We start from the raw sequence: 288358 nt of genomic DNA, 5'->3' as shown, positions 1-288358 counted from the left end.
AAATTGATTAAATTGATATTTTTTCCTCATCAATGTACACACAATACCCCATAATGACAAAGAAAAAACTGGCTTTTAGAAATTTTTGCAAATGTATTAAAAATAAAAAACTGAAATATCACATTTACATAAGTTTTCAGACCCTTTATTCAGTACATTGTTGAAGTACCTTTGGCAGTGATTACAACCTTGAGTATTCTTCGGTATGACGCTACAATCGAAGAAAGACTAAATGAAGACAATAATCATGTACAATGCCTTCAGAAAGTGTTCCCACTCCTTGACTTTTCCCACATTTGGTTTTGTTACAGCATGAATTTAAAATGGATTACATTTAGATGTTGTGTCACTGGCCTACACAATACCCCATAATGTCAGTGATTTTTTTTTATTGTTTAGAAATTAATTAAAAATGAAAAGCTGAAATGTGAAGAGTCATTAAGTTTTCAACTTCTTAGTTATGTCAAGCCTAAATAAGTTCAGAAGTAAACATTTGCTTAACAAGTTGCTGAACTCACTCTGTGTGCAATAACAGTATTTAACATGATTTTTAAATGACTACCTCATCTCTGTACCCCACACATACAATTATATGTAAGGTCCCTCAGTTGAGGAGTGAATTTCGTACATAGATTCAACCACAAAGGCCATGGAGGTTTTCCAATGCCTCGCAAAGATGGGCACCTAACGGTAGATGGGTAACAAATGAAAAGTTATTAATTATACTTTGGATGGTGTATCAATACACCCGGTCACTACAAATATACAGGCGTCCTAACTTACTTGCTGGAGAGGAAGGAAACCACTCAGGGATTTTGCCATAAGGACAATGTTGCCTTTAATGAGTCTGACGCGAAAGATATACTGCTTTCTCAAGACAAGGCACAAATTCACGTCATCAGTGTGTATTATTTGTCAACGTGCAATCATTGGAAAATAAACCGGACGATCTATGATCAAGACTATCCTACCAACGGGACAATACAAACTGTAATATCTTATGTTTCACCGAGACTTGGCTGAACGACAGCATGGATAATATGGAGCTGGCTGGCTTCTCCATGTTTCAGCAGGACAGAGTAGTTATGTCTAGTAAGATGAGGGGCAGGGGTGTGTGTCTATTTGTCAATAACTGCTGGTGCGCAATGTCCAGTCGCAACCCATCATTCATGGTAGGTGGGGCAGAACCAGGGCAGGTAGGGCAGAATCTGTTTTCAGCCTCAAATGTTTGGCATGTTATTTTGGCATTAATACATGTCACATATCAGCAACTGCTCGGCATCTGACCGTAAGGCACTACAGAGGGTAGTGCGTACGGCCCAGTACATCACTGGGACCAAGCTTCCTGACATCCAGGACATATATACTAGGCGTGTCAGAGGAAGGCCCAAAACATTATAAAAGAATTGTGTGCCAATGTTGTACAATCCAGTTGTGCAAAGCTCTTAGAGACTTACCCAGAAAGACTCACAGCTGTAATAGCTACCAAAGGTGATTCTAACATGTATTTACCCAGAGGTGTAAGTACATTTCTTAAAACATGTTTTCACTTTGTGATTACGGGGTATTGTGTGTAGATGGGTGATCATTTTATTTTATTGATTTAGAATTTAGGATGTGATACATCAAAATGTGGAATAGGTCAAGGGTAATGAATACTGTAAGTCTACAGTATCTCTGAGTGCACCCAAAAACCCAATGGTGTCACCCTGATCTGTTTCACCTGCTTTGTACTTGTCTCCACCACCCACCAGGTGTCTCCCATTTGTCCCCATTATATCCTGTGTATTTATATTTGTGTTTTCTGTTTGTCTGTTGCATGTTTGTCTTGTCCCGTCAAGTCTGACCTGCGTGTTTTCCCAGTTTTGAGTTTCTAGAGTTGCTGTTTTCTATTTCTTCCAGTTTTGACCATTCTGCCTGCCTGCCATCCTGTACCTTTCTGACACTGCCCTGGATTACTGACCTCTGCCTGCCCTGACCCTGAGCCTGCCTACCACTCTGTACCTTTCTGACTCTGCCCTGGTTTACTGACCTCTGCCTGCCCTTGACCTGTCGTTTGCCTGCCCCTGTTTTGTAAATAAACATCTGTGATTCGAACTGTCTGGATCTGAGTCTTATCCTGAGTCCTGAAAAATGGCAATTGTTCCACTTTTACATTTCTTCTGTAGGCCTACATACGACATTGACCAGTGGTACCCATGTTGTACAGTGTTGTTGTTATGCAGAGTGTTATGTTGGAACATACAGTATTGGAGAGTCATGATGGAACAGAACATATTGACAGCAGAAACACCAGTCCTTCCTGCTCTACTTCGATCCTCAAAAAGTATGAGTACAGAAAATGTAAACCTTAACTTATTAAAAAAGAATACTCAATTCTTTGATTCCAGCTTTTCAAGTAGTTATCCCAATTATGTTGAATAATTCTGGGACCTATATGCAATTAGTTCAACTGACCTAGATAACTGTAGCTGGAATTCAGTTTTTTCTTCAACAAATTGCTTTCTTTCATTTTCATTATTGATTTTCCACTTCTTCAGAAAATTTAAACAACCCCTATTTCCAAATTGTTTTACCTGGCTTCAGTATAAGCCACAGTTGTTTGCTCTTCTGTAACGTGGAATTCCGTTATACCATTAATGCTTTTTTGTAGGGGATCATTTCAGAAGAAAAATCATACAAAAAAGTTTAACATAATGTCTCCATCTGTGTCCATTTCTCTGATCATAATAATAACCATCACTGACATGCGGTGGAGTTACATTGAGGGTAAAACGACAGGATGTTTACATCCAGCAAGATCATGACTGGACTTTGATTTCACCTCCACCCAACTTTGCCTACATCCCAAATGGCACGCTATTCCCTATATAGTACACTACTTATCACCAGGGCCCATAGTGATCTGATCAAAGAATTGCACAATAGGGACTAGGGTGCTATTTGGGATACACATTGGAGTATAGCCTATGTGACTTGGAATAGCCTCAGTAAATGACAGCCATGGCTCTATCTACATCAAGATCTTTCAAGGTATCACTGCGTTCCCTTTAAACCAGAGTGAAACATGTCGTTTACCAAGCCCTCCTTGTGGAGCTTGTCTGTAGCTGTTGCTGTGAGCTCCCCTGAAGCAGATACACAGATCCTTAGCGGAGACACTCTGACACTGTGATTAATGGTACACCCATACCAGTTTCACTATCCTGCCCGCACTTCCTGTGTACGGGTACAGCTATTGAGTAGTGTTACAGGACCATCTGTGTGCCTAAGTGCTCTGACTGCAGTTACCCCCAGCTTTGGTGTGTTACCCTCAGACATAACAATGATTTTAATGATGTCACCTGTGTCTTACTGACAATTAATAATTAACCATGATCTAGCCGCTGATGTAGCTTTTATACTGAGCTATCTGAATGGTTACAGAGGGCTGCAGTGTTTACCATAAAGCATGTTGGAATCTACTGTATCACAATTCTACTATATATTCAGAACTCCCAGTAATATTCCGATGTACCTAATCTACACACACACACACACACACACTTTGTATGCATTGTATGGATGGTCTCAGATGTTTCTTGGTTTGCTCATTTTCACCTCATTCACACCTAGTGATGTATCTGCCTGCGATTAACACTCGGTCATAACCTTGCTCCGTGGTTAATACCCGTGAGTGACAAGCTACCCAGTACTGTATATTCAGCTGACAAAGCAATAGAACTGTCCATGCGTGCTTACAGAATAATCATTTTTAAATCACTGTCCTTGGAACATACAGTATTTATGTAACTAATGACTTCAAAGATAGACATACAATGCATTCGGAAAGTATTCAGACCCCTTGACTTTTTCCACATTTTGTTACGTTACTGCCTCATTCCATAACAGATTAAATTGCTTTTTTCCCTCATCAATCTACACACAGTACCTCACAATGATAAAGCAAAAACAGGCATTTAGATTTTTTAAAAATATATACAGTGGGGCAAAAAAGTATTTAGTCAGCCATCAATTGTGCAAGTTCTCCCACTTAAAAAGATGAGAGAGGCCTGTAATTTTCATCATAGGTACACTTCAACTATGACAGACAAAATGGGGGGGGGGGATCCTGAAAATCACATTGTAGGATTTTTTATGAATTTATTTGCAAATTATGGCGGAAAATAAGTATTTGGTCACCTACAAACAAGCAAGATTTATGGCTCTCACAGACCTGACCATCAGGACAACTGAGCTTTGAAGGAATACGCAGATTTAAAGAGGAGTCCGTAATTTGCTTTCTAATAATCATGATCTTTTCCTCAAAGAAGTTCATGAATTTATTACTGCTGAAGCGAAAGCCATCCTCACTTGGGGAATGTTGCTTTTTAGTTAGCTTTGCGACAGTATCAAAAATACATTTCTGATTGTTCTTATTTTCCTCAATTAAGTTGGAAAAATAGGATGATCGAGCAGCAGTAAGGGCTCTTCGATACTGCACGGTACTGTCTTTCTAAGCTAGTCGGAAGACTTCCAGTTTGGTGTGGCGCTCTTTCCGTTCCAATTTTCTGGAAGCTTGCTTCAGAGCTCGAGTATTTTCTGTATAACAGGGAGCTAGTTTCTTATGAGAAATGTTTTTAGTTTTTAGGGGTGCAACTGCATCTAGGGTATAGCGCAAGGTTAAATTGAGTTCCTCAGTTAGGCGGTTAACTGATTTTTGTCCTCTGACGTCCTTGGGAAGGCAGAGGGAGTCTGGAAAGGCATCAAGGAATCTTTGTGTTGTCTGTGAATTTATAGCACGACTTTTGATGCTCTTTGGTTGGGGTCTGAGCAGATTATTTGTTGTAATCTCAAACGTAATAAAATGGTGGTCCGATAGTCCAGGATTATAAGGAAAAACATTAAGATCCACAACATTTATTCCATGGGACAAAACTAGGTCCGGAGTATGACTGTGACAGTGAGTAGGTCCAGAGACATGTTGGACAAAACCCACTAAGTCGATGATGGCTCCGAAAGCCTTTTGGAGTGGGTCTGTGGACTTTTCCATGTGTATATTAAAGTCACCATATTATCTGCTATGACTACAAGGTCCGATAGGAATTCAGGGAACTCAATGAGGAACGCTGTATATGGCCCAGGAGGCCTGTTAACAGTAGCTATAAAAAGTGATTGAGTAGGCTGCATAGATTTCATGACTAGAAGCTCAAAAGACGAAAACGACATTTTGTTTTTGTAAATTGAAATTTGCTATCGTAAATGTTAGCAACACCTCCGCCTTTGCGGGATGCACGGGGGATATGGTCACTAGTGTAACCACGAGGTGAGGCCTCATTTAACACAGTAAATTCATCAGGCTTAAGCCATGTTTCAGTCAGGCCTATCACATCAAGATTATGAACAGTGATTAGTTCATTGATTATAAATGCCTTTGAAGTAAGGGATCTAACATTAAGTAGCCCTATTTTGAAATGTGAGGTATCACGATCTCTTTCAATAATGACAGGAATGGAGGAGGTCTTTATCCTAGTGAGATTGCTAAGGCGAACACCGCCATGTTTAGTTTTGCCCAACCCAGGTCGAGGCACAGACACGGTCTCAATGGGGGATAGCTGAGCTGACTACACTGACTGTGCTAGTGGCAGACTCCACTAAGCTGGCAGGCTGGCTGGCTAACAGCCTGCTGCCTGGCCTGCACCCTATTTCATTGTGGAGCTAGAGGAGTTACAGCCCTGTCTATGTTGGTAGATAAGATCAGAGCACCCCTCCAGCTAGGATGGAGTCCGTCACTCCAGCATTGTCTTGGCTGTGTGCTTAGGATCGTTGTCCTGTTGGAAGGTGAATCTTTGCAGCAGTCTGAGGTCCAGAGCGCTCTGGAGTTGGTTTTCATCATGGATCTCTCTGTACTTGTTCTGTTCGTCTTTCCCTCAATCGAGACTAGTCCCTGTTCCTGAAAAACATTCCCACAGTTTGATTCTGCCACCACCATGTTTCACCGTATGGGTGGTGCCAGCTTTCCTTCAGACGTGACGCTTGGCATTCATGCCAAAGTGTTCAATCTTGGTGTCATCAGACCAGAGAATTTTGTTTCTCATGGTCTGAGATTCCTTTAGGTGCATTTTGGCAAACTCCAAGCCTTTTCCTGAGGAAAAGGCCTGATTGGAGGAATGCTGCAGAGATGGTTTTCCTTTTGGATGTTTCTCCCAACGCCACAGAGGAATGCTGGAGCTCTGTCAGAGTGTCCATCAGGTTCATAATCACCTCCCTGACCAGGGGCCTTCTCCCCCAATTGCTTAGTTTGGCCAGCTCTAGGAAGAGTCTTGGTGCTTCCAAACTTCTTCCATTTAATAATAATTCGAGGCCACTGTGTTATTGAGGACCTTCAATGCTGCAGATATTTTTTAGTACCCTTCCCAGATCTGTGCCTCTACAGAATCCTGTCTCGGAGCTCTACGGGCAATTCTTTCAACCTCATGGCTTCATTTTTGCTCTGACCTGCATTGTCAACTGCCTTTCCAAATAATGTCCAGACAATTTAATTTACCACAGGTGGAGTCAAATCAAGTTGTCAAAACATCTCAAGGACGATCAATGAAAACAGGATGCACCTGAGCTCAATTTTGAGTCTCATAGCAAAGGGTCTGAATACTTATGTAAATAAGTTATTTCTGTTTTTATATTGAAAATACATTTGCAAAAATGTAATAAAACATTTTTAAAAAACTGTTTTTGCTTCGTCATTATGGGGTGTTGTGTGTAGATTGATGAGGAAACATTTTTATTTAATCAATTGCAGAATAAGGCTGTAACTAACAAAATGTGGAAAGGGGGAAGGGGTCTGAATACTTTGCACTGTATACTGTTTGGTCAGGAATAATGATCAGGAATCATTTGTGTACCACATGATACTGTACACTGGCGTAGTCAGTTGATCATTGAGTAGTCCCCCACATTACTCATTGATCAGTGTTTTTAGTGGCCCTAATCTGTGACTTTAACATATTAGCTTTATCATGTGCATCTCACCCTATTTTGCCTGTCAAATCTAGCAAGACTGGCCTGCTTCAAAATTCCTGTGTTTACAATGACACTCCTAAAAATGGGGCATGAATTTAAGTGGGCTTAGCTCAGTGCTTGTAATACTCACAACATCAGTTTGACAGCAGCAACTACCTGAATTCTTAGAATGCTTTTAGTTGACTGGGTTAAGCAGCTGAGAGCAGCTCTTTTTGTTCCACCAGTATTCTAAAGTATTCCCCACAGACCATACTAATGTCTCCTGGTACTGTTAGCCCTCTTTATCCTGAGACTCTGACAGAAAAGGCCTCAGCTTACTCAGCTACAGCACTACTTCGCCATGGTCTGCATACCAAATTGGATTCTGATCAAAAGTGTAGGGAATAGGTTGCCATTTTGGAAACACCATATGGCATCATCATTGAGTCGGTGGTGACATGTGAATACACAGTAACGATGGGAGAGAGCTGCACCTTCATCCATTGTTTATGAATGTATTCAGCTGCTAGGATATACATGTTTATTCCTTCATTGTGGGGTACTTGGCCTTTTGTACCCCATCCTCAGACGGGAATCTGTTCAGTGATGTAGAGATGATTCTGGGTCTTTCTACGCATAGTTATTCTTCGTGTATCCAGTATGACATGGCGTTTGTCTGGGCTTGGGGGAACTGGCCCAATACAATGTCAACTATTGCAGTTATTCAAACTGTTATTTTTATATACTTATGGCTATGATTGTTTTCCTGCCATGAGTAAACAAAACACATACAGCACCACAACTGACTTTAAAAGAGATCCTAATAAACAACCACAGCTGCTTACAGATCTGGTCCAACAGGGGTCAAGCTGTACAGTGCCTTCATAAAGTATTCATACAAATTGACATAATCAACATTTGTTTGTGTCACAGCCTGAATTCAAAATATATGAAATAAAACATTTTTCTCACCCTTCTACACGCAATTCCTCATAATGACAAGGTATGCTTTTAGAAATGTTAGCTAACTTATTGAAAAGGAAATACCTTTGGCAGTGATTACAGACGTGAGTCTTTCTGGGTACGTCTCTAAGAGCTTTCCACACAGGATTGTGCAACATTTGTCCTTTATTATTTTCAAATTGGTTGTTGACATTTTCAGGTCTTGCCATAGATTTTCAATTAGATTTAAATCAAAACTGCAACTCGGTCACACGGGAACATTCACTGTCTTCTTGGTAAGCAACTCCGTTGTAGATTTGGCCTCGTGTTTAAGGTTATTGTCCTGCTGAAAGGTGAATTCATCTTCCAGTGTCCGGTTGGAAAAAACGATTTAATCCATTTTAGAATAAGGCTGTAACGTAACAAAATGTGGATAAAGTCAAGAGGTCTGAGTACTTTCCGAATGCACTGCAGGTGTATAGCAAACCACCAATGGAATACACACACATCTTAATTGCTGCTACCAGACTCTTATTTACAAATGTTAATACTGCACAATTTAACACTTGGCCCCGAATTCCCCCTTTCTCTGGTACATTTGTAAATATTGTGCTATAAATTGTACCTTCCTGTACTATACTTATGCTGAAATGTTTATTCTATTCTATTGAGCCATTTACTTTATAGTCACATTTTCTTATTTCTTACTGTTGTGTATTGTCGAGAAGGAAACTGCAAGTAAGTATTTTGTTGGATGGTGTATACCATTTGTATCCCGTACATACGACTAATAAAACCCGAAACTAATGTATACATGCTATGTGTGTGTACATAACAGAAACAACAACAACAAATGACTTTGCTCAACATGTGGCCAATGACCATCATAGAGCCACGTGTATCCAGTGACCATGGAGCAGAACAAACTCAAGAAGAAGAAGCTTAGTCCTCGAGCATCTTAAGAAGCAGTAAATCCATGTCCACACAAAGTCCCCCTTAGTTAGTTGTCCTGGGTTGCAGGGTTGGGTTTGAGGGGTGTATATTTGCCAGCTTTATTAAAGGGATCAGTTTTAGCCATGCGAGCCACAACAAACAGAGATAGGAGGACAGAGGAGTAGCATGGTTTAATATAACAGATGACACCCAGGGAACCATCTCACCCCCCCCCCCCCAACCCCCCAGTTCAGAGCCTGATTAGAAGCTACTTAATGAGATAGCGCTTACCAACTCTCACACATCCCTCCCTCCATCCCTCTCTCTCTCTGTGTCTCTCTCAATATTTACCCAGTGCTCCTCCTTTACTTGTTCCTTGAGTTTCTACACAGAGGACGTTGGTGTGTGTGCATTCGTGCATGTTTGTATATCGGGAGGGGGGAGATTAATGATAAAATCTGCTTGTGGCTTGAATGCAGGTGCAAACCAATTAACAAGCTGGCATTTAGAGGGCTTTAATTAATATTTGTCACTGATGAAATTGAATGTCTGATAGGCAGTGGGATGGGTGGGGAGGTGGCGGTTGGGGTATGTGGTGGGTAGGAAGATATGGGTTGCGATGAGGGTTTTTAGCCTCTCTCTGTTGACAGCTCATCATCTTTGTATTCAGTGAAACAGGGAGTTACTCTCATGTACCAAAAATAAACTCTTGTTTTCGTTTTCCGTTGCAAAACATTTGTAATAGTTTCACTACTAAAGTATGTGCCGTAATGCACCTGACCTGCCAGGGTAAGACTTGACTTGAGTGCCCTTTTGCACCTGCTGTTAGTTTGAAGTCAGGGGTCAACTCTTAGGGCATATCCTATAGGGTGATCATCTCAGAGACCTCTCTCCTCAGACACCAAGGCAAGGGTCTAGCAGGGTTCTACAGGGTTTCACAGGCCAGACCCCCGAGCTGCCTCAGGGCTAGAATGCGTTTACCTGTTTATGGGACACTGTGGTACCTACTATAGCCACATATCCTAATGCTTTCCCCTAAAGACCCCTTGCGGTCCTCTCAGTGTAGATGTTTATAAGGAAGCGGGATAATCTTAAAAGATATATTTCACCTCTAAGACCTTAATACCTTGTATTACCTTCCATCCATGCTTAGGCCTAGATTCAATCAGATCAAGCTTCAACTGGCGATAGCACAGCGGATGTTATAGCAGTGAGGAGGTGGAACTGTGTTGGAGCCATCAAATCGGTAAGCAGCATCAGTGAGCAGCTGCTCTTGCAATCATTGTCCTGAAACCACACCCCACTCCCGTTTGAAGTTCAAAACGAGAAAGTGTGGGCTATATAGAAATAATTGCGCTCACATTGAAAAATCAGTTAACAAAATAGTGAGGATTTATATCATTCTAATTGAGGTGTAAATTACATCTCAAATTCCAGTGTTCGAACTTGTAAACAAAGCTGCATGGGAATTTCTCCTAATGCGACTGCGTGCAGCCAATGGCAATGTCTGCTTTAGGTATAATGCCAGGAGGCGTTTTTGGATTTGACAGTTCTAACGCAGTTCCACCTCCGACACCTCCAAACCACAATGCGGATGTTGGGTAAAGTGGATCTGATTGAATAGAGCCCTTAACCTCAAAAATATCCTTGAGGTGTAGAGAAGACCCGGGTTCGATACCCTGTTGGTCACATGTGCATGGGCTTTGAACACTATGGCTAAATGACTGACAACAACCTATACAGGCTCTGCCTTTCTTGTCTTTTAAGCAAATATTTCACCATATTTTAATCGCCCATAGATAATGTAATATTCTGTCGACATAAGCAACTATACATCCAGCGACATATTAATTTAGTTGCATTTAGAGTAGACTGCTCTCATCTGCATGCTGATCAGCCTGCATTTGTAAAGCATACATTAAGGACTGATTGGGAAGGCACTCAGACAGAACTAAACTGTTTGCTCACACCACACAATAAAATAAAAACTACTAGCAAAAATAAATGTGAGGGGGATGTAAGAGAGCCTGATTATGTGTGTCTCAGACAAATTGTCGGTAATGAGTCAAGAGACCGTGCTTGATCACATACATTAAATCAGCTATCATTACATACATTAAAAACCATCATTACCAAATTAGGGCCTAGATTAATCCCGTTAATGACACAGTGGAGCTTGTGGGAAAAGACACGGCCCCAGATGTCTGCCCCTCTTGCTGTGATGAACAATCGCCTGCATAAGTTACGCACGTAGACTCTTCCTGTTTCTCTCTCCCCCTCTCCTTTTCTATTTCTCTCTACCTATTTTTATCTTACTCTCTACCTCTTTTGCCTCTGTCTGTCTTTTGCCCTCTTTTGCTCTCTCCCCTTTTCCCTCCCTTTTTCCCATGATGGTAATACAGGGCTGCTCCTGCACAGCGCCGCCACTTGAAATGCAAACGAGGGGAATGCATGCAGCCGACTGCTAATGAGAACAAATGATAAGGAGAGAGAGAGAGAGAGAGACAGACAGAGAGAGAGAGAAAAGAGGGAGAATGAGAGAGGGGGAGAATGAGAGAGGGGGAGAGAGAGAGAGAGAGAGAGACGGGAAAGTGAGGGCTCAAGCGAGAAAGGGACAGCGAAAGCGAGAGAGGGGGAATTAATGAGTGAATACATGTTTTAAAAGAGGGAGAGAGAGAAGATCTGAATGGAGGATAAGAAGTGGCAGTAGGAACTGTGATGTCCCCAATTAAGAGTGATGTCACCCCCTGTCTAGGCCTCAGTAATAAAGCCCTCACTCTGTATGCCCTCTCACATGGATCCCTCCCTCACACACTGTTAACATTCTAATGCCCCAACCTGGACTCAGGGGTAGACGTAACATAGTACATGTAAATCCGGGACACTCCAATTAGTATGATATGTTATATTTAGTATTAATTTGTGGATGTCAATCATCCATTTTCTATGATACCCTATATATACAAAGTTTGCAGACAGCTCTTCAAATTTGTGAATTTGGTTATTTCAGCCACACTCGTTGCTGACAGGTGTATAAAATCGAGCACACAGTCATGCAATCTCCTTAGACAAACATTGGCAGTATGAAGAGCTCAGTGACTTTCAATGTGGCACCACTATATGATGCCACCTTGCCACCTTTCAAATTGCTGCCTTGCAAGAGCTGGCCCGGTCAACTGTAAGTGCTGGCATTGGGAAGTGAAACGTCTAGGAGCATCAACGGCTCAGCCTCGAAGCGGTAGGCCACACAAGCCTCACAGAACGGGATCGCCGAGGGCCGAAGTGCGTTGAAATTGCTTGTCCTCGGTTGCTACACTCACTACCGAGTTCCAAACTGCCTCTGGAAGCAACATCAGCACAATAACTGTTCGTCACAAGCTTCATGAAATGGGTTTCCACGGCCAAGCAGCGGAACACATGCCTAAGATCCCCATGTGCAATGCCAATCATCGGCTAGAGTAATGTAAAGCTCACCGTCATTGGACTCTGGAGCAGTGGAAACACGTTCTCTGGAGTTATGAATCACACTTCACCATCTGGCAGTCCAATGGATGAATCTGGGCAGACACCAAACCAGGATTTATACCTGCCTGAATACATAGTGCCAACTTTATTTTTTTTAAATTTACTTAACCTTTAATTTAACTATGCAAGTCAGTTAAGAACAAATTATTATTTACAATGACGGCCTACCCCGGCCAAACCCGGACGACTCTGGGCCAAGTGTGCGTCTGTCATGCCCTGACCGTAGAGAGCATTTTATGTCTCTATTTTTGATTTGGTCAGGGTGTGATTTGGGTGGGCATTCTATGTTCATGTTTCTATGTTTTCTATTTCTTTGTGTTTGGCCAGGTACGGTTCTCAGTCAGGGACAGCTGTCTATTGTTGTCTCTGATTGGGAATCATACTTAGGTAGCTTTTTCCCCTCCTTCTGTGTGGGATCTTGTTCTTTGTTTGTGACCAGGTAGTTTGTACTACGAAGCTGTTCCATCCTTCCATCCTTCCATCCTTCCATCCATCCTTCCTTCCTTCCTTCCTTACTTCCTTACTTCCTTCCTTCCTTCCTTCCTTCCTTCCTTCCTTCCTTTGTCTGAAAGTTTAACTTCAACAATAAATATTATGTGGAACTCAAGGAACGCTGCTCCTTGGTCTCATCCTTCCGACCACAGCCGTTACAGCGTCACCCTATGGGACTACCGATCACGGCCGGTTATGATTCAGCCTGGAATTGAACCAGGGTCTGTAGTGATGCCTCTAGTACTGAGAAGCAGTCCCTTAGATTGCTGCACCACTCAGGACTTGTAAAGTTTGGTGGAGAAGGAATAATGGTCTGGGGCTTTTTTTAATGGTTTGGGCTAGGCCCCTTAGTTCCAGGGAAGGGAAAGTACCTACGTAAATACTAAATACTTTAAAGTAGTACTTAAGTAGTTTTTTGGGCTATCAGTACTTTACTATACTATTTTTATTTTTGACAACTTTTACTTTTACTTCAATACATTCCTAAAGAAAATAATGTTATTTTTACTGCATTCCTTGAAACACAAAAGGACTCTTTAAATTTTGAATGCTTAGTAGGCCATGAAAATAGTCAAATTCATACACTTATCTCGAGAATATCCCTGGTCATCCCAAATGCCTCTGATCTGGCAGACTCACTAAACACGGATGCTTCGTTTGTAAATTATATCTCAGTTTTGGAGAGTGCAACTGTCTATCCATACATTTTAAAAACAAGAAAATTGTGCTGTCTAGTTTGCTTAATGTAAGGAATTTGAAATGACTTATACTTATACTTTTACTTTGATACTTCAGTATATTTTAGCAATTATATTTACTTTTGATACTTTTAGACTTTTACTCAAGTAGTATTTTACTGGGTGACTTTCACTTTACTTGAGCCATTTTCTATTAAGTTATCTTTACTTTTAATCAAGTATGACAATTGGGTACTATTTTCACCACTGGCTACAGCATACAGTGAAAATCTAGGTAATTCTGTGCTTCCAACTTTGTGACAAGGGTTTGGGGAAGCCCCTTTCCTGTTTCAGCATGACAATGCCTCCATGCACAAAGTGAGGTCCATACAGAAATGGTTTGTTGAGATCGATTACCTGGCCTGCACAGAGCCCTGACTTCAACCGCATCGAACACCTTTGGGATGAATTGGAACGACGACTGTGAGCCAGGCCTAATCGCCCAACATCAGTGCCCGACCTCAGCTCTTGTGGCTGAATGGAAGCAAGTCTGGCAGCAATGTTCCAACATCTAGTGGAAAGCCTTCCCAGAAGAGTGGAGGCTGTTATAGCAGCAAAGCGGGGACTCTAAAGTAATGCCCATGATTTTGATAATTAGATGTTCGACAAGCAGGTGTCCACATACTTCTGGTCATGTAGGGTATGTTACGAATTACAATGTGTATGATATGTTACACAACTTGCAATTTGTACAGTATGTATTGACTTTGCAAAACGCATGACATGTTACTCGTTCCAATTTGTTGTGGCTAATATTAACTAGGTGACTAACGCTAATGTTAGTTAGGTGGCTAACGTTATCTAGGCTAGGGGTTAAGGTTAGGGTTAGGAATTTGTTTAAATAGTTAAGGTTGGGGCAGGGTTAGCTAACATGCTAAATAGTTGCAAAGTAGCTAAAAAGTAGTAAGTAGTTGCTGATTAGTTAAGAGTTGTCCGTGATGAGATTCAAACACACAACCTTTGGGTTGCTAGATGTTCACGTTTTGCCTTTAGTAACCTTCTGTCTTATGTAACCCGACCAAACTTAACATATCATACTAATTTGAGTGTCACGGATTTACGTTTACTATGTTACATCTAGCCTATGAGACCCGGCTGAATGTCCTGGCCAGGTGGCCATGGGGCCTCACATTAATTACTTGGCCGTTCCTATGAACCCCTCAATCTCATTCATGTTTGCCTCCAAATGTAAATCTGAGCTCCGGCTTAGGACCGTTACATTAAAATATAATAAGTATTATTTACCCAATTGAAAAGCATCTGCAGCCTATTAATACTATGCGATGCAACTGGTTTGGTCTCCTTTTCTTATTGACTGTTTGGATATAGCCTGATAAAAAGGAACGTACGATGTCGATTTTGAAAAGGATTTCATCCTTGTGCTTTTCTGCATTTTCTGTCTCTTTCTGGCCCTCTCTTGTTTGAGAGAGGCCATGCTACGTTTCGGTTTAATTACAGGTGTATAAAATATATGTAAATCCCCTCCAATCTATTCTTAAGAGGCAGATCCAGTGTTTTAAGGCAATATCCTAAAACAATTTCTGCTAACATAAAAATGTATAGTGGTCACTTTGAGATTGAATTAACCGTAACCGTATTGAAAGGCATGTCTGTGTATGATAAGTCTATATTGTGCTTGGCTTTTATTTTACAGTCTACCTCTGTCGCTCTATCTCTCTCTATCTCTCTCTTTATCTCCTTCTTGGCATTTCTCTGTGGAGAACAATCCTCTTGTTCTGTGTTCTCTTCTGTACCGTAGTAGATAGGAAATTGCAGCGGAATGGACATTCTTCAGATTCACTGACTCCAAATTGACAACTTTCATCTGGTGGAAACCACGGATGCTGTATTGTTTTCAGAGTGTAGTGAACCTAAAAAGAAAGGGTAAACCCATTTCTGTGTGTGTGTGTGTGTGTGTGTGTGTGTGTCTGTATCTTTGTGTGTGTTCATTTGTTTGTTCGTGTGTCACCAGAGACGTGTTCTTTGGGTGGTAATATACAACAGAAGACACTAGATAAAGGGGAAAGATGACATTTGTCCCCCGTGTAGCGGTGTGAGAGGAGGCTGAGAGAGGAAAGAGTCAGAGCGAACGTAATGGTTGTATTACTGCACCCCACCATGCATTATTAATGTTAACGTGATCAAGACAGGTGGACAAACCCAGGAGAGATATCACTGCTTAATGAACAGACCTCACTCTCTCTTTTTTTCTCCCTCGCTCTCTTTCTACACCCCCCCCCCCCCCCCCCCCTCCGGAACAGGACCTAGCATCTTTTATTGTTGCATTGAAAGGTATTAGTGGGTAAGGTAGCCCCCCTATTTAATTTACAAAGAACTACAGCCTCTCCTAATTGACTGTTCATAGACCAGCCGTGTGTCAGAACCGTGGTCACACCCATCTGCATTTCAAATTAGGTAAATAGGTTTTAGCGCTACATGGATACATATCAGTCGATAAATTACCCAGATAAAAGTTTGGAATGTTTTACATTTGTTTTTGTACATATATTTTCCAGGAATTGACATTATGAAATGAACATGATTGGCCTCATGGAGAGTCTTCGATGCCGACATCTTTCGGTGCAGAAACATGAACACCCATCATTTAATAGACGTCAAATAAAACATCATGTTGACACACTCAAAATTGAATGATTTGGTTAAATGCCAAGAAACTGCTTTCCAAATATATCTTCCACAGGGGGGATTTTGTGGCGGTTATTGCTTGTCTCTTTGGGAAAGCGTGGGTTCTACTAAAACAGTGCTAAACAAGCGGCTGGCTGAGCGCTCTCAGATTATTAGAGCTGCATTTAATAGTCCTGTATAAAGTTATATATTTTGTATGGAGTGTTCACTAAGAGGTTACCCGCTGCTCACATTCCGTTAGACCGGTAAACATGAGACCTGCGTTTTCTTCCGTCCTGGCAAGAACCAACTGGATGAGGAAACTTTGAGCTTCTCTATTATAAATACACTGTGGACTGTTGTTGCCAATTAAGGTATATTATTCAGAACGTACACTATTCACAAGCATCAAACTAAGTACAAATGTACACTACTCATATGCATCAAACTAAGTCAAAGCATACAGTGTTCATAAGCATTAAACAAAGAAGTTGAAAATTAGGAAACGTCCTTTTGAGCCACGAAAAGGCTTTATGCTCTTTGCGTAATGATGCTGTGTTAAATCGATGTTGTCAGTCCAACACATACAGTGCATCTGTTATATTTTCAGGTGTTTTAGAGGAGATCCAAACATGCAAGGTAACACACTAAAAACCTACTTGACTTCTATAGGAATCAGTGTAAGCAATGCTTTTACTGAGGAGAACATTGAGTCAGTCTGGTTTCTTGTCTACGTGTCTTGAATAGTGCTGAGGCCTTCCATGTCTACCACGATCCAATATGATATGTTTTAAGTCCTTTACTGCCCCCTGCCGCATTGTGGTGGTATGACTGACTTAGCGGCTGTATGGCAGGCAGATGGCTCCTGTGGGAAATACTGCAGTGAATACCGAACCATTGTAGCTCTAGGAATACATTGATCTAAGGAAGGAATGACATATATGCTTGTTGGTAACCAAACACAATTTTACAGGCTTAGAGATGGACAGAGATGGGGTATGTCAGTTTCCAACATTTCCAGGGTTGGGGAGTAATGGATTCCATGTAATTCATTACATGTAAGGGATTACAAAAAATGGTAACTGTAATCCGTTACGTTACCAGCAAAAATATTGTAGTCAGATTACAGGTACTTTTGAAAAACTAGATGATTACTTTGAGGATTACTTTTATATACAGAAAAAATATTTGACACCTCTTTGTTTTCTCAATGACATTCAAATCAGCATTGAAAAAAGGTGCAAGTTTAAATTTGTTCCACCTGAGTGAGTCTGACCACAAATCAGAGACCACTATGATGACACAGCAAATGTGTTTGATGGATCGTGGGAAAAGACCAGGGATAGGCTTTTGAAGGCTACAGTCCAAGCTATGTCTTCCAATGGAAAGACTGCTGTCGTCATCCAACTATTATCCAATTTGAATACAAGTTTGGAGGTAAGGATGATACGGACATCACTTACTATTGTTATCTGCATAGCGCATTGATGTGAATCACACTGTTGCTTTCTCATTTAGCTATTACGCATTGTGGTTGTTGTGGATGGCTGTTCACAAATCTAAATGTATTTTTGAACCCAATAATGATTGAATTCAAGAAGTTTAAGCTGCATATCAATCATTGTTTTTGAAACCAGTGGAAAGCCAGTGAAAAATGCGCTCTTACAACAGCTGCATAGTGCGGATCCCAGCCTATGGAATAAAAGTGGGGCTTTTATCACTCAGTCTAATTCATGCTGATATTTTTTTTATCCATAGGCCTGATGGACACATGGTCAAACTAGCAAACTTTTGATTGACTTAGAGGGGCAATCTGTAGTTGCTACATCCATTTTTGGACATGCATTATATATATATATATATAACTGTCACACTCCATGAGAACCCAAAATATAAGCTTTTTTCACTCTAACATTTGTAAACATTGTAAATGTAAACAACACTGTATAGCCTCATAACATGGTTAAAACAATCATTTTGATATCATGGATGGTCAGTCCATGCATCCACAGCTGTCTATTAATCATCTGAGAGCGGTTACATTTCTCCAGGCTCATCGCTCAGCTTTTTACCAAAACAGAGGCAGGCGTCCGTTTTGTTATTGTTTCATCTGTGGATTATGAAGATATCTAAGTGTCACCAACAAAAAATGTAACAATAGGCCTATATACGGAGTTCATTTTCACATGTACAGTACATCACTGGTTTCAATACATCACTGGGGCTACGCTGCCTGCCATCAGGGACCTCTACACCAGGCGGTGTCAGAGGAAGGTCCTAAAAATTGTCAAAGACCCCAGCCACCCCAGTCATAGACTGTTCTCTCTACTACCGCATGGCAAGCGGTACCGGAGTGCCAAGTCTAGGACAAAAAGTCTTCTCAACAGTTTTTACCCCCAAGCCACAAGAATCCTGAACAGGTAATCAAATGGCTACCCGGGCTATCTGCATTGTGTCCCGCCACCCACCACCCACCAACCCCTCTTTACGCTACTGCTACTCTCTGTTTATCATATATGCATCGTCACTTTAACCATATCTACATGTACATACTACCTCAATCAGCCCGACTAACCGGTGTCTGTATGTAGCCTCGCTACTGTATATAGCCTCGCTACTGTTATTCACTGTCTTTTTACTGTTGTTTTTATTTCTTTACTTACCTATTGTTCACCTAATACCTTTTTTTGCACTATTGGTTAGAGCCTGTAAGTAAGCATTTCACTATAAGGTTTACACCTGTTGTATTCGGCGCACATAACAAATACATTTTGATTTGATATGTAAATATAACTTTTCAGTAGTGCTCAAAGCATGGCATTCCATGAGCGCAGCATTTATTTTTCAACTCGAAGCAATGAGCCCAGTCAGTCTTCCATGACCACAAAATCATAAACAAAAGAGTAGGGCTGGCTAATAAGTCCTTAGTTTTGGGGTTATACCCAAGTAAAACAATTTGGCTAATCTATACTTCCATATTTCCAAGTCCTATTCTTGAAGATTAAGGGGTATAACATTTATTGGAATGACTGGAATTCTGATAGACTTTGTTTTTTAATGTAAAGATATAATTTAATCGTATTATTGTATGTTGGTGAAAGCGATGGGTTAGTAGAAGCCTACATTACCAACCCATGAGTAAAATGTAACATCCATTGATGTATACCCACTATGTAAACTTTAACATTGATTTATCCTGCATTAGATGTGGTTCAATTGGTAACATGCTTTTCTGTCTTTTTCTAATGCCTCTTAAGGGGAAAGTAATCTGAAAGTATCGGAATGTAATCAAATTACGTTACTGAGTTTGGATAATCCAAAAGTTACGTTACTGATTACAATTTTGGACTTGTAACTAGTAGCTGTAACGGATTAAATTTAGAAAGTAACCTACCCAACCCTGATTATTTCATTGAAAGCATAAAGCGTAGGTATTATTGTGCTACACAACAGTGCTTCTGTCCATGCATGTGTGCATGTGTGTATTATTTTAAGAATGCGTTGTTAGTTTAGCTACTAGCTAATTGACCACCATAACTAATACATTGAATGAATTGTTATGTTGTGTTCTCTGTCAGTATTTGTCAGGTAGATAGCACATATATAACGACTAAGATAGATAAAACAGATGTACCTGTAATTAGCATAATCAATTATTATTCAGTTAGATTGCTATATAATTGGGAATACATGAGGAATATAATGTGAGCACCACAATAGTAATACTTTCTCCGAATAGGCGAGTCCCTTGCAAGTCCTGTTTGTTTGGGGAGGAGGTCAAGTTTGCCGGTGTAGAAGGGTACAGTGTAGAGTGGGACAGGGGGGCAGAAGGGGTGCAGTGCAGAAACCCAGCCACCCATCAGTTGACCGGCAGCTCAGGCCTTGTTTACAACCTGAATCCCCATCCATGCTGATGAGGAGGGAAGACTGCAGAAATAATGCGTAAGGAGGGCTAAACACACACACACTCAAATATATACAGTATATACACACACACACACACACAAATATATACAGTATATACACACGCACACACACACACACACACACACACACACACACACACACACACACACACACGCACACACACACACACACACACAGAGAGAGAGAGAGACAGACACACTTTGCTTTACGCCCTGCAGCTCTTCAGACAGGTATGACTGGGGTTAATGTTATACTTATGGAGGTGGTATGGTGGAGGGTGAGGGAGGGATGGGAGATAGGGTTTGATGGGGAAGGATTTGGGTCTGTGCTACCACCGGCTTCTCGTCCTCTCCCTGTTACAGACTTTAGTCATGGGACTGCGTTTGATGATTCCAGGAACGAGGAGATGCTCGGAAAATAATGCTGGGATTAGATATCCTGGATGATATTTTGGAAGTCATCTGTATGTTATGAATGTAAAAGATATGAGGTTATTTTTCTGCGTCCCAAAAAGCCCCGTATTCCCTATACAGTGTATTACTTTTGACCAGAGCCCTGTTGTCCCTGGTCAAAAGTAGTCTACTAAATAGGGAATAGGGTATAATTTAGGACAAAGCCTATGTGTGTGTTATTGTCATGTCACCTGATTTGAAGAGTGGGTCCCACTTCTCCATTGTCCATTATGTACAAATCCCTATCTTTGATATCAAAGGGCAATTGTATTTCCAGATTTTAACAAGCCAGGTATGTTTTCCCGGGTAGGTTGTTAGTGACATGTACCAGACAGGGGTCTACAGTATTACCACTGAGAGTTAGGCCAGTATAATCTCTCTGAACAAGCTGTCCAGTGTAAGCTGTCATTATCTTTCAATAGAGCAAAAAACAACAACCGTACAAAACAGTAAAACCTAGAATTGATTGTGGCTTTTGGGAGGGTATAACATTGTAGCTTCACCCGAGGCTGAAGATTACCTGTGCTTTTGTACATACTTTATTCTTGCCTGTTCTCTTGCTATGTCTTGGACCCTGTATGATAGCTTCCTGCTTCAATTCCTCAGCCACAACAATCTTTTTGAATTCACAAGGTTTGTGAACCAGGCCTGTTTCTCCTGCTCGACTAGCTTAGTGTATAATTCACGACCTCGCCATTGGTTATGAATTGACAAAGTCCACAGAGAGGGCAACAATATCCAACAATATCAGATGGACAGAACAACACAAAAACCAGACAGCCAGACCATCACACAAACAGAAGACAGACAATATCTCAAAGGAAATAATGGATTGAGAAGAAAGAGGGAGTGACCCAATAAACATTTGGTGATAACCAGAGAATGAAGGAAGGTGTGTTTTGGTGGTGTAGGTGTGTTGGGAGTGGACTAACCACAACACATCTTGTTACTAATCAGTGGTTTGTGATGGTAAGGAGCACTGACGACACCTAGAATGGACAGCAGTATGCATCAAGACTAGCTAAGTCTCACTACAGGGAGCTAGCTAGTTGCATACTGCAGTCCACGCCACACATCGTCTCTACCAATACCACCACAAACCACGGATTATTGACAGGCTGTGTTGTTATGGAGTATTCAGCATAGACAGAGGCAAGCAGCTAGCTAGCCTCCCGGTTGTGGAACACAACATAGAGCTGAGAGAGCAGCCTGGCAAACAAAGCCACCGCCACCAGTCTGGTCTGAGGGAAACATGGAGTCTGAATATTTTATGACTCCTCCGAGCACAGAGAGACTACAGAGCTAGCCTGGCTATGACTGGAGAGGTGTTGCTCAGTACTCACTGAAGGTCAAGACAAAAACCAATGTACAGAAACAGAAGTAAAAGGCTTGTCTGAGGAGCATAAGTACTGTAAGTACAGTATAAAACACTGTAAAGTACCACAGACATCGTTTTTTTGTTTAGCTCTATCTCTGTTACAATGCACAGAACACCGTTTTGAGTTTATAAGTGCATGTGATGTAAGTGCAGTGTTTGTAGTACATTAAAAACAGCCAAAAAGGATAGACACACAATACAACATCATATTCTTATCAATGTCAGAGCCACAGGGTGACCAGAGAATGATTTTAAAACATAAGCATCTGGAGGGAGAATATCTTGAATTTGCTAGGAAGAAGATGCATAATCATTGCCACACTTCCATGGTTTCATTATTTGAGATGTAATGCTATCCTCTGACTAGGAGTACATGCTTTTGATGTACTATGAGATTGTGTCCCAAAATACCATTGTAAATGCAATGGCAGTCCTCACTGAGACCTCTTGCACTGCGAGCAGAAACAGACTGAATCATTTTTCAAATCAGTTCTCGAAAAAAGTTATCTAAATGTGAAACCACCCATCTATTGCTGTCTGTCTCAAACTTACAAGGTGCAGCAATTTTTTTTGCTCTGAATAGTGTAGAATAGATAGAAAAGCTATGATTGTTTTAGTGAGATTCTGCTTAAACTAGATTTATATACTGAGTGTACAAAACATTAGGAACACCTTCCTAAGTTTGAGTTACACCCCCTTTTCCCCTCAGAACAGCCTCAATTGATCAGGGCATGGACTCCACAAGGTGTCGAAGCGTTCCACAGGGATGAGGGCCCATGTTGACTCCAATGCTTCTCACAGCTGCTGGATGTCTTTTGGGTGTTGACCATCGTTAATACACACAAGAAACTATTGAGCGTAAAAAATCCAGCAGCGGCCTCCCGGGTGGCGCAGTGGTTAAGGGCGCTGTACTGCAGCGCTAGCTGTGCCATCAGAGTCCCTGGGTTCGCGCCCAGGCTCTGTCGTAACCGGCCGCGACCGGGAGGTCCGTGGGGTGACGCACAATTGGCCTAGCGTCGCCCGTTTGGGAGGGATTGGTCGGTAGGGGTGTCCTTGTCTCATCGCGCACCAGCGACTCCTGTGGCGGGCTGGGCGCAGTGTGCGCTAACCAAGGTGGCCAGGTGCACGGTGTTTCCTCCGGCGCATTGGTGCAGCTGGCTTCCGGGTTGGATGCGTGCTGTGTTAAGAAGCAGTGTGGCTTGGTTGGGTTGTGTATCGGAGGACGCATGACTTTCAACAGTTGTCTCTCCCGAGCCCGTACGGGAGTTGTAGTGATGAGACAAGATAGTAGCTACTACAACAATTGAATACCACGAAATTGGGGAGAAAAAGGGGTAAAAATTAAAAAATAAAATAAAAATCCAGCAGCATTGCAGTCTTGACACAATCATACTGGTGTGCCTGGCACGTACTGCAATACCCCATTCAAAGGCACTTCAATCTTTTGTCTTGCCCATTCACCATCTGAATGGCACACATACACAATCCGTGTTTCAATTGTTTCAAAGGCTTAAATGTTTCAAAGGCTTAAAAATCCTTCTTTAACCTGTCTCCTCCCCTTCATCTACACTGATTGAAGTGGATTTAACAGGTGACATCAATAAAGAATCATAGCTTTACCCTGGATGTCAATGAAAGAGCAGGTGTTCCTAATGTTTTGTCCACTCAGTGTATATTTTATTGTAGTAATACCACTCAGTAAAGCCACAACATTTATGGAGAATTGGTCGGTTTTGCAAACTCAAACAATCCACTAGCCTACTCTTCTCAGACAGACCCATGCCAGACAATTAGCTAGCCTACTCCTCTCAGACCCATGCCCGGCTACCAGTCTGCACATAGGCGATGCAGCAGTGTTCCAGTGCAGCCTGCTGCCCACTGCCTGACTGCCCACTGAGACTTGGTACTGGTCCAGTCCTGACCAGATGTAAGCCTGAGGGGAGATCTGTCCATGGCCAGGCCGTGCAGAGGTCAGGGTTAATGGCTGTTCAGAGGATCCATGTTCAGCGCTGTTGAAGTCTAGCCTCTACAGTATGTCACCCTGCCTGAGCCCTGCCAAGTCCTAGTTCCCATCCCTGGGAGAGGGAAGAGGGGACATTAGTCTCAGTCCTGCATTTAATTAGCCCTTGTTAATGAATGGTTTGCCCTTAAGGGATGGCAGCAGCATAATGTCTGGAACCTGAATGGGCTAGTGCCTGATCTGTCTCTGAGCTGGTCTGTCTCTGTGCTGGTCTGTCTCTGTGCCTGGTCTGTCTCTGTGCCTGGTCTGTCTCTGTGCCTGGTCTGTCTCTGAGCTGGTCTGTCTCTGTGCTGGTCTGTCTCTGTGCCTGGTCTGTCTCTGTGCCTGGTCTGTCTCTGAGCTGGTCTGTCTCTGTGCCTGGTCTGTCTCTGTGCCTGGTCTGTCTCTGTGCCTGGTCTGTCTCTGTGCCTGGTCTGTCTCTGTGCCTGATCTGTCTCTGAGCTGGTCTGTCTCTGTGCCTGATCTGTTTCTGAGCTGGTCTGTCTCTGTGCCTGGTCTGTCTCTGTGCCTGGTCTATCTCTGAGCTGGTCTGTCTCTGAGCTGGTCTGTCTCTGTGCTGGTCTGTCTCTGTGCCTGGTCTGTCTCTGTGCCTGGTCTGTCTCTGTGCCTGGTCTGTCTCTGAGCTGGTCTCTCTCTGAGCTGGTCTGTCTCTGAGCTGGTTTGTCTCTGTGCTGGTCTGTCTCTGTGCCTGGTCTGTCTCTGTTCCTGGTCTGTCTCTGTGCCTGGTCTGTCTCTGTGCCTGGTCTGTCTCTGTGTCTGGTCTGTCTCTGTTCCTGGTCTGTCTCTGTGCCTGGTCTGTCTCTGTTCCTGGTCTGTCTCTGTGCCTGGTCTGTCTCTGTGCCTGGTCTGTCTCTGTGCCTGGTCTGTCTCTGTGCCTGGTCTGTCTCTGTTCCTGGTCTGTCTCTGTTCCTGGTCTGTCTCTGTGCCTGGTCTGTCTCTGTGCCTGGTCTGTCTCTGTTCCTGGTCTGTCTCTGTTCCTGGTCTGTCTCTGTGCCTGGTCTGTCTCTGTGCCTGGTCTGTCTCTGTGCCTGGTCTGTCTCTGTTCCTGGTCTGTCTCTGTGCATGGTCTGTCTCAGCATACTGCCATATGCTGCATGGGGTTTGATTGTCTCTTCTGTGAGAGAAGGCTATATCAGGTCATTTTTTGACATACATAACGGTAGCTTTGAAGGTGGAGTTTTATCAAGTCAACATAACCACGCTTACTTATAGATCCAGTGACGTACAATATGTATTCAGCTTTCCTATCAAACCCTGGATGCACGTCCGTGTATGAACTTTCCCCTCCGATATGTTTGTCAGTTATAGACTAACATGGAAACCCATTTACAGGCCCTATTTTTCTGCTTTTAGAAAAGACTCTTATGGGTCTTTTCCACTGTCAGCATTGGAACGGTGGCCTTCCACTATCCCTTTGGCCCCTTGTCTCCACTGGTGGTCCAGAGAGAAGGACATCTCTTATGGCTGACGCTGGCCTCTACCTGCTGGGCTAGGTGTCTGCTAGTTGTCAGAGCTGTGATTGCTTCCTGACCTGGGCTGCCTCTCTAGTACGTCCATAATAAAACCCTCTCTTCCTCTGCAGCTGAACTCTAAGTGGGAGAAGCCGCTTGCCTCGCCGTACGCCTTTCCCTTTGATTTCACAGGGCCGCTGGCATTTGATCCATAAAGTGTCTCTTCTTCTGTAACCACGAGTTGTGATACTTCCCTGGACCCCCAGGACCTGCCATCATGCTACAGTAGCATCTCTGGGAGGCGTTGGTCTCACCATTACTCATCCCCGGCCTTTACCACAACGCTTTGATGAAGGGCCTTTTGACCAGTTACAGGAGATCATTTTAAGGATATTTAAGAAGAATCTCATCTCTCTTGACAAAGGAACATGATCTTGATGATGGAAAACGAACGTAACTACCCTTCAAAGTCTGACGAGGTATTTGATGTCAAAAATGTCAGATGGCGAAAATGTCAGTTTATCAAGGTACAGTAATAACCTGAAGTTAGAGAGAAACAAACCACTGTCTTCAAAATGGACATAATGTCCCCTGGTGGAGGAATATTATTGTGGATGGACGGTCTTCCATACCACCGTTATCTCCTTATTGTTTTGATGGTCTTTGGTCCTGATGTTAGCTCAGCAGCACGTCTATCAGAAAATGCAGCTGACTCGTGCAATGCCGTAGGAGACGAACTAGACAGCGGGCCAACATCTTTCTGTACTGGGGGCATGGATTTGTCATTTAATGCTTTTGGAGGTGGAAGAAAGAGAGAAAGAGAAAGGGATGGTTACAGTGAGAAATGGGGTAGGAGAAGGGGAGAGAGGGCGAGAAAGGAGAGGAAGGGGGGTCTTTTTGAACAGCATGGAGGAATCATTCTATAACCCGTGAGTCGGCTGCACACAGGCCTGTCTGTCTGAGAGGTCCCATTGATCAGCCCTGAGTCTCGTGTTCAACACTAACCACCATCCTTCATCCTAACTGTCACTAAGCCATCAACATCAAATCCCGCCGATGCCACGTTCGTTTGGCAGGCTTGAGAGCAGAGCAGAGCACTGCTAGCTTTCCCTCTGATTCCCCTACAACCCCAATAGGCAAGGGAGCGATAGAACAGAGCCCACTAGACTGAAAACACCCTGAACTACTGCCTGCTGCCATGTCTCTGGCAGCCATTACAGCCTTTCTTGTGATTTTGTGACACAGTTTTTGATATGTCACCTTCTGATGTGATGTGGTTTGTGCTGGTCTCGCCCCGAGGGCTCGGGGGTGTGGGCTGCATTAGAAAGAGAAGACGTAGGAGAAAATAAGCACTTTGAATTCAATTACTCCCTATTTGGTCGTTGTTCCTCTGCCATGTGAAGAACAAAGAAACACAAACTGATATCCAGAGGAGCTTTCTCCTGTTTTTCATCCCTGTTGTCAAATTCATTTAGGTCTGTACAGTGTTTTCATGGATGCTGGACGGATGGCATGTGATTCATTGATTATTTTCTCCTCTCCTCCATCTCTCCCTCCCTCCGTTTGGAGGCTTGATGGAAAAACAGGGAAGGGTTTGTGTCCCAGAGGAGTGCTGTGTAGTGTACAACTCTGTACACACCACTTTACACCAACAGTCACCGTCGGGAACATACAGGATAATTCAATTTTACACTGCTTTTAGACGAATGTAAACATACCGCACGCAGCTGCAAATCTCCAGAGCACAAGGTCGTCAACCCCAAGCATGCTGGAATGTGATTTTGTGAATGTGATTTCACAAAGGAAGTGTAAATTAGACCAGGTATATGTTATATTAAAAACAATGCATAATCTCTCCAAAGCCCCTTTGCAGTGAAAACACTTTTTCTAATTATGCAGCAGAAAGTACTGTCAAACTCCTTTTGAATCCCAATATACAGATATAACTAAATAGAACAAATCTGTCCCACACTCGGAGTGTCACGTTCTGACCTCTATTTCCTTTGTTTTTGTATTTATTTAGTATGGTCAGGGCGTGAGTTGGGTGGGCAGTCTATGTTTGTTTTTCTATGTTTTGGGGCAGTTCTATGTTTTCGGCCTAGTATGGTTCTCAATCAGAGGCAGGTGTCATTAGTTGTCTCTGATTGAGAATCATACTTAGGTAGCCTGGGTTTCACTGTTTGTTGGTGGGTGATTGTTCCTGTTTTTGTGTTTTGCACCAGACAGGGCTGTTTTGAGTTCTCACGTTTCTTGTTTTGTTTTCGTTAGTTTGTTCATGTATAGTTTCGTCAATAAATACAATGAACAACCACCACGCTGCGCTTTGGTCCGCCTTTACTTCACAAGAGGAGAACCGTTACAGAATCACCCACCACAACAGGACCAAGCGGTGTGGTAATGGGCAAAGGAGAAAGCAGCAGCAGGAGCAGCGCGAGGAGGATTGGACATGGGAGGACGAATTAGACGGTAAGGGACCTTGGGCTCAGCCAGGAGAATATCGCCGCCCCAAGGAAGAACGGGAGGCGGCGAAAGCGGAGAGGCGCTGGTATGAGGAGGCAGCGCGGCGTCGTGGATGGAAGCCCGGGAGTCAGCCCCAAAAATTTATTGGGGGGGGGCTAACAGGGAGTATGGCTACGCCAGGTAGGAGACCTGAGCCAACTTCCTGTGGTTACCGGGGGGCTAGAGAGACCGGGCAGGCACCGTGTTATGCTGTGGAGCGCACGGTGTCCCCAGTGCGGGTGCACAGCCCGGTGCGGTACATTCCAGCTCCGCGTATCGGCCGGGCTAGAGTGGGCATCGAGCCAAGTGCCATGAAGCCGGCTCTACGCATCTGGTCTCCAGTGCGTCTCCTTGGGCCGGCTTACATGGCACCAGCCTTGCGCACGGTGTCCCCGGTTCGCCTGCATAGCCCAGTGCGGGCTATTCCACCTCGCCGCACTGGCAGGGCGACCGGGACCATTCAACCGGGTAAGGTTGGGCAGGCTCGGTGCTCAAGAGCTCCAGTGCGCCTGCACGGCCCGGTCTATCCGTCACCACCTCCACACCCCAGCCCTCCGGTGGCAGCTCCCCGTACCAGGCTGTCTCTCCGGCCCATCCGTCCAGAGCCTTCCTCTTCTCCAGCGCTGCCGGAGTCTCCCGCCTCTCCGGCGCTACCAGAGCCTTCCTCTCCAGCGCTGCCGGAGTCTCCCGTCTGTCCGGCGCCTCTGCCGGAGTCTCCCGCCTGTCCGGCGCCGCTGCCGGAGCCTCCCGCCTGTCCGGCGCCGCTGCCGGAGCCTCCCGCCTGTCCGGCGCCGCTGCCGGAGCCTCCCGCCTGTCCGGCGCCGCTGCCGGAGCCTCCCGCCTGTCCGGCGCCGCTGCCGGAGCCTCCCGCCTGTCCGGCGCCTCTGCCGGAGCCTCCCGCCTGTCCGGCGCCTCTGCCGGAGCCTCCCGCCTGTCCGGCGCCTCTGCCGGAGCCTCCCGCCTGTCCGGCGCCGCTGCCGGAGCCTCCCGCCTGTCCGGCGCCTCTGCCGGAGCCTCCCGCCTGTCCGGCGCCTCTGCCGGAGCCTCCCGCCTGTCCGGCGCCTCTGCCGGAGCCTCCCGCCTGTCCGGCGCCTCTGCCGGAGCCTCCCGCCTGTCCGGCGCCTCTGCCGGAGCCTCCCGCCTGTCCGGCGCCTCTGCCGGAGCCTCCCGTCTGCCCGGCGCCTCTGCCGGAGCCTCCCGTCTGCCCAGCGCCAGCGCCGCCCGTCTGCCCAACGCCGCCAGCGCCGCCCGTCTGCCCAACGCCGCCAGTGCCGCCAGTCAGCCAGGGGCCGCCAGTGCCGCCAGTCAGCCAGGGGCCGCCAGTGCCGCCAGTCAGCCAGGGGCCGCCAGTGCCGCCAGTCAGCCAGGGGCCGCTAGAGCCCCTCCGCCCGGAGCAGCTGCCCCTCTGTCCCGAGCAGCTGTCCCTCTGTCCCGAGCAGCTGTCCCTCTGTCCCGAGCAGCTGTCCCTCTGTCCCGAGCAGCTGTCCCTCTGTCCCGAGCAGCTGCTTCACCTCTGTCCCGAGCTGCCCCTCTGTCCAAAGCAGCCCCTCTGTCCAGTGGGGTCATTGAGAGAGGTGGGCATGTTGAATAAGCCACGGAGGCGGACAATAAGGCGGACTGAGACAATGGCGAAGTGGGGTCCGCGTCCCGCGCCAGAGCCGCCACCGCGGACAGACGCCCACCCAGACCCTCCCCTATAGGTCAAGGTTTTGCGGCCGGAGTCCGCACCTTTGGGGGGGGGGTACTGTCACGTTCTGACCTCTATTTCCTTTGTTTTTGTATTTATTTAGTATGGTCAGGGCGTGAGTTGGGTGGGCAGTCTATGTTTGTTTTTCTATGTTTTGGGGCAGTTCTATGTTTTCGGCCTAGTATGGTTCTCAATCAGAGGCAGGTGTCATTAGTTGTCTCTGATTGAGAATCATACTTAGGTAGCCTGGGTTTCACTGTTTGTTGGTGGGTGATTGTTCCTGTTTTTGTGTTTTGCACCAGACAGGGCTGTTTTGAGTTCTCACGTTTCTTGTTTTGTTTTCGTTAGTTTGTTCATGTATAGTTTCGTCAATAAATACAATGAACAACCACCACGCTGCGCTTTGGTCCGCCTTTACTTCACAAGAGGAGAACCGTTACACGGAGTTTGAAAATGCTGGATATGAGGTTGTTTGGGGGCTCTACTGCTGTTACTGATGTTTCTGTGGTTGATGCTCTCTTCAAATAAAAAGGCAGTTGTGTAAATGAATGTGTTTCCATGTGGGCAGAGAGAGAGAGACTTTTTAGAGGAAAGTAATGTCTTGAAAATGAGTGATACCCCAGCCCAGAGAAAAGCCCTATCAGAGTTTTAGAAAGCTTCCCTGACTCCACTAATCCTGCGCACGAACAGGGAAAGAGAGGAGAAGCCTCTCCTGTGATTAACTTCCTAATGAACATGCACAAAGACGGAGGGAGAACAGGAAAATAGGTTAGAGGAACCGTCGTTAGCCAGTCTGAAGGACTGTCCCAAATGGCACCCTATTCCTTAAATGGTGCACTACTTTAGACCAGGGCCCACAGGGCTCTTGTCAAAAGTATTGAATAATATAGCAAATATGGTGCCATTTGGGATGCACACTGATAGACTTTTGTCCTTTAATGTTATCTGGATAATAAATTCTTCTTTGGCAAGAAACTCCCAGAAGAAGACAAATATTTGACTAGAGTATTAGCCCCAATAAAACAACATGGCAGCCCAGCCCTAACTGGTGTAATAATCACTCCAGTGTGTATCTCTGCCTCTTTCTTACAAGCTTCACAACACTCCATTATGCTTTTGAATGTGTAATTAATAGATTAATACATCTCAACAGGACATCGGAAGAGAGATGGAAAATCAAGCTTTACCACATCAGCACAGGCATAGACAACAATATAATAACTTAATAAGAATTTGCAGAACCCACAGATAACTGACTTTGTTATTCTTAATGTCTTTATAATTTAATTGAAACTTTGGATTCCATACAAATATATATTTCTTGGCTTATATTGCTTTTTGGTGATTTTTGTTAGCACATTTTTGTGTTGCTAAAGTAGTTTGCATCAACAGGCTTTCCATTCAAACTCAATTGGAGTTATGCCCTTTTCTTCTGGTTGCTTGCTCAAAGGCCCAATGCAGATGTTTGAATCTCAATATCAAATCATTTCTGGGTAACAATTAAGTACCTTAGTGTGATTGTTTTCAATCAAAATGGTCAAAAATAAACAAAAATGGCTTCTTAGCAAGGGCGATTTATCAAGCAAGAATATTGCTCGGTCTGAGTAGGGAGGGCAAAATTGAAAACTAGCTGTTATTGGCAAAGATATTTGGAACTCTTTCTTATTGGTCTATTAACAGGCAGATATTTCAGGCGGTCTTTTCAAACAGCTCTTACACTAAAAGCCCACTGGGCACAGACGTCAATTCAACATCTATTTCACATTGGTTCAACGTCATTTCATTGCATTTACATGGAAACAATGTGATTCAACCAGTGTGTGCCCAGGGGGAGGGCATTATCATCAATTGCACAATTTCACAGTATTATTCCAACCTCATAGTGTGGACTGCACTGGGCCTTTAATCCTTTTCCACAGTGCTTCACCCACAGTCTTCTGCCTTCTGCCTTCTGCCTTCTGCCTCTACTCTACAAAGCTCTGTGTTTGCTGACAATTGGCAGATCAGTTTTTATACTCTGTGTCATCAAAAGAAAATCAAACAGTAGGGTTGTTGCTTTTGATGTGAACAGATTAAACCATCAAAGATTTTAATTGTTGCTTAAACACTTTCAGATCTTTACTATTCCCTTTTCTGAGACTGGCTTCCATCTGTCTCCCAAACACTGCACGAGTAAGGGATACGGTACACACACGTCCGTGCACACGCACACACTCAAACACACACATACACACAACAGGTTAGGGGGTTTGAACATACTCTTGAATACTGACAAGCAGTATTCAGTTGTGAGTTGTAGAAAATGAGGAAGGAGAGGACTTGTGTGTATCTGTGAGGGTCAGGCTATTACAGACTGGCTAATTGCGGACGTGACTACCTTGTGCCTAGAGCCTGTCTAGGTGAATAGTTTACCTTGTAAAGCTAATGAGCCTGTGTCAGCAAAGAGAGGCGAGAGGTGAGTTTCCCATAAGGTTTCAGGCTCCTCTCTCTCTCCCTGTATATTAGCAGACCAAAATACCATTGATACTGATGAAGACTACAGCCGTATCCACCACCCCCTCTTCTACCTCCTTCTAAAATGAAAGTCAAAGTTAGATTTAAAAAGGCAAAAGTTGCAGGAGTGGTTAGAAGCATCAGTTCTCTTCTCCTCTCCTCTGTGCCAGTAATCTCTCTCTCTCTCTCTCCCTCTCTTTGCTTCACAGTCAGCCTTGGCCCTGGCCTCAACCTCATCACTTTTATCTTTCCTTTGTTGGAGCGGCTGCACTGAGACAGGGGTTCTCTCACCCTCTTCCACCATCCTCACCCCTTCCTCACCCCTCTTCCTCCTGCTTATGGCTCCTATAAAGATGATTGCCTCCTGGTAACATCCCCCTGCCTCACCCCTTCACCACCTCACCACTCTTTCCCTCCCTCCCTCTCTTTCTCCCTCTCTTTCTATCAGTCTCTCTCTTGTACCCTGGCTCTATGCTTAGCAAACATCAAAGGGACCTATCATACCCGATGGTTTAAATCTTTTAACAGGGAATAACAGCCAGAGAACATCCAGGCCCCTGGTGTCCCACAGCCATGTCACTGTGCCGTCTTCCCCCTGCTCCCTCCACCGCAACGCCACCCTCTCCAGGGGAGAGCCTTCTGCTCCCTCCAACCGGGTGGAGAACTCTCTGGTTGATGCGTGTCTCTCTACTCCAGTTCTGCAGGACCATGAGGGGCCCAGGGTCCAGGCTATCTATGTGTTTCACTGTGATCAGGGCCCGGGCCAAATTCTGTTTGAAATGAGAATGAGCTAATTTTGATCAGCCTCCATCATCCTCGGTGGATGCTGGGGGAAGTCCCAGGTGTCACAGCATGCCAACGGTCATCATTAGAAAACGCACGCCGCCTTCAAAAAAAAGAGAATGAGAGAAAAGCAAAGTAGGCAGGCGCGCCGCCACTGCGTCTGGTGGCAAAGTTTCTCTTTAATTTTTTCCTTTCAACTCCCTTTCCTCTCTCTTTGTTAAATTTATAAACATAAATGAAGAAAATTTACACAACCCACGTGGGCTCTCTCCTTTCTCCCAGGCTCTCCCATGGCTCTCATGTTCTCTTTATCTAATGTTTTTCATTCTTTCTCTTCTTTCTGTTTCATTTTACCCCCTTCTTTCTGGCATCGTTTGGTTTGTATATAGTAAACAAACAAAATAGTCGCAGAAAATGAGGAGACGACCTAGCAAGAGATATTTCGAGGGGAGGGGAGGCTCATTTCTGATTTAGAATTCAGAAGGATTCCATGATCAAAGGGGGCTCAATATATCTCAGCTGTTCAAAGGGACTGGTATAAAACAAATGTGATGTGACCGAGAATAGAGGAGCTCTCATTAAGAGAGCTAAAACAGATAACGACAGGTAAGGAGAGGAAGACGAAACCAAGCTCTAATTCTCTCCCCCCACTAAACAGACACGCATTTGTTTGCTTTCGCCTTGTTGTCTTGTGCATCTTCCCCTCACCCGCATTTTTGTTGCTTTTGATATTGATTAGGTAGGGAATAGAAAAGAAGGTACTGTATTTGGGAATTTCAGACAGAGACACAGCTAGGCTATAACCTGCTCTCTTTAGTCAGAGCCAAGACTTGAGTTTACTGTTATTCTGTGCGGTGTGGTGCGTGAGTAGCATGGGGAGATAAGGAAGGAAGGTTGCTTCTGCACACAGGAGTCACTAGGAGCTAAACGTCTCTTATGGGCCTGTAGAGCAGTATGTCATCTCTGTTTTGTTCTACTATGAGGATTACTGTATCCATGAGAATTTAACACTGTCTAATCAAGAAGCGTGCGTGTGTGTGTTTGTGTTTGCCAATGTGTGTAGTCTAGGATATCACAATCCCGTTGCAGAAGAATGCTATATCAACACTGTGATAAACCTCCACCCGGCCTAAGCCATGTAATCCTTTATACTGTACATAATAACAAAATACATAATACACTGTGTGTATGGTCACACTCTGATGATAATCCAATCCCATAATCCCAGGTAAAGTATAATGAAAAGTCTGACAATAGGATTATGTATCAAATGCACGCCGCTAGTCTGAGTATGGTCACACTCACACATGTAAAGCATGAAAATGCACGACTATTGTATAAGAATCCATCCTAGTCATTCATTGTATGATAAAGGACACCTCTGGACCAACAGCAATTGTCCCATAGGAGAGGGATGTATCTGCTTATTTATGAAATAATCAGACAGAGAACGAAAGAGGACTAGGAAAAGAATAACACTACTATTCATAGACAAGGCTTGAAGGCTAGCCTCTTGTCGTGTGTGTCTATCTGATCAGTCCAGGTAGAGCTGGGAAGAGAAAAGACTTGAAGGCTAGCCTCTTGTCGTGTGTGTCTATCTGATCAGTCCAGGTAGAGCTGGGAAGAGAAAAGACTTGAAGGCTAGCCTCTTGTCGTGTGTGTCTATCTGATCAGTCCTGGTAGAGCTGGGAAGAGACAAGGCTTGGAGGATAATATCTTCTCATCTTTGACTATCTGATCAGTCCTGGTAGAGCTGGGAACAGGGAAAGAGAAAAAGGCCAGGTAAATATTGTATCAATGAATTTATTGTATAGTGTGAGCAATCAAATTAATGAAGGGGTCCACAGCTCTTGGAGGCCAAATGAGGACATACATTTTTCAGTGCTACCACTTCTCCATACTTAGATTTCACAATAAATATTTCTGCAGGTCTTGGATTAATTGAATCCTACAGACGAAGAACCATATATGTGACATTTACAAAAAAAATGAGATATACATGAACAATCATTATTGGACACCCTTTTTCTATAGTGAACCGGTTTCACAAGCTTTCCACGCGCTAATTAACAATAATTTTAAATTTAAAGATAGGCTCTCGTGGAATAACCGTTTATGTGCACCACTCAGAATGGACGGACAAGCGCACAACCTTTCTGTTGCTGATGAAAATCGCAGAAATGTGGGAAAGAAACGTAAAACAAAACTAAAAGAATGGAAAGACAGGCAAAGGAAGATCTTACGGGATGCGGGAAAACCCTATACAAATCGTAAGGGTCAAGAAAAAAACTGGGAAAAGCTGTCCAAAAAAGGTATGTGGAAGAACCGTATATCAAACAATCAAGCTAGCTAGCTATAGAGTACAGTAACTAACATGTATGTTGTGGGTTGTCTAATTTGTAACTATAGAGAAAACATATTAGCTAAAGTTCGTTGGCTACTAACTCATTCATTATCGTTACAAATGTTATTGCTAGATTATAGAAGAAACATAGCTAGCTACTTTTTCTCCGTCCACCGGATGATTCGACATGGCTACAGTAGCTAGTTACACTGTATCCTGCAGGGAAGAGCGTGTTCCACGACGTGCAGAAAGGAGTGTGGAAAGTGACTGATGAGCGCAAGCGGCATCTGTTCAACAGTTTCTACACTGCCCCATACGAGAAACAACAAGCGTTGATTCTCTCCGGCTTAGAACAGGTTAGAAATAAGACAAAACGCCTATTATTACAATAGCTATATTGAACACTTGCATAGTTTAACTTTGACAGTAATGATACGTACATTAACGTTAACTCTAAAAGTGCTGTGTTACACAATGGTGCAATACAAACTCATTCTCTGTATAGATTGGGAGTGTTTTGTAGTTCTATGGTATGTTCACATTGAGGGCTTCATTTTAAATGAGACTAAGATTTCATGACTCAACTTTTAAGAAAAGTCATCATTGCTAAAGTTGATAGACCACCTTTAAATGAACCTCCATACAAATGAATGAACTGCATATTGCATTTAAGTTATTTACATGAAGGGCGTCTGTACTTGAAAGTACTTAAAACATCATATCAGGTGTTAAAACAGGACATCTTACAAGAGTCATGCAAAATGTCACACTGTTCTTCCACAAACTGAAATCATCACTGGAGATATACTGTTCTTCCACATTCTAAAAATTAAAACGGCAATAAAAAAAATATTTTTTGAAATAACAAATAAATATAAATTGTTGTTGGAAGATATGGGTATGGTGAATTATTTGTCAACCATAAAACACCTAATGTGGTACACACAATTAATAATATAAAAATAACTGATTATCTTAAAATGGAAAAATTGTCACATATATGGTTCTTCGTCTGTAGGATTCAATTTTTCATGTCTGAGTAGAGAAGATGAAAGGAGAGTGTCGGGTGGATGGTTGCAGGGGAAGGGTAGAGCCTGACGCTCCTCTCCTCCGCTGCTCTGCTCGGCTGATGAGCCTGACACACCACAGAGTGGTGCCTTGCTACCAATCTTTATCGATGACATCAACGACATCCTCTCTGTGTTATTGCTTTAATTACCCAACGCTTTGTCTACATCCCAAATGGCACCCTATTCCCAAAATAGTGCACTCATTTTGAACAGAGCCCTATGCGAAAAGCAGCACACTTATAGAGAATAGGGTGCCATACGGGACGCACTCTTTGTCAAGGGCCTCCACAGCGTCATTAGAGGTGGGGGAAATGGAGAGGAAAGGAGGAAAGAAGGAATCGGGTTGGTTCATAGGTGATTAAGGTGCTTAATTAAGGTGGTTCTTGTAAGTTAGAAGCATTCACCTCCATTGTGAGTTCCTGTAGCCTAATAGTGAACAAATAGCAGTCATCTATGATACTGCTACTAGGCCCCTCCTACCTAATTCCACTGCGGCAAACAATACTGGAAGCTCATGAGATGATGATGTCTCTCAGGTTGGAAAACACTATACTATACATTCAGACTTTTCCAGACAGTCTTTCAAATATTGGTGATGCACACATAACTTACAGTTTAACAGCACCAAACAAATATTTCTCAAACTGTGATCCATGAACGTGATAGATGTTCAAAACTGATCTACCAATATTATTATATCGTCATATTTTATCTGCTCACAGACTGCGCTCCAGTTCTGTATCAGGAAGTACCGTTCCCTCCCCCATCCCATTCAGGGAATAAGCAAAGCAAGCTAATTCAGGAGTAAACATCTGCCACAAGGGCAAGACAACAACAAATATATCCCAACTGGGACACATTCATCCACCATACAATCTTTCAGGAGCTCTAACCATCTCAAACAGCTATCCACATGTCAAGGCTTGAAAACAACAACAACTAGCTCCACATTGAATCATTTTTCTCTATTCCCTGTTCTATTCAGTGGTATAACTTGTATGTGCTGCTTATTAATTCACTCCACAAGGCCACGCCAGACCCTTTTGCTAATGGAGATCAATCTGTCTGTAAATCGCAGCGTGTCCCAGTGTCCCAATCCCAGCACCTTCACACAGAGACTCCCTGGAGAAGCAACATATCAATTAACACTTACTCTAGTTCATATTTATTAAATCCTCCTAAATAATAAGTAGAATATTATTCAACCTGCTTAAATGGTAGTCTGTCCCGAGAGAAAGAGGGAGAGAATGAGAAAGAGAGAAAAAGAAAGAGAGAGCAAGAGAGAGAGAGAGAGAAAGAGAGAGAGAGAGAGAGAGAGAGAGAGAGAGAGAGAGAGTCACATGTAGTCCTTTCCTGTCACCTCAAGAAGAACTAGACCGAAACCATACCTGTTTAATAATTTGTTTATTCTCAATGGTGCACTTTGCAAAGTTATTCTTCACGGGTGTACTGCCCTAATTTGGGTAAACATTTTGTAGGTTTACTTGTTTGTTTGTTTGTTGATTTTTTTTCTTCCTCAATCACATGGAAAAGCAGCTTAAATGAATTATTAGTTCCAGACACTCAACTCTTTGGTGAACCAATTGGTTAATTCCTTTATATTCTGGACGATCAATGCGTTCACTTCAAAGAGATTGGAAGCGCCTGCGTCCACAGTGGATTGATCAGTTCTAATACAAGTCATTAACATACAACTTGTTTAACAAGTGTGGCCTCTGTACTGTATCTGTGAATCAAGTGATGCATCGATGAAGCCGGTACAGGATTGTCAATGTTCTTAAACGTTGAACTAAAGCTCCTCTCTACTGCAGAATGGATGGGATCAACCATCATCCACCATATAAACGCTCTGTTGCTTTCTCTCTTCTCCCTTTATATTCTATTCACTTCTCTCACTCTGACTCCCTCTCTCGCTTTCTCTCTCCATCTCTCTCCCTTCTCTCTCTCTCTTTCTTTCTCTCTCTCTCCCTCCCCCTCTTTCTCTTTATTCAACATTACCACTTAGCTTTAAGCCTGCACTAAGGCATGAGACCACTAGTATACTTTACTGATGATAAATTTATAAGGCAAACTGAGGGAAAAGTATTAAACAACCTTGTGAATAGCCGGGGTTCACTTTACCAAGGCATATCTTTTTCATCAACAAAAAGAACTATTCGGAGGCAGTAAAAGCATGCTTAGAAAGTAAAAGGCCATTTTAGCCAACCAGGCGAGTGGGTGGGGTGGAAACATAAAACAATCCAGGACTACGATAGCCTAGAACCCCCCCTACGCGCACGCAGACACAAACACACACGCACAAACACACACACACACAGCTAAATCAAGCCTTTGAAAAACAGTGTCTTAAATAATTCAAGCTTTGGTGGGTTTGAATAGCTTTAGCGTAGAAATATGCAATCTCCTGATACAGGATCAGTCCCCAAGGGGTCTCCTCTCCTCTCCTCTCCTCTCCTCTCCTCTCCTCTCCTCTCCTCTCCTCCATATGAACTGGAGTGTACCGTTCCCTTGTATCAATAACCTAAGATGTTCTTTGAGATGCACACACCTGCTGTATTATTAACTCACACAGACCTTGGCATTGTGAATTAGCATAATTGAGTACATTGACAAATATCAATATTTTTCTGCATATCGAGAGAGAATTTTTTTTTTTGCCTAAACTTCTGTGTACACTGCAAACCAATAAATGAAGTACAAAGTTTTGCAGCAAAGCAATTATTGCCATTGACTAGCATCTTTACTGGGGTTGTAGACAAACACTGAGTGGTTAATATTTAAATATCTTTGCACCCTACAAACATTCCTATTTCATCGGGTGTCTCATGCAGTTTATACTCAAAGCAAAGTGTTGGACTGCATAATTATTTCAGTTTAGCATTTTTTCCAACCTATTACTTCCTTAAATACAAGAATTTGAGTTATAGCTCCTTAGAGGGCTAATTTAAGAAAGGCATGCATTCATTAAAACAACCTTAGATTGAAAGAGGAGAAATCCCTAAATAAGCTGTTGGTTGAATATCAAGGATAATTTATTTACTTCAAAGGAAACAGGGACAATTATTGGAGGAAGCAATGGTTATTTTTCTCCCGGCTGGCTGTCTTGTAACTCTCTGAAGACAAGCAGGTATCTCTCTCTCTTTTCCTCTCTATTTCTTTTCCGGACGCCTCAAGAAAATAAAGCTTCCATCAATCAGAGTGTGAACCCAGGCTGCCCATGCCCCGAGCTCAGAGCAGAGGGAGAGTAAGGAGACTCTCACACACACACACACACACACACACACACACACACACATTGTAAGACTACACAAATGAGACAGTTTTATCCCCAAGGTCATCTATGGGAATTGGGTGTGATTAATAATAGTACTTACTAGTAGTCTAATAGTGTTCTATCAGATTAGATTATATTAGCTAAATAGTATGATGTATGTACATTTTATACGAGTTAGGCATATGTGAATATGAATGTGTCCCTCTGTGTTATTAAACAATATGGTTCATTTTCAGTCAGTTGTGTCTGCTGTGTTGTGTCCATTATTTTGTTGTGTTGTGTCTATTCTTTTGTTGTGTTGTGTGTACCTATTCTTGATCTCTAAATCCAGCCTCTCGAATAGTGAAATAAACATCTAACTGTTTAATATTTCAGAGCCAACTAGTAGTTAAGTGGAAGTGTTTTTCTGACAGACCTTGTTTTTTGCCCCCCCCCCCCCTCCTCTCTTCACAAATGCATTGTGTGCTGCGGCCAGGCTGATCCATCACTCTGTGTCTGACGGAGAAAAAGCACTTTCCCAGGGTGTTTTTTTATTTGTGCCAGCGCTGCTGTTTCCGTGGCACCCGTGAGACCTCGTTGATGGACACTCTGGTCATCACAGGAGGAGAGCTGGGGGACTCCTCACAACCTTCTATACACCCCTCTACCTCAGCCCTATACACACACAGACATACACGGAAACATGCACATGTAAGCAGACACACACACACACACACCACACCTCTCCACCCAAGCCTCCAAAATTGCCTCTCTCTATCTCACCACCCACCTCATGTGTTCTACCATCACCTCCCATGTCCCAGCAGTGTTGTGGACTCCCTGGTGACAACACTACCCTAGTCCTCTCCAGTCCTCTCTTGTAGCTAACGTGACGAGGTCATGAGAGACATTGCACGTGTCATTACAGAGCTCCAGTGAGTGTCATGATTAGCGCGTCATAAAAGCATGACAGTAAGGAGCATAATTAATAGTCATCAGAGTGCGATGACAGATCTAACAAGAACTAGGTCATTAAGGCTGGAAGGTCACTGCAATTCCAGGTAAGAGCAAGGTTGGTAGTAGCTTGTCTCATAAAAGACAAGCTACTAACCTATTTGTTTTCCCCACAGACATGTACTTTATTGGAACTGATTAAATAATATTTCCATACTGCAGTTATTCACATATTGGGAGGTGCATTGCTATAGACATTACATTTAATTTGTAGTCTTTCCTTTAATGACTGGGATGCCTGGTTTGCACCAAAGTTGGAAAGAGGTAGCTAGGGGAGGATGGGGGTTGTGTGTGTGTGTATATGTGCTCAGAACAATTATGTTGCAGTAAATCTATTCAAATTGAAGTCTGCTCCAGTTTTACTCCGACAAACTGAGATTTGATTTCCAAAATGCTCGCTCGTCTCTTTCTACACAAAGAAGCCAGTGGGGAGGGAGAGAGAGGTGGGGGGAAATAGAATGGGAGAGAGAGAGAGAGAGGTGGGGGGAGAGAAAGAGAGAAAAGAGAATGGGAGAGCGAGAGCGAGAGAGAGAGAGAGAGAGAGAGAAAGAGAGAAAGAGAGAGAGAGAGAGAGAGAGAAAGAGAGAGAGAGAAAGAGAGAGCAATCACTGGAGAGAAGTGAAGAGAGCTGGAAGGCAAATCTAGGTGATGCGTATGTTCTCTAAGCACCCCTGGGTCTATTCTGGGTACGTAGGATCTGACAAAGAGATCTGTACTGGGGGAGATATCCTCCACTCTGCTAGAGCATGGAACATTAAGCTCAGATAAAGATTCTCTCTTAAACATCCTCCCTTCTCTCTTTTTTCTTCCCTTTTTCTGTCCTCCGCAGTGGCAGGAGAAATTACCCACTGTACTGTTTGATAAACCCAAACAGGCCTGGTTGTGCATCCCAAATAGCACCCTATTCCTTTTATAGTGCAGTACTTTTGACCAGGGCCCAGAGGGCTCTGGTCAAAAGTAGTGCACAATATAGGGAATAGGGTGCCATTTGGGTTAATCTGTCTAGTTGGTGTAGCGGTCCCAGTGCTGGTTGGTAAGACCTCTAGGTGCTGGTTCAGTCCCAGTTTAGTCTCCCTCAGGTGTTTGTTCAAAGGGAACCTCTACTGAGCCTCCTGGGGGTGTTTAAGTCATCGCTATGAGAAGTATTTAGAGAGAAACTCAGAGCCTCAATTCAACTGTCACATCACATTAGGTCCCAAAAAACTCTGATTGAAAGGAATTACATTCTGACCAATCATGTAATTTTGACAAGCCCAAACCACCACCAATGACAAGTGGGACAAAAGGGGAAATTATTTTTTGAGCACATTTATTAAGATATGAAAAAACGCAACACTAAATGCATTAAATGAGATGATAAACTACGATTATAGCTGTGATGGCTCTGTGAATTCCTGTGTTGATACCAAACAGATTGAGGCAGAGCAAACAGTGTTTTCTTGAGGGGTAGATTCATGAATAATTTAACAAAGTCAGCGGAGGATACATCAATAAAGTGGTAATAAACCATTTGTGTGGAATTTCAAATTCAGAAATTGACATTGAGCAAACATCTTAGCAAGTCTTGTGCAAAATAAGGCTCCTTGGTTCAAAATGCGTATGATTATTATCTCAGGACAATATCACCCTACTGACTAGTTGTAATATATTTCTTTTTTTATAACTCAATACATATATTGCAGGTATAGCAATGAGTGTTTGGAGTGATAAAATGTGAAAATAATGACTTTGAATTGTTGTAATCAAATGAAATGTCAAAATAAAAATGTTAAACCACATTATCTACTCACCACAAGCAATTTAAAATATATAACCTGTTGAATCTCAAGTAGTAAGCAGTATGTTGATTGTTCAGTCACTTTAAATAATGTATATATTATTAATAATGTGATTTTTATTGTTACATTTACACCTGCACTGTTGGAGCTTGAGTTTAATTTCACTGTACTGCAACCTTTGCATGTGGCTAAATAAAATAAAAATCTGTCAGGAGTCAATCTAATGTTATGGTTTGAGCGCCCTCTAGCGGTAGATGTAGAACATAACACAAATGAACTGTTAACTAGTACTGTGAAATGTTTAGGTCCACTATCCACAACAGAGAGCTCCAGGTTATTGTGATTATCTCAAATAGCAAATTATTTAATGGTATGTACAATTTCCCTAATTGATTTTACTACCAAATATTTAACTCTGATTTACCACAGAAACCAGACAGTTCGGACAACGGTTAGGTGTTTGAGCATGCAACAAAAGAACTGGGGGTGCAGATCATATAGCCTACTAGATTTCCAGCCTGATGTCATAGACTAGAAGAAACATAGAAACATTAAAATACCGGACACTGAAATTAGAATGATATGTTACGTTTGGTATGGGTACACCATAGTACCCTCCAAGCTCGTCATCAAGCTCGAGACCCTGGGTCTCGACCCCGCCCTGTGCAACTGGGTACTGGACTTCCTGACGGGCCGCCCCCAGGTGGTGAGGGTAGGCAACAACATCTCCTCCCCGCTGATCCTCAACACTGGGGCCCCACAAGGTTGCGTTCTGAGCCCTCTCCTGTACTCCCTGTTCACCCACGACTGCGTGGCCACGCACGCCTCCAACTCAATCATCAAGTTTGCGGACGACACAACAGTGGTAGGCTTGATTACCAACAACGATGAGACGGCCTACAGGGAGGAGGTGAGGGCCCTCGGAGTGTGGTGTCAGGAAAACAACCTCACACTCAACGTCAACAAAACTAAGGAGATGATTGTGGACTTCAGGAAACAGCAGAGGGAACACCCCCCTATCCACATCGATGGAACAGTAGTGGAGAGGGTAGCAAGTTTTAAGTTCCTCGGCATACACATCACAGACAAACTGAATTGGTCCACTCACACAGACAGCATCGTGAAGAAGGCGCAGCAGCGCCTCTTCAACCTCAGGAGGCTGAAGAAATTCGGCTTGTCACCAAAAGCACTCACAAACTTCTACAGATGCACAATCGAGAGCATCCTGGCGGGCTGTATCACCGCCTGGTATGGCAACTGCACCGCCCTCAACCGTAAGGCTCTCCAGAGGGTAGTGAGGTCTGCACAACGCATCACCGGGGGCAAACTACCTGCCCTCCAGGACACCTACACCACCCGATGTCACAGGAAGGCCATAAAGATCATCAAGGACATCAACCACCCGAGCCACTGCCTGTTCACCCCGCTATCATCCAGAAGGCGAGGTCAGTACAGGTGCATCAAAGCTGGGACCGAGAGACTGAAAAACAGCTTCTATCTCAAGGCCATCAGACTGTTAAACAGCCACCACTAACACTGAGTGGCTGCTGCCAACACACTGACACTGACTCAACTCCAGCCACTTTAATAATGGGAATTGATGGGAAATGATGTAAATATATCACTAGCCACTTTAAACAATGCTACCTTATATAAATGTTACTTACCCTACATTATTCATCTCATACGCATACGTATATGCTGTACTCTATATCATCGACGGTATCCTTATGTAATACATGTATCACTAGCCACTTTATACTATACTATGCCACTTTGTTTACATACTCATCTCATTTGTACATACTGTACCCGATACCATCTACTGTATCTTGCCTATGCTGCTCTGTACCATCACTCATTCATATATCCTTATGTACATATTCTTTATCCCCTTACACTGTGTACAAGACAGTAGTTTTGGAATTGTTAGTTAGATTACTTGTTATTACTGCATTGTCGGAACTAGAAGCACAAGCATTTCGCTACACTCGCATTAACATCTGCTAACCATGTGTATGTGACAAATAAAATTTGATTTGATTTGATTTGATTTGATAAGACAAATTATTACTTAAGGCAAAAATGAAAGTTGGGTGGTTTGTCTGTGTGGGGCGCATAATGTGAACTTCTAGTAACCCAAAGTTTGAGAGTTTGAAACTCATCATGTATACATTTAGCATTTTAGCAACTTTTCAACTACTTACTACTTTTTAGCTACTTTGCAACTATGTAGCATGTTAGTTAACCCTTCCCCTAACCCTAATTACAACCTTTTAACCTAACTCCTTAACTCAATCCTAACCTTAACCATAACCCCTAACCAAGCGAAAGTATGCCAGCTAGCTAAAGTTAGCTAGAATTCATAACATATCATACAGTTTCCAAATTGGTAACCTTTTGCAACATATAAATGGATAGTCTCAGATGTAATATTCAGAATAATATGAAATGCTCTGAGACCAGGTTGAAACTTCAGATCCAGGCCTAATCAGGCCTCTGTTAAACCAGGAAATAAAATCTTACGTAATTTGATAAGCTATATGCAGAATCTGCCCACCGGAGATTATATCAAGCCCTACGACTAATAACGCTGGGTGTTTTATGGTGTGCATAAATCATTTTGAGGGTGTTCAAATTTAAGAAACAGCAGAACACGTTTGATTTTTTTATTATTATTATTTTTTTACATCTACAGCTCACCCTTTATGAACTAAAACCGTTTCTTATTGTTCTCTCTGTTTCCCTCATTGTTGCAGTTGATGTCTTGTTCTAACCTTCTGTGAGGCAGCAGGCATGTGGATAAATTAAAGAAGTCCATTGTCAAGGCCTGTGTAGCTCAAATCAAAACTCCATTATTGATTTTACCTCCAGGAGAACCCAGGGCTCCAACCTGGACTCAGGGGTAGACGTAACATAGTAAATGTACATATTGAAATCCAATTAGTATGATATGTTATGTAGTATGATATGTATGGTATGTATTCATTTGTGGATTTCCATATCCTTTTTATATGATATGTTACAAAATACACTTTGTATGATATGTTACGAATTGCAATTCATACAATATGTTACAAATGGTAATTCTCATAATATGTTACAAATTTGCAAAAATATGATATGTTACGAATTCCAATTGTTGTGGCCAATGTTAGCTAGGTGGCTAGGTTAGGGGTCAAGTTAGGATGAAGCTTAGGGTTAGGAGTTAGGTTAAAGGGTTAAGGTTAGGGTTAGGTACTGCAGCGCCAGCTGTGCCATCAGAGTCCCTGGGTTCGTGCCCAGGCTCTGTCGTAACCGGCCGCAACCGGGAGGTCCGTGGGGCGACGCACAATTGGCCTAGCGTCGTCCGGGTTAGGGAGGGCTTGGTCGGTAGGGATGTCCTTGTCTCATCGCGCACCAGCGACTCCTGTGGCGGGCCGGGCGCAGTGCGCGCTAACCAAGGTTGCCAGGTGCACGGTGTAGCCTCCGACACATTGGTGCGGCTGGCTTCCGGGTTGGATGCGCGCTGTGTTAAGAAGCAGTGCGGCTGGTTGGGTTGTGTATCGGAGGACGCATGACATTCAACCTTCGTCTCTCCCGAGCCGGTACGGGAGTTGTAGCGATGAGACAAGATAGTAGCTACTACAACAATTGGATACCACGAAATTGGGGAGAAAAAGGGGTAAAAATTCAACAACAAAAAAAAGGTTAGGGTTAGGGGAAGGGTTAACATACCATACTAATTTAGGGGAAGGGTTATCATACTAACATATCAGATTTGTTGGCCTTCTAGGCAGAGTTGCAAAGAAAAAGCCATATCTCAGACTGGCCAATAAAAATAAGGTTAAGATGGGCAAAACAACACAGACACTGGACAGAGGAACTCTGCCTAGAAGGCCAGCATCCCAGAGTCACCTCTTCAATGTTGACGTTGAGACGTGTTTTGCGGGTACAATTTAATTAAGCTGCCAGTTGAGGATTTGTGAGGCGTCTGTTTCTCAAAGTAGACACTCTAATGTACTTATCCAGTACTTGCTCAGTTGTGCACCGGGGCCTCCCACTCCTCTTTCTATTCTGGTTACTAGTGTGCGCTGTTCTGTGAAGGGAGTAATACACAGCGTTGTACGAGATCTTCTAAGGAAATTTCTCGATGGAACAGCTTTCATTTCTCAGAACAAGAATCGACTGATGAGTTTCAGAAGAAAGCTCTTTGTTTCTGGCCATTTGAGCCTGTAATCGAACCCACAAATGCTGATGCTCCAGATACATCTGCTAAATTGTAATTATTCACTCCTATGGCCTATTTATTGCCTACCTCTTTATGCCTTTTGCACACAATGTTATTAGATTCTTTTTTTTTCTTCTACTATGTTATTGACTTGAATATTGTTTATTGTTTACGCCATGTGTATCTCTGTGATGTTGTCTGTTCACACTGCTATGCTTTATCTTGGCCAGGTCGCGGTTGCAAATGAGAACTTGTTCTCAACTGGCCTACCTGCTTAAATAAAGGTGAAATAAAAAATTAAATAAATACTCAACTAGTCTTAAGAAGGCCAGTTGTATTGCTTCTTTAATCAGAACAACAGTTTTCAGCTGTGCTAACATCATTTCAAAAGGGTTTTCTAATGATCAATTAACCTTTTAAAATGATAAACTTGGATTAGATAACACAACATTGGAACACAGGAGTGATGGTTGCTGATAATGGGCCTCTGTACGCCTATGTAGATATTCCATTAAAATCAGCCGTTTCCATCTACAATAGTCATTAACAACATTAACAATGTCTACACTGTATTTCTGATCAATTTGATGTTATTTTAATGGGCAATTTTTTTTATTTTCTTTCAAAACAAGGAAATGTCTAAGTGACCCCAAACTTTTGAACGGTAGTGTACATTTAAGACTAGTCCATGAGACCAGGCTGGGGGCTCGCAAGGTCCTTGATAATTTTACTTGTGGAAGAAGCTAAAAAGGTCAGATTCTCCTAGGCTGGTTGAAGGGGGAGGGTGTGAGGAGAGTGAGGACGGGGATGGGACCCAATCCCTAATTTATCCCGTGTCATGCAGGGGGCAACACACAGCCCAAATTTAGATTGATAAATACACTACATGACCAAAAGTATGTGGACACCCCTTCAAATTAGTGTATTTGGCTGTTTCAGCCAAACCCAACACGTACAGGTGTATCAAATCGAGTACACAGCCATGCAATCTCCATAGACAAACATTGGCAGTAGAATGGCCCGTACTGAAAAACTCAACAACTTTTAATGTGGCATAGAATGGAACCTTTTCAACAAGTCAGTTCGTCAAATTTCTACCCTGCTAAAACTGGCCCAGTCAAGTGTAAGTTCAGTTGCCTCTGGAAGTAACATCAGCACAAGGATTGTTCGTCGGGAGCTTCTTGAAATGGGTTTCCATGGCCGAGCAGCTGCACACAAGCCTAACATCACCATGCACAATACCAAGCGTCAGCTGGAGTGTTGTAAAGGTCACCACCATTGGACTCTGGAGCAGTGGAAACGCATTCTCTGGAGTTTTGAATCACACTTCACCATCTGGCAGTCCGACGGACTAATCTGAGTTTGGTGTATGCCAGAAGAACGCTACCTGCCCGAATGCATAGTGCCAAGTTTTGTGGAGGAGGAATAATGGTCTTGGGCTGTTTTTCATGGTTCGTGCAAGGCCCCTTAGCTCCAGTGAAGGGAAATCTTAACACTACAGAATTCAATGACATTCTAGACGACTCTATGATTCTAACTTTGTGGCAACAGTTTGGGGAAGGCCCTTTCCTGTTTCAGCATGACAATGGGCCCATACACAAAGCAAGGTCCATGCAGAAATGGTTTGTCGAGATTGATGTAGTAGAATTTGACTGGCCTGCACAGCCTGACCACAAGCCCATCAAACACCTTTGGGATGAATTGAAATGCTGACTGCGAGCCAGGCCTAATTGCCCAATATCCATGCCATACCTTACTAGTGCTCTTGTGGCTGAATGGAAGCAAGTCCCGCCAGCAATGTTCCAACATCTAGTGGAAAGCCTTCCCAGAAGAGTGGAGGCTGTTATAGCAGCAAAGGGGGGACCGACTCCATATTAATGCCCATGGTTTTGGAAAGAGATGTTTGACGAGCAGGTGTCCACATACTTTTGGTCATGTAGTGTACTTCAATGGCAGTGAACCCCTGAAAGTCAAGGTCTGCACCACAGGGGTGAGAAGAGAAGAGAGAGGGGATACATCTCCCAATCTGGGGGCAATGGCTACATCTCACATGGCACCCTATTCTCTACATAGTGCACTATCTATGGACTCTGGTCAAAAGTAGTGTACAATATATAGGGGATAGGGTGCCATTTGGGAGAAACAGTGTCTCTTACTTCACACTCAAAGAAGTTAAGATATGCTAAAGCTACGCCTACGAAAAGTATAGTTTATTTAACTAAAGTTAACTAAAGTTGCTTTTACATCCAAACTACCTTATGAAATATTATCATACAGTTAAGTCAGAAGTTTACATACACTTAGGTTGGAGTCATTAAAACTCGTCTTTCAACAACTCCACACATTTTTTGTTAACAAACTATAGTTTTGGCAAGTCGGTTAGGATATATACTTTTTGCATGACACAAGTAATACTTCCAACAATTGTTTAGAGACAGATTATTTCACTTATAATTCACTGTATCACAATTCCACTGGGTCAGAAGATTACATACACTAAATTAAATGTGCCTTAAAACATCTGGGAAGATTCCAGAAAATTATGTCATGGCTTTAGAAGCTTCTGATAGGCTAATTGACATAATTTGAGTCATAGGAAAATCAAAATAAATCAGCCAAGACCTCAGAAAAAAATTGTAGACCTCCACAAGTTTGGTTCATCCTTGGGAGCAATTTCCAAATGCCTGATAGTACCACGTTCATCTGTACAAACAATAGTACGCAAGTATTAACACCATGGGACCACGCAGCCGTCATACAGCTCAGGAAGGAGACGCGTTCTGTCTCCTAGAGATGAATGTACTCTGGTGCGAAAAGTGCAAATCAATCCCAGAACAACAGCAAAGGACCTTGTGAAGATGCTGGGGGAAACAGGTACAAAAGTATCTATATCCACAGTAAATTGTATTGGTCACAAACACATGGTTAGCAGATGTCATTGCGAGTGTAACGAAATGCTTCTGCTTCTCGATCTGACAGTGCAGCAGTATCTAACAGGTAATATCTAACAATTCCACAACAAAACCTAATATCTAACAAATTCCACAACAAACCTAATACACACAAGCTAGTAAAGGAATGGGATGAGAATATATAAGTATAAAATATATGGATGAGCAGTGACAGAGCGGCTAACACGCAATAGATAGTGAAGAATAGACAGTGAAGGATACAGTATACAGCATATACATATCAGATGAGTCATGTGAGATATGTAAACATTTGAAGTGGTATTGTTAAAGTGACTAGTGTTCCATTCATTAAAGTGGCCAATGATATCGAGTCTGTAGGTAGGCAGCCACATCTCTGTACTAGTGGTGGCTGTTTAACAATCTGATGGCCTTGAGATAAAAGCTGTTTTTCAATCTCTCTGTCCCAGCTTTGATGCACCTGTACTAACCTCGCCTTCTGGATGGAAGCAGCGTGAACAGATAGTGGCTAGGGTGGTTATTGTCCTTGATGATCTTTTTTGCCTTCCTGTGACATCAGGTGTTCTTAGTGTCCTGGAGGGCAGGTAGTTTGCCCCTGGTGATGAGTTGTGCAGACCTCACCACCCTCTGGTGAGCCCTGCGGTTGTGGGTGGTGCAGTTACCGTACCAGGCAGTGATACAGCCCGACAGGATGCTCTCAATTGTGCACCTGTAAAAGTTAGTGAGGGTTTTTGGTGACAAGCCACATTTTTTCAGCCTCTTGAGGTTGAAGAGGCACTGTTGTGCCTTCTTCACCACACTGTTTGTGTGCGTGGACTGTTTCAGTTCGTCAGTGATATGTACACAAGGAACTTAAAATGTTCCACCTTCTCCACTGCTGTCCCATCGATGTGGACAGGGGGATGCTCCCTTTGCTGTGTCCACAATCTCTTTTGTTTTGCTGACATTGAGTGAGAGGTTATTTTCCTAACACAACACTCCGAGGGATCGTCGTTGTTGGTGATCAAACCTACCACTGTAGTGTCGTCTGCAATCTTGATGATTGAGTTGGAGGCGTGCAAGACCACACAGTCGTGGGTGAACAGGTAGTACAGGAGGGCTGAGAATGCACCCTTGTGGGGCCCTAGTGTTGAGGATCAGTGGAGTGAAGATGTTGTTTTCTCCCTTCACCACCTGGGAGTGGCCCATCAGGAAGTCCAGGACCCAGTTGCACAGGGTGGGTCGAGACCCAGGGCCTCAAGCTTAATGATGAGTTTGGAGGGTACTATGGTGATGAATGCTGAGCTGTAGTCAATGAACAACATTCTTACATAGGTATTCCTCTTGTCCAGATGGGTTAGGGCAGTGTGCAGTGTGATGGCGATTGCGTTGTCTGTGGACCAGTAAGCAAATTGGGGCGGTAAGTTTGGGGCGGTAAGCAAATTGGAGTGGGTCTAGAGTGTCAGGTAGGGTGGAGGTGATATGATCCTTGACTAGTCTCTCAAAGCACTTCATGATGACAGTGATTGTTATGGGGAAAAAGTCATTTACTTCAGTTACCTTAGCTTTCTTGGGAACAGGAACAATAGTGGCCATCTTGAAGTATGTGGGGACAGCAGACTGGGATAGGGATTGATTGAATATGTCTGTAAACACACCAGCCAGCTGGTCTGTGCATGCTCTGAGGACACAGCTAGGGGTGCCGTCACGTTTAAATGTTTTATTCACGTCGGCCACGGAGAAGGAGAGACCACAATCTTTGGTAGCGGGCCGTGTCGGTGGCACTGTGTTGTCCTCAAAGCACGCAAGACGCTGTTTAATATGTCTGGGAGCAAGGTTTTCTTTTTGTAATCTGTGATTGTCTGTGGACCCTGCCACATACATCTTGTGTTTCAGCCATTGAATTGCAACTCCACTTTGTCTCTATACTGACGCTTTGCTTGTTTGATTGCTTTACCGAGGGAATAACTACACTGTTTGTATAAGTTCATGTTTCCATTAAATGTGATGGTATGTGCTTTCAGTTTTGCGTGAATGCTGCCATCAATCCACGGTTTCTGGTTAGTGAAAGTTTTAATATTCACCGTGGTTACAACATCTCCTATACACTTCCTTATAAACTCAGCGTATAAGTCAATATTATTGTTTGAGGCTACCAGGATCATATCCCAGTCCACGTGATATAAGCAATCTTGAAGTGTGGAATCCGATTGGTCAGACCAGTGTTGGATAGACCTAAGTACGGGCGCTTCCTGTTTAAGTTTCTGCCTATAGGAGGTGAGCAACAAGATGTCACGGTCAGATTTGCCAAAAGGAGGGTGAGGGATGGCCTTGTATGACTCGTGGAAGTTAGAGTAGCCGTGGTAAAGTGTGTTACTCACTCACGTAAAGAAATCAATATGCTGATAGAATTTAGGTAGCCTTGAATTTAGGTAGCCTCAGATTAGCTTTGTTAAAATCCCCAGCTACAATAAATTCAGCCTCAGGATATATGGTTTCCAGTTTGCATAAAGTCCAGCGAAGTTCCTTGATGGCCGTCTTGGTATCCGCTTGCGGGGCGATATACACGGCTTTGACGATAACCGAGGAGAGTTCTCTTGGGAGATAATACGGTCGGCATTTGATTGTGAGGAATTATAGGTCAGGTGAACAAAAGCACTTGAGTTTGTGTATGTTGTTCCAATTACACCATGAGATGTTAATCATGGAACATTCACCCCTGCCCTTCTTCTTACCAGAGAGATGCTTGTTCCTGTCGGCGCAATGGCTGTAAGGACTCCGACAGCATGTCCACAGCTAGCCATGTCTCCGTGAAACAGAGTATGTTACAATCCCGTGATATCTCTTGGGAAAACAACAGTTGCCCTAATTTTGTCGACTTTGTTAACTAGGGATTGGACATTAGCGAGTAATATACTCGGAAGCGGTGGGTGGTGTGCGCACATCCGATGCCTCACTAGAAGACCGCTCCAGCACCCTCTACTCCGACGGCGTTGCTTTGGATCGGCCTCTGGAAACAGTTCAAATGCCCTGGGAGGTGCAGACAAAGGATCCGCTTTGGGAAAGTCATATTCCTGGTCATAGTGCTGGTTGTGCTGGTAAGTTGACGTCTCTCTGATATCCAATAGTTCTTCCCGGCTGTATGTAAAGTTTTTCTGGGCTAACAATGTAAGAAATAATACATTAAAAAAACAAAATACTGCACAGTTTCCTAAGGACTTGAAGCGAAGCTGCCATCTCTATCGGCGCCATCTTGTCATGTGTAAATATGCCTATAATACAAAAATCACGTTTAAATGAGAATTAGGCCGTTCTGATCAAAAAGAGAAAAAAAGGAAATTGTTGCCTCCTTCACCCATATTTTCACAAAGAAAGTAGTTTCAGTAGTTACCTACACCACTACATGCTAAAGAAATTATTAACTAATGATTACAATTGAGTTGAGCTACCTCCAAGCTACTACAAAATGTAGATCATATACTAGTTGAGCTACATGTAGTTCACTACTCCCCAACAAAGAGATGAAGTGCTCTGAGTCTGTCACTGAACCCACCTCGCAAAAGGAATGGCTGGCTCTCCCCAAAAATTTACAGTTATTAGACAACAGCACCCTGGTCTGTCTGCTAGTCCCCACACACTCCTAAACCATGTGTACTAACTAGACAGACAGAGGCCAAAGAGGCAGCCAGATTGCATCAGGACATCTGTCACTTTACAGCCACAGTCTCCTTAATAAGTGACACAGCTACCCATGATGCCCCTGGGCACGCAATCGGAAGACGAGGAATGAGGGAGTGGGTGGTTAGCAGTGACTAGGGGCATTGACGGGGCGACACAGCTGTCAAAGTCATCCGATGCCCTTTTTCTAAAACAAGTTGTCCCAATTATAGCCAATCAGGGCGATCTTTGGCCCTAAACTATCAGGCGCTTTGGCCAGGAAGGCAGCAGACTGGAGACATCAAAGCTGCCAACCAACATACCGCGGGTGCCCATTGTGCCCATGCGAGGTTCACACTGTGGTAATTAGTAGACTTCATAGAGAGTAGAGGTTGTGTTCCAAATGGCACCCTATTCCTTTTTTAGTGCATGACTTTTGGCCATGGCTCATAGGGTTCTGGTCAAAAGTAGTGCACTATAAAGGGAATAGGATGCCATTTAGGAAGCTGCTAGAGAGTTTCATCACTAAATGTTTTCAAATTACTCTACGTCTTAATTTGTAGGGGGAAAGAGGGAAGGTGGAGGGGATAGGGATTCGCACAGAGGGGGGGAGAAAGATGCCCTACAGAAATCATTAAAACATAATTTTAATCAAAGTGATATCGCTGGAGATCTACTCCCTGTACCTCCGGGCAGAGATGGTGTAACAGGCCATACACTCATCCAAATTCCCCTTCACAACCCAGCCATCACTCTAGCTTCTCCCTTTATAGTGCACTACTTTGACCAGGGTCCATAGTACAATAAAGGGAATAGTGTGCTATAGTATTTGGGACTCAAACAAAATACATATTATCACACTTCCTGTTAACAGCCTAGTCCTAGACTAAAAACACCTGCTTAATGGAGAATCTGCATAGAAATTGTTTTTAGTCCAGAACTAATATTAACCTGTGCCCCGGAAACTCCACATGTAAAAGCCCCAAGACATAAAACCACTACATTCTCGTATTCCTCACTGTTCAGGTCAAATAGGTGTGCAACCACAGACCCTGTCCAATCACATTCCACACTGAGCAGTCAGTGATTCCTCCATGCATACCATGTCATTAAAACAATAACATTGTTTCCTTGTTGGACATGTCAACCTCTGTAGACCTATTAGACTGCCGAGCCACAGTTTGGGCTGCCAGTAAACCTTAAAGTACCCTTTAACACTGGACATGCTGTCTCTGTCCCCAGGCCACACAGGATGAGTTGAAGGCCATCGGTATGGTCAATGACCACCTCACAAATGGACAACATGGCAGGAGTCTTCCATGATGGAAGAGTACATTGAATGTTTGTGACCAAGGACAAGGTTATTCCTATTCTTTGATTTCAAGGAAATAATGGGCTGGACTCTAGGCAGTGTTTTTCCCTGGTCAACCTGATAGGAGAGGAGTCATAACAAACACACTGTCATTCTAGGTCAGAATCATCTGCCCACCAGAGGAGGCTGGTAGGAGGAGCTATAGGAGGAATGGAATAAATGGAATGGTATCAAACACAAACATATGAAAACCATGTTTGACTCCATCACATTTATTCCATTCCAGCCATCCTATAGCTCCTCCCACCCATATTTAACACTTCACCATGACCTGTATCAAGTTGTATAGTATATTTGTGACAGATTTTCATGTAAATATTCTACATTCTGCATAAAACAATATGTGCATATGCATTTCCCCCCGGAGATGTTTTCCATCAAACTGACTTTATGCAGATAAAAGTCTGTGCATGCTGACGTAGAGCACCTAAAAATAACTCTTGCCATTAAATTCCCATGTACCGAATGAAAAATACAAGTTAAATGGCATCACATTTTCAACTCAACTGGTGGTTTTGTCACAAAATCTGTTGCGTTGCGTTATATAGAAAATGGGCCCACTCTGACCTTGGCACATGCGCTCTAGCCAACATCTCGCAGACACAATGCGGGTTGGCAACCTACATTATGAGATTATTATGAATATTATTTGTCATTTTCAAAACGGCAGGCAAGCAACAATCATCATGTCACCAGAATAAGACCCTCAATATTTATTGGAAAGAACATCAAGCTTATCACCGTGCACATTCACCACCCTGTGACATTCATCATAACATACATTATTTCATCTGTAGCTAAACCAAGATAGAACACAGCCTGCACTTCCAATGCGAACAAATGAGTCACTGTGGGCAGAACAAGCAAGGAGGTGGGCAGAGCCAAGCACGAGCTAGCGAGATCCTACTAGCCCGGTCTAGCATTCATCTGCATATTTCCATTAGGGAAAACCTACTCTGTGAAGTGCGCTTGTGCAATATCTCAATTCGCATTTGCACTCATTTTAAACAATGCAAAAAAACAAACATTTTTAACAAAGGTTAAAGTCTACAAAACGTAGTCCACTCTGTTCATAACAGATTCTAGTTTTGGGAACAGAAAACTGTATTGAGATGAAATGTTTCATTGATGACAAAATTTGCAGAATGTCGGCGAAAATCCATCTCCTTCCACCATCTCCCACTGCCGGCCACTGGGCTTTCACTACAATGAGACAAATATTCCACCGGATTTATAAATGTGAAGCCTCCGCTTGGCGTTTCCACTCACTACCAAAACAAATATTTCACCGGAAAACTATTATTTGGTAGTGAGTGGAATCGCCAAGCGGAGGCTTCACATTTATAAATCCGGTGGAATATCTGTCTCATTGTTCTAGCTGTGCCGGCACAGTGGACGAGTCATAATACCCATAAAACCTAGCGGTAAAACCCGGGTAATGGTTCCAATCATTTTTTTCCACGTTCATTTTTGCATCTCGAATTTTAGAAGTACTTCATATAAAGTCTGTTTCATGTAGGCTTAACCGGGCGTGGTGTTTTGATAGCCAGGTAATTCTCTCAGACAAGGTGAGTTCTCAATATATTCACCTCAATTTACGCAAACAAATGTGAAATGCTCATTAGAAACAGAGAAGACTAGCAAGAACACAAATTCCTGCAGGAAGCTCCTGCACATCATCTATCGCCGACACTGTCAGCTACAGTTCACCAGCGTGATCAGAGAAACCTTTGTGCCCTATCGATGAATTTGCGTCCCCATTCTTGATCTTTGCCTGCCACTGACTACAATTTAGCAGAGCAATAGATCAAAAAAAGCATTTTGCTTTACATAGACTAGATACTTTTTGTACAGTATGTAGACTTGTGTCTATTTCAGACCTTATGGCATTTTTCAAGGATGAGCATAAGAACATTAAAGGGGAGAACACCACTATAAGTCTGGCCATGTGGAAAAGTGCAGCTATTGCGAGGGGCAATTTACCAGTTTGGTCAGGGCCAGAAGAGGGATAAAGTTTTTCCTGTGTCAGAGAGTGTAGCTATTAAGTTAAGTTTTAGCATTTTAGCAATACAATGCTTTCTAATCAGCTGTCAACATTCTACAAGGAAAGAGCCACTTAATAAATTATACTGTATATTCATTAATCAGATTACCCCAAATACCAGACTTCAGTTCTAGAATGTTGTCATTGATAAGAATTAATCTAAAAATCTATTGACATTCAAAATTGACTTTGTTTAGACATCCAGCCTGTATTGTAGTTTCATGACCAGAGACAAATCTTCAAAGGCACAGTACTCATTTGATGTGCTACATGCATTCCCAAGTTATCAATTCCAAGTTTATGGAAAAACTGCACTTGTCCTCATGTGAAAATGACAGTTTATTAAATATTCTATAGCTGTAATGTCAATCAAATCAAACTTTATTTATATAGCACATTTCTTAGAACGAATGCATTTCAAGGCGTTTACAGTCGTTGGATGGAGTGTTGTCAGTAAAGTGTGGCACAGATAACAAAAGGACATCAAGGCATTAAAAATGGCTACAGTGAAGGATGTGCAGTGGTCAGGGCTTTAAGTCACAGGGTCTGGGATCCTGAGTGCACTGGATCAGCGTTCTCGTCTTGCCTCCTGTCAGTATCTGTTTTCAGGGAAGCCAATGGTCAAAAAATATCATACAAACACATTAGCCTCTCAGAAAAGGTTGTTAGATTGCTCAAAGCAGCCAACTAAAGTCATGTAGTTAACATTATCATGGGCACATTGGGAATTTATATCTGTGATGTTCAGATCATTTGTTACACCATGTGTCTTACCTCCTGAAGGCCCCAGTCATCCCTGCCTGTACCTAAGTTCAATCACAAAGGCTGGTCTGAGTGCATCTCCTCACAATTTCATTCAGTAGTACAACACAATTCACATTTTATTTTATCATGGGCATACTATGAATTTTTATATGTGATGTTTAAATTATTTCTTTGTTGTGTGGAGATTCCTTTTATAGTAAATGCAGGGACAGTTTTCTTTTGCAATGGAAAATGGAAGCTGCCTGAGTATTTACATTAATTAAAGTAGTTAGCAGATGCTTCCGCTTAACTCATTTTGACCTTATACCAGGTCATTTTCAAATGTCATAGCACAGCATCATGCCACTTCCCCTCAAACTATTATTTAGCCAGGCGAATTTGTATGTAACTAACCAGCCAGTTTAAGTGGAATGATTAACTCAAATCAAATGACAACATTTAAATGACAACATTTCAAATGAACTGCCAACAAGAACGCAAAAAGCTCCTTTGCCCATTAGTATTTTTTTTATTTTCCTCTGGGTATAATAAGTAAAAATAAAATAGAGAGAGAGAGATAGGGAGAGAATTTCTTAACTTAAATACTCTAAACAAAAAATACTCATGGGCGAAGGAGCAACAGCTCCTCTTGCAGCCAAATAAGTATTTTCCTGCCATAGCCTGCGGGACACTTAATTACAACATCTGCATAGTAAGCAGTAACTTACTTATTATTGTTGTTATTACTATTATTGTTATTATTGTAATTATTGCAAATAGTAGAGGAATGGGTAGTAGGGGCGATGGAAATCATAATTTTATGACGGTGGTGGTAGTAGTAGTAGTAATGATGATGGTGGTTGTGGCACTAATGTAATGGTGAGGATGACAGTTAGTTATAGTTTCATTTTCCATGTTTAGCCTTTCATATTTCTACTATTGACTTACCATTTTATTGTTATTTTTTAAATGTATTATTATTTACTACCATTTTATATTATTATTCTTCATTATTTTATTACGATGTATATTGTATACATTGTTGCTTTGGCAATTTTGACGCAATGTTTTTCATGCCATTGAGGCAGCTTGAATTTGAGGAATTATCTGGAATGTTCAACTAGATGATCAGGACAGTCTAGGGTACTATTTGCCCGAAGAGGAGAGGTATTGTGATGAGTTAAGACTGTACTTCTAATTCTAATTCTCAAGAGGAAAGTTATAACCCTCAGCCTTGAGGTTATTGAGGAGGACCAACAGTGATTGTCTGAAAGGGACTGACATGCAGGGATGTAGGATTAGGGGCACAGCCCAGCAGACCACGATTTCTACATTCAGGTCCTAAATGTTTGCTGTCTCAGGCTAGTTTGGCACATTTTATACTAGCCCAGTCTGAAAAATACTAGACTCGGGCTACCTTAATTTCCATCCCTGCTGACATGTATAACTGACTTCACAGGTCATTTGATTAGTATTGTACAAAAGACGCACTTGTGGAACAAAACTGTTTGTGTAAAACATTGAGTCCACAAGTCCTTTGTGAGCTAGTTGGCCAGCTCACAGTTCATGTACATTTTCCACGAGGTGACATGCTAGCTAATGTTAACCCACTAGGGCAGGAATATTTAGCTAACAGTTAGTTGCCTAGTTACGTGAGCTCATCGCTCATATAGTCAGACTTTCCCTCAGACCCCACTGGTGGTGACATGCTAACTAGTCCACGAGGGAAAGGATATTCATTGTTAGCCAGTTAGTGCTAATTGCTAGCATGTCACCGCCTGTAGGGAAAGTCCGTCTACGCTACGGTGAGAAACTGTCAGGGTTGGGGAGTAACAGATTACATGTAAGGGATTACAAGATCTGTTACTGTAATCCGTTAGGTTACCAGCACAAATATTGTAATCACACTAGATGATTACTTCGAGGATTACTTTTACATTCAGAAAGGAGTAGTGAAAAAAAATCTTTGACACTTAATATTCAAATCAGCATTAAAAAATGGTGCAAATTTAAATTTGTTCCACCTGAGTGAGTTTACCAGAAGTCAGAGACCACTATACCAAATGTGTTTGATGGATCATGGGAAAAGAGCAGGAATAGGCTGTTGTAGGGTACAGTCCAAGTTATGTATTTGGATGCCAACTGCTGTCGGCTCCAAAGATGATCCAACTTGAATAAACACTTGGAGGTAAGGATGACAGCAGTGGTGTTGTCTACTGCGATACAGATATCGCTTATTATTATCTAAATAGAGCATTGATGTGAATCACACTGCTATTCTCTCAACCACGGATTGTGGTTGTTGTAGATGAATGTTCACAAATCTAAATGTGTATCTGAACCCAATAATTGTTTTAATCAACAAAAAACAACTGCCTATCAATCATTGTTTTTGAAACTAGTGGACAGTCAGTGAAAAATGCGCTCTTGCAACAGCTGCACAGTGCGGATCCCAGCCTATGGAATAAAAGTGGGATTTTTATTGTTCAATTTAATTCATGCTGATAAAAAAAATTACATCCATAGACCTAATGGGCACATGTTCAAACTCGCACACTTTTGAAAGACTTTGAAAGGGGAAATATGTAGTTTCTACATCAATTTTTGGATTTATAAATGATATATATCCATTGATTCTTGAAAAATATAACTTAGAAATGGCTCCATGAGCTTAGTTCAACTGTCACACTCCATGAGAACCCAAAATATAAACTTGTTTTTCTCTGATGTTGGTAATCATTGTAAATGTAAATAAACACTGCCTCATAACATGGTTATAACATAGCTCTGTCTATTAATCTGAGAGCAGTTACATTTCTCCAGGCCCTCAGCTTTTTATCAAAACAGACGCAGGGCAACCATTGTGTTATTGTTTCATCAATTTAATTGTCCTTTAAACAGCTGCATATTATCAAGATATCTAAGTGTCACCAACAAAAAGTTCAACAATTGGTTTATAGCAAATGAAGCATATGGCATTCATTTTCAACTTGAATCAATGAGCCCAATCAGTCCTCCATGACAACACAATCATAAACAGAGTAAGGCTGGCTAATAAATACTTACTTTTGAGGTTATGCTCAGGTAAAACAATTTGGATAATCTATACTTCCATATTTCCAAGTCCTATTCTTGAAGATACATTTAGAAAGTAAACTACCCAACCTTGGAAACTGTGCAACCAAAGGATTTTATAACTAAACCTATCTGTGGTGCAACGTTAGTTAATGTAACCAACTAGCCAACCAAGGTGCCCAACTAGCTATAAACCTTTCCCTGGTGGTCTAACGTTAGCTAGCAAGTCACCTCGTGAAAAAGTATGACTACACAAACCCTTAGCTAACGTTAACTAGCTAGCTCACAAAGGACTCGTCAATAATAAGGTCACAACAGTAATTTTGCTGTTTTTTTTTTTACTTGTCAGGAAGGTAATGTGCGTTGTTCATGTAACTACAGTCAGTGGTTATCTAACTAGTTAATATTCACAAGCACTAAACATTAGATAAGAACAGATTTTTGACCTAACCAAAATAGCTTGTTACCAGCTAGCAAACAGGTCTTACCTTATCACACGGCTCCAGCGACGCCTCTCGATTACAGAGGTCGGAAAATGATAACATGCGTGTGTGCTTATTGGAGTAGTGGTTACAATCCGCTACATAGCAAAGAACCATCCTTGCTTCAGATCGACGGAGAGCTAGTTCACTACAAATGGTAGAGGGATGAAATCTAAGCTTTTGACAGGATTTGTAGTTCTGTGTGATAGCCACAACAGCGACTAATTAGCATTTCATTTTTTAGGGGTAAATACAGGCAAATATATTGATAAAAGATACCTTGTCCGAGAGAGATTTGCGCTGTTATCAAAACATCACGCCGGGGTAAACCTACACGAAAGTCAAACCTTATATGAAGTAGTTCTAAAATCCCTGACGGTAAAGTTGTCACGGTCGTCATAAACAGGAGACCAAGGCGCAGCGTGGTAAGCATACATAACTCTTTAATGAAAGAGAGAACACTGAACACTATACAAAACAAAACGTGAAGCTATATGGCTAGTGCAGAACAGGCAACTAAACATAGAATAACAACCCACAAAATATCAAAGGAATATGGCTACCTAAATATAGTCCCCAATCAGAGACAACGATAAACAGCTGCCTCTGATTGGGAACCAATCCAGGCAACCATAGACATATAAACCCCTAGACATACAAAAACCCCTAGACAATACAAAAACTAAACAAACCACCCTCGTCACACCCTGACCTAACCAAAATAATAAAGAAAACAAAGATAACCAAGGTCAGGGCGTGACAAAAGTGAATGGGGAAAAAAACGATTGGAACCATTGACGGGTTTTACCACTAGGTTTTATGGGTATTATGACTCATACTGTGGTACTCAATAATATCAATATTTGTTCATAAAGGCGTTTCCATCGTGTAATTCATTTTACCGACAAAATGATCCCACCTTGTCAAACGAACAAATTGTCTGCATTTCAAGTTTCCATCAGCTCAGTGGTGACTTTTCTCCTGTGTCAGGTAATTCATCCGCATGAAATGTTTGGATCTAAAAGTGGTTTATGAAAGACATTGGATGTAAAGGCAACAAGAAGAGAAGCCATAATATCTGAAAAGTTTACTTAAAGAAACCACACATACCATACAGGTACTTGGTGAATGGTCAGTCACACCACTTCATGACAGCATATTCTGTAGAGATTACAAAATAATGTGTCCAGTAATTTGATTCCCTGGAACCACAAAGTAATCACACACTTATAAATATGAATTGATATAGACAACAACATTTGTGAATCTATTCATAATCAAGCTTATCTTTAAAGTAACTACTGTGTTTCCAGATTTATATGAAATATGACCTATAATTCATTACAATATGAAATAGTAACCTTCCAATTTTGTAACATTAAGTATGTTAAAAAGCAGCTTTTCTGTGTTGGAATGGTGTGGGCGTACCCCAACAACAGAATGGTGTGGGCGTACCCCAACAACAGAATGGTGTGGGTGTACCCCAGTAACAGAATGGTGTGGGTGTACCCCAGTAACAGAATGGTATGGGCATACCCCAACAACAAAATGGTGTGGGTGTACCCCAACAACAGAATGGTGTGGGTGTACCCCAACAACAGAATGGTGTGGGCGTACCCCAACAACAGAATGGTGTGGGTGTACCCCAACAACAGAATGGTGTGGGTGTACCCCAACAACAGAATGGTGTGGGCGTACCCCAACAACAGAATGGTGTGGGCGTACCCCAACAACAGAATGGTGTGGGCGTACCCCAACAACAGAATGGTGTGGGTGTACCCCAACAACAGAATGGTGTGGGCATACCCCAACAACAGAATGATGTGGGTGTACCCCAACAACAGAATTGTGTGGGTGTACCCCAACAACAGAATGGTGTGGGCGCACCCCAACAACAGAATGGTGTGGGCGTACCCCAACAACAGAATGGTGTGGGCCTAACCCAACAACAGAATGGTGTGGGCGTACCCCAACAACAGAATGGTGTGGGCATTAACCGGTCATTAAGAATATTAATGCAAGGAAATGTCAAGCATTTTGAAACTGTCTATTTGAGATACAAGTTTGAGGTGGGGGTTTTATGTGGGAGGGTTTTCTCCAATTTATGCTTTGGCCACAAGTACGAGTATAGGGTGAGTCAACAACATCATTAGTTAAAAGAATATTAACTTTTAAAAGGGCGACTTTCACTGCACAATTACTTTTAAATTAATCCATACAATGCTTGTTTTGTTTTGACAGAAACCTGAGGACAGCATACAGTAGGTGAAACATGATGTTCTCAGCCCTACAGTCCTACAGTTGTACCTCCTCTGCAATGTGCCAAGCCTCATCTTGATCTGGGTCTGCTTCATTGGAGCTGCTTTCCTCCTGGTCTTCACTCAACAGCTCCTCCTCCTTCCCATACATCAATTTCAAATGGATCCACTCCCTGGATATACATCACCAATATTTTCTATGAACAGAAATTCTACTCATACTGGTAAATGTTGTAGACCTGAAACCATTTGAGCCGAGACCTGTTATGTGAAGGACAACAACTGGAGTAAAGTGTTGAAGACAGGACTGCAGGGTGGTGAATTTCACAGGAAGCACAGTGGACCATCTTGATCTTTCTCATGTAGTCTTCCTCTGTCACTCCTGGTATAGAGAGACAGGCTACTGAAGGAATATTTCCATTACAGACTGATTGTGATCAGACTGACTGACTGACCATCTGATTGACTGGATTAAGTTATGGATTTTGAATGGGGAGCTATAAAAGGACAGGCTCATTGTAATGGCTGGAATGGCATTCATGGAAGGGTTTTGAACACATCAAACATATGAAAACCACATGTTGACTCCATTCCATTTATTCCATTCCAGCCATTACAATTACCATGTCCTCCTATAGCTTCACCCACCAGCCTCCTCTGACATTCACAATCCAGGGCATGTGGGTATTCTGAAGAAAAGCCATATGATCATACCTTTCATGACTGCTTTTGGGAGCTCCTCTTTTGTCTGCTTAGACACTATCTTCCGAAATTTACTCAACTTGAACTCCTGTACAAAAAACATGAACAAAGAAATCCCAAATTAATACTAGGCATTGGAGAACCCTGGATTTACATGCAAAAACTTGATTACTCCCTTTATATTTGGCTTGCTTCCGGATATAGTCCAGTGTTTCATGATGAGATGACCCTCCGAAGTGTCTTTATTCTCAACGTCTTTATTAAAAATACTTTAGTCACTATTTTTGATGACGAAATTAACTCTGTGATGATTTTAATAGTACCAGTCAAATAGTCTACCTACGATGAAACATGCTAATTACCTCAGTTAGGCTACCTGTCTACATGCGTAGCCAGCAACTGGGATGATTGACACACCTGAACACCTGTGGGGCGGGCGGGACCACGCGTATCTTTGATTGCATTATTTGCTATATGGATTAAAAACAGACAATTCCATTGTATTTGAAGAGAAACATATCTAAATAACAGTAGTGTCAGTGAAGTAAGATCAATATTTTGATTTTGCCGTGTAAATAGGCCTATCGACGAGGAAATAACCTGCATTAACGTCATCTGCCCACACGATGGCACTCCGAGACAGTTCACCACTAGGCCTGCACTCCATCAGGTACTCCAATAGGCTTTTCTTATGTTTATTTGTTTATTTTATTTAAACTATATTAACTTTTATGTTGCATCCTCATTCCCAAGAGAAAGCAGAAGTGCAGATCTGAGAACCCCATTCAAAACAGATCGATAAACTGATCATTCATTTAAATAATAAAAAGTAATATTGGTAACTACTGTAAGTGTCAGAAGATGAAACAGGTCAAAAATTTATTTCATTGCGTTTATTGTTCATTTAAAAAAATCTCTTGCCTGTAATACATGATCTGAAAATTAAATTGACAGGTAGGCCTAACCAGGAGGAATTTGATTAGGAGTGGTTTGAGAGTGCTGCAGGGATTACATTGTTATCGTCTATCCTAATGGCATTAATCATTGTCAGGTACACAGTGTGGTTTGTAAAATAATAATATTACACAATGACAGTTGTCAACACAAATAGGATTGCATAACCTGGAATGATCTGTTAGGAAGGAAGTATGTAGTTGTAACTAATGTATTTTTGGTGGTGGTGTAAGTGGACTCAAATTTAGCTTCTGTTGGTTTAACAGATATTGAAGAGATACATTAGAATATCAGATGGTTAAAAGACCAAATATTCTATTCAAATGCTTAAAATAATAATTTAAAAAAACTCAAATGCAGTTGTTGTTTTTCAGCAACTGTGGAAATACTCCCTTTTTAAAACTATAGAATACTAAACAAAAATAAAAGCACAATGGCTTCATATGAGACCCCATTATTATTTATGTGGTTTACAAAACAATGCATATTATTTTTTTATTGGAACTTAAGTAATCATTCCCTGCCACACACACACACACACACACAAACACGCACATACACAGACAAGCACACCTAATTTACAGATTGTCAAACATTACAAGTCAGAAATCAAGCTTTGACTAGAGATGGTTGCTGAAGGCCATTACAACAATGAATCACCTGTATCCCTCATACTAACCTTCTGGTTAGACATTATTCTCATGATTTTAAATATCAATACCTTGCTAAAAACATGTACTACAAATGTATACAATATAAAACAAGGAACAAACATTTCCCTCAAACAAGTTTCAAAACACAATCATGGAGAGAATATAGTAATCATTTGGAAATGGTAATGTCATCACATTATTCCATATTAACACTATTAAAATGCAGTTCATCAATAATGCATCAAATATGTACAGTACCTGTCAAAAGTTTGGACACACCTACTCATTCACAGGTTTTTCTTTATTTGTACTATTTTCTACATTGTAGAATAATAGTTAATAGATCAAAACTATGAAATAAGTTGTGACAAGGTAGGCGTGGTATTCAGATTATAGCCCTGGTAAAAGACTGAGTGTATATTATGGCGAGAACAGCTCAAATAAGCAAAGAGAAACGACAGTCCATCATTACTTTAAGACATGAAGGTCAGTCTATCCGTAAAATTTCAAGAACTTTGAAAGTTTCTTCAAGTGCAGTCGCAAAAACCATCAAACGCTATGATGAAACTGGCTCTCATGAGGAACACCACAGGACCCAGAGTTATCTCTGCTGCAGAGGATAATTTCATTAGTTACCAGCCTCAGAAATTGCAGCCCAAATAAATGCTTCACAGAGTTCAAGTAGCAGACACATCTCAACATCAACTGTTCAGAGGAGACTGTGTGAATCAGGCCTTCATGGTCAAATTGCTGCAAAGAAACCACTACTAAAGGACACCAATAATAAGAAGAGACTTGCTTGGGCCAAGAAACATGAGCAATGTCTGTGTAAGACGCAGAGTAGGTAAACGGATGATCTCCGCATGTGTGGTTCCCACCATGAAGCATGGAGGAGGAGGTGTGACGGTATGGGGGTGCTTTGCTGGTGACACTGTCAGTGATTAACTTATAATTGAAGGCACACTTAATCAGCATGGCTACCAAATAATTCTGCAGCGATACGCCATCCCATCTGGTTTGCGCTTAGTGGGACTATCATATGTTTTTCAACAGGACAGTGACCCAACACACCTCCAGACTGTGTAAGGGCTATTTGACCAAGAAGAAGACTGATGGGAGTGCTTTATCAGAAGACCTGGCCTCCACAATCACCCAACCTCAACCCAATTGATATGGTTTGGTATGAGGTGGACTGCAGAGTCAAGGAAAAGCAGCCAACAAGTGCTCAGCATATGTGGAAACTCCTTCAAGACTGTTGGAAAAGCATTCCAGGTGAAGCTGGTTGAGAATGCCAAGCGCATGCAAAGCTGTCATCAAGGCAAATACTGGCTACTTTGACAAATCTAAAATATATTTTGATTTGTTTAACACTTTTTTGGTTACTACATGATACCATGTGTTATTTCATAGTTTTGATGTCTTCATTATTATTCTACAATGTAGAAAATAGTCAAAATAAGAAAAACCCTTGAATGAGTAGGTGTGTCCAAACTTTTGACTGGTACTGTACATGCTAATATTCTATCATTCTAATCTTTCGATGGTCCACATTGTGATTGTTTCTGAGACCAAAGTGATACATTTTGATTTTGGGCTCCAAAAATTGAAATCTATACTTTGCAAGTGCAATCTACTACTCATAAATCCATGAGCTTGTCATCAAATCCATGCAAGACTGGACACCGTTGATTTGCTTAGCAATTCCTTTATTGAGTTGCAATTGTCATACCTTAACATTCAAAATAGTTTAACTACACGAGACTCAAATTAAAGGGAACGTTCACCCAAATATCTACGTTTGTCAGATGATACCATGCAACAAAAAAGTGGTATTATGTTGAGGTGAATCCATATTTAACCGCATCGGTTGTGTAGAAGAACCCAAATGCATTAGGAGATATCTGCAGGTCCGAATCCCAAATGAATGGAAAAGATACGTGCCATATAACTAAATGTGCACCACCAATGGAATGCAAGAAAATAAGAACATTTTGACTGATTGAAAGGTGCAAAAAAATTAAAACTGACCTGGCATGGCCTGCATCACATTCTGGTAGCCTACAACCATATCAGTGGTTGTAGGCTAGTTCAAATGCTTGAAACATATTGTGAAATCACTAGACATACGGGACATGGTTTTATTTGAGTATGAATGCGTCATAGGGTTACGAACATGTGTTGAAAAGGTCTGCTGAAAACAGTTAAATACTTTACTGACACATTTATGACTAAAAGACTAGGATAGTAAACATATACATGCACAGTCATTTAGTTAGCAGCCAAGACCATATTATAGCACATCAATTATGCATAGGAGTTGTCATATCAAGGTTGCACATTTTGTTTTTTGCCCTAACACTACACAGCCAAATCAAATTATCAAAGCTTGATGATTAGTTGATTATTTGAATCAGCTGTGTCGTGCTAGTGCAAAAAACAAACGTGAACCCCTTGGGGTCCCGAGGACCGAGTTTGGGAAACCCTGCAATAGTGTTTTATAATCATCCTTGTTGATGGATTCTTCAGTCTGTTCCGTGTGGTTCTGACAGTACAGTACTACCACAATAGGGGCATAGGCAGGCTTGTTGACTGGGTTGTCGCATTTGTCGGAGAGTTTAGTGGTTCCTTTCACACAGCTGCAGGTAATATACTGAATGAAATATACATAACAAAAGACCAAAGTAAAAATCGAGAGAGGACCACCGAAACTGCCACATATATTTGCTGTCTGATGAAAACCTTAACATTTTTTTTTGTACATTTATTGAAAGCATTAACTCCCCTCAATGTACTCTGAATATTTCATGACAAAACAATGTATTCAAAATAGCTTATGAAGTTTTATCTTCAAACACACTTTTCAGGGAATAGAAAAAAATGACCCTATTTACCCAATAACGAACATACAATTATGAGAGGTTTCCATCAGACAGCCATGATATGGACTTTCCTGGATTCAGGTAAAACGTAGAGAAATGTTATGGAACACCGTTTGGGTCTTTGTGTGTCAAAAAAGATACACGTCAAATAACACTATTTGACACGTTAAATAAGCTTTTAAATTTGACATGTCAAATAACACAGTTTAATTGTAGAATGTTGTGTTGGACCACAACTTCTGGGGTAGCTGGCTAGCTTTAGCTTGGTAACTTAAACTCACTCACTTTTGTACATCGCCCTGGTCCGCACAATTGACCTTATTTTAGCGCCCCAAAAATGTAATACTTCCAGATCAACTGTAATGTCAATACCATTGTAAAGCACAATTTCTCCTCTTTCCAACAGAATCAATTACATGACCCCCATGCTGCCCGTTTCTGCATAATTCAAGAAGACAATGAGCCCCGTCGGGTCTTTTTAAAAATGGCGGGTGGGGAAGCGAAACTAATGCGTGATAGTGAGAAGGAGAGATGTTGTGTGGGAAAATTGCTTTTTTTCACTCGATCTGGCCAACTTATCACCTTATCGCCTCTAAAATGTAAATAAAACACTATAAAGACTTTATATAGTGTGTCATTACATACCTATTTGAAGGTTTGTGTCGAATTTGAATCGGGTTTTTAGGGCGGTGCTAAAGTGATCTTAGAAGTAAACAGCGGCTTTGAGAATGATGATCGCATGGAATGACGCAAAAAAATGACAAGGTATCCCCCCTTACCCCCGTCACTGTCCATTTATTGTTTTTAAACGATGATAGAAGTGCTACACCTGGTGGAGAGAGATTGTAAGACAGAAATAGTTGCTTTATACGTGCTGTATGTTACGACATGACACGTCACGATGTAACGGCGGGTCCGTTTTTTTCAACTCTTCTCCAATACTATAGAGCCATTACCATGTCGATCAACGCTTGAATAGAAACCTAGTTCACACCCCAGATTTTGAAGTCAACACAGTCACTACAGTCCCATTCATTTTCTTTGTAGCCTCGTTTGAATGTTGCTGTTGCGCACATTTGTACGTGTTACGGATACCATTATCCTGTGTGTGTGTGTGTATCCTGTGTGTGTTTCTTTTCTCTCCGTCTCCCCTCACAGGTGAAAATCATCACTCCCCAATCAGTCAACAATCAACCCATCAATCAGAAGACACACCTCCTCCTGTTTCCTACCCTATCACAGTTCCTTCCCCATGGTTTAAAAACCCCATCATTTGTTTGCTCAGGAGCTCAATCTCTTTGTAATGCCATGTTGGTAGATCTCTGTTCTTTATAGATTTCAGTAGCTCAATCTCTTTGTAAATCCCATGTTGGTAGATCTCTGTTCTTTGTAGATTTCAGGCTCTCAATCTCTTTGTAATTGCCATGTTTGTAGATCTCTGTGTTTCACTCGCTCTCTGTGTATTAATTAACCTCTCTTTTGTTTGAGCACCTCCATAGCACTTTGTCATCACCTGTGAGTATTGTTTTGGTTATGGTGTTTGTTTGTTGCTGGTGGGAAAAGGGGAAAACAAGACAAGTCGCCCATGGGCATACACTACCCGTAGGTAAACTTTGTTAAAAACACTAGTTAGAACTGGGCGGACCACCCACTGTATTTTTGGTTAGTTAGCTGTTGTAAAAGTAGGCTAGTCTAGCTTAGGGGTGTTTTTGCATATTTGTTTCTTTCCTTGGGTCCAGCTCAGACCCTTTTCCTGCTCCCCCCATTACCGTGTGTTTATAAATAAACCCTGAGTTTGACGGTATTATTTCAGTTGTCGTGGTTATTTCGTTCACTTTTACTTTGTCACTATTATAATTTACATGAGTTATGTTACGGGTCTCATTACCATCCCCCCCTAGACTGTCGGGCCAAAAGGGATTCGTAACAGTACGGAATGGGGTGAGTTTACGTTACCTAGCTAACACCAATACAACCAGCCTGAAAACAATAGAAGTAGAAACTGCAGTCATTTTTATTTTTCTTAGCAATAATTTAGGGATTCTTGTGAGTAATTATTAGCTAGGTAGCCACTTGTTGTTCACCTATTACAACTGAACTTCAGTTCAGCTACTAAACCCTGTTGCCAAAAGCTAACGTTGTAAGCAGCCAGCTAGCTTCATTAGGCTCGACCTGACCGGGTTATGTGTTGTGAAGCTAGCCTCAATAAGGATTAGGCACAATTGTGGAATTTGCGATTTGCCTTCAAAATAATAGTACCTATTTGAAAGTGATGCAGAAGTCTGCAATTGGTGGAATCATGCCATATTTAGACTAGATCATGTTAAACAAGGTTGGAATGTGAAGCAATTAAATTGGGTATCAGTCTACTCGGTGACACCCATAGAACACAACTGAAGAGTTTACGCAAGTATTAGTGTTGTAGCTCTTATTGCAGGAGTGTGACTGTGAAATCACCTCCCTAGTCAGCCTATTGTTTGCATTGACATGCATATTGCACTATACAGCTTTACCTAAGGATTGGGGATCAAAGAAATGGGGTATCAGTCTACTCAATACATTTTTCCCCCAACGTCCTCAGAGTTATCAGGCTCAAATATCCACACAGTATTATTTTTCCTCTGGAATAGTGTTCAATACACAGGTTGACAAATGTGTCTCAATTCAGTTTCAGAGTCCCACAATAAGAGCTACGATGCTAATGTTCTCTGTGCGTCACTGAGTAGACTGATACCCCATGTCATTGATCCACAATCCTTAGGTAAAGCTGTACAGTGAAATAAGTATGCCCCAATTAAATTCTAAAGTCTAATACATCCAGTGTGACTTCAACAAATTATTGACAAATTATTGTATTTTGTTGATTTTATATACCATTCCAAACTCGTTTATCATGATCTATTCAATTATGGCATAATTCTACAATTTGTATTCATTTGCAACACTGTCATTGACATACTTTTATTTTGAAGGCTAACCGCAAAGTCCACTATTGTGGCAAATCCTTATTGTGGCTAGCTTCACATAGATGGGTCCGACCACCATTAATCAAATAAGAACTGTCTTGTAAATTAGGGTTATTTTAGATGATGATACCTAGCTATATAGTTAGCTAGCTAACTATAGCTACTGAAACAGATGTCGTTTTGCTATGTTTTTGGGGAAGACATTGTTTGCATCCATGAGCTAGCTAGCTTTTTTATGACCAGCACTGTACTAGTATCATAGCATACGTATCGATGAATCGTTGTGACATATGAAATACGAGTGAGTGTAATCAATGTGTAATAACTACGTAAAACAAATTATGAACACGTTAAATTATTATGTGACGTGCAGTCATATTCAGGTCCTGATTGATCAACAAGCTTATTTGACACGAAAAATAGTGTTATTATTTATCTTTTTTGACACGCAAAGACCCAAACGGTGTTCCATAATGTTGCTATAAAACAAAGAAAACAAACAAAATCTCATCAGATCATGTATCCCTCGCATCTATAAATTCTACACCACCATTATCTGTTCCATAATTAAGAGGAGCATCCATTTTCCTCAGAACATTGACTAATAATTTTGTGGTCTAACACAAACATGGTCGTCATTCTAGGACTAGCCATCACTCTGGAACCAGACCCTCATTCTGGAACCAGGGATGTAGTCATTACGCCGATTCTGTTGCAAAACATTTAAACAGAAGCAAATGGAATGAAACGGGGAAGGACCTACCTGAATTGTCCAATAGAAACACTAGTTTTAGTTGCAAAATATTATGTTTTGCAACTGTTTGGACTAATGATTACACCCCAGTCCATCACTCTGGAACTAGCCCATCACTCTGGAACCACCCAATCACTCTGGAACCACCCAATCACTCTAGAACCACCCAATCACTTTGGAACCACCCAATCACTCTTGAACCACCCAATCACTCTTGAACCAGACCACCACTATGGAACCAGCCCATAACTGTGGAACTAACCTACCGTTTTTGAACTAGACCATACTTATGGCTTTTTCCACAGTCCCTGGGATCTTCTTTCATAATGAGTGATCACAGTGCCATTTTATACCCGTCTAAAACATAATGTTCTTTCACGACGAGTCAGCCCTGAGCAAAAACCTTTCTTGTTGTAATTACAAACATTGACTGTGGACAGTTCTCATTTTTGTAATCCCACTCCTGTATGGGTAAAGTGACTCTCACTGTCCTGCCACACTCACACCCCATTAGCAAAGGGCACGTTGGCTTCCTGATTGATACTCTCCTTGATCTCTAGGGGGAGTGAGTCAAACAGGTGGTCCTCCACCACCAGGCAGTTCCTGCGGAGGAGGTGACACTGGCCTAGCTGGGGCGGCAGGCGGTCCAGACAGTTTCCCTTCAGCTCCAGGTTTGTTAGCTGCACCAGATTGCTGATCTTCTCTGGAAGGACGGCGATACAATTGTGTCCCAGACTTAGTGTCCTCAGTTTGGTGCACTTAAACAGCTGCTTGGGTACTACCTCCACCTTGTTGCCTGTAATGGCAAAGTGCTGGAGGTTCTGCATAAAACCAATCTCCAGCGGAATCACCGCTATGGAGTTGTGGCTAATGTCCAGATACCTCAGCTTGAGCAGGTTAAACAAGGGTACGGGCAGAGATTCAAGTTTATTGTGAGAAAGGTAGAGGGACTCAAGGTTTTTGACATGGCTTATTGACAATGGAATGGTAATGATTTTATTGTGCCACAGTTTGAGGCAGATCAGCCTCTTGAGGTGCTGGAAGCTGATGACCTCCTCAATGGTACGAATGTTGTTGGATTTCAGGTCCAGCTCCTGCAGGTTGGTCAAACTGAAAATAGCATGGGGTATCCTCTCCAGTTCACAGTTGTGAAGCTCTAGTTCAGCTAGGTTCATCATTTTCTTCAAACTGTTCAGTACCAGGAGTTTAGTACCGTCATTGTGTACCACCAGCTTGATCAGGTGTGGAGAGAGATCTGTTATGTTGGTCGGGACCTTCGTCAAATTGCTTTTTAGATGCAGAATCTTTAGATGCCTCAGGTCTCTGAGAGATTCTAAACCGATCATCTTGTTGTTTTCAGAATTCAGATTCCCGACCAAGTACAGCTCCCTCAGACTTTTCAACAGGTACACCCAAGTGGGGATCTCGGCTACATCCGTAAACTTGACATGAAGGCACCGGAGGTGGTCACGAAGGAAACTGAACGCGGTCTGCTCGACTTTGGCAGGACAGTGGTAGAAGTGTAGCTCCTGAATGTTGATCATCTGGGAGATCTTGGCTGTTATCCTGGCCTCTGGGATCAGCTCCAGCTTCAGGATCTCCAGATCTGTCAGGTCAAAAACAGCGTCTGGCAAACCTGACAGCATGAAGAGATGGAGCTCCAGTTTGTCCTGAGCGTTGCGGGTTACATGCTGTCTCAGTTTCTCGAATGTCCACTCGTGATTCAGGCTGATCTCCCGCAGCTTGTTCTCACTGACTTCAGAGAGGAAGACACCAAAACGCTTAGAGTACAGCTGGTCGTACTGATCCACCATGTGCAAGAGAAACGCAAAGTCGTTCTTCACATCAGGAATGTCACTGAAGCTACTCTCCTCTCTGACTTTCTCGAAAGAGTACTCCTTGAGAGGTCGTCGAAAGAGCCAAAAGAGAGTGTATATACAGATTAGGCCGTATATACAGACAAGGGAAATATAGCTGACAAGCAGCTTCCTTAACATGAATGCCATGTTATGTGTGCATTGGAATTTAGTGTATCCAGTTAAATGTTTTATGTCAGGCTCACACACATGGTCAAAGTCAATGGCAGCAACAAACGTCATTGTGTAACACAAGATCAAAATGAACTTCACAGTTTTGATCACTGTTTGGGCAACATAGAGCTTGTAGATCAAATCACTGTCTTCCACGTGGGTACGGAATTTCCTAACCTTTTCAAATAGGGCCTTGGCCTGCTCTCCATCTTTATTGTCTAGTATGGTCATACATGGGACTTCAATGACAGGCTTATCAGCAGTGAACTTGACCCCAGACTTAGCCAGCATCGGGGTGGACTGGTTAGGACTTCCCTCTTCACTGCTGGTTGAGAAATGTTTTGGCAGGAAAGGGGCACCAGTGAGCCTTTGCTTATTCTCCTCTGAGTCCTCACATGCCGTCTCAGATAATGCCTTGGTCGTCCAAGGAGACTCAAAACACTTCCCCAGAATCCCCACAAAATGCTCTATTTTCGAACAAGTCTTTGGATATTTGAACCAGAAGTTACTGCTGACCATGAGGACGATGGTGTGTATGAGAGCAAGGTATGGGAAGTATTTAGAATACCACGGCAGTGCGACATGGTAGCACATCTGATTGACAAAAACATATTGCTGAAAGTCCAGGTTTGTCCTGACGCCTGTTGGCAGAGGCTGCTGTCCAACACCACCAGAATGTGTAAAGTGAATCTGATGAACAACACTATCCGGTAGATCCTTAGTCACTAGGGGAGTGGCGGCTAGCGTCACCCTACTTCCTCCGTTCCCTGACCCAGAACCAGACCCCTCCGCTGGCTGCGGTGTTGTGAAGCCGCTGGGGTCCTCTGAAGCTGGTTCCAGGATAGGAAGGCAAACCACCTGGTCTTTGGTTAACTGCATGGTTCCAGAAAATATGGCCAGCATCAGCATGACGACGCCCAGGTAGTCCATAAAGACGTCCCACCATGGTTTCAGGATCCGATAGGTTGGCTGGATGTCATTCAGGGCGGCTACCTCGGTAAGAGTAAACATCACTGCAACAGAAAGCAGACGTATTAATTAAACAGTGACAAACATAATATACACATGATTTAACAAACAAGTGCAATTAAACCTTCCGAAAATGAATTAAGCCCAAAATGTTAAATCTGCGGGATTTACATTACATTAAATGTCTTGATTAGATTCACTATAGGTCCTAATTTGACTACATGCAATTTGGAAAATCAGTCATCACTGATAAACTCAGATTTTTGCAATAAAAATGCAGAACACACATCATTGAAGAAAAGAACAATACATCTTCAAAAACATGAGGCGGCAGGTAGCCTACTGGTTAGCGAGTTGGGCCAGTAATCGAAAGGTCGCCGGATCAAGACGACAAGGTAAAAATCTGTCGTTCTGCCACTGAACAAGGCAGTTAACCCACTGTTCCCCGGTAGGCCGTCATTGTAAATAAGAATTTGTTCTTAACCAAATTGCCTAGTAAAGAAAAAAAATTGCATATGGCAACATTCCCTATTATGACTAGTATTTTTACGACATAGCCTCTAGGCTATCTGCCACTCATTTCTTTCATTATTACATGAACATTAGGGTTGGGACTGGCCAGGGACCTCAAAATACGATATTATTACGATACGCGATTTTCATGATTCTATATATATTGCGATTCAATACTGTGATTTTATTGCAATTCGATGTGCCAAACATATTGCTCACCATACAGTGCATTCGGAAAGTATTCAGACCTCTTCATTTTTCCCTCATCAATCTACACACAATACCCCATAATGACAAATCAAAAACAGTTATTTTATTTTTGCAAATGTATAAAATAAAAAAAAATGAAATACCTTATTTACATAAGTATTCAGACACTTTGCTACGAGACCTGAAATTGAGCTCAGGTGCATCCTGTTTCCATTGATCATCCTTGAGATGTTTCTACAACTTGATTGGAGTCCACCTGTGGTAAATATAATTGATTGGATATGATGTTGGAAAGACATACACCTGTCTATATAAGGTCCCAAAAACCAAGCCATAAGGTCGAAGGAATTGTCCATAGAGCTCGGAGACAGGATTGTGTCGAGGCACAGATCTGGGGAAGGGTATCAAACATTTTCTGCAGCATTGAAGTTCTTCAAGAACACAGTGGCCTCCATCATTCTTAAATGGAAGAAGTTAGGAACCACCAAGACTCTTCCTAGAGCTGGCCGCCTGGCCAAACTGAGCAATCGGGGGAGAAGGGCCTTGTACAGGTAGGTGACCAAGATCCCGATGGTCACTCTGACAGAGCTCCAGAGTTCCTCTGTGGAGATGGTAGAACCTTCCAGAAGGACAACCATCTCTGCAGCACTCCACCAATCAGGCCTTTATGGTAGAGTGGCCAGACAGAAGCCACTCCTCAGTAAAAGGCACATGGCAGCCCGCTCGGAGTTTGTCAAAGGCACCCAAAGGACCCTCAGACCATGAGAAACAAGATTCTCTGGTCTGATGAAACCAAGATTGAACTCTTTGGCTTGAATGCCAAGCATCACATCTGGAGGAAACCTGGCACCATTACTGGGGAGTGTCGTGGTGGCAGCATCATGCTGTGGGGATGTTTTTCAGCGGCAGGGACTGGGAGACTAGTCAGGATCAAGGGAAAGATGAACGGAGAAAAGTACAGAGAGATCCTTGATGAAAACCTGCTCCAGAGCGCTCAGACTGAGGCGAAGGTTCGACTTCCAACAGGACAACGACCCTAAGCACACAGCCATTACAATGCAGGAATAGCTTCAGTACAAGTTTCTGAATGTCCTTCAGTGGCCTAGCCTGAGCTCGGACTTGAACCCGATCTAACATCTCTGGAGAGACCTGAAAATACCTGTGCGGCGACACTCCCCAACCAACCTGAGAGCGCTTGAGAGGATCTGCAGAAAATAATGGGCGAAACTCCCCAAATACAGATTATTGCAACCTTACAGTTAACTAGTCCAATGCAATAACGACCTGCCTCTCTCTCGTTGCACTCCACAAGGAGACTGCCTGTTACGCGAATGCAGTAAGCCAAGGTAAGTTGCTAGCTAGCATTAAACTTATCTTATAAAAAACAATCAATCATAATCACTAGTTAATGGTTGATGATATTACTAGATATTATGTAGCGTTGCATATAATCTGACTGAGCATACAAGTATCTGACTGAGCTGTGGTAGGCAGAAGCAGGCACGTAAACATTCATTCAAACAGCACTTTCGTGCATTTTGCCAGCAGCTCTTCGTTGTGCATCAAGCATTGCGCTGTTTATGACTTCAAGCCTATCAACTCCCGAGATGAGGCTGGTGTAACCGAAGTGATATGGCTAGCTAGTTAGCGCGCGCTAACTAGAGGGACGGAAGCTATACTGTTACACTGGCAATACTAAAGTGCCTATAAGAACATCCAATAGTCAAAGGTTAATGAAATACAAATGGTATAGAGGGAAATAGTCCTATAATTCCTATAATAACTACAACCTAAAACTTCTTACCTGGGAATATTGAAGACTCATGTTAAAAGGAACCACCAGCTTTCATGTTCTCATGTTCTGAGCAAGGAACTGAAACGTTAGCACTTACGTAGCACATATTGCACTTTTACTTTCTTCTCCAACACTTTGTTTTTGCATTATTTAAACCAAATTGAACATGTTTCATTATTTACTTGAGGCTAAATTGATTTTATTGATGTATTATATTAAGTCAAAATAAATGTACATTCAGTATTGTTGTTATTATTATTATTATTACAACAACAAAAAAACTAAACAAAAAAAAATTGGCCGATTAATCGGTATCGGCTTTTTTGGTCCTCCAATAATCGGTATCGGCGTTGAAAAATCATAATCGGCCGACCTCTAATACAAATGTGCCAAGCTTGTTGAGTCATACCCAATAAGACTTGAGGCTGTAATCTCTGCCAAAGGTGCTTCAACAAAGTACTGAGTAAAAGGGTCTGAATACTTTTGTAAATGTGATATTTCCGTTTTTATTTTTAATACATTTGCAAAAATGTCTAATAACCTGTTTTTGCTTTGTCATTATGGGGTAGTGTGTGTAGTAGATTGATGAGGGGAAAAAAGCAATTTAATCAATTTTAGAATAAGGCTGTAACAACAAAAAAAAGTTAAGGGGTCTGAATACTTTCCAAAGACACTGTATATCTGCTGCAGAGGGACAAGAGCGAGCCATGAGAACTAGTTTTGATCAATGCTGATAAATTGGCTTCCTATTTAAAAAATAAGATGGAGAACAAGCTATGAAGAACCAGCAGAACAGCAGGGCTCTGCATTTTTTTCCCATTTCTGAAGCTAATCGACATAGGCGTAGTCATGACATGTTCCATCTAAAACTTTATTATCTAATCAAAAACGGTTTGTCATTACTGTCTTTGTTCTTTGTCTTTGCTTGTCTTCGTGATCTCTAGCTTTATACATACCCTTCATCATATGAAACTTATTTGGGCTTTGATGTGACTAACCCACGCGTTAAGAACAAACCCAAAGCCTTACTAAAAACTGACAGCCAGATAGAAAAGATGGCAGGGGAATTAAGAATGTCTGTCTTGCAGAGAACAAAAAAAAAAACTAAGGGTGGTCCCTAATTCTGTCCTTTGAATAGAGACCTGGAAAGTAAAGTGAACAGTCAGACAATCAGTCACACGTTTGCTATAGGCAGAGTACTCTGTAGCTCATTTGTAATTGTGTGCATTTAAGCTAATTGCGGTCTCAAACATCGTATGTCTAATTGTACATATTGTCTTCAAATAAATAAATACTTCAATATAATGATTATATCATCTGAGATCCTTCAATTCTGATACCCTATAGGATAATTCAACATTCATTCTCAAATGTCATTAATGGGTACCATCATCTTTTAACCTTTATAAATACAGTTTAGTCTCACTGAGTTCAAATCCATTTTGCAAGAGAAACCTGTCCAAGATGGCAGTAGTCTTGGAAGTGAACTGAATACACTTTCATTCATGATACTGTAGGGCAGTGCAGTAAAGGGAACCCGGGTTTGCTGGCGTGAAAGGCAAACACCCTACGCATCCTGCAAGTAGGGTTAACCCCCTTGGTGGGAATTGTAACATGGCTCATAGAGCGAGGATCGCTACACTGCCCCCTCCCAATGGTAATGCATGTCTCCATGCTTCAACTACTCAGCCTCCTCACCAGTCTGGGTAGTGCGTTCCGATGGCCTCACAGCCGCCATCCCACTTCTGGGAATTGTAACATGGCTCATATAGCAAGGATCGCTACAATACATTCCTCTGAGACCTGCTGTCCAGAGTGATGCACTTGGCCCATGTTATCACCTTCAGTGGTTCATCATTCATTCATCCAGAGGGTAACCTATCGACACAGCCTACAGGAATAGCATGCCACATATTCCCTAGTGCCGTCATAATACCAACATGACCAATGCCCTAAATGTCCTTCTGCTTACCACAAGACTAAGGATGTGTCCCAAATGGCACCACATTCCCTATATAGTGCAGTACTTTTGACCAGAGCCCTTTGGGCCCTGGTAAAAAGTAGTACACTATATAGGGAACATCTGTGTATAATTCCTCTAGCTAGCCTTTCTCCACTGCATATAAATGTGTAAAAGACAAAAGCAGAGCCCATTGACACCATGCCAGAGAGAACTAGTGATTAGAACAATGCCCATGTGTTTTTATGAAGGTCACACTTGCAAGCAGACTAGACTGTGGTTTAGTTTCAGTCAAATGTGGTTAAGGGTGTTGGTGGAAAAGTCATGTGGATGCAAAAGTCAGTTTTCCACATCCAAATGCTGAAATATAATGGAAATCCAAATGCTGAAATATAATGGAAATCAACTGGTACACATTTCTGTACTTCAGAGGCAGTGCAAGTTGGGGATCAAGTTTTCGCCCTATTCCCTACACACTACACAGAGGCCCAGATGTTGGGGTTGCTTTAAGACGGAACTGAACTCTTGAGTGAGCAGAAATGTAGACAGTACACTGTGTACTTGTCCCAGCTTCAAGATTTAGTGACGCATTTGTTATAGTTCACCTTTATACATTGGTTGAGAACACTTATGTTGTTATAAATTGGAGCGGCAGGTAGCATAGTGGTTAGAGTGTTGGGCCAGTAACCGAAAGGTTGCAAGATCGAATCGCCGAGCTGACAAGGTAAAAATCTGTCATTCTGCCCCTGAACAAGGCAGTTAACCCACTGTCCCTTGGCTGTCATTGTAAATAAGAATTTGTTCTTAACTGGCTTGCCTAGTTAAATAAATGTGCAACTAAAGCAGACATATATTCCAAGTTCAAATAAACCACTATACCAACTCTATATTTTCAGCTATATTGCCAGCTGTGCACAAGAGGGTTAGGACTAGAACAGCAGCTTGGAGGATTATGCCTAGTTATGTAGAATTTGGCTGGCATACTGACTGAAGACCTAAGCTAACCTCAGTATGGACATTTTCCAAAGTAGGTCAAGTGCTGAAGAGCTATGCAAATCACTCATTTGTCAACAAATAATGATTGGCATCTAAAACATCCAATCAGAGCACTCAGTAGAACCATTGACATGAAATCAACCATCCCAATGGTGAGCATTATCACACTGAGGAAGGCTATGGTTTGCTGGGCAGATCACTACTCTACCCAGCCTCTTGGTGTCAAGAATAGGCAACTGTGTTGTGCAACATGCCCATATTTTAAACTGAGCAATCATATGCACTAGATTGTTGCATGTAATTGATTTATTCGGATCCCCATTAGCTTTTGCAGAAGCTATTCTTCCTGGGGTCCACACAAAAACATAAAACACGACAAGTAACAAAACACTGATAGGCAAGAGCAGTCACACAAACAAAATGTAATGAAAATCTGTTCAAAGCCTGGGTAGGTGAGAGGAGAAATTGACATTTGAACTTCAGAGACAGTAAAATATTCATTTTAGGCCTACCATAGATCCAATGTCTTATCCTGAATAAAAATAGAACTCCATGTCAATTATTTAGTTGTAAATATAACATAGGCAGTACAATGCTGATGTAGTATTCACAAATATGTGGGACATATGTGGGATATGCAAAGCATTGATAGAGGTAGCCTATAGCGTTTTAACGCAAAGCATTGATAGAGGTAGCCTATAGCGTTTTAACATCAGCTGGGGCTTTGTCCCAATTCCACAGCATCCCACAATCAAAAGTGGCCATGTTTCCGGTAGCTACGCTGTTAACTGGGTGTCTCAACATCGTGGAGTTTACTAAAAACTCGTCTACACTACTGTAGGCTACTGTATTCACAAGCTGCTGGACCACATTTAAGGGCAGTAGTCAGATTTTAAATATGCCTTGTTTACATTGCCATGTGACAGAAAGGCTAAACACTGCGTTATCCATCAGCTACTGTAGGTTATATGGTTCCTATATTATGAAGAGCTTCGGCTACTTACTGTGTTCCAAAATGGGATCAGTACGCCGACAACTGAAATTGCATAGGCTACCCACCACCTCCTCCTACATAGAACATAATGTTCACCAGCGCTACTGTAGGCTACATAGATTGAATGAAAAGTCCAGTGGCTGTATGTGACTATGTCGATTTTAAAAAATATATAACACATAGCGTGGTAAATACATCGCCGGTTTAGTCGACCAGACTGGATATATCCCACAACATCATCGATGGCGCACTGAGCGCATGCACTGGCTCTGGCTCAGACTGGCTGGCACGGGATGCGCGTGAGTGGCCTCCAAATGTGACACAGCATTTTTCCTCCTCGCTCTAGCATTTTGATAGCACTGCAAATGGATGATGTCTTATCCAGCGTATTTGAACTATATCCAAATAGCACAGTTCAATGCACATTGCCCAAGGTATTAGGATAACATCCACAAGCTATTTCTACGCGGTCCACTTGGATTCGTTTACCCCAAAATCCTATAGCCCAATAGCGCATGTACGGAATTGCTCAATGCCGACTTGGGAAATAAATCTCGGCCATTAAATGTCCTGTTTGGGAGTGAAATGGTTACACAACATGCGTTCTATTTTCAATTTCGAATGTATAGTTTGTGCTTCATACGAGGTAGCCTACGAGGTATCCAATATTGCGCACCTGAATCTGCATTGAAATATGTTCTGACGGGGCGAAGACGGTCTGTCTAAAACACCTCGAAGTACATCTCTCTTTGCGCTATGAGACACTTGAGTCGCGCCAGCCAGGCTATGGCGGAGGACATTGAAAATATAAATGGTTTTAGCAAACCAAAGATGATGGATAAATAAAGAGTTCACTCAGTCCGATTACCATTGAATAAAAGTGTCACTTCCGGTCTACTTAACGGGGTGGGTCTCCCATAGACACCAATGCAATAGCAGCTGGGTCTGGTCTACATAGTAAATTCTTCATTGACTTTCATTGAACCAGAAAAAAACAGCGAGTGGAATATTTCGATTCCTCTTCCGTCTCTGAGCCTAACGCTATAGCAGGTGTGATATGAGAACTCGATCCGGTGGAACACGATGATACGAGCGCATATTTCAGAGCGCTCCTTAAGCCACGCCCCAGTGGGCAGGGCTAGGCATGTTGGACTGGGACACCGAAGATTTGTATTACTTAACCAAGATAGACCACAGCCTGTCGTTTCCAATGTGAACAAATTAGTCAAAGTGGGCAGAACAAGATAGGAGGTGGACAGAGCCAAGCACGAGCTAGCGAGATCCTATTGGCGGATATTTTTATATATTTAAAAAAAATATATGTTTGACCTTTATTTAACTAGGCAAGTCAATTAACAACAAATTCTTATTTACAAACCCTAACGGCGCTGGGCCAATTGTGCACCGCCGCCCTATGGGACTCCCAATCACAGCCGGTTGTGATACAGCTTGGAATCGAACCAGGGTTTCTAGTGACGCCTCTAGCACTGAGATGCAGTGCCTCACACCGCTGTGCACTCAGGAGCCGGTAGCCTAGTTGTTAGTGGTTAGAGCATTGGACTAGTAGGTTGCAGGATTGAATCCCCGAGCTGACAAGGTAAAAATCTGTCGTTCTGCCCCTGAACACTGTTCCTAGGCCATCATTGAAAATAAGAATTTGTTCTTAACTGACTTGACTGGTTAAATAAAGGTCAAATATATATTTCCGTAAGGCAATGCCTCCTCTGTGAAGTGCGGGTGTGCAATAACTAAATTTGCCTTTGCACTCCTTCTAAACAATGTGATTTTTTAAAATATTTTCCAAAGGGTAAAGTCTACAAAACTTAGTCCACTCTGTTCATAACATATTGTAGTTTTAGGAACAGAAAACTGTATTGAGATCAAGTGTTTCATCGATGAGAAAATGTGCAGAATGTCAGCCAAAATCTGTGGTTATGTGTTGCCTAGTTATGCTAATATATTTGAGACCAGTGTATTGCAGTTAATTTCATCTTTGACTTAATAAGTCAAATATCTTTGAGTAGTAAACAGGGAAACAACAGTGAGCCCTAGACAGTTCGCAATAGAACATACCAGAGGGGGCATCATTTACATACCTTAAGGGAACATTTCGGCATTTCGTGTATGATCAGTGAGAAAGTCCATATTGCAAATGTACGGTCCCTTACTAGACGTCCGAAATCGTTTGTAAAATTCGCGGTCGGCGTCGGGCCGTGCGGTAGGGCCAGACCTACCGGGAAGTCATCAAATGAACTTTGTCGGACATTCGGTTTCCGTTTTATAAAATAAACAAGTTTTTGACCGTTTTTCCGCTATCCCGGAATTTCCCACAAGAGGGCATACGGAATCATATGGCAATTTGGCAAAACATCACGAATCACGACGGGGCCTTATCTCGAAAACGGAAAATATTTCGAAGCCGAAACTTGGTGAGCGTAGGTTTGGCATAATGGGCAGTTGGCCCCGAACAAGATGGCGTCTAGGCCTCGACGGTTTTTGAGTTATGGCCGTTTTTCTGGGATTAAAGGTCCTAAATGGAAATAGAGAAATTGTTTTTCCACTTCAGGTCAAAGTCAAGGAGCCTCCGGTGTCAATAAAAAAAGAACCAGCCATTTATCTATCGTCATTTAAGAGAAACGGAGCAATGACAACTTGGCGATGGTCACAAATAGGCGTTTTTTTTTTCAACGGTTACAGATCCAGTTGCAGGGTGTTCATACGAATCTTTTTAAAGTGTGCTGCGGAGCTCTGCGAGATTTCTGTGATTTTCTATGATTTTCTGAAATAACACACACATACTAAACCCTCCGTAAATAACTCAGTTCTTAACGTAAAGACTTAAAACTCAGGATTCTGTAAAAGCAGGTGAATTATAGCTTCCTGTGCCAACCGGAAGTGCCTTAAATGGTGTCTCAGGGGCTGTTTCGAAGGGTTAAAAAAGTCAGATCTGTCCAAAACTTCATATATGTGATTAGGCAACCCCCATGAACTGTAAATCAGTCATTTTTCCCCCAAAAAATCAAAGGAAAAAAAAATCACACTAAAACACACCTTGGATGGAGGGACGTATTGGGGTGCGTAGAGACAGACAGTGGCTGCAATAGTTAGCTTTGTTGGAGCTAAAAAAGAACCGTCAGACCTAGAGTTCCGAAACTTTAGAAACCTGTTCTAGACCTCCGGTCGATGGTGCGTGGTGAGTTACGTGGCTCTAGACGGTTCTCGGACCGAGAAACAGCCTCGTACATTTGCAATACCTTCAATTCATTTTGACCATTACAAAAATGACGACGTTTAGAAAAGTCTCAGAGACGCAAGGCTAGGTGCATTGAAACCGGCTCGGCCCATAGAGACGGACCCCAACGTTTCTGTCCGATAGCTCGTTCAAGGACCCCGTAGGAAGGCATGGAAAAAAGTGGATTTTCAGCACCAATTAGGGTTTTTCTCGGACACCAAATGACCTATCGAGCCGAAACTCGGGATTCGGGGTCGCCTCACATAGGACTTCACATAATGTCCGAACTGGACCCGCAGCTAGAACGTAACTATGTGTTTTACCTTTTTATTATGTTTTAAACTAAAGGCGCTGTGAATTATGGGACTGCTCTGACATATGTGATAGTTGGCTTCTAAATGAGTAGGAAAAAGTGGGTTTGGTGTCATAATGACATCTAATTGACTGATGGACACTGACTTGCTAGTTGACTTTTGTGCATTTGCAATATGTTTAAACGGAGAGGGACCATCACCAAAATGGCATTCTGAAATCAACACAAAAAATGGCATCACCATAGTCTCCTGACTGTGCTGAGTTCAACGAGCTATCCCGCTTGACCGTAGCTCGCTCGGTCTAAGCGCAACGACCATTAGAAAAGTAGGCCCAAAATGAAGCCTGCCCCACAATGTCATTTGCTTTTGAGTGACAGTGAGAGAACCGTTTAGGTGAGAAGAAAAATTCCACCACGTGAATGTTCCTAAGGTCCTCCCGATCCGTGCAAGCCTAACCTTGACCATGTGGCATTAACCCTTAACAGTAAAACAGTGTTTTTTGATCTCACAGATTACAGTGTCATCTCTCCCCATAGGAATACATTGCCTGCACCCCTAATTTCAACCTGAAGTCTATATGGGTTATGAATGCCGTATGAACCTGTCTTCGGTACCAGTCCATCAGGCCACTATGAGGTCTACCTGTGTTGATTCTGAGCTTCCTGGACCAACCGGAAGTGGTTAAAATGCCCCTAAAAGTGTTTACCCATACCCTGCCTGCAGTTTGACAGACATAGTGCATTCAACCCTGTGTAAATCAGTCAATTCTTAACGTAAGGACTTAAAACTCAGGATTCTGTAACAGCATACCCCAATGAGGATATGTGTTGATTTGTAGCTTCCTGTGCCAACCGGAAGTGCCATAATTGGTGTCTCAGGGGCTGTTTCGAAGGGTTAAAAAAGTCAGATCTGTCCAAAACTTCATATGTGTGATTAGGCAACCCCCATGAACTGTAAATCAGTCATTTTTCCCCAAAAAATTCAAAGGAAAAAAAAATCACACTAAAACACAACTTGAATGGAGGGACGTATTGGGGTGCGTAGAGACAGACAGTGGCTGCAATAGTTAGCTTTGTTCGAGCTAAAAAAGAACCGTCAGACCTAGAGTTCCGAAACTTTAGGAAACTGTTCTAGACCTCCGGTCGATGGTGCGTGGTGAGTTACGTGGCTCTAGAAGGTTCTCGAACCGAGAAACAGCCTCGTACATTTGCAATACCTTCAATTCATTTTGACCATCACGAAAATGACGACGTTTAGAAAAGTCTCAGAGACGCAAGGCTAGGTGCATTGAAACCGGCTCGGCCCATAGAGACGGACCCCGACGTTTCTGTCCGATAGCTCGTTCAAGGACCCCGTAGCAAGTCATGGAAAATAGTGGATTTCCATCACCAATTAGGGTTTTTCTCGGACACCAAATGACCTATCGAGCCGAAACTTGGGATTCGGGGTCGCCTCAGCTAGGCCAACACATAACATAAGAAATGGACCCGCAGCTAGAACGTAACTACGTGTTTTATGGTTTTTTTATGGTTTGAACCCAAGGCGTTGTGAATTTTGGGCCAGCTCTGAAGTATGTAATAGTTGGCTACTAAACGAGTTGGAAAAAGTGGGTTTGGTGTCAGTTTGTATCAGTTTGGTGTCAGAATGATATCTAATTGACTGATGGACTCTTGTCCACTTGACTCTTGTACATTTGCAATATGTTTAAACAGTGAGGTACCATCACCAAAAGCGACATTCTGAAATCAACCCTAACGAGCGATTGAGATGAACCAGAATCACTGCAAAGCCATCCCGAGTTCATCGGGCCAGTCAATTTCACATTCCTGCAGGATTTTTATAGCATGACCAATTCGTGATGGTGCCGGCCCATTGAAACATATTGCAAATGCACAGTGACTTTGAAAAAGTAAGGAAACATTAACAAAAAAAATCCAATTTTTTTTTTTTTGGGTGACCAGTTGCACGTGCATTTGCAATATGATTCTATAGTGAAAAAACATCACCAAATGCGACATTCTGAAATCAACCCAAACGAGCGATTGAGATGACCCAGAATCACTGCAAAGCCATCCCGAGTTCATCGGGCCAGTCAATTTCACATTCCTGCAGGATTTTTATAGCATGACAAATTCGTGATGGTACCTGCCCATTAAAACATATTGCAAATGCACAGTGACTTTGAAAAAGTAAGGAAACATAAACAAAAAAAATCAAACTTTTTTTTTTTTGGGTGACCAGTTGCACGTGCATTTGCAATATGATTCTATAGTGAAAAAACATATTGCAAATGCACAGTGACTTTGAAAAAGTAAGGAAACATAAACAAAAAAAATCTAAAAATTTTTTGGGGGGATGACCAGTTGCACGTGCATTTGCAATATGATTCTATAGTGAAAAAACATATTGCAAATGCACAGTGACTTTGAAAAAGTAAGGAAAAATAAACAAAAAAAATCTAAAATTTTTTTTGGGGGATGACCAGTTGCACGTGCATTTGCAATATGATTCTATAGTGAAAAAACATATTGCAAATGCACAGTGACTTTGAAAAAGTAAGGAAACATAAACAACATTTTTTTATTTTTGGGTGACCAGTTGCATGTGCATTTGCAATATGATTCTATAGTGAAAAAACATATTGCAAATGCACAGTGACTTTGAAAAAGTAAGGAAAAATAAACAAAAAAAATCTAAATTTTTTGGGGGGGGATGACCAGTTGCACGTGCATTTGCAATATGATTCTATAGTGAAAAAACATATTGCAAATGCACAGTGACTTTGAAAAAGTAAGGAAACATAAACAAAAAAAATCTAAATATTTTTTTGGGGGGTGACCAGTTGCACGTGCATTTGCAATATGATTCTATAGTGAAAAAACATATTGCAAATGCACAGTGACTTTGAAAAAGTAAGGAAACATAAACAAAAAAAATCTAAAATTTTTTTTGGGGGGTGACCAGTTGCACGTGCATTTGCAATATGATTCTATAGTGAAAAAACATATTGCAAATGCACAGTGACTTTGAAAAAGTAAGGAAACATAAACAAAAAAAATCAAAACATTTTTTTTTTGGGTGACCAGTTGCACGTGCATTTGCAATATGATTCTATAGTGAAAAAACATCACCAAAAGCGACATTCTGAAATCAACCCAAACGAGCGATTGAGATGACCCAGAATCACTGCAAAGCCATCCCGAGTTCATCGGGCCAGTCAATTTCACATTCCTGCAGGATTTTTATAGCATGACAAATTCGTGATGGTACCTGCCCATTAAAACATATTGCAAATGCACAGTGACTTTGAAAAAGTAAGGAAACATAGAATCAAATTATTTTTTTTTGGGTTACCAGTTGCACATTTCAGATCACCAGTTGCACATTTCAGATCACCAGTTGCACATTTCAGATCACCAGTTGCACGGAGGAAAATCGTTACTTTTGACTTTGACTTTTGACTTCCTATGACATCATATTGCAAATGGACAAAACATATGCCTTATGCACAAGTAAAACAAAAAAAAATTATGATAATACAAGTTGACAAAGGTATAGTTTGAGCAAAGTATAGTTAGAATTTTGAGCATGACAAATTCGTGATGGTAAAACATATTGCAAATGCACAGTGACTTTGAAAAAGTAAGGAAACATAAACAAATGGACATAATGAAATCATCATTTTTTTTTTCCCGGTTACCAGTTGCACGCGCATTTGCAATATGATTCTATAGTGAAAAAACATATTGCAAATGGACATGATGAAATCAACACAACGAGTGATGGAAATGAACAACTATCACTGCCCGGCCGTCCCGAGTTCATCAGTTCAGTCAATTTTGGCCCCCAAAAAAATTGACTTTTGACTTTGACTTTTGACTTCCTATGAAATCATATTGCAAATGGACAAATCATATTCCTTATGCACAAGTAAAAAAAATAAAATTATGATAATAACATTTTACAAAAGTATATTCATACACTTCTTACACATGATTAATTGTCTTAAAATCGAAACAATTTCGAAAAACGGTCCAGAAAGCACTTTTTTTAGTTTTTAAAGTTTAAAAAAAAAATCACATTTTCGACTTTTGACATCCTATTAAATCATATTGCAAATGGACAAAACATATGCCTTATGCACAAGTAAAAAAAAAAAAAAAAAATAATGATAATAAAATACGAATAAAGTATGTTGATACAGTTCTTATACGTGTGTAATTGACACAAAATTCGAAAGAATTTTGAAAAACGGTCCAGAAAGCACTTTTTTAAGGATGTGTGAAGTTTTTTACCAAATTTTGACATTTTTGACTTTTGACTTTTGACTTCCTATGAAATCATATTCCAAATGGAGAAAACCAGTTGCACTTATGCACTAGTAAAAAAAAAAAAAAAATGATAATAAAGTATGACTAAAGTATGTTGATAAAGTTCTTATACATGTGTAATTGACATAAAAATTGAAAGAATTTTGAAAAACGGTCCAGAAAGCACTTTTTTAAGGATGTGTGAAGTTTTTTACCAAATTTTGACATTTTTTACTTTTGACTTTTGACTTCCTATGAAATCATATTGCAAATGGACAAAACATATGCCTTATGCGCATGTAATTAAAAATAAAAAAAATTGATATCAAAATTGGACAAAAGTATATTCATACAGTTCTTACACATGTGTAATTGACAAAAAAAGCGAAAGAATTTCGAAAAAAGGCCCAGAAAGCACTTTTTTAAGGGGTGAAAAGTTTTTGAAAAAAATATCCTTTTTTCAAAATTTTTCTTTTGGATGTTGACTTGGGTTGCATTTCCAATATGAAAAACCCAGGTGGAGCGCACTCGCCCCCTGTTGGATTTTTGAGGTGTTACAATTGGCAATTGCCATATGACATTTGCCATATACTTTGCACGAATCAACGCCGCTTTGGGTGGTATTGGACATCGTGTACATGGTTTGTCCAATGCCAATATCTTGCCATTCATTTTTGTACAATTCAGGGGGGACTTCCCTTACTAGGTAACCGAAATTATTGGGATCGTCTGCTTACCACAAGTCTTTGGAATAGGGTCTTGAAGTGTGAGTACTTTCTCTATAACCATTATGGATATTGCCTGAGCCTGCTGGCCATTAATACTGGTATTGCCCTTTCCTTATTGAAATGGTGGATAAAGGAAGACTATGCTTTCATGTTCAATTAAAACACAATGAAGACATTGTTAGATAGAATGTATGCTTTTATACTGCCTGTATCTCTGTATTACAGAAAATCAAATAAAGATTCGTACAAACTGGATATGTGACTTCTTTCCCAAATTATTTCCTAAGGCTTAAGTACTTTGTCAATTATCAGTTATTCTCTACCAACGCTAGATGAGGCTGAATGGCAACAACACCACACACAACTGCAATAAAACTAATTCATCTCATTTGTACATGCCTGTTCAGTCTGTTGAATATTTCATCAAGGAAAACATGGACAACCATACACAATAAAGGGTGTTAATCAAATAAAGTCATAGACAGGAAAAGTAATTTACTGCATTAATTATAGTCACAGCCTCTCCCCTTCGTTTGCTAAACTGAGTGAATGGGATGGAGATGGTTTACAATAGCCTGGGTGGGGCTCATGGCTACATAGAGCCATGACTACATGGAACTCTATTCCACATCAAGCAACTCATGCAAGCAGTAAAATCAGATAAAACAATTATAAAAAGACACCTTATGGAACAGCGGGGATTGTGAATAGACACACACACAGGCACAGGCACAGGCACATGCATTCACACACACACCCATGAAAACATACACATGGATTTTGTGTTGTAGATACAGTTGAAGTCTGAAGTTTACATACACTTAGGTTGGAGTCATTAAAACTCATTTTTCAACCACTCCACAAATGTATTGTTAACAAACTATAGTTTTGGCAAGTCGGTTAGGATATATATATATACTTTGTGCATGACACAAGTAATTTTTACAACAATTGTTTACAGACAAATTATTTCACTTATAATTCACTATATCACAATTACAGTGGGTCAGAAGTTTACATACACTAAGTTGACTGTGCCTTAAAACAGCTTGGAAAATTCCAGAATTTTGATGTCATGGCTTTAGAAGTTTCTGACAGGCGTATTGACATAATTTGAGTCAAGTGGGGGTGTACCTGTGGATGTATTTCATGGCCTACCTTCAAACTTTGCTTGACATCATAGGAAAATCAAAATAAATTATCCAAGACCTCAGAAAAAAAATTGTAGACCTCCACAAGTGTGGTTCATCCTTGGGAGCAATTTCCAAATGCCTGAAGGTACCACGTTCATCTGTACAAACAATAGCACGCAAGTATAGCACCATGGGACCACACAGCCGTCATACCGCTCAGGATGGAGACGCGTTCTGTCTCCTAGAGATTAATTACTTTGGTGCCAAAAGTGCAAATCAATCCCAGAACAGCAAAGGACCTTGTGAAGATGCTGGAGGAAACAGGTACAAAAGTATCTATATCCACAGTTAAACGAGTCCTATATCGAAATAACCTGAAAGGCCGCACAGCAAAGGAAGAAGCCACTGCTCAAAAACCGCCATAAAAAAGCCAGACTAAGGTTTGCAACTGCACATGGGGACAAAAATCTTACTTTTTGGGGAAATGTCCTCTGGTCTGATGAAACAAAAATAGAACTGTTTGGCCATAATGACCATTGTTATGTTTGGAGGAAAAAGGGGGAGGCTTGCAAGCTAAAGAACACCATCCCAACCGGACAATGACCCCAAGCATACTTCCAAAGTTGTGGCAAAATGGCTTACAACAAAGTCAAGGTATTAGAGTGGCCATCACCAAGCCCTGACCTCAATCCTATAGAACATATTTGGGCAGAACTGAAAAGTGTGTGCGAGCAAGGAGGCCTACAAACTTGACTCAGTTACACCAGCTCTGTCAGGAGGAATGGGCCAAAATTCACCCAACTTATTGTTGGAAGCTTGTGTAAGGCTACCTTACCTGAAACGTTTGACCCAAGTTAAACAATTTAAAGGCAATGCTACAAAATACTAATTGAGTGTATGTAAACTTCTGACCCACTGGGAATGTGATTAAATAAATAAAAGCTGAAATAAATAATCCTCTCTACAATTATTCTGACATTTCACATTCTTAAAAGAAAGTGGTCATCCTAACTGACCTAAGACAAGGCTTTTTTACTCGGATTAAATGTCAGGAATTGTGAAAAACTGAGTTTAAATGTATTTGGCTAAAGTGTATGTAAACTTCCGACTTCAACTGTATGTGGTAATAGAGTAGTGGCCTGAGGGCACACACTTAAAGGACATTTCCACCCCCAAACTATATTTTGGTATTTGTTTCATTAGTCCATTGTTGAAATAGTCCCAAAATGTTTTGCTTGTCAGCAATCAAGATATGTAACTTTAAAAAAAACAGAAGACAGAAATATAATGTAATGTTTTTAAATGTTTGCAGCCGCTAATGGGGATTCATAATACATACAAATACAACAGGCAGAATGCGTCCCAAAGGGCACTCTATTCCCTATAACTTTTCCTTGTATAATGCACTACTTTTGACCAGAGCCCTGGTCAGAAGGAAAGATGGCTTTTCATAAAGATGGGAGGGAGGGGTTCAGTAACTTGAGGGGGAGCAGCAGGCAGGTAGCAGGTTGAGTGTGGCCAAGTGTTATTGGGCCAGGCACATCCAGGTGTCAGGCCAGGGTGTACTCAGTCACAGTCTAAGAGCCTCAGGCCACACCTGTTTGACCTCGCTGTGATACTGTAGGCCTACTTATGGTACTTTTCTGAGTCAATTCAGGTATCATTATATGTCCTGTGTTTATTTTTTTTAAGAAACACAATTTATTTAAATCTCTATTTGAGTAAAATACGTTTTTTTGTTCTGGTCACAAGATAATCCAGAAAAATGTGGTAAACAGCGCCACACTCAGGCAGAAAACTGAATGTTGGGCCTCCCGAGTGACGCAGCAGTCTAAGGCACTGCATCTCAGTGCCTGAGGTGTCACTACAGACCCGGATTCGATCCCAGGCTGTGTCACAACCGGCCGTGACCAGGAGTCCCATAGGGCAGCACACAATTAGCCCAGCGTCGTCCGGGTTAAGGGAGGGTTTGGCCGAGGGGGCTTTACTTGGCTCATCGCGCTCTAGCGAGTTTCCCTGGCAGATTTGGCTTCTACTTAGAAATACTGTAAGAGTAAATGAATAGATGACATTCACTGCCTATACACCTGTCTCCAATATAATCGCATAATTTACACAGACCCACCACGGACCTTCATGTGAAAAGGCGTCTGTTTTTTCAACAAGCTCAATGTATTCCAAAGACTTGTGGTAAGCAGATGACCCCAATAATTTAGGTAGCCTTGTAAACTATGTCCCCTTTGGTATTTTCTATGTTCTATTGCGAACTGTTTGGGACTCGTTGTTGTTTCCCTGTTTACTACTTTACTACTAGATATTCTACTTACTAATTCAAAGACTAAATTAACTGCAATACACTGGTCTCAAATATGTTAGCATAACTAGGCAACACATAACCAAAGATTTTGGCTGACATTCTGCAAATTTTCTCATCGATGAAACACTTGATCTCAATACAGTTTTCTGTTCCTAAAACGTAAAAGTTATCTCTTCACACCGGAACATAATTATAATAATTTGTACAGTGCAAATTGACCACAACTACAGTAAGACCAAAAACAGTGTATTTGAAAATAACATTTTTCATACCTTGATTACATTGACACACAATTACTTACTGTATTTCTCAGTTTTAATTAGTTAGAATACTTGGTGAACAGATTTCCTAACTTAAAAGCATTTTTTGCTAGAAAAAAATAACTCAGTGGCTGGTTTTGGCCTGTGTAGCTAACCCCTGGTATAGACTATGGAGCTTGCCAGCTTGTAGTCCTAAAACCCAGAAATGAGGCCCTTCTCTGTTTCATTCAGCCCTTCCCATGTGGGAAATTCATGGGGAAAGAATGGGGTTTTGGGATAAATACAGAAAATAAGATCTGAGGTTAACACAGGCTGTGCTATGAAATAATATCCGTCTGTTAACATGACCTTTATGAATTATGAAGACTTTGTGCTTGTTTTGATTAGATAAATGCTTAATATTCACAAACAGTGACATTAGCTGATGAAGATCACATTGGCTGATGAAGAAGGCTTGGATCCACTCTTCAAAAAATCTCACTCACACTGTGCCAAATTATCTTTATCACTATCGGGACGAGGCTCAAACACGGCGGTCGTCACCGCACCTGCCACTGTAGTTATCTCATCCTCACTCTAGTCATGTTCAATTTCCTTCTGCAGCACTCCATATTTACACTTAAAATGTTCCACTGTCTTCCTTCTTTTCCTGCCCACCTTCTTACCGACCCTGACTCTATCTACAAATTCGACAACCATTAGTGCGTGTCCCAAACCTCATTACATTCTCCCCCCAAACCTTCCTCTTCCGTCTCTGCTGGAGCGACCACATACAGTCTTAGGGAGCTATGCACTTTTATCACAAACTTTCTGTTTTGATGAGACAGGAAGTGTATTTTCATGAAACACCTGAACAAACTTATCAGCCAATCAAATGCATGGGAATAGAAGGGCGGGCGCAGTGAATGAAAGGTAAATAATCCAATGAAACAAACAAAACCAAAAGTGAGGTGTGACGGTTGAAAATTACCAATCAAATGAAAGCGATTTGAAAACTCTGCCATAGATACACACGGCGAGGCATGACGTGACCATGCCGCCGAGTTTGGTTCAGCCATAGGCTATTCCCTTCACTCCCATGTTAAATTGCCTATTTTACTCATAACCCGACAATGGCTGTATTTTTTTGTATCATTCTATAAACATTTAGGATATTCTTGGTTGGTTGTTTTTAACATACTTCCATGTTGTCTTAATCAACAAACTTCATCATACCTAAAAACACTTTGGTTCTAAATGTAAAAATGTTAGCAGGAACAGATACTGTCACATGGAATGTACATCACGATTATCAGCCAAAGAGACGATTCCAATTGACTTTCTTCAGCTAGCTAACTTCAGTTAACTAACCACGCTTTTATAGCTAAGATGTCAAAATGCTGTTGCATACTGTTTTGTTTGAACAATAGTAGGAGAAAAGACCACCAAATGAAGTTTCATCAACTGTCCAAGGACCAGGTTAGACGAACCTCATGGTTTCAGGCTATACGCCGCGAATATGATAGAAAGCTATGCGCTCCGGTTACTCAACACATTTGTGTGTTCGAAGCATTTCATTCACGGTAAGTCACTAGCTAACACTTGTTTGCATCTAACTAGCTATGTGTATTGCCCGTGTAAACCTGGAGATTCCAACAAGTAGGTGAAGATATCGCCATAGGCTACTTTAGGCCATTTGGTAGGGTTGTCTGCACAGCTGGTCCACTTAGAAATGTCCTTGTTTTCCAAGAAAACATAAATGAAATGAGTTGAAAAATGAATGGGAAATATAGTCAAGACAGTGGTTATAGACAAGGTTATAAATAATTATTTTTATTAAAATAATAATTGTGTCCTTCAATGTTTGCTTTCATCAAAGAATCCTCCATTTGCAGCTATTACAGCCTTGCAGACCTTTGGCATTCTAGTTGTCAATTTGTTGAGGTAATCTGAAGAGATTTCATCCAATAATTCCAGAAGCACCTCCCACAAGTTGGATTGGCGTGATGGGCACTTCTTACATACCATACGGCCAACCTGTCCCACAACAGCTCAATAGGGTTGAGATCTGGTGACTGTGCTGGCCACTCCATTATTGACAAAATATCAGCTGACTGCTTCTTCTCTAAATAGTTATTGCATAGTTTGGAGCTGTGCTTTGGGTCATTGTCCTATTGTAGGAGGAAATTGGCTCCAATTAAGTGCCGTCCACAGGATACAGCATGGCATTGCAAAATTGAGTGATAGCCTTCCTTTTTCAATATCCCTTTTACCCTGTACAAATCTCCCACTTTACCATCACCATAGCACCCCCAGACCATCACATTGCCTCCACAATGCTTGACAGATGGAATCAAGCACTCCTCCAGCACCATTTCATTTTTTTCTGCGTCTCATGAATGTTCATCTCATGAATGTTCATCTTTGTTATGGACAGATTCGTCTGTCCATAACACTTTTTTTCCCGATCTTCCTCTGTCCAGTGTCTGTGATCTTTTGCCCATCTTAATCTTTATTTTTATTGGCCAGTCTGAAATTTGGCTTTTTCTTTGCATCTCTGCTTAGAAGGCCAGCATCCCGGAGTTGCCTCTACACTGTTGATGTTGAGACTGGTGTTTTGCGGGTACTATTTAATGATGCTGCCAGTTGAGGACTTGTGAGGCATCTGTTTCTCAAACTAGACACTCTAATGTACTTGTTCTCTTGCTCAGTTGTGCACCGGGGCCTCCCACTTCTCTTTCTATTCTGGTTAAGGCCAGTTTGCTCTCTTCTATGAAAGGGAGTAGTACACAGCGTTGTACGAGATCTTCAGTATCTTGGCAACTTCTCGCATGGAATAGCCTTCATTTCTTAGAACAAGAATAGATTGACGAGTTTCAGAAGACAGATCTTTGTTTCTGGCCATTTGAGCCTGTTCTCAAACCCACATATGCTGATGCGCCAGATACTCAACTAGTCTAAAGGCCAGTTTCATTGCTTCTTTAATCAGAATGACAGTTTTCAGCTGTGCTAACATAACTGCAAAGGGGTTTTCAATTAGCCTTTTAAAATGATAAACTTGGATTAGCCAACACAACGTGCCATTGGAACACAAGGGTGATGGTTGCTGATAATGGGCCTCTGTACGCCTACGTAGATATTTAATTGAAAAAAATCTGCCGTTTCCAGCTACAAGAGTCATTTACAACATTAACAATGTCTACACTGTATTTCTGATCAACTTGATGTTATTTTAATAGACAAAAAAATGTGCTTTTCTTTCAAAACAAGGACATTTCTAAGTGACCCCAAGCTTTTGAACAGTAGTGTACATTTAGGAGAATTTTATAATGCAACAAAATCCTTTTTTAAACTATAAAATAAAGTGTCCCTGCCGGACAAGGATTGTCTAATTTTGAAGGATATCTGAGCTATTTTCCTGGTGGTGTAAATAAATTGTGAATAATGATGAGTGAGAAAGTTACAGAGCCATGAAAATCATACCCCCCAAAAAATGGAGTCACAAACTGGATTTAGTCCTTTGGTGCTAGGAATATGGAACCAAATACTACACTTTTGACTACCTTTAGTGAATTTGTCCAAATACTTCTGGCACACACACAGTTAAAGGTGTAATCCATAAAATGTCCTGTTGCAAATCCATCCATTGACAGTAGACGACTTAAAACATTTTGGTTGTATTACATTGTCATCCAAAACTAATGTTGCATTGTTTGGTCTTCATAGGAGACTTAGGATCATTTGTTTTAGGCCTATATAGGTTAAGTAGCTTTCTCAACCACTCAAAAACAAAGTGCCCTTCAGGCAGCTCTTACTGTATACACACAGACGCTCCCCTGTGCTGCAGGGTAGGTTGATTCCTCAAGATCAAATGCACTGTACCTAGGAGCCATGGCATCTGGCTTTTACCCTATTTACAGAGGACCTGGTTCACTGCTACCATGCTTACCAAGCCGTTAAACACATTAAATAATGCACAGACTTCAAGGACGCCACAGTACACAGACATGGAAATATAGAGCTATTCTTCTAACACCTGCAGCAGGTAGTGTTATGGTTGGTACATGTTTTGACAAGCGAAGAGGAACTTGAAGATTGTCTGGCCAGGTAGCCTACTTAGCTGCAATCAGTCCATGACAAGCCGTGAAATTTCAAGGCATTCTTTTCTTACATCAGTCTCATGTTACATTCAATGACTGTTTTGCTTCTTTACCCACCAATTGAGGTATCTTTTGATTCGCGACCCTCCATAGCGGTTGATTGGTAAAAAAAACATACACTGACCAATTGGTATAGCTAATGCTGTGTCCTTATGCTGAATTTAAAAAAAAATGTTAATTGTAAATTCTCAAAGATTATAGGCTATTATTTTAAAATATATACAATACTAGTCAAAAGTTTGTACACATCTACACATTCTAGGGTTTTTCTTTATTTTTACTATTTTATACATTGTAGAATAATAGTGAAGACATCAAAACTATGAAATAGCACATGTAGTAACCAAAAAAGTGTTACACAAATCAAAATATATTTTATATTTGAGATTCTTCAAAGTAGCCACCCTTTGCCTTGATGACAGCTTTGCACACACTTGTCAATCTCTCAACTAGCTTCAAAAGGTAGTCACCTGGAATGCATTTCAATTAACAGGTGTGCCTTGTTAAAAGTTCATTTGTGGAAACTCTTTCCTTTTTAATTCCTTCTCAATAAGTTGTCTTCCTTCTCAATCAGTCGTAACTGCTGCTCCTGAGTGGAGCAGTGGTCTTAGGCACTGCATCATAGTGCAAGATGACTGCAGATGACTGCAGGCACTGCAGTCCTTGGTTCATATCCAGGCTGTTTCACATTCAGATGTGATTGGGAGTCCCATAGTGCGACGCACAATTGGCCCAGTGTCGTCTGGGTTTGGCTGGGGTAGGCCGTCATTGTAAATAAGAATTTGTTCTTAACTGACTTGCCTAGTTAAATAAAGGTTCAATTTTAGAAAATTAAAAATTGTGACAATGTACTGTGGGGTGGTATACAGAAGATATCCCTATTTGGTAAAAGACCAAGTCCATATTATGGCAAGAACAGCTCAAATAAGAAAGGAGAAACGACAGTCCAGGTTAGTCAATATGGAACATTTCAAGAATTTTTGAAGTTTCTTCAAGTGCAGTCGCAAAAGCCATCAAGCGCTATGATGAAACTGGCTCTCATGAGGACCACCACAGAAAAGAAAGACCCAGAGTTACCTCTGCTGCGGGTCTTAAACCTTTGACCGGTAGTGTATGTTAGAATGAAATGCTGTGTCTCTCAACATGAGGGTGGTGTTAAGAAGACAGATTTCAATTTCTAATAACATGGAAAATAAAGTAGCTATCTATCCTGTGGATGATTATTATCAATACTGTGCCTATGTGCCATTCAGAATGCCACTATGTTCTTTGTAACATGCCCTTCATAGAACAAGCCATGTTCGTGGGCCAAACAAATGCTGCATAGCACAAATATAGCCATTGTCTTGGATAGTCTTGGAAAGCACACATATAGCCATTGTCTCAGCTTGCCAGGAACATGGAACAAAGAGAGGTTGGAGCACTTCTGTTGAATGAACAAAAGCCAAAGTTATGAATCATTATTTTATTTTGGATGATCATTAAGAGTATTCAGTCAGATGTACGATCTTAATTTGAGCCAGTTTGCTATAGCAGGCAAATAATCTTACAGCAACAGGAAATGTGAACTATTATGTGGATTTTAATTAATGGACATTTATGTTGGGTTTGATAGATTTTTCGTAAGCAAAATTCATGTCTGAAATTTTAAGTGGATATTACAAACTTCAGAAGTATTTTAAAAACTCAAAATACACTACAAATTTAAAATGTCTTGGCTTCCACCATCTGTATAATCACAGCTCTATTTCTTTACGTTAATAGGCCTACATGTAGGTTACTGCACGATCAGTTCTTTGTCTCCTCGGTCCTGCCCCTCTGAAAGAATCTGCCTTGTCAATTCTTAATTATATAGAGTGTATTCATAAAGTATTCAGACCCCTTGACTTTTCTACATTTTGTTACGTTAAAGTCCTATTCTAAAATGGATTAAATTGTTTCTCTCCCCCCCCCTTATCAATCTACACACAATACCCCATAATGACAAAGCAAAAACAGGTTTTAATACATTTTCTCTAATTCAAACCGAAATATCACATTTACATTAGCATTCAGACCCTTTACTCAGTACTTTGTTGAAGCACCTTTGGCAGCGATTACAGCCTCATGTCTTCTTGGGTATGACGCTACAAGCTTGGCACACCTGTATTTGGGAAGTTTCTCCCAATTTTCTCTGCAGATTCTCTCAAGTTCTGTCAGGTTAGATAGGGAGCGTCGCTGCACAGCTATTTTCAGGTCGCTCGTCTGCTCCAGAGACGTTCGATCGGGTTCAAGTCCGGGCTCTGGCTGGGCCACTCAATGACATTCAGAGACTACTGCGTTGTCTTTGCTGTGTGCTTAGGGTCGTTGTCCTGTTAGAAGGTGAACCTTCACCCCAGTCTGAACCTTCACCCCAGCATGTTTTCATCAAGTATCTCTCTGTACTTTGCTTCGTTCATCTTTCCCTCGATCCTGACTTGTCTCCCAGTCCCTGCCGCTGAAAAACATCCCCACAGCATGATGCTGCCACCACCATGCTTCACCATAGGGATGGTATTGGCCAGATGATGAGCAGTGACTGGTTTCCTCCAGACTTGAAGCTTGGCATTCAGGCCAGATTTCAATCTTGGTTTTATCAGACAAGGGAATCTTGTTTCTCATGGTCTGAGAGTCCTTTAAATGCCTTTTGGCAAACTCCAAGCGGGCTGTCATGTGCCTTTTACTGAGGTGTGGCTTCCATCTGGCCACTCTACCATAATTGCCTGATTGGTGGAGTCCTTCTGGAAGTTTCTCCTATCTCCTATCCACAGAGAAACTCTGGAGCTTTGTCAGAGTGACCATCAAGTTCTTGGTGACCAAGGCCCTTCACTGACCAAGGCCCCTCCCTGACCAAGGCCCTTCACCCCCGATTACTTACTTCAGCCTGGTGGCCAGCTCTAGTAAGAGGTGGTTCCAAACTTCTTCCATTTAAGAATGATGGAGGCCACTGTGTTCTTGGGGACCTTCAATGCTGCAGACATTTTTGGGTACTCTTCCCCAGATCTGTGCCTCGACATACTCTTGTCTCGGAGCTCTACGGACAATTCCTTTGACCTCAAGGCTTGGTTTTTGCTCTGACCGTACACTGTCAGCTGTGGGACCTTAAATAGACAGGTGTGTGACCAAATCATGTCCAATCAATTGAATTTACCACAGGTGGACTCCAATCAAGTTGTAGAAACATCTCAATGATGATCAATGGAAACAGGATGCATCTGAACTCAATTTCAAGTCTCATAGCAAAAGGTCTGGATACTTATATACATGTGTAGAATTGCAGGAAATTAGCTTTAAAATATTTTGAACAGTATGGGGTTACATGTGTTGTGAGGTGGGGGTTTGTTACTACACTGCATAATGACAATATTCATCCTGACCTTTGCCACCTAGGAAATTTGTGTGACCAGACCTTCTCAAATAGTAATTGAGTTCCCCTTTAGTAAAGAATTTCCCTCAGACACTTGAACATGTCTATATTCAAAGCACAACACTGCCACCTAGGGTGCAACTTTGATTCCACACACAACAACAATACACTTGGTTTACTTTCTCTGAGGGAAACCAGGAGTGCAGCTATACATGAAATGGGATGCAACATGGTTTATAGGATAACACAGACTACAAAATATTTGTGCCACATTTAAAGCAGCTGCCATCTGGCTGTTTTTATTAATCAACATGAAGAACCAAACACAGCAAAGATGATCTGATAAAAAAAAACATGCACAAAAGATATGCCTTTTTATTATCTTTCACTCTTTACCATCTGTATTAATTTGGTTGGAATATTTAACATTAGAATATAACGCCCTAAATACGGTAGGGATACTGTTTTTATAAATGACGATAGCAGCTAACCATGGCACCTTTGCAGTGATCCACAGCTCTGATTATGATACACTGTAATGTCTAAGGCGTGGACTTTATTGTCCTCTCTATCTATAAGGCGTGTGCAAGGGGTTTGTGGATTGTAATAAAAATATGTTAATTACAACATGGCTGGTCTTTTTTAGCTTGTGTAAACTGTGACTAACTAAAACTAGCTATCCCTCCTGATAAATATGGTCTTGCCACAGGCTATTGACAAACAGTTACAGCTGAGTCCACATTTCACTTGTAGCCAACTACACTGTTATATAAAGTACTTTCATTATCCGAGTACTACATAATATAGAGACTGAGTAGAAAAGTTATTTCAAAAAACATTTTAGTATATCTATTTTAGAATATCTTTGGACAGTAAATTAAGTCCAAATATGAGGCCCTTCAGGATAATACATTCAATATTTTGATTCTTGTATATATTCAATCTTTCTGATTATAGGCCTACATTCTATCCAGTGTATGTTCATTGAAGCTTGTGCTAGACACTGCATAATACAGTATAACAAGTGTAATAAATAACAATATCAATAATACAAGAACAAGCAATCCTGTTGTTGAGTTCCTCTGATAGACAGTATACCTTAGCCTGGTCCCAGATCTGTTTGTACTATCATTCCACAAACATTATGTTTGGCATAAGACACAGAGTACAAGGAGTCAAATCTTAGCACAAATAGACTGGTAGCCAGGCTAAGTATTAGTGATGCGCGGGTTGACTCATAACCAGCAGTCCCCGTGGTTATATGGGTTTAGGGTCGTGAAATATTGTGGGGATGAAGGGTGGGTGGGTAGTGGGCGGCTTGATGAAAAAGAAAACAATGCTTAAAAAATCTGTAAATGTAACCTATCATTCTTGTGAAATGTATATCTATAGGCTACATTGACGTTTTTCTTTAATTATTTTAGGCTATCTGGCATTGGTGCATAAGCTTAATGTTTAGGGCCAAATAGCCTACACGCCAAAACCCAAATGCACTTGGGAATGGGCAGAAAAAAGTGAGCGTCTATCCATGGAGGCAAAAAGGACAATGTCAGACTTTAATTCAATAAGAGAAAAGCTGTGAAATGGAGAGTTGAAAATAAAGAGAAGAGAGGAACAGAAAAGTAATGTTTGGGAAATAATTGGTGAAGTGGTTAAAGAGGATGATAGCAGTGCTGGCAATGTTGTGTGTGATGATTGTGAGGCACTATACAAATTCCACAGTCACAAGACGGACTTCAAATAGGCCTATGGCACGTCAAGGGAACTGTAGCCTACTGTTCAGATGAGTTAAATGGAAACTGAATTCTGAACACTGACTGTAGGTCTATAACCTCTCACATAGACTTAATATTAACTCCTGCAGAATTAAGCATTTATTTAAGTAAAATGATACATCAAATGTAAGCAAAATTTGAACTCGGGAACAAGAGTGGAGAAATTAGATTTCTTTCTTTCAGCATCTTGAGAGAATGTGAATGCGCAGTTAGATAGTGTCTGTAGAGGTGATATCTTTATCAGCATCATAAAAGCTGACATTAAGCTATTTCAACCACATAAAATATGCATCCAAGCTGAACTGAAATCTTATCAGAAACATGTTGGGTCGTTTTCACACTTTTCTGTTTCCTTAGAACAGGTCAAACTGATGTAATTTCGAAATTTTGCACAGAGAATCTTTTTTTACCTATGTCAACTAGATTGAAGCATTATTTCTATCAATGTATCACATTATTCTGGTGATCAAAGGTTTATTTAGTCTTCTAGGGCAACATATCGACCTAATGACAAGTTGAATAACAAATAGCCTACAAAATGTTGGAAATTATAACCAGAAACTTATCTAAATCAGGCAAAAAAGAATCCTGCACCCCCTGTCAAATCGTTCCGACATCTCACACTATCCTACAACACATTTTTTTTATATTAACAATTTAGATTTTCACTTTATCACATATAGACGGGCGTTTGCGGATGGGTTATTAGCAATTGCGGGCAGGTGCAGATGAACAACGCCCCATTACAAAATATACCTTTCCTGTGACTAATTATATTGTTAAGAACCATTTAATTACATCACAAAGCTTTATTCCGTTCTGACATGAAGTAACACTTAGACATATTACTCAAAACATACACCCACAAGGCAAATGGGCCAGTGTTACCTAGTGTTGATTTTTCAGTGGAACATTTCTAGTGTTGATTCAGGAGTTAAATTAAATCTGAAATTAACACTCAGTAGTGTACAATAACCGCTGTGTTAGTGTTTATATCCAATGTTAAGTGTGAGAATGTGATTGTGTCAGTTTTACTCTGTGGAGAGTAAAACATTCCCAATAAAACCATGCCCATCATTATCACATTTCCCAGCATGCTCTACTGGAGGTAGTCATTTTTAGGAATGTTTTTAAAATCTGTGTTTTTGCATGTACATTGATTGATTAATATTATGGTACACAAATACAATTTTTAAATAACATACATTTTTCTCAACCAATCCAATCAGATGGATGCAATAAATGCAACTATTACTTAAATGGCTGTTCCAGTTTAAATGGTTTAGATAAGGGGTGGGAAACTCGGGCCCCGAGGGGCCTGATTGGTGTCACCATTTTGCCCTAGCTAATTTAGAACGTAATTAGTTTAATCAGCTGTGTTTGCTAGGGATGGAGGAAAAGTGTGACACCCTTCTGGATCCTGAAGACTGGAGTTGCCCATCCCTGACTTAGGCAGTCTCCTCACAATGTTCCTAACCCTTACAGTCATTCTGAATGATTAAAAATCTGCCTGGTTTCCTATAGGAATTACATCCCTTTGCAAGCCTGCATAATGTGACTTGCAGATGTGGCCTGTAAACCAGGATTGTCCTAGCACCACTGTTAGGGTAAAACTTGGCCATCAAAGTAATGCCTTATATATTTAATGTATTGTCCTAAAGCATTATATTTTAATGATAACATTCAGCCCTAGTGGGAAGTCCACAGGAGTGACATTAATAAATTCAACAACCATGTCTCTGTCACTAACAAATACTGTCATGGGTGGTAAATCTACAATTAACTTGAAAAGGCAAGGCACTGGGAAATTATATTGGAGGTGTGGCTTAGTTGAGGCATGGCTTTAAATTAGTTGTTTTTGGCACCCATGAATGGAAGTGTTGTATCAGTTTAAGTGGTCTATGGTTATACTTATTTAAGTTAGAATATGTCTTCTGCTAGTCCTGAAGTCTTTGTAAATGCTTACATAATAACAAGTAGCATTATAGACGTTATTATTATTGTAATCTCCTTAATCCAACACAAGCAACCTTGTCAACAGATACAGACCTCTTTGCGTAATGGTTAAAAAAATACTATATAAGGTGTTATTGCATAACACCATTCGTGTAAACTATATACACTTCCTAGTGTTAAAAATACTATATGAAGTGTTATTGCATAACACTAAAAGTGTTAATCATGTGGATCTGTATAGAAAAAAATGTCACTGTAAGTGTTGATTTAACACTGGAGAATATGCTGTGCATGAATATCACAATTTCCACCCCAGAACAATATACTGCTTAGAGTTTGATCATGATAAACTAAGTATACAGTAAAATCTACCATTTTGGTAGACTATGATTGTCAGATTAAGACAAGATTGGCATTTTATTTTTGCACATATAAGTAACTTGCTTTGTCCGAGCCAGATAGGCCCATAGGACAGGAGCCAATCTCCTGTTTTTGTAGTGTGAGGCAGCATGATGCACAAGTACACCCCCTGGACAGGATAATAATGTATCGCAGGGCCTTTTGCACAGATTCTGTAAGGCATTTCACTCAGCCTTCATTTTGTCTCTGATATCCGAAGGCAAGGTTTCAAACAGGACGTCCTCCACCACTAGACCGCCACGCTTCAACGCCCGGCAGAACCGCAGCTCTGGAGGCAGGAGCTCAAAATGGTTGCCCTTCAGTTCCAGGTGTGTCAATAGAACCAGGTATGAGATCTTTGGTGAGAGCAATGACAGCGTATTCTTGCCCAGCTTAAGGGTTTTGAGCTTCTTGCAAAAGAAGAGCTCGTCTGGGAGGTTATCAATCTTGTTGCACGTAACAGAGAAGTACTGAAGACTCTGTAGGACGCCAATCTCCGGCGGAATGAACCGGATGTCGTTGTTGGACAGATCCAGGTAACGAAGCTTGTTGCATAAGAACAGGTGCGAGGGCAAGATCTCTATCTTGTTGTGGCTGAAGTAGAGGCGCTCCAGGCTGCCAAGCTTCTTAATGTGCTCAGGGATGTAGCAGATACTGTTGTGCCAGAGTTTCAGGCACGTCAGCTTGTGGAGGTGCTGGCAGCTGACTATCTCCTCAATGGAGCGCAGGTTGTTTTCCTTCAAGTCCAACTCCTGTAGAGTTAGAGTTATACAAATGTATTTTAAGTGTCACTCCACAATATTACAGGAATTGGCAATACATATGACATATTTGAAGTCAAGAAAACAGCCCAGAAGAGAGTTAGCTGGAGATGCACCTTTAAGGCCCTTTGCTCAACTAGGAGCTTAAAGTCATTACATATTTAAAAACCACATTGTGGGCCACTCAGTGTGGAGACACTGTAGAGAATCGTACCAGACAGTCATAGTACTGTATATCAAGCCTGTAGGTTGACCATTCTAGATAGAGTTTGAGACACTGTAGGCGATCATAGCAGGCGGTCAAGGTACAGCATATCATACCTGTAGGTTCGTGAGGCTAAAGACAGCATGTGGGATGCGTTCCAGGTCACAGTGCACCAGCTCCAGTTCAGTCAGGTTCACCATCTTCTTCAGGTTGTTGAGCATCACCAGCTTGGTGCCATCGTTGTAAACGTACAGCCTCTGCAGGTGGCTGGACACGTCTACGATGGACTGGGGAATCTTTGTAAAGTTACTTTTGAGCGAGAGGGTCTTCAGATTCTTCAGCTCCCTTAGAGACTCCAGAACCACATTCTTAGAAGCGTCAGGACTCAGTGAGCCAATGAGATAGAGCTCCTCTAGATTCCGCAGGTGGTACAGCCAATGAGGCAGTTCCCTGCTGTCATCAAACTTTACCCTGAGCACCTTACATAAAGATAGAATGATACTTTATTATAAAAAATAAATAAAAACATGCCACACCAAAGACTACCAGAATAGCATACCTTAAGGTTATCCTTGAGGAAGGAAGTGGCTGTGGTGTGGCTCTTTAAGCAACACTGATACAGAGACAGCTCCTGGAGGTTTTCCAGCTGGGCGATGGAGGCTGGGATGGTTACGTTGTTGATGATCTCTAGCTTCAGGGATTGGAGCTCTGTCACCTCGAAGATGGTGTCCGGGAGCCCAGACAGCATGAAGAGCTGCAGCTCCAGTCTGTTGTTATGGTTGGTCAGCAGTCTCTGACGCAGCTTCTCTGGTGTCCACTCATGGTTCAGGTTCAGCTGTTTCAGTTTGTTCTCACTGACCTCAGACAGGAACACTGCAAACCTGAGAGAAAGAAAGAAGAAGAATACGTTATTGTCCAATGTAGACAGATATGCCATGGAAACTTCTTTTGTCTTCTGCTTTATTCCAACCCTGAATGGTTGGAGCAGGGGGTAGCCATACAACTGCACCCGAATGGTTTGTTTTACAATTGGAGGCATTACATACTTATCAACAGCAACGGAGAGCTGAATTACTTGAAACAATTTACAATTTTCAAAAAATATATATTTTACACCTTTTGGAGTACAGTGGGTCGTACTGGTCGATCATGTGCAGCATAAAGGCAAAGTCATTCTTCACATCTGGGATGTCATCAATTCCCGTTTCTTGCCGCACATATTCAAAGGAGTACTCCTTCAGTGAGCGGTAGAAGAGCCAGTAGGACGTGTAGAGGCAGGTGAATCCGTACACAGCCACGAAGCACAGGTAACAGTACGACAACTTAGAGAACAGGTGGGCCATGGTGTGATTACAGGAGAAATGCTTATATCCCGTCATGTCCTGTATGTCCACACTGCACTTCACTGTGATCTGCACCTCAGAGACTAAAGCACTGTTATACGCGATGATGAGGAGGAACTTGAACACTTTGAGAACAGTCTGACGAACATACATAACGTAGAGGATTTCCCCCTCTTCGACGTGCAGGCGGAACTTCTTCACCTTCTCAAATAGAGCTTTGGCCTGTTCTCCTTCCTTCTTATCCAGAGCGCTGGCTGTGGGCTTGTCCACTACGATCTTCTCTGGGATGGATTTGAGGGACTGGGTCTTCTCCAGGCTGTCCAGGTTCCCCTCTACAGACACGTTGAGGATCGCTTTGCTGGCACTGTTGTTCTTGTTGTCCTTGAATGAATAAATAAATAAATGTATTAATGAATGCATTTTATTTGAAATATTTCAAATATATCCAATACAGGGCTGTTTCCCGGATACAGATTGAGCCTAGTCCTGGACGAAACAGAATTTTGAAAGGAGATTCTCCATTGAGTTTTCAGTCCAGGTCTAGGCTTTATCTGTGTCCAGGAAACTGCCCCATAGTTTCATCAGCCATTTGACTGCAACAATACATACAGTTGAATTCGGAAGTTTACATACACCTTAGACAAATACATTTATTAAACTCAGTTTCACAATTCCTGACATTTAATCCCAGTAAAAATTCCCTGTTTTAGGTCAGTTAGGATCACCACTTTATTTTAAGAATGTGAAATAATAATAGTAGAGAGAATTATTTATTTCAGCTTTTATTTCTCATCACATTCCCAGTGGGTTAGAGGTTTACATACACTCAATTAGTATTTGGTAGTATTGCCTTTAAATTGATTAAATTGGGTTAAATGTTTCAGGTAGCCTTCCACAAAATTTCCACAATAAGTTGTATGAATTTTGGCCCATTCCTCATGACAGAGCTGGTGTAACTGAGTCAGGTTTGTAGGCCTCCTTGCTTGCACATGCTTTTTCAGTTCTGGACAAAAAAATTATTTGGGATTGAGGTCAGGGCTTTGTGATGGCCACTCCAATACCTTGACTTTGTTGACCTTAAGCCATAATGCCACAACTTTGGAAGTATGCTTGGGGTCATTGTCCATTTAGAAGACCCATTTGTGACCAATCTTTAACTTCCTGACTGATGTCTTGTGATGTTGCTTCAATACATCCACATAATTTTCCTTCCTCATCATGATGCCATCTATTTTGTGAAGTGCACCAGTCTCTCCTGCAGCAAAGCACTCCCACAACATGATGCTGCCACCCCCGTGCTTCACGGTTGGGATGGTGTTCTTCGGCTTGCAATCCTCTCCCTTTTTCCTCCAAACGTAACGAAGGTAATTACGACCCAACAGTTCTACTTTTGCTTCATCAGACCAGAGGACATTTCTTCAAAAAGTACGATATTTGTCCCCATGTGCAGTTGCAAACCGTAGTCTGGCTTTTTTTATGGAGATTTTGTAGCAGTGGCTTCTTCCTTGCTGAGCGGCCTTTCAGGTTATTTCGATATAGGACTCGATTTACTGTGGATATAGATACTTTTGTACCTGTTTCCTCCAGCATCTTCACAAGGTCCTTTGCTGTTGTTCTGCGATTGATTTGCAATTTTCGCACCAAAGTACGTTCATTTCTAGGAGACAGAATGTGTCTCCTTCCTGAATGTGGTACTTTCAGGCGTTTGGAAATTGCTCCCAAGGATGAACCAGACCTGTGGAGGTCTACAATTGTTTTTCTGAAGTCTTGGCTGATTTCTTTTGATTTTCCCATGATGTCAAGCAAAAAGACACTGAGTTTGAAGGTAGGCCTTGAAATACATCCACAGGTACACCTCCAATTGACTCAAATTATGTCAATTACCCTATCAGAAGCTTCTAAACCCATGACATAATTTTCTGGAATTTTCCAAGCTGTTTAAAGGCATGGTCAACTTAGTGTAAGTAAACTTCTGACCCACTGGAATTGTGATACAGTGAATTATAAGAGAAAGAATCTGTCTGTAAACAATTGTTGGAAAAATGACTTGTGTCATGCAGAAGTATATGTCCTAACCAACTAAAACTATAGTTTATTAACAAGAAATTTGTGGATTGGTTGAAAAACGAGTTTTAATGACTCCTACCTAAGTGTATGTAAACTTCCGACTTCAACTGTACATTTATACACTGCGTGTACAAAACATTATAAGCACATGCTCTTTCCAAGACATAGACTGGACCAGTTGAATCCACGTGTAAGCTATGATCCCTTGTTGACGTCACTTGTTAAATCCACTTCAATCTGTGTAGATGAAGGGGAAGAGACCAGTTAAAGAAGGATTTTAGAGCCTTGAGATAATTGAGATTGTGTATATGTGCCATTGAGAGGGTGAATTGGTAAGAAAAAATAGTTAAGTGCCTTTGAACGGCGCACCGGTTTGTGTCAAGAACTGCAACACTGCTTGGTTTTTCACGCTCAACAGTTTTTCGTGCGTATCAAGAATGGTCCACCACCCAAAGGACATTCAGTCAACTTGAGATAACTGTGGGAAGCATTGGAGTCAACATGCATCAGCATCTCTGTGGAGGGGTGGGTTCAACTCAATATTAGGAAGGTGTTCTTAATGTTTTGTACACTCAGTGTACATAGAAACATATATACATTCTAACATATAGTACATACTGTACAAACACATACCAACAATACCTTCTCCTCTGGGTTCTCTCCAGACACCTCGGACAGAGCTCTGGTAGTCCAGGGGGAGTCAAAGCACTTTCCCAAGATGGAGATGAAATGCTCTATCTTAGAGCTGGAGCCTGGGAACTTGAACCAGAAATTGCTACACACCATGAAGATGAGGGTGTGTATGAGGACTAGGTAAGGGAAGTACTTGGCGTACCAGTGCAGGGCTTTCTCGTAGCACATCTGGTTTATGAAGCTGTACTGTTGAAGGTCCAGGTTGGTTTTCAGGCCCATCATCTCATGCACATCCTGCGACACAACAGGTGAGACCAGCTCGCTTTTATTTGGTAAGGGTATTGTTTGGTTCATTGATATTCTCTGTGGAAGGCAGATGATTTTGTCCTGCACCACCTGAAAGAAAATAAATGTGAAAAAAAACATTCACAATAAAGCAAGCAACCTTAATGTAAGATGACAATAGAACTGTCAAACAAGACCCAATGATGGCAATATATGCACAATATCACAATAACTGAGTAAAACAGTTCTGCAATATTGAAATTCTTCACTGATTGTAATTTTCCTAAGATTTTATTAGGCACATTTATTTTTTTGCTCTTTTTTATTTTTTAATAATGAGCTAACCCACTAGGCAATTACATTGAATCAACATGAAATAGATGTCGAACTGACGTCTGTGCCCAGTGGGAAAGTGAGTACCATTTCCAATGAATTCATTACAAAAAAGTACATTATAGTAACTTAGATACAATGATAATACAAACAACAGAGGGGGATATCGGATGTTATTTCTCATTTCCTTCTGTGACAACATTGGTAGGACTGTGACTCAGACAGGAAATGACCAATTTGTGTTTTAGCCACCGCAGACTAAAGAGGGAGTCAGACTGATTGTAACGCAATGCAATACTGTACCACCAAATTATATGTTATTCTTTGACCTACCATTGCACTTTTATAACACTTACAACATTACCAATTGTTCTACTGCAATTATAGACTGATCATGAATGTGGTGATGTATATAGTTTATTTTTCTTCAGCTTTGTAAATATTTGCTTTTCTTATGAGCCAGACCAGTGATATAGCCTAAATACCATGTGGACTGTGTCTGGAAAATTTGTCTAAAGAAAATGCCTGATCAGCTGGAAAAGGGGGAAGCTCTCTCTCTTTTAATGCAGGACGGGAGAAATTAAAAGTCAGACTTGCTGAGTACAGTGGTGTGTCTTTGGCATCATTAAAAGTGGTGACTGTTATTTTATCAAATCAATTCTCTGTAATTATTATTACGTGATTCAACTAATAATGTAAATGTAATTAACTAGGAAGTCGGGGCACCACGGAAAATCTTCAGATTACAAAGTTATAATTTTCCGAATATTACTTCAGATATTTTAATATCTGATCAATTAGTCTTCTATTAAATGAATTATTATTTACCTCACGTCAGTCTCATTCCAAACATCGTAAATTGTTTGTTATCTGCATGAACCCAGCCTAAACTATGAATTATCCATACACCTGTCACGCTCGTCGTAATGAGTAGACCAAGGCACAGCGTGAGTAGAGTTCCACATATTTTAATAAAATGAAACTCACCAAAACAATAAAGCACAAACGAAACGTGAAGCTACTGGTGTGCACTCAGGCAACTAAATGTAGACAAGATCCCACAAGCACAATGAGGACAATAAGGCTACCTAAATATGATCCCCAATCAGAGACAATGATAAACAGCTGCATCTGATTGGGAACCATATCAGGCCACCATAGAAATACATTTCACCTAGATGACCCACCCAAGTCACTATCACACCCCAACCAACGCAGAGAATAAACAGCTTACTATGGTCAGGGTGTGACAGTACACCCCCAAAGGTGCGGACTCCAACCGCAAAACCTGACTCAATAGGGGAGGGTCCGGGTGGGCATCTATGATGGATGACACAGGCCATTGGGGGTGGCTCCGGTGCGGGGCACATCACCGGAAGCTCCGGACCGTGGATCGTCGCCGGAAGCTCCGGACCGTGGATCGTCGCCGGAGGCTCCAGACCCTGGATTGTCACTGGAGGAACCAGACAGTAGATCGTCGCAGGAGGCTCTGAACTGAGAACCCTGTTGAAGGCTCTGGACCGCCGACCGTCGCTGGAGGCTCCGGACCGCAGACCGTCTCAGGAGGTTCCGGACCGCAGACCGTCTCAGGAGGTTCCGGACCGTAGACCGTCTCAGGAGGTTCCGGACCGTAGACCGTCTCTGGAGGTTGCGGACCGTGGACTGTCGTGGAGGTTCCGGACTGTGGACCGTCGTGGAGGTTCCGGACTGGAAACTACGCCGGAAGCTCTGGACTGGGAACTGTCGCCGGAAGTTCTGGACTGGGAACTGTCGCCGGAAGTTCTGGACTGTGGAGCCACACTGGAGGCCTGATGCGTGGTGCCAGCACTGGTCGTACCGGCACTGGTGGTACCGGGCTGGTGACACGCACCTCAGGGCAAGTGCGGGGAGGAGGCACAGAACGTACTGGACTGTGGAGGCGCACTGGAGGCCTGATGCGTGAGACTGGTACAGGTGGCACCGGGCTGATGACACGCACCTCAGGGCGAGTGCGGGGAGGAGGCACAGGACGCACTGGACTGTGGAGGCGCACTGGAGGTCTAGAGTGCAGCCCGGCAAGTGCGGGAAGCTGGCACAGGACACACTGGGCTGTGAAGGCGCACTGGCGACACAGTGCGTAGAACCAGCGCCGGATATCCTGGACCGAGGAGACGTACTGGAGACCAGGAGCGCTGAGCCGGCACAATCAATCCTGGCTGACTGCCCACTCTAGCATGGCAACTGCGGGAAGATAAAAAAAATCCAGAAAATCACATTGTAGGATTTTTAATTTATTTATTTGCAAATTATGGTGGAAAATAAGTATTTGGTCAATAACAAAAGTTTATCTCAATACTTTGTTATATACCCTTTGTTGGCAATGACAGAGGTCAAACGTTTACTGTAAGTCTTCACAAGGTTTTCACACACTGTTGCTGGTATTTTGGCCCATTCCTCCATGCAGATCTCCTCTAGAGCAGTGATGTTCTGGGGCTGTTGCTGGGCAACACGGACTTTCAACTCCCTCCAAAGATTTTCTATGGGGTTGAGATCTTGAGACTGGCTAGGCCACTCCAGGACCTTGAAATGCTTCTTACGAAGCCACTCCTTCGTTGCCCGGGCGGTGTGTTTGGGATCATTGTCATGCTGAAAGACCCAGCCACGTTTCATCTTCAATGCCCTTGCTGATGGAAGGAGGTTTTCACTCAAAATCTCACGATACATGGCCCCATTCATTCTTTCCTTTACAAGGATCAGTCGTCCTGGTCCCTTTGCAGAAAAACAGCCCCAAAGCATGATGTTTCCACCCCCATGCTTCACAGTATGTTTGGTGTTCTTTGGATGCAGCTCAGCATTCTTTGTCCACCAAACACGACGAGTTGAGTTTTTACCAAAAAGTTCCTATCCATATGATATTCTCCCAATCTTTTCTGGATCATCCAAATGCTCTCTAGCAAACTTCAGACGGTCCTGGACATGTACTGGGGGACATGTCTGGCACTGCAGGATTTGAGTCCCTGGTGGCGTAGTGTGTTACTGGTAGGATGGTAGGCTTTGTTACTTTGGTCCCAGCTCTCTGCAGGTCGTTCAGTAGGTCCCCCCGTGTGGTTCTGGGATTTTTGCTCACCGTTCTTGTGATCATTTTGACCCCACGGGGTGAGATCTTGCGTGGAGCCCCAGATTGAGGGAGATTATCAGTGGTCTTGTATGTCTTCCATTTCCTAATAATTGCTCCCACAGTTGATTTCTTCAAACCAAGCTGCTTACCTATTGCAGATTCAGTCTTCCCAGCCTGGTGCAGGTCTACAATTTTGTTTCTGGTGTCCTTTGACAGCTCTTTGTTCTTGGCCATAGTGGAGTTTGGAGTGTGACTGTTTGAGGTTGTGGACAGTCGTCTTTTATACTGATAACAAGTTCAAACAGGTACCATTAATACAGGTAACGAGTGGAGGACAGAGGAGTCTCTTAAAGAAGAAGTTACAGGTCTGTGAGAGCCAGAAATCTTGCTTGTTTGTAGGTGACCAAATACTTATTTCCGCCATAATTTGCAAATAAATTCATTAAAAATCCTACAATGTGATTTTCTTTATTTTTTTTCTCATTCTGTCTGTCATAGTTGAAGTGTACCTATGATGAACATTACAGGCCTCTCTCATCGTGGGAGAACTTGCACAATTGGTGGCTGACTAAATACTTTTTGCCCCACTAATTATATTAATTTAAATGCTAATCCTTTGCACACAACGCTCACTCATTCGGGAATAATTGCAATCAATATATATTACGCCTATGTGTCGTTGTGATCTTCTCTGTTGGAATCCGGTCCATCTGCTGGAGAGTTAATCCGAGTCTCTCTCTCGCTTTCTGTTTCCCCGAAGATCAAAGTCATTCATGGTTAGAATGGATACTTCAGAGTACCATTCAGAAATGTTGTCAGAGAATAGATGTTTTGGCGGTTGTCTGTATTCTCGTCCCAGGTTTACATCATGTCTAGCTGCAGACTAGTAATCAGTATCTAAGATTTGCTCTTATTCTGTAGGGATCACTAGTCTCAGGGTTTAACCATTTCCAGCCGTGTAGCCAATGCTCCACGTGGTATGGTAATTTAATAACTATTCGCAATCAAATCTCACGCTGTGGATTTGCTTAGTCTTGCTACTCAAACCTGTGCCACCTCAGCTTACACCGAGGTATGCGTAGTCTGAAGAGGATTTCCTCAGGAGGGGGTTTTATTCGTAACAATAGGAAAGGGCTGTTCCATGACGCCAGATCATGTCTGTGCTTATGGGAGTGGGCCAATGACTTAGTTAAACTTTAAAGGGAATACAATTCTCTCACATTAAAGGTTTAACATCACATTACTCTCTCACATTAAAGGTTTAACATCACATTACATAATTTCACAAATAGTTTCATGTTTACTCATTCATTTTATACAATAATTAGATGCAAACACCATAATTGAGAAATGTACACATTCAGAGATATAGTTATGTGTGTTTCCTGTCGTTAGCGAGGTCACGAAATGAAACACACTCAACATAACTGTCCTTTAAGTGTCCACGGACTCTTCCCACATTCTCACAAGTGGACATATAGTTTCATTTTCACATTTTGGGAATTTATTAGTTCAACCACATGAAATCCTTTGTTCACTCTGTGGTCTCTCTTTCAGCATGGCCAGGGGGAGATAGTCTCCGCCAGGAATTTACGACCTGAGATAACAGAACCTGGGTGTAGGAGAGAGTGAGAGGGGGAAGCCACGATCTATACCCAGAAAGAGCCACGTCATGACAACAGAGAGCAGCAGAATTCTACACACCCTGGTCATCTCTCTCTCTCACACGCACGCACGCACACACACACACTTCTCTTTCTCACTCTCCTGATCTCACTCTTGATCTTTCTCTTCTTTTACTTTCTCTCCCTCTCTGTCTCTCTCTCTCTCTGTCCTGCTCTCTTTCTCTCTCTGTCTTTCTTTCTTTCTCTCTCTCTCACCTTCCCCCTTACCGTTCATCTACATCCGGTAGCTACACTTGTGTGTGTAAAGCTAAAAAATGTCCCTTTGGCAGAGCCAGTGTTTACCTCCACTACTGTAAACTGAGACAAACAATCCCATAATGCCAGGAAATGTATTAATTAGGGACAGTGCTGTCTGCTTTGACTAGGCTGCGGTTCAGTTCACCATGTAAACTACCAATGTAAACTAATGAGGGTCATCAGATGGGTCATGTTTGGAAATCACCCACTATTTACAAACTGTGAACACAGTTTTTCTAAATAGTCATTATTTTTGTAATGATCCTTCCCTTGTTTCAAGGGACAACACGGAATATTCTCACCCCAATAAACAAGTTCCTGTCAATGGTGTTTTGGGCTTTTCTAAAAATAATGACTTATAATCTACAGGGGTTTAAAAGAGGAGAAGAATAGCGGCTCGGGTTAATCCTTACAATTTCACGTGGAAAAACATGATTTCACTGTGTAGTTTCATGTTATCACATGTTGCTTCACATGTTGTCACATGTTATAACATTAACTTCACATATAATCACATGTGACCAGATCAAAATGTGATTGAGGAACACTCACATGTGATCATGTGAAATTCATGTTTTTTTTTTCCATAAGGGAGGGTTTCACCCTCTCTCTGCAGCTGGTCAGAGTCGTGAGGGGAAGGGAAGTGACAGGCCACTGGTCGCTGGAATCATGGCTGTGTTCCAGATGGCTCTGGACAAAAGAAGTGCACTACGTATATAGGGAATAGGGTACCATTTCGGATGAAGCCCATGTGTTTATGAAGACGTGGTGAGGCAGGCGGGAGACATTTTTGGTGCGCAGTGTCTGTGTGAGTGTGTGTATGTGTGGAGTGCAGGAATGTTTTCCCCTTTCCGTTGGTAAACTTCCACTATACTGTGCAACTTACATGAACCCAACACTGGGCTGTTTGTGACTACAGGACAGGACACAGTAGATCTACAGAGCAGTGAATCAGCAAGTTACTTTAAAGGCTAATATCTGCTATAACATCCTAACTACACAGCACACAAGGCATACTGTGTGAATTACAACATATTTCTCATTATGACATCAATTCAACCACTTTTGCCCGACTAGGTATAGGACTATGCTACAATATAAAGTTATAATGTGTATGCACATTGTTCATTAGATAGTCAGGCCTTTTGGACACTCTGAGGCGGGGAAATCAGACATTGTGAGGTTTGAAGATACTGACCTTGTACTGTGTATCTGAACACTCAGATCATGAGCATGATGACAGAGAGGTAGTGTGTGCACTAACCTGTCATGTGCATCCGAACACTCCGATCATTAGCATGACCACAGAGAGGTAGTCTGTTCACTAACCTGTAGGGTGCATCCGAACACTCCGATCATTAACATGACCACAGAGAGGTAGTCTGTGAACACATCCCACCAGGGCTTCAGAACCCGGAATGCTGGCTCCTGCTCTGAGAACTGCCGGAACTCCGTCACAGGAATCATGGCTCCCGCTGAGACAGAGATTTAGGGATTGTTTGCAAACAATGTATTTATAAACAATGTATGGCTTCAAAATATATTTAGTCCTTATATGTGCCAATCTTTACAATCAAAGCTCCATTTATGAATTTAAAAGTGGTTAAATTTCTCCATCCTCATCCATTAGATTTTTATCAAACCAAGTGGCAGGGCTGCCTTTTGGTTGAAAAAAAAGTCTAGAAGCTCCATTTAAATGGCCTTGTCACTTTCCTGGAGGATGCTGACCTACTGTATATGTTCAACATGGCCAGCTTCCAGACTAGTTGAACACGCAGGGGGAATTGTAGGGGGAAATGTAGCTAGCCTTCACAAGACAATACTTGGAACTAATAAGGTTTCCTTTGTGTGTGGGGTTTGGGTGAATTAAACTCTGCTTGCTGTCATGCTGTTAAACATGAAAAGAAACCATGTGGCACCTACACCTGCGTACATGAACATGTGTGTCAATTCGTACTGGTGATACTGTTAATGATTTGACTGTACAACAATAAACCGAGGCATGATTTTGGCAGTTGGTCTAGATCAAAACTTCATGGCTGGCATACACTAAACAATCTGCCTGTTGGATAACTGAATCATAACATAATATATAGAGCCATGCTAGTAGCATCATCAAGGCCTTATAAGCACCTCTCTCTCTCTCATCAACAACATCTGAGTCAGAGGAACATTCTTCAACATTAAGAGAAAAGGATGTCAAATGTTTTTCCTATGATAATCTCTTATTTTGGAAAGTTATTTCTTGAAGCATGAGTATGATTCTACTCTGTTTGCACAGTAATGAAAATGTAAAACAATACAACCAGAATAGTAACCCACTGGGCACAAACTGGTTAAATCAAAACTGATTACATATACAAAAAATCATGAAGGTAATGGATTATCAGGAATTGTTGTCTTTTTTTCACCCATCTTTTACCCTAAATCATATAAGATGGTTAACATTTATGTTGATTTCATTTTGACTTGACGTTAGTTGACAACTGAATGAAATGTAAAACAAAACTAGACGTTGAACTGACATCTGTGCCCAGTGGGAAGCATTTACATTAGTTGGCCTATATAGTTTACTCTGTAAAATGTCACATTTACATGATAAAGTATGTATATAGGCTACTTACGTATAAATATATGTATGTGTATAAGTATGTATAAGGAAACAACTAAATAATGAATAAATATATCATATTCTAGAAGTTAGATATACTTGACTCTGTTTGTTTGTCGATGGTTTTAATTTTGTTCTAAATTCATGTACAGTATATACAGTCTTCAGCACTAAACAACCACACAAGCATATAGTCTATCAAAACATATCTCAAGAGAGCTACAGCTAAATATGTGAGACTTTTAATAACACAGCTGCACTGTTTAGATAGACCACCGTACTAGAAACAAACAACCATCTTTAACCAGAGTTGGAAAGCCTAAAACTTTGTCTCAAAGTCACAGATATACTGGTTTTACTGTGGAAACTAGACCTATAGTGTCATCTCTATTGTCCTTTTATTGTCCTACAACTGAACACACTGTTCCATTGAGGAGTTCCTGAGATATGGAAATAATGCATGTACGTACTTCGACATTAAGGGTGGAAGAAAGTTCAGGTTCAATACAATTATTTTTAACATGACACTTAACTTGTATTAATGGAAATGTATACTGAGTATACCAAACTTTAGGAACACCCTCCTAATATTGAGTTGCCCCCCTTTTGCAATCAGAACAGCCTCAATTTGTTGGGGCATGGACTCTACAAGGTGTCGAAAGCATTCCACAGGGATGCTGGCCCATGTTGACACCAATGCTTCCCACAGTTGTATCAAGATGACTGCATGTCCTCTGAATGCCACACAAACACAGTCCATCCCTCAATCCGTTTTGTCACCAAAGCCCCATATACTACCCACCATTGCGACCTGTACGCTCTCGTTGGCTGGCCCTCGCTTCATACTCGTCGCCACTGGCTCTATGTCATCTACAAGACTTTGCTAGGTAAAGTCCCCCCTTATCTCAGCTCGCTGGTCACCATAGCATCTCCCATCTGTAGCACACGCTCCAGCAGGTATATCTCTCTAGTCACCCCCAAAACCAATTCTTCCTTTGGCCGCCTCTCCTTCCAGTTCTCTGCTGCCAATGACTGGAACGAACTACAAAAATCTCTGAAACTGGAAACACTTATCTCCCTCACTAGCATTAAGCACCAACTGTCAGAGCAGCTCACAGATTACTGCACCTGTACATAGCCCACCTATAATTTAGCCCAAACAACTACCTCTTTCCCTACTGTATTTAATTTATTTATTTATTTTGCTCCTTTGCACCCCATTATTTTTATTTCTACTTTGCACATTCTTCCATTGCAAATCTACCATTCCAGTGTTTTACTTGCTATATTGTATTTACTTTGCCACCATGGCCTTTTTTGCCTTTACCTCCCTTATCTCACCTCATTTGCTCACATCATATATAGACTTGTTTATACTGTATTATTGACTGTATGTTTGTTTTACTCCATGTGTAACTCTGTGTCGTTGTATGTGTCGAACTGCTTTGCTTTATCTTGGCCAGGTCACAATTGTAAATGAGAACTTGTTCTCAACTTGCCTACCTGGTTAAATAAAGGTGAAATAAAATACATTTAAAAAAGTATCTCAAAGCTTAAAACTCCTTCTTTAACCTGTCTCCTCCCCTTCATCTACACCAGTGGTTCCCAAACTTTTTATAGTCCTATACCCTTCCAAACAGTCAACCTCCAGCTGCGTACCCCCTCTAGCACCAGGGTCAACGCACTCTCAAATGTTGTTTTTTGTCATCATTGTAAGCCTGCCATACACACACTCTGCGATACATCTATTAGACATAAGAATCCGTGTGAGTTTTTCTCACAACCCGGCTTGTGGGAAGTGACAAAGAGCTCTTATAGGACCAGGGCACAAATAATAATATAAAAATCAATAATTTTGCTCTTTATTTAGCCATCCTACATATAAAACCTTATTTGTTCGTCAAAAATTGTGAATAACTCACCACAGGTTAATGGGAAGGGTGTACTTGAAGGGTGTGTTATTTTGCCCATTTTAATATTTTATTTTTATTGGTCAGTCTGAGATATGGCTTTTTCTTTGCAACTCTGCCTAGAAGGCCATCATACCGGAGTTGCCTCTTCACTGTTGATGTTGAGACTGGTGTTTTGCGGGTACTATTTAATGAGGCTACCAGTGGAGGACTTGTGGGGCGTCTGTTTCTCAAACTAGACACTCTAATGTACATGTCCTCTTGCTCATTTGTGCACCGGGGCCTCCTACTCCTCTTTCTATTCTGGTTAGAGCCAGTTGGTGCTGTTCTGTGAAGGGAGTAGTGCACAGAGTTGTACGAGATCTTCAGTTTCTTGGCAATTTCTCACATGGAATAGCCTTCATTTCTCAGAACAAGAATAGACTGACGAGTTTCAGATAAGAGCTCTTTGTTTCTGGCCATTTTGAGCCTGTAATCGAACCCACAAATGCTGATGCTGATACTCAACTAGTCTAAAGAAGGACAGTTTTATTGCTTCTTTAATCAGAACAACAGTTTTCAGGTGTGCTAACATAATTGCAAAAGGGTTTTCTAATGATCAATTGGCCTTTTAAAATTATAAACTTGGATTAGTTAACACAACGTGCCATTGGAACACAGGAGTGATGGTTGCTGATAATGGGCCTCTGCACACCTATGTAGATATTCCATTAAAAAAATCTGTCATTTCCAGCTACAATAGTCATTTACAACATTAACAACCTCTACACTGTATTTCTGATCAAAAGTGACTTCAAACTCTTGAACAGTAGTGTAAGTGCTCTACAATAGTATGGGGCTTGCCTGTCTTAGCTACTCGGTAGCTCACCATATAAGACGCTTCTAGCATCTTCTTATTAATGGTATCAGTTGCTTTCATACATGTCTTACTCGGAAGTCGTCTTTATTCTCGCTCAAAAAACTCCTGTGGCTTGTTTTTCAAATTGTCATGTTTCGTTTCTAAATGTCTGCGCAAGAGTGAACATTTCCTGCGACAGAGTAACGGTTAATGTGATTGGATGTTAATTATTTGACTAGGTTACCTGTATTTGCGTAAGGTTTTGTATTTATTTTCTTAGTCAACCTTGTGTTCTGTTTCGTTTTGTTCTTGAACGTAGCCCTGTCTTTCATTTTTATTCATTGATTTCACCTGTGTTAGTTACTCACCTGGTCTCATCAGCTCCTTATTTAGTTCAGTTCATTCTGTTTGTGCCTTTGTGAGGTATTGTTCGTTTTGACTCTACTAAGCCTTTTCCTGGGTCGTTTGTGAGAAGCAGTTGTAGCCTTCAGTCCTAGCTTTGACTCACCTGCCTGTTTACCTACCTGTGAAAGACCATTGCCTGCCTGTGACCACGATTCCTGCCTTCTGCGAAGGTGAAATTAACATCTGTCGCACTCTGCGTGTGAATCTACACCTTTTTCTCCCTGAGTATTCATTACAATTTTTAATTGTGCTGTTATTTAGCTGAACACTCGCCCAAATGTATAGCCCCGGTGGAAAATATAAATGCACTGTTTGAAAATGTGTTTAAAAAATGTGAATCACATTTTTATTTGGCGTTTCCCCCGACGTCATTGTACCCCAGTTTGGGAATACCTGATCTACACTGACTGAAGTGGATTTAACAAGTGACATCAATAAGGGATCATTGCTTTCACCTGGTCAGTCAATGTCATGGAAAGGACAGGTGTTCTTAATGTTTTGTATCCTCAGTGTATATTGTATAATACAAATGTATATGAAGTTCCAATGGGTATAAGGCATTAGTAAACACTCTGTATCGGTTTAACTCCAATCAACTATAGTGGGAAAAACTGTACATAGCCTTTGATCATTTTTTACAAATGATTCCTCCCTAGCCTAGATAAGTTGTTTGCTTTGTCAACTCAGTGAGCTGGCCTGGATGTCTGGGCCGCCTGGGTTTTATCCTTTGCCTGGCTCTTCCTGACAGGAAACTCTGCAAATCTCCAACACTGACTTATTGGGCCTGCCCAAAACAGACTATGACTGTGTCCCAAATGGCACCCTATACCCTATATAGTGCACTACTTTTAACCAGAGCGCTCTCGGGATACAATATATATAGGGAATAGGGTTCCATTTGGGACAGACATGAATGCTTGGATAGATCACACCCAGTCCCCAGTCAGTCCCAAGGATAACACATCCTGTCCAAGATGGGTTTATTAGTTAGGAGGACCATGGAAAAACTATGTAGAAAATATTAGACTCCAGGGTCACTTTGAGAGAATAGGGGTGATTGTAACAATAGGTCTTAAATGATAACAATAACGTCAGACTTATGTAAGTGACTTGGGACATCTTTTAATAACTTGTACAATGAAAATCCCAAATGTCTTATACTACCAGTATTATTCAACTACATACTGCATACTGCATGCGGAGCCTATCGTTTAACCTTAGCCGACTTCTCTTAGTTCACCTTCAAACCACATAATAGAAGGTAACAACATTGCATCTCTAGATAAGATTAAGATAAATATGACACCATCCCCAAAAAACAAAAAACAAACCATTCCCTCTCCACAGGGTACTGACAAGCTCAAGGGTTTAGTATTAGGGTATACAGTATATGGCTAATCTATGGTGTGAATTATCTGTCTTCCATAAATAGGCACTCATACTGCTAACCAGTTATTCGTATGGAGAATAATATTGAATAACTATTTTTCATCTTCTTTCCTTTTTGGGAAGAGGGGGGAGGGGATGGGGGAATAGGTGATATCATTATCCAAACTTGAGAAATTCCCACCACGTTTCATATTTCTAGCCTTTAAACAAAATAATAAAGCCTATGTGTGGGTTTAAATCTAGTTGAGTTACAGTACATGGCATATGCCTAACTCAATGTTAGCATTATTCAGAGGCAGTGTCAGCTAGTGCAGGAGGCTCGGGTTACATGGGCTATAGACAGGACAAAGTTAAAATGTATATTTATATTGCTATGCAAGCATGGCAACAATGTGTAGGCTAATTTACAGCAAAACCCGAATACAATGTAACTAAATATGCGCTATGAAAACAACATGTACATTTATCATCAATCATGTAAGAATACAATAACAAAATGTGCCTTACCCTAGTGATATCCGCCTGACAGCCTAGATTCTATAGCGGTTTGTCGATGGATGTTTTTTAGGGCAGCAGCGGCAATCATGTCCTTGTGGATCTGGTGTGGTCCTCAGCTTTCCGTTATTTCTGACTGCAAGCTAGTTCAATGTTCCTGTTTGTGATGCACAAAGACTATAGCCTACTGACTGACTGACGCGGTTTAGGGCGGGGACTAGCCGGTAAACGTTTAGGGCTAGTTTGAATTGAAGAGGGTAGTCCATAAATGCAGACGAAGGATATCAAGGAAAAGCTCTGTTTTGAGGGACGGTCTAAGATCCCTCCCAATATGTTCTCCAATCTCATAAAGCATTTGGCTCAGTGCCATTATCCTCGCAAGGTGAGGCATTAAAAGGAATTGAGAACAGCGGTGCCAATCATTTTGACCCCTATCTTTTTGAGAAATAAATATCACTTGGTAAACAAAATCTATTTCTCTGAGCAATTGTATTAGCACAAAATAATATAATTTCCCTTTTTTTGGAGCATACAATATAGCTCAGTATATATATTATTTATTTCATGCAGTTTTTTGCACATCTTCATCAAGGATGGAAAGAGTACTGATATATACTACTCAAGAAGAAGTACTGTTACTTTAATGACATTTTACTCAAGTAGTAGTACTATTACTGGTGTAAAACAAACTACAAGTAAAACTAAAAAGTAGCTTCCCTTCCTTGATCCATTTCCTTCCCTAGCTTCCTTTCCTCCTTTCCTAGCATAAATCTGCATGTAGAAAAACGAAGGATTTGTCAAAAATGGTGTTAATGTCACACCCTGATCTGTTTCACCTGTCTTTGTGCTTGTCGCCACCCCCCTCCAGGTGTCGCCCATCTTCCTCATTATCCCAAGTGTATTTATACCTGTGTTCTCTGTATGTTTGCTGCCATTTCGTTTTGTTTCTTCAAACCTACCAGTGGCTTTTCCTGTGCGTCTGTCATTAGTTCCTGTTTTCTAGCTTTCCTGGGTTTTGACCATTCTGCCTTCCCTGAGCCTGCTTGCCCTTCTGTACCTTTCAGACTCTGCTCTGGACTACTGACCTGGACTACTGCCTGCCCTTGACCTGTCGTTGGCCTGCCCCTTTGTTTTTGTAATAAACTTTTGTTAATTCGAAACTGTCTGCATCTGGTTCTTCTCCTTAGCCTTGACAGTTAACATTTGAGAGGAAAGGAAATTAGGAAAGGAACGGCGAAAATGGAGCTGGAGAGGAAAGAAGAAAGGGATCTAGAAAAGGAGGAAAGAAAAGGGAGCTAGGAAAGAAAAGGAGGAAAGAAAACAAATCCCAGAAAGGATAGGAGGAATGGACAGTAGAATATGAGGAATGAATAGGAGGAATGGAAAGGAGGAAATTAAAGGGAGCTAGGAAAGGAGGAAAGGAAGCTAGGAAAGGGATCAAGGAAGGGAAGTTTAGAATGTATAGGAAGAAAGGAAATGAGGAATGAAGATAGGAAGAGAAGCTATGAAATGAGGAAAGGAGCTAGGAATCAATTATAAGGTGACCTTGGAAAGGAAAGGGAGAAAGGGAGCTAGGAAAGCACTGTTGGGGAGGGGATGAAAAGAATGGGTGCTATCATAGGATGCAATGAAAGGGAGCTTGGAAAAGATTAAATGAAGTAAGAAAGGAAGCTAAAAAAGGAGGAACGAAAGGGAGCTTTGATTCGAGGAAAGAAAAGGATGAAAGGGATCTAGGACAGAAAAGGAGTTCACATGCATGTGGTAGGGATTAACTACGTCCGGTAGATGGCGATAGTAAACTATTGGATTTAGTGAGAGGTGAGTTTTATCTGCTGAGTGGCTGCTGCTGGGGCTTGGTTTGTGGCCCTGGGTTACTAATCTCTCTGCTGGATTTATAATGCATTCCTATGGGATTTTACCTAGAGTGACTGGCTGTCCCATTCCTTAAAAGTTACAGAGTATATAATATTATCTATCATTGTAACCAGTAGACTTCAGATAATACTAAAGAAAATGTTTAAGGGTTTGAATGTAAAACAAAACTTAAACGAGAGTGAAATCATTGACAAAAAAATGTAATCCGGTTAGATTTTGGAGCACTTTCTCACCACTTTCAAGATTTTTTTTAAGGATACATAAATTATATATGCCATATCTCTCCACACCACGTCAAACATTTTAAGCAGTCATTGGGCATTATATAGCAATTATTTATGGAAATACAGCCATATGAATCCTGTCCTATTTGGTGCCATGGAACTGGTTGCTGGCCATATTGGAAAAAAGCTGCCCTACAGTGTAATAGATTAAATCTGCATTGTTACTATACTTAGACATGTTGTGTCATCATAAAGGAATTTTGTTCAAATGGGTTACTTACAGTACCAGTCAAAAGTTTGGACACATCTACTCATTCAAGGGTTTTTCTTTATTTTTACTCTTGTATACATTGTAGACTAATAGTGAAGACATCAAAACTATGAAACAACACAAATGGAATCATGTAGTAACAAAAAAAGTGTTAAACAAATCAAAGTAGCCACCCTTTGCCTTAATGACAGCTTTCCTTCCTTCTTAATGCACTTTAGCTAATCAGTTGTGTTGTGACAAGGTAGGGGGGTACAGAAGACAGCCCTATTTGGTAAAAGACCAAGTCCATATTATGGCCAGAACAGCTGAAATAAGCAAAGAGAAACAACAGTCCATCATTTCTTTAAGACATGAAGGTCAGTCAATGCGGAACATTTCAAAAACTTTAAATGTTTCTTCAAGTGCAGTCTCAAAAAGCATCAAGCTCTATGATGAAACTGGCTCTCATGAGGACCGCCACAGGAAAGGAAGACCCAGCGTTACCTCTGCTGCAGATTATCTGTTCATTCGAGTTAACTGCAGCAGAGATTACAGCCCCCCAAAATACTTCACAGAGGTCAGAAACATCTCAACATCAACTGTTCAGAGGAGACTGCGTGAATCAGGCCTTTGTGGTTGAATTGCTGCAAAGAAATCACTACTAAAGGACACCAATAAGAAGAAGAGACTTGCTTGGACCAAGAAACACGAGCAATGGACATTAGACCGGTAGAAATCTGTCCTTTGGTCTGATTAGGCCAAATTTGAGATTTTTGTTCTAACATGTCTTTGTGAAATGCAGAGTAGGTTAATGGATGTGTGGTTTCCACCGTGAAGCATGGAGGAGGAGGTGTGATGGTGTGGAGGTGCTTTGCGGGTGACACTGTCAGTGATTTATTTAGAATTCAAGGCACACTTAACCAGCATGGCTACCACAGCTTTCTGCAGCGATACGCCATCCCATCTGGTTTGTGCTTAGTGTGACTATCATTTATTTTTCAACAGGACAATGACCCAAAACACACCTCCAAGCTGGGTAAGGGCTATTTGACCAAGAAGGAGAGTGATGGAGTGCTGCATCAGATAACCTGGCCTGCACAATCACCCGACCTCAACCCATTTGAGATGGTTTGGGATGAGTTGGACCGTAGAGTGAAGAAAAAGCAGCCAACAAGTGCTCAGCATATGTGAGAACTCTTTCAAGACTGTTGGAAAAGCATTCGTCATGAAGCAGGTTAAGAGAATGCCAAGAGTGTGCAAAGCTGTCATCAAGGCAAATGGTATGTACTTTGAAGAATCTCAAATAGAACATATTTTGATTTGTTTAACACTTTTTTGGTTACTACATGATTCCATGTGTTATTTCATAGTTTTGGTGTCTTCATTATTATTCTACAATGTAGAAAATAGTACAAATAAAGAAATCCCTTGAATGAGTAGATGTCCCCCCCCCCCCCACCCCCATTTTTTTTTTGTGATATCCAATTGGTAGTTACAGTCTTACGGACGTGGGAGTGGCGAAGGTCGAGAGCCATACATCCTCTGAAACATTACCCCGCCAAGCCACACTGCTTCTTGACACAATGCTCGCTTAACCCGGAAGCCAGCAGCACCAATGTGTCGGAGGAAACACCATACACCTGCCGACCGTGTCAGGGTGCATTGCGCACAGCCCGCCACAGGAGTCACTAGAGCGCGATGGGACAAGGACAATCAGGCCGGCCAAACCCTCCCCTAACCCGAACGACGCTGGGACAATTGTGTGCCGCTTCTCCCGGTCTGCTGCGATATGGCACCAGGTGTGTCCAGACTTTTGACTGGTACTGTATCTTCCTGCTGGATATAATGCATTCCTAAAGGGATTTTACCTATAGTGATGTGTACATTACATATTTCCTGTCAAATTTCCTCAAAGTGACACAGTATATATATTATATATCATTGTAACCAGTAGACTTCGGGGATGATGTATATACCTTTCTTGGAGTGTTAAAGGTTATTTTGTATTTAATACTGGCTTTTCATCATTGTTGCGATCTTCAAGGTAGACGCAAAGACCATGTGGTTTTGGTTGCTCCCCAAACCAATACAAACATTTTAATCTACACTACATGGCCAAAAGTATGTGGACAACCCTTCGAATTAGTGGATTTGGCTATTTCAGACACACCTGCTGCTGACAGGTGTATACAATCAATCGCACATCCGTTCAATCTCTATAGACAAACATTGGCATTAGAATGGCCCATACTGAAGAGCTAAGTGACTTTCAGCATGGCACCGTCATAGGATGCTACCTTTCCAACAAATCAGTTTGTCAAATTTCTGCCCTGCTAGAACTGCCCCGGTAAACTGTAAGTGCTGTTATTGTGAAGTGGAAATGTCTAAGAGCTACAACGGCTCAGACGAGAAGAAGTAGGCCACAGAAGCTCACAGAACAGGAACACTGAGTGCTGAAGCCCGAAGCTCGTAAAAATCATCTGTCCTCGGTTGCAACACTCACTACCGAGTTCCAAACTGCTTCTATAAGCAATGACAGCACAATAACTGTTCGTTGGGGCGTTCATGAAATGGGTTTCCATGGGCGAGCAGCCGATGGAAACAAGCCTAAGATCACCATGTGCAATGCCAAGTATCGGCTGAAGTGGTGTAAAGCTCGCTACAATTGGACTCTGGAGCAGTGGAAACGCGTTCACTGGATGAATCACGTTTCACCATTTGGCAGTCCGACGGGCGAATCTGGGTTTGGTAGATACCAGGAGAATGCTACCTGCCTGAATGCATAGTGCCAACTGTAAAGTTTGGTGGAGGAAGAATAATGGTCTGGGGCTGTTTTTTATGGTTCGGACTAGGCTCCTTGGTTCCAGTGAAGGGAAATCGTAACACTACAGCATACAATGACATTCTAGACGATTCTGTGCTTCCAACTTTGTAGCAACAATTTGGGGAATGCCCTTTCCTGTTTCAGCATGACAATGCCCCTGTGCACAAAGTGTGGTCCATTAGAAATGGTTTGTCAAGATCGGTGTGGAAGAACTTGACTGGCCTGTACAGAGCCCTGACCTCAACCACATCGAACACCTTTTGGATGAATTGGAACACCGACTGCGAACCAGGCCTAATCGTTCAACATCAGTGCCCGACCTCACTTATGCTTGTGGCTGAATGAAACCAAGTCCCAGCAGCAATGTTCCAACATCTAGTGGAATGTCTTCCCAGAAGAGCGGAGGCTGTTATAGCAGCAAAGGGGAGACCAACTCCATATTAATGCCCATGATTTTGGAGTGAGATATTCGACGAGCATGTGTCCACAAACATTTGGGACCATGTAGATCTGTAAGAGCAGGAAAATGCATTTTCACTATTGACCTATAGGGAGAGCTACAGGCCAACCTGAAAATTGTTGAACTGGCACTATCAGGTTTTGTTCAAGGTTAAAAAAAATATACAAGTAGGCCAATTTTCACGCTTCAAAACCAAATCGAACAATATGGCATTTTTGGGGAGCTTATTTACTAAACTATATATATATATATGGTCATAGGCAATGTTTCCTCTAAACTGCGCGCAGCTCCCCGAGACTGCAATGCAGAATAAATATGAGCCTGCTAAGAGAAGCACGAGATTGAACTAGTTTTCCTCGTTAACACTATCGACGTTTCCCTTTACTGTGTGATCGAATCAACGCAATATTAGCACATTTCAATGCAACATACCGAAGCAAAACGAACTATGCAAGATTTAGTATGTAAAACTAACTATGCAATGTGTTTTATTGTAGGCGTAACGCATCGGAGTATGATTCTATTACATTGACATGCATAACTCAGCCATACTCTACATAGACCGGTGCAGAATAACCAATATGGCTTGTTTTGAGATCAAAGCTCATATCCTGTTCATGTTCTTTGCTAGTTAGTGAGTTATTAGCCCAGTTACAGACAATTTGTTGTCAGTAATCGGGAGTGATTGCTTCCTACAATAATTCAAAACGTTTACATATCTGGATATCTTTGAAAAGCGAGTCTGGTAAATAGCTTTTTGTCTTCAAGGAGCAGTGTTGTATTTTGAGACAGGCTTGAATGAACTAAATCGCCAATAGGCAGACGGTAGCATAATTTGTCTGATTCTCTGTAATAATGGTATGGGAATAATAATGCATTTTATTTTGTAAAGTGGTTTCTTCCATCAAACACAACATTCAGTCACCTCCTTGTCTGAACTACAAGTAGATTAACAGGTTAATGTCAAGCCCTGCATGCTATTTGTTTTTCAAAAGTCATGGAATGTCATTGAACACCACACACTGGCTGCTATTGTAGACTGAATGATATAACAGCTTTTTCCGTGTTAAAAAGTTTAATGCGTGTATTTTATCTATTGTTTTTGATGGTTGGTCATTCTGGAAGGCTTACATTGTGAACAAATAGCCACAGTAGCCTACTTGACCAATGTAAGAAACGGTTGATACAGCCTCAGTGTTCACAGTAATCACGCACTGGAAGTTGCACAGAATTTTCACAATGTTCAAGTTAGCGCTCTACAGATCTGAAATTTACTAGGTGCCGAAATAATTATGGGAAATACGGTCACAGTCTACTCCTAGTGCATGAGGCGCAAGCCTAATTTATGCACGAGTGAAACAACTTTTCAGTATTGATTTACACCAGGGAAGGTAATTACTTGCATGTGTGTGCAGTTATGATGCAGATGTATGATGTAGTCTGTCCTATGCAATTGTATGACTCGTTTCAAAATGTAAAGTTATTGCATGCTGGCATGGATCAAGGTAATTCATGATTTATATATTCTATAACCCAAAACAAATGAATTAATGAATTTAAACACAAATCAGATTTATTTGACTTATTTGAATACTGTATTGGAGAAGTTTAGCATCTAAATCCATCTAACCACCTTCCTCCAAAGTCAACATATGCCAATCTAAAGCAGATAAAAGTTATGCAGTTTATGACATGTATTTTTAAATTCGAGCCTTGTCCCAATTAATCAATCAATTAATCAGTAAAGTTGCCTTGTATAACATGTTAGTAGATTCTAAGGGATAGACAGCATTTGATAAAACATATTCATATAAGTAGTATAATATACCAACTCAAGGATTCTATAAGATGCTCAATATAATGTATTGTCAGAGCCACTGAAATAACTGTCACATACAAGCCATTGGCATTACCTGGACTGGGGGGGAGCATTGTTCACTGCAGGGAAGTCAAACCAACATAGCGTTTGCTGTACCTGTAGGGGGACCATCCTTTCTAACCCCTGCCAGGAGATCTCTTTGACCTGTCTTTTCAACATGAGTACAGCATGAGGTACTTGATTTCTGTCCTGCTATTCAAAACATGCAATAAGTGCTGCATCAGAGTAAGAATGGGTTCAATCATATTCATTCCTTACATAAAGCCCTGGCCTATTATGTGCTGCCTCTATAACAACTGTTAAAGACAATAGTGTATGGCATCTAAAAAACACTTTCCCAACGGGGTGTGATGAACTCTGTCACGCAGGAATAGGCCAGGGCTATCGTCTTTTGTTTTATGTGAGGATGCCTAATCCAGTGCCCACCCAAAGCTCGAACAAATATGGCCAGCACATTGTTCACAATAGCCGTGTTTTGTTAATCTTACACCTGGAAGCCCTCGACCGGCGCTGCAGAGTAATTGAGGAGAAGCCCAGCTAAATCTGGTAAACTGTCCAGGCCGGACTCAAACCCACAACTCTGGCATTGCTAGCAACATGTTCAACCAACTGAGGTACACCTGACAAAACTAAACAAGTAAAAACATGGAGACATTTTCATATATCAAATCAAAGGAGATGAATACAATAGTTGACCCACTTTGCAGTGTGTCAAGTAGAGAGCGGTGCAATAAACAACTCAATTATTCTGTATTATTTTAGCCCTACATGTAACAAAATGAACATCTGGGGACAATACAGTTTGAGCCATTACACCGCTAAAACAACTAATAGTTTTATCCCATCTCATTTCAGAAAGGGCCCTGCTGGATATATGAGCCAAGGTGGTACTCAAAACCAATATAATTAACTATAGGTTATGGGCCTAAGTTGTAAAGCGATAAGGCAATTAATAGTTCTCCTCCCTTGTTTTCTTCTGTAGCTCTGTGGAGTCAACACAGTTGCACAAGACTCCACCCAGTTCCGTATATATGGCACCCAAGTCATTTCCATGATGAATACTGTGTACTCTACTCCTTCCTGTTTGAGGCATAAGACTACGTGTCCTTGCTGGGAGGGCCTCGTCAAGCTCAAACCACAGCCTGGTACAGCCCAGCTCCCCCACCTACTGAACAACAAGCTCACCCACAAGCTCAGCCTGGATCACTTCCAAGAGTTCTTCAACACCATAAAGACCTCCAGTAGCACTTAACTACTGTGTTTGGAACTGGAGCCACTGTAAAATATAGTTTTCTGCATTGTAGTGGCCAACTACTTGTATTATTTCTTGTTCTAAACAAATACCATCATGACCTCCAGTTGCGTCAGGTTACATACTGACTGCTGCTGGTCTACTGCCCATTGGTTCACCTCAGCTTATAAGAGAAGAGAGTTTTACATTTAACATTGCAACCCTAAAGGCCTGGTGGAGGAGGCACTCCACTTTACATGAGTTACAAGACAATAATATCCTAATGGAGTGGAAAATTCCACAGCTAATCTTTTCATGTGTATTAACTGATAACTGATTATAAGCAGATATTAAAAACAATTAAACTGCTTGAACCTCAGAACAGCCCGCCACTAGCTTGCGAGCTTCTAAGAAATACACACAAAATGTTCAAATACAATAGGTCATGGATTTCTGCATTAAAATATCAGTCTGTTTGGCTAGGCGGCAAATGGGCCAATCAAGTACCAATCGAGCAATGTATGTACTGATCGAGCAATGTATGTTGTCCCGAGAATGGAGAGTTTGATGAACTGGTGATCTCTCTTCTCTGCGTCTGAGGGCATTGTGTACATCAACAGGGTACGGATATCATCAGCCTGAGGAAGGAGGAGGATGTGGTCAGAGGGAGAGTTACTGGGTGATAAGGGGTTTCCCCAGCCATGTGTGTCAAAATATATTTGATGGGAATTATTATGAACAGACTACGTCCTTGTCAGACAGTTGTGTAACTAGAAAAATATAACACATGCATACATTCACTATGTCTACCATTTTGAACAAAAAACTAATGACAGCTCTTGTTTATGTTGAAAATCAACATATAATACTGATAGTAAGACTTTTAATTTAACATCTTTGTTACGTTCCCCAGTTTCTGTGTTGTGGTTTTGTATGTGTGTGTTGCAGGATGGCTTCCTGAAATTCCCACAAGCAGCTGATTGGTCGGCCCCAATGATGATTGGAGAGCTGACCCCGCCCCCTCGTCAGGATACAGGTGAATCCCATTAGACTCCTTCTCCAGCTATATAAGCCAGTGTTCTGCTGCTCAGAAGAGAGCTGAGGGTTATATCATATGTTGGCTGTTTCTCAGAAAGAGATTTGGTATGTACTATGTTAGTTGTTGCTGAGAGAGCTGATTGTTATGTGTTAGTTTGTTGCTCAGATAGAGAGGGTTTCTTTAATGTCTTGAGTTTTTTCTCAGTCTTTGTTGTAAAGTAGTTTGTATTATTCTGTTTCATTTGTTCCCAGGGGGGAAGGGGAAGGCACCTAGGGAGTGCTTAGGAAAGAGGCCTGCTGGCATACATAACCCGTAGTGTTCACTGTCTTTGCACACTAGGTAAGACCTGGGCGGACCACCCCTTGTATTTTGGTTAGCGCACCAGGTGGTGCTAAGTTAAGTAGTGGGTAGGCAGGTAAGGTAGGAGAGGGGGATTTGATATTTACTTTCTTCGCTTTGGTTCCATCCAGCCCCTTTTCCCAAAAATTACCATGTGACAGAATAAATTCCTTGTAAACGGTACCATTCTTAGCCTTTGTCATTCCTACTCAAACCTACAGTCCCATACCCCTTTCACTCCACGGGGAGTTGAGTTGTAGCAGGGTGTTGCGTTCCCTCTAGGAAGAGGTGTACGTAACAATCATGTTATCTACTGTTAGCACTAGCAGAGAAAGGATGGGTATCGTGGCCAGATCAGGTGGTCTGTCTCTCCTGCTTCTTCATGATAGGGTCAGTTGTGGGCCAGCAGTAGAGCACACAGCAGATTACCACATAAGCCACCTTGGTTATCTACACAGGATGGTATTTTACTTAGTTTCACAGATGCCAGGAAGATGAGGCATTGTTCTCAACTCTTCCAGGCTCTCTCGAGTCACGCACCACATCTTGTCTATAGAATGCCAGCTTTTAGGTTTTTAATCACAAAGATCAATTGTCAGCTTCAAGCCATCTCTAGTAGAACCCATGTCCTCAACACCCAGACTAGCTGCAGGGTGCTAGAGTGGAGGGAAGACCATACAACACAACATTAGCAGGACAGAAATATCTTACTGTTAGGTAAATAATTGTTACATATCCAACATAAGGTGAATACAATTTTTCCCTCAAGTGACAGCGAGGAAAGGAGGGGGAGAGGATATGATTTAACCTAATGACTTGCCCAAAAATGTATGACATCCAAGCGGTTACATAGCTAGGCTTTCCACAAGGTCACATTGTGGGTGTTTTTCCATTGTATGTGCTGTACGGTTTTGTAAACACAACAATCACACAAGCCAACAATCACACAAGCCTGATGACACCTAAGCTGTTAAATATCCTAGGCCACAAGGTCACACTGTAGGTATTCTGTATCAGGTATGAAGGTAAGACGCAGATGCAGACAATGTCGAATTAACAATGGTTTAATAATCCAACAGGGGCAAGCAATAGACAGGCAGGGCTCAGTAAACCAGAGGTGGGTACCGGACGGCAGGCAGGCTCAGGGTAGGCAGAGGTCAATAATCCAGAGGTGGGGCAATGGTGCAGGTCGGCAGGCAGAGTGGTCAGGCAGGCGGGCTCCGAGTCAGGACAGGCAAGGGTCAAAGAAAAGGAGAAACTGGGAAAAGCAGGAGCTGAGGCAAAACTGCTGGTTGACTTGACAAACTGGCAACAGATTAACAGAGAACATGTGTATAAATACACAGGGTATAATAGGGAAGATGGGCAACACCTGGAGGGGGATGGAGACAATCACAAAGACAGGTCAGACAGAAACAGATCAGTGTCAATTCTGTATGCATTGTCTGTTATAAAACCATATTACAAACCGTACAGCATGTAAAACGTCTTCAAAAGCCTGATGTAATCTTTGAGTTGACGGACCCTGTATTAGGCAGCATTATGCAAACGGATGAGGCCTCCCTTGTCCTGTGCGTTAATGTTAGCCCTTTGCTTCTGGAGATACTCTGCCACCTCCAGGTTGTTGTAGCCAGCTGAGGTGGGAAACAAGAGGAATGTCAAAATAAAACTGTCAGTCTGCCTTACAAAAAACTTTAAAACGCAAGATCTTCCTGTATAGGCCGTCAAAGTAATAACACAGCTCCTCATTTCCCAAAGTCCCCGGGTTTGATGACCTGGCTGTCATCCTTTTATGCATTTCTGTTTATGAGTAGGTGTCTAAAAGGTGTGCTGTCCACATTTGCCTTGAAATTAATTGAATTAAATGTTTTTTAAAAACAGTCAGTAGTCTATTTTTATTTTCACATCCACATGAAATAGCCTAGCCTATGCTGAATAGGCGGAACAAAGCTATTCACAAGTTATAACATGGCTGATTGTGTTGTCTTCACGTAATGTCAACCAGACCTCTTTGAATGCAAAATATTTTAAATGATTAGTCAAAGTATATTAGCTCACGTTCATTGTCATGATCCAATTTGTGTCAGATTGAATGCACATTTCATGGCACTAGTATTCCACGATGAAGTTGCCGTTTCTGGGGCAAAGAAGGCTCGTAGTGTCAACGTCTGACACCTTGGGTTCAGACACAATAAGTTGGTTTGGAGTGTTTATAAGGTGTTTTAGCCATTTTCAGAATGCATTGAGTTCAATAGCAATGTTGACAACATAACATGGATTGACAATTACATCAATAACTCCAATAATCCATTAAAAAAAAATGCATTGGAGATTCTACAATTAAGGAAAGAGTGATAAAGGGTCCACATTTAAAAACCGAGGATCAACTCTTTTTAACGGTACAAAAAAGTGAGTGACCAGCCATAGAAAATTGAGTTTACAAAAAGTGTAGATTAGCTTAGGCTCTTAGGCTCTGGATGCAAGTCTGACATCCAAATAAGAGTTATAAAGATATGTTTAATGCAATACATTTTTATTTACAAATGTTTGTAAAGTCATTATCTAGTCTAGTCATAATCTATTACAATCAGTGGCTAATGGCTATATCATAAATGTTGGCCCTACAAAACCTTCCTTCATCTACTTTGATTATGAGTTTTGTTTTCACATACACATGAAATGACCATGCATGACATACTGTACAAAACAATTATTCATGTTGAGTAAGCTTTGCATTCATATTGGCTCACGTGCATTCACAGGTTATAGCTAACACATGGCTGATTGTGAAATGTTCACATAATAGCAACCAGAGCTCTATGAACGTGAATTTATTTTCATGATTAATCTAAATATTTTAGCTGATGCTGGTTGTTGTAGTATATAGTACCGCACACTTATACTATCAGTGACAAGCGCGTAGTAATACAGGGTTGTCATACAGTTGTAAAGTGGTTCTGGTCTTGAAGCTATCGATGAATGAACATGTAATCTGAGGTCAACTAAGTAACTTAATTTGGTCCTCTGTAGCTGTTGGTAGAGCCTTGCAATGCCAGTGTAGTGGGTTTGATTCCTGGCACCACCCATAAGTAAAATGTATGCAAGCATGACTAAGTCACTTTGGATAAAAGTCATTAGATTATTATTATTTTGTATTTAAAGTCAAGCTTCACTAGTCATCTATATACCTACCTAGTCAATGAGTCCTCCAGTCATACGAATCCACAACATGGTCCGGTTTCAGAATTTCGTCGAGCACAAACAACGGAGTTAACATAAAAACAGCTGCCAAGCTAAAGGGGAGAGGCTATATGGACATGCCTGGTGCCCAAATTGATGACTTATGTCGAATGGATTTGGTTCAGTAAATTGTCCTGATGAACCCTTCTTAGCTAGCCAGCAACAATAGCATGGTGCGATTTAAAACTTGTAAAAGAAAGTATTTATTTCGATGGGCGAGGGAGAAATAACCTGCAGTATTGGATCACCATCTAGAATCTGGATGTCACAGTACTGCTGCTCAAAGGGGAGCGTTTGCCCTGCAAGCCGGCAACACAACAACACGGGGCACAGTGTGTCCTTCGCTCCTGATTCCCACCTGTTGAGCACTGCTGTCCTGCAGTAACTTAAGAGGGAAGTAACTAGATACTGTAGCTAATATCAGGCCAGGGTGACAGGCAGCTAAAGCACATCTGTTAATTTTGTAGTCCGATAAGTCCCGACTTCGGCAGACAAGTTTCAAATTCTCACTGAAGTTTCTAGCCACAAGCATGAACTAGCTAGCTGGGTAGGGCTCATCAAGGCAAATGACTGAACTGACAAACTAATCCTGGAGAACATCACATCCATGTAAACCCAGACGTCCCACCTGTCATACATGGCTGCAGAAATATTCAATGGGCAGTCATGGACAGACTAAAAAGATCACTGAATCAGCTACTGGAGGCTGATGTCATAGGATAGACCATGTGACAGAGCCCACTGCAGGGTATGCAGTCACAGGGAAGATTGGGAAACTACGAGTTTGCTTGGATCCCCACGACCTGAACAAAGCTGTTCTCCGGAAACACTACTCCATCCCAACTACAGAGGACATGCTGAGTAATCTGATTGGAAATATATTCATCATCTTGGTTGAAAAGGACGACTACTGGCAAGTGAAGCTAATCAAAGAGCCCTCACTGCTGTGTACATGTAACACTCCATGGGGACCATACAGGGTCAAATGCCTACTCTGCAGGATCAAATCATCCAATGAAGTGTTCCAGCAACACAACTGTGACATATTCAGAGACATCGAAGCTGTTCACACCATTGCAGATGACATGATCATCGCTGTAGCCACAGAGCAAGAACATAACAAGATACAAAATGTGATGGAAAGAGATGAGCAGGTCAACGTGACATTCAACAAGGAGAAGATAAAGTACAAGGTGAGCACTGTCAAGTTCATGGGCCACGTAATTACACTAGATGGCGTGAAAGCAGATGAAGGGAAGGTGCGAGCAATAGCTGAAATGCAGCCAGCTGCTAACAAACCAGCACTACAATGACTGCTGGGCATGACAAAGTATTTGACAGTACATCCCTGATGAAGCATCACTCACAGCATCACTACGATAGCTGCTACGCAAAGACATGGCCTGGCAATGGCAGCACGAGCTCCAGGAAGTGCTGAAGAAGCTCAAAACAGCTCTGATCCCTGCTCCAACACTGAAATTCTTTGATCCACAGAAACAACTCGTCATACAGGCCAACGTATCCAAAGACTGAGTAGGGGCGTGTCTACTGTCTACTACAAGAGGGACGACCGATCGCCTATGCGTCAATGCCCAAGTAGAATAGGAGCTATTAACCATTATGTTTTCTGCCAAAAGGTTCCACCAGTATGTGTACGGGATGAAAGTGAACGTACAGTCCAATCACAAGGCGCTATAGTCCATACTCAAGAAGCCACTGGGTATAGCACCATCCAGACTCCAGAGGAAGCTCCTCCAGCTGCAGAGGTAGGACCTGAACGTATCCTACACACCTAGGAAAAACATGATGCTCACCGATACGCTGCCACGAGCGGTCGTGGAGAGTCAACACACAGAGCCTGATGAAGTCACAGACGAGAAAATCATCTACACTCTGGAGGCAACAGACGCCCTTGATGAAGACATGCTGAAACATCTCAACGAGGCAATACAGAAAGATGACATTACAACTGCTACAAGGTTCACGGGAAAGGTTGGCCACAACAGAGAAATCAGCTCAACCCAAGACTGTATCAGTACTGGTCAATCAGAGACACAGCAGCAGAACAAAACAGAGTTCTGCTTGCAGGAGACAGAATCATCATTCCCAAAACAAGGAGAACAGTCATGCTACAGAAGCTTAACGGTGCTCATCGAGGAATGCAGCTCACAAAAGCTCATGCCAGGAATCACCTGTATTGGCCTGGAATGACAAGAGACATTGAACAAATGGTTGAAATGTGCACCACATGCCAACAGTATCAGCCCAAGAATCAGAAAGAGCCGCCACTCCCACATGACATTCCAGTGTTGCCTTGGCTGAAAGTGGCTGTAGACATCTTCAAGATCAGGGGTTAGTCATACCTGTTGATTACATGACCAAGTATCCCAAAGTGATGAACATTAAAGACAAAACAGCACATACAGCCAATCAGCATAATGAAGGGAGTGCACCCTAGAAATGGCATACAAAGCACTAATGGCATACCAAGCAATAGAATTAGAAGCTTTACATCAGCCTGGGGTATTAAACTGACTCATTCAAGCCCTGGCTAAGCACAATCGAATGGACTGACTCTCCCCAGCACAGATCCTCATAGGCAGAGTACTCAGGAGCACTCTTCAAACTTCCAGCAGAGTCCACCAACATGCAATACCACACCACATGGTATCCACACAACGCTACAGCATATACTGTACAAGAGTAGCAATACAGTCTCTTAGAAGAAAAATATTTAAAAAATATAAACAATTGGAACCAAGACTTAAAAATAACTGATACTGGCACATGGCATATGAGGGTGCAATGAGATAACAGGTGGGTTGGATGCTACTTTTCTAGTCAATCATTTTGAAAAAAATTATACTTAAAACTGTAAATCAACCAATCCTCCATAATTAACACAATGGAAAGGCCAAATGCTTTATTGTCCGAATGTTGAAAGTGTGTGGGCGACATAGAGAAATAAAATTGTGCCGTTTGAGACCATGTGACAGAAAGGGATGCGGGCGCTGGAGATGAGGTGTTAGCAGGTGAATCTGGACAGGAGTGATGTTGTGGATGTTTGTGTGCATCTGTATGTTGTCATTTGTATGTGGGTTAAACCACTACTATAACAAAGGTGCAAAACCACTCCCAGAGCTGCAACCAGGTGCTACAGTGCAGATGGAGTGTCCACAAGGATGGCATCCAGCTGTAGTCATGGCCCAATCATCAAGTTTGCGGACGACACAACAGTGGTAGGCTTGATTACCAACAACGACGAGACGGCCTACAGGGAGGAGGTGAGGGCCCTCGGAGTGTGGTGTCAGGAAAATAACCTCACACTCAACGTCAACAAAACTAAGGAGATAATTGTGGACTTCAGGAAACAGCAGAGGGAACACCCCCCTATCCACATCGATGGAACAGTAGTGGAGAGGGTAGTAAGTTTTATGTTCCTCGGCGTACACATCACAGACAAACTGAATTGGTCCACCCACACAGACAGCATCGTGAAGAAGGCGCAGCAGCGCCTCTTCAACCTCAGGAGGCTGAAGAAATTCGGCTTGTCACCAAAAGCACTCACAAACTTCTACAGATGCACAATCGAGAGCATCCTGTCGGGCTGTATCACCGCGTGGTACGGCAACTGCTCCGCCCACAACCGTAAGGCTCTCCAGAGGGTAGTGAGGTCTGCACAACGCATCACCGGGGGAAAACTACCTGCCCTCCAGGACACCCGATGTCACAGGAAGGCCATAAAGATCATCAAGGACAACAACCACCCAAGCCACTGCCTGTTCACCCCGCTATCATCCAGAAGGCGAGGTCAGTACAGGTGCATCAAAGCTGGGACCGAGAGACTGAAAAACAGCTTCTATCTCAAGGCCATCAGACTGTTAAACAGCCACCACTAACATTGAGGGGCTGCTGCCAACACACTGACTCAACTCCAGCCACTTTAATAATGGGAATTGATGGGAAATGATGTAAAATATATCACTAGCCACTTTAAACAATGCTACCTAATATAATGGTTACATACCCTACATTATTCATCTCATATGTATACATATATACTGTACTCTACATCATCTACTGCATCTTTATGCAATACATGTATCACTAGCCACTTTAACTATGCCACTTTGTTTACATACTCATCTCATATGTATATACTGCACTCAATACCATCTACTGTATCTTGCCTATGCCGCTCTGTACCATCACTCATTCATATATCTTTATGTACATATTCTTTATCCCCTTACACTTGTGTGTATAAGACAGTAGTTTTGGAATTGTTAGTTAGATTACTTGTTGGTTATTACTGCATTGTCGGAACTAGAAGCACAAGCATTTCGCTACGCTCGCATTAACATCTGCTAACCATGCGTATGTGACAAATAAAATTTGATTTGATTTTTGACAATGCCACCAGCCATAGTGCTCATTCTGTGCGTGATTTCCTGCAAGACAGGAATGTCAGTGTTCTGCCATGGCCAGCGAAGTGCCCGAATCTCAATCCCATTGAGCACGTCTGGGACCTGTTGGATCGGAGTGTGAGAGCTAACGCCATTCCCCCCAGAAATGTCCGGGAACTTGCCTTGGTGGAAGAGTGGGGTAATGTCTCACAGCAAGAACTGGCAAATCTGGTGCAGTCCATGAGGAGGAGATGCACTGCAGTACTTAATGTAGCTGGTGGCCACAACAGATACTGACTGTTACTTTTGATTTTGACCCCTCCCCCCTTTGTTCAGGGACACATTATTCAATTTCTGTTAGTCATATGTCTGTGGAACTTGTTCAGTTTATGTCTCAGTTTAATCGTATGTTCATACAAATATTTACACATGTTGAGTTTGCTGAAAATAAAAGCAGTTGACAGTGATAGGACGTTTCTTTTTTTGCTGAGTTTATTTGAACCAAAATGACAGAACCTTATAGCTCCGAGGTCTCGAGTTACTGGTAGGTAGGTATGTGTGGTTTATCTACAAAAGTAAAAAGGTACAAATAATAACACGCAATAATGTGCATAATTATGTGGCTGTTAACTGGTATAATATGAATATCAATGCAATGACAATATACAAATACAATGTAAATGAGTAAAGTTATACATAATTAGTGCAGCAATGCAACAAATCTCATGGCCAAGAGGCTGCAATAGCATGTGGCATAGAATACAAAAGCTAGAGCAAGCTAGCGGTGGCTACATAGCATAGCATATGGCAGGCAATCAAACAATATAAAGCTCACGAAAAGAATTCAAGCAGCAATGCAATAGCCACAAAAAAGAGGCCTTAATTAGCATAATATAAGCAAACGCTCAAAAGGTGTGTACAGTGATTTAAGGTGTGTCAATTAGCAACTACATGTAACAGAAAAAACAGATAAATTAATCAAAATGGCTACTTGACTTGGTGTTGGTACCATAGAGATAGTTAGAGGACGAAACATTGTATATATCCCATTATGTCGTCTGTGAGAGGGTAACCGAACCTATGGTAACCGAACCTAGAAAGTGAAAGAAATCTGTGGATGTGCCCTTGAGCAAGGCACTTAACCCTAATTGCGCCAAGGTTGCCGTTGATAATGGACATGACCCCACTCTCCGAGAGTGTATCAGGGGGAGTTGGGATACGCAAAAAACACATTTCCAAAAGGAAAAATATAACCCACCATGTATTATATTGGTTGCAGAACACGGGGGAGTTCTCATAGAGCACCAGCAAAAGAAGCCTCCATTTACATGTTGCTTATGAGTACATTTCAGACTACTTTAGGATTAAAATTTGATTTTAAGACTCGTAAGAATGTTTTGCTTAATATAATGTAAAAACTGCATTATACTTAAAAAGCTCAACTTCAACCAGTAAAATGGGTGTTAGCATTCTAGCTGGATACAAATAGGTATTTTTGCTAAGGTCACAAACAAATATAATCTTAACGACTGTTCATGCAATAATCAAAACAACATTGTAAGCATACAAGAACCCAAAGTAGGGTTTTTGTTTAGACGTAAATCTAGATATTACTTATAAACAAAAATGGTCGCAGTTGACGATGGGGTCTTTCTGCCTCCAAGAATCCTGTGCATCCTTGCCTGATGTGAGTGTGTCATGTACTGAAGAGTGGACTATGGGAAGCGCCATTGAGGGTATCTCCATTTTGAAGTAGTACATTTTCTTCTTCTACTACTTGAAGTTAGGGCTGGGCATGGCCTAAAAATTATATCTTGATTTTTTAAAAACTTGTGGGTGATTCCCGATATATATATCTTTCAATTTTTACATTTTTTTTCTCTAAATATGCTTTGTTGTACAATTAATGGTAAAATACACAGCATTTTAAATAGTCAGCAAAATTATATTTAGGCTCAATATAAGCCTTCCACAAGCATAAGACCCACTAATAAATGCAGTATTTTATCAAAAACTACTAACAATTAACTATGTAACACATCATCAAAAAATATTCTCAGACAAAAGTCAGATTCACTCCAATGTTGTTCTTTGGACTCATCACAATAGTCCCTAAAGAGTTAACATTGATGCATTCAAAAGATATTCACACTATACCAGCAGATGCACAGTAGCACATACGTTAATATGCTCAAATATGCTAAAAATACTTTAAGCATGCTTTCCAATGTGAGCTCACTGCCTCTATAATATCTGGCATGCTCACACGAGAGGGAACAGCTGTCGCTGGTCTACTTATTGTCCCCTATCCCACTCGCTCCACCCTCCGCGACCAAAAAAAAAAGCCAGTGAGATATCTCCTTTCCCTACAGTCTCTGGGGCACCCCTTCCGCAGGGTGAGGGCAATAAGTAGACCAGAGTGGCCCCGCCTAGATCAGGAAAAATGTGGGTGTGGGATGTTTCGCTTCTCTGCCGGAATAGAAAGGAGGTGCCCTCAAACCTGCCCGTTTTTGTATCTGGCCATAGAGCTGGTTAGAGGGCACACCTGTCATGAATGCCATCTGTCCTCAAGTGACCATAGAGATGGCTAGAGGACACAACTGCCTTGAATGCTTCTCTCCACTTTTACCCCACAGACTAGAGAATTCTTAACAATTTCCATTCTAGTATGCATTCTAATTTTCTGATTATAAGCCTGCAATCCATCCAGTTTATGTTGAATGAAGCGTGCTAGACAAACTACACAATACATTACAGTGTAATAAATACAAGTACAAGCAATCTAGTAATTGATATCATCTGATGGACAGTATACCTTAGCTTGGTCCCATATCTGTTTATGCTATCATTCCACTCCTTGCCACTCCATGTCATGCAAAACATTACGAGTACAAGCAGTCGAATGTTGCACAAATCAACGACTGTATATATGAATGGACAAAGACATCCATCACATGACACCATTCATTCCTATGTGAAGATGCAATAGCGCATTGACCACGAAGATTGACATTTTTTCATTCACTATAATGGGGATCCTGTTTTTTGCTATCAATGCCTGCAAAACTGCAGTCAGCCATGAACTTCCGTGGCTTCAATGAAAGTGGGCATTTGTTGTCCTCTGGCACAAATAGGCTGGTACCAGGGCTAAGTATACCTTGCCTGTGACTAATTATATTGTTAAGAACCATTAAATTACAACATAAAGCCATATTTCCTTCTGTTATATAGCAACACTTAGACATAATACTCAAAAACATACACCAATGAATATCATAACTGTTCCCCATTACGAACTGAGGGTATATAGTGTTTAGAGTTTGATCATGATGAGCTAAGTATACAGTAAAATCTACCATTTTGGTCGACTGTGATTGTCAGATTAAGACAAGATTGGCATTTCATTTTTGCACAGACATGTAAATTGGCTTGTCCAAGCCGGAATGGCCCATATGGCAGAAGCCAATCTCCTGTTTATGTAAGGCAGCTTGATGTGAAAGTACACCCCCTGGACAGGAAGCTAGTGTATGGCAGGGCCTTTTGCATAGATACTGTAAAGCATTTCACTCAGCCTTCATTTTGTCTCTGATATCCGAAGGCAAGGTTTCAAACAGGACGTCCTCCACCACTAGACCGCCACGCTTCAACGCCCGGCAGAACCGCAGCTCTGGAGGCAGGAGCTCAAAATGGTTGCCCTTCAGTTCCAGGTGTGTCAATAGAACCAGGTATGAGATCTTTGGTGAGAGCAAAGGCAGCATATTCTTGCCCAGCTTGAGGGTTTTGAGCTTCTTGCAAAAGAAGAGCTCGTCTGGGAGGTTCTCGATCTTGTTGCACGTGACAGAGAAGTACTGAAGACTCTGTAGGACGCCAATCTCCGGCGGAATGAACCGGATGTCGTTGTTGGACAGGTCCAGGTAACGAAGCTTGTTGCATAAGAACAGGTGCGGGGACAAGATCTCTATCTTGTTGTGGCTGAAGTAGAGGCGCTCCAGGCTGCCAAGCTTCTTGATGTGCTCAGGGATGTAGCAGATACTGTTGTGCCAGAGTTTCAGGCACGTCAGCTTGTGGAGGTGCTGGCAGCTGACTATCTCCTCAATGGAGCGCAGGTTGTTTTCCTTCAGGTCCAACTCCTGTAGAGTTAAGAGTAAAACATTTTTATTATAAGTGTCATTCCACAAAATTACAGCAATTGGCCATACATATATTTTTTTGCAACCCTAGTTGTGTGACACTATGCAATCATAGCAGGCAGTTATAGTAAATCACGCCTGTAGGCTGACTACTCAGAGTTTTGAGACACTGTAGACGATCATATCAGACAGTCATAGTATGGTATATCATACCTGTAGGTTCGTGAGGCTAAAGACAGCATGTGGGATGCGTTCCAGGTCACAGTGCACCAGCTCCAATTCAGTCAAGTTCACCATTTTCTTCAGGTTGTTGAGCATCACCAGCTTGGTGCCATCATTGTAGATGTACAGCCTCTGCAGGTGGCTGGACACATCTACGATGGACTGGGGGATCTTTGTAAAGTTACTTTTGAGCGAGAGTGTCTTCAGGTGCTTCAGCTCCCTCAGGGACTCCAGACCCACATTCTTCGAAGCGTCAGGACTCAATGAGCCAATGAGGTAGAGTTCCTCTAGATTCCGCAGGTGGTACAGCCAATGAGGCAGCTCCCTGCTGTCATCAAACTTTACCCTGAGCACCTTAGATAGAGATCGATAGATACTTCATTAATCCCTGTGTGGAAATTAAATGTCAACGACAACAGCAGACAAAATACACATGGGTTGTTACAATAAATTGAGTGCCTTTTGAGTCCCTTTGATATTTTAAGTATAAATTGTACACAAATGTTGAATTTTAAAAGCATCCCTGAGTCGCCTCTACACTGTTGATGTTGAGACTGGTGTTTTGCGGGTACTATTTAATGAAGCTGCAAGTTGAGGACTTGTGAGGCGTCTTTCTCAAACTAGACACTAATGTACTTGTCTTCTTGCTCAGTTGTGCACCGGGGCCTCCCACTCCTCTCTATTCTAATTAGACCCAGTTTGCTCTGTTCTGTGAAGGTAGTACACAGCGTTGTATGAGATCTTCAGTTTCTTGGGAATTTCTCGGAACAAGAATAGACTGACGAGTTTCAGAAGAAAGATCTTTGTTTCTGGATATTTTGAGCCTGTAATCAAATCCACAAATGCTGATGCTCCAGATACTCAACTAGTCTAAAGAAGACCAGTTTTATTGCTTATTTAATCAGGGGAACAGTTTTCAGCTGTACTAACATAATTGCAAAAGGGATTTCTAATGATCAATTAGCCTTTTTAAAATGAATAACTAGGATTAGCTAACACAACATGCCATTGGAACACAGGAGTGATGGTGGCTGATAATGGGCCTCTGTATGCCTATGTAGATATTAGATATATATAAAAATTCTGCCATTTCCAGGTACAATAGTCATTTACAACATTAACCATGTCTACACTGTATTTCTGATCAATATGATGTTATTTTAATGGACAAAAAAAATATTTTCTTTCAAAAACAAGGACATTTCTAAGTGACCCCAAACTTTTGAACGGTAGTGTACATTCAACACCGAGGCGCATACGCTGATTACTCACATAGATGCACATATTCCTTCAGGTTAAAGACCTTGTACAGTGCCTTCAGAAAGTATTCACACCCCTTGACTTTTCACATTTTGTTGTGTTACAGCCGGAATATGAACTTGATAAAAGTATGTTTTGGTCACTGGAATACCCCATAAAGTTAAATTATGTTTAACATTTTTTACAAATGAATAAAAAATGAAAAGCTGAAATGTCTTGAGTCAAAAAGTATATACCCCCTTTGCTATGGCAAGCCTTAATAAGTTCACGAGTAAAAACATGCTTAACAAGTCACAAAATAAGTTGCATGGCAATAATTGTGTTTAACATTATTTTTTTATGACTACCTCATCTCTGTACCCCACACTTACAATTATCTGTAAGTTCCCTCAGTCGAGCAGTGAATTTTGAACACAGATTCAACCACAAAGACCAGCCAGGTTTTCCAATGCCTCGCAAAAAAGGGCACCTATTGCTAGGTCTTATCAATACTTCCAGTCACTACAAAGATACAGGCGTCTTTCCTAACGGAGTTGCCGGAGAGGAAGGAAACCACTCAATGGTGACTTTAAAATGGTTACAGAGTTTAATGGCTGTGATAGAAGAAAACTGAGAATGGTTCAACAACATTGTAGTTACTCCACAATACTAATCGAATTGACAGAGCGAAAAGAAGTAAGCCTGTACAGAATGCAAATTTTCCAAAACATGCATCCTGTTTGCAACAAGGCACTAAACTAATACTGCAAAAAATGTGGCAAACAATTCACTTTTTGTGCCGAATACAAAGTGTTAAGTTTGGGGCAAATCCAATGCAAGACATTACTGAGTACCAATCTCCATGTTTTCAAGCATAGCGGTGAATGCATCATTTTATGGGTATGCTTGTAATCGTTAAAGACTGGGGAGTTTTTCAGGATAAAAAACAAAAACAGAATGGAGCTAAGCACAGGCAAAATCATAGAGGAAAACCTGGTTCAGTCTGCTTTCCACCAGACACTGAAAGACTAATTTACCTTTCACAGGACAATAACCTAAAACACAAGGCCAAATCTACATTGTAGTTGCTTACCAAGAAGTCGGTGAACGTTCATCAGTGGCCGAGTTACAGTTTTGACTTAAATCTGCTCACAAATCAAAGTGGTTAACTAACAACGATCAACAACCAATTTGTCAGAGCTTGAATTTTGAAAATAATAATTGCCAAAAAAAAAAATCTTTACAAATGTTAGAATTTTTCTTCTATCACGTATTTCGTGTAGACCGTTGACAAAATATAACAATTAAATCCATTTGAATCCCACTTTGTAACAACAAAATGTGGAAAATTACAAGGGGTGTGAATAACTTTTGAAGGCTCTATACCTAGGCCTAGGACCTCTAGACAAAGCGAGTGCATCAATATCCATAGGCTAGTTATTGGGTTCATAACAATACTTGACTCCAAAAACACTACAGTAAATACTACAGTAATGTCATCAAAAACACTACAGTAAATACTACAGTAATGTCATCAAAAACACTACAGTAATGTCATCAAAAACACTACAGTAATGTCATCAAAAACACTACAGTAAATACTACAGTAATGTCATCAAAAACACTACAGTAAATACTACAGTAATGTCATCAAAAACACTACAGTAAATACTACAGTAATGTCATCAAAAACACTACAGTAAATACTACAGTAATGTCATCAAAAACACTACAGTCCGCAAAACACTGCAGAAATTACTATAGTATATTCTGCATGATAAACTGGGTGGTTTGAGCCGGAATGCTGACCCACATACTGTACGAGACAAAAACAGAATACAATGTCAAGAGAAATAAAAAACCATGCCACACCAAATTCACTACCAGAAAAGCATACCTTGAGTTTCTCCTTGAGGAAGGAAGTGGCTGTGGTGTGGATCTTTAAGCAACACTGATACAGAGACAGCTCCTGGAGGTTTTCCAGCTGGGCGATGGAGGCTGGGATGGTTACGTTGTTGATGATCTCTAGCTTCAGGGACTGGAGCTCTGTCACCTCGAAGATGGTGTCCGGGAGCCCAGACAGCATGAACAGCTGCAGCTCCAGTCTGTCATTGTGGTTGGTCAGCAGTCTCTGACGCAGCTTCTCTGGTGTCCACTCGTGGTTCAGGTTCAGCTGTTTCAGTTTGTTCTCGCTGACCTCAGACAGGAACACTGCAAACCTGAGAGAGAGACCGAAAGAGAGAATAAGACGATTACTTTATTGTCCAAAAAACAATGTAAAATGATGTGCAATGGAAACTTTTCTTCTGCTTTATTCAAATCAAAATCATATTTGTCACATGCGCTGAATAAAACAAGTGTAGACCTTAGCATGAAATGCTTGCTTACAAGCCCTTTAACCAACAATGCAGAGTATTTAAAAAGTAAGTTTTAAAAATGTGCTAAATAAACTAAAGGAAAAATAGTGACACAATAACCCCTCCAAAGGGTTGGAGCAGAGGGCAGCTATGCATTAGCACATGAATAGTTTATTTTATAACTGGAGGCATTACATACTTATCAATAACAACAAAGAGCTGAATCACTTGAAAGAATTTACAATTGTCTAATTTAAGAAAAAGTTTTGCACCTCTTGGAATACAGTGGATCATACTGGTCGATCATGTGCAGCATGAAGGCAAAGTCATTCTTCACGTCTGGGATGTCATCGATTCCCGTTTCTTGCCTCACGTATTCAAAGGAGTACTCCTTCAGTGAGCGGTAGAAGAGCCAATAGGAAGTGTAGAGGCAGGTGAATCCGTACACAGCCACGAAGCACAGGTAACAGTACGACAACTTAGAGAACAGGTGGGCCATGGTGTGATTACAGGAGAAATGCTTATATCCCGTCATGTCCTGTATGTCCACACTGCACTTCACTGTGATCTGTACCTCAGAGACTAAAGCACTGTTATACGCGATGATGAGGAGGAACTTGAACACTTTGAGAACAGTCTGGCGAACATACATAACATAGAGGATGTCCCCCTCTTCGACGTGCAGGCGGAACTTCTTCACCTTCTCAAATAGAGCTTTGGCCTGTTCTCCTTCCTTCTTATCCAGGGCGCTGGCTGTGGGCTTGTCCACTACGATCTTCTCTGGAATGGATTTGAGGGACTGGGTCTTCTCCAGGTTGTCCAGGTTCCCCTCTACAGACACGTTGAGGATCGCCCTACTCTTCTTGATGTCCTTGAATCAATTCATGAATTAATGGATTAATGCATTTTATTTCAAATATATACAATATAGGGCTGTTTTCTGGGATACAGATTGAGCCTAATCCTGGACAAAACATAATTTTACGCATGCACACACGCACACACAGTAAATACATACAAGACATACAAACACATACCAACAATACCTTCTCCTCTGGGTTCTCTCCAGACACCTCAGACAGAGCTCTGGTAGTCCAGGGGGAGTCAAAGCACTTTCCCAAGATGGAGATGAAATGCTCTATCTTAGAGCTGGAGCCTGGGAACTTGAACCAGAAATTGCTACACACCATGAAGATGAGGGTGTGTATGAGGACTAGGTAAGGGAAGTACTTGGCGTACCAGTGCAGAGCTTTCTCGTAGCACATCTGGTTGATGAAGCTATACTGCTGGAAGTCCAGGTTCGTTTTCCGGCCCATCATCTCGTGCACATCCGGCTGCACAGCAGTTTTATTTGGTAAGAGTATTGTTTGGTTGTAGATGGTCATTTTTTGGGGAAGGCAGATGATTTTGTCCTGCCTCACCTGAAAGCAGACAAAGAACAAACAATAACTCCGTAAACCAAAATTGTTTCTGTGAAAGTTCCAAGAACATTCGTTAGGTCACAACAAATGTTCTCATAACACAAAAACTGTCCAGTTGTGCTGATGATTATACAATGTTTGAATGTATTTAACCATCTGTTTCCCATCATGTCCTTGTCGGAGATTGTTTGTATGTTTGTGTATTATGTACTGGTGCGCGACAGGCTCTTGTCCCCACTTTTATTTATCTTGTAATTTTGGTTATGGAGTTTTGTTAAGTCTATTAAACAACTCCATTTATACCAAGTTCGATTCTCCTGCACATGACTTCCCTGCCACCTACACACACGCTATTACAGAATCTCCGACCAGGACATGATGGGAAACAGAGGGTTAAATACACATGTAATTCATGGGATTGGAACCAGGTGTGAAGGAAGACAAGACAAAACAAATGGAAAATGAAAAATGTATCAGTGATGGCTAGAAGATTGGTGATGTCGACCGCCGAACACCGCCCGAACAAGGAGAGGGACCGACTTCGGTAGAAGTCGTGACAATAACTATGCACTCTCCTCAAACAATTGCATGGTATTCTTTCATTGTAATAGCTGCTGTAAATTAGACAGTGCAGTTACATTAACACAAATTAAAGCTTTCTACCCATATCAGATACTGTATGTCTATGTCCTGGGAAATGTTCTTGTTAATTACAACCTCATGATAATCACATTAGACTACGTTAGCTCAACCGTCCAGTGGAGGGGACACCAATCCCATAGAGGAAGATAAATAGGTTACATGGGCCTATATATTTCAAATCATATTGAAATAGATTCTACAGTATGTTCAATCAATTGAGTTCTATTTTGACAATAGGCTACGGTCTCTAATTAATGACTCAGTGTATTGCATGTGTAACATGTGCACAAGGATGTCCCCGATCGGTAATTTAGCGCATTCTTATTGGGTAAGCATTATAAGCCAACTCGATATTTGAAGCCATATGTGGTAATATCTCTAGGAGCTGATCCGTCATCAGTATTGCAGCGTAAATCTAATGTTATGGTAAAATTTGAATGGAGTAAGCTGATCCGAGAGCAGCGCTGCTTTTCTTTTGATTTTATCAGTATCGATAAATGGTCTAACGACACATTTAGCGAACGTTCTCTCTATGTGGTGTTTGGGAAACGCATTTTACATCTTTAGCTGTTGTAGGAATGATGCATCGTTAAAACAATCGTAAGCCTAAGTTCCATTGTTATCAGGAAACCAGGCCATGTCTCATTTTCTGCTCTGACGTCACTGGTAGAGATGTGACTCAGACAGGAAATAACCAATTAGTGCTTTAGCCAACCGCAGACTGAAGAGGGAGACACTCACTCTAATGCAATACTGTACCAACAAATTCATTTGTTATGCTTTGACCTGCCATTGCATCTTTTATAAACACTTACAACATATAGATATTTGTTTCTATTGAGATCATATATGAATAATGGACCCAAGTTGTGGTGATGTAATTATAGTGAGAAAAAACAAATGTAATTGTTTTCTTCTTCAGCTTCGAAAGGTTTTACATAGATCCAGATCAGTGACATGTGGTTTATGGGACAGAGGAAATTAGCCTCATGGTTGTGCTGCAGCAGTACAGGGCAGGAAAGGAGAAACACAGTCAGGCCTGCTGAGTATAATCTCTGGAGAGAGGAGCAGCATAATTATTTCTCTCCATATATACTCTCTCTCTCTCAATCTCTCATCTTGCTCACTTTCTCTCACTCTCACTATCCCTTTCCCTCTCACTCTCTCCCCTCTCTTACTCTCACTCATTCTCCTGCTCTGTCTCTCTCTACCCTCCCTCCTTCTCTCCCTATATGTGGTAGCTAGCGTGTAGAGCTATTCTTTGGCTTCTCTCTGTTAAAATGTCCCTTTGGTGAAGGTTAACACTGGTTCTGCCAATCTAAACTCAGACATAAAGGCAGGAAATGTATTAATTAGAGCTAGTACACTGTCTTATTTGACAAGGCTGCAGTTCACCAATATAAACTAATGGAAGTTATCACATGGGTGGTGTTTTGACAAACTGGTCCCAGGCAGTGGTGTAAAGTCATTTTTTTGGAGTATCTGTACTTTTTATATTTTTGTACTTTTTCTCCACTACATTCCAAAGAAAATAATGTACTTTCTCCTCCATACATTTTCCTTGACACCCAAAAATACGTTACATTTTGAATGCTTAGCAGGACAGGAAAATAGTCTAATTCACGCACTTAAAGAGAAAATACCTGGTCATCCTTACTGCATCTGATCTGGTGGACTCACTAAACACGAATGCTTTGTTTGTAAATGATGTCTGAGTGTTGGAGTGTGCCCCTGGCTGACAGTAAATAAAAAATGAAATTGTGTCTGGTTTGCTTAATATAAGGGATTTAAAATGGTTTATACTTTTGATACTTAAGCATATTTCAGCAATTACATTTATTTCTGATACTTAAGTATATTTAAAACCAAATGCTTTTTTACTTTTACTCAAGTAGGATTTTACTGGGTGACTTTCAGAGGAGCCTCTTAAAGAAGAAGTTACAGGTCTGTGAGAGCCAGAAATCTTGCTTGTTTGTAGGTGACCAAATACTTATTTTCCACCATCATTTTCAAATAAATTCATTAAAAATCCTACAATGTGATTTTCTGGATTTTCTTTCCTCATTTTGTCTGTCATAGTTGAAGTGTACCTATGATAAAAAAATGACAGGCTTCTCTCATCTTTTTAAGTGGGAGAACTTGCACAATTGGTGGCTGACTAAATACTTTTTGTTGCCCCACTGTAGATGGAGCCCCTATGGGCACTGGTCAAAAGTAGGTCACTACTTAGGGAATAGGGTTCATTTGGGATGTAACCCAGAATCGGCAGATCGAGTTCCACCATCTCCAATTGATCAGAGTGGTGAAGAGAAGTGACAGGTTATGGGCAGCTGGAATCATGACTACATCCCAAATGGCCTCCTATTCTGTATTTATTGCATTACTTTTGACCAGTGCACTATAGGGAATAGGGTGCCATTTTGGACAAATCCCATCTGTTTATGAAGAGGGGGTGGGGCAGGCGAGGTGCCATTTTTGGTGCGCGGTGCAGTGTGTGTTTCCCATGTGTTCCCCATGTGTTTATGAAGAGGAGGTGGGACAGGTGGTGGGGGCCATGTTTGGTGCACGGTGTGGTCTGTGTGTGTTTCTGTGTGTTTGTTTGTGGAGTGCAGAAATTTCTTCCCCTTCCGCTGGTAAACGCCAGCCAGACTGCTGCTTATATGACCCTAACCTCCTCCCCAGGCTTGAATTGATGGGAAGTAAAAAAAAAAGAAAGAAATGAAAATCACCCATCAAAATGAATGTTCTATCACAGCATACATACTATTTTTGCAGTGCCCAATTTATTCTTAGTTCGGGGATATAAAGTTTATATTTGATAACTTTCTGAAATTCCCAAACTCACTTCCTTGTTTAGCACATTACTTGCTATGCTCGCACATTGAAATCCACAAAGAGGGGGAGGTTCTAGATGGTGCTGGAGTGAAAGATCAGCCAATTAAAACCTGCAGATGTTTTCTCCAGGCCTGCCATTGACTGCCATTTAAGTCCCGTTCTGAGGTGCTCTGAAACCAGATGTCTCACCAGAGAGAGCCCGCTGGTGGGTGAGATTAACATGAACCCAACATTGGGTTGTTTGTCACTGCAGGACCGGCCACAATAAAAGGTCTAGAGCTGTCACCCTAATTACTTCTTATTTACCATTTATTTTAATATCTGCTGTTCAGCAAGTCACTTTAAGACTTGATTTAAGCATTTCAACATATCTCGAATTATAGCTAGGTGGTACTAGCAGATGAAGTATACATAATATATGCTATAAAAACATGACTGTACTATACACAGAACATAAGGCAGACTATATGAACTACAAGAGTAAAACTTAAAATTACATAATTACAACCAGAAATCTGAAACATAACATAACTTCAACCAGTTTTGACCTCTGGGTATAGGCGTATGCTACAAAATGTTTAGAATGTGTATGCACCTCATAGAAACAATTGCTTGTTCATAAATACTTTATTGGAAGAGATTTTGAAGCTGTCTGATGCTACTGACCTGTCGGGTGCATCCGAACACTCCGATCATTAGCATGACCACAGAGAGGTAGTCTGTGCACTAACCTGTAGGGTGCATCCGAACACTCCGATCATTAACATGACCACAGAGAGGTAGTCTGTGCACTCACCTGTAGGGTGCATCCGAACACTCCGATCATTAACATGACCACAGAGAGGTAGTCTGTGAACACATCCCACCAGGGCTTCAGAACCCGGAACTGTGGCTGCTGCTCTGAGAACTGCCGGAACTCCGTCACAGGAATCATGGCTCCTGCTGGGACAGAGCTGACATTGGGATTGTTTGCAAACAATGCATTTGTAAATAAACAATGTATAGCTTAAAAATATGTTTAGTCCTTGCGTGCCAGTTATTACAACCATAGCTCAATTTATGAATTGAAGTGTGGTGACATTTCTCCATCCTCATCCCTTTGCTTTGGAGCAAACCAAGTAGCAGGGCAGATTTTATTCCCCAACAAATTAAGGATATTGCCTTTAAACCTCCATTTAAATCCCCTTGTCACTTTCCTTGAGGATTCTGACCTATACTTTCAATATTGTCACGTATACTCCCTCTCTGGCCTCTAGGTCATCAGGCTGCTGATTATCCTGCACACCTGTCACCATCGTCATGTGCACCAGCGCCTCATGACACAACTAGACTCCATCACCTCCTTGATTATCTTCCCTGTATCTGTCACTCCCCTTGGTTCTTTTCTCAGGTGTTATTGACTCTGTTTCATGTCGGTGCGTTGTTTGAGTTTGGCGTGTAGTGTTTTGTTAATTTTTTAAAACACTCACTCCCTGTACTTGCTTCCCGACTCTCAGCGCACTCATTACAAATATGGCCAGCTTCCAGACTAGTTTGATAACGTTAAAGATTTGACTGTACAACAACCACACTCAATAAACTGGTGTGATGTATCAATAAACTGAGGCATGATAAAAGCAACATGCATGCCTTGCCCACCTGAGGATCTGTCTTTTCCTGTGTTTAGGGGTGCCAAATCCACTTGTCAGTTAAATCTTGCTGGATTGATTACTATGATTTTACTCCTGCGACTCTTTCATACTTTTGTTTGTGACTGACGTTTTTTCCCGGTAACATTACGACCTCAGAAATGTTTAAGTAATGATCTGTCAAAAACACCCCGGTAATGGCTGAAATGGGTTTCATGGAATACATTGGCTTAAAGTTGAATCTATAAGAACGCCAAAGCTTAGTCTAAGATTTAACACACCGTCTCGACACTTACTGTACATCACAAGAAAGAGAAGAAATAACTTTATTTTGATGGGTGTTCATTTGTGTAATTAAAACTAGGTACAATTTAATACAGTTGATACAGTTTGTCTACAAATTAGACAGAGCAAGTGTTTGGTAGTTGCAGCCAGGGACTTAGTGGAAGGGTAAATGCCATTTATGCCCCTTTTTATTTGTGAAATTGCATTTACTCAGCTTTTTATTTAGTTTATTATCGTTTGCCCACAAATTATTGCGTTCCCGAGCGTTTATCAACGGTCAGAACGCTCATATTATTGATCTGAGTTCTAATTACGCCTGCCTCTGCAAACGAATGGAATCATTATTACGTTATGCTTGTTATACTACAGCGACTGAAATGACTGCAACACTCAGAGCTGCAGTTAGTTTCAGAGTGTGTGGAAAGGAATAAGTTAGCCCTAAATATTTCTAAAATTAAAAGTATCGTATTTGGAACAATACACTCAATAAACCCTAAACCTCAACTAAATATTGTAAAAAATAATGTGGAAATTGAGCAAGTTGAGATGACTAAACTGCTTGGAGTAACACTAGATTGTAAACTGTCATGGTCAAAACATATTGATGCAGTAGTAGCTAAGATGGGGAGAAGTCTGTCTTTAATAAAGTGATGCTCTGCCTTCTTAACAACACTATCAACAAGGCAGGTCCTACAGGCCCTAGTTTGTCGCACCTTGACTACTGTTCAGTCATGTGGTGAGGTGCCACAAAAAAGGACTTAGGGAAATTGCAATTGGCTCAGAACAGGGCAGCACGGCTGGCCCTTGGATGTACACAGAGATCTAATATTAATAATATGCAAGTCAATCTCTCCTGGCTGAAAGTGGAGGAGAGATTGACTTCATCACTAATTTTATTTATGAGAGATATTGACATGTTGAATGCACCGAGCTGTCTGTCTAAACGACTGGCACACAGCTCGGACACCCATGCATACCCCACAAGACATGCCACAAGAGGTCTCTTCACAGTCCCCAAGTCCAGAACAGACTATGGGAGGCACACAGTACTACATAGAGCCATGACTACATGGAACTCTATTCCATATCAAGTAACTGACGCAAGCAGTAAAATTAGATTTTTTTTAAAACACATAAAAAACACCTTATGGAACAGCGGGAACTGTGAAGCAACACAAACATTGGCACAGACACACACACACACAAATATACGATAAGATACGCACTACACATACACCTGGGTTTAGTACTGTAGATATGTGGTAGTGGTAGAGTAGGGGCCTGAGGGCACACAGTTGTTGTGAAATCGGTGAATGTATTGTAATGTTTTTATAATGGTATAAACTGCCTTAATTTTGCTGGACCACAGGAAGAGTAATGGAGATCCATAGTAAATACAAATACAAATGTTTGCCTGATACCCCCAGATTTACATTGTTAGCAGCGCATTCATTCACCAACAGAAAACTGCCCACGGCACAGGCCGAGACGTGAAACAAACTACCTCAGCCCAGGCCAAAGCTGGCAAAATGTTCATCAACTCCTGCCTTGTCAACAGACATCCCTCAAACAAACAAAAAAAAATGATATGTCAGTCAGGTGGCTAGCTAGCTAGCTAGTTCAAGGGCTCTAGCTACTGTTAGCCAGATAGCTAGCTAACATTAGCTATAACTAGCTGGCTAGAAGGAAGAAGTTAGAACCTAACGTTAAAAGGAGCCTGACCTAAGCAGGAGCAGTTGACTGAAATTAAGATAGCTATAATCTTAACAAAAGACAGGATAAATAAATCCTCATAACAGAATACATTTGCTTTACTATCCAGGTTTCCATCCAACTGTTTTATGCGAGTAAAATACATTCCGGATTTTAAAAAATGTAATGACATGTCTGATGGAAACAGTACATTTTTGGTAAACTTTACAGATTGTTGACAAAACAAAATAGCCAGACAAGGTAGTATATTTTTGTCTGGGTAAAATTAATTATGTGAGAAATGCTTTTAATGTGCAAATATTGATATAATAACCATCATATCGAAGTAAACTTAGAGTCATGTGATGACGTGTGGACCTCCCACCTCGAGAAGTCTTATAAGGCTAAAGAGCAGCAGTAAAATAACAATAGCGAGACTATATACAGGGGGGTACCGGTACCGGTTAGTCGAGGTAATTGAAGTAATATGTACATGTAGGTAGAGTTATTAAAGTAACTATGCATAGATGATAACAGAAAGCAGCAATGGTGTAAAGGGGGGAGGGGGGCAATGCAAATAGTCTGGGTAGCCATTTGATTAGATGTTCAGGAGTGGCTTGGGGGTAGAAGCTGTTTAGAAGCCTCCTGGACCTAGGCTTGGCACTCCGGTACCGCTTGCTGTGCGGTAACAGAGAGAACTGTCTATGACTAGGGTGGCTGGAGTCTTTGAAAATATTTAAGGCCTTCCTCTGACACCGCCGGTATAGAGGTCCTGGACGGTAGGAAACTTTGTCCCAGTAATGTACTGGGCTGTACGCACTACCCTCTGTAGTGCCTTGCGGTTGGAGGCTGAGCAGTTGCCATAACAGGCAGTGATGAAATCAGTCAAGATGCTCTCGATGGTGCATCTGTAGAACCTTTTGAGGATATGAGGACCCATGCCAAATCTTTCCAGTCTCATGAGGGGGAATAGGTTTTGTCATACCCTCTTCACGACTGTCTTGGTGTGCTTGGATCATGTTAGTTTGTTGGTGATGTGGACACCAAGGAACTCGAAGCTCTCAACCTGCTCCACTACAGCCCCGTCAATGAGAATGGGGGCGTGCTCTGTCCTCTTTTTTCTGTAGTCCTCTTTTTCCTTCCACTCCTACGTTGTCTTGGCTGTGTGCTTAGGGTTGTCCTGTTCGAAGGTGAACCTTCGCCCCAGTCTGACGTCCTGAGTGCTCTGAGTACCCAGTCCCTGCCACTGAAAAACATCCCCACACCATGATCTTGCCAACACCATGCTTCACGATAGGGATGGTGCCATGTTTCCTCCAGATGTGATGCTTGGCATTCAGGCCAAAGTGTTTAATCTTGGCTTCATCAGACCAGGGAATCTTGTTTCTCATAGTCTGATAATCCTTTAGGTGACTTTTGGCAAACACCAAGAGTGCTGTCATGTGCCTTTTACTGACGAGTTGCTTCCGTCTGGGCACTCTACCATAAAGGCCTTATTGGTGGAGATGGTTGTCCTTCGAGAAGATTCTCCCATCTCCACAGAGGAACTCTGGAGCTCTCTCAGTGACCATCAGATTCTTGGTCACCTCCCTGACCAAGGCCCTTCTCCCCTGATTGCTCAGTTTGACCAGGCGGCCAGCTCTAGAGTCTTGGTGGTTCCAAACAAATTTGTTTTAAGAATGATGGAGGCCACTGTTTTCTCAGGGACCTTCAATGCTGCAGAATCGTTTTGGAAACCTTCACCAGATCTGTGCCTCGACACAATCCTGTCTCTGAGCTCTATGGACAATGTTACTTGGTTACTTGCACTGTCAACTGTGGGACCTTATATAGACAGGTGTGTGCCTTTCCAAATAATGTCCAATCAATTCTATATACCACAGGTGGACTCCAATCAAGTTGTAGGAACATCTCAAGGATGATGAATGGAAACAGCATGCACCTGAGCTCAATTTCGAGTCTCATAGCAAAGGGTCTGAATACTTATGCAAGCATTTCTTTAAAAAAAATGTTTTTGCTTTGTCATTATCAGGTAGTGTTATTGATGAGAAAAAATATATTCAATACATTTTATAATAAGGCTGCACCATAACAAAATGGGGAAAATGTCAAGGGGTCTGAATACTTTCCGAATGCATTGTTTATGGAGCTATGCTAGTAGCATCATCAAGGCCTTATAAGTGTATGCCTCTCATGCCTACAATGACTCATAATTTACTATCCCTGATTTAAAAAGAGCTCCAACAACTGGTGGTTATCTCCAAAAGAGTTAAATTACAGTCGAAGTCGGAAGTTTACATACACCTTAGACAAATACATAAACTCAGTTTTCACAATTCCTGACATTTAATCAGAGTAAAAAAATTCCCTGTTTTAGCTCAGTTAGGATCACCACTTTATTTTAAGAATCTGAAATGTCAGAATAATAGTAGAAATAATAATTGATTTAAACTTTTATTTCTTTCATCACATTCCCAGTGGGTCAGGAGTTTACATACACTCAATTAGTATTTGGTAGCATTGTCTTTACATTTTTTTTTACTTGGGTCAAACATGTCGGGCAGCCTTCCACAAGCTTCCCACAATAACTTGTATGAACTTTGGCCCATTCCTCCTGACAAAGATGGTGTAACTGAGTCAGGTTTGTAGGCCTCCTTGCTCCACATGCTTTTTCAGTTCTGCCCACACATTTTCTATACGGTTGAGGTCAGGGCTTTGTGATGGCCACTCCAATACCTTGACTTTGCTGTCCTTAAGCCATAATGCCACAACTTTGGAAGTATGCTTGGGATCATTGTCCATTTGGAAGACCCATTTGCGACCAAGCTTTAACTTCCTGACTGATGTCCTGAGATGTTGCTTCAAAATATCCACATAATTTTCCATCCTCATGATGACATATATTTTGTGAAGTGCACCAGTCCCTCCTGCAGCAAAGCACCCCCACAACATGATGCTGCCACCCCCGTGCTTCACAGTTAGGATGGTGTTCTTCGGATTGCAAGCCTCCCCCTTTTTGCTCCAAACATAACGATGGTCAATATGGCCAAACAGTTCTATTTTTGTTTCATCAGACCAGAGGACATTTCTCCAAAAAGTATAATCTTGTCACTATATGCAGTTGCAAACCGTAGTCTGTCGTTTTAATGGCGGTTTTGGAGCAGTGGCTTGTTCCTTGCTGAGCGGCCTTTTAGGTTATGTCTATATAGGACTCGTTAGATGCATTTCTACCTGTTTGCCCCAGCATCTTCACAAGGTCGTTTGCTGTTGTTCTGGGATTGATTTGCACTTTTCACACCAAAGTACGTTAATCTCTAGGAGACAGAACGCATCTCCTTCCTGAGCGGTATGACGGCTGCGTGGTCCCATGGTGCTTATACTTGCATACTATTGTTTGTACCTTCAGACATTTGGAAATTGCTCCCAAGGATGAACCAGACCTGTGGAGGTCTACAATTTTTTCTGAGATCTTGGCTGATTTCTTTTGAATTTCCCATGGTTTCAAACAGAGGCACTGAGATTGAAGGTAGGCCTTGAAATACATCCACAGGTACACCCCCAATTGACTCAAATGATGTCAATTAGCCTATCAGAAGCTTCTAAAGCCACCATCCAAGCTGTTTAAAGGCACAGTCAACTTAGTGTATGTGAACTTCTGACCCACTGGAATTGTGATACAGTGAATAATAAGTTAAATAATCTGTCTGTAAACAATTGTTGGAAAAATTACTTGTGTCATGCGCAAAGTAGATGTCCTAACCGACTTGCCAAAACTATAGTTTGTTAACTTCTTATGGGCAGGTAGGACGGTAGCGTCCCACCTGGCCAACATCCGGTGAAATTGCAGAGGGCGAAATTCAAACTACAGAATTATAAATATTTAACTTTCATAAAATCACAAGTGTAATACATCAACATCAAGCTTAACTTCTTGTTAATCCAGCCGCTGTGTGCGAAAGCACACCATGCGATTATCTGAGGACAGTGCTCTGCATACAAAAGCATGAAAAACATATTTCAACCAGGCAGGTGCGCCGCGAAAGTCAGAAATAGCGATATAATAAATGCCTTACCTTTGATGATCTTCTTCTGTTGGCACTCCAAAAGGTCCCAGATACATCACAAATGGTCCTTTTGTTCGATAATGTCCTTCTTTATATCCATAAAAACTCAGTTTAGCTGGCGCGCTTCAGTCAATAATCCACCCAGTTTCCTTCCATCAAAATGCATACAAAATTAATCACAAACGTTACTAATAAGCTTTTCCAAACAAGTCAAACAACCTTAGGTACCCTAATACGTAAATAAACAATCAAATTTAAGATGGAGAATTGTTATTGTCTTTACCCGAGAAAAATACCAAAGAACGCGCTCTCTTATACAGGCTTGGAAACACTACAGCCAAAATGCGAGCCACCTAGAAAAACTACCATTTCTGGCTCATTTTTCCAAAGACCAGCATGAAACTCTTTCTAAAGACTGTTGACATCTAGTGGAATCCCTAGGAACTGCAATCTGGGAGGATTTCGCCTTATAATAAATTATTGAAAATATTATTATAATAAATTATTGAAAGCAGTGGCAGGCTGAAATTATTATTTTTTTAGATGGTTTGTCCTCGGGATTCGCCTGCCATATCAGTTATGTTATACTCACAGACACTGGAAACTTTAAACTTTCCAAATCTACCAATTATATGCATATCCTAGCCTCTGGGCCTGATTAACAGGCAGTTTACTTTGGGCAAGCTTTTCATCCGGACGTGAAAATACTGCCCCCTACCCAAGAGAGGTTAACAAGAAATTTGTGGAGTGGTTGAAAAACGAGTTTTAATGACTCCAACCTAAGTGTATGTAAATCTCCGACTTCAACTGTAGGTACAATCGTCCCAGCGCCTCTGTTAGAAGGTGTGCCAATACCAGTAGGAGACGGATGCACAAAAAACATTTTATTTCACACACACACCAACATAGCAAGAGGGGACTGGTAATAGTGGTAGTGCTGGTGGTATCTGTAATAGAACAGAAGATAGAGAGTATGCATGTAGAATAGGCATAGATAAAGATATAGGCCTCTAGTGACCAAAAGGCCATTTTAGCATAAGCAGCGCCATTGAGGGCGTCCACCATTTTAAAATTGTCAAAGAAGTAAACTGGGTTGGGATTCCTATGGGTTGTAGCCTCATTAGCGCTGCCCATGCTGTCACAAATCCTATAATGGTACAGATATAAAGATGAGTCCTCTATTTTAAACATAACACTCAATATAAACAATATAGCAGTGGGCTAGCACGTTAGGCCAGGGGCTTGTAAACTAGGTACAGTACAAGGCATACAGGGAAGCTACAATTAGCAAGGCTAACAGCGATGGCTACCAGGGAAAAGAGCTACCATTGACCAAAGGACTAAGACGGCACACAGAAGGACAATATACAATAGCAGATAGCTTAGATATGCTATGTGACTATGCTATGTAAACAACAAAAGGCCATGGGGCAGCCATCACAACACAGCAGCCATCTTGAGGCCTATATGATCAAGCCTGGGGTGTATTCATTCTGCCAATTCTGTTGCAAAATGTTTCTTAAGCGGAAGCAAGCAGAATGAAACAGGGATGGACCTACCTGAATTTGTCCAATAGAAACTCGTTTTGCTTTGTTTGCTTCCATTTGGTTCTTAAACGGTAAACGATTTCCATAATGACTACACCCCCGTAGACCTACTGGCTGGCCTAAACATAAACAAGCAGTTTTCAATTCACCCACACCCAGCAAAGTCCACTTACTATATCATGGACGCACGCACTAACACTAGCTAGCGTGTGTTGTCAGAGTCCAGGGCTCTGGAAAAAGGTTAGTTGGGTGTGTCCCAGCTGTTGGTGTGCAGGGCAGAGGTTTATAAGAGAGCTCCTCACTCTGCCACTGCTTGCTGAAGACTGAGAGAAAGTGGCAGGAATTGGGTATCTGTGACCCCAGATGACTGGCTGTGATTGGCTGACCCCACAGTTGAATAAGGCAACCCTAGCAACCTGGCCTGGCAACAGAGGTGTGAAGTGCAAGTTTAGGCCCCTTAGGCTCCAATGGGAGTGGGGGGCCTACTTTGTGCAGTTAGAAGTCCCAAAGTTGTGCCTCTTTGTCCCAGTTTCTCTCTCTCTCTCTTTCTCTCTCTCTCTCTCCTAGACTTCTAGTCATGTGTCCTTCAGACACAAATAGTCGAAACATATAATGTGCAATTTACTATATAAAGTCCATAGTTTCAGCTTAAAGCTGCAATATGTAACTTTTGGGTGACAGACCAAATGCACATAGAAAGGTGAGTTATAGATCTTCACGTTAAAGTCTATGAAGTGGTAGATGTGTTCTATGTGCACTATTTCTATGCATCCTGTTTTTAAGTTTAGTTTTTTTTATCTTTTACATTTCGTTTTTTATACCAGCTTTAAACAGCTAAAAATAAAATACTATATTTTGGGTTGTTGCAGCAGTTTACATGGTACAATGATTATCTACACTTGTTTTGTCACAGAAACTGAAATAAGGTGAAATATTAGGTGCAAAACACACTAAACAGAAAAGAATCATCCATAACTCATTACCCATAACACAAAGGTGAAAACAGGCTGCCTAAGTATGGTTCTCAATCAGGGACAACGATTGACGGCTGCCTCTGATTGATTTGACCATACCAGGCCAAACAGAGAAATACCAAATAATAGAAAAAAGAACATAGACTGCCCACCCAACTCACGCCCTGACCATACTAAAACAAGTGCGTGACACACTGCTCATAAAGCAAATTTACAACTTTTATTATTAAAAAACATAAAATATCGTCATACTGTAAATTTTTGGGAAAATACTGTGATATAATATTTTGGCCATATCGCCCAGCCCTAATAGCATGTATAAGGAAGCAACTGAAGAATTAACAGATTTATCATATTCTAGAAAGAAGATTAGCAAACTAGATGGTCATTGTTTGACAGTAATTTTCATTTTGTTCTTGAATGCTTCCATTTGAAATCAGGACAAAGAAAAACCATGATATTGGGGATATTCACGAAATGTAATCCATAGAAGGGTCCTTTGGAGGAAGGATTGTTGACATATACACTAAGTGTACAAAATATTATCCATGACACAGACTGACCAGGTGAATCCAAGAGAAAGCTATGATCCCTTATTGATGCCACTTGTTAAATCCACTTCAATCAGTGTAGATGAAGGGGAGGAGACAGGTTAAAGAAGGATTTATAAAGCCTTGATACAATTGAGACATTAATTGTGTATGTGTGCCATTCAGAGGGTGAACGGCCAAGACACAATATTTAAATTCCTTTGAACGGGGTATGGTAGTAGGTGCCAGGTGCACCGGTTTGTGTCAAGAACTGCAACGCTGCTGTGTTTTTCATGCTCAACAGTTTCCCTTGTGTATCAAGAAGTGTCCACCACCCAAAGGATATCCAGCCAAATTGACACAACTGTTGGAAACATTGTCGTCAACATGGGCCAGCATCCCATTAATGTGTATGTAGTCTTTAGCACTAAACAACTCTATCAAAACATGTCTCAAGAGTGCTACAGAAAAATATTTTAGTACATCAAATAACACTACAATTTTAACACTTTCAAGCCAAAAATTAGATATTTTTGTTATAGATGTTTCTATACGCCAAAATATGAATTTATCTGTAGTGGGGATTTAGAGCATCCAGACCAGGCCTGGTCTAAGGGATGGCTTACTCTGGAGATTCCTTCAATATTTTTATAATTACAGGACTGCTCTGAAACAGAGACCTTGGTCTCAGCATGACTCTGTTTTAAAATAAAGGTTCAATTAAAAACAGCTGCACTGTTTTAAATAGACCACCATGCCAGTAAAAAACAATCATCTTTAACCAGGGTTGGTCAGCATACAGATTCTGAGTATTTCACTGTGGAGACTATACAGTACTACTAACATCTCTAATTGTACTTCACAATATTGAGTATGTTTACATGCAGAATAATAATTAGATGTTAAACTGATTGTAGCAGTAGGCCCAGTATTGAAATAGTCATGTTAACACCTTACCTTGCTTATCTTAATTGGCATAAGGTTAAAATTGAAGTAAGCATAAGCCGATTAAAACATCTAGTTTTCTAAGCAATCTTTCAAATTATTAGGACATGCAAACAGCTTGATGGCATTCCAGCTGTGTATTTCATCTACACATATGCCAGCACCGTTAGCAAAGCCTCCCTTTTATGAGTCAGGTGATTTCGTAAAAACTGAAAGTATGCATCTTAGAAATAGTTTTCACATACAAACCTTATATGTCCCAACTCAGAATCAAAAAGGTTTCGCAAAAATAACATGGTCACTGTGGTAGAATTTTTATTTTGATTGCCGATGTTCTGCATTCATCAAAAGTCCCATCAGGTAGCCTGATTTTTATTATATGAATTACATTAATCTGACAATCCACAATAATCATGTTATTATGTGTTTGCTCATTGTTTATTTGAAGAGTTCATGAGTAAAAGGACCACCAAGTTAAGGAGTAAAAGGACTACCAACTTTACCCATTTCATGTATAAAAAAAAATGTAAAACTGCTATTGGGTAAACTATAGCTACTTGAATATAACGTTGAATCTCCCTTTCTCTTAAAATCAATGTATTAAGATGATTTAACGTTCATTTATTTTTTCACAGTTATTGTCCATGGATGCCGGGTTACACTATAATACGACAATTCTGCCAGCGCTAGATCACACCCAGTCCCCAGTCAGTCCCCAGGATAACACATCCTGTTCAATATCGGTTCATTAGATATTCATTAGGACCAGGGAAAAACACTGTAGAAAATATTAGTCTCTAGGGTCCCTTTGAGAGAATAGTGGAGTGAACTTGTAACAATAGGTCTTAAATGTTAACAATAATGCAATAACGTCAGACTTACGTAGGACAAATCTTTTAACAATAACTTGTACAATGGAAACCGGAAATATATTATAAGCTACAACTGGTAAATATTTTTCAACTGCATAATGCAAACTGCTGAGCCTATTTTCTGATCTTAAAGCAGACTGTTATCCTTGTTCAACTTCAAAACACATACTATGAATGGTCTTTCCCAAAAAACAACAACCATAAACCATCCCCTCTGGACAGGATATTGACAAACTCAAAGGTGTTAGTATTAGACTATACAGTATAAGGCTAATCTATGGTGTGAATTCTCTGCCTCGCAAAAATAGGCACTCATTCTGCTAACCAGTTAATCATATTCTCTGTGAAGCCATGGGGTGGAGAAGCAGAGGGGTAGGAAATGGGGAATAGGTGATATCATTATCCACTAGAGTAATCCCCACCACTTTCATATTTCTACCCTTTTAACAAAATAATATAGGCTAAGTGTGAGCAGTCAACTAATTGAGTTATGTGGTATATGCTAAACTCAATATCAGCACTCTTTAGTAGCAGTACCAGAGTGCAGAAGGCTCAGGTTACATGGGCTATAGACAGTAAAAATCTTTATATTTCTTAAAATAACATGGTCTCTGTGGTAGAACGTTTATTTCGATTTCCCCATCAAGTAGCCTATTTCAGATGTGTCCATGTAAACAGGATTATTAGGTCAATTGCTGTTCTTGCAACGGATGTAAACATTAAAATCAAACTATCAAATTAATCTGACTATTCACAACAATCGTATTATTGTGTGCATGTAACTACTCATTCTAACGAAATATGCGCTATGTAAACAACATGGACCTTTACAATCAATCATAATACAATAACAAAATGTGCCTTATGCCTAATTCACATTATATCGGAGCAGTCCGTTGCATGGCGCCGGATGTCATTAATTTCAAGGGGGACCGTCGCAACGGAGTCGTATCGCAATGTTTCAGTTGAAGGCTCTGTTGAGAAACGGATGCCGCATACATATAATTTTTTACAAACTTTGAGTTGTCTTTAGTGCAGCTAGAGTCCGTCAAAAGAACAGGAATTACCAAACCACAGAACAAGATGAAAATGAGGTTTTCGGTGATGGCTTTATCGAATAAGTAGCAATGTGTAAACAATTACCCATTCCGTTAAGTGAACACTAAATTAATAGTAATGTTAAATAATACACTTTGGCTGTTAAGCAAATTACAGTGCATTCGGAAAGTATTCAGACCCCTTGACTTTTTCCACATTCTGATACGTTATAGCCTTATTCTAAATAGCTTATGAAAAAATCTACACACAATATCCCACAATGACAAAGCAAAAATAGGCTTTTAGAAATGTTACACATTTCATAAAAATTAAAAACTGAAATATCACATTTACATAAGTATTCAGACCCTTTACTCAGTACTTTCTTGAAGCACCTTTGGCAGCAATTACAGCCTTGAGACTTTTTGGATATGACGCTCCAAGCTTGGTACACCTGTATTTGGGGAGTTTCTCCCAGTCCTCTCCACAGATCCTCTCAAGCTCTGTTAGGTTGGATGGAGAGCGTCTCTGCACAGCTATATTCAGGTCTCTCCAGAGATGTTGGATCGGGTTCAAGTCCGGGCTCTGGCTGGGCCACTCAAGGACATTCAGAGACTTGTCCCGAAGCCACTCCTGCATTGTCTTGGCTGTGTGCTTAGGGTTGTTGTCCTGTTGGAAGGTGAACCTTCGCCCCAAGTCTGAGGTCCTGAACTCTCTGGAGCAGGTTTTCATCAGGGATCTCTCTGTACTTGGCTCTGTTCATCTTTCCTTCAATCCTGACTAGTCTCCCAGTCCCTGCCACTGAAAAACATCCCCACATCATGATGCTGCCAACACCATGCTTCACCATAGGGATGATGCCAGGTTTCCTCCAGATGTGAGGCTTGTCATTCAAACCAAATAGTTCAATCTTGGTTTCATCAGACCAGAGAATCATGGTGCCTTTTAGCAAACTCCAAGCAGACTGTCATATGCCTTTTACTGAGGAGTGGCTTCTGTCTGGCCACTCTACCATAAAGGCCTGATTGATGGAGTGCTGCAGAGATGGTTGTCCATCTGGAAGGTTCTCCCATCTCCACAGAGGAACTCTGGAGCTCTCTCAGAGTGACCATCAGGTTATTGATCATTACCCTGACCAAGGCTTGTGGTTCCAAACTTCTTCCATTTAAGAATGATGGACCACTGTGTTCTTGGGGACCTTCAATGCTGCATTTTTGTGGTACTCTTCCCCAGATCTGTGCCTCGACACAATTCTCTCACAGAGCTTTACGGACAATTCCTTCAACCTCATGGCTTGGTTTTTGTTCTGACAAGCACTGTCAACTGTGGGACCTTATATAGACAGATGTGTGCCTTTCCAAATCATGTCCAATCAATTCAATTTACCACAGGTGGACTTCAATGAAGTTGTAGAAAAATCTCAAGGATGATCAATGGAAACAGCATGCACCTGAGCACAATTTAAAGTCTCATAGCAAAGGGTCTGAATACTTATGTAAATAAGCTTACTTTGTTTTTTATTTGTAATAAGTTTGCAAAACTTTCTACAAACCTGTTTTCGCTTTGTCATTATGGGGTATTGTGTATGTAGGTTGTTTTTTTTAATCCATTTTAGAATAAGGCTGAAACGTAACAAAATATGGAAAAAGTCAAATGGTCTGAATACTTTCTGAATGCACTGTATATTATATGACTGTTGTCTGACGTTTTACTTCTTGGTAATGGTAATGACGTTTATTTTTAATGATAATTATTAGGTGGCGGTCGCTAGCTACAGTATCTTCAACATAGCTTATAGATTTTAGCTACCTAGCCGCTCTGTAGGCTAGTGTGACTTGGCAGAAGTTAGAGAAAGAAGTTGAGGAAAATGTAACTAAATGAAACATGTTTTATTATCACTTGAAACAACTTCTTGTGACTCCCCATCCCGGGTCCGGGAGCGTAATCATCGCCTGACACTAATTAGAATAACGCAACGGACATAAATATCCCTAGAAAATATTCCTATTCATGAAAATCACAAATGAAATATATTGAGACACAGCTTAGCCTTTTGATAATCACCCTGTCATCTCAGATTTTCAAAATATGCTTTACAGCCAAAGCTAGACAAGCATTTGTGTAGGTTTATCGATAGCCTAGCATAGCATTATGCCTTCCTAGCAGCATGTAACCTTGTCACAAATCAGAAAAGCAATCAAATTAAATAGTTTACCTTTGATGAACTTCGGATGTTTTCACTCACGAGACTCCCAGGTAGATAGCCAAAGTTTATTTTTTTCCAAAATATTATTTTTGTAGGCGAAATAGCTCAGTTTGTTCTTCTAGTTTGGCTGAGAAATCGACCGGAAATTGCAGTCACGAAAACGGCGAAAAATATTCCAAATTAGCTCCATAATATGGACAGAAACATGGCAAACGTTGTTTCGAATCAATCCTCAAGGTGTTTTTCTAATACCTATTCGATAATATATCCGTCGGGACAATTCGTTTTTCAGTAGGACCGATTGGAGTAATGGCTACCTCTGTATTTTACGCGAGAATCTCTCTCGGAGCCACCATGTGGCCACTTACGCAATGTGGCCGCCTACGGCTATTCTTCAACAAAAATGCGTAAAACTACGTCACAATGCTGTAGACACCTTGGGGAATACGTAGAAAGCGTAAGCTCGTTGATGGCACATTCACAGCTGAATAGGGACTCATTGGAACGCAGAGCTTTCAAAACCTGGGGCACTTCCGGATTGGATTTTTCTCAGGCTTTCGCCTGCAACATCAGTTCTGTTATACTCACAGACAATATCTTTACCGTTTTGGAAACGTTAGAGTGTTTTCTATCCAAAGCTGTCAATTATATGCATATTCTAGCATCTTGTCCTGACAAAATATCCCGTTTAAAACGGGAACGTTTTTTTCTTCCAAAAATGAAAATACTGCCCCTAGAGTCGCAACAGGTTTTAAATGAAAAGGTTTAATTTTGCAATCTCCCAAACCAAATGCGATCACTGATGAGAGACTAGGCTCTCCTCCATCATGTTCTGCATTGTGAGGCTTAGTCCCATGTGGCTCAGTTGGTAGATCATGGCACTTGCAATGCTAAGGTTATGGGTTCAATTCCCACGGGGGACCAGTACAAACAATAATGAAAATGTATGCACTCAATACTGTGTGTTGCTCTGGATAAGAGTGTCTGCTAAATACTAAAATGACAATCTTAGGCTCTCCGTAGCAGAACAAGATTGTATGAAGATGACGTACGGTGTAATGAAATAAGTCACAATGTGTACAGGGCTTGTCCCTAGTGATGTCCGTCTGACAGCCTTGGTTCTATAGTGGATGTCGATGGGTGTTTTTTAGGGCAGCTGTGTTCTTGTGGATCCAGGCTGCGTTCAGTACAAAAAATCAGAATGCAACATTCAATTAAAACGGAAACAGTGCTGTTCTGAACGACTAGTTGAAAAATGGTGAGGGGTTGAGTTGTGGGTTGGGGAACACTGTCAGAATGGGCATTGCCTTTTAAATACATCACTCATTGCTTCAAGCCACACCCCACCACAAGAAAAGGAAAGGGGTACCTAGTCAGTTGCACAACGGAATCCATTCAATCTAAATGTGCCTTCTGCATTTAACCATACCCCTCTAAATCAGAGAGGTGCGGGGGGCTGCCTTAATCGACGTCATCAGTGCCCGGGAGCAGTTGTTGTTGGGGGTTGACTGCCTGGCTCAAGGGCAGAAAGGCAGACTTTTCCACCTTGCCGAATCGGGGATTCGAACCAGTGTACCTTTCGGTTAATGGCCCAACAACCTAGGCCTACCGAAACCCGATTATGACAATACTTTTTGGGGGGTTCAAGGTTATTGTCAATAATTGTCGTTACACTATTATACGATAGTCTATAATATAAGATATACATTTAAAAAAATAACATTCCCTCTAGACAGGATATCGACAAACTCAAGGAGTTAGTCATAGGCTATACAGTATAAGGCTAATAATCTATGGTGTGAATTATCTGCCTCGTATAATAAATAGGCACTCATACAGTTAACCAGGTATTCATATGGCCTGTGAAGCCATTTCACAACTACTTTTCTCCTATTTTCTTTTTGAGAAGAGGGGTAGGAGATGCGGGAATAGGTGATATAATTATCCAAACTTGAGAAATCCCCACCACTTTTCATATTTCTTGCCTTTAAACAAAATAATAAAGCCTAGACAATGTGTGGGCATACAACTAATTGAGATATGTGGTGTTTGCCTAACTCAATATTAACACTCTTCAGTAGCAGTACCAGCTAGTGCAGGAGGCTCAGGTTACATGGGCTATAGACAGGCGAAAGTTAAAATGTTTATCTATATCGCTTACCGGCAACAATGTGTAGGCTCATTTACAGTAAAACCTAAATACAGTCACAGATAATGTTACGAAATTTGCCCTATGTAAACAACATTGACCGTTACCATCAGTACAATAACAAAATATTCCTTACCCTTGCTGTTCGTCCGCCTATAGGTACTGTTTTTTTAGTGTAACGGCAGCGATCATGTCATTGTGGACCAGTGCTGCGTTCAGTAGGCTACGAAAAATCGGGGTGCAACATTCAACTTAACGGAAACGGTGCTGTTCTTTATGACCAGTTGAAAACCGGGGAGGGGTTGGGGAACGCTTTCGGAATGGCTGCTTCCCTTTAAATACGTCACTAATTGCTTCAAGCCACACCCCGCCACACCCATCAAACCAAGCAAATGTAGACCTGTCGAAAGTCTGTTCAAGAACGTTGAAGATCGTTTTTGGGAAACGTCTTCCATTATAAACAACCACGCAATATAGCAAACGTTTAATCTAACTGAACGCACCAGTGGTGTGTCCTCCGCTTTTTGTGAGCTAGCTAGTTCAATGCTAATGGAAAATTGCTTGTGGGGTAGACTGTTGTATTTTCTGGAAGGCCATCTCAGATTTGTTCCAGAAATGGAAGGACTACCCTTGATTGGTTCCAGTTAGGAAGAATCAAAGCTTTGGCAATGAAGGAAGGGATGTCAATAATCAAGGCTGTGCACAGACCTTTTGGGGGGCAAGTTCTCAAACAAAAAATAGGTCACTCTTTGAGAAATTATTATTTTAAATTAAGAGGGGAAAGCAGCATGAGTTAAGTATTTAGCAAAAACGTTTTTGAACTGCAATAAATGCTGCACTTATTATTAACAATGACCCAACACAATTCCAGTCAAAATAAAATATTGTAAAAAATACTGTAGCCATCCGTTCGTTATACACTGTAAAAATAGAAAGTCTTAAAACACCATGATTGTGTATTGAAATCATGAAAAGTAGGGACTCTAAACTGAGATCTTGGGAGGGTGTTTGAATGTAAACCCAATGTAAGTGGGATTACACACAGAATGTGTTTTAAAACAGAAATGCAGTACTCTGAAACACCAAAAGCGTTTTTAAGAAAGCTTTGTGAAAGCCCTTTTTGGAGTTTCATCGCATGTAAAAGGAAGCATAAAAACACAAAAACTGTGTTTCTCATACAATCAAAATACAAATGGTTTATAGCTTAAATGTTTGATGAGGCTCTATGGATAATATTTTTTGGTAGAATAGCACCTTTAATTATTTATGCTTTATTTTGACAGATCAGAAACAGGAGAGGCAGTAAGATGGTACATTTCATAAACATTTTACCCACTCAACCACATAGCCACACTGTAAGAAATTATTCTGAGGTGAATTGAAACTGACCCCCCAAAACATAAAACATACACTGAGTGTACAAAACATTAAGAACACCTTCCTAATATTAAGTTGCACCTCCTTTAGCCCTCAGAACAGCCGCAATTCTTCGGGGCATGGACTCTATAAGTTGTCGAAAGCGTTCCACAGGGATGCTGGACCATTTCGATTCCAATGTTTCCCACAGTTGTGTCAAGTTAACTGGATGTCCTTTGGGTGGTAGACCATACTTGATACACACGGGAAACTGTTGTGAAAACCCAGCAAAGTTGCAGTTCTTGACACACTCAAACCGGTGCGCCTGGCACCTACTACCATACCCCACAATTCAATCTTTTGTTTTGCCCTTTCACCCTCTGAATGGCACACATATGTAACAGTATAACTTTAGACCGTCCCCTCGTCCATACCCGGGCGCGAACCAGGGACCCTCTGCACACATCAACAACAGTCACCCACGAAGCATCGTTACACATCGCTCCACAAAAGCAGCGGCCCTTGCATAGCAAGGAGAACTACTACTTCAAGGTCTCAGAGCAAGTGACATCACCGATTGAAACGCTATTTAGCGCGCACCGCTAACTAACTAAGCTAGCCGTTTCACATCCGTTACACATACACAAATCATGTCTAAATTGTCTCAAAGTTTCCCACGCCAGTGAGGTTGGGACAGACAGCTGTTTTTATGGCGTTTCTATTGGATATATGGGATCATCAGATCATGATATGTTTTTCTTTCATTCTGAGGCTTGGTTATTGTCGAGGCCTGGGAGATTTTGGAAAAATATTTTTTCAGATATTGTGAGGACCTATTATCATTTGCAATGGATGTTGAAAAAATAAACTTTGTTGACTTACTGTGTGAGGTGAAGAAAAACTGAAAAGCTTAGCTTAATAGTGGTGAGTTAAGACAATCAGAAAACAGACATCCCCAAATGGGCACTTCCCTGCATTTGCACATAGAAGGCCAGGTAGGCCAATTTCTATACATGCTCAGGTGTGTGCTTCCTCAACGTTATCAGGACAGAGAAACCAGACACATGCCCGTTGCTCACATGGAGCACTCCAAACAAAAGACAATGCAAAAATTGACAAAACTCGTAAATGATGGTCAGGAAATAAACCAAAACTTGATTCTCACAAGTGTAGCAGATTGTGAACTCTGTCATTAATACGCGCATTAACAGAAATTAATGTAACCAAATGATGGGGATTAACAATACATTTACTAGACCTACTGGTGACAATAATGGGGCAGTGATAAAAATAAACAATCAAAGGGCAAACAATTCACACAATGAAAAAATGAATGCACAAGAATTGACGGGAGACCTGGAGAGCTGAGAGCATGCATTCTGGAATGGAGAGAGACCCACCATATCTTAGCCACACGTCTCCCCTTCTTCTTGTCTCAACATTTTAAATTATATTCAAGACACACAGAGCCGGCACTGGGCATAAGAATGGAAAAAAACAATGTATGTATATTTTTAAGATCTCAGTTGGGGTCTCAACTTACTGTTGAGAGTTAGAATAGTAGAATACACAAGGTGTTAGTTCAAAATTGGGTTGTGCATCATACATTTTTCCCTTGTCATGTCAAGGGAAAAAGTCACTCAATTAGCCATGTCAGCTAACAATTTTTAGATTGGTAAAGTAGTCTAGCCAGCTATCTAAACTTGTAGTAATCATGGCCTGATACCTACCGGTCACGCAGGGCATGTGCCCAGGGGCCCTGATCTTCAGGGAGCCCTCATTAATGTCGTTAGTCACTCTCACTCAGATATCAGTGCAGTAGAAACGGCACATTTTTTGCCACTTTTATGCTATGCATTTCTTTAGTGTTTATTGAATCTCTTTGTGCGTTAATCCATGTTTTAACAAATTATATACAGCTTGTGTTTTGTGCATTTCATTGTATGATATATTCCATATAATCTAATATGTACTTGTGTAGAATTGCAGGAAATTTGCTTTATAACTGAAAACCTGTCTCTCCACCGCATGGCAAAATGAGTGTAGTTGCAGTAAATTAGCTGTAAAACTTAAAAATGTTTCTCTGTGCCCCATTGCAAAATGTTAATTTATCTCTCCGCCATCAAGAGGGGGAGACCACAAAAATGTTTAACCCGCAAGGTGCCCAATCAAATCTCGCTTAGGGCCCCAAAAAGGCATAGAACCGGCCCTGAAAACACATTATCTTCACAAATAGACAGCTCCAATTCAATAATCAGCTAGGCCTATTGCCAAAAGGGGCATGTGCCCGGCACAGGTAGAGCCCCATCTGTGCACGTGCCCAGGGCCGGCCCGCCCATTAGGGGCAGATTGATGAGGGCGGCAGTTTGACTGAATAAGACACACCTCCAACAACACATAAAACCAGTCACTACAACCAGTCACTACACCCAGTTACTACAAAGAACAGCCGTCCTTCCTAACTTAGATGCCGAAAAGGAAGGAAACCGCTCAGGGATTTCACCATGAGACAAATGGTGACTTTAGAACAGTTTCAGAGTTTAATGACTGTAATTGGAGAAAACTGAGGATAGATCAACACACTGTAGTTACTCAACAATACTAACCTAATTAACAGAGTGAAAAGAAGGAAGCCTGTACAGAATAAACATATTCCAAAACATGCAGCCTGTTTGCAATTAAGGCACTAAAATGTATTAAAAAAAAAAAATGTCCTGAATACAAAGCATTACGTTTGAGGCAAATTCAACACAACACATCGCTGAGAACCACTCTTCAAATTCTCAAGAACGCTGGTGGCTGCATCATGTTACGGGTATGCTTATCATCGACAAGGTCTAGGGAGTTTTGTAGGATGGAAATAAATGGAATAGAGCTAAGCATAGGCAAACTCCTAAACGAAAACCTGATTCCGTTTTGCTTTCCAACAGACACTGGGAGACAAATTCACCTTTCAGCAGGACAATAACTAAAACACATGGCCAAATATACACTGGAGTTGCTTACCAAGACAACACTGAATGTTGCTGAGTGGGCTGGTTGGTTACTGTTTTGACTCGAATCAGCTCAAAAATGGCTGTCTAACAATGATCAACAACTAATTTGACAGAGCTTGAAGAATTGTAAAAATAATCAATTGCAAATATTGTAAAATCCAGGTGTGCAAAGCTCTTAAGAGACTTGCCCAGGCAGACACACAGCTGTAATCGCTGCCAAATGTGATTCTAACATGTATAAACTCAGGGAGTTGAATACTTATGTAATCCAGATATATTAGTGTTTTATATTATATTCGATATATTCGGATATTCGTGCTTTTTAATATATATATATTATAATTTTTCTTACACTTTCACATTCCACTATGCATATTTTGTGTAGATCTTTGACACAAAAAAGACAATTAAATACATTTTAATCCCACCTTGAACACAACAAAATATGTAAATAGTCAAGGGGGTATGAATACTTTCTGAAGGCACTACACTTTGATAAGAAAACAAAAAAGAGCTTTGATGTAAATATGGCATATTAACAAACATCCTAAAACCAGGACAAGGTCAAAGTAAAATGGACAATATGGAACGGAAAATCAGGCTACTCACAACTGCTCTCCAGGAGGTTTACCCCGTGGGCTAAATAAACACTTTGATGTATGTAAACACTTTGATTCCCATTGCAATTAGGCTCAGGATAACTCCTGATAAAGTTGGGTAGCTGATATTTAGCTTAATTAAATAGCCAAAATTATTAGTCACAGGAATCAAGACTAATAAAGCCAATGCAACTGCCTGTTTTACAAATGGTAGGCCTACCACGTTGATGGGAAACACAACCAAGAAACACTGCGTGACCCTGATTCAGCCCACTGCAGTAAAAGGTTAAATTAAATGGAATGGGTAAGCTATTGGTGGGAGAATATATAAATGAATAATGGATTTCTTGTTTGATCAAACTGCTGTTTCAGCAGTGGAAGAATGGTCAAGCTACACTACCTGATCAAAAGTATGTGGACAACTGCTCATCGAACATCTCATTCCAAAATCATGGGCATTAATATGGAGTTGGTCCCCCTTTGCTGCCATACCAGCCAACACTCTTCTGGGAAGGCTTTCCACTAGATGTTGGAACATTGCAGCGGGGACTTGCTTCCATTCAGCCACGAGCATTAGGTTGGGCCGATTAGGCCTGGCTCGCAGGCGGCGTTCCAATTCATCCCAAAGGTGTTTGAAGGGGTTGAGGTCAGGGCTCTGTGCAAGCCAGTCAAGTTCCGATCACAACAATCACTAAAAAAAGTTTCTGTAAGTTTCCGCGCTTTGTGCACGGGGCATTGTCATGCTGAAACAGGAAAGGGCCTTCTCCAAACTGTTGCCTCAAAGTTCGAAGCACAGAATCATCTAGATTGTCATTGTATGCTGTAGCATTAAGATTTCTCTTCCCTGGAACTAAGGGGCCTAGCCCGAACCATGAAAAACAGCCCCAGACCATTGTTTCTCCTCCACCTAACTTTACAGTTGGAACTATAGAGTTCTCCTGGCATCCTCCAATCCCATATTCGTCCATTGGACTGCCAGATGGTGTGATTCAGTACTGCAGAGAACGCATTTCCACTGCTCCAGAGTCCAATGGCGACGAGCTTTACACAACTCCAGCCGATGACTGGCATTGTGTATGGTGATCTTAGGCTTATGTACAACTGCTCGCCCATGGTAACCCATTTGATGAAGCTCCCGGCGTACAGTTCTTGCGCTGACGTTGCTTCCAGAGGCAATTTGGAACTCGAATGTGAGTGTTGCAACCGAGGACAGACAATTTTTACACAAAACGTGCTTCAGCACTTGGTGGTCCCGTCCTGTGAGCTCGTGTGGCCTACCACACAGCTGAGCTGTTGTTAATCTTAGACATTTCCACTTCACAATAACAGCACTTACAGTTGACTGGGGCAGCTCTAGCAGGGCAGAAATTTGACGAACTGACTTGTTGGAAAGGTGGCATTCTATGACGGTGCCACGTTGAAAGTCACTGAGCACTTCAGTAAGGCCATTCTACTGCCAATGTTTGTCTATGAAGATTGCATGGCTGTGTGCTTGATTTTATAAATATGTCAGCAACGGGCCTGGCTTGAAATAGCCAAATCCACTTGTAGGTGTGTCCACATACTTTTGTAAATATAGTGTATCTCTAGGAGGTGATCCGTTGTCAGTATAGAGGAATAATTATAAGATTTGAATGGAGAAAGCTGATCTGAGAGCAGCCCTGCCTTTCTTTCCATCCTATCAGTATCAACCCAATGTTGGGGAGTAAAACAGCCATTACTAACACAGAGAGGTTGCTGCCTACATACAGACTTGAAATTATTGGCCACTTTAATAAATGGATCACTAGTCACTTTAATAGTGCCACTTTAATAATGTTTATATACCTTGCATTACTCATCTCATTTGTACAGTTCAAGTCGGAAGTTTACATACACCTTAGCCAAATACATTTAAACTTAGTTTAACACAATTCCTGACATTTAATCCTAGTACAAATTCCCTGTCTTAGGTCAGTTAGGATCACCACTTTATTTTAAGAATGTGAAATGTCTGATTAAAGTAGACATAATGATTTATTTCAGCTTTTATTTCTTTCATCACATTCCTAGTGGGTCAGAAGTTTACGTACACTCAATTAGTATTTGGTAGCATTGCCTTTAAATTGTTTAACTTGGGTCAAGTGTTTCGGGCAGCCTTCCACAAGCTTCCCACAATAAGTTGGGTGAATTTTGGCCCATTCCTCCTGACAGAGCTGGTGTAACTGAGTCAGGTTTGTAGGCCTCCTTGCTCGCACACACTTTTTCAGTTCTGCCCACACATTTTCCATAGGATTGAGGTCAGGGCTTTGTGATGTCCACTCCAATACCTTGACTTTGTTGTCCTTAAGCCATTTTGCCACAACTTTGGAAGTATGCTTGGGGTCAGTGTTAATTTGGAAGACCCATTTGCGACCAAGCTTTAACTTCCTGACTGATGTCTTGAGATGTTGCTTCAATATATCCACATAATTGTCCTTCCTCATCATGATGCCATCTATTTGGTGAAGTGCACCAGTCCCTCCTGCAGCAAAGCACCCCCACAACATGATGCTGCCACCCCCGTGCTTCACGGTTGCGATGGTGTTCTTCGGCTTGCAAGCATCCCCCTTTTTGCTCCAAACATAACGATGGTCATTTTGGCCAAACAGTTCATCAGACCAGAGGACATTTCTCCAAAAAGTACGATCTTTGTCCCCATGTGCAGTTGCAAATCATAGTCTGGCTTTTTTTATGGCGGGTTTGGAGCAGTGGCTTCTTCCTTGCTGAGCGGCCTTTCAGGTTATGTTGATATAGAACTTGAGTTTAACTGTGGATATAAATACTTTTGTACCTGTTTCCTCCAGCATCTTCACAAGGACCTTTGCTGTTGTTCTGGGATTGATTCGCACTTTTCGCACCAAAGCACCTCAAGGAGACAGAACGTGTCTCCTTCCTGAGCGGTATGACTGCTGCGTGGTCCCATGGTGTTTATATTTGCGTACTATTGTTTGTACAGATGAACGTGGTACCTTCAGACCTCCAGGAAATGGCTCCCAAGGATGAACCAGACTTGTGGAGGTCTACAAATTGTTTCTGAGGTCTTGGCTGATTTCTTTTGATTTTCCCATGATGTCAAACAGAGGCACTGAGTTTGAAGGTAGGTCTTGAAATACAACCACAGGTACACCTCCAATTGACTCAAATTATGTAAATTAGCCAATGACATCATTTTCTGGAATGTTCCAAGCTGTTTAAAGGCACAGTCAACTTAGTGAATGTAAAATTCTGAAGTGAAACAATCTGTCTGTAAACAATTGTTGGAAACATTACTTGTGTCATGCACAAAGTAGATGTCCTAACCGACTTGCCAAAACTATAGTTTGTTATCAAGACATTTGTGGAGTGGTTGAAAAACTAGTTTTAATGACTCCAACCTAAGTGTATGTAAACTTCTGACTTCAACTGTATTTCAACAGTTTTTTATACCATCTATTACACTTTGCCTGTGTCGCTCTGTCATTGCTCACCCATATATTTATATTCATACATTCTTATTCCATTTCTTTACTTAGATTTGTATGTATTAGGTAGGTAGTTGTTGTGGAATTGCTAGATTACTTGTTAGATATTGCTGCACTGTCGGAACTAGAAGCACAAGCATTTCGCTACTCTCGCAATAACATCTGCTAACCATGTGTATGTGACCAATAACATTTTATTTGAGTAACTGATCACATGTAATCAGTTACATGTGATCTGATTACAAAAAACAAACTTTATTCAGTTACGTTACCAGCAAAAATATTGTAATCATATAACAGATAGTTTATAAAAACTAGATGATTACTTCTCGGATTGCGAAAAAATACATTGACACCCCACTGGGCACACACTGGTTGAATCAACGTTGTTTTCACATAATTTCAATCGAACCAACGTGAAATAGACGTTGAATTGGCGTCTGTGCCCAGTGGGACCTTTCTGTTTTCTCTATGAAATTCAATTCAGCATTGTAAAAAGGTTCAAGTTTAAGGTTGTTCCAATCTTTTTAAATTCAGCACACAATGCAAATAGTCCGGGTAGCCATTTTGATTACCTGTTCAGGAGTCTTATGGTTTGGGGGTAAAACCTGAGAAGCCTTTTTGATGAGCGAGCATGCAGTAACGTAGCAGGCATAGAAGAATGCTGCAGAAAAATTGATACTGTGAGATTTCTAAACGTTTAAACCATGACTAGAGAGACTGTCAACAAATACAGCAAAGAGCTGCTGTTTTTATGAGTGAGTTCATGTTTAAGTTCTTACTCAGCACTATTAACACTTTGTATTCAACACTTTTATAACCCATAAAATGCGCGTTCTTCCTATTTCCACTCAGCGCTACAACAAGCAGTGCAGCAGTAATGAATGAATAGGAAAGTGTATCTATAGGTTTGCGTTGTTGTTATTATTAGTGTCGTAGACATATTTGGTCAATCATATTTCACAAATACCGGAGCGTGTGAGTTCAAATAGACTTTTTATTAATTAAAGCTGAGCTGGATCATGAATACTCCCTTCCAGTCTTGGCACAAACTACTTATACATTTGTCTTCCTTATGTCATACTCATAGTAACTCCTCTTAATGGATCACCTCTGGCATTTAGCCACCATTATCATATTGCCTTCATATTAGGACATGCAACCTGTAGAGTCACAGAAATAGTTTCATGCATGTTGGACCATAGCAACAGATCGTGGCACTCTACAGGATTAACCAATACATGTCATCCTGCTGACTCCACAGAAAGGGGAACCCCTGTTCTGGAATAAACCCAAGAGGTATAACCATAGTTGGCCATAACAGTTACAAGAATAACCACGTGCATGTCTAACGGTGTCCAATGACCTAGAGCACATACAGAGTACTAGTTTTGCTGACTCCTTCTGAAATAAATAATTGCCACTTAAGTACTGAAAAATTCACAATATTAGCGGCTTGGGTCTTTTTTAATGTCAAGGAATATTTCACTTTCTCTGTCCAAAGGAGAAACAAAATGAATTTGTGCATGAGGCAGAAATAATGTGGTGCGACTCGAGTTTCGCCATCAGCTGGAAGACAGTGTCCCTTTTTGGTCAGTGTCAGTGGAGGAAAGGGATGTTGAGAGACGGAGCCTCAGTCTGCTGCTCTCTCCCTCCGCTGAGACTGACCATCAGATGCATCACCATCGGCCCAGTAAAATAAAAAGCAGTGACTAAGAACCATCGGGTTCTTGGTCACTGACCAAGGCCATTCTCACTGATTGCTCAGTTTGGCCAGGTAGCCAGCTCTAGGAAGAGAATTGGTGGTTCCAAACTTCTTTCATTTAAGAATGATGGAGGCCACTGTGTTTTGGTACCCTTCCCCAGATCTGAAGCTCTACGGACAATTCCTTCAACCTCATTGCTTGGTTTTTGCTCTGACATGTATTGTCAACTGTGGGACGTTATACAGACAGGTGTGTACCTTTCCAAGTCATGTCCAATCAATTGAATTTACCACAGGTGGACTTCAATGAAGTTGTAGAAAAATCTCAAGGATGATCAATGGAAACAGGATGTACCAGAACTCAATTTCGAATCTCATTGCAAAGGGTCTGCATACTTATGTAAATAAGGTATTTCTGAAAACATTCTAAAAATCCATTTTTACTCCGTCATTATGGGGTATTATGTGTAGATTGATGAGGGAAAAATAATTGAATACATTTTAGAATAAGGCTGTAACAAAGTGTGGAAAAGGGGAAGGGGTCTGAGTACTTTCAGAATGCACTGTATACAGATGGTTCAAAGGATCCAGTTAGTGGTAGGGTGGGGGCAGGGGTGTATATCCCAGATTTCAATGTTAGAGTATCTAAGCAGTTAACTGATTATGTGTCACTGTATGCACCCGAGTTGATGACAAAGATTATAGGTTTTAGATGGTTGGAGGAGGTCAAACCACTCAGAGTGGGGATCTGCTCTGATTCAGCTGCAGTGTTGAGTAGTGTGAAGACTGGCAGGTCGGATAGGGGAAACTTGTTTGTGGAGATGATGGTGATGTTAATAGGATTGGAGGGGATGGGAATGGTGGTAAGCTTTTGCTAGGTTCCCATCAATGTGGGTGTGGAGGGTAATGAGAAGGCTGATGTGGTGGCTAAGAGTGCTGTGAGAAGAGAGGGGGTAGATATTCAGGTCCTGTTGGGCCACAGGGAAGTCAAGTCCTTGATCCAGGCGAAAGGGCTCGATCTTTGGCAAAGGGAGTGGGATGCTAGTAGTAAGGGGAGGCATTTTTATCATGTGTACCGGTCAGTTAAGGATGAGGCAGGGAGTATGGGATGTAGGAGAGATTAATTTGTGTGGAGTAGACCCCTGTTAGGGCACACAGGTTTGAATGCCAAGTTGTGAATGATAGGGAGACATAAAAGAGATCTGTGTGATGAGTGTTTAGTGGAGGAAACAGTGGAGCATGTGTTGATATTTTGTGAACTGTATGACATAGATAAATCAAATCAAATTTTATCTATCACATGCGCCGAATACAACATGCTTAATTACAAGACTTACAAGACCTTAACCAACAATGTAGTTCACAAAATAGAGTTAATAAAATATTTACTAAATAAACTAAAGTAAAATCTAATCCATCAAAAAGTAACACAAGAAATGTACATAACAATAACGAGGCAATATACAGGGAGTACCGGTACCGAGTCAATGTACAGGTAATTTGATCGATGTTAAAGAGTCTTTTGGTCCTAGACTTGGCGCTCCGGGTACCGCTTGCAATGCGGAAGCAGAGAGAACGAACGACTTTGGTGACTGGAGTCTTTGACAATTTTTTGGGCCTTCCTCTGACACTGTTTATACACTACCATACAAAAGTTTGGGGTCACTTAGAAATGTCCTTGTTTTTGAAAGAAAAGCTAATTTTTTTGTCCATTAAAATAACATCAAATTGATCAGAAATACAGTGTAGACATTGGTAATGTTGTAAATGACTATTGTAGCTGGAAACAGCAGATTTTTTATGGAATATCTACATAGGCGTACAGAGGCCCATTATCAGCAAACTTCACTCCTGTGTTCTAATGGCACGTTGTGTTAGCTAATCCAAGTTTATAATTTTAAAAGGCTAATTTATCATTAGAAAACCCTTTTGCAATTATGTTAGCACAGCTGAAAACTGTTGTTCTGATTAAAGAAGCAATACAACTGGCCTTTAGACTAGTTGAGTATCTGGAGCATCAGCATTTGTGGGTTTGAGTACAGGCTCAAAATGGCCAGAAACAAAAAACTTTCTTCTGAAACTTGTCAGTCTATTCTTGTTCTGAGAAATGAAGGCTATTCCATGTGAGAAATTGCCAATAAACTGAAGATCTCGTACAACGCTGTGCACTACTCCCTTCACAGAACAGCTCAAACTGACTCTAACCAGAATAGAGAGAGGAGTGGGAGGCCCCGGTGCACAACTGAGCAAGAAGACAAGTACATTAGAGTGTCTAGTTTGAGAAACAGATTCCTAATCATTTAGGCAGGTTAACGTCATTTTCTTAGGCACAGGGACTATGGTGGTATGTTTGAAACATGTAGTTATTATAGACTCGGTCAGGGAGATGTTGAAAATGTCAGTGAAGACACTTGCCAGTTGGTCCGTGCATCCTTTGAGTACACATCCTGGTAATCCATCTGGCCCAGCGGCTTTGTGAATGTTGACCTGTTTAAAGTTCTTGCTCACATCAGGTACGGAGAGCGTGATCACACAGTCGTCCGGAATAGCTGGTGCTCTCATGCATGTTTCAATGTAGCTTCCCTTGAAGCGAGCATAAAAGGCATTTCAGTTTAAATCAAATCAAAGTTTATTTGTCACGTGCGCTGAGTACAACAGACCTTACAGTGAAATGCTTACTTACAGGCTCTAACCAATAGTGCAAAAAAGGTATTAGGTGAACAATAGGTAGGTAAAGAAATAAAACAACAGTAAAAAGACAGACTATATACAGTAGCGAGGCTATAAAAGTAGCGAGGCTACATACAGACACTGGTTAGTCAGGCTGATTGAGGTAGTATGTACAGTACATGTAGATTATGGTTAAAGTGACTATGCATACCTGTATATAATGAACAGAGAGTAGCAGTAGCGTAAAAGAGGGGTTGGCGGGTGGTGGGTGGGACACAATGCAGATAGCCCGGTTTGCCACTGTGCGGGAGCACTGGTCAGTTGGCCCAATTGAGGTAGTATGTACATGTAGATGACTAAGTGACTATGCATATATGATAAACAGAGAGTAGCAGCAGTGTAAAAGGAGGGGTTGGGGTAGGATTGTGTCACTGGGCAGCTCGCGGCTGGTTTCCCTTTGTAGTCCGTAATAGTTTTCAAGCCCTGCCATATCCGACAACCGTACGAGCCGATGTAGTAGGATTCAATCTTAGTCCTGTATTGACGCTTCGCCTGTTTGATGGTTCGTCGGAGGGCATAGCAGGATTTCTTATAAGCATCTGGATTAGTTTCCCGCTCTTTGAAAGCGGCAGCTCTAGCTTTTATCTTGGTGCGGATGTTGCCTGTAATCCATGGCTTCTGGTTGGGAAATGTACGTATGTACGGTCACTGCGGGGATAATGTCACTTATTGATGAAGACGGTGACAGAGGTGATATATTCCTCAATGCCTATGGATGAATCCCGCAACATATTCCAGTCTGTGCTAGCAAAACAGTCCTCTATCGTAGCATCCACGTCATCTGACCACTTCCGTATTGAGCGAGTCATCATGGTCAGATTTGACAAATGGAGGGTGAGGGAGAACTTTGTATGCGTCTCTGTGTGTGAAGTAAAGGTGGTCTAGAGTTTTTTTCCCCTCTGTTGCACATGTGACATGCTGGTAGAAATTAAATCAGTTCCTAAGTTTTCCTGCAAGTCCCCGGCCACTAAGAGCACCACTTCTGGATGAGCATTTTCTTGTTTGCTTATGGCATTATACAGCTCGTTGTGTGTGGTCTTAGTGCCAGCATCGGTTTGTGGTTGTAAATAGATGGCTACAAATAATACAGATGAGAACTCTCTTGTTAGCTAGTGAGGTCTACAGCCTATCATGAGGCATTCTACCTCAGGCAAGCAATACCTCGAAAATTCTTTAATATTAGACATTGCGCACCAGCAGTTACTGACAAATAGACACACACCCCCGCCTCTCGTCTTACCAGACATAGCTGCTCTGTCCTGCCGAAACACTGTCAGCTCTATATTATCTGTGTCGTCGTTCAGCCAAGTCTTGGTGAAACATAAGATATTACCGTTTTTAAATTCCCGTTGGTAGGATAGTCTTACCTGTAGATTGTCCAGTTTGTTTTCCAATGATCGCACATTGGCCAATAATACAGAGGGTTGTTTACTTACTCGTAAGCGAATTCTTAGAAGGTACCCTCCTCCCCCACTTTCTCCAAATTTTCTTCACGCTGATGACGGGAATTTGGGCCTCGTCACGACAAAGCAGTATATCCTCCGCGTTGGACTCATTAAAGAAAATAATCTTCATCCAGTTTGAGGTGTGTAATCGCTGTTCTGATGTCAAAGAAGCTCTTTTCGGTCATATGAGACAGTAGCATCATTGTGTACAAAATGAGTTACAAACCATGCGAAAAAACTAACAAAATAGCATCCCATCCGGTGCCATTAATCTCTAAGGAGAGATTGCATGAAAATGTTAGAAAGGCTGGACAGGGTTGGGGTTTGGGTAGTGTAGTGGGAGAGGGAAGTGGTTTAACTTTCTTAGAGGAACAGGACTCATGAGGATAATTTAATTTAGGTAGGCCGTGACTGGCCTCACACTCCAGTAGGTGGTGGTGTATGCACATTAAAAGTTGGATGCGATCTGCCAACCCAATATCAAAGAAGAAGAAGAAAAATTACGTTTTTTCACCACCAAATATGGTAGTGAGAGGAAGTTCAGTGCAGGTAATGGGAGAGGATGGAACTAGGTGAAACTGGGCCGACATTCTGATAATTTTGTAATCGATGATATCTGATATCAATAAATGTTTCTGTTCCCAAACTTAAAATATGTAACGAAAACAGTGCACTAATTTGTAAAGACTTGACGGTTTGCCAAAGTTAGTTGAAAAATAGCTTTTTTTTTTAGAAGGAGCGCAAAGTCGAATCGAATTTGTGCACACGCACACTTCACAGAGGCGTTCCCTAACAGAAATATACAAATACATGCTACAACACACCAATAGGATCTCGATCGTTTGTGTTTGGCTTTGCCCACCTCCTTGCTTGTTCTTCCCACTACGCTTCATTTCCTCCCACTGTAATTGACGCAGATGAACTTTCTTGGGTTAGTTATACATATCTTTGATCCACCCCTCTTGTATAATAATGTACTTCCGGTAGTCAAGGTAAGCATGTGCGGCCAATTGTAAAATCGCAAACAGAGCAAGTGGAGGTAGTGGTCACACAGAAACGCTAATGTTTTTTCTACACTATTGAGTGTATATTAGCCGCATGTTCTACCTCGGCCAACCGTTTGATTCTATGTTATTTGCGGTTTCGTTGCTAATGATGTTAGCGCGAGGAGGACTCCTGTCCAGATTCGTATGGAACGGTTGCCGAAGGTCACTTTCCCTGCTATTTAACATTGAAATGCCAATATAAAATAATATTGTCAGTATAATATAATGTATGTAGGCAGCCATGTGTTATTCATTTTAAACTATCGTAATATATTTGACGGCGAAACTTGAAAGCTAGCGAATCAAATGTGACCAACATGCTAATGTTTACGAGTGTCGTGAAAATAGGTAACGTTAGCTAACGTTAATTGATGGTTGCGATAATCCTTATCCCACCGCAAACTAATCCTTCAGATTAGTACACAGCCAGTGCCTTGCTGTGAATGTTCGACGGGTTGCTAGCGAACGCTACAGATAGCTATTTGACATCAGAATGGACACAAAATACAAACAGAGTCTCACCTGTTTGATTGTTCTATTATCACTGATAATGGGGATAATATCTTCTGCACACGCCTTGAAATGTTTAAGGTTATTGCTACAATATTTTCATTGATGGGTTGGTGCATGTCTGTATCGGTGCTTTAGCTAGCTAGTTATCTATTTACTGACAACGTTGGCTAGTTAACAACCTGTGTGTGTCCTTTCAGGATGGGAAACTTCACATCCTTCAGCTCAAGTGGTCTGTCAAGCACAACAGCATGTGGTCAGTTTCTACAGGTAAGATTTAAAATTTTTATCTCATGATTCTGTGTGCGTTGGTGACTTGGTCTGACATTGATTTTCTTCTCTTCAGGAGGTGGTGTCTCATAACTGCATTGTCATATTTTCCAAGACCACTTGTCCATATTGCAAAATGGCCAAAAATGTATTCAATGAAATTGGTGCTACATACAAGGTGATAGAGCTGGATGAACACAACGATGGAAGACGACTACAAGAGGCCTTGGCGCAGATGACCGGTGCCAGAACAGTATGAAACAACCTCATGTTTATATCATGACCAATTTGCATTCTCCAATCAATTTTGCCATGGTGTTTTACATTGCTATGTGCTGAATTACATATCACATTCTATCTCACATATGCCACCTTAGCTTTAGTATAATAGATCATTCTCTGTAACCTCAAAGTGAAAAGTAGGTTGTTGATTGAGGACTGTTCATGTTTTTACCCAAAATGCCATATGTACGCTACATAGATGTACAGTATGTATCTGCTGATTCTACTGGTGAGTCTGACATTTGACCTGACTGTATGTTGCTATCTTGTTGTTGATAGCAATAGCACTAAGTTAACACAACTGGCACCAGACCAGTAGGGACATTGTTCTTATTATTATGCACACAGAGAACAGCTGAACTGAGCTCTAGTTTAATGAGCACCATTTAGTGTGTTATTTTTAATGGGGTTACTTGTGGTTACAGGTTCCGAGGGTCTTCATCAATGGAAACTGCATTGGAGGAGGCTCTGACACAAAGGAACTACACCAGAAGGGAAAGCTGCTGCCTCTGATAGAACAATGTGCCCCGTGCTGCGTGAAAATTAACACTGAAGGCTCGGGCAGCGGACAGTTCGAGTCCACCAAATGACTAACCGTTCTAATTCTCACTGTAATTTATCCTGTGTTTATTTAATGTTTCCTCGACTTTGTGTGATATCACTTGTTATCGTCACCCTTCGTCTACATTCAGGGAATGTACAGTATTTTAATGAATTAAATCAAATCAAATTTATTACATCAGCTGATATCTCAAAGTGCTGTACAGAAACCCAGTTTAAAACCCCAAACAGCAAGCAATGCAGGTGTAGAAGCACAGTGGCTAGGAAAAACTCCATAGAAAGGCCAAAACCTAGGAAAAAATCTAGAGAGGAACCCGGCTATGAGGGGTGGCCAGTGCTCTTCTGGCTGTGCCGGGTGGAGATTATAACAGAACATGGCCGAGATGTTCAAATGTTCATAAATGACCAGCATGGTCAAATAATAATAATCACAGTAGTTGTCGAGGGTGCAGCAAGTCAGCACCTCAGGAGTAAATGTCAGTTGGCTTTTCATAGCCGATCATTAAGAGGATCTCTCCTGCTGTCTCTAGAGTTGAAAACAGCATGTCTGGGACAGGTAGCACGTCCGGTGAATAGGTCAGGATTCCATTAAACTCCCTCCACAATCTTTTAAAGGAGGACTGTGCCTAATTATTTGCATGCCTGTGAAGTAAGAAATACATTAACTGGTTTAACATGATACACTGGTTAAAATTATGGTAGCGCTTCATAATAAAAGCAACAATGTTACTTGTTACAATGTGTTATTTTTAGTAACGCTGTGGCAATATTTGAAATGCCCAATGGAATGACAACTATATATAATAGTATGTAGAAAATAAATGTAGGCCTATGATGACAAATCATTTGCACAGACAGCCCCCCCTTGCGCGATTTGCACACGATTCCTGTTGAAAGACATGCCGGGAGATTTCGCTTGAACACAATTTACGCAGCGGATCGATTCATTTGACTAGCTATTACAGATATAGGCTTGTCTACTGCAATAAAATTACTTGCCCTACGGTTGTTCTTGAAATAAATAAAAATGACTGGAAGCGCAGGAGAATGGTGTCTTATGGAAAGTGATCCTGGGGTTTTCACAGAATTGATCAAAGGCTTTGGTGAGTGTGCTATATGCTAGCATGCTACTAGTACTTTCTAGCAAGATTGCCAACAAACCATAGCAAAGTCTGAGCTAATTAAGTAGCCTTGGCTACGCACATCCTTTGTGACCGTAGTGTTAGTTTGCAGTGCAGCAAATTTCATAAACATAACTATTTTTGTAATCAGATTGAACACCATCTAGCTATCTAACGTGCTAACTAGGTGGCGTCATTTATTCCAGCGTGGTAGCTAACTAAGCATGATGAAATAGCATTAGCATGACACCCACTGTATCTGGGTTAGCTAGCTGACTACTGAAATTCCTTTAAAAACTGACACATTTTTTACTGCGTGCTATTCCAGTTGAATATTGTACACATTAAGAAGGCCTAACTAGTTAGATAAACTGGTCATAGTTGATGCAATCCTCTGCGAATTCAAATGGCTAGACTAGTTAAATTGAATAGCTAGTGTCCTGTCCTCTATCCATATAGTTAGTTAGCTATTGCTTTAAATTATCACAGTAACTAACCCATATTTCCCCTTTCTACTAACCCAGGTTGTAAAGGAGCTCAGGTTGAAGAAATATGGAGTATGGAACCAGAGAACTTTGAAAACCTGAAGTAAGCCATGCCCTAATCTCTGTTTCGAAACACTTCACAAATGCATAATATCGCTGTGTTGACTAATCCCATTCCGTACACATTTGCGCAACCCATTCAAACGAGGCTCCAGTGAAAACTATTGGGACTGCTGGCATCAGAATCTGGGGTGTGAACTACGCTTCTAATTCATGCGTTGATTGACATGGTAATAGCCCGATAGTATTGGAGAAAAGTTTAAAAAACGGACCCCTCTGACGCTGTACGTTAAATTGTGACCTGTCGTGACGTAACGTACATCACGTTTAATGCAACTCATTCTGTGTCGTGCAGATTACAAACAAGAAAGGGACAGTGGATACGGGGATACCTAGTACAACGGAATGTATTTCTGCGTCATCACTGCAAGCCATCATGACTCTAAAAAGCCGCGACAGCTGCTGTTTACTTCTGAAGATAACTTTAGCACCGCCCTAAAAACCTGCAAATTGGTATGTAATGACACACTATATATATTCTTTATATTGTTTTATTTACATTTTAGAGGCAATAAGGTGATAAGTTGGAAAGATCGAGTGAAAAAAAGCAATTTTCCCACACAACATCTCTCCTTCTCACTATCACGCAGTAGGTTTCACTTCCCTACCCGCCATATTTAAAAAGATCGACGGAGCTCATTGCTTTCTTCAAATCAAATCAAATCAAATTTTATTTGTCACATACACATGGTTAGCAGATGTTAATGCGAGTGTAGCGAAATGCTTGTGCTTCTAGTTCCGACAATGCAGTAATAACAAGTAATCTAACTAACAATTCCAAAACTACTGTCTTGTACACAGTGTAAGGGGATAAAGAATATGTACATAAGGATATATGAATGAGTGATGGTACAGAGCAGCATAGGCAAGATACAGTAGATGGTATCGGGTACAGTATGTACAAATGAGATGAGTATGTAAACAAAGTGGCATAGTATAGTATAAAGTGGCTAGTGATACATGTATTACATAAGGATACCGTCGATGATATAGAGTACAGTATATACGTATGCATATGAGATGAATAATGTAGGGTAAGTAACATTTATATAAGGTAGCATTGTTTAAAGTGGCTAGTGATATATTTACATCATTTCCCATCAATTCCCATTATTAAAGTGGCTGGAGTTGAGTCAGTGTCAGTGTGTTGGCAGCAGCCACTCAGTGTTAGTGGTGGCTGTTTAACAGTCTGATGGCCTTGAGATAGAAGCTGTTTTTCAGTCTCTCGGTCCCAGCTTTGATGCACCTGTACTGACCTCGCCTTCTGGATGATAGCGGGGTGAACAGGCAGTGGCTCGGGTGGTTGATGTCCTTGATGATCTTTATGGCCTTCCTGTGACATCGGGTGGTGTAGGTGTCCTGGAGGGCAGGTAGTTTGCCCCCGGTGATGCGTTGTGCAGACCTCACTACCCTCTGGAGAGCCTTACGGTTGAGGGCGGTGCAGTTGCCATACCAGGCGGTGATACAGCCCGCCAGGATGCTCTCGATTGTGCATCTGTAGAAGTTTGTGAGTGCTTTTGGTGACAAGCCGAATTTCTTCAGCCTCCTGAGGTTGAAGAGGCGCTGCTGCGCCTTCTTCACGATGCTGTCTGTGTGAGTGGACCAATTCAGTTTGTCTGTGATGTGTATGCCGAGGAACTTAAAACTTGCTACCCTCTCCACTACTGTTCCATCGATGTGGATAGGGGGGTGTTCCCTCTGCTGTTTCCTGAAGTCCACAATCATCTCCTTAGTTTTGTTGACGTTGAGTGTGAGGTTGTTTTCCTGACACCACACTCCGAGGGCCCTCACCTCCTCCCTGTAGGCCGTCTCATCGTTGTTGGTAATCAAGCCTACCACTGTTGTGTCGTCCGCAAACTTGATGATTGAGTTGGAGGCGTGCGTGGCCACGCAGTCGTGGGTGAACAGGGAGTACAGGAGAGGGCTCAGAACGCAACCTTGTGGGGCCCCAGTGTTGAGGATCAGCGGGGAGGAGATGTTGTTGCCTACCCTCACCACCTGGGGGCGGCCCGTCAGGAAGTCCAGTACCCAGTTGCACAGGGCGGGGTCGAGACCCAGGGTCTCGAGCTTGATGACGAGCTTGGAGGGTACTATGGTGTTGAATGCCGAGCTGTAGTCGATGAACAGCATTCTCACATAGGTATTCCTCTTGTCCAGATGGGTTAGGGCAGTGTGCAGTGTGGTTGAGATTGCATCGTCTGTGGACCTATTTGGGCGGTAAGCAAATTGGAGTGGGTCTAGGGTGTCAGGTAGGGTGGAGGTGATATGGTCCTTGACTAGTCTCTCAAAGCACTTCATGATGACGGATGTGAGTGCTACGGGGCGGTAGTCATTTAGCTCAGTTACCTTAGCTTTCTTGGGAACAGGAACAATGGTGGCCCTCTTGAAGCATGTGGGAACAGCAGACTGGTATAGGGATTGATTGAATATGTCCGTAAACACACCGGCCAGCTGGTCTGCGCATGCTCTGAGGGCGCGGCTGGGGATGCCATCTGGGCCTGCAGCCTTGTGAGGGTTAACACGTTTAAATGTTATTACTTCCGGCGCCGACAGAGATGGCCGCCTCGCTTCGCGTTCCTAGGAAACTATGCAGTTTTTTGTTTTTTTACGTGTTATTTCTTACATTAGTACCCCAGGTCATCTTAGGTTTCATTACATACAGTCGAGAAGAACTACTGAATATAAGATCAGCATCAACTCACCATCAGTACGACCAAGAATATGTTTTTCGCGACGCGGATCCTGTGTTCTGCCTTACAAACAGGACAACGGAGTGGATCCTATGCAGCGACCCAAAAAAACGACTCCGAAAGAGAGGGAAACGAGGCGGTCTTCTGGTCAGACTCCGGAGACGGGCACAGCGCACACCACTCCCTAGCATTCTTCTTGCCAATGTCCAGTCTCTTGACAACAAGGTTGATGAAATCCGAGCAAGGGTAGCATTCCAGAGGGACATCAGAGACTGTAACGTTCTTTGCTTCACGGAAACGTGGCTTACTGGAGAGACGCTATCCGAAGCGGTGCAGCCAACAGGTTTCTCCACGCATCGCGCAGACAGGAAAAAACATCTTTCTGGTAAAAAGAGGGGCGGGGGCGTATGCCTTATGACTAACGTGACATGGTGCGATGAAAGAAACATACAGGAACTCAAATCCTTCTGTTCACCTGATTTAGAATTCCTCACAATCAAATGTAGACTGCATTATCTACCAAGAGAATTCTCTTCGATTATAATCAGAAGACCGCCTTCAATCATGCAGAGAATGGCAGCATGACGGTTTCGTCATTGATTTTGCTGGAAAGGCGAGAAATTGTGCGTTTTGTCAAATTACAGTTGACCTGGAAGTATTCCGTTTTTTGGGCGCTAAAATTAGGTCGAATAATAAGTTACAGCGCAATGTACAAAAGTGTAAGCTAACGTAAACTCGTACATCGCCTTGGTCCGTACAATTTGCCTTATTTTAGGCCCCAAAAACGCAATACTTCCAGATCAACTGTAATGTCAATACCATTGTAAAGCACAATTTCTCTCCTTTCCAACAGAATCAATTACATGACCTAAACGCTGCCTGTTTCTGCATAATTCAAGCAGGCAATGAGCCCCGTCGGGTCTTTTTAAAAATGGCGGGTTGGGGAAGCGAAACTAATGCGTGATAGTGAGAAGGAGAGATGTTGTGTTGGAAAATAGCTTCTTTTTTTTCACCAGATCTTTCCAACTTATCACCTTATTGCCTCTAAAACGTAATTAATAAAACACTATAAAGAGTTTATATAATGTGTCATTACATACCTATTTGAATGTTTGTGTCGAATTTGAATCAGGTTTTTAGGGCAGTGCTAAAGTGATCTTAGAAGTTAACAGCGGCTTTGAGAATGATGATCGCATGCAATGATGATGACAAAAAATGACTAGGTGTCCCCCCCCTTACCCCCGTCACTGTCCATTTCTTGTTTTTAAACGATGATAGAAGTGCTACACCTGGTGGAGAGAGATTGTAAGACAGAAATATTTGCTTTATGCGTTACGACATGACACGTCAAGATGTAACGGAGGGTCAGTTTTTTAAACTTTTCTCCAATACTATAGAGCCATTACCATGTCGATCAACGCTTGAATAGAAACCTAGTTCACACCCACGATTTTGACGTCAACACAGTCGCTACAGTCCCATTAGTTTTCTTTGTAGCCTCGTTTGAATGTTACGGTTGCGCACATTTGTACGGAATGGGGTGAGTTTACGTTACTAGGCTTCTCTTTCTTTCTCCAGACCAGTTCATGGGTTGATCTTCCTGTTCAAGTGGCAGCCAGGTGAGGCACCAGCAGGATCTATCGTTCAGGATTCAAGACTTGACAACATCTTCTTTGCCAAGCAGGTACATGGTTTGGTTAGACATCTTTGACTAGGGGGAAATTATATATTCATTGTATGTATTGCAGAGTTTGCACATATTCAAAGTCCTCAGAAGTGTTTTCAGAAGTCACTTTCTTCCTGGCACTGATTCTGCTGATAGCAGCTATTTTGAAGAAGAGTCTACTTGCAGTAACTGTGTTCAATGTATTGACTGCATTTGGGATCCTGAGTGGTGCGGTGGTCTAAGGCACTGCATCGCAGCGCTAGAGGCGTCACTACAGACCCGGGTTCGATCCTAGGCTGTATCACAACCCGCCGTGACCGGGAGTCCCATAGTCCCACAATTGGCCCAGAGTCGTCCGGTTAGGGGAGGGTTTGGCCGGGGTGGGCCATCATTGTAAATAAGAATTTGTTTTTCACTGTATTGCCAAGTTAATAAAAAAAATAAAAACTCACTCACTAAGAGCATCTGGCAGGATCTCATATGTCTAATGTGTGTTGTTTCAGGTGATAAATAACGCATGTGCTACCCAGGCCATTGTGAGTGTGCTGCTGAACTGCACTCACTCTGACATGCTGCTGGGAGAGACACTCACAGAGTTCAGAGAATTCTCACTCAGCTTCGATGCTGCTGTAAGTTGTGCCTGATTCTGGTTAGCGTTTACTTTGTGCAGGCTGTTCTTTCTTTATTGTCAGTCAGTGTTTTGTCCTTGAGATTTGCATAACACCCACACATTGATGATATTCTCTTCTATAAAGATGAAAGGTCTGGCTCTCAGCAACTCTGAAGTTATTCGACAAGTTCACAATGGCTTTGCCAGGTGAGTTGACTCTTTTGATTTCCGAGAATGATTGTCTCACCGCAGACATCACAAGACAAATCGAAGGGTTGGCTGTAAGCAGACAACCTGCCATTTTGTTTGCATGTAGTTTTTCAATAGACAGAGTTTGGGAGAAAAAAGGCTTTGGTTTTAATACGATGTTAGTTGCTCTGCTAATGAGATATAACTGTCAATTTCTTATTTTATTGTTTCTTTGTTTTCAGACAGCAGATGTTTGAGTTTGACGCAAAGTCTTCAGCGAAGGATGAGGAAGCATTCCACTTTGTGAGTTATGTCCCTGTCAATGGCAGGCTCTATGAGCTGGACGGACTGCGTGAAGGGCCCATCGACCTCGGTATGCACATACGGGTCATATACACTGAGTATACAAAACATTAAGAACACCTCTTTCCATGACAGACTGACCAGGTGAAAACTATGATCCTTTATTGATCATTGGGTTTTTCATACTCAACAGTTTCCTGTGTGAATCAAGAATGGTCCACCACCCAAAAGACATCCAGCTAACTTGACACAATAGTGGGATGCTTTGGAGTCAACATGGGTGAGCATCCCTGTGGAACGCTTTCGACACCTTGTAGATTCCAAGCCCCGATGAATTGAGTCCGTTCTAAGGGTGGCGGGGGACGACGACTCCATTTTAGGAAGGTGTTCCTAATGTTTGGTATACTCAGTGTATTTAGATGTATAGAGAGAGAAAGTTGTTTTATTGTCCTACATCATTTTACAAGTAATAGTGAGAACTGAATTTGAAATAAGCTGCCCTTTCAGATTCTTTTGGATGGCGATTCAGCATTTTTTCTAGTGAATTAGGAGTGTGGGTAGTGATGTCTTGAACCAGACAAACCCTATTCTACACTATATGCTTGTTGGCCATTGATTTATAGATTTTCTCTTTGGTTGTATGACTGTGGGAAAGTAGGATACATGCTTGCATGTGTCTAGTCAATCACTGCTCTACCATGAAATGTATATATTTTTTTATAACGTTATTTATAGTTTCACCCCCTCTTGTTTTGTGTTTCAGGTGTATGTAACCAGGACGATTGGATCAACGCAGTTCGGCCAGTGATTGAGAAAAGAATACAGAAGTAAATATTTTGGATCCATTACATTTTGACCATTGTTGAATAGTGCGTCATATTGATGCTGTTTGTGTTTATGCTTGCTCGTGCATCTTCCGTCACTCTTATCAGGTACAGTGAGGGAGAGATCCGCTTCAACCTGATGGCCATCGTGTCAGACAGGAAGATGATTTATGAGAGGAAGATAGCGGAGCTGCAGATCCAGCTTGCAGAGGTACTGTAAGTGGTGTCACTGCTACCCATGATGCCCATGGGGCAGCCTTCAGGCCAGGAATTTTCTATTACCAGCCCTCCAGGGCCATTTATCAAGTCCTTTAAAATTGCTGCTAATGATGAAAGAAAGATGTAGTCTAACTGCAGTAAGTAACGTTGGTCTCATTCCAGCATTTTCCATTAGCCGGTAATTGCCGACTTTTGGCAGATAAAATGAATAAATAACCAAAAAATAAAAACATTGCAATCCGGCAGAAAATATCCTGATAAAAATAAAATCCTCTATAAATCACATTGCTATGCATGGAGTTTGGGTCAGGTTGTATTTCAATCGTATCATTATCTACTCTGCCTGTCTTGAATTTGCACTCTCGCTAACAAACTTAAAAAATTGTATCATGGTACTATCACGCAAAGTTTCCCATCACCAGTGAGTCAGGCACTGCTGTATGCAGGCAGAGGAGAAATGTTTAGCTAGTTTGCTAGATTAATCCCCCTTACAGACATTTACACCGAGGAGTATTAAGACAAAGTGATTTTTGCTTTCCTTCTCTTTAATCGAATGCCTGGTCGAGCAGCAATCTTAAAAATGACAACTGTACAAATCAAGCTAGCTTGTCAACTAGCTACTGTATCAAGCATGGAGGCACAGACATTTGGAAAGATAAATTGACATGGAAATAGGATATTGACAAGTGGGCACTCCTAAAAAGCATTACCATACATGTGATGGCATTCAAATGGTTTTCTATTTGTTATGGCTGGGAAGTCTCACATCTGTCCGGAAAATATAAATCTGGTTGGACATTTGACCGAATGGAAACACTGTCTCACCCTTTTTTTCCAGGAAGAGCCAATGGACACAGACCAGAGCAGCACCCTCCTCAGCTCGATCCAATCAGAAATTGCCAAGTATCAGCTGCTGATTGATGAGGAGAATCAGAAACTCAAACGATACAAGGTGTGTTCACTGACCATGGGTCAAATAGCCGACAAATACAATGGTATGGGCATTTAGCCAACAAAAACAATGTGGGCATTTAGTGGGGTTATTACACATTTTAATGTTTGCCTTAAATATCATTATTTTTACTTTATTATAGATCGAAAACATCCGACGAAAGCATAACTACCTACCCTTCATCATGGAACTACTGAAGACACTGGCAGAATACCAGCAGTTGATACCTTTGGTGGAAAAGGTGAGATCTCTTTAGCCGATGCAGAAACTTGAATTTTGTGTATATAATTTTGTTGTATGATGGTAGTTGAAGGTTCTCTACAAGGTACATGCAATATATGGCAAACGTTTTAGTCTTTTTTTTAACTGTTTTGAAGTATAGTGTTATATAACTTATATCCACTAGAGGGTGATATTTACCTCTCACAGACAGCTGCTCACTGGCACTAACTAATGTATGTCATCTCCACAGGCAAAGGAGAAGCAGAGTGCCAAAAAAGTCCAGGAAGCCAAGTGAACACAGTCACTAGTGCTGAGTGAGGGTGGGGGTTATAAAACAACTAATCGACGACTTCAGTTTAATTACTTTAATTCCATTTAGTTTTTTGTGAGCCCAACGCAGAAATCAAGTCAAGAACTATGTGGAACGCTGGTCTGATACACACAGACCCACAATGACAAGAGGGATAGAGACAGTTTGTGAAAGTATGCCTTATCTACTTTGAAGAACTAGTCAAATTATTTCATCAGACAGCTCTGCATCATAGGCTACTTAGGCAGGCTAGCTAAATATGATGACTAAAGACAGTACATTATAGGGAGCACATAGATAACGTTACTGGCTGCTTCAGACTGCTACTGCCTGAGCAGAGATGAGATGACGACTAAGGAATAAAAGATAATAAAGTAATCAAATAAAAACCGAACCGACCTCAAAAAGCACAACTCGCTCAGCACTAACACTCACACTCATCAGTCGTCGTATTCATGTGACACCCACCCCCCACAGACATGAGCACACGGGCAGTGGGATAGACAAGAACTCTGTTGACTCCCACCCACGTTTACCGCTAAGCTGTAATGTATGTCTGGAAAGATGTTTAAATGAGCCTGTCTTATTTTCATAATAAAATGTGTTGTAGTTTGATTGTTAATTGCATTCTGTCATAGTGTAGGCCCGCATCTTCAAGTTTGTGTGTGTATGCAAGTAAGTTTGCAGGTTTAATAGTATTCAACTCCCATCATTATTAGTACCCATAAATAGTCATTCATGTCACAGATCATGTTCTATCCCATGATCCCCAAATTCCTTGATGCTGCTGGCCTTATCAGCAGGTTAGCATTTTTCGTCATGAATCTTGTTCTGGAGGCAGCTCTGCAGTGGACACTAGCTGGCACAGTCATAAAATCAGATTTGAATCCTAACCTTAACTACACTCCTAACCCTGACCTTAAATTAAGACCAAAAAGCTATTTTTCTTGTTTTCATGAAATGTTTATATTATAGCCAATTTTAATTTTGCAGCTGGTCTATCTAAAACAATCACTCAGACATGACTCATGACAAATGTCAACCTGTGTCTAATCACTAAGAGCCGCCTACGATGTCACAAATATACAGGCAACTCTGTATTGCACCTATCAATAATTGACTGTACACAAGCAACAGTGTCACATCCAACTGCCTTTTGATAAGTGCCACTCAGTCTAAAATAAGCACACCAAATCAGGTAATTCTTTAGATCAGGACATTAGTCATGTTTCACCTTAGAGACCATTACTGAACCTCTTAGCTGGCGCAGTGAGTTTTGACCATATGACGTTAGGTTGACACAATGACGCAGAATTCTGACGCAGAGTTGGCTAGTTGTAGTCCGCCATGTCCACAACACTGGCAGACTATAGCTAACTGCATCAAACAGTCATTTCCTCCTTTTACCTTCTGCAGATTGTGCCTTGCATAGGGCCATGACTTGCAGACAGCCAGACGCTCTCCTTCCCCTGTTTTTCACTGATAGCCATGTTGTGTGACCAAATTTGTATTTCATTTTCTAATACTCGGTTGGTTTTTGTATGCCTGATCTGTAGCGTACAGCATTAAAGTACACTAAAGTTCTGCCAATGAACATGCATTTATATATGATTTAAAGTGTGCTTATGAGGAATGATGTTTTTCTGCAATAGATACGATTAGAACATTTATTTGTTTCCTTTTAGTTGGGTGCTGTAGATCCTGTTCTCAAGTTGCCAACCTGTAAGAAACCTGTAAGAAACTTGGGAGTCCTTTTCAAGCATGAAACCTCTTCAATCTTATGGCTCCATGTGTACTAATAATTAAGAAATTATGTGCCTGATGCTTTACTCATGCCTTTCTGGGTTTGAATTTACTGTACTTAGGCTGACGTTTACAAGTTACCCTCTTCTATGTGTATCCTTTCTGTGTATACAAGAACCTAAGCAGCAGAATCTGCTATTTGAAGGCCTGCCCAGTTCCACTGTAGGAGCATATAAAACAAGTTTTTGCAATCCACCCGAAAGAAAAGAAGGAACACTTACTTCCTGAAATTTAGGCCACGTGCATGTGTCATGAATAGATAGTGTATGTTTGGAATACATACCAACTGAGCTTTAATATGTTATTTTAAGGTGTTAAGTGCTATGTCACTGACATCTCTGCACAGTTAGAGAATACATTGTAGTACTCTGTTGTCCTGATATGGGTGAGTCCATATATAGCTTAAGCACAAACTCAGAGGGAGAAAGACATGCAAGGATATGTTTTCTGATTCTCGTGGTGGTGTATTAGTATCCACCACGATAGTTCTTGCACAGTTTTGACTGGATGTTTAGTGGGGGGAAAAACTGCCCTTTTGCATAACTATTAGCCCGTTGCTAAGAAACATATTCAGTTGTTTCTGGTCTGTTTGGACTAATGTGTTAGATGGATGTCTTATTATGCCTTCATGTTAGAGTGTATGGAGTTATTTTTGAGCTGTTTGGGTTGAGATGTGTTTGGAGAGAAATTGTCCTATATTAGGCCTGTGAAATATCAACACAAGCCATGGGTCCTAGTACTACAGGCCAGCTGTCAGAGAGGAGAGGTGTCTGGCTGTCTGTTCAGTGTCAGCTTTTACTATGAGCTCATGCACATCCTTACTAACAGCGCTCTGTCATGTCAGGAAAGTGACACAAAGTCTGCACATCCTCAGCGGTACGGAGATACAGTACCTTACGTCAGTCATGATGTTCTCGTTTGCATGTGGACCACAGAACAATTCTTACTGGAACCTCCCTATCCCGCTGCGGGAACACACTGTTCCGATGGAAGCAGAATTACGCATTCTGCAGACATTATTTTACTGGTAGAGTACAGTAGATGGATTTCATGCAGGAGTTGTAAGAAAGAGAATTGATCTGATGCAGGTATTTATGTCTTGGATGTTTGAGTTTGTTGAGTAAATATTAGGCCTGGAAGGGAGAAGACTGGGGAGACCTCATATGTAGTCTCTTTACACCAAAACATTCCATTCCTCAGCTGCCTCAAGGTAGGCCTACTGTTGGGAAGTTGTAAGGTATAACGTGCTTCTACACCTGCATTGCTTGCTGTTTGGGGTTTTAGGCTGGGTTTCTGTACAGCACTTTGATATATCAGCTAATGTAAGAACGGCTATATTAATACATTTGATTTGTATAGTTTATCATGTCATGGACAGTCATTCGCTGTCATATTGAAATTATGGTTTGTTATTTCAGTTGGATCTGTGGTCTTTTTTTATCATTACTAACACTGTGTTAAAACCTTCAGGGCCCAGTAACTAGAAAATACATTGTTTCTGAATTCAACATTATTTTATTTGACATGTCTGTATTTAACAAACGATAAATAAGGAAAAACAATAGTGTTGCAGTCCAGCTGCACCCACGATGAACGGAACTCATTGGAATGGTTAAAACCATTTCCGCTACAATGTTTAGTGTAAACACCTCTATGCAATGCAAAACATTCACCTCCATTCGCCTCTCCAGCGAAACAGTTGCCAATGTAAACCTATATGACTGGTCCCAGAAAGTACTTGCGCACATCGTATACAATCAATTGCAAATAGTTAGTAGCCAGTTATTTACCGGTACTGGTGTTTGGTGAAACTGACTAAAGTGCATTCAAAAACAACTGGATAAGCAATTCCATTTTGAGCCAATAACAAAACAACTTTACATCTGATCTGCATAATCATGTGCACAAAGGTCCTGGTGTTGTTTTGGCTGACTCTGCAAAACCAAGGATGCACAGTTGAATGAACATTTCTCAAGTGTAAAGGCTAAGCCATTTACAGCTAGTTATTCGCTGTACTTCCTACACTACAGTACTGTTTATAAATAGTGCGCTACAGCATTGCCAATGGCCACATGGCTCAAATGTGAAATGGTTTTACATTCCATGTAACTTCATGTAATGCTTGACTACATAGTCAATCCTTGCGAGTAGTAATCTTAAAGATATTTCCCCTCTCCCCTGGCGACGGCACACAGTTCCTTGTAGAGCTCAGAGTGGATGAAGCGAGGGTACGAGTTGTTCTCCATCAGGTTAAACACCTTCTTCTGGGCCGACAGGAAACACGTCAGGCTGGGCAGACGCAGGCTCTGGATGATAGCATCCTTCGTCTGGTAGTCCAGGTTGATCTGCAGCCAAACATAGAGACAAGAACCACAGTAAGTCTTTGTACAATCAGAATGATCACATAATGGCATTAGATAAATGTGATTTGGGAAAAAACAACAAATAACAGTAGTGAAAGGTAATCTCACCTCTTTAGGAGCATCACACTGGATGAACTCTTCATAGATGGTTCTGGCCCTCGACGATAGTTTCCCTAGAGACGTCATGGTCCTGAACTCCTCACAGGCCGTCCAGAACTCTATGTTCTCATCACAGAACTCTGACTTTAGGAATATCCGAAACGCTGCCTTTCCATCTGCAGGACAGAACGAGGAAGGAATGAGGGAGAGAGAACAGAACAAAGCAAGCAGTGGAAGAAGCAGTCAAGCTAAGTTGAGGTCAAGGGTCAAATATCAACCAATCAGAGGTACAGTTTAGTTACAACTGTACTTCACTTCAAGTTGACTCACTTAATTTGTATAAATTGTTACCCAATGACCTTTGTGCCAGTTTCATACAATCATGCTGCTATCATATGAGCTATAACACTCAGGGGGTGGCACTTACATTTGTGACTCAGGAGTTTGTCAAGTGACTGTGCCCATTGGTTGACTTCCTCCACTGTTGGCCTGAGGAAGAAGAGAACAGTCATATCCGAGCAACATGTACAAGAAGCATACAGTAGTAGTAGTAAATACTGCTAATAGTGATACATATTAAGTTGGATCATAATCAGAATATAGAGCCTTATCATAGTCCTTACTTTACTTCCATAATAGTACATAATTCAAATCCCTGAGCCTCACCTGTAAGATCTTCCTGCCATGCATTTTGAAGAAGAAAAAGAAGAGGTGATCTTCAAAAGATAGCGTATCCTTGTCCTCCAATTTCTTTTCCTGAAAAATTCAGTAATTTCTGTTAGGATAATGTGACTGCTATCATTGCTGAACAATGTCATAACAACCAGCATTAATAATACAAACATTAATCATTATATAACTTACTTGATTCCTTTTGTATCAATAGAGAAATCCGATGCATTCATACAGTCTGTACACGCCATGTCCCTTTCTGATACAACACACTCTCTCATGATTCTGTGGGGAAACACTGAATATAGTCCTGACTATAGCAAGCAAGTTAATCTACCTCCCTCTAGAGCAGTCAGAGCACTTTATAGTTTCTCTCTGATATCGTCATGCTAGAAAGGTGGGCCTAGACTAGAGTAACAGATCTGTAACCTGATTGGCCCACTCTATGTAAACAGTTGACTAGGCCATCCGCTGATGGTAAGAGCCCGAGGGAGAAAAAGGCAGCGCTAGGGAATGTGATTGGCTGTTTAGTGTAAATGTTTACACTACTGAGAGTGCTTGTGCTTCCATTTTTAACTCAGGGTGAGACGGTGAGCCAATGACGTAGAGGCACACCAAGGCCCTCCAAAACCATATTAAAGTTTAGAGGACTGACGAGGATAGGATTGGTCAGAGGGTGAGTTTGAAACCTTGTTTTGTCAACATGAACATTTGTTTATCATGGGGCCTTGATGCCTTTTCTGAGTTGGGGTCTTTCCTATCCACTTAAACTGAAATTCTCAAAGTCTCAGGATAAAAGTTACAGCAACATCAAAGGAAATAACTGTAATACACTTCATACAATTAAAAACGTATTTCGCTCCTAAGTGCAAGTCTCAAATCTCCCCAACCCCCACCCAATAGCAGTTATAAAGACAAACTTATATTTGATTAACTAAACCAATCAGATCTAATCAAGCAGTAGGAGATGTCGTAACAAAAGAATGCATGTAGAGTATGATAATGTGGAGGACTGAACATGATGCAATATCCGCTTCACAACACAAAGTATATGCCCTGATACTGATTGGAATGCTGAAGCCCATCAAACACGTTTTCTTACATTCCTGTTTCTTGGTTGTAAAAAATAGCAACATGGGAAGAAGGGGTTGGAAATACATTTCTTGATATTATACTGCACTGTTGAGGGAGCTAGAAAGTAAGCATTTCGGTGCTTATTTTATACCTGATGTAGACCATGTACGTGACGAATACAATTTGATTCTCCAAGTTTTTTTCCCATTTTTTCCAGTTAGAAATGAGCTAACCTGCAATTAACTTAGTAACTGCCTTCGTTAGATTGATATGAAAGAGGAGGGACATTACCGGATGCAATAATGTGCCAGGTAATGCAGTTAACCACTATCTGGAATCATTAGGAGGGTCACTGGTCAGATTTTGAGGTTAACCACATTGTTTTCTGTACAGATGACCTAAACCCTTTCATCTCTAAACTATTTTACCTCTGCTCTCCCCCTCTTTCTCCCTCTCTCCCTACTTATCTCTTCTTACCCCCTTTCTCTCTTTCTCGCACTTTCTCTCTCTCTCTCTCTCTCTCTCTCTCTCTCTCTCTCTCTCTCTCTCTCTCTCTCACACACACACTCACACACACACACACACACACACACACACACACACACACACACACACACACACACACACTATATCTTCCTGAATAGATGGTTGTATTCGTCCAACTGACTCAGAGTGATAAGTGAGTTATCAGCATAGTGCTCCAACCTGAATGACTGGTTCTTGCCCCACCAGCATGGTAATTTAATAGCGCACACATCACCTGGCTTCGCACTAGCTTTGCATCTTTCCACATTTTTATTTATTTTACTATGTTAATATGTATTTGAAGCTGTCAGAAGATGTCTGGGTTCATGCAAATGCATGGTGGATGTGATTTGAATATGTTTGTCCTCACCCAGAAAATGCAGCATACTGCAGGTGGAGTACTGTATGTCACTGTGGCACCACCACAAAAAGTAATGGAAAATCTGTGAATTTGCATAAATACGGGAACAATGTTTTAAATGTTCCGTAAACACAAAGTGGTATATTTTACTTCAGTGTCATTTAATTACTGCTCAACGTCATAGTCAGTCGGTGGTATTACAAGTAGGCAGAATTCCTCAAAAGAGAACACAAGTGTTTGGATCTTGCCATGGGATTGATACCAGAGGGCTAGTGATTGAAATCAGATTGCCCATTAACAGTGCATTCGGAAAGTATTCAGACCACCTGATTTTTTCCACATTTTGTTATGTTACAGCCTTATTCTATAATGTATTTTTTTTAATCATCAATCTACACAATACCCCATAATGACAAAACAGATTTTTTGAAATTTGTACAAATTTATTTAAAAAAATAAAACAGAAATGCCATATTCAGAGACAGGATTGTGTTGAGGCACATATCTGGGGAAGGGTACCAAAACATTTCTGCAGCCTTGAAAGTCCCCAAGAACACAGTGGCCTCCATCATTCTTAAATGGAAGAAGTTTGGAACCACCAAGACGCTTTCAAGAGCTGGCAGCCCGGCCAAACTGAGCAATCGGGGGAGAGGGAGGGAGGTCAGGGAGGTGACCAAGAACCCGATGTTCACTGACAGAGCTCCAGAGTTCCTCTGTGGAGATGGGAGAACCTTCCAGGACAACCATCTCTGCAGCACTCCACCAGTCAGGCCTTTATGGTAGAGTGGCCAGGCGGAAGCCACTCCTCAGTAAAAGGCACATGACAGCCCGCTTAGAGTTTGCCAAAAGGCACCTAAAGGAATCTCAGACCATGAGAAACAAATTTCTCTGGTCTAATGAAAACCTGGCATCATCCCTACGGTGAAGCATGGTGGTGGCAGCATCATGCTGTGGGGATGTCTTTCAGTGGCAGGGACTGGGAGACTAGTCAGGTAAAGATGGAGCAAAGCAAAGCACAGAGAGGTCCTTGTTGGAGCAAAGCACAGAGAGGTCCTTGATGAAAACCTGCTCCAGAGCGCTCACAACCTCAGACTGGGGCGAAGATTCACCTTCCAACAGGACAACGACCCTAAGCACACAGACAAGACCATGCAGGAGTGGCTTCAGGACAAGTCTCTGAATGTCATTGAGTGGCCGAGACAGACCCCGGACTTGAACCCGATCGAACATCTCTGGAGAGACCTGAAAATAGCTTTGCAGCGACGCTCCCCATCCAACTTGACAGAGCTTGAGAAGATCTGCAGAGAATAATGGGAGAAACTCCCCAAATACAGGTGTGCCAAGCTTGAAGCGTCATATCCAAGAAGACTCGAGGCGGTAATTGCTGCCAAATATTTTTCAAGAAAGTACTGAGTAAAGGGTCTGAATACTTAGGTAAATGTGACATTTCAGTTTTTTTATATTTTTTTATACATTTGCTCAAATGTATTGTGTGTAGATTGATGAGGGGAAAACACAATTTAATCAATTTTAGAATAAGGCTGCAATGTCTATTTTTTTTAAAGGTCAATGGGTCTGAATACTTTCCGAATGCACTGTAGTTCTCTAGGATGTGGTCTTGTGGTAGTCACGGCAGAGACACTATGTTGCTGTTGAGGGATTTAAAGTGGGGAGGAAAGGGAACTGCTCTTAAGGCATGATAAAAGCTTGTTAAATGTGATCCGTAATTTGAGAGTGGCCATCGATGACAGCCACACATGCTGGCAATCACACTGTTAGGAAGAAATCATTAAATACAAAAGTGTCCTCTGCAGGATAGAAAGGGCATGGGAAAAAATTACACAACCACATGACAGAATATATACAGTTGAAGTCAGAAGTTTACATACACTTAGGTTGGACTCATTAAAACTCATTTTTCAACCACTCCACAAATGTCTCGTTAACAAACTATAGTTTTTGCAAGTCGGTTAGGACATCTACTTTGTGCAAGATTATTTCACTTCAAGTTCACTGTATCACAATTCCAGTGGGTCAGAAGTTTACATACATTAAGTTGACTGTGCCTTTAAACAGCTTGGAAAATTCCAGAAAATTATTTCATGACTTTAGAAGCTTCTAATAGGCTAATTGACATAATTTAAGTCAATTGGGGGTGTACCTGTGGATGTATTTCAAGGCCTACCTTCAAACTCAGTGCCTCTTTGTTTGATATCATGGGAAAATCAAAAGAAATCAGCCAAGACCTCAGAAAAAAATGGTAGACTTCCACAAGTCTGGTTCATCCTTGGGAGCAATTTCCAAAAGCCTGAAGGTACCACGTTCATCTGTACAAACAATAGTATGCAAGTATAAACACCATGGGACCACATAGCTGTCATACCACTCAGGAAGGAGATGCGTTTTGTCTCCTAGAGATGAACATACTTTGGTGCGAAAAGTGCAAATCAATCACAGAACAACAGCAAAGGACCTTGTGAAGATGCTGGAGGAAACAGGTACAAAAGTATCTATACAAGTCCTATATTCACATAACCTGAAAGGCCGCACAGCAAGGAAGAAGCCACTGCTCCAAAACTGCCATAAAAAAGCCAAACTTCCGTTTGCAACCGCACATGGGGACAAAGATAATGTGTAATTCTTGTAGAAATGTCCTCTGGTCTGATGAAACAAAAATAGAACTGTTTGGCCATAATGACCATCATTATGTTTGGAGGAAAAAGGGGAGGCTTGCAAGCCAAAGAACACCATCCCAACCCTGAAGCACGGGGGTGGCAGCATCATGTTGTGGGAGTGCTTTGCTGCAGGAGAGACTGGTGCACTTCACAAAATAGATGGCATCATGAGGATGGAAAATGATGTGGATATATTGAAGCAACATCTCAAGACATCAGTCAGGAAGTTAAAGCTTGGTCGCAATTGGGTCTTCCAAATGGACAATGACCCCAAGCATACTTCCAAAATTGTGGCAAAATGGCTTAAGGACAGCAAAGTCAAGATATTGGAGTGGCCATCACAAAGCCCTGACCTCAATCCTATGGAAAATTTGTGGGCAGAACTGAAAAAGCATGTGCGAGCACGGTGGCCTACAAACCTGACTCAGTTCCACCAGCTCTGTCAGGAGTAATGGTCCAAAATTCACCCAACCTATTGTGGGAAGCTTGTGGAAGGCTACCAGAAACATTTGAACCAAGTTAAACAATTTAAAGGCAATGCTACCAAATACTAATTGAGTGTATGTAAACTTCTGACCCATTGGGAATGTGATGAAAGAAATAAAAGCTGAAATAAGTTATTCTCTCTACTATTATTTTGACATTTCACATTCTTAAAATAATGTGGTGATCCTAACTGACCTAAGACAGGGAATTTCTACTCTGATTAAATGTCAGGAATTGTGAAAAACTGAGTTTAAATGTCTTTGGCTAAGGTGTATGTCAACTTCTGACTTTAACTGTAGTTATATAGATAGGCCTAGATCATCCTGCTGCACAGAATTGAAACCACAACCATCTTATCCAGCAGTGTGGTGTGTGGGTTGGGGTTAGCGTTAGGGTTCAAGTTGGGGTTGATGTTGATGTTAGGTTAGGGTTAAGGGCAGTTAACCACATGATATCCGGACATGTGTTCATCATAGTACCTGAGAAGGGAGAGTGCCTGACTCACAATCACAACCTCTAAAATCAATAACTGTGTCATTTTATCTATATTTACCTTTTTCAATGCTGAAAAAAATCAACACCTGCAATGTGTTGCAGATTTGCCTTTGTTCAATATTGATTCTGTGTTGGTAACATGGTAGCCTAATCCTATGTAAATAATATTCTGCCCAGCCAGCCCATGCATACTGTACTCACCCAATCAGATGAAAAGTTAAGTCACTTCTCAGACAATAGCCACATTAAGAAAGTACATTCTTGTTGATATGCTTGGCGAGGGATCTGTTTTCCTTGGAATAACTCTCACATGTACATAATCCTTCCTCATACTGTATGAGTCACGTATTCAGCTGTCACAGCATCCATTCTTCGTTGACCAACTTTGAGCAGAGGCCATGCATGTGGTTGCAGCAAGCAAGGACTTAGTATTAACACTTTGGTATTTTTGTTCTAGACCATTATTAGCACAGTACATCTGCGTCTCTGTGTGTCAAATCAAATCAAAGTGTGTTTGTCACGTGCGCCGAATACAACACCTTACAGGGAAATGCTTACTTACAGGCTCTAACCAATGGCGAGGGAAAAAAAAGGTATGTGTGTGTGTGTGTGTGTGTGTGTCATGATTCCCATTGTGAATTGGCACTAGCAGGTAAATCACCAAAGGTATTGAGGACCACAACACAGAGAGGGAACTGGTCTGGTGTGTTTATTGTGATTTACCAAGACAGTAATGCTTCCAAAAAGCCTTATGTAGCACTGTTTCCCACCAGTGAAGTATATTTTGTCTCCAACTACGATTTCTAAGCATAGTCAGGAAGCACTATTAGTGCTATTTTGTTTCTGAGGCCAAATAAAATCAAAGGTGCTTCAAATGTATTAATTTGGTTGAAGGTATTTGAAGCAACTATGTATAACTTGGCATACATTACAGTGGTGTACAATGGTCACATAAAACACTACACTTTTCTAGCCATGCTAAATAACATGTTAGGCCCACTGCCATTGCCATGATGAAACACCTTTACATGCAGTGTCATGTTGTCATAGTTATTAACAGAAGGATCACAGTCTCTTATCAGATATCCATTTACTGTAAAAACACATTACTTCTCATAATCACCATGGTCTTGTGACGAGAAACTGAAACGCAGCAGCTCTTCCTGTTTCTGTTGTTCATGATGCAGAAAAAAACACTTTTGAAACAAGACAATAACTATTTCAGACAAAAACAAAAGCATGTAGAATAGAATATACATTTTAGCATAAGTATAACACAGGAAGGCACAATTTATAATACAATATTTACACATGTATCAGGTAATGGGGGATATGGGGGCAAGTTTTTAAATTGTGCATCATTAGTTATAGTAAATAAGAGTCTGGTAGCAGCAGATGTATGTGCAGCATGAAAGTGTATAGACTCACCGGCCAGTTTATGAGGTACACCACCCCATTCACGAAAATGAATCGCTTCTACAGACTGTGAGTCACGTGGCTTGCTATATAAAGTAGGTAGACAGGCATCGAGGCATTCAGTTACTCTTTGATTTAACGTTAGAATGGGCAAAGTGAGTGACCTAAGTGACTTTGAGTGTGGTATGATTGTCGTTGCCAGGTGTGTTGGATCCAGTATCTCAGAAATGGCTGCCCTCTTGGGCTTTTCACGCATGACAGTGTCTAGGGTTTACCGAGAATGGTGCGACAATCAAAAAACATGCAGTCAGTGGCATTCCTGTGAGCGACAACAGCTCGTTGATGAGAGAGGTCAAAGGAGAATGGCAAGAATCATGTATTCTAACAGGTGGGCCACAAAAAGACAAATATTGGCACAGTACAACAGTGGTGTGCAGAACAGCATCTTGGAATGCGCAACTCGTCGATCCGTGTAACGGATGGGCTATTGCCGCAGACGACTACACCGGGTTCCACTCGGGATGAGAAGGAACGGACTGTTCACAGCATGAATGTACCGTTGTCCAATCTGCAGAAATTGCATGATGCCATCGCGTCAGCATGGACCACCATTCTTGTCGAACATTTTCCAGACAACTTGTGGAATGCCCCGAACAATTCAGGCTGTTCTGGAGGCAAAGGGGGGTCCGACCCGGTACTTGATGGGTGTACCTAATAAACTGCGACATTTTATTTTTGCACATTGAGATGATTTCACGTGCATTGGAGACCATCAAGTGTGCTCAAACTCATGATTTACTATATGGTAATAGCCCTCTCACTACTTTCTGGGAAGGTGGTGTGTCAAGGGATATGATTTAACATTAGCATGTGACATTGATTTGGCTGTACTATTGCCACACATTTATAAATGTATACCACGCTTCATGGAACATATTATACTTATGTTTTGCTGGTAAAACATTGTTGTGATAAATCATGGACTGTCTGAGACATTTACTATGTAATGAGCTGTAAAGATTAAAGCAATCACTATGTGTAATGTTGGTTTTTAATTTAGTTGTTGAGAGTGAACCCGAAAAGATTTTTGCTAATTAGTGATTGACAACAAGTACCTTGTCTGCAAATAATTTAATGTCATCCTACATAATCATAACTTTTTTTTAACAAGCATTGCAAAAGTCAGCATCCAAACAGTGACTGTGTGTTATAAATAGTACAACATGCAAATCTGAATGAATAAACATTCTAGCTCAGTAAGCAATCAGAAACATTCTGTATCAAATAAGTAGGAGTTAAGTTCAATATACAAAGTTGGACATAGACTATTCTTCTCTCTACAATTGCACAACTTAACCTATACTTCTCAATAGGTCATTCTTAAAAGATAGACAGTGAAAGAAGTCTTTAACTGCCTTACAAGTGTAAATATCAAAATGCCTTTCACAAAACTTGATTGATTTTAGAGACTAAACATTCATAGTGTAAAGGAGAGTATATTCTGTTTGGCCGGTATCCGCTGAATACATGCTCCTTCCTTCATTACATTCCTCCTGACCACGTAGGTTAGTACTGCTAGTGAAAGTCCACCCTGCATCTCATGTCTTATCACAGTATCATAGGCTTCCTGTTACGCGCACACACACACACACACACACACACACACACACACACACACACACACACACACACACACACACACACACACACACACACACACACACACACACACACACACACACACACACACACACACACACACACACACACACACACACACACACACACGCGTGCACACACGGACACACTCTTCTCTGTCTTTATCAAGACAGGAAGCACCTCCGGTTGAGTGGGGACTGCATGGTTCTCTGACGTTGTGTTTCAGTTCAATCGTCATTCACTATGTGATTCATTCACTGTCAAAGACGATCTGATCACTTATGATACGACACGTCACTCCCAGAGTCACTGATAGGACAGCAGTATCCAGGTCAAACACGCATCACCGTAGAGTTCCCCATATCATCTCTGCTTTTCCTTCTGTCTTTCCTTCTTTATTTTTCTCTTGGCTAATCCTGTTTGCAGAGTGTTTCAGGGTGTGGTCCTGCATTGTGGGAACCATGTTTTGTAAGGCATGGCCTGCCAGTCTCTCTGTGCTGGGTCAGCCTTCCATCCTGTAGAAGCCCAAACATTCCAGTTACTGTTTTCATGTTCTCCTGTCATCTTCTCCTCTCCTATCATCCCTTGACGGCGTCAGCGGCGAGGGACTCCAGGAGGGATCTGTAAATGTCTGAGCGCAGGAAGCGAGGGTACGAATCTCTCTCCATCAGCCCATAGGCAATCTTCTGGGCATCGTCGAAGCATTGGAGGTTAGGAGTCTTCACAGCACTCTTGATCTGCTCCCTTGTGTAGTAGTCAATGTTAATCTGGAACAAGATTAATTTAGATTTACAAAGTACAGAAGCATTTCACATAGCATGTCTGGAGACATTTGAGGGTGGTTTAATAACTGGATGGTGTTGATGAAATAGATTGAAACATCAATGAGGTTACAGAGGGTTATTTGAATCTCTAACATGTAGCCATGTACTGTAATACATAACAGTCTTACCTCTTTAGGAGCCTCAGCCTTTATGAACTGCTCATAGATTTTCTTTGCCTTCGATGACATTCTGAACGATGACTTGATTTTCTTGTACTCCTCACACGTCAGCCAGAACTCAATGTTCTCATCGCTGAATTCAGACTTCAGAAAGGTTCTGAAGGTGGCCAGTCCATCTGTGGGGAAGAATAAAAACAAACCAATTAATGAAACACTGATACAGCCCCAAGCCTGCACACATGGAGTTTTTGTTCCACATTTTTAGATTTTTAAAAATCTGATTTAGCTACTTATCTCTAACTATTTTGATCGTCTCGTGAAGTAAAACTTACATTTAGACTCAAGGAGTCTCTCCAGTGACTGAGACCATTGTTGGGTATCTTCTAAACTTAGCCTGCTGGGAAGAAAATGTGTGTTTGATGACTCAACTAGAGTCAAATCTGGGTAAAAATAATCTGGTATTTGACGTGAGGACAAGAGGGCACATAAAATCAACATAATTAAGAAATTATTATAGCCACACAGTTATCAAGTTCTTTCACGTATCAAACACTTGGGCCTTTGTGTGTGTGTGTGTGCGTGCATGCGTGCGTGCGTGCGTGCATGCGTGCGTGCTTGTGTGCGTGCGTGTGTGTGTGCGTGCGTACGTACGTACGTACGTGTGTACGCGTGTGCATGCTTGTGTGTGCTTGTGTGTGCCTGTGCTGTGCCAAAGTTAACATAAGTCCTGAAGTTTCATTTGAATCTGCACACACTACCATAGATGGACGCTAGAACACACATGGCATTTGAACAATAAAATACATGCAAAATTATAACAATTAGCATCAATGCAGTGACAGTGTAAGGAAGAGTAAGAATCCTTACCTCTCAGATGTGGAGTGTGAGAACATGCATTGCAGTCGGCAAATAAAGTTCTTTCCCCTTTGGAGAGAAAAAGAGAAATGTCATGATCGTCTCATAAAACAAGACTTATTCCATTGCTGTATAAGGACATCTCAGTATGTAGTATCTAGGTAGCAGGTAGTTACAGGTTTAGTATAACATATGCAGTGTTTATATACAATATGTGGCCTATAGTATGTAGTATTAAGCTAATACGTATGTAAAAGCATTTTAAAAGAAACTATACAAAGTATTTTGTATTTAGAAAGTATATTACACATCCATAGTATTACTAGACTACATTGAATATAAAGCTTATTACTTATACAAAAGCTCCACAATACATTTTCCAAATTCCCCAGCTGTTGACTGCATAAAAAACTCACAGGTTCTTGTTCCTCCCCCTGTCGTCCTGCTCCATATTGAAGTGCTGTGTTTGTGTCAGTGTCTCTGTGATGATTAGGCTGGGCATGTTTTAACTCCACACTCTCTGTCTCCTGGTGCTGCTCATGCTGCGATGGATCACTCTCTGTATGGAGGGGTCTCCCCCCACTTCAGGCCTTATATGCAGGGCGCCCCGTTGCTTAGGGGCTGGATGGTGAAACACTGAAACATCAGACCCAGCCCAGCAAACCGTAGCGAGAGAGGAAGCCTCCACGCTCTCTTTCTCTCTTCCTGTGACACACGCTCTCTCTTTTTGCGACACACTCTCTCTCCCCCTCTCTCTGTGACATGCTCTCTCTCTCCCTCTGTTTTTAGGGAGGGTCTAATGTCCCCTTGTTAAAAGCATGCTCTGTATGTCCACAGTCTTTTTTATCTTCGCTGCTCAGATGCAAATGACAAACACAGTGAGAGGGATAGGCAAATCATGACCTTCACTTTCTGCATTTTGGTACCCTGTTGAAACATCATTGGGATGTTTAAGTTATATCCAAAAGCATCATATGTACCACACGTTGTGTTTCTTTCTCTGAAGGTTGATGGTTTAAAGGTAAAACCCCTGTGAATGGATTATCAAGGGCAAACTTGCTCTATTGACAAATATTAACAGCAGTTTTTGGTCTGATCAATATAGAGCGATTACAGTAGGCAACATCAGATTTTTCACTTTCTTCTAACTAGCCTTTGCATACAGTAGCCAAAGTCATATAAACCTCACTTGCCAAATTATCTTTACCAGTAGGCAGCCATGTCCAATGGCCTGTCTGTCATTCTGCACAGTAACTGACTTGGCCCACCTCAACTTGCCCAAAGATGGCCACAAGCAGTCAAGCACAACCAAGGGACATCAAAACATGTCCAATTATATTTAATGTGCCTTGTGCCCTCTCGTCCACACCACCACAAATACCTTTATATAATACAGTAAAGCTCAACTGATCAGAGGTTTTAAATGAACACACCGCAATCGCCTGTGTGATTAACACCATACAAACAGTATCCATTCTAGAGGTTCCTGAGTGATGGTATTGAGTAACTCAGACAGTGTCTGAAATGCACTGCACATTACCCACTTCCCTTCGGCTGTTATGACAACCACTAGGGACTGGGCAAAACTGTGTCAGACTGTGTGTGAGGGACAAGGTGGAGCAATGTCGCCTACGTGCTGTGGTGATATAGGAGAGGTGAGCTCTTGGTCATCTAGCAAGAACATCGCCTTACACCAGCTGCCCTCAGCCCCTCCAAAAAATAAATAAATAATGTTTGTAAATATAATATATTATACCATGCTCTAGGCTTACTGAGCAAATGAATAGTAAGATGAGGCACTATTGTCTGGTCTTCCCTCTATCCAATAGAATAACAACTCTCACATAATACAATCCCATTGAAGTCTGCTTTTATTCATAACCTTGTATGTGTAATAAAATGTAGTTTATCTCAGAATCGTCATGCAATGCTCAATTGAAGATCCTGCTGAGCTAGCCTCCAGGCATTTGTGTCTTTCAGCGGTTTGGACATCTAGATGGAGCGAAAAAGTGTGCATAGTTGCTAAAAGTCGCCATAGAAAAAAACTGTTGTTCCTTGGTCATGAGATTACGTCCCTAACAAGGGGACAAATTCAGGGTGATTTGCACGCATCACGGCATATGACTGAATCCACTGGTGGGTGTCCTGAGTCAAACTCACAGTTATTGTTAGAGCCATCCAGATGGCCTTTTTAAGACACAACTTTGAGGAATAGAGCCATCTACAGAGAGGGGTCAAGAGTGACAGGGCTCATTTTTTTCAAACTTCATGACACTGTTAATGGGCTAGCTCTGGCTAATTAGCTGAGACAGTTGACATGTGAACACAACAGCCTTACAGGTAGGCAGGTAGCAGGCTGTGGAAAATGTTTTTGTGTGAGTCTCCCTGCCCACCGACCACAGACAATTACTCAGTGTCATAGGACAAGTCAATGATAACCTTCCTGACAACGTTTACATCCTGATTTATGGAAGTATAATGTACATTGAAACATCCATGCTATATTAGTATTAACAGAGTTAAACAAATAACAGTTACTCATATTTCCTATTGTTGACAGATACACTTATTTATCCGTTATTTTACCAGGTCAGTTGACTGAGAACACGTTCTCATTTGCATCAACGACCTGGGGAATAGTTACAGGGGAGAGGAGGGGGATGAATGAGACAATTGTAAACTGGGGATTATTAGGTGACCATGATGGTTTGAGTGCCAGATTGGGAATTTACCCAGGACAATAAGTGGGATCTTTAATGACCTCAAAGATTTAGGGTACCTGTTTAACGTCCCGTCCGAAAGACAGCACCCTACACAGGGCAGTGTCCCCAATCACTGCCCTGGGGTATTGGGATATTTTTTTAGACCAGAGGAAAGAGTGCCTCCTACTGGCCCTCCAACACCACTTCCAGCAGCATCTGGTCTCCCATCCAGGAACTGACCAGGACCAACCCTGCTTAGCTTCAGAAGCAAGCCAGCAGTGGTATGCACGGTGGTATGCTGCTGGCATACATACATATAATGTCCAATTAGCATGGAATGAAGAGACAGACTTGTTCCTTTTCCACAACAAAGGACACTTTAATAGAAGTGCAGACTTATGTTCTGCATTTTTGCAACCATATGCAAGTTATTTCTGTAACCATTCATAACTTAAGTCCTTCCATTTAGACATTCTGTACCGTCGTTCCAATCTATATAAATTCCCTAGAATTTGACTTTTGGTGCAAACGCCACTTTTGACTCGTCAGTCAGTCTACAGCAGGGGTGTCATACTCTTTCCATGGAGGGCCTAGTGTATGCAGGTTTTTAGTTTTTCCTTTCAATTAAGACCTAGGCAACCAGGTGAGGGGAGTCTTTAATAATTAGTGACCCTTATTCATCGATCAAGTACAAGGGAGGAGCGAAAAACACGCATTTCCTCAGCCCTCTGTGGAATAAGTTTGACACGTGGTCTAGAGATTTGAATGAATGTACTGTTTAGTACTCTGAATCATTGTCACCACTCATCACCACATACCACTCATCACCACACACCACTCATCACCACACACCACTCACCACTCATCACCACACACCACTCGTCATCATCAAACAATGACAATGAACATTTTATGTAAGGCCTGAGCTGAACGATATGGTAATCTTTCCTCCCTAAGCTTGCCAATTCATTCATTCATTGCATGAGCTTGCTCAAATCATATATTTTCCCATCTGCTTGCTATCTGTATTTTGAAAGAGTAAATGTCCCACGTCAGAAAGTTACAATGGTTGTCAACTGATTCTGATGAGAGGCTGTTATCTTTGCCCGTCATCTTGCTATCTCTATTACGAAATAGCCTTTTCCCACATCAGCAAAGTACTGTACATGGTATACACTTTAGGAATTATAGCTACATTTGTGGGTATGCTACTTTAGCTAGTAATATGTTAGCATTTGGATAGCTGCTACTACCAAGGTGAAAGCTGAAGCATAGCCTGACTGACCTCTCACTAGGCCTGGGGATGGAGGAACTCCTGGTAGATCTATTTAGCTTTTTCCAGGAAAGGTCGGCTGGCGAGGTGTTCTCTCTGTAGTCACGGCATGCTAGCCAGAACTCAATATTCTCCTCACGGAATTCAGACTGCAGGAAGGGTCTGAAGGCTGCAAAGAACCCTATGGGATTAGCATGCTAAAGTCAGAAGGTGGTCTTATGAGACTGTACTATTGAAGATAATGAATGTACTCTGGGCCAACATAGTTAAAACAGTTGTCCTTACTTTTTGTCCTTCAACTCTTTATCAAGACTTAGATGAATTCTTCTACTGTCCTCTTGACGACACATTTTTGCATTAGATGGGTTTTGTAAATCAATATCACTATTTGACATGTTATTGTTGTGAAATAGTCTCTAATGTTGCTGTACTTACTTGATTTTTGTAGAAAAGGAGTCATCATTTATCTTCTGTATCAGAATACACTGAATGTCTTTTTTCTATCTTTTTCGGCTTAAAAGGATATCGATCCTGTGGAAGGAATTGAGGAAGTAGTATACATTAAGATCTGATCTTGATATATTACCAACAGCTTTTCTTTATTTCTGTATTGGTGTAAATATAAAACACTTACTGCATTTCATTTTATTATATTATATTTGTCCTCATGTGTTTGTATATATTGAATGCTTAAAAGGCCCCTTTCCTAGATATATACAGTACCAGTGAAAAGTTTGGGACACACCTTCTCATACAAGGGTTTTTATTTATTATTTATATTTTCTACGTTGTAGAATAGTAGTAACGACATCAAAACTATGAAATAACACATGGAATCATGTAGTAACTGAAAAAGTGTCGAACAAATGTGAGATTCTTCAACGTAGCCACCCTTTGACTTGATGACAGCTTTGCACACTCTTGGCATTCTCTCAACCATGAGGTTGAGTCACCTGGAATGCAGTCAACCATGAGTCACCTGGAATGCATTTGAAATAACAGGTGTACCCTGTTAAAAGTTAATTTGTGGGATTTCTTTCCTTCCTAATGTGTTTGAGCCAATCAGTTGTGTTGTGACAAGATAGGGGTGGTATACAGAAGATAGCCCTATATGGTATAAGTTTATTCAAATAAGCAAAGAGAAACGACAGTCCATCATTACTTTAAGACATGAAAGTCAGTAAATGTGGAAAAATTCAAGAACTGAACGTTTCTTCAAGTGCAGTCGCAAAAACCATCAAGCGCTATGATGAAACTGGCTTTCATGAGGACTGCCACAGGAAAGGAAGACGCAGAGTTACCTCTGCTGCAGAGGATAAGTTCATTAGATTTAACTGCACCTCAGATTGCTGCTCAAATAAATACGCCACAGAGTTCAAGTAACAGACACATCACAACATCAACTGTTCAGAGGAGACTGCGTGAATCAGACCTTCATGGTCAATTTGCTGCAAAGAAAACACTACTAAAGGACACCAATAATAAGAAGAGACTTGCTTGGACCAAGAAACACAAGCAATAGACTTTAGACCGGTAGAAATTTAGACCGGTAGAAATCTGTCCTTCGGTCTGATGATTCCAAATATGAGATCTTTGGTTCCAACCGCCATGTCTGTGTGAGATGCAGAGTAGCTGAACGGATTATCTCCCGTGTGTGGTTCCCACCATGAAGCATGGAGGAGGAGGTGTGATGGTGGGGGGGGTGTTTTGCTGGTGACACTGTCTGTGACTTATTTAGAACTCAAGGCACACTTAACCTGTATGGCTAACACAGCGTTCTGCAGTGATACTCCATCCCATCTGGTTTGCGCTTGGTGGGACTATAATTTGTTTTTCAAGAGGACAATGACCCAAACCACACCTCCAGGCTGTGTAAGGATTATTTGACCAAGAAGTAGAGTGATGGAGTGCTGCATCAGATGACCTGGCCTCCACAATCACCTGACCTCAAACCAATTGAGATGATTTAGGATGAGTTGGAACGCAGAGTGAAGGAAAAGGAGCCAACAAGTACTCCGTTTTTGTGGGAACTCCTTCAAGACTGTTGGGAAAGCCTTCCTCATGAAGCTGGTTGAGAGAATGCCAAGAGTGTGCAAAGCTGTCATCAAGGCAAAAGGTGGCTACTTTGAATAATCTAAAATATATAATATATTTTGATTTGTTTATGAACACTTTTTTGGTTACTACATGATTCCATAGGTGTTATTTCAAAGTTTTGATGTCTTCACTATGTAGAAAATAAAGAAAAACTCTTGAATGAGTAGATGTGTCCAAACTGTATTTTTTTTACCCTTTTTTCGTGGGATCCAATTGGTAGTTACAGTCTTGTCTCATTGCTGCATCTTCCTTATGGACTCGGGAAAGGCAGAGGTCGAGAGCCGTGCGTCCTCCAAAAAACAACCCAGCTAAGTCGCACTACTTCTTGACACAATGCCCACTTAACCCGAAAGCCAGCCATCTGTTGGGGGAAATACCGTACACCTGGCAACCGTGCCAGCATGCACTGCGCCCGGCCTGCCACAGGAGTCACTAGTGCACGATAGGACAAGGAGATCCCTGCCGGCCAAACCTTCCCCTAACCCAGACGATGCTGGGCCAATTGTGCACCACCCCAGTTGCGGCCAGCTGTGACAGAGCCTGGACTCGAACCAAGAATCTCTAGTGGCACAGCTAACACTGCAGTGCCTTAAAGTACTGCACCACTCGCGGGGCCCGTGTCCAAACTTTTGACTGGTACTGTACATTAGCTTACCTTCTCGTCTGTGTCATATTTTGCAGCAGATCCTTAAATTCATTGATCCGTATCTTTGAAAATAATAGTTTTGGCATCTTCACGTAAATGACAGTGTTTCCTCCTAGGAGATAGCTGTACACTGTATGGGCATCTCAGGAGTCTCAGGAGAGGTTTGTTCTGGTGACATTGGGGACTCGCTGGTGCAGGCCGCCCCAAGAAACTCTACCTCAGGTATAAACACACAGCTTACCATAACTCCCCTAGGGCATTTACATTCCTGTACAATTCTAATTTCAAATTTCTTCACATTTTCCCCCACTTTCTTCCACCGTTTTTTCCATTCATCAATATATTGGAACATTTGAGAGATATTTCCTACAGTGTTTGTGTATTACAGTATAAATACTACATATATTACTAAATCACACTCTATGAAGACACATCTTCCATGATTCAACACTATAATAAATCCCTCTGAAGACATTGCATGCCAGTGAATGGAAATGACCATATTTTAAAACAGGAAGATGTTAAGGAGCAGTGTCTGTCTGCCCACCTTAATATGATCGTCAGGATTTACTCACATCTATACTCCTCCACATACAACTTCCTGAGAACATCTGTCATTTACTGTGAATGGTAACTTTGGTAACATAAGGAATAGGGAATAATATGTAATAGAAAAAGAGGCCATGGCCATTGGCAATCTGAATGGGTAACCATCATACTGTCCTAAAAAGGTGTGTCTGTAAAACTGGGAGTGGTCCGATATTCTCATCTATTGCAACAAGGCTTGTGACTCAGATTATGTTGATCTTCTTATTGCTGCTTTATTTTGTCTTAGGTTACCCTAGCCATAGATAAGAATAGAAAGACTCACTGAAATTGTAGGCATATGGAATTTCATAACATGCAAATACATTTTTTTGAAGCTTCCCCCTGAGTTCCCCCTAGAGTGTTGTGGTGTGTTTGTGGACTCCTGTGGAGAGATCGTCTGGTCACATCTACCTATAGTTAGTGTGAGTATTTTGAACTTTCCTAGCTACAAACCCTGGTACTAAGATGGTGTGTGATGTGGAGGGGTAAAAGCAGAAGGACAACCCACCTACTGAGAATCTCCTCATGTGTATCTCATTTGACATGCTTGACTAATGGCTGGGTCCCAAAGGGGCTCACAATGAACACAGATAAACCCTGACATCAGAGGATATGAAAATTCATGTTGTTTGTGCTAGTGGAAATGGAAAAACTAAACTCCAGGTAGAAATAATGAATATACTCACATAGATGTGACCTTTTGTGGTGATTTGATTTGTGTTTCTTGTGTTATGTGTTTTGCACCAATAATGTGGTTATGCACCAATAATGTGGTTAATGTGGTTATAATGTGGAATTATAATTCCATACATATTTTAGGGATTCATTATGAACTAACTAAGTTTTCCATTAGATACATACATGCAGATACTATGAAAAACTAAATAGAGGCGTGTCTTGGTGAATCAGATTTGGACAAGGATGAACAGATGAGTCATGCCCTAGGTACAGTATGTACTGTAGCGTACGTGTGCCTGTGTGTGTGTGCACATGTGCATGTACAGCATTCTTTCACTCTACTTCCACTCACATAAACACCAATGACCAGCCCCATATCATATCACTACCCGGGTGTTGACATTGTATCAGTAACAGAGTAAAGGTGTGAGAGAAAACACAACAATGGTATCTTATGGGGAAAACACTTTGGGAACACAATGTTCCATGGAAGTCCTGCCTGTCACCCCAAAAAAACCAACCAAGCTATCATAAGTGCTTTATATAGGCCTATTATGCATTTTGTATAAACAAATGGAATATTCTATAATTGTGGTACAACAAAGGTCAACTATTCTACATTTATTGAACATGTGTCAATTTCATTGGGTTTACTTGATAGCTACCTACACAAATAGCTAGCTAGAATAAGGTGTTAATAAGATAAATTCATTAAAAAGATTAAAAGCGTTACAAATAAGTTCTCCAGTAATCAACAATAAAAAAAATCAATGTATAAAACAATGATGCTCTAAACTTAGTGTCTAATGCCGTAATTCAATCTGAACCATATTTAGATTAGATTATGAATCTGAGATGTATGACTGGTTCTTAACAGAAGTAATCTACAACGACACCCTTTGAGCTCTGTGTGTGTTTGGTTTAGTTTATTTTGAAGTTTGTGTAGCAGGATGGAAAAGATCACCATGGGTGATCCAGACACTCATCCAATGTTTATTGATGTGATTACCTGGAACAGAAGTAATTGTGTTTTCCTGTTTGTTTTTCCATAATTTTTCTATTTCCAATCTTTTCATCCATTCCATTCAGGTGTATCTAATTTAACTGAGTTTCAGGGTGGTAAAGAGGGACACCAACACATGCAACATGTGTGAGCAAGACACTGTGAGCAAGACAAAGGAGCTGATCATGGACTACAGGAAAAGGCGGGCCGAACAGGCCCCCATTAACATCGACGGGGCTGTAGTGGAGCGGGTCGAGAGTTTCAAGTTCCTTGGTGTCCACATCACCAACGAACTATCATGGTCCAAACACACCAAGACAGTGGTGAAGAGGGCCCAACAACATATTTTTCCCCCTCAGGAGACTGAAAAGATTTGGCATGGGTCCCCAGATCCTCAAAAGGCTCTACAGCTGTACCATCGAGAGCATCCTGACCGGTTGCATCACCGCATGGTATGGCAACTGCTCGGCCTCCAACCACAAGGCACTACAGAGGGTAGTGCATACGGCCCAGTACATCACTGGGGCCACGTTTCCTGCCATCCAGGACCTCTATACTAGGCGGTGTTAGAAGAAATACCAAACATTTTTCAAAGACTGCGATCACCCAAGTCATAGACTGTTCTCTCTGCTACCGCACAGAAAGCGGGACTGGAGCGCCAAGTCTAGGACCAAAAGTCTCCTTACAGCTTCTACCCCAAAGCCGTAAGACTGCTGAACAATTGATAAAATTGCCGCACCCCCCTTTTGTTTCTACACTGCTTCTTCTCGCTATTCATTATATACATTATGCATTAATCACTTCACTTTACCCTTACCTACAAATTACCTCCACTAACCGGTGCCCCCGCACATAGACTCGGTACCGATACCCCCTGTATATAACCTCATTATTGTTATTTTATTATGTTACTTTTAATTATATTTTACTTTTGTTTATTTGGTAAATATTTTCTTAACTCTTTCTTGAACGGCATTGTTGGTCAGGGCTTCTAAAAAAAACATTTCACGTTAAGGTCTACACTTGTTGCATTCGTCGTGTGACAAATAAAGTTTGATTTGATTTGAACATGTAGGCTACAAATAATCAAATGTCTGTATACACGGCCCTCCAGGAGAGAACACTGTATTGTCATTTTTTTTAAAATTATTTCATCACAGGGTGTGTAACTACCAGTCAGCCATGATGTTGCGTCATAGGATGCGGACATTGGGACATGTCGACTTGCAGTCCACAGTCAACATGATTGACAGAGAACTACATTGCTACTGTAAATGGCTGCATTTATTTTATTTTTGTATTTTATTTTTACACTACAACACCAAACATACACGTACAAATGACAAGATACAGACCCACACAAACACCCACGACATCACCCCTGGCCAGACACACCTGCTCACACCCCCATCTCCAGCGCCAGCATCACTCTCGGCCACATGGCTTCAAACTGTACCATTTTGTTTCTCTCTGTCGCCCACACACTTTCAACATTTATATAATAAATCATTTGACATTTCCACTGTGCTAACTATGGAGGATTGGTTGATTTCCCGCTTTGAAGTACTGTATATGTTTTTTTTTAGAAATGGTTAACAAGAAAAGTATCATCCAACCCATCCGGTATCTCTCTGCACCCTCATATGCCATGCCTTGAAATATACAAACAGACAGATTAAAAGTAGATTTACATTGTAAATGGCTCAATTCTTAGAATGTGTATTTTTACTCTAGCACTTGGACACATTATAGCAGGCAATTACTTCAGTCAAATTTCATTTGATTTTTTTTACAATCGTTCGAAGTCTACATTTAGTCATAAACCCTGACAGAGGGATTTTAGATTGTGACATCTGATGTGACATTCCTAAATGTTTAGTGGAACTATACTGTGCTATTGTATCTTCCAGCAGAGAAAGTTACCCTTAGAGCAGCTTTTCCTCTTTCTGCCTCTCTCTCTCTCTCTCTCTCTCTCTCTCTCTCTCTCTCTCTCTCTCTCTCTCTCTCTCTGCCTCTCTCTCTCTCTCTCTCTCTCTCTCTCTCTCTCTCTCTCTCTCTCTCTCTCTCTCTCTCTCTCTCTCTCTCTCTCTCAAGTGGAGCCTCAGGCTGTGACACCTATTATGAGGTCTTTAGACTACTGGCTAATTAAATTATAATGAGTAGCTAAGAGACAGCAGATGAAACAGTCAATTCATTAATTGCCTGGCCTGTGAATAGAGTAGGACTCTGTTAGCTCTGTTAGTATGTCTGGGTCTATCTGGGAGAGGGACGGCCACACCACTGTCCATTGTGTACATTGAACCCATACAGTTGTATTTGTGGTAGAGCATTAAGTTTTGTAGAGACAATTTGTTATGTTCTGTAATTTTGTTATTGTGTCAGCAGACAGTTGGTAAGGTTGTTGTTTTGTCATTGTCTTGTCTGCTTCCTTGTAAGATGGTGTGGTACCAAGAAAGAGGTTCTAGATGTGCTTGGTAAATATAATTTTGGTTTACAAAGAATGCACTCAAATCAACTTGCACCTAATCATCTCTGACATGACTAGAAACATAAGCTTTCTCACATTCGCAATAACCATGAGTGAACTAACGCCTCAGGATGTTAATGTAACCTTTTATTTCCACCGATTACAGTGTTTTGGCAATCCCTATTGTGAAAGTGCTACTGATTTTAACTCAATTTAGCAACATAGCGTCAATTGTGAAATTCTGTACTTCAATATTAAACATTTTGAGAAAGGAGACTCAGTCTTGCCTCAGTTCTCAGTTTTGTTTTGTTCTTACTGTCAATAATATCTGACCTGCTAGTAGGAGTTGTTGCATTGCACTAGCATCTCACTAACATCCCATTAAATAAATCATCTTTACAATAATAACCTGGTAACAACACAGCCATTTACATAGTGTAAGAACAGGAAGGCAGATTACTCCAGTGTTACAACATGAAGGTACAGTAGACAATGTAAAGAGGCATATTATTGAATAACTATTGTATATTGAGGAAAAACTGCAAATATATGAGGACAACCTCATCTCAGGAGTGCCAATGTTATTGTCAAACTATGCAAAGCAACTTTCAAATGCCCGTGTGCTGTTGAAACTTTATTGACACATAAAACAAGTGGACGTGCACACACTTACTATTCTGCTGCCGTACACACCCACGATAGGTGAGGCTATCATAGTTTTGTGATGCAGGACTCAACGTGGGTCCCAATAGTCTAAAGTGGCTGCCTGTTCTCCTCCTTTCCTTTTCCTGCAATAGGAAAACCAGTGGAGAGGTAAAAGCACGACAGCGAGCTAGCACCCATTGTCAGGGTTATAGAGTGTTGGGATGAGGGACACCATTTTCCATAGCTATGAGGACAGGGTGGGTGTCTGTGTCGTCAAAACCCTCACAGACTTCCTCTGAACTGAGGTGGAAGTGAAACGGCTTGGCATCCGAGGAAACACAGGAGATTCAGGAGAAGTCAGACTGACAGTGTTATATTTTGTGGTTTCTGAAATCCCCCCATAGAAAACACAGCTCAGGCGTTATGATTCAAATTCTCCTGTCTGTCGGGCCTTGGTCAGCAGAATCTATAGTGTGGTTGCAAGGACTAGAGACTTGGTTCACTTAGAGTTTATGCAACGAGTTTATGCAATGGCATTATTCAGAAACAATAGCATAGGGCCCTGTTAAATGTATAGGTTGAGATAAATCATATATTTTCAAAAACTAAACTGTTCCATGGTTCATTTGCTCATGAATTTGAATTTCTCTTTGAAACTTTGACTCATAATTAATCATTTGTTCAGAAAAAAGTTATTGCTTCTGTTACATGGTGCAATTGAAATGGCGTCTTTGCTGCCATCTAGTGGATATTAATAAGAAACCGAGCTGTACATTCAGTGGTAGAGTAATGTTGAGAAGGGAGCGAATATGTTAAAATAATTTAATTGGAAAAATTTGAATCTAACTCTCCTCAAGTATTGACGTTCCAAACATACCTGCAAACCCTTCATCATATATACTGAACTGTTAACCTTTACTGTCAAAGCAGCATCTGGGATGAGGGAATCAGAGGTGGGGAGTGTGTGTGCGAGTGTGTTTGTTCAGAATGGGGTGTTCAGAAGGAACTAGGGATAAGGTATGTTCCCAGATAATGTAAGAAACCCATTTCTAAACCTTTAATGCTTGGTATTAGAGTGCAGAAAGCCCTACTGCAGGAGGTAAGCTGTGAAAGGACTTCAGCCTTTCCCAGTCAGGACCAGGGACAATTTGTGGGACTCAGCAGAGACTCAGACACCTTATCTCCTTCCCTCCGTGAGTTCTTCCGCTGCTACTTTACCAGACCCAAAGTCCCAGGGAGTTATCTCTTCTACTCTGCAGCCCGGGGCCTCTATCCCCTCCCTGTCTGTCTCCCAAATCAGCACCCAGCCATCACAGGGGTCTATCAGAATAGGTATGGGATTAAATTAAACAGAATCCATAGAGCATATTTGTTGGTACTGTCCATCGATGGCTCGCTTTTGGAGTCAGGTCCAGGAATAGTACTTACTATCTCATAATATTTCAGATGGACCTGCAAACTGTATTGTTAGGGGATCTGAAAAACCCCGATAGTCAATGGGAAATATCCTTATAGTCTTGGGTAAAGTATTTATTTTTAGGCAATATCAGTGCAATGTTACAAATAGGGAGTTCAGGACCTTCGTAAGATATCATAGTAAAATGGGGGAGTGCTGTTGGATAATTTAAGACCCTCACACACACCAAGAGATGATTGAGAGGCTTTCAGAACTATCCTTCTTCCCAATGTCCCTGGCCCTCTGCCAACTCAGAGGGACATGTGATTAGCATGGCATGAAGTCTCTACCATGTTGTGAGATTTCACAGTGTTTTTGTCTGTCCCTGCCTGCTCTAACTTGTTTATGTAACCAGGTTTTAAAGGAATGAAGACACAATAGTGTTTCTCTATGTAATGTCACCTTCAACTACCAAATGAAAACTTCACTTCACACTAGGAACTTGAAGTTTTTTTTGTTTCCAAATATATTATGCTGTGTTATTGTCTTTTCTTCAGGCCCAAACAATGCCCTGTCCTATAATTGACAGAGATATTGTTTATGTTGCTTTGATCCAATCTTTGTATTGGCTCAGGCAGATTTGTATTATCATCCCAGCCCTGAAAGGGAGATAGACAGAGGAACAGATTATTTTAATGCAATAGTATGTTTTGTAGAGACCTAAATCCCTGCTGTATTCCTGGGCTGGTGTGGTATTATGTAGATGTTGGTCACTGGTCTAATCTCTTTTATAACCCTACTGTCTTATTAATGTTCTGTCTTCAAGTTTCATATTCCAAATGGCAGACGCCGTCTTGGTTAGAGAACGTTTCTCTTTTCTGTAGTTAGACAGAAGCACATGCACATACCACAAACAGACACACACACAAGCACGCACGCCCATACAAGAACATTAAAAACCTCAGTCACCCGAGCCACGGACTGTTCACTTGGTCACCGTCTGACAGAAAGAGACAGCACATCTGCATCAGAGCTAAGACCGAGAGCTTCTATTGGACCATCAGACTGTTGAAGAGCCATCACTAGCCATCTACCAGGTGATGCACACTCACTCACTATCACAAACGCACACACAATCTATCACACACACACACACACACACACACACACACACACACACACACACACACACACACACACACACACACACACACACACACACACACACACACACACACACACACACACACTCACTCACACACAAACTCTCACACTTTCACACAGCCAACGCTGCTCTTCCATGGTATAGACAATAAACCACTGGACCCTACTGCATTCTCAACATACAGCTGTAGCTCATTCTAATATTTAATCTACTGTACATTGTATTATAGTTACACTGTTTATACACACTGCATATGTATTTACAGTACCAGTCAAAGTTTGGACACACCTACTCATTCCAGGGTTTTTCTTTATTCAGTATTTTTTGTTTAACACTTGTATGATTCCATATGTGTTATTTCATTATTCTACAATGTTGAAAATAGTCAAATAAAGAAAAAACCTTGAATGAGTGGGTGTGTCCAAACTTTTGACTGGTACTGAATATACTGGATTCTTGACATAGTTCACTCTAATAAATCTACTGCTGTACATCTCATTCCTAGCTGATCTTGTGTAAATTACCCCATTGTAAATACATTAAATTGCATTTGGATTACTGTTACAGTGCTATTTGGATTGTTAATTAGACACGTTCCTAACTTTCTTGATTTCTTGATATATATAAATATATATTTATTTTATTTATTATTTGTGTACTTGTTTGGCATTACTGCATTGTTAGGAGATAGTGGGTGCAGCAAAATGCTTATGTTACTAGAACATCTGCTAAACACACGCACGCACACGCACACGCACGCACACACACACACACACACACACACACACACACACACACACACACACACACACACACACACACACACACACACACACACACACACACACACACACACACACACGCACACACGCACACACGCACACACACACACACACTTAGAGCCTTAGTAACAGATGGGTTGCATTGCAGAACAACCTGCGTTTTGGCATTAACATCAGCATTGCAGTCTCCCAATGTGATCACTCTGACCTCCTCCCTATAGGCTGCCTCATCGTTATCGGTGATCAGGCCTACCACTGTTGTGTCATCAGCAAACTTAATGAGGGTGTTGGAGTCATGCATGGCCGTGCAGTCATGAGTGAACAGGGAGTACAGGAGGGGACTGAGCACGCAACCCTGGTGGTCTGCTTGAAACATGTTGGTATTACAGACTCAGACAGGAAGAGGTTGAAAATGTCAGTGAAGACACTTGCCAGTTGCTCAGTGCATGCTCGGAGTGCACGTCCTGGTAATCCATCTGGCCCTGTGACCTTGTGAATGTTGACCTGTTTAAAGGTCTTACTCACATCGGCTGTGGAGAGCGTAATCACACAGTCGTCCGGAACAGCTGATGCTCTCATGCATGTTTCAGTGTTACTTGCCTCAAAGCGAGCATAGAAGTTATTTAGCTCGTCTGGTAGGCTCATGTCACTGGGCAGCTCTCGGCTGTGCTTCCTTTTGTAACCTGTAATAGTTTGCAGGCCCTGCCACATCCGACGAGCGTCGAGCCGGTATAGTACGATTCGATCTTAGTTCTGTATTGACACTTTGCTTTTGATGGTTCGTCGTAGGGCAGAGCGGGATTTCTTATAAGCTTCCTTGAAATCGGCAGCTCTACCCTTTAGATCAGTGCGAATGTTGCTGGTAATCCATGGCTTATGGTTGGGGTATGTACATACAGTCACTGTGAGGTCGACGTCCTCGATGCACTTATTGATAAAGCCAGTGACTGATGTAGTGTACTCCGCAATGCCATCGGAAGAATCCCGGAACAAATTCTAGTCTGTGCTAGCAAAATCGTCCTGTAGTTTAGCATCTGTTTCATCTGACCACTTTTTTATAGACCAAGCCACTGGAGCTTCCTGCTTTAATTTTTGCTTGTCTGCATTAATCAGGAGGATAGAATTACGGTCAGATTTTCCAAATGGAGGGCGAGGGAGAGCTTTGTACATGTCTCTGTGTGTGGAGTAAATATGGTCAAGAATTTATTTCCCCTCTGGTTGCACATTTGACATGCTGATAGACATTAGGTAAAACTGATTTAAGTTTCCCTGCATTAAAGTTCCCTGCCACTAGGGGCGCCGCCTCTAGATTATCGTTTTCCTGTTTGCTTATGGCGGTATACAGCTCTGAGTGCGGTTTTAGTGCCAGCATCAGTCTGTGGTGGTATGTAGACAGCTACGAAAAATACAGATGGAAACTCTCTAGGTAGATAGTGTGGTCTTCAGCTTATCATGAGATACTCTACCTCAGGTGAGCAAAACCGCGAGACTTCCTTAGATATCGTGCACCAGCTGTTGTTTACATCAATGCCCCCGCCCTGTGTCTTACCAGAGGCTGCTGTTCTGTCCTGTCGATAGAGTGTATAACTCACCAGCTGTATGTTCTTAATGTCGTCGTTCAGCCGCGTGACACATAAGATATTAACATTTTGTAGGATAAACGTGTTTTCAGTTCATCCCATTTATTTTCCAGTGATTGAACGTTAGCTAGCAGAACAGAAGGTCAGGGCGGATTAGCCACTTGTCACCTAATCCTCACAAGGCACCCTGATCTCTTTCAATGAAATCTCAGTCTCCTTCTCCAGGATCTGGGCATGGTCGGGTGTCTGTATTATATTCCTCTAGTCCGACTCATTGAAGAATAACTATTCTTCCAGTTTGAGGTGAGCAATCCAGTTCTGATGTCCAGAAGCTCATTTTGGTCATAAGAGACGGTATCAGCAACATTATGTAAAAAAAAATAAAACTAGAAACGTGAAAAAACAAACAAAATAGCATGGTTGGTTAAGAGCCGATAAGAGGGGTACCATCACAGTCTCACCTCAACCAAATATTTTCTGTAGTTGCGGATCAGACCTGCACAAAGGTCAGGAGGAATTTTGGACCATTCCTTTTTACAAATCTGTTTCAGTTCAGCAATATTCTTGGGATTTCTGGTGTGAACCATTCTCGAGGTCATGCCACAGCATCTCAATTGGGTTGAGGTCAGGACTATGAATGGGCCACCCCAGAAGCCGTATTGTCTTCTGTTGAAGCCATTCTGTTGTTGATGTACTTCTTTTTGGGTTGTTGTCCTTCAATTGGCGGACAGACAGCCTAACATTCTCCTGCAAAATGTCTTGATAAACTTGGGAATTAATTTTTTTCGTCGGTGATAGCAAGCTGTCCAGGAAATGAGGCAGCAAATTAGCCCCAAACCATGATGCTCACTCCACCATACTTTACAGTTGGGATGAGGGTTTGATGTTGGTGTGTTGTGCCTTTTTTCTACCCAGATAGTATGTTGCGTGTTCCTTCCAAACAACTCAACCGTAGTTTCATCTGTCCACGGAAGATTTAGCCAGTAGTGCTGTGGAACATCCAGGTGCTCTTTTGCGAACTTTAGACATGCAGCAATGTTTGCTTTTGGACAGTAGTAGCTTCTTCCGTGGTGTCCTCTCATGAACACCATTCGTATTTAGTGTTTTACATCAACAGAGATGTTAGCATGCTCCAGAGATTTCTATAAATCTTTAGCTGACACTCTAGGATTCTTCTCCTCATTGAGCATTCACACTATTTTCTTGCATTCATCTTTGCAGGACTGCCACTCCTAGGGAGAGTAAAAACAGTGCTGAACTTTCTCTATTTATAGACACATTTGTCTTACTGTGGACTGATGAACATCAAGGTTTTTAGAGATACTTTTATAACCCTTTCCAGCTTTATGCAAGTCAACCATTCTTAATCTTAATCTTCTGAAATATCTTTTGTTCGAGGGATGGTTCACATCAGGCAATGCTTCATGTGAATAGCAAACTCACATTTTGTGAGTGTTTTTTATATTGGAGGGCAACTCTAACAATCTCGTCTCATTGATTGGACACTAGGTTAGCTGACACTTGACTCCAACTAGCTTTTGGAGAAGTCATTAGCCTAGGGGTTCACATACTTTTCCCAACCTACACTGTGATTGTTTAAATTATGTATTCAATATAGACAATAAAAATAAAAATGTGTGTGTTGTTAGTTTAACACTGTGTTTGTCGACTATTGTGACGTTTTTTGAACAATTCACATACTTTTTCTTGAAACTGTATAAGTTTGGCCGGAAACACAATTAAAGTGCCTATGTGTGTGTGGATGTGTGGGACTCACTGAGGGAAGCAATGAACATGGTATCATATCCTAGAGCAGGTTGGTATGCGTTACATTTAATTGTGTCTATGTTTACAAGTGGAAGATGCCAGGTGTATATCCTTGTGGGGGTCTGTATGTGGAGGGAAGATGGTGTCTATCTGGTGTGTTGAAGTGGAGGCAGGCGGTTGATCCTTCTAGAGTACATGGCCTCCTGCTGGGAGATATAAAAGGTGTGATGGGTCCATACTCAGAAAGATGTTGCATAAAGCTTACTTCATTTTTTAAAAAGTATTATTATTTTCGCTGCATCAGGGATAGCGTACACAGACATTGCTGGGGTGAAACTATACATACCTGGACTGGTGTTACACATAACACCGAGAGGTCAATTGAACTGTAAACAACATGAAATCCCACTGTACAATGTGTGAAAACACAACACACAAGAGAGAGGCAGAGATAGGAGTGAGAGAGAGGTCTCAAAGATGGCCCATTGGCCTGGTTGCCTAGGGAACAGAGCGTTTGGGGTTTCTCTGGGTCTGAGAGATAAAGAAGAACAACATGAGGGTACGACTGAGAGAAAGAGACTATGACCTCAGCTGATGCTGCACTGATTGTGTTGGATTGGCTTTCTGAATCCTAATGACATACACCCGCATACACAACATTGCATTGGGTTGGCATAATGAATTCCTGTCATAGACAGAAAAGACACATACATTAAAAAAATAGACTGAAACTTATTTTTCATGGCTTTAATGGCAGGTCTGACATATCCTAGTTTTCATAGACATCAGGAGAATACCATGAATTATTACAGTTAAAAGTAACGATCAATTGATAATCAATGGATAATAAAAAGTTATAAAACATACATAATGCTTTATACTCTAAATAAAGTCAGTACTGTATAACATTTGTAATCATATCTATTATCTATAATATTAGCATATTTATATGGAGAGTATTCCACTTTATGTTTACGTTGAAAATATTTTGGGTGGCCACACCTCAGAATAAGATTAGGAGCCACTGAGCTAGATGATTAACTATTATTAGAGAGACTACAGAGCATGGGCCTGTGTTTTGTGCTCCAGCCCAGAGTTAAACCATGCTGAACTTACATGGGCAGCTAGTTAGAGCGGAGAGAGTTGAATCCCTGTCAGCCCACAGACTGTTGGTTGTTAACAGCTATTATTCTCCACCTGGTTCTGGAACCTCAGCGGGCTTCTGATGGTTCTAAAAGACCTTGATAGATTTCAGATTTCAGGAATCTGGGATAACAGTCCTTTTTCATCAGCTTGTATATCAGTCTCTGTGCCTTGTCGAAGCAGCTCAGGGTCGGCTGAGACATGCTGTTTGTAATCTCCTGCCTGGTCCCACAGTCGATGTTTATCTGGAATTGAGTAATGAATGAAACATTGCCTTTGTGTAGCCATCATGTTGGACAGAGAGAGGGACACATAGACAGAATGATTGTGAGACAGCTTGAGGCGGAGAGCTAACGATTAAAAAAATAAATGAAAGAAAGAGAGAGGGGGAAAGAAGATTAAGCTACACCATTCCGTCTGATGTCTTTACGTACCTGTCTGGGAGCGTCGACATGTACAAACTCTGCGTAGATCCTTTTGGCTGCTATAGCTATCTCATTGCTGGTGGTGATGGTCTTGTACTCCTCACAGGCCAGCCAGAACAAGATGTTCTCCTCGCTGTACTCTGTCCTCAGGAACTCTCTGAAGGCCAGCTGCCCTGCTACACGGTAGAGACATAAAAAGGAGATGGTGTGAAACAGACTCACATTCACACAGGCAGGCACATACATGTAAGCATGGCCACTGACCATGACCTGCAGAACACAGGTTTAGTTAGAGAGAGCAGGCTAGCCCACAAAGTTGTCAAACTGGTTCAGGAAATTGACAGGGGTTTATTAAGGAGATGCTTTTTCAAGCTCACCAACAGATGTTCTGGGCTTCCATTTGCTGACCAATGCAAATAAATTAGCAAACAGTATAATAACTTTTGTTGCCTAAAAAAATATGTACAATGTCATAAAACGTGTTTTAGATGTGAGTGAACCATTGCAGATGTCTTATGGGAGAATAATTGTCCTTTGTAGCCTACCGTTCCTTCTCAAAATGCTTAGCCTACTTATAAAGCCATGCAGGTGTGCCATTTTTCATGAGTCTTTTGGGAACACAAACAAACAGCAAACTGCATTACTCACACTAATTGCTTAATATAAATCACAGCTGGAGAACTGACTCTAATCGACACAAGACAAAATATGTACAACGACAGCCAGCTTGTCCCCCCTGACTTTAGGCTTATACTGGTACCACTTCCCTGCATATGTTTTGGTAGGACTGTATCAACAGTACCAATCAACAGTATCAATAGTAGTAGAGAGAGAGAGTAAAGAAGAGTACATTGTCTTACTTTTAGACTCCTGGAGTTTTTTCAGGGATTGTCGCCATGACACAACTTCATCGATGGGGGGCTTGGGGGCCCTACAAAAACAACAAAAAAGCCTAGAGACTCTTAATTTTTTTTTGGAGGATGATGACGATGTTCAAATGGTTTACATTTATACAGAAGAATGTTGACTTACTTCCTGTACATGCCCCTTCGCCTGATATCAGACCATCTAACATGAGAGAGTGATGACGGAAACAGCTGATCTAAAATGAGGGAGAAAGAAAGACAGAGGCAACAGAGAGCACAGGAATACTGTCTAGTCAGAGATGTTTTTTGCCCCCAAAAAATGCAAAAGCAGAACAGCAACTGGCCAGTTTCGCTATGAATTATGGGACAGAAACAGGAAATCTCATAACTTCAGCAGTCAGAATCTGCAGCTGTTTAAGAAGACACTGGTCATCCATTATGATTATTGATTCATTAATCGATAATAAGTATTAGCCAGAGAAAAATTATTTTTGACCAATCATCCATGAGCAGTGTTCTGTATCAAACATTTATTTTATACACAAATGTGAATAGAGACTACCTATCTATGAACTACTAACCACTTCCAATGAAGCATAACTCATTCGTGCCTAGGTCAACCAACCATGTTTAGTACGGAATGAAAGGAATGTGAAAGGAGTGGTCATGTCACAAGCATTTCTCTATTTCTCTATACAGCCAAAGCAAAGCTCAAAGCTAATACTTACAATGTATGCATATGATTACAATATCCCTGAAAAGCAGAGTTTGTTCGTCCTGAAGATCAGCACTCATATATATGCTCAACAACTTCTGATGTTTTTCCCAGTTCTAGTTAGACTTCCCTATTATATTCCCCTGTTTGCTATTCCCCTCTGGCTAGAGCACACAAGTATCCACATGTTGGGCTGGGAGGAGGATTGGCAGATGGGAGGGTTAAGAGGTGACTCAGAGTTTTTATTGTGCTTTTTTACTTTGAAATTCCTAGGATGGGAATCAGGGAAGCTTGAAAAATCAGAGAGAGATGTTTGACCCAGTTCAACAACAAACTCTTCACCCATCACTCTCCTATGAACACAGACAGCAGAGGAGAGGAGGAAGGGAGGGAGACACCACTATCTCTGCCAAATGGGGGGGACCGAGACAGACACTGTCGTCCCCCAGCTTTGAAAATTACTGATGACAGAACAACTGGCAGTGTAGTGAGAAAAACGAGACGAATGACAGTAACAGGGACAGAGACAGCAGAGTGTCTCTACCGGTCCACCCCTCTCCAGTACCGACGACTGATTTATGGACCCTCAGCGGGACGCCCTGGGCCAGCTAGGAGAATGAGAACAGGTGCTGTAAAACACTGCTGCTGAGACTGCTGCAGCTGGGAATCTGGCTACTCAAACAAAACCTGGCAGATCTGATCATTCCCTCCCTTGAGCCACTGTGCCATGTTCCATAATGTATGCAGGTATTTGTTCAGCCCAGCGCTTACACACCTGATTCAACTAACGTTGGACTATTTTTAAGAGCATATATTAGGTGGCTAGTGTTGAATCAGGTGTCTTACAAAAGCCTGTACACACTGCTGTCCTCCATAACCATTAATGTTCTGTGGTTTCCCCTGGCATTTTACTTGGTCTGTGTCCAGGAGCAGATATAAAACCTGGCTTAGCCCTTTTCCTATTTGTCATGTATTTGTCTTGCATTAGTTCCCTCTGAACTATTGCCATGGCAGGTGAAGGCCAGTTAATTCATTGGGCTCAGTGCTTCGGCCAAGCTGAATGAAACAGCCTTTCATCTCCCAGCCAACCTCACTCTATTCATCCGTTCACAAGGTGAGAAATCTCTGTCCTGTTGAGGCTTGTGATGAATTCATTTGTTTACCTTTATTTATTGACCTTTGTGCACTGAAGAGGATGTGTGGGCCAGCAGGGAATGACTCAAGTATGAGTGATAAATAATGCCTGTAAAATATACAACATCTATAGTCTTAAAGCAGACACCTGCAGTAAATAATGAATGTTTATAACACTGCATCAACAAACATGAGATTTTTAAATGAGCTACAATGCTAAACAAAGATTTCACAAGTGTAAATGTAAACAGAAAGATATCCCTGAGTAGCCTATACCTCCTTAGACACTTTTAGGTAAACCGTGTGTAAACTTCCGGCTATTTACAGAGGCAAAAGAGACTCCCTGAAGTAGTTTGGCTCAGCTCATCTTCTGTTTTGAACAACAAACACTGCTCTCCATGCATACTGAATAAATGTTTTATTTTATTTAGAGAAATCATAACATTGCAATGATTCCTGATCAAATCGCTCTCTATTCACTCAAATTCATTCTCTCTATTGGTAGAAAATGGGAGATTGAGAAAGATGGAAAATAGAGAGACAGAACAAGATGGAGAGACTGGTGATACGAACAAGCGATTTGAATTGCATTATTATTTTCTTAATTAATTTTTCTCATGAGAGGAGAAATAGGACTGGGATGTTCATATCTAATTCATTTGATTTGTATTCTCACAAGGAGTCATGGTGATTACCATGCCAAACTGACTGGAGAGTTGACTAGCCAGCAGCTTTAATCTCCTCTCTCTCTCCTCTCTTCTGTTTACTCTGTGGCAACACTACACCCTAGTTAGCATTTGACCACACAGCTTACAGGGAGAAACCCCTGTTCACTTCCAATGTTACAATAACAACCATATCCCCCTCTAACCCCCCCCCCCCTCTCTCTGTCTCTCTCTTTTTCCATTTGGTGTACAGTAGTACAGTACCCGATTGAATGCATCACCCCATCCCAAGATGACATCCCATGACCACCATACCATCAGCCACTGTGGGGAGCTCTGTCTCTACTAGGATTCTCTCCCTCTCCTCTCTCATTTGGCAGTGGGGTTTGCCTTGCACAGAGTGGCTGTGGGTCGCTGTTGCTCATGTTAAAAGCTCAGCTGAGAGGACGGCCCCCAGGACCACTGATACATGGCCTTAGTGTTTGGCTCTCTGGCTCTCTGGCTCTGTGGCAGGACATACCATCTGGTTTGGGGGGGGGGGGGACTCCTGATCCAGAGCATCAATGTTATTACTTACAAAGGCTTTACCTTTTCTCTGTCTGGGTTCCCATTTTATGTGTTGTTTTGTCTGCCTGGTTTGCTGCCGCTTTCCGGCTGTAGGTGTGTAATGAGTAATCTGGCGGCCTCCGTGGGTCTGTGTCCCTTCACAGTAACACCAGTCTGACTGCAGGCTCACCCCACAATAGCAGTTCCATGCAGAGCCGCAGTACAGTACAAAGGGCTGTGACTGTCATGAAATTTTGTCAGCCTGTGATTGTCAAGCAAATAACTACAGGTGTCACCGTAATTTACCGTTAATTGACATAAACACATTTAGCATCTCATGGCTTCCTACATAGCCTACAAGCCTTGTACCTTGGGAACATCGACATTTTAAATCAATTTAATACAGCCTACACCATCACAATACTTACATTATTTATTTCGGACAGGTCTAAAAAACATAAAATGAAAAAATATATACAGTTGAAGTCGGAAGTTTACATACACCTTAGCCAAATACATTTAAACTCAGTTTTTTGACAATTCCTGATATTTAATCTTAGTAACAATTCCCTGTCTTAGGCCAGTTAGGATCACCACTTTATTTTAAGAATGTGAAATGTCTCAATAAAAGTAGAGAGAATGATTTATTTCAGCTTTTATTTATTTCATCACATTCCCAGTGGGTCAGAAGTTTACATACACTCAATTAGTATTTGGTAGCATTGCCTTTAAATTGTTTAACTTGGGTCAAATGTTTTGGGTAGCCTTCCACAAGCGTCCCACAATAAGTTGGGTGAATTTTGTCCCATTCCTCCTGACAGATCTGGTGAAACTGAGTCAGGTTTATAGGCCTCCTTGCTCGCACATGCTTTTTCAGTTCTGCCCACACATTTTCTATTGGATTGAGGTCAGGGATTTGTGATGGCCACTCCAATACCCTGACTTTGCTGTCCTTAAGGCATTGTTTTTGTAAGAACATAGTATATGGGATTGATTTTAAGAAATGTAACTTAATTAATTTGATTACTATTATGGTGTTTCTATTCCAAAAAAACAAAAAACGAAACCCTCTGGGTTATCATTAGGAACATATGGCGCTGTACAACGTGACCATTGTATTGTAATTCACCATATTGCAATACATTCACTCCATTATAATAAGCTGTCATGTCTTTAACATGAAACAATAACGCAGTTCACCATCATTTGCTAATTTCCACATTATTCAGTTGAGGAATGAATCTTTAGTAGATGTCGGAGATTCACATCGCCAAACGCTGCATAAATATGTTTTACATGTGACTGTGACAATCAACGTGTAACCTTTAAATCATTGTGAACTGTCATCTACATTTGACATAGCTGTGTGCTGCAGTACACATGAACTCCCATGGTAAAACTGAGCAGGGCTGTTCTAGATTCTCTGGGGTCAAACGCACATGCAGTATTTGTATGAATGGCTGATCATATAGGAATGAGAGCCTTGGGGCTACTGACGAGTGAAGATCAAAATAATCCTAACATTTCCACACCCTAATTGTAGGCTAACCAATACCTTAATAATTAACGGAGAGTCAGTGAAAAAATATATATAATTGATTTATCAAGACCAGTCGCCATGCATGTTTCAGAGCAGCACAAAACTGTACTGAAAAAGTTGACCACACGCGGGTAGGCTATTGCTTCCAATCCTATTATAACAAGTGTATGATTTTGGGAGTTTCAGTAAGCAACAATTAGTTGCCATAATTAGCCTACTTTATTCCAATATTTAGGTCATTGTAACCATTCAGATCACATTTACCATCCCATTGTTACACACATAGAGAGAACAATAGAGAGGCTGATGTCATAGAGCCCCTATTCATCAGAATAGCAGAATTTGTCAGCCATAAAATACATTTGTAAAAAGTAAAATAAGGAAAAATAATGCTTGCAACACATTATTCAATATGAACTTCACGTTCTGCAGACCCAGGCATGGATCAAAGCTGGCAAGACATTCAATGACATCATCAAGAGATATGCTGGACCCTATGTGTTTTTGGGACTACATCTTGTCTATTGTCCTGCTAATATAGCCCTTGTGAAAAACAAGTGTTTGAAAACTTTTTCCCCATTCTACTTCCATTTCCATATATTTGTGTTAGCTTCACGTGTGACATAACTCCATCAGTCCTATTTATGACATCAATTTACAAAGATTACACCTTTTTTTTAATCAATTAGTATATTTGAGTTTAACCACAATATTTGTTGTATCTGTCTTTTCTGGTGGATAAAACTGAACTTGCAACCAACTAGTACGGCTTGTTTATTAAAAAATAATGATATTTTCGAGATGATTTCGTTTTCAAATAACCGAAAGTATCATGTTTCAGGAAAGAACCAGGTGCAGACAGTGTCGAAGTAACACAAGTTTATTACTAGTACAGGGGCAGGCAAAACAACAGGTCAAGGGCAGGTCAGTAATCCAGATAGGGTGAAAAAAGGTCCAGAACGGCAGGCAGTCTCAGGGTCAGAGCAGACAGGGTTCAATAATCCAGTGCTGTGTGGAAAGGTACAGAACGGCATGCAGTCTCAGGGTCAGGGCAGGCAGAATGGTCAAAACCGGGAAAAACTAGAAAACAGGGTAAAGTCTGGTAGGTTTCACGAAACAAAACAAAACAGGAGACAAAGGGCTGTGAGACATGGGTTTAATTCTGGAAACATGAAAATTGGGATGTATACTGAGGGTGTGGCGCAACAGAAGACAAACAGCAGAGGGGCTAATGACCTTGGAGATGGGGAGAGGGCCGATAAACCAGGGGGAGAGTTTGCTGGATTCCATGTGAAGGGGCATATCTTGGGTGAAGAGCAAAACCTTCTGCCCGATACTGGGGAGCCGGGGTCCGGTGGCCATCCGCTTGTCGTCGATACCTGGATGTGGTCTTGAGAAGGGCCGACCGGGCTCTCTTGCAGGTTCAACGACAGCGGCGGACAAACATCTGGGCCGAAGGCATGCCGGCCTCTTCCTCCTGCTCAGGGGGGCTGATACCCCAGGGAACACTCAAAGGGCGATAGACCTGTGGCAGAGCAAGGAAGGGTGTTGCAGGTGTTTTTGACCCAAACTAGTTGCTGGCTCCAGATGGAGGGGTTCGGCGGAGACCAGGCAGCACAGTGTCGTCTCCAGGTCTTGGTTGGTTCACTCTGACTGGATGTTGGACTGGGGGTGGAACCCGAAGGATAGGCTTGCCGACGACCCAATGAGTGTGCAGAACCCCCTCCAGAACTGGGATGAGAATTGAGGACCCCGGTCGGAGACCATGTCCACTGGCAGTCCATGGATCTGGAAGACGTGCTGCACCATGAGCTGGGCCGTCTCTTTAGCAGAAGGTAGCTTGGGGAGAGGAATGAAGTGGGCATCTTTGGAAAACCGATCCACTACGGTCTGGATAGCGGTGTTGCCATCAGATGGGGGGAGACCGGTGACAATGTCCAGGGATATGTGAAACCAGGGATGGTGAGGGACAGACAGAGGTTGAAGGAGACCAGTCGGAGCTTGCCGAGGCGTCTTGTTCTGTGCACAGATCGTGCATGCGACAATGAAAGTGGCGATGACAGGAACCATGGTAAGCCACCAAAAGTGTTGTTGCACAAAGGCCAACGGTCCCTTGGGACCCCGTGTGGCAGGCAAGGCTGGAGGAGGTCTGGTGGTGGTCTGACTGAAACATGTAGGTATTACAGACTCTGTCAGGGAGACGTTGAAAATGTCAGTGAAGATACTCAACAGTTGGTCCACGCATGCTTTGAGTACACGTCCTGGTAATCCGTCTGGCCCAATGGCTTTGTGAATGTTGACCTGTTTAAGATTGAAGTGTTCGACACCCGCTCTGACGCTCATTGGATGTGGCAGGGCTTGAAAACTATCACAGACTACAAAGGGAAACCCAGAGACGAGCAAAATGCCTTTTATGCACGCTTCGAGGCAAGCAACACTGAAGCATGCATGAGAGCACCAGCTGTTCTGGATGACTGTGTGATAACGCTCTCGGTAGCCGATGTGAAGAAAATCTTAAATAGACACTTTGCTTGTTTGTCTGAGGGCATAGCAGGAATTCTTATAAGCATCCAGATTAGTCTTTCGCTCCTTGAATGCGGCAGCTCTAGCCTTTAGCTCGATGCGGATATTGCCTGTAATCCATGGCTTCTGGTTGGGTTATGCACGTACAGTCAATGTGGGGACGACGTCCTCATTGATGAAGCCGATGACTGAGGTGGTGTATTCCTCAATTTATTTATATTTAACTAGGCAAGACAGTTAAAGAACAAATGTTTATTTTCAATGACATCCTAGGAACAGCCTTGTTCAGGGGCAGAATGACAGATTTTTACCTTGTCAGCTCAGGGATTTGGTCTAGCAACCTTTCAATTATTAGTCCAACGCTCTAACCACTAGGCTACTTTCCATTGGATGAATCCCGGAACATATTCCAGTCTGTGCTAGCAAAACAGTCCTGTAGTGTAGCATCCACATTTTCTGACCACTTCCGTATTGAGCATGTCACTGGTACTTCCTGCTTTAGTTTTTGCTTGAAAGAAGGAATCAGGAGGATAGAATTATGGTCAGATTAGCCAAATGGAGGGTGAGGGAGAGCTCTGTATGCATCTCTGTGTGTGTAAAGGTGGTCTAGGATTTTTTTCCCCCTGGTTGCACATGTGACATACGGTAAAAATTTGGTAAAACTGATTCATGTTTGCATGCATTAAAGTCCCTGGCCACTAGGACTGCTGCTTCTGGGTGAGCATTTTCTTCTTTGCATATAGCCTTAAAGAGTTGGTTAAGAGCGGTCTCAGTGCTAGCTTCGTTTTGTGGTGGTAAATACACGGCTACGAATAATATAGATGAGAACTCTCTTGGTAGATCGTGCGGTCTACAGCTTATTATAAGGTACTCTACCTCAGGCGAGCAATACCTCAAAACTTCTTTAATATTAGACATCGCGCACCAGCTGTTATTGACAAAAAGACACATTCCCACCCCTCGTCTTACCAGAGGTAGCGTCTCTGTTCTGCCGGTGCATGGAAAATCCTGCTTGCTCTATATTGTCCGTATCTCCGTTCAGCCACGTCTCAGTGAAAAATAAGTTGTTACAGTTTAGTGTCCTGTTGGTAGGATAATCTTAATCGTTCGTTCCATTTTATTGTCCAATGATTGCATGTTAGCGAGAAGAATGGAAGGCAGTGGGAGTTTACTCGCTCGCCTCCGGATTTTCAAAAGGAAAAGAGGCCCCTTGTCCGGCGTCTTTTCTTCACACAAAAGGTGTGGATCTGGGCCTGCTCCATTGAAAGCAGGATATCCTTCTCGTCGGACTCGTTAAAGGAAAACTGTTTTTCCAGTCTGCGGTGAGTAATCATTTTTCTGAAGTCCAGAAGTTATTTTCAATCATAAGAGACAGTAGCAGCAACATTATGTACACAATAAGTAAAACAAATATGTTATTGATCCATAACGAAATAAACATCTGCATTTTGAAAGAGTATTTTTACCATTATTTTATTAGCGAAAGCATAATGATGTTGACGAAGAAGCCACATTTGCCTTGGGGTCCATCCCAATTGGTATTCTGTGGAACCATGTGTTTTTTCGGTGCTGCCCGTTGTCCAGCCCTACGTATGGTTGTATGCTCTGCAAATACACGTTCACATTTTTAGTACACAATTATCGATTTACATTTATTTTTAAGAAAATGCACTGAAACCAATATACCCCAAGTTTTGGTGATCCTCTCAGCTCCGGCTCATTTTCAAGTCCTCTGGTGGTTACAGTCCTAACCCTGGAATGGGTAGCACCATAGAAAGAAGCTGTAAGCTATGTCTGTAAGCTGGAAAAGGGCTTGGACCAAAACACACTGCTGCCTGGGTTTGCGTTGCAAATGAGGGCATAAACTGGGTCAAGACGCCAGCAGAGTAAGTAGACCTTTATGTAGTAAAATAAAGGTTAAATAAAAATAACTAAATTACCTACAACACCTACAGTATATCTACAAATATTTTTTTCATTTCTACATGTAGGTCTCCTGATTTAAACCCAATCGAATTTGTTTGGCATCACGTGAAAACATTAATCTGTAACTCTGCCAAGCCTAGAGTACAAGCAAAGAAGGCCATCAAGACGTTTTGGCTTGAGAAAGTGATGATACAATTCTCCCCCTACCCTCCTTCTTGGCAAGAGTCTCTTGTCCTGCTAATAGCTCATAATGGGTGGATGGATGGCTTCTTTTCTATTCCAATGTATTCAAGGAATGTATTAATTGCAGACATTTACCATTCTCATTCTCAGACTGGAAACGTTGTTTGCAGAGTTCAGAATCTCCTTTTCATGTCCTTGTTTAAAAAAATAACAATATTTTGGAGATGATTATGTTTTCAAATAATGGAAAGTGAGTGGTTGTAATCTGAAAAAAGGGAAAAAGGCCATTCTTGAACATGGGGTGAGACAATAGGCCCTTTTAATTTTGTCTGGCTTGCCATTCTGTTAGATTCTAATTCTCAGAGTAAAAAACTCAATGGACAGTATGAAAGCTTAACCAAGTTTAATTCTTCCCAGAGGGTGCCGTTCCAAATAAAATTGAATATTTTGCTCATAATTTAAACAGGTCGTTCTCTGCCTGACAAACGTTTTTACAGCTTCCAAAAGCATAATCAGTGCTCTAACTCCCCCTTGCGGTGGTCTGGAGCAATGAAGCAGTGACGCAGGGTAACATACTAAACCACAAATGAACTCTAAGTCCGTGAGGAACCACACAACGACGCTTGTCCAACTTATCGAATTCCGAGGCGCATATTGAAGATGTTGGAAGAACTGTCCACATTCACTTTTGTCAGCTAACAAGATGAGTAGGCCTAACGAACAGCAGAAACACTAGTCTATGTCAATCTACTATCCCTCATAGTACAAAAGACCACTATCATACATGTCATCAATGCACTTAAATAGCGAATGGAGGACGCTTTTCCTGTAGTTCATTTTCATGCCAGCCATGTAGGCTATGCTCCTGTTGTAAAGATAAGCAATGTGCTTAATCTTAGGAAAGTTGAGCAATAAATATAGTAGGTAAGTGTCACATTCGTTGTATGGAGGAGACCAAGGCTCAGCGTGATAAGAATACATTCTTCTTTTAATTAAACACTTAACAAACTAACGTGAAGCTACAATAACAAGTACTGACAGGCAACTACACATAGACAATAACCCACAAAATACCCAAGGAATATGGCTACCTAAATATGGTCCCCAATCAGAGACAACGATAAACAGCTGCCTTTAATTGGGAACCAATCTAGGCAAACATAGACATATAAACACCTAGATAAACAACAACCCCTAGACATACAAAACCCCTAGACAATGCAAAACTACACAAGCCACCCTCGTCACACCCTGAGCTAACCAAAATAATAAAGAAAACAAAGATAACGAAGGTCAGGGAGTGACAGTAAGCCTAATTAAAAGCTGATGGGATCCTACTCTTTTTAATAGAGGCCATCAAAACTCACTATTCTCACGCAATTACATAGCCTATAGAAATCTTGTGCAACATAAGCTCATGGTCTGTCATGAAGTGTTTGATTAGATTTTTTATTATATTTGCATTGATGTCAGACTGATTAGAGAAACAATAGATTGCTGAGTATCAGGCAGTTAGCAAGTTTGGTAGGCTACTAATGACCATCAGCATCATTAGAGCTTGGAGAAGCCTAGTTACCTTCACTAACCATTCATGTGGAATTTGACTGCGGTCATGACTTGTGACCGCCGGTGTGGCGGTAATAAGGCCACCATAACAACCCTAACAATACCCCTGTTCAACACAGTCTTTGCCTGTTTCTGTACTTGTTCTCTGTAATGGTCTTCTCGCCACAGACTGGTGCCATTGTGCCTGACATATTCACGGACACAAACGAGACAAAGGAAAAGTATTTTATAATTTTGCACGACAAGACAACAGATGTTTTTTTATGTATTTTTTATTTCACCTTTTTTTAAACCAGGTAGGCCAATTGAGAGCAAGTTCTCATTTACAACTGCAACCTGGCCAAAATAAAGCAAAGCAGTGCGACACAAACAACACAAAGTTACACGTGGGAAGAACAAACGTACAGTCAATAACACAATAGAAAAATCTATATACAGTATGTGCAAATGTAGTAAGATTAGGGAGGTAAGGCAATAAATAGGCCATAGTGGCGAAATAATTACAATTTAGCAATTAAACACTGGAGTGATAGATCTGGAGAAAGTAAATAGAGAGAAACTAGGGTGCAAAAGAGCAGAAAAACAAATAACAATATGGTGACGAGGTAGTTGGGTGGGCTATTTACAGATGGGCTGTGTACAGGTGCAATGATCAGTAAGCTGCTATGACAGCTGATGCTTAAAGTTGGTGAGGGAGATATAAGTCTCCAGCTTTAGTGATTTTTGCAATTAGTTCCGGTCATTGGCAGCAGAGAACTGGAAGGAAAGGCTGCCAAAGGAGGAGTTGGCTTTGGGGATGACCAGTGAAATATACCTGCTGGAGCGTGTGTTTTGGGTGGGTGCTGCTATGGTGACCAGTGAGCTGAGATAAGGCGGGGCTTTACCTAGCAAAGACTTATAGATGACCTGGAGCCAGTGGGTTTGGCGATAAATATGAAGCGAGGGCCAGCCAACGAGAGCATACAGGTCGCAGTGGTGGGTAGTGTATGGGGCTTTGGTGACAAAACTAATGGCACTGTGATAGACTACATCCAATTTGCTGAGTAGAGTGTTGGAGGCTATTTTGTAAATGACATCGCCGAACTCAAGGATTGGTAGGATAGTCAGTTTTACGAGGGTATGTTTGGAAGTCAAAATATTGTCTGTGAGGATAACAGAACTGATATTGCAGGCAAAAACCTGAGGAAAATCCAATCAGGAAGTGCCTCTTATTTTGAAACCTCTCTGTTCCTATGCATGCTTATCCTCCATTTAAAGGGATATCAACCAGATTCCCTTTTCTGTGGCTTCCCTAAGGTGTCAAGAGTCTTTAGACATATTTTCAGGCTTTTATTTTGAAAAATGAACGAGAAAGATCACATTGCGTAAGTGGATAGGTCGGGGCTCTCAGAGTGAGCTTTGCGCAACAGAGTAAAGCGGCCAATGTTTCTCCCTGTCCTATAGAAAAACCTACACTCTCGGTTGATATAGTATCGAATATATATTTTAAAAACAACCTGAGAATTGATTATAAAAAAACATTTGACATGTTTCTGTGGACATTTAGGATATTATTTGGAATTTTCGTCTGCGTTGTCGTGACCGCTCTTTCCTGTGGATTTCTGAACATAACGCGACAAACAAACAAGGTATTTTGGATATAAAAATAATCTTTATGGAACAAAAGGAACATTTGTTGTGTAACTGGGAGTCTCGTGAGTGAAAACATCCAAAGATCATCAAAGGTAAACGATTAATTTGATTGCTTTTCTGATTTTCGTGACCAAGCTACCTGATGCTAAGTGTACTTAATGATTTGTCATGCGATCGATAAACTTACACAAACGCTTGGATTGCTTTCGCTGTAAAGCATAATTTCTAAATCTGAGACGACAGGTGGATTAACAAAAGTCTAAGCTGTGTTTTGCAATATTGCACTTGTGATTTCATGAATATTAATATTTTTTAGTAGTATTATTTGACTGTGGCGCTATGCTATTCAGCGGCTGATCCCGCTTAAGGGATGTGGGTAGCGTCAAGAGAGCAGTTGGAGGCCACGGAAGGAGTGTTGTATGGCATTGAAGCACGTCTGGAGGGTTGTTAACACAGTGTCCAAAGAAGGGCCAGAAGTATACAGAATGGTGTCGTCTGCGTAGAGGTGGATCAGAGAATCACCAGCAGCAAGAGCGACATCATTGATGTATACAGAGAAAAGAGTTGGCCCGAGAATTTAACCCTGTGGCACCCCCATAGAGACTGCCAGAGGTCCGGACAACAGGCCCTCCGATTTGACACACTGAACTCTATATGAGAAGTAGTTGGTGAGCCAGGTAAGGCAGTCATTTGTTAATAAACATTAATAAACACTGTCGTTTCCCAATGACTCTATTAGAGTGTGTTTGCTTCAGCTGTGCAGGAGAGAGTGAGTGAAAGAGAGAGAGAGAAAGAGACAGAGAGAGAGAGAGCAATAAAGACACAGAGGACTGGAGAGAGAGGGATGGAGAGAGAGGCAGAGACACTGAGAGATGAAGGTCCTTTGTAGTTTGTACAAGGCTGTCCTGTAATCCGCTGGTTTCCTCTCCTCCTCTCCTCTCCAGTCTGCTGCCTGAAGATGCAGATCAAGTCATTGTAATGATCTTCTGATTGAGTATTCATCAATTATTACACCGTTGTTTTCTTTTTAATTATGCAAATTATGACTAATTACCTTGACAATAATGGAGGCCGCGGGTTGTTATGAGGTATGGAATGGTACAATTAGCGTCCAGTTTATCTAATGGTGCCATGTATAAATAATATTTATTAGTCTGTGTGAATGTATAGTTTGTATAGTTATTGTGGGAGCAGCTATTACTTTCGTCCTCCTCACTGAAGCTTACAGGAAGTAGGAAGTCCATGTGATTAATGTCTGGGAGGAAGAGGATGGACAGAAACTCTTCATCAACGAGATTACCTCCGTTTACATTCTACATTATCAACAAAATGACTAATACGCAACGCATGGGCAAATAATGAACGTCTTCTGGGCTCTTTCATCCTGAAGTAAAAGCAGCAACACTGGCTTATTCTCTTGGGATCTCTAAAAGTTTACAAAAGGCCGGCATATGTCAATGACTTTTTGGCTTTCCTAAAATATAATTTTGTGTTGAAATGTTCTTGCAGTAGCCACCTGCGACCCATTATGTATCCGTCAGTCGGTAGTTAGGCAATATGAGGCATATTTTGCCTGAGGGCATAGAGTTTGTACATTTCTTGTTCTTGTAAAATAGAGATTTTAAAAAGCACCTACCTCTTACAAGAGCTGCTGGAGGATTTTCCACGGATGCCAATACCCCCACATCTAATCTTGTCTCACCCCTGTCTCTCTGAATACGACTTTAGAATTTTGTTTTGATGGGACTCTGTTGTACTCATATGACCTTTGTTGCAATTCAATTTCATCATCATCTGCACTAGCTGTTATGTTTTCACTTTATTTGTTTGTGTCAGCAGTAAATGTCCATTGAAAGGGCCCATGTCAAAGCCAAATTCATTTTTCAATGGGTCTTGTCGCTCACAATGTTTCTCAAGAAATAGGAAGAAAGCATCTCTTTCTCTTTTCCATTCTTTCTTGTACTGTTACAGACCTTCTCCCAGGGAGTAACCCTTTTGTGTGTCGCTCTATATAGCGTAGCCCTTTTCTGCAGTCAATGACAAAAAGTGCCTTCTTTGGCCTCATGAATGGAATGTTATTTTTCATAATTAATAAAGATATTTTTTTTATATGACTAAAATCCAATGTTTCTATGTCAAACTGTTTTGTTATATTTCAGTCTTCTGTGAAGTATATTAAGGCCAATATTGGGATGCAATCTCAAAATTGAATACATTTCAACTCCATATCTGACATAGTACAGGTGTCTTTTTTTGTAAGCCCATAACCATGTGTGCGATGTGGTGTATACTTTTCCTTCAAAGTAGATTTGTTTAAGACTACCAAGAATCACTGCGTGACCCTGATTTAGCCCACTGCAGTAAAAGGTTAGTAAGTACACCAGAGGGAAGAGCGAGAAAGTGGAGGGGGTAATGGTAGATTTCACACCACAAAAGCTTTATGGTCCCTTTCCTTTTGACAAGCACTAGAGGTGCTTAGGTCTGTACTGGGAACTAAATGCGTCATTTAACGGACAAAGGGATGAGAGAGAAGAGAGAAAATACAACATGTGGGCAATAACACATTATTTTCTCTTTCATTAGACCCTCACAGCAGTGTGTTCTGTGGTCTTACAATACAGAAATGATAAAGGTGAATAACCATGACCCTTGATCCACCTTTGATCCTCTTGGTAACTTCGGGATCTGTTCGCTGTAGCTGCCGATTTAGTGATGGATAGGCTGTTGTTTTTATATACAGGACACAACACACATCATGAAGAACATTTATTTCATTCCACAATACTTTAATACAAGGGTGTGCAATCTTACATACTTGCTTGCAGGGTTGCCCACCTCTTGCCTACAGTGTTAAATGCAGAGACACTGAGAGCTCCACGGCATGGATCTTCATCAGTCCTCCCTGTCCTGGTCGTGTCAGAATGATGAGCAGATCTGTGTGTCAGTTTGTAGCGCACCACATGTTGGCTTTCTGCACTCCAGTGCTCTGTGCTCTCCCCACCTCACTGTGGTCCTCTGTTCGTAAACTCTTTGATAGAGCCCTACTAATGCTAGCTAGCTAAATGGAGGATCCGACACTCATGCACGCATGCACACACGTACGCACACACGCGCACACACAATTTCCAACAGTGCTCAGGTCTGCAGAGAGTGGCGGAGTTCTTTCAAGCAGACTATTCCACAGCAGTCCCGATAACAAGGCCATGCCATGTAACAAAGTAAACAAAAACCACGAAAATAAAAATCTATCTTTAATGAAATGTTAAGTGTTTGCTCAGCATGCAAGCATATGCACACACAAACAAAAACACACACAAATGCACAAACATTTCATAGCTGTTTCGAGATGTTCACATGTTTGCAGGCTGTGATCACTGGAGCTGAAACTTATGCATATTTATGTGTATGAGTTTGATGCATTTTCCATTGTTTGTTTGTGAAATTGGTAAATTGGCCAACCTTTAGGTATGCTGCGTGTTTCCCAGACTGTAAAACCAAGAAGAAAGGGTGACATTTCGCCCTATAATTTATCTGAACACACCAGTATGGTTGATTGACAGAGCTTGTAAGGGCCTCCTATTTTTCCAATCAGTAAAGTAATCATGGAGGAAGCCTCATGGGTTAGCCCCACGTAATCTAGTCATGGTGGGCTGATCATCATCTGATAGAGGAGAGATTGTGGATGCCTCTCAGATAGGCTCTCAGCAATTGGGAAGTCTCCTGCTGTCTTCATTTTGAGAGACTGTGAATGCATGCATTTTATAGCTGAGTATGTGTCCTTAAAGTTTTTTGTCAGAGAGTCAAATTTAATAGAGTCCCCTGACCTCTCCTTGGACATAAAAGTGATTTTAGACCTTGTAAAAATAGGAGACAGACTCAGAGGACAATACTTTCAGTTTTTAGAATAAGATTGGACACTTATTCAATTACTCAGGCTACAGATCGGACAGAAGGAAGGATGGAAGGAAGGAGAGGGAAGGGAGTAATGGGGGAAGGAAGGAAAGAAGGGAGGAAGGAAGGAAAGAGGTGAGTAATGGAGGAAGGAAGGAATAAACAAAGGGAGGAAGGGCTAAGGCAAGGTAGGAGGATCCTTTTGGAAAAGGGACATTGTTTGAGCCACATGGAAAAAGCATCAAGTGAGGACATCTACAGGTAACTGCCAAAATAAAGGAAACACCAACATAAAGTGTCTTAAATGAATAGGTCATTGGGCCACAACTTGCCCTATTAAGGCATGACCCCAAGCATGATGAGATGTTAATTGATGTTAATTGTGTTAAGGTAAGCATCTGCTTTCAATATACATTGTATCCCTAATTGACTCAAGTGTTTCCTTTATCTTGGCAGTAACATGTACATTGTACATTCCGGCGCCGACAGAGATGGCCGCCTCGCTTCGCGTTCCTAGGAAACTATGCAGTTTTTTGTTTATTTACGTGTTATTTCTTACATTAGTACCCCAGGTCATCTTAGGTTTCATTACATACAGTCGAGAAGAACTACTGAATATAAGATCAGCGTCAACTCACCATCAGTACGACCAAGAATATGTTTTTCGCGACGCGGACCCTGTGTTCTGCCTTACAAACAGGACAACGGAGTGGATCCTATGCAGCGACCCAAAAAAACGACTCAGAAAGAGAGGGAAACGAGGCGGTCTTCTGGTCAGACTCCGGAGACGGGCACACCGTTCACCACTCCCTAGAATTCTTCTTGCCAATGTCCAGTCTCTTGACAACAAGGTTGATGAAATCCGAGCAAGGGTAGCATTCCAGAGGGACATCAGAGACTGTAACGTCCTTTGCTTCACTGAAACATGGCTCACTGGAGAGACTCTATCCGAAGCGGTGCAGCCAACGGGTTTCTCCACGCATCGCGCTGACAGAAACAAACATCTTTCTGGTAAGAAGAGGGGCGGGGGCGTATGCCTCATGGCCAACGTGACATGGTGTGATGAAAGAAACATACAGGAACTCAAATCGTTCTGTTCACCTGATTTAGAATTCCTCACAATCAAATGTAGACCGCATTATCTACCAAGAGAATTCTCTTCGATTATAATCACAGCCGTATATATCCCCCCCCCAAGCAGACACATCGATGGCTCTGAACGAACTTTATTTAACTCTCTGCAAACTGGAAACGATTTATCCGGAGGCTGCATTCATTGTAGCTGGGGATTTTAACAAGGCTAATCTGAAAACAAGACTCCCTAAATTTTATCAGCATATCGATTGCGCAACCAGGGGTGGAAAGACCTTGGATCATTGTTACTCTAACTTCCGCGACGCATATAAGGCCCTGCCCCGCCCCCCTTTCGGAAAAGCTGACCACGACTCCATTTTGTTGATCCCTGCCTACAGACAGAAACTAAAACAAGAGGCTCCCACGCTGAGGTCTGTCCAACGCTGGTCCGTCCAAGCTGACTCCACACTCCAAGACTGCTTCCATCACGTGGACTGGGAGATGTTTCGTATTGCGTCAGATAACAACATTGACGAATACGCTGATTCGGTGTGCGAGTTCATTAGAACGTGCGTTGAAGATGTCGTTCCCATAGCAACGATTAAAACATTCCCTAACCAGAAACCGTGGATTGATGGCAGCATTCGTGTGAAACTGAAAGCGCGAACCACTGCTTTTAATCAGGGCAAGGTGTCTGGTAACATGACCGAATACAAACAGTGCAGCAATTCCCTCCGCAAGGCTATCAAACAAGCTAAGCGTCAGTACAGAGACAAAGTAGAATCTCAATTCAACGGCTCAGACACAAGAGGCATGTGGCAGGGTCTACAGTCAATCACGGACTACAGGAAGAAATCCAGCCCAGTCACGGACCAGGATGTCTTGCTCCCAGGCAGACTAAATAACTTTTTTGCCCGCTTTGAGGACAATACAGTGCCACTGACACGGCCTGCAACGAAAACATGCGGTCTCTCCTTCACTGCAGCCGAGGTGAGTAAGACATTTAAACGTGTTAACCCTCGCAAGGCTGCAGGCCCAGACGGCATCCCCAGCCGCGCCCTCAGAGCATGCGCAGACCAGCTGGCCGGTGTGTTTACGGACATATTCAATCAATCCCTATACCAGTCTGCTGTTCCCACATGCTTCAAGAGGGCCACCATTGTTCCTGTTCCCAAGAAAGCTAAGGTAACTGAGCTAAACGACTACCGCCCCGTAGCACTCACATCCGTCATCATGAAGTGCTTTGAGAGACTAGTCAAGGACCATATCACCTCCACCCTCCCTGACACCCTAGACCCACTCCAATTTGCTTACCGCCCAAATAGGTCCACAGACGATGCAATCACAACCACACTGCACACTGCCCTAACCCATCTGGACAAGAGGAATACCTATGTGAGAATGCTGTTCATCGACTACAGCTCGGCATTCAACACCATAGTACCCTCCAAGCTCGTCATCAAGCTCGAGACCCTGGGTCTCGACCCCGCCCTGTGCAACTGGGTACTGGACTTCCTGACGGGCCGCCCCCAGGTGGTGAGGGTAGGCAACAACATCTCCTCCCCGCTGATCTTCAACACTGGGGCCCCACAAGTGTGCGTTCTGAGCCCTCTCCTGTACTCCCTGTTCACCCACGACTGCGTGGCCACGCACGCCTCCAACTCAATCATCAAGTTTGCGGACGACACAACAGTGGTAGGCTTGATTACCAACAACGACGAGACGGCCTACAGGGAGGAGGTGAGGGCCCTCGGAGTGTGGTGTCAGGAAAATAACCTCACACTCAACGTCAACAAAACTAAGGAGATGATTGTGGACTTCAGGAAACAGCAGAGGGAACACCCCCCTATCCACATCGATGGAACAGTAGTGGAGAGGGTAGCAAGTTTTAGGTTCCTCGGCATACACATCACAGACAAACTGAATTGGTCCACTCACACAGACAGCATCGTGAAGAAGGCGCAGCAGCGCCTCTTCAACCTCAGGAGGCTGAAGAAATTTGGCTTGTCACCAAAAGCACTCACAAACTTCTACAGATGCACAATCGAGAGCATCCTGGCGGGCTGTATCACCGCCTGGTATGGCAACTGCACCGCCCTCAACCGTAAGGCTCTCCAGAGGGTAGTGAGGTCTGCACAACGCATCACCGGGGGCAAACTACCTGCCCTCCAGGACACCTACACCACCCAGATGTCACAGGAAGGCCATAAAGATCATCAAGGACATCAACCACCCGAGCCACTGCCTGTTCACCCCGCTATCATCCAGAAGGCGAGGTCAGTACAGGTGCATCAAAGCTGGGACCGAGAGACTGAAAAACAGCTTCTATCTCAAGGCCATCAGACTGTTAAACAGCCACCACTAACACTGAGTGGCTGCTGCCAACACACTGACACTGACTCAACTCCAGCCACTTTAATAATGGGAATTGATGGGAAATGATGTAAATATATCACTAGCCACTTTAAACAACGCTACCTTATATAATGTTACTTACCCTACATTATTCATCTCATATGCATACGTATATACTGTACTCTATATCATCGACTGTATCCTTATGTAATACATGTATCACTAGCCACTTTAAACTATGCCACTTTGTTTACATACTCATCTCATTTGTACATACTGTACTCGATACCATCTACTGTATCTTGCCTATGCTGCTCTGTACCATCACTCATTCATATATCCTTATGTACATATTCTTTATCCCCTTACACTGTGTACAAGACAGTAGTTTTGGAATTGTTAGTTAGATTACTTGTTATTACTGCATTGTCGGAACTAGAAGCACAAGCATTTCGCTACACTCGCATTAACATCTGCTAACCATGTGTATGTGACAAATAAAATTTGATTTGATTTGATTTGATTTGATTTGTACAGTGCACTGTCATACAGTACACTGTATGACAGATCCAAGTTCAGCTTATAGATAGATCCATCAGGCTGGTGGAATATGTAAGCCTCTTAAGCCGTCTTGATTGGCCCCCCTCAGACTCAGACAAGACATGAGATGAGATTGATAGCTAATCCTAATGTCTGTCCCAGCACCCAATGACACTGTGCTCACTTCAGACAGGTCTGCCCGCTCTGCTGATGAGGCCTCATCCCCAGTCACTCTGCAAATGATCAAGCCCATTAATTCTCTTTGTCTTTCAAACGGGACCAAATCCTCATCCATCACAGGAAGCTTTGCCATAATTCACCAGCTATTTTCTCTGGCTGACCTGAAATAGCCAAACAGGCCTGGGAGGATAAATGGGAACATGATTCTTCCTCATGCTTAGTCCATAGCAAAGAAACAAGGCAATGGGCAGTATGATATTAATGCCCACGTCAGGGGAGGAATGTACAACAATAAACATTGAAATTCTTCAAAATACATCAAATCTTGGGCATAATGAACCCTTGTGTCTTAAAGGCATGGAAACACATATGCTTCAAATGTGATATTGGCCATTTCAGCGCAAGCGTTTAAATCATATTTCATTCCTGGCACTCCCTTCGTCCTGCCCAGAACCAGTGTATTCCCAAGGGCCAACAGAACTGAACAGCGGCAGACGGAAGGCAAGCGAAGCAGCCACACACCCTTGCTCTCTCTGCACACACCAGCTTAACCAGACACACAAACTCTCTGAATGGCAATGCAATATTAGCAAGCTTCCATATTTAGAGTAATCGCTTGATGCCTGAATTGTGTGAAAATTGGAGAGGTCCAGAGTTTGCTGTACCAATTATCGCAGGTCTGGTAACCCCTACTGTATGTACCCTGTAACGCTAGCGGGAGAAGAAACTGATTCTAAACTTGTTGGCCTTTCTCTAGGCTAACTGGGCCGTGGTAAATGATGTCCCAAGGAAGTGTTTTAATAACACAGAGTTTACAAGACGCTGAATATAAACCTGTGGGATGAATGAGTCCTACGTCACCTGGGTTCTGGGTCACTGGCTGATAAGTAGGTGACTGCTGTATGGGAGGGAGTGAAAGACGGAGGGAGGAAGAGTGGGAGGGAAGAAACGGATGGAGAGAGGGGGAGATAATTGATATATGTCACCAAACTGTAATCTTGGGCTGTTATTTTTGCAGTCATACTTTCATGGACAGAATTTCAATGTATGAGTTCCTCTACAAAATTATGACCATCCACTATACTACCTATGATGCATTTACTTCCTACTGTTCCATTGGCTGCATTTTGTTTATTAACCTTACATTCAACTAGCTCTCACAGTCTTACGTCAGAATGTTTATTCATGTTCTCAAACGTCAAATTTCAAGGATTCAAGTTTGGGATAGGCTTAAAACAAAAATCAAAAAAAAAAAAATTGGGGCCTGGATTCAAACTTGATGTTTGGAATCAGAGGTAGATGCTTATACACATTCACCATCCCCATCCACGATGCCATAGCAAAACCAAAACCTACTTGAAGATAACAATGCTCACTGGATGGATGTCGAATACGGACTTGTATCACAGGTGACCTGGCTGTTACATTAGACTTCTGACAGCTTGGAAATTATATAATACATTTTTATCCCCCACCTGGGGAATTCAGCTGTTTCTCTTTCACCCATCTCTCTTTTTCTCTCTCTCTCTCTTTCTCTCTCTCCTTCTTTCTCTCTCTCTCTCTCTCTCCATCTCTCTCTTTCTCGTTCTCTCTCTGCTTTACAAATGCACAGAGAAACACAGAGTTAGGCGAGGAAAGCTGTGTCTCTCTCGCTGTTTCAGACTGAATGTATCACTAATAAATGTACCCCTGCCTCAGCCTCTCTGCGTTTATAAAAATGCTCAGCACAAATCCAGACATATGGGGAGGAAAGCATTAGAACTCATTACTAGCATTTCCACATGTTTAGCAATACCCCTTGACGATCTGTGGGAGATATGCCTGCTTTTAGATAAATAGTCTGTTCTCACTATCAGTTAACCTTTGTGTCTTTGTCTGTTTGCCCAACATGAACATAATGTTATGATTGTAACTTGTTTATACCCGTTGTGACTTCCAATCGGCTATGAGGAAACCGGCAATAGCAACATCATGGTGCAAGCTCCAATCCCTCAGAGAGACAGAATAAGATACACAAGGCTTCACAGGAGATGTTAGCTACTATAGCCTGCTTTTCGGCACCAAAATGATGTTATTTGCCATTGCAGTTAGTGGATAATAATTAACTGTTTATTCGGATTGGTGAATGTTAAGCAGTTAGTCTACACATGTAAGCATTAGCCATACTATTTATGCCCTAATATGAACACAAAACTCTCTGATAATTGATAAGCTATATGAGGTCAATGCTCTTTATCAATCAAGGCAGGCTCATCCAAGGGCAGACTATTGAAAAGTGAACGTTTTCCTTTAGATTCCTTTAGAATCAGTCCCCCTGTTCAATACAGGACCAGACATGAATCTACGGGGAACATTTCCTTATCTGTTCCTACACAACATTTTCAGCATATTAATCAATAAAACCACAGCTATACATGTTCAGTAGCTTTATTTGAGTTGGTTTGAAGTGATTCAACTGCTACTTTTTGATTTTCAAATCATTCTTGGGCCCTGGAGAGATTTCTGCCCAGGCAGATAAGCGATCTGTGTGACAGATAGTGTGTGATGTGATGTGTGCCCACAGCTTTAAGCTGACTCTTTGATAGACACCTTACACAAATTCCCAAGTATTGATGTAAATCGAAGATGCGCTGCCTCCCTGGAATACCTGCCTACAGCTCCTGACGATGTTATTTTCCACAGGAACTCAGTAGCGGTAGCATTTACACAATGCAAATATTTACGGTAATCTGAGCTACACAGTTATGCATACGGTATTGTATTGAACACTGCATACTATTACACACCGCATAGTGTATGCATAGTCTTAGGGGGATGGAAAAGTTTGAAAGTATATAGAAATAACTAGAATTGTGCAATACGTCTTTATGACTAGATCAATCCTCAGGTTCATGTAGCATGGAAGGCCTTGAGTTATGGATTCAATTCCTGATAAATACATTTTTGTCATACAATTTCTCTATTTCATTCTCTGTGTTTTTTTCTCTCTTCATCCTCTCTTTCTTGATGACTTTTTTTCTCAGTGTAACAATGACCTACAGTAAGGTTAGAAATACAGATCTTCTCGTGATCTACAGCCTCCTAAGAGGAGTAGAAGTCTGTCCTGTACTTATTGTATATCAAATCAAAATGTATTTGTCTCATGCGCTCATGCGCCGAATACAACAACAGACCTTACTGTGAAATGCTTACTTACAAGCCCTTAACCAACAATGCAGTTTTAAACTAAAGTTGACTAATTTTGTTAATTGGTTCACCCTTGGCAGTGCTCACCTTTCACTAAACTCTTTCCGTTGCTACCAGTCTGTTCAAAGCAGTCCTTGACATCCACCATGACAGGCAGAGAGTTGAGTCTTCAGTTGGGGTAATTGCTGGTGGCCATCAATGTTTACAAAATATAACAAAATGTTGCAAAGGGCAAAGTGAATGAATTAAAGGAATATTTGAATAATAACTAAATGGATAAAGTGTGAAAATGTTCTGTTTTGCTAGAATGTATGAACCCATAATCCATTTATTTTACACAGAGGTGAAAAGTGAAGCTTTAAAAGACAAAACAAAAATGTGGTTGGATAAATGCCACCTCCAATCAATGTGTAATTGCTAATTGTTGCTAGCTTCAATTTACAGTAGTTTAAACCCATTTGTGAATTTTGTGTAATTATTGCAAGGAGAATTGGAAGAGAAACTGCGAGGGAAACACTATGGAAAGCAATTGGTGTTTGACAAAATGCCACTATTACATAAATATTTTCTCGATAATTAGCAGTGTTGAGAAGAATGTGTCTCAGGATGCAACGATGTATGGTATCTAACACTGCCATCTAGAGAGCTGGGCTCTTCTCTCCAGACATCAGCTATCTCTGTGCACTGCTGCATTTTCACTCTGTCAGCTGACATCTGCCACACTCCTTGTTTGTTAACCATGAGGACTATTTTGAGAAACAGAGAATGTGACGGGATGTAAAGATAACAGCTTGACTTTTTGTTGAACGCAGCATCCACAGTGCTACGTGTTTGAATGTGGTGATGATCGCACTGCATATTTGGATCTTTAAATAACTAATGGATGGAGTCTTTGTGTAAGCACAGCTGTATAGTGTGTTAGGGATGGTACTGTGGTAGTGATATATACTTCCTGCCAGAGGGCTAAAAAAATTGTCAAAGACTCCAATCACCCAAGTCATAGGATGTTCTCTCTGCTACCGCATGGCAAGTGGTACCGGAACTCCAAGTCTAGGTCCAAAAGGCCCCTTAACAGCTTCTACCCCTAAGCCATAAGACTGCTGAACAATTCATAAAATTGTCACCCTGACTATTGTCACCCCCCCCCCCCCCCTACTGCTGCTACTCTCTGTTTTTTACCCATGCATAGTCACTTTACCCCTACCTACATGTACAAATTACCTTGACTAACCTGTACCCTTGCACATTGACTCGGTACCGTTACCCCCTGTAAATAGCTTCATTATTGTTATTTTGTTGTGTTACATTTTTATTTATTTATTTTTTACTTTAGTTTATTTTGTAAATATTTTCTTAACTCTATTTTCTTAGCAAATGTGCCCACTCTGGTCTTGACACATGCCAACAGTTTGCAGATACACTGCGGGTAGTCTGGCCTACATGATGAGATTATTATGGATAAGAGCAGGTCTGTTTTTATTTGTCAAACAGCAGCCAAACATCGATCATCATGTCACCAGAATAATTCCCTCAATATTTATTGGAAAGGAGCATCAAGTTAATCACCGTGCACTTTCACAACCTTGTGAAGTTCATCATAACTTATTTCATCTGTAGCCTAATAAACTGCATGCTTTCCCAAGTGTCACAACTTCTGCCGAAGTCGTTGCCTCTCCTTGTTCGGGCGGTGCTCGGCGTTCGACGTCACCGGTCTTCTAGCCATCATTGATCCTTTTTTCATTTTCCATTGGTTTTGTCTTGTCTTCCCACACACCTGTTTTCAATCCCATTCATTACCTGTTGTGTATTTAACCCTCTGTTTCCCCTCATGTCTTTGTCAGAGATTGTTTTATTGTCAGTGTAGTGTGATTGTTGTATAGGTGCGCGTCGGGTCCTCGTACCCATGTTTATGTACATTTAGTGTTATGGAGCATACTCCGTGGACTTTATTAAAAGACTCCATTTTACACTCCATTTGACTCTCCTGCGCCTGACTTCCCTGCCACCTATTACACCTACGCATGACACCAAGTCGTAGTGGGAGGACCACAAAACATTTCCTCGTGTGACTCCAATTCCAATATGATTGTTATTATAACTTTGATATGATTGTTATTATATCAATATTTGCGCATAAAGGCATTGCCACAGCCATTTCCAAAATAATTAATTTTACCGACACAAAAGGATACCATCATTTCGAAGAAACAAATTGTCTGTCAACATTTATGACTCACCATCTGGATTCGTTCTTATGTAGCAACATTTGAACTTCTGTTTTTTTACATTGGATAAAAGTAGAGACTCAGCTACAAAATGGTACATCATACACTGCATTTCAAAAAACAATGGGAAAGTAATTCTGCTTTGAAAGTTGATCAGCTTGTAAACTCACTTTTGAGAAAACCGTCTTTCAATGTTTTGGTACAACTATTAGAGATCCCTTCTTTGTCTACACCAATTCAGCATTGTTCACACCCTCTTAAGCCTTAGCCCCACCCATCTCTAAGAGTTGATCCAACCGTTCTGTACTAACTTGCCAGCTACTTCCAGACATCTAAGAGAGAGAGAGAACAGCTCACTGAACATTACTAGCCCTGTCGCTCTATCTGTGTTTTCGTGTTCAGCTCTGACCTCACAACAGTCAAGCATCCAAGCATCCAAGCTAACTAGCTAACATTGGCTAGCTACTCCCAGACACATAATGAGAGAACACCCCATTCTGACCATTTCACTCGCCCTAGCAGAGCTGGTTAGGCTTTTTTCATGTTATGCAGAGCGTTGGTGACTGTAACTGTGCTGCTGGCAACAATTGAATTACACTTTGTTGCCGACATTTACTGACACCGGACATATTGAACGGGTGTTGAGCATTCAACGATGCATCATTTAGATAGCTGGCTAGAAAGCTAGCTAGGTAAACAATGAATCCCAATGCATGGTGTAACGTTAGTTAGCGAGCCAGCCAGCTAACGTTAGTTAGCTAGCTAACAGTGCAATTTAACTTGAAATTAAAATACTTTGTAAAAATTAGATTGGAGTCTTTTGCTAAGACATGTAGCTAGCTATCTAGCTAAATAATGGAGCATAATCACAACTCATGACATTACTACCCTGCATGAATCTGCAGGTAGCTATAAGAATAAGATCATACACATAATGTTAGCTAGCGACCCAGCCAGCTAACGTTACTTAACTAACAGTAAAGTTGAAATGAAACCACTTTCTGTCAAAATTAGAAATGTGTAATATCTGAAAATCTTACCAGTATACATCATAGTTGGACATGTCTCCTGTCTGATGCCATGCATGGTTGACTTAGTTTGACGATGTAATCCAGACTGGTGTTTTCTCCATCTCCTTAGCTATCATACTCGATTTCCACTGATTTCTAAACTCAGTCCTCCAGAAAGTGGAGAGCATACACATAACGTTAGCTAGCGAGCCAGCCAGCTAATGTTAGCTAGCTAACAGTACAATTAAACTTGACATTAGATTTATGCAGTTTTACTACGCGATACATAAAAAAATGTGTTCGACACGATTACCTAAACATACTGACCAGCTCCAATAGACAGACGTGGGCTATATGGTAGATTACGGACTCCTCTTTGGGTCTGCGTGTTCCTTCAAGGCTCAGTTGTCCTGACTCTGCACAACTCTGCCAGGACCTAGGATCAAGAGAGACGCTCAAGTGTTTTAGTACTATATCTCTTGACACAATGATGAAAATAATCATGGCCTCTAAACCTTCAAGCTGCATACTGGACCCTATTACCAACTGAACTACTGAAAGAGCTGCTTCCTGTGCTTGGCCCTCCTATGTTGAACATAATAAACGGCTCTCTATCCACCGGATGTGTACCAAACTCACTAAAAGTGGCAGTAATAAAGCCTCTCTTGAAAAAGCCAAACCTTGACCCAGAAAATATAAAAAACTATCGGCCTATATCGAATCTTCCATTCCTCTCAAAAATCTTAGAAAAGGCTGTTGCGCAGCAACTCACTGCCTTCCTGAAGACAAACCATGTATACGAAATGCTTCAGTCTGGTTTTAGACCCCATCATAGCACTGAGACGGCACATGTGAAGGTGGTAAATGACATTTTAATGGCATCGGACCGAGGCTCTGCATCTGTCCTCGTGCTCCTAGACCTTAGTGCTGCTTTTGATACCATCGATCACCACATTCTTTTGGAGAGATTGGAAACCCAAATTGGTCGACAAGTTCTGGCCTGGTTTAGATCTTATCTGTCGGAAAGATATCAGTTTGTCTCTGTGAATGGTTTGTCCTCTGACAAATCAACTGTAAATTTTGGTGTTCCTCAAGGTTCCGTTTTAGGACCACTATTGTTTTCACTATATATTTTACCTCTTGGGGATGTTATTCGAAAACATAATGTTAACTTTCACTGCTATGCGGATGACACACAGCTGTACATTTCAATGAAACATGGTGAAGCCCCAAAATTGCCTTGCTAGAAGCATGTGTTTCAGACATAAGGAAGTGGATGGCTGCAAACGTTCTACTTTTAAACTCAGACAAAACAGAGATGCTTGTTCTAGGTCCCAAGAAACAAAGAGATCTTCTGTTGAATCTGACAATTAATCTTAATGGTTGTACAGTCGTCTCAAATAAAACTGTGAAGGACCTCGGCGTTACTCTGGACCCTGATCTCTCTTTTGAAGAACATATCAAGACCATTTCAAGGACAGCTTTTTTCCATCTACGTAACATTGCAAAAATCAGAAACTTTCTGTCCAAAAATGATGCAGAAAAATTAATCCATGCTTTTGTCACTTCTAGGTTAGACTACTGCAATGCTCTACTTTCCGGCTACCCGGATAAAGCACTAAATAAACTTCAGTTAGTGCTAAATACGGCTGCTAGAATCCTGACTAGAACCAAAAAATTTGATCATATTACTCCAGTGCTAGCTTCCTGTCAAAGCAAGGGCTGATTTCAAGGTTTTACTGCTAACCTACAAAGCATTACATGGGCTTGCTCCTACCTATCTCTCTGATTTGGTCCTGCCGTACATACCTACACGTACGCTACGGTCACAAGACGCAGGCCTCCTAATTGTCCCTAGAATTTCTAAGCAAACAGCTGGAGGCAGGGCTTTCTCCTATAGAGCTCCATTTTTATGGAACGGTCTGCCTACCCATGTAAGAGACGCGAACTCGGTCTCAACCTTTAAGTCTTTACTGAAGACTCATCTCTTCAGTGGGTCGTATGGTTGAGTGTAGTCTGGCCCAGGAGTGGGAAGGTGAACGGAAAGGCTCTGGAGCAACGAACCGCCCTTGCTGTCTCTGCCTGGCCGGTTCCCCTCTTTCCACTGGGATTCTCTGCCTCTAACCCTATTACAGGGGCTGAGTCACTGGCTTACTGGGGCTCTCTCATGCAGTCCCTGGAGGGGGTGCGTCACCTGAGTGGGTTGATTCACTGATGTGGTCATCCTGTCTGGGTTGGCGCCCCCCCCCTTGGGTTGTGCCGTGGCGGCGGTCTTTGTGGGCTATACTCAGCCTTGTCTCAGGATGGTAAGTTGGTGGTTGAAGATATCCCTCTAGTGGTGTGGGGGCTGTGCTTTGGCAAAGTGGGTGGGGTTATATCCTTCCTGTTTGGCCCTGTCCGGGGGTGTCCTCGGATGGAGCCACAGTGTCTCCTGACCCCTCCTGTCTCAGCCTCCAGTATTTATGCTGCAGTAGTTTATGTGTTGGGGGGCTAGGGTCAGTTTGTTATATCTGGAGTACTTCTCCTGTCCTAATCGGTGTCCTGTGTGAATCTAAGTGTGCGTTCTCTAATTCTCTCCTTCTCTCTTTCTTTCTCTCTCTCGGAGGACCTGAGCCCTAGGACCATACCCCAGGACTACCTGACATGATGACTCCTTGCTGTCCCCAGTCCACCTGGCCGTGCTGCTGCTCCAGTTTCAACTGACCTGAGCCCTAGGACCATGCCCCAGGACTACCTGACATGATGACTCCTTGCTGTCCCCAGTCCACCTGGCCGTGCTGCTGCTCCAGTTTCAACTGTTCTGCCTTATTATTATTCGACCATGCTGGTCATTTATGAACATTTGAACATCTTGGCCATGTTCTGTTATAATCTCCACCCGGCACAGCCAGAAGAGGACTGGCCACCCCACATAGCCTGGTTCTTCTCTAGGTTTCTTCCTAGGTTTTGGCCTTTCTAGGGAGTTTTTCCTAGCCACCGTGCTTCTACACCTGCATTGCTTGCTGTTTGGGGTTTTAGGCTGGGTTTCTGTACAGCACTTTGAGATATCAGCTGATGTACGAAGGGCTATATAAATACACTTGATTTGATTTGATTTAGACCAATCCAAACTCATCTCTCTGCATGTCCAGCCCACTCCTTATCTCAGCCAATCATGGCTATCGGGAAGGTTGCTCATTTTTTCTGTGGCTAAACCAACTAGGCTCGCAATTTAACAATGTATTTGTATTTACAGGTGGAGTAGAAGTTTGATATTAAGGCACATGAAAGTTCACATGTTTGAGAAGGCATTTCTGCCAAAAAAATGCATTACGTTCAAACAGCTCTCCTGTGAAATCGTGACTTGCGACATACGCCTAGTTTCCTGAATCGGGTCACATTTATGAAATTCTTCCGACATTTTCTGATTTCATCAGTCCGTTTTTTTAATGAGTCAGTTCATTCATCCACATGAAATGGTTGGATGAAAACCTGGTTATTCATGGTGAATTTCATTAATTAAGTCAAAATTATTTTTCATATACCCACATAGGCTCAACTCACAGAAACTGTGGTAAAATCCAACTACTCAAATTTGTATTTTTGGTAGATTGAAGAACCACTTATGAACTACCCACAGGAGACTGATTAATTTATTATCACAGTGGGATCATAAGGAGGAAAATGTGTTTATTCTATTCAAAATGTAGCTTGTATGTCTCAAGACAGCTATATGTCATTATGTTTGATATCTACAGCTTGTCGTTATGATATGGTACACACTTAACTTACACTTCACTTAAAAGAGGAGCATCTAAAGACCCACTGTATGCCTCACTATCTAGCTTTTCCCTATAGGCATTACTAAACTAGCAAACATCTAAGACTTACCCTTGAAGTTTTCAAGGAGTGATGTTATCAAAGTTATGTGATTTACAGAGAACACATCATTAGAGGAAGTCTAAAGTTCTGAATCTACTCTCAAGTTTGAAAGAACATTGGCAGTTTGATGAATATGAAAACAACGGTGCCAGTCTAAATTCCTGACCATTTGACGTGACAATGTCCTAGAAACAAATGTCCTGGTTTCAGTATTTGACAGGCTTGGCATTTTAGGTGAGTCATAGCTGGGTGTGTAACCAGATGTTGAATTATGACATCTACCCAGTACAATGAGCATTATAAAACATTCCACTGGAATCATGTTAAAAAATATATATTTTCAATTAATGAAAGTTGATATTCAAAGTGTCTGTATGAATATTCTGCTGACTAAAATTACAATCATATTTGATTTGAAAACCTTATTTTTAGGAATTCTTAAGTTTGAAGAGCTGTATTGTTCCTTTGTTTAGTTGTTTTTGGGTTACCAACTCTATAAACTAAAGAGTTTGGTACTGTCGGATAAGAGAAGGAGAAAGAAATGGTAGCACTTCACGTTTGCCACATCAATCATTGAGCGTCGGAAAATACATGTGACTTGTTTTTCAAAGTCCTAATCTTACAAAAGTTTCAGAAGTTGGACCACTAAGAAAGTCTTAGTTATTGAAACATATGTTACATGATTGAAGTCTCCTTTTCAACATTTAAAGTCTCTCTCTCTAAAGTCTCTCTCCAGGGTTTGAGGTGGACTCTAGTGGACAATGTGGGCCTGACAATGACCATTGATTATGGTCATTGGCAACGACTATGTCATCTACAAGTCCATGCTAGGTAAAGCTCCGCCTTATCTCAGTTCACTGGTTACGATGGCAACACCCATCCGTAGCACGCGCTCCAGCAGGTGTATCTCACTGATCATCCCTAAAGCCAACACCTCATTTGGCCGCCTTTCGTTCCAGTTCTCTGCTGCCTGTGACTGGAACGAATTGCAAAAATCGCTGAAGTTGGAGACTTTTATCTCCCTCACCAACTTCAAACATCTGCTATCTGAGCAGCTAACCGATCGCTGCAGCTGTACATAGTCTATTGGTAAATAGCCCACCCATTTTCACCTACCTCATCCCCATACTGTTTTTATTTATTTATTTTTCTGCTCTTTTGCACACCTGTACATAACCATCTGATCATTTATCACTCCAGTGTTAATCTGCATAATTGTAATTATTTGCCTACCTTCTCATGCCTTTTGCACACAATGTATATATAGACTCCCCTTTTTTCTACTGTGTTATTGACTTGTTAATTGTTTACTCCATGTGTAAACTCTGTGTTGTCTGTTCACACTGCTATGCCTTATCTTGGCCAGGTCGCAGTTGCAAATGAGAACTTGTTCTCAACTAGCCTACCTGGTTAAATAAAGGTGAAATAAAAAAAAATAAAAATAAAAATATGGCAATGAATATTCTCCTCATCTGATGTCCATCTGATGAACATGGTTATATCTTCGAGTGAGGTGGGTATGGATAAATTACGGCTCTGTCTGATGTTAGATAAACACTACCTTTAGCTGGTACAAGGGTGTACTGTAAAGCACTTTGTGACACACAATTTAGTAAAAAAGAAAACGGTGAGGATTGATTGATCTCTGCCTTGGATTACTGTGGAGCTGGGCCTAGCAACAAGTATTGTGATGTGGTGAAGGGCCACATTCTCAGCCATGTTAATGTAACTGCAAAAACACCCTGATAGCCTATGGAGAATTGTAGAAGGAGTTGTGTACAGTACCAATCAAAAGCTTGGACACACCTACTCATTCAAGGTTTTTGTTTAATTTTTACTATTTTCAACTTTGTAGAATAATTGTGAAGACTTCAAAACTATGAAATAACACATTCGGAATCATGTAATAACCAAAAGATCGAAATATATTTCATACTTGAGATTCAAAAGTTGCCTCCCTTTGCCTTGATCTTGACATTCTCTCATCCGGCTTCATGAGATAGTGTGCTTTTTAAAAGTTGATTTGTGGAATTTCTTTCCTTTTTAATGTGTTTGAGACAATCAGTTGTGTTTTGACAAGGTAGGGGTGGTATACAGAAGATAGCCCTATTTGGTAAAAGACAAAGTCCATATTATGGCAAGAACAGCTCAAATAAGCAAAGCGAAATGACAGTCCATTGTTACTTTAACCCTCCTGTTGTGTTTGTTTCATGGACCCTCTATTTCTGAAACTATCCGCCGCCATTGTCGCAACCCCTATTACCAGCCTGTTCAACCTCTCTTTCATATCGTCTGAGATCCCCAAGGATTGGAAAGCTGCCACAGTCATCCCCCCCTTCAAAGGGGGAGACACCCTGGACCCAAACTGTTACAGACCTATATCCATCCTGCCCTGTCTATCTAAGGTCTTCGAAAACCAAGTCAACAAAGAGGTCACTGACCATCTCGAATCCCACCGTACCTTCTTCGCTGTGCAATCTGGTTTCCGAGCCGGTCACGGTTGCACCTCAGCCACGCTCAAGGTACTAAACGATATCATAACCGCCATCGATAAAAGACAGTACTGTGCAGCCGTCTTCATCGACCTGGCCAAGGCTTTCGACTCTGTCAATCACCATATTCTTATCGGCAGACTCAGTAGCCTCGGTTTTTCTAATGACTGCCTTGCTTGGTTCACCAACTACTTTGCAGACAGAGTTCAGTGTGTCAAATCAGAGGGCATGTTGTCCGGTCCTCTGGCAGTCTCTATGGGGGTGCCACAGGGTTCAATTCTCGGGCCGACTCTTTTCTCTGTATATATCAATGATGTTGCTCTTGCTGCAGGCGATTCCCTGATCCACCTCTACGCAGACGACACCATTCTGTATACTTCCGGCCCTTCCTTGGACACTGTGCTATCTAACCTCCAAACGAGCTTCAATGCCATACAACACTCCTTTTGTGGCCTCCAACTGCTCTTAAACGCTACTAAAACCAAATGCATGCTTTTCAACCATTCGCTGCCTGCACCCGGACGCCCGACTAGCATCACCACCCTGGATGGTTCCGACCTAGAATATGTGGACATCTATAAGTACCTAGGTGTCTGGCTAGACTGTAAACTCTCCTTCCAGACTCATATCATACATCTCCAATCTAAAATCTCTATTCCGCAACAAAGTCTCCTTCACTCACGTCGCCAAACTTACCCTAGTAAAACTGACTATCCTACCGATCCTCGACTTCGGCGATGTCATCTACAAAATAGCTTCCAATACTCTACTCAGTAAACTGGATGCAGTTTATCACAGTTTATCACAGTGCCATCCGTTTTGTTACGTTTTGTTACTAAAGCACATTATACCACCCACCCATACCACCCACCACTGCGACCTGTATGCTCTAGTCGGCTGGCCCTCGCTACATATTTCGCTACACTCGCATTAATATCTGCTAACCATGTGTATGTGACAAATAAAAGTTGATTTGGCTCCAGGTCATCTACAAGTCCATGCTAGGTAAAGCTCTGCCTTATCTCAGTTCACTGGTCACGATGGCAACATCCACCCGTAGCACAAACTTCAGCAGGTGTATCTCACTGATCATCCCTAAAGCCAACACCTCATTTGGCCGCCTTTCGTTCCAGTTCTCTGCTGCCTGTGACTGGAAAGAATTGCAAAAATCGCTGAAGTTGGAGACTTTTATCTCCCTCACCAACTTAAAACGTCTGCTATCTGAGCAGCTAACCGATCGCTGCAGCTGTACATAGTCTATCGGTAAATAGCCCACCCAATTTACCTACCTCATCCCCATACTGTTTATATTTATTTACTTTTCTGCTCTTTTGCACACCAGTATCTCTACCTGTACATGACCATCTGATCATTTATCACTCCAGTGTTAATCTGCAAAATTGTAATTATTCGCCTACCTCCTCATGCCTTTTGCACACAATGTATATAGACTCTCTTTTTTTTCCTTTTTTTTCTACTGTGTTATTGACTTGTTCATTGTTTACTCCATGTGTAACTCTGTGTTGTCTGTTCAGACTGCTATGCTTTATCTTGGTCAGGTCGCAGTTGTAAATGAGAACTTGTTCTCAACTAGCCTACCTGGTTAAATAAAGGTGAAATATATATATATTTTTTTAAATTCTGTGTTCCTGGTCCAAAATGACCACCCCATTATAGCTGATTATAAATCCATAATAATTATCCATATATTATCATCTAATGTTGTGTTAGATCTTTTTATCAACTTAAGTTCTTGTGAACATTACAAGTTTTGAACTTCTATTTGCTATTCATGGCCTGTAGCCCTCATTGACCTGAGCTAAAACAACTTGTTTTTGAGCAAGAAAAGCATAATGTATGGATTATTTTGACTATAAAAAATACTCAGATGTCAAAGTATAACAAGGACTGTCTCCTCTTCACCAGTGTCATGATCAAAGATATGATCAAGAGCCTCACATACAGTATATCGTTTGGTCATTGTGCGGCCACAGAATGAATTGTGAGCAAGGCCTCAAAAAAGCTTTATATACCAAAATTGCGAGAAAAGTTCTATATATTATTGAAACAATGTTGCGATTGTTTGTGAGAATGCCAACAGGTGTGGTTTCTTGTGGGGGAAAGATTCTATTGGGGAAAGGTTTCTGTGGGGGTTGCCATGGAAGCCAAGAAGGGGAGATAGGTGTATGTATGTTTGTGTGTGTGCTCAAAGACGCATGCATGTGGGGTTCTGGGAGAGGACGTGTGTTCACCCAATGAATGGTCATGTGCCTGAACTCAATTTTATACACTAATTGTAGTCTCACTTATTCATCTCTAATGACCGGTCATTTTTGACTTGGAACACCACAGGTGTACAAAAGATAAATAAAGCACCCAAAATTGAATGAAAATCATCTAAATGTATTTTGTGTGTTCCGATGCCCTGTGTGGACAAAGTCATGGAACCTTATGACAATCAGATTAAATGAACTACATTTTTCAGAGAGAAAACTTGTAAATCGGTCCAATTCGACCGGAACACAGCAGGACGGTTAAGACATTTTCTTCAAGTGCAGTCACAAAAACCATCAAGCGCTATGATGAAACTGGTTCTCACGAGGACCGCCACAGGAAAGGAAGACCCAGAGTTACCTCTGCTGCAGAAGATAAGTTCATTAGAGTTACCAGCCTCAGAAATTCCAGCCCAAATAAATGCTTCACACAGTTCAAGTAACAGACACATCTCAACATCAACTGTTCAGAGGAGACTGCATGTATCAGGTCTTCATGGTCGAATTGCTGCCAAGAAACCACTACTGAAAAATACCAAATAGAAGAAGATACTTCCTGTGCCAAGAAACTCGATCAATGGACATTAGAACAGTGGAAATCTGTCCTTTGGTCTGATGAGTCCAAATGTGTGTCGCCGTGTCTTTGTGAAACGCGGAGTAGGTGAACGTATGATCTCCGCATGTGTGGTTCCCACCTTGGAGCATGGAGGAGGAGGTGTGATGGTGTGGGAGTGCTTTGCTGGTGACACTTTTGGTGATTCATTTAGAATTCAAGACACACTTAACCAGCATGTCTAAAACAGCATTCTGCAGTGATACGCCATCCCATCTATTTGCGCTTAGTGGGACTATTAATTATTTTTCAACAGGACATCTCAATAAACCCAATTGAAATGGTTTGGGATGAGTTGGACCACAGAGTGAAGGAAAAGCAGCCAACAAATGCTCAGCATATGTGGGAACTCCTTAAAGACTTAGAAAAGCATTCCAGTTGAAGCTGGTTGAGAGAATGCCAAGAGTGTGCAAAGCTGTCAGCCAGTCAATGGGTGGCTACTTTGAAGAATCTCAACTATATAATATATTTGGATAATTTTAACCATTTTTTGGTTACTACATGATTCCATAAGTGTTATTTAATAGTTTTGATGTCTTCACAATTATTATACAATGTAGAAAATAGTAGAAATAAATCAAAACCCTTGAATGAGTAGGTGTGTCCAGTCTTTTGACTGGTACTGTATATAAGTATTTTACAAATGTTATGTTCTTTTCTTCAACTTTGAGATTACAGAGTGTTTGGTGTAGATTGTTGACAAAGAAAGACAATTAAATACAATTATTTCTAATTTTACTTTTGATTACTTTAGTATATTTGAGCAATTACATTTACTTTTGACACTTAAGTATATTCAAAACCAAACACTTTTAGACTTTTACTGTAAGGATGTGCGCTGAGAGTAGGGAAGCAAGTGTTTTAATAAAATAAACGGAACATAATACAAAACAATAACCTCGAACAAAGCACAGACATGAAACAGAAACAATGACGCCTGGGGAAGGAACCAAAGGGAGGGACATATTTGGGCAGGTGATCAAGGAAGTGATAGAATCCAGGTGAGTCTGATGACGCGCAGGTACGCGTAATGATGGTGACAGTTGTGCTCCGTAACGAGAAGCATGGTGACCTTGAGGCCGGAGAGGGAGCACACCTGACATTTACTCAATTAGTTTTTACTGGGTAACTTTCACTTTTTCTTGAGTCTATTAAGGCATCCTTACTTTTACTCAAGTATGACAATTGAGTACTTTTTCCATCAAAAAACGTCACAGAGAAATGTAAGAAAGAAATATTTTTTTCAGTCAGATGTTCAGTCTAGTCACTAGAATCCATCCATACCTTTCAGAGAAGATTAAACTAAAGCTGACTCCTTTTGTTCATCAGTTCACCCTTGTCAGTGCAAATCTTTCATTGAACTCTTTCTGAGGTTACCTGTCTGTTCAAAGCAGGCTGTCCTTGACATCCACCTTGACAGGCAGAGAGTTGAGTATTCGGGGTAATTGCTGGTGGCCTTCGATGTTTACAAAATAGAACAAAATGTTGCAAAGGGCAAAGTGAATCATTTACATGAATATTTGAATAATAACTAAATGGAAAAAGTGGGAAAATGTTCTGCTTGGCCAGAATGTACGAACTCATAATAAATGTATTTTACACAGAGGTGACAAGTGAAGCTTTATTAATTAGGCAAAACGGCACCTCTATAGCACCTGTAATTCATCATTAATTACTTCTAGCTGCACTTGCACTAGCTTCAGATGTTCCTTCCTAAACCCAATGGTGAATTTGGGGTAATTATTGCCAGGGGAATTGCGAGGGAAACAGTATAAAAAAACTATTGGTGTTCCATAAAATGCCTCCAAATGTATTTCATTTTGCTCTGCAGTTAGCTGTGGTGAGGAAGAATGTATCTAAGGATGCAGCAATGTATGGTATCTAACACTACCATCTAGAGCGCTGTGCTCTCATCTCCAGACACCAGCTATCTCTGGCACATTTTCACTTTGTCAGCTGACATCTGCCACACTCCCTGTTTGTTAACCATGATGACCATTCTGAGATACGGAGAATGTGACGGGATGTAAAGATAACAGCTTGACTTTTTGTTGAACGCAGCATCCACAGTGCTACGTGTTTGAATGTGGTGATGATCACACTGCATATTTAGATCTTGAAATTACTAAAGAATGGAGTCTTTGTGTAGGCACAGCTGTATTCATGGATTGCACGCTCCCTCACAATATTGTTATAAAAGTGATCTTGAGGACTGGTGCTCTTCTAAACATTCTACTCAAAGCAATGGCGCTGATGAAAATGTTGTCTAAAGAGAATTATTGTGAGTCGGAAACACAATGTAATTTGTAAAGGAAGCAAATAATTAATAGAAAAACCCTTTGTCATCATTGTAATGTTGTCAGATTAACTTTAGATGTAGTATAATATTAGCTAGCTAGCTAAGAGTGAGGGGAGAGCAACAGATGTATTAGGGGGTGGGGGTATTTTATTAGGATCCCCATTAGCTGTTGCGAAAGCAGGAGCTACTCTTCCTGGGGTCCACACAAAACATGTAATAATGCAGAACATTAATAAACAAGAACAGCTCAAGGACAGGACTTCATCAATTTAAAAACATGGTGGCGTGGCTGGTGGGGTAAGTGTGTATGCAAACAATTTGGAATTTTCAACAAGTACATTTTTCTTATAAAAAAGAAGAAGCAATGCAGTCAGTCTATCCTCAACTCATAGCCAAGAAAGACTGGCATGCATAGGATTTATATTAGCCTTCTGATTACAATGAAGAACAAGACCTGCTGCTCTGTTCTTGGCCAGCTGCAGCTTAACTAGGTCTTTCTTTGCAGCACTTGACCACATGGCTGGACAATAATCAAGATAAGATAAAACTAGAGCCAGCAGGACTTGCTTTTTGTAGTGTGGTGTCAAAAAGCAGAGTATCTCTTTATTATGGACATACCTCTCCCAATCCTTACAACCATTGAATCTGTATATTTTGACTATGACAGTTTACATTCCAAGGTAACGCCAAGTAATTTAGTCTCCTCAACTTGTTCAACAGCCACACCATTCATTACTAGATTCAGCTGAGGTCTAGAGCTTAGTGAATGATTTGTACCAAATACAATGCTCTTAGTTTTATAGATGTTCAGGATCAGTTTATTACTGGCCACCCATTCCAAAACAGACTGTAGCTCATTGTTAAGGGTTTCAGTGACTTCATTAGCTGTGGTTGCTGACACTTATAGGGTTCAGTCATCAGCATACATGGAAACACAGGCTTTGTTAAATGCCAGTGGCAGGTCATTGGTAAACATTTTAGCTGGCTAACATTAGCATTGCTATGTATTTTTTATTAACTTTACTAGCTAATGACAACATTGCCATCTGTCTAACTTAATCATCATAAAGACATCATAATGTTGACAACGTTGTTTCCTACTAATGATTTACCTACTGTAGCAATGTCATCATATTTAATAGCCACTACAGTGTCATTTAGACTAAACAATCATTGGGCCCCATTAAGAATGACTGGGTACCACTCGACTTTCGGGATCAGTATGGCTGAGAGCGTCTTGAGAATGTTGATAACAATGGCATGACGCAACCGGGTGACGTAGGTGCAAACCATGAATTTACTGTAGTGTTCGGGATGGTACTGTCTTTTTAATATATAAGTACAGGACAGGCCTCCTGCTAGGAGACCATAGATCACAAGGATATCGGTATGCCTTACCTTAAGGTAAGTCATTGTTACACTGAGAAAGAATGTAAGAAAGAAAGATAGGGGGGAGAGAGAAAGTGACAGAATAAAATAGGGAAATATAATGACAGACATGTATTCAGCAGGAATTGAATCAGTAACTCAATCTGAACCTGAGGATTGATTCAGTTAGAAAGACGTAAAGCACGATTCCCATTATTTAAGTTATTTATATATACATGACCATGTTTCTGTCCCCCTAAGACTATTCATAAACTTTTGAAATAGTATGCAGTCTGCAGTATTCAATACAACCACATGTATAACTGTGTAGATCTGATTATATCTCGAAATCTTCTGCCTTTGTAGAAATGCTACTACTGCTGAGTTCCTATGGAAAATAACATCACCAGGAGCTACAGTATAGGGAGGTATTCCAGAGAGGGCAATACCCACATAACATGTTTAGGCAATGCGCATTTGCAAAATATGAAATCGGCTCGAATGAACCTACTTCAAGCTAGGCAAAACAGCAACACCTACTGTATGCTGACCCTGTCCATTAACAGTGACTGGAGTCAGGAAAGGCAGGATGGATGGAAAGAAAGGCATGAATACCCTGCACTTTTAATGTTTTAGCATTTTTTTTTTTTGAGCGTACAAACCAACATAATCAATGAGAAAAAACATTACATTAAAACATTTTACATTTTTATATAATATACTTTTTTAGTTGGCTTTTCATAACAGCTTTTTAAAATTAGATTATCACAGGGTAAGCACTGCCTAACCTGACTGCATATCACTGCTGGAGACAGACGAGATTTATGAAAGATGTGAAGGGCAGCTGGGAGGTCACTAAGTAAAACCTCCTTCCCTCTTCTGTGAGGAGAGCAGGATCTGACAGTGAATAAGGATGGTCCCATGGGGAATTCATTGGTGATTTGATTGCATTACATTAAATTGCAGTCATTTAGCATGACAGCTTACAATAAATAGAGTAGCTCTCTGAACAATGCAAAGATTGGAACTAAGAGCCAGCACCAGGCTCCAACCAACTGAGCAATTTGGACCAAGATACTGAAGAAATTGATGTCTATGGGAATATGCTCAATCTCTTAGAGAAAACATCCATATTCATGCAATATGTGACCGGGTTCAGGAAGGCTAGTTCCTACTTCAGTGTAAGGCTATTTTTTTTTTTACAGAATAGCATTCTTAAACATTTTAACTTTCATGTGCCTTAATAAAAAAGTATATGTGATCTGTAATTATGAATACAATTTTTAAATCATAAACCTAGTTTAGTCAAGGAGACAGCACTGAGCTACTAAGGGAGAAAGACAGGATTCTACATGGCTTGCCAGGATCGGCTGAGATAATGGAGTCTCGGACATGCCGAGAGATAAGTCCTGATTGGCATGGCGTCGCGGACTTCTGTCTATAACAGAACGGGGCCTTCCCTGGTAAGAATAGATCATCTTTGCTACCGCAGATTTTTTGAAAGATATAGCTCTGGAAAACTGCAAAACAGTTGCTACAGCTCTCAACAACATTGCTACCTTGAATTGACCTGGTGCAAATTAACTTATATAGCTACCGTAGCTAAACAAAGGAGACAAAAGAGACCCATTCACAAAGAGACCTGTTCACGTGTGAACTCATAAAGAGAGAAGTGGGGCTATGGCTTAATCCTCCTGTTGTGTTCGTTTCATGTTAATTAATTCTGTGTTCCTGGTCCAAAATGATCGCTCCATTATAGCTGATTATAAATCCATAATAATACATATATTATCACCTAATGTTGTTTTAGATCTTTTTATCAACTTAAGTTCTTGTGAACATTACACGTTTTGAACTTCTATTTGCTATTCATGGCCTGTAGCCCTCATTGACCTGAACTCATACAACTCATTTTTGTGTAAAACAAAAAAGCATAATGTATGGATTATTTGGACTATAACAAATAATCAGATGAAACATATTGTGCTATTTATCACAGACTACTTTGTGTCAACATTTAACAAGGACATTTGTTTTGAAGCCATTTCAAAAAAAAATTATAGTGACATGATTTTATGTCATCAACCCTGGATATGGCGTATCTCGTTGGCACTGGGGTCATCCTGATAACTTTTCAGCTGACAGCCGACCTCTCCTCTCAGGTGGAGATGAAGACCAGGACAAATTCCAATTCTTTGACATGAATGTAACAACAACCTCAGCAGGGCCCTCTACCTCGTTACTGGATTGTTCCACATCGGTTGTCTCTTGGTCTGGATCATATTCTTTGTTGTCTTCAACTCACACCTCTAATGCATCTTCACTGTCAGTGTCCTGGCCTCTCTCCTCCTCATCAGTGTCATGATCAAAGATATGATCAAGAGCCTCACATACAGTATATAATTTGGTCATTGTGCTGCCACAGAATTAATTGTGAGCAAGGCCTCAAAAAAGCTTTATATACCAGAGCTGCAAGAAAAGTTCTATATATTATTGAAACAATGTTGCGATTGTTTGTGAGAATACCAACAGGTGTGGTTCCCGTGGCGGAAAGATTCTATTGAGGAAAGGGTCCCATGGGGGTTGCCATGGAAGCCAAGGGGAGTGAGGTGTGTGTGTGTGTGTGCTCAAATACATGCATGTGGGGGTCTGGGAGACGAAGTGTGTCCATCTGATGAATGGTCATGTGCCTGAACTCAATTTTATACACTAATTGTAGTCTCACCCATTAATTTCTAATGACCGGTCATTTTTGACTTGGAACACCACAGGTGTACAAAAGTTAAATAAAACCCACAAAATGTAATGAAAATCATCTAAATGTATTTTGTGTTCAAATGCCCTGTGTGGACAAAGCCATGGAACATTATGACAATCATATTAAATTAACTACATTTATCAGAGAGAAAACTTGTAAGTCGGACAAATTCGACCGGAACACAGCAGGAGGGTTAGGAGCATGTATGATGCTGATTTGGCATACACAAAGAAAAGCTCTCTAGCTAGTGTGAAACCTCTACAACATCTCCCAGGGCCTTTCTCTCAAAATTGGTGTTCATCAACTTTTAAAGCAGCATCATTTACCTCAACTTTCCCCAGTGTATGATATACCATTTTGACGCTCTTATTCTGTACTTTTATCAAATGTAAAAAAATATATATATATAAACACAATTTCGAGTTTTGGAAGAAAAGCCTAGATAGAGCTGGCTGGGCACACACTTCATTTATTTCCACAGGGTTTATCTGAGCTTTGTGGTATACACAAGTGCTATACACAAAAACAGATTTTCAGTCAGATGTTCAGTCTTGTCACTAGAGTCCATCCATCCCTTTCAGAGAAGATTAATGCAACAGTTGTTGTGACAAAACCATTGGTAAAGTTGAAAATGCAATGGAAACACAATTAACTTTATTCGGTACATGAAAACTTAAGTGAAAAGGTAGATTTAATGTGCACTATGTTATCATGCACTTTTTTCCATCAGTTTGGTGGAAACACACCACTGGTTGGAAAATATTTTCTTAATACGGATTTTAGAATATTCACATGAAAATCTGTTGCCGCTTTTGATGGAAACAAAGTTAGTGATGGCTTAAAGTACAGACAGTTACAAGTACGAATAGTATCACTTAACTATTACGTTTGCCCTAAAACGTTCACTTTAGTATTTTAATGTAACTGCTTTTATTCCATTGCTATTACTATCACATTTTTTAAGAAAAGTATTTAGCTTTGCATATCTGATCTTAACTCCTCATTGTGACTGTTTGTTTATCAGGGAACCCATCTGGGAATCCTTGAAATGCCCTCTTTTTTCTTCATGCTGTGCAGATTTAAGAATTCCAGGCCAGTGTCGCTGTGAAATTCAAATTGGCGGCAAGGGTGAGTGAGAGTGAAAGTGGGAGCATGTGGACAAACCCAGTAGCTGTAAAAAAGTAATAGTCAGTTTGTGACCGGTGCGATAAGTCAGGCAGCCCCCAGGCCTGCTGATACAGAGCAAGGCTGAGCCATTCGTCAAGGCTGACTGGGAGCTCCTGGTGACCATCTCAGGGCTGCTAGAGAGAGGCAGAGAGAGGCAGGGGTCGACGGGTGAAGTCATTACAGACACTGACGTTACTGTAGTCAGATTTTAGCTTGGTGTGTATGTGTGTGTGTTGTATGTATGGAGGTGGTTGTGTGGGTGTAGGGCGTGTGTGTGTGTGTTTGTGCATGTGTGTGTCAAAACTGTTTAGAGGTTGTACGATCATGCTTGCATGAGGCACTTTTTTTGTCATGGTCTTTATACTTTAATTCTTATGTTTCTGGGATTTGAATTGCTGAAGACGGGTAAATGTCAGGGACTATAAACCATGTCAGATACTGAACAGTATGAGAAGTGGAATATATTAAAATCAACCTCTCAAGTCTTTGTGATGTGAATCCTCCTTCCACACATACCTGCCTTTTTATCCTAGATAATGACCCACTAATAACCTGGGTTCCTGGCATAATCACTGTGGAGGAAAACGTCTTAAAAGCCGTTAAAATGTCAAGCTGCATTCTGGAGATCTCATTGGGATTCGTCTAATTAAGCTGTTAAAAGTTTCATGACGGACTGTCCGATCCGCCAGTCTGTCCTGTCGTCGGTGGGGCTGGGAGCAGTCTGCATCAGAGGGAAGAGAACATTCTGCCTGAGTGTCACTGGAAGCATTACTTCCACCTTACTGCTCTTAAACATAGGCTATGTTCGTAGCCATGGAAACACCAGTCTGATATAGTCTGAACTGGTCAAGATATTTTGTGTTAACAAATGCATTTTCCTTTACAAGTGTTGTTAGAAGATAGAGATGTTTGAGGTAGAACGCTTGATTGAAGTCTGGCTTTCAATAAAATACCAAGTGTGGGTATTTTTCAACCAGGTCTTTTTCATTCTTTGGAAGTGACAGACTCAGGTGGGCATTGTTGTATTTGTGTTATGTTTTTATAACTTGTCTCCCCCATGACTAATGCTAAGTGCCTGTTGTGGGTCTTGCAGACCAGGTTGACAACGCTTCCCGGCTTTGAACAGGAGCAGATGGTGTCTTAATTCTGCTGGTGTGCTGATTCATAAAAAGCTGTTGATGGGATTATTAATATATTTCATATCCTGTTTTTGATCTGTCCCCCACACTCTATCTAAGCCGTACTTAGTCACAGTCTAGTCTAGAGTGACAGGATTTGGCTGCTTTGAATGACGTCATACCCTTTTCCACTTAACCCTTGTATTTCCTGTTGGGCACCACTGACACTTTAACTCTGCACTCTTAGAAAAAGGGTTACAATGCGGCTAGCTCCATATGAGAACCCTTTTGGTTCCAGGTAGGACTATTTTGTGTTCCATGTAGAACCTTCTGTGGAAAGTGGTTCCATGTAGATCCAAAGGGGGTTCTTCAAAGGGTTATCCGAATGGGACAGCAAAACATCCCTTTTTGGTCTAGAAGAGTTCTAGAAGCGTGTTCGAAGAGTGTGTGTCATTGACTTTTTGATATATACAGTTGAAGTCGGAAGATTACATACACCTTACATACACTTCTTACGGCTAACGGGATCGATTAGACAACAGCCAGTGAAAGTGCAGGGTGCCAAATTCAAACAACATAGATTTCATAATTACAATTCCTCAAACATACAAGTATTATACACCATTTTAAAGATAAACTTGTTGTTAATCCCACCACATTGTTAGATTTCAAAAGGCTTTACGATGAAAGCATACCATGCGATTATGTTAGGTCAGCGCCAAGTCACAGAAAAACACAGCCATTTTTCCAGCCAAAGAGAGGAGTCACAAAAAGCAGAAATAGAAATAAAATGAATCACTAAGGATCACTTGAGGATCTTCATCAGATGACACTCATAGGACTTCATGTTACACAATACATGTATGTTTTGTTTGATAAAGTTCATATTTATATCCAAAAATCTCAGTTTACATTGGCGCGTTATGTTCAGTAATGTTTTGCTTCCAAAACATCCAGTGATTTTGCAGAGAGCCACATCAATTTAAGGAAATACTCATCATAAATGTTGATGAAAATACAAGTGTTATGCATGGAATTAAAGATATACTTCTCCTTAATGCAACCACTGTGCCAGATTTTTTTTAAAAGCACACCATGCAATAATCTGAGTACAGCGCTCAGGCACCAAAACAGCCATACAGATACCCGCCATGTTGTGGAGTCAACAGAAGTTCGAAATAGCATTATAAATATTCACTTACCTTTGATGATCTTCATCGGAATGCACTCCCAGGAGTCCCAGTTCCAAAATAAATGTTTGTTTTGTTCGATAAAGTCCATCATTTATGTCCAAATTCCTCCTTTTTGTTCACACGTTTAGTTCACAAATCCAAATTCACGAGGCGCAGGCACTTAGTCCAGACGAAAAGTCAAAAAGTTCCATTACAGTTCGTAGAAACATGTCAAACGATGTATAGAATCAATCTTTAGGATGTTTTAATCATAAATCTTCAATAATATTCCAACTGGACAATTCCTTTGTCTTTAGAAATGAAAAGGAACGCAGCTCGCTCTCATGGCCGTGCACATGACTTAGCTCATGGCATTCTGCCAGACCTCTTAGTCAAACAGCTCTTATTCGCTCCCTCTTCACAGTAGAAGCCTGAAACAAGGTTCTAAAGACTGTTGACATCTAGTGGAAGCCGTAGGAAGTGCAATCGGACCAAATCTTACACTGTATATTGGAAAGGCAAAGACTTGAAAACCTACAAACTTCAGATTTCCCACTTCCTGGTTGGATTTTTTCTCAGGTTGTTGCCTGCCATATGAGTGCTGTTATACTCACAGACATCATTCAAGCAGTTTTAGAAACTTCAGAGTGTTTTCTATCCAAATCTACTAATAATATGCATATCTTAGCTTCTGGGCCTGAGTAGCAGGCAGATTTCTCTGGGCACCTTATTCATCCAAGCTACTCAATACTACCCCCCAGCCATCAAAGTAAAAATTCCCTGTCTTAGATTAGTTAGGATCACCACTTCATTTTAAGAATGTGAAATGACAGAATAATAGTAGAGAGAATGATTTATTTCAGCTGTTATTTCATTCGTCACATTCCCAGTGGTTCAGATGTTCACATCCACTCAATTAGTATTTGGTAGCATTGTCTTTAAATTGTTTAACTTGGGTCAAATGTTTCAGGTAGCCTTCCACAAGCTTCCCACAATATATTGGGTGAATTTTGTCCCATTCCTCCTGACAGAGCTGGTGTAACTGAGTCAGGTTTGTGAGCCTCCTTGCTCGCACACAATTATTCAGTTCTGCCAATAGATTTTCTATAGGATTGAGGTCAGGGCTTTGTGATGGCCACTCCAATACCTTGACTTTGCTGTCCTTAAGCAATTTTTACACAACTTTGGAAGTATGCTTGGCGTCATTGTCCATTTGGAAGTCCCATTTGCGATCAAGCTTTAACTTGATTGATTAACTGATGTCTTGAGATGTTGTTTCAATATATCCACATAATTTTCCTTTGTCATCATGCCATCTATTTTGTGAAGTGCACCAGTCCCTCCTGCAGTAAAGCACCCCCACAACGTGATGCTGCCACCCCCGTGCTTCACGGTTGGGATGGTGTTCTTCGGCTTGCAATCCTCCCCCTTTTTCGTCCAAACATAATGATGGTCATTATTGCCAAACAGTTCTATTTTTGTTTCATTTGACCAGAGGACATTTCTCCAAAAAGTTTGATCTTTGTCTTCATGTGCAGTTGCAAACCACAGTCTGGCTTATTTATGGCGGTTTTGGAGCAGTGGCTTCTTCCTTGTTTAACTGTGGATATAGATACTTTTGTAACTGTTTCCTCTAGCATCTTCACAAGGTCCTTTGCTGTTGTTTTGGGATTGATTCACACTTTTTGCACCAAAGTACGTTTAGCTCCTTCCTGAGCGGTATGACGGCTATGTGATCCCATGGTGTTTATACTTGCATACTATTGTTTGTACAGATGAACATGGAATCTTCAGGCATTTGAAAATTGCTCCCGAGGACGAACCACACCTGTGGAGGTCTACAATTTCTTTTCTGAGGTTCTGAGGTCTTGACTGATTTCTATTGATTTTCCCATGATGTTAAGCAAAGAGGCACTGAGTTTGAAGGTAGGCCTTGAAATACATCCACAGGTAGACCTCCAATTTACTCAAATGATGTCAATTAGCCTATCAGAAGCTTCTACAGCCATCACTTCTATTTCTGGAATTTCCAAGCTGTTGAAAGGCACAGTCAACTTAGTGTATGTAAACTTCTGACCCACTGGAATTGTGATACAGTGAATTATAAGTGAAATAATCTGTCTGTAAACAATTGTTGGAACAATTACTTATGTCATGCACATAGTAGATGTCCTAACCGACTTGCCAAAACTATAGTTTGCTAAGAAATGTGTGGAGTAGTTGAAAAACAAGTTTTAATGACTCCAGCCTAAGTGTACCTGTATGTAAATCTCAGATTTTAACTGTATATATGTGTGTATATTTATATATATATATAGATTACTATTTATATTTTTTTATTACTTTTACTTTTACTACACTACATTCCTTAAAGAAAAAATTGTACTTTTTACTCCATACATTTTCCTTGATACCCAAAAGTATTCGTCACATTTTGAATGCTTAGCAGGACAGGAAAATGGTCCAATTCACACACTTATGAACAGAACATCCCTGGTCATCCCTAATGCCTCTGATCTGGCGGACTCAATAAACACACATGCTTCGTTTGTAAATTGCATCTGAATGTTGGAGTGTGTCCCTGGCTATCTGTAAATAAAAAAAAGAAGACAATGGTGACGTCTGGTTTGCTTAATAAAGGAATTGGAATGCTTTTACTTTTACTTTTGATACTAATGTATATTTTAGCAATAACATTTACTTTTGATACTTAAGAACATTTTAAACAAAACACTTTTCGACTTTTACTCAAGTCGAATTTCACTGGGTGACTTTTACTTTTACTTGAGTCATTTTCTATTAAGGTATCTTTACTTTTACTCAAGTGTAACCATTGGGTACTTTTTCCACCACTGCTGTCTCGGAGCTCTATGGACAATTCCTTCAGCCTCATGGCTTGGTCTTTGCTCTGACATGCACTGTCAACTGTGGGACTTTATTTAGACAGGTGATCAATGAAAACAGGATGCACCTGAGCTCAATTTCGATTCTCATAGCAAAGGGTCTGAATACTTATGCAAATAGGGTATTTCTGGTTTTTATTTGTAATACATTTTCAAAAATGCCTAAAAACCTGTTTTCGCTTTGTCATTATGGGGTACTGTGTGTAGATTGATGAGGAACATTTTTAATTTAATCAATTTTAGAATAAGGCTGTAACACAACACAATTTGGTAAAAGGGAAGGGGTCTGAATACTTTCCGAATGCATTGTATGGAGACTGTTTAATGCCAAAAATATGGGGTTAAACATAGATACTTCATAACAAACTTCCTTTTGTTATTTTTGTGGGACTATCAGATGTTCCATGCGTTGAATCTGTTATTCAATTCATTTGTACAGTGCCTTGCGAAAGTATTCGGCCCCCTTGAACTTTGCAACATTTATTGGATATTTCAAACTTTTTTAACAAATCAAAAACTGAAAAATTGGGCGTGCAAAATTATTCAGCCCCCTTAAGTTAATACTTTGTAGCGCCACCTTTTGCTGCGATTACAGCTGTAAGTCGCTTGGGGTATGTCTCTATCAGTTTTGCACATCGAGAGACTGACATTTTTTCCCATTCCTCCTTGCAAAACAGCTCGAGCTCAGTGAGGTTGGATGGAGAGCATTTGTGAACAGCAGTTTTCAGTTCTTTCCACAGATTCTCGATTGGATTCAGGTCTGGACTTTAACTTGGCCATTCTAACACCTGGATATGTTTATTTTTGAACCATTCCATTGTAGATTTTGCTTTTTGTTTTGGATCATTGTCTTGTTGGAAGACAAATCTCCGTCCCAGTCTCAGGTCTTTTGCAGACTCCATCAGGTTTTCTTCCAGAATGGTCCTGTATTTGGCTCCATCCATCTTCCCATCAATTTTAACCATCTTCCCTGTCCCTGCTGAAGAAAAGCAGGCCCAAACCATGATGCTGCCACCACCATGTTTGACAGTGGGGATGGTGTGTTCAGCTGTGTTGCTTTTACGCCAAACATAACGTTTTGCATTGTTGCCAAAAAGTTCAATTTTGGTTTCATCTGACCAGAGCACCTTCTTCCACATGTTTGGTGTGTCTCCCAGGTGGCTTGTGGCAAACTTTAAACGACACTTTTTATGGATATCTTTAAGAAATGGCTTTCTTCTTGCCACTCTTCCATAAAGGCCAGATTTGTGCAATATACAACTGATTGTTGTCCTATGGACAGAGTCTCCCACCTCAGCTGTAGATCTCTGCAGTTCATCCAGAGTGATCATGGGCCTCTTGGCTGCATCTCTGATCAGTCTTCTCCTTGTATGAGCTGAAAGTTTAGAGGGATGGCCAGGTCTTGGTAGATTTGCATTAGTCTGATACTCCTTCCATTTCAAAATTAGCTCCTTGGGATGTTTAAAGCTTGGGAAATCTTTTTGTATCCAAATCCGGCTTTAAACTTCTTCACAACAGTATCTCGGACCTGCCTGGTGTTTTCCTTGTTCTTCATGATGCTCTCTGCGCTTTTAACGGACCTCTGAGACTATCACAGTGCAGGTGCATTTATACGGAGACTTGATTACACACAGGTGAATTGTATTTATCATCATTAGTCATTTAGGTCAACATTGGATCATTCAGAGATCCTCACTGAACTTCTGGAGAGAGTTTGCTGCACTGAAAGTAAAGGGGCTAAATAATTTTGCATGCCCAATTTTTCAGTTTTTGATTTGTTAAAAAAGTTTGAAATATCCAATAAATGTCGTTCCACTTCATGATTGTGTCCCACTTGTTGTTGATTCTTCACAAAAAATACAGTTTTATATCTTTATGTTTGAAGCCTGAAATGTGGCAAAAGGTCGCAAAGTTCAAGGGGGCCGAATACTTTCGCAAGGCACTGTATGTCCTAATAGCAGTAAGGCCCATTTTTTTCCTTCTTCATCAAATAGATATACTGTATATATATTTTTGTTGATACTTCAAGGTTCTTAAAATTCTAAATCAAATAGTTAAAGGGTTATTGGTATGACCTTCTTAAAATATTCCATATAGCTTAGTAGGACCCCTCCCCCAAATTACATACACAAAAGACAAGTCAGCACTGAGACTAAGTTTTCATGGTTTTACACAGTCATGGTTCTAATAGTCCTAGGCTAGAGTAATGATTACACCCTGTCACAGTGTCTTTGGTGGGGCACTATACATCGAAGGGGGCATGTGTTAGTGTTTCAGTCCAGTCCAGCGAAGGAACAAAACTTTGACAAGCTGATTGTATATCTCAACTCAACTCAACTTCCTCTAACACTATGCCTGTTCTATAACAAGATACTAGAGTCAACAGTGGTTGTGTGGGAGAAAGAGGCCCTCGGTGGTGATATTTGCGACTGTAATCCATAATATTACAGTTGGTTATACAGCTAAGGCCACCACTCTCTCGTAATGACACCCTGGGTACAAGTCTATGACGGAAATCAATACTCACAATATTGCATGAAACTAATGATGAATGAAAAGGGGAAGTATTTCAAGGAATTGCGATTTACTGAACAGTAATGGCATTTATACTAGTCTAGACATTTGATGAAAGAATTGACCGTAATTTCCCTTGTGTGTAAACCACATCCTCAACTCAATGATCGATTTGTCCTCCAAAATTACATCTGCAGCACTGATGCTGTGACACCCTCGCCTAGTGGGTAGCACTAACCTTACAATTGCACAGCGAACAGCTGTGAACATTGGACAGCGACAGAGCAAAAAGCTAATTGGTTTTTGCCTTACCATTATCTCTTAAATACCAAATCCTGATTGAACCCTGCTGAGTTGGCATTCAATAAAGCTGTTTTTAGTCCTGCTAACCTTCATTGAATAATGTGTCCTGGAACCAGCAGATAATTGTTTACAGATAATCTGGATCTCTGAGACAGAACAGAAACCCCTAATGATAAAAATATCCTGTATTGCATCAACTTTTTTTAATGAGTTGCATCACCCAGCCGTATGCTCTAGACAAGCTACATCTTTCATGTCAATGCTTCCTGGACATGCAAATGCTGCATTTCTTTCAGCAAATAGGAAATCACACCCAAGTGGAGCTGTCAGTAGCTTAATAGTAATGGATTGGATTTATATAGCACTTTCTCAGGTGCTTATAGTGCTTTACATTGTAAGTGGGTGTCTCAACTCATCCACTATGTGTAGAACTCACCTGAGTGCAACAGCAGATCATTTAATCTCAAGATGTCAGAGAACTGAGAACAAGCATACGATCTGTCCATGGAAGAGTTCCTCAGCCCTCACCTGGAAAAAAAAAATCAGATTTATGATAACTGCATTCCATTAATGAATGAATGAATGAATTCCTTCATTCAATATACTGCATATTCAAAGCATTGTAAGGTTGAAACAAAACAGTATCCATGGTACTGCTAACACCCATACTTTGTGCCACAGCTGCAATGACGTTGGGTGCTACATAGAGGGAGCCATTGTCGTCATCCCGTAGAGACCCAACCCTGTCTGGAAACATATTATTATCATCTCACCTTCAGCTTGATAATTAAACAGTAATATGACATACAAACCCAGAGGCAATCAGTACAGCAAAACGAATACACTTTCATAATAACTCTGATGACATAAGCTGTGCTGATAACTCATAACCATTTGATAGGGTTGTAGAGATGCAAACTATTCATTATCCCCTTTTAATTCAAGAATTTCACACTCAATTCAAAAGCATTTCTGAAATGCCATGACCTGTGCAA

The 288358-nt window shown here is 41.4% G+C and overlaps 8 protein-coding genes across 23 annotated transcripts; 2 read left to right on the top strand and 6 right to left on the bottom strand.

The window, feature by feature from the left end:
- Nucleotides 1-69917: 69917 nt before the first annotated feature.
- On the bottom strand, nt 69918-81734 carry LOC139409390 (volume-regulated anion channel subunit LRRC8D-like). Its single transcript, XM_071154484.1, has 2 exons — nt 81515-81734; nt 69918-75080 (listed from the first exon to the last, which is right to left on the bottom strand). Coding segments are annotated over exons 1-2 (2544 nt in total). The 5' UTR covers nt 81516-81734; the 3' UTR covers nt 69918-72537.
- A 19847-nt stretch (nt 81735-101581) lies between these two features.
- LOC139409389 (volume-regulated anion channel subunit LRRC8C-like) lies at nt 101582-124010 on the bottom strand. Of its 5 annotated transcripts, none has more exons than XM_071154479.1 (7): nt 123759-123919; nt 117428-117573; nt 110471-110857; nt 107535-108142; nt 106978-107299; nt 106535-106897; nt 101582-106204 (listed from the first exon to the last, which is right to left on the bottom strand). In XM_071154479.1, exons 2-7 carry the CDS (start codon nt 117563-117565, stop codon nt 105638-105640), a joined length of 2385 nt encoding a protein of 794 aa, XP_071010580.1. In that variant the 5' UTR covers nt 117566-117573; nt 123759-123919; the 3' UTR covers nt 101582-105637. The 5 variants fall into 5 exon arrangements, with proteins under 5 accessions (XP_071010580.1, XP_071010579.1, XP_071010583.1 ...); XM_071154478.1 differs by having other exon boundaries at nt 110462-110857; nt 123759-123911; XM_071154482.1 differs by lacking the exon at nt 117428-117573 and having other exon boundaries at nt 123759-124010.
- Nucleotides 124011-141987: 17977 nt separating this feature from the next.
- LOC139409387 (volume-regulated anion channel subunit LRRC8C-like) lies at nt 141988-172538 on the bottom strand. Of its 4 annotated transcripts, none has more exons than XM_071154475.1 (7): nt 172426-172538; nt 155156-155298; nt 150508-150882; nt 149734-150332; nt 149002-149323; nt 145857-146219; nt 141988-145643 (listed from the first exon to the last, which is right to left on the bottom strand). In XM_071154475.1, the coding sequence occupies exons 2-7, from the start codon at nt 155291-155293 to the stop codon at nt 145077-145079; spliced, it is 2364 nt and encodes a 787-aa protein (XP_071010576.1). In that variant the 5' UTR covers nt 155294-155298; nt 172426-172538; the 3' UTR covers nt 141988-145076. The 4 variants fall into 4 exon arrangements, with proteins under 4 accessions (XP_071010576.1, XP_071010575.1, XP_071010577.1 ...); XM_071154474.1 differs by having other exon boundaries at nt 150499-150882; nt 172426-172476; XM_071154476.1 differs by lacking the exon at nt 172426-172538 and adding an exon at nt 163749-163900 and having other exon boundaries at nt 155156-155301.
- Nucleotides 172539-182323: 9785 nt separating this feature from the next.
- Nucleotides 182324-190004, top strand: LOC139409386 (glutaredoxin 2). Of its 7 annotated transcripts, none has more exons than XM_071154471.1 (4): nt 182324-182677; nt 188359-188428; nt 188505-188681; nt 189136-190004. In XM_071154471.1, the coding sequence occupies exons 2-4, from the start codon at nt 188360-188362 to the stop codon at nt 189298-189300; spliced, it is 411 nt and encodes a 136-aa protein (XP_071010572.1). In that variant the 5' UTR covers nt 182324-182677; nt 188359; the 3' UTR covers nt 189301-190004. The 7 variants fall into 7 exon arrangements, with proteins under 7 accessions (XP_071010572.1, XP_071010573.1, XP_071010570.1 ...); XM_071154472.1 differs by having other exon boundaries at nt 182324-182836; XM_071154469.1 differs by lacking the exon at nt 182324-182677 and adding an exon at nt 187459-187533 and having other exon boundaries at nt 189136-189444.
- A 138-nt stretch (nt 190005-190142) lies between these two features.
- Nucleotides 190143-202202, top strand: LOC139409385 (ubiquitin carboxyl-terminal hydrolase isozyme L5). The gene is made up of 11 exons (XM_071154466.1): nt 190143-190374; nt 190917-190980; nt 195266-195371; nt 195857-195982; nt 196109-196170; nt 196395-196525; nt 197219-197282; nt 197388-197490; nt 198337-198450; nt 198593-198691; nt 198923-202202. The coding sequence occupies exons 1-11, from the start codon at nt 190299-190301 to the stop codon at nt 198965-198967; spliced, it is 990 nt and encodes a 329-aa protein (XP_071010567.1). The 5' UTR covers nt 190143-190298; the 3' UTR covers nt 198968-202202.
- Nucleotides 202203-202280: 78 nt separating this feature from the next.
- Nucleotides 202281-204254, bottom strand: LOC139410220 (regulator of G-protein signaling 21-like). Its single transcript, XM_071155690.1, has 5 exons — nt 204112-204254; nt 203914-204003; nt 203675-203736; nt 203257-203423; nt 202281-203130 (listed from the first exon to the last, which is right to left on the bottom strand). Exons 1-5 carry the CDS (start codon nt 204198-204200, stop codon nt 202942-202944), a joined length of 597 nt encoding a protein of 198 aa, XP_071011791.1. The 5' UTR covers nt 204201-204254; the 3' UTR covers nt 202281-202941.
- Nucleotides 204255-213004: 8750 nt separating this feature from the next.
- LOC139410219 (regulator of G-protein signaling 21-like) lies at nt 213005-215120 on the bottom strand. 2 transcript variants are annotated; one of them, XM_071155688.1, is made up of 5 exons: nt 214825-215120; nt 214421-214477; nt 213886-213950; nt 213563-213729; nt 213005-213377 (listed from the first exon to the last, which is right to left on the bottom strand). In XM_071155688.1, exons 1-5 carry the CDS (start codon nt 214908-214910, stop codon nt 213189-213191), a joined length of 564 nt encoding a protein of 187 aa, XP_071011789.1. In that variant the 5' UTR covers nt 214911-215120; the 3' UTR covers nt 213005-213188. The 2 variants fall into 2 exon arrangements, with proteins under 2 accessions (XP_071011789.1, XP_071011790.1); XM_071155689.1 differs by having other exon boundaries at nt 213886-213947; nt 214825-215117.
- Nucleotides 215121-233932: 18812 nt separating this feature from the next.
- Nucleotides 233933-236495, bottom strand: LOC139410218 (regulator of G-protein signaling 21-like). 2 transcript variants are annotated; one of them, XM_071155685.1, is made up of 5 exons: nt 236360-236495; nt 235798-235867; nt 235626-235717; nt 234775-234941; nt 233933-234585 (listed from the first exon to the last, which is right to left on the bottom strand). In XM_071155685.1, exons 1-5 carry the CDS (start codon nt 236424-236426, stop codon nt 234409-234411), a joined length of 573 nt encoding a protein of 190 aa, XP_071011786.1. In that variant the 5' UTR covers nt 236427-236495; the 3' UTR covers nt 233933-234408. The 2 variants fall into 2 exon arrangements, with proteins under 2 accessions (XP_071011786.1, XP_071011787.1); XM_071155686.1 differs by having other exon boundaries at nt 235626-235696.
- Between the last annotated feature and the right edge of the window lie 51863 nt (nt 236496-288358).

The sequence above is a fragment of the Oncorhynchus clarkii genome, chromosome 5, assembly GCF_045791955.1.
Source record: "Oncorhynchus clarkii lewisi isolate Uvic-CL-2024 chromosome 5, UVic_Ocla_1.0, whole genome shotgun sequence".
NCBI lineage: Eukaryota > Metazoa > Chordata > Actinopteri > Salmoniformes > Salmonidae > Oncorhynchus > Oncorhynchus clarkii.
The sequence above is the reverse complement of the archived record's forward strand: the minus strand, read 5'-3'. Positions and strand labels throughout refer to the sequence as shown.

What these genes read in the sequence shown, in the direction of transcription:
- LOC139409387 (XM_071154474.1), bottom strand. Translation starts at nt 155,293, where the DNA reads ATGATTCCTGTGACGGAGTTCCGGCAGTTCTCAGAGCAGCAGCCACAG. An exon ending in TGTTCGGATGCACCCTACAG is followed by an intron (nt 150,883 to 155,155) that starts GTGAGTGCACAG and finishes GTCTGCTTTCAG; the next exon opens with GTGAGGCAGGACAAAATCAT. An exon ending in TTAGCCTCACGAACCTACAG is followed by an intron (nt 145,644 to 145,856) that starts GTATGATATACC and finishes TTAACTCTACAG; the next exon opens with GAGTTGGACCTGAAGGAAAA.
- LOC139410220 (XM_071155690.1), bottom strand. Translation starts at nt 204,200, where the DNA reads ATGAGAGAGTGTGTTGTATCAGAAAGGGACATGGCGTGTACAGACTGT. An exon ending in ATGGCAGGAAGATCTTACAG is followed by an intron (nt 203,737 to 203,913) that starts GTGAGGCTCAGG and finishes CTTCTTCCTCAG; the next exon opens with GCCAACAGTGGAGGAAGTCA. An exon ending in CAAACTCCTGAGTCACAAAT is followed by an intron (nt 203,424 to 203,674) that starts GTAAGTGCCACC and finishes TCTGTCCTGCAG; the next exon opens with ATGGAAAGGCAGCGTTTCGG.
- LOC139410219 (XM_071155688.1), bottom strand. Translation starts at nt 214,910, where the DNA reads ATGCCCAGCCTAATCATCACAGAGACACTGACACAAACACAGCACTTC. An exon ending in TCACACTCCACATCTGAGAG is followed by an intron (nt 213,951 to 214,420) that starts GTAAGGATTCTT and finishes TTTTCTTCCCAG; the next exon opens with CAGGCTAAGTTTAGAAGATA. An exon ending in AGGCTGAGGCTCCTAAAGAG is followed by an intron (nt 213,378 to 213,562) that starts GTAAGACTGTTA and finishes ATCTTGTTCCAG; the next exon opens with ATTAACATTGACTACTACAC.
- LOC139409385 (XM_071154466.1), top strand. Translation starts at nt 190,299, where the DNA reads ATGACTGGAAGCGCAGGAGAATGGTGTCTTATGGAAAGTGATCCTGGG. An exon ending in ATTGAGAAAAGAATACAGAA is followed by an intron (nt 197,283 to 197,387) that starts GTAAATATTTTG and finishes CACTCTTATCAG; the next exon opens with GTACAGTGAGGGAGAGATCC. An exon ending in AGAAACTCAAACGATACAAG is followed by an intron (nt 198,451 to 198,592) that starts GTGTGTTCACTG and finishes ACTTTATTATAG; the next exon opens with ATCGAAAACATCCGACGAAA.
- LOC139409386 (XM_071154468.1), top strand. Translation starts at nt 187,701, where the DNA reads ATGTTCTACCTCGGCCAACCGTTTGATTCTATGTTATTTGCGGTTTCG. An exon ending in CATGTGGTCAGTTTCTACAG is followed by an intron (nt 188,429 to 188,504) that starts GTAAGATTTAAA and finishes TCTTCTCTTCAG; the next exon opens with GAGGTGGTGTCTCATAACTG. An exon ending in AGATGACCGGTGCCAGAACA is followed by an intron (nt 188,682 to 189,135) that starts GTATGAAACAAC and finishes TTGTGGTTACAG; the next exon opens with GTTCCGAGGGTCTTCATCAA.
- LOC139409389 (XM_071154478.1), bottom strand. Translation starts at nt 117,565, where the DNA reads ATGATTCCTGTGACGGAGTTCCGGCAGTTCTCAGAGCAGGAGCCAGCA. An exon ending in TGTTCGGATGCACCCTACAG is followed by an intron (nt 110,858 to 117,427) that starts GTTAGTGAACAG and finishes ATTTTCTTTCAG; the next exon opens with GTGGTGCAGGACAAAATCAT. An exon ending in CAGAGGAGAAGGTATTGTTG is followed by an intron (nt 108,143 to 110,461) that starts GTATGTGTTTGT and finishes TATTCATTCAAG; the next exon opens with GACAACAAGAACAACAGTGC.
- LOC139410218 (XM_071155685.1), bottom strand. Translation starts at nt 236,426, where the DNA reads ATGAGTGCTGATCTTCAGGACGAACAAACTCTGCTTTTCAGGGATATT. An exon ending in AAAACTCCAGGAGTCTAAAA is followed by an intron (nt 234,942 to 235,625) that starts GTAAGACAATGT and finishes TCTACCGTGTAG; the next exon opens with CAGGGCAGCTGGCCTTCAGA. An exon ending in ATGTCGACGCTCCCAGACAG is followed by an intron (nt 234,586 to 234,774) that starts GTACGTAAAGAC and finishes ACTCAATTCCAG; the next exon opens with ATAAACATCGACTGTGGGAC.